The 288,358-nt window shown below is 44.6% G+C and overlaps 1 protein-coding gene across 4 annotated transcripts; it reads right to left on the minus strand.

The window, feature by feature from the left end:
* Window positions 1–20,644: 20,644 nt before the first annotated feature.
* On the minus strand, window positions 20,645–230,272 carry DGKA (diacylglycerol kinase alpha). 4 transcript variants are annotated; one of them, XR_005777707.1, is made up of 26 exons: window positions 177,009–177,162; window positions 129,411–129,452; window positions 102,146–102,236; window positions 101,938–102,014; window positions 101,074–101,221; window positions 88,714–88,794; window positions 77,375–77,424; window positions 76,415–76,489; window positions 73,232–73,351; window positions 72,948–73,065; window positions 71,654–71,742; window positions 71,341–71,460; window positions 51,119–51,217; window positions 46,751–46,837; window positions 39,389–39,462; window positions 35,842–35,916; window positions 35,109–35,194; window positions 33,834–33,923; window positions 33,505–33,665; window positions 31,467–31,531; window positions 29,846–29,936; window positions 28,554–28,746; window positions 27,521–27,641; window positions 22,343–22,403; window positions 21,987–22,173; window positions 20,645–21,458 (listed from the first exon to the last, which is right to left on the minus strand). XR_005777707.1 is itself a non-coding variant. In XM_040425594.1 (25 exons), exons 3-25 carry the CDS (start codon window positions 102,216–102,218, stop codon window positions 21,381–21,383), a joined length of 2,232 nt encoding a protein of 743 aa, XP_040281528.1. In that variant the 5' UTR covers window positions 102,219–102,236; window positions 129,411–129,451; window positions 229,985–230,272; the 3' UTR covers window positions 20,645–21,380. The 4 variants fall into 4 exon arrangements, 3 of the variants coding, with proteins under 3 accessions (XP_040281528.1, XP_040281527.1, XP_040281529.1); XM_040425594.1 differs by lacking the exons at window positions 21,987–22,173; window positions 177,009–177,162 and adding an exon at window positions 229,985–230,272 and having other exon boundaries at window positions 129,411–129,451; XM_040425593.1 differs by lacking the exon at window positions 21,987–22,173 and having other exon boundaries at window positions 129,411–129,451; window positions 177,008–177,162.
* Window positions 230,273–288,358: the final 58,086 nt, after the last annotated feature.

A 288,358-nucleotide genomic window follows, 5' to 3' on the forward strand; every position in this document is an offset into this window, starting at 1 on the left:
TCGTCAGAACTTTTGCTAATATCTTTACGTCTACTGGAAGCAAAGATATAGGTCTATAAGAGTCGGCTTCTAAAATGTCTTTACCTGGTTTTGGTAGCAATATAATTATGGCCTCATTCATGGATGGCGGTAGTCTGCCTGAATCCTTAGCTTCCTCACATACCTCCAACAACTGAGGCAAAAGTGTTGAAGCATAAGATTTATATATTTCTACCGGTAACCCATTTTTGCTGGGGGCTTTATTATTGGACATATCACTTAGAGCCAATTCCATTTATTTTATTGTTATAGGCCCATCAAGCATGCTCCTTCCCTTACGTCCTAACCAGCAGCACATGTGGGGTTTATCTGCCCCAGTGAAACTGGTAGGACAGACGGAATATTTAATAAAGTAAAGTAATCAAATAAATCCACGCCCCCACTACCTCACTATAAGAGGCCAAACCCCCCATACATCAGTGTGTTTTTTTCTGTCCTTGGGACTGCAGGACAGACGGGGGCAGCCATTTGGCTGCCGTACTCTTAGATTACATGCTAACCTTGTGTTTTTCTTTCAGGGTTGCAGCTTATCTGATGGAAGCTGGTTCTGCCGTGCGGCGTGGTGGAGGCATGCAAGCTCCTGTCCTAGGCACGGAGCTCCTGTATTCAGCTTCCTGTTTGGCTTCCTCTCTTCACCTGCGGTAGCTTGTGTGCCAGCGCCCTCTGGTGGTCTGTCGGTGAACAGCAATGATTAAAGTTTGTTCAAACCTGGCGTCTGACATCACTTTGGGCGCCAAATTTGAATATATAAAGCCTCCAGTCCTTCCAGGCTGTGCTGTTTGCAGCCTTGGGTTGGTTACTGATGCAAACTACTTTAGTTACCAGCTTTCCTGTTCCTGGTAGGTTTGCTGCTTCTTTGTTTATCTAATGAATAGACCTTGTTCATTCATTATAACTTTTTCTCTGCAGATAATGTCCTCTGCCGGTGATGGGGATCGGTCTGGGCGCAAGACGTCATCCAAGCGCAAGCATTTGGCGTGTAGGGATTGTGACACCCCTCTAGCAGACTCCTATGAATTTAATAGGTGTCCCTCTTGCCGTCCTCCTCCTCTGCCTCCTGATACGGAGCCTACTATACGGGACGTAGTAGTCTGGGTAAAGGACTTTCTGGAGTCCTCAATGAACACCCTAAGGGATTCCGTGTCATCCAGAAGACCCAGTGTCCGATCTCCTCTGAGACCCACTCCTATGCAGGAGGAGGCCTACCTGTCACAACCAGACAGCTGAGAAGCTCTGACAGAAGCCTTTCAGAACCTCCTCCTTGAGTTTTCTTTGTTTTGGTTTCAGTTCCTCATCTCGTTAGCCTCTCTCAGCTGTCATGCAGTTGGACTGATTGCTTCCCTTTAAATTCCTCCCCATAATGCAGTAGTGTGCGGCTTATACAACTTCCTGAAGTGTGTGTGCATGCTGTTCCTATATCCCAGTCTTCTGCAAGATAAGTGCTGTATATTTATTTGTGATTTTCTGTTTGCTGGATCTTAGGAGACCCTGACTCCCTCCGTGTCTAGTGTAGGGAGCCGGTGGTCGTGTCCCCTCACTATTGTAGGGTCTTCAGGCGTTAGATAGTCGAGGTACGTGGATATGCGACCATCCAAGATCTCGCTCCCGGATACGTTCTCCGGGGGTAGTGAGAATTTTGTGCGTTTTAGAGAGGCTTGCAAACTCCATTTTCGCCTTCTTCCCCATTCCTCTGGTAATGAGGAACGGAGGGTGGGGATCATTATATCGCTGCTCAGGGGTAACGCTCAGTCCTGGGCCTTTTCGCTGCCGGAGGGGGCACGGCCCCTCTGTTCAGTGGATGAATTTTTTTTAGCCCTGGGTCAGATATATGATCCGGATCGTATTGCTCTGGCTGAGTCTAGACTACGTCTGTTATGCCAGGGTAAACAATCCACAGAGATATACTGCTCAGAATTTCGGAGATGGGCAGCTGATACTGGTTGGAATGATGCTGCACTCCGAAGTCAATTTTGCCATGGTCTTTCAGAGGGATTGAAAGATGCATTTGCCTTTCATGAGAGGCCTATCTCCTTGGACTCTGCTATGTCTCAGGCCGTTCGTATTGACAGGCGTCTTAGAGAGAGAGGAGAGATCTCTCCTTCCTGTCATACTCAGTCCCGGGACAGTGCAGCGGTCTCATTCTGTGCGCAGGGGTCTCAGTCGCTGTCAGCCCCCTCTGAGCAGGAGCCCATGCAGCTGGGGTTGATTGCCTCTGACAATAGAAGATTCAGCCCGCATGGCAGGGTTTGTTTTTGTTGTGGAGGTATAAATCATTTGGCAAATGTTTGTCCCTCTAGGAGATTCAGGCAGTTTTCTGGGAGTAATAAAGAAACAAAAAGGAAAAAATCTTTTAAAAATGTTCCGTCTGTTACTATTGGCAGGGTTGAGGCGGAAATTGAAGGTTTTCCGTTTGCTTGTAGTTCCCGTTTTGTCCTGCCTGCTAGGGTGGCGCTAGAGAGCAAGAGCATTTTTTGTGAGATTTTTGTGGATAGTGGAGCAGCTGTCAATCTCATTGATAGTCAATTTGCAATAACTCATGGTTTCCAGGTATGCACTTTGGGAAAGGATATTCCTGTTTTTGCTATTGATTCTGCTCCACTTTCTCAGAAATCATTAAAGGGCATAGTTCACAATATCCGTTTAATTGTGAGTGATACTCATGTTGAGGATGTCATGTTTCGTCCTTAGCGGTTTGCCTACTCCTCTAGTGTTGGGGCTACCCTGGCTCACTAAACATAACCCCACCATTGATTGGCAAATAAATGGTTGGAGTGACTTTTGCAGAGAGAATTGCCTCACGACATCTGTTTCTGAGGTTTCTACTAAGATTGTACCACCTTTCCTCTCTGAATTTTCGGATGTCTTCTCAGGATTGGAGTTCAGGATTTGCCCCCGCACAGGGAGAACGATTGCCCTATTAATCTCATCCCAGGCGCCAAACTGCCTAAATCTCGTTTATACAATCTTTCCCAACCCGAGAGGGTCGCTATGCGTACTTATATCTCTGAGAGTCTGAGAAAAGGACACATACGACCCTCGAAGTCACCTGTTGCCGCTGTTTTTTTCTTTGTTAAGAAAAAAGATGGTTCTTTAAGACCTTGTCTGGATTTCAGGGAGCTGAACAGTATCACTATTCGTGACCCTTATCCGCTTCCTCTGATCCCGGACCTGTTTAACCAGGTTGTTGGGGCTAAAGTCTTTTCCAAATTAGACCTAAGAGGGGCATACAACCTGGTCAGGGTCAGAGAAGGAGACGAATGGAAGACGGCCTTCAATACCCCTGAGGGCCATTTTGAGAATTTGGTTATGCCTTTTGGTTTGATGAATGCCCCAGCCGTTTTTCAGCATTTCGTGAACAGCATTTTTTATCATTTAATGGGAAAATTTGTATTAGTGTATTTGGATGACATTTTGATTTTTTCTCCTGATTTCAAAACTCATAAGGAACACTTACGTCAGGTCTTGCTCATCCTGCGGGAGAATAAATTATACGCGAAACTGGAAAAATGTGTGTTTGCGGTAACAGAAATTCAATTTCTGGGGTTTCTTGTCTCAGCTTCTGGTTTTCGCATGGACCCCGAGAAGGTCCGCGCTGTGCTTGAGTGGGAGCTTCCTGAGAATCAGAAGGCGCTGATGCGTTTTTTGGGCTTTGCCAATTATTACAGGAAGTTTATTTTGAATTATTCCTCTGTTGTTAAACCACTCACTGATATGACCAGAAAGGGGGTAGATTTTTCTTCCTGGTCGGTAGAGGCGCGTAAGGCTTTTTCTAATATCAAGGAGAGTTTTGCTTCCGCTCCCATCCTGGTACAACCTGATATTTCTTTACCCTTCATAGTTGAGGTTGATGCTTCTGAGGTAGGTGTGGGTGCGGTCTTGTCTCAGGGTTCCTCTCCTGCCAAATGGCGACCGTGCGCCTTTTTCTCAAAGAAACTCTCCTCCGCAGACAGAAATTACGATGTGGGAGATAGGGAATTGTTGGCCATCAAGTTGGCTTTTGAGGAATGGCGCCATTGGCTAGAGGGAGCCAGACACCCTATTACCGTGTTTACTGACCATAAAAATCTGGCGTACTTGTAGTCAGCCAAGCGTCTGAACCCGAGACAGGCCAGATGGTCTTTGTTCTTTTCAAGGTTTGATTTTGTTGTTACGTTCCGCCCTGGGGTTAAGAATATGAAGGCAGATGCCCTGTCACGTTGTTTTCCGGGAGGTGGGAATTTTGAAGACCCGGGTCCCATTTTGGCTGAAGGTGTGGTGGTCTCTGCTCTTTTTCCTGAATTGGAGGCAGAGGTGCAGGCAGCCCAGTCAGAGGCTCCTGATCTTTGTCCTCCTGGGAGGTTGTTTGTGCCTCTCGCTTTGAGACACAAGATTTTTAAGGAACACCACGATACAGTCCTTGCTGGGCACCCGGGGGCAAGAGCCACACTGGATCTCATCGCTCGGAGATTCTGGTGGCCAGCGCTTCGTAAGTCGGTTGAGGGTTTTGTGGCAGCCTGCGAGACTTGCGCTCGTGCCAAAGTCCCTCATTCACGGCCATCAGGTCCTCTCCTTCCCTTACCCATTCCTTCCCGTCCTTGGACACATCTGTCCATGGACTTCATAACGGACCTGCCTCGTTCCTCGGGGAAGACTGTGATTCTGGTGGTGGTGGACCGTTTTAGCAAAATGGTGCATTTCATCCCTTTTCCGGGTTTGCCCAATGCTAAGATGCTGGCGCAGGCATTCATTGACCACATTGTCAAATTGCATGGTATTCCTTCAGACATAGTCTCTGATAGGGGCACGCAGTTTGTTTCCAGATTCTGGAAGGCTTTCTGTTCTCGCTTGGGGGTTCGGTTGTCATTCTCTTCTGCTTTCCACCTGCAGTCGAATGGCCAGACGGAGCGCGTCAATCAGAATCTGGAGACATATCTGCGCTGTTTTGTGGCGGAGAATCAGGAGGATTGGTGTTCTTTTTTGTCCCTTGCTGAGTTTGCTTTAAATAACCGTCGTCAGGAGTCCTCTGATAAGTCACCATTTTTTGGTGCATATGGGTTTCATCCGCAGTTTGGGACTTTCTCGGGAGAGGGGTCTTCTGGTTTACCTGATGAGGACAGATTCTCCTCGTCTTTGTCATCTATTTGGCAAAAGGTTCAGGATAATCTAAAGAGCATGAGTGAGAGATATAAGCGTGTGGCGGATAAGAGACGTGTGCCTGGTCCGGACCTGAATGTTGGTGATCTGGTGTGGTTGTCTACCAAGAATATCAAATTGAAGGTTCCCTCCTGGAAGTTGGGTCCTAGGTTTATTGGGCCTTACAAGATCCTGTCTGTCATCAATCCTGTTGCCTACCGTCTTGATCTTCCTCAGACTTGGAAGATCCATAATGTTTTTCATAAGTCCTTATTGAAACCTTATGTTCAACCCATTGTACCCTCGCCTTTGCCTCCTCCTCCGATTATGGTTGATGGGAATCTTGAATTTCAGGTCTCTAGGATTGTGGATTCTCGTCTTGTCCGCGGTTCTCTCCAGTACCTCGTTCATTGGGAGGGTTATGGTCCTGAGGAGAGGATGTGGGTCCCAGTGACGGACATTAAGGCCACTCGTCTCATCAGGGCTTTCCATAGGTCCCATCCTGAGAAGGTGGGCTCTGAGTGTCCGGAGTCCACTCGTAGAGGGAGGGGTACTGTCACAACCAGACAGCTGAGAAGCTCTGACAGAAGCCTTTCAGAACCTCCTCCTTGAGTTTTCTTTGTTTTGGTTTCAGTTCCTCATCTCGTTAGCCTCTCTCAGCTGTCATGCAGTTGGACTGATTGCTTCCCTTTAAATTCCTCCCCATAATGCAGTAGTGTACGGCTTATACAACTTCCTGGAGTGTGTGTGCATGCTGTTCCTATATCCCAGTCTTCTGCAAGATAAGTGCTGTATATTTATTTGTGATTTTCTGTTTGCTGGATCTTAGGAGACCCTGACTCCCTCCGTGTCTAGTGTAGGGAGCCGGTGGTCGTGTCCCCTCACTATTGTAGGGTCTTCAGGCGTTAGATAGTCGAGGTACGTGGATATGCGACCATCCACCTTTGGGGTGTTCGCATAGGCTGAGCAGTCAGGGAGAGTGTGCCAGGTCTCATGCAGGGGTCTCCCTTTTGTTCCTTAGTTGTGGATCCAGTGAGTCATAGATTATTTTGCATTGTCTTGTTTCCTGTACACCATCCGTGACACTACCATACCGTTGACGAAGTCCATTCCTCTGAGTCTAGCGGAGAGGAAGAAGAGGCTGTAAGGTACTTCTTTCCTGTAGAGAAGACCCAGAGGTTACTTAGATCCATCCGGTCGGGGGACCAGGATGTTGATCCCGGGGAAGCTTCAGTGTACACCTCTAGGGGGCCAAGGGCCTTCAAAGTGGACGAGACTATGTCTCGGTTAATGAAACTAGAATGGAAGCATCCTGAGAAGGCACCGGTCATCTCAAAGCGCTTCAAATCCATGTACCCGATTGTGACATCCCAATTAGACCAGTGGGGCACTGTGCCCAAAGTTGATTTGGCAATTGCAAAATTGTCTAAGAGGACTCTTGTCCCGGCTGATGACGGCTCCAACTTACAGGACCCGATGGACAGGCGGGTAGAATGCACCTTGAGAAGGTCTTACTCCACTGCTGCTGCTGCTGCATCTGTGGCTATATCCTCTACGGAGGTAGCCGTCTTCCTCCAAAGACGCCTCCGACAGGTGCAGTCGGATATCGACTCTGGCATATCCCGTGATGACATCCTGGCGCAGTTTAAGTCCATTCTACTTGCCGTGGAATTTCTGTGTGACTCCGGCCCACAGCAGTTAAAATTAGCCTCTAAGGCTATGGCCCTCTCTTCAGCGGGTAAGAGGCCACTATGGCTAAAACCTTGGGTGTCAGATAATGCCTCCAAGTATAATTTATGCAGCCTCCCTTACGAGCCAGAAAGGCTTTTTGGGGCTGAACTGGACCGCATTATGGAGGGTCTTGCCGATAAAAAAAGGTAAATGCCTCCCTCAAACCCCTAGGGGTAGGGGTAGGCAGGGTAGAGGGTCCAGACCCTTTCAGGGCCAATCCAGGCCTCAGCGAGGCCGTGGGTTCAGGAGGGGAGGATCATATCGTTCCGGTGGGAACAAAAGCAATAAAGCCGACCAGTGACGGCCCTCCCCTTCCGTCAGATCCAGTCATAAATTTGACTCCTATTCTTTCAGACCTCCCAGTCGGAGGCCGTTTAACTTTTTTTCTAAATACCTGGACAGAGTTTGTTCCAGATCCCTGGGTCCTGAATATACAGGACAGGGTACAGGATAGAATTTTTATCTGTTCCCCCAGAAAAATTTGTTTTGACAAGATTACTTCCGCGCGAGAAGCAAGCGGTGTTGGAGGAGTCTATACTGGAATACAGGCGGAAAGGGGCCTTGGAGGAGGTTCCTCCAGAAGAGATTGGATCCGGCGTTTATTCGCCAGTTTTCCTTGTTCCCAAAGCCACAGGAGGTTGGCGCATGATCATAGATCTCCGCTACCTCAACCGATTCATAAAGAAAAGGCGGTTCCGGATGGAAACCATCAAATCGGTAATCAGCATCCTGAGCCCAGGGGACCTGATGGTTACACTGGATCTAAGGGATGCCTATCTCCACATCCCTATGTGCCAGGCCCACAGGAAGTATCTACTAGTGGCAGTGAGTCTCAGGGGGATGGTGAAACATTTTCAGTTTGCCGCGCTTCCCTTCGGCATCACAACCGCGCCTTACATCTTCACCAAAGTGGTAATAGCGGTAGTAGCTCCCCTCAGATTGAGAGGCGTGGAGATCATTCCATATCTGGACGATTGGCTTCTAAAAGCCCACTCGGTAGAGACGCTTCATCTTCATCTGCTGCAGGCTCAGTCCTTCCTCCAGCGCTTGGGCTGGATTATCAATTGGCAGAAGTCAGAGATTTCTCCCTCCACTACCAGGAGGTTTCTAGGGTTCATAATAGATTCTGCCAACATGACGCTCTACCTTTCTCCGAAAAGGAAGTTACGCATTTCCAAGACTGCAGATCAACTCATGGTTCCCCGCCGGGTAACTATCAGAGTATTGATGAGGATGTTAGGCCTAATGTCAGCAGCCGTGGATGCGGTTCCTTGGGCCTTGTGGCATATTCGCCCTCTTCAAGCGGAAGTTCTGAGTCTATGGGATCGAACTCCCGGAGAGCTAGAGACAAAGTGCTCCCTGTCATCTCAAGCTCGCCGCTCACTGAGGTGGTGGAAACAGGTCAAAGATGGGAGGTCCTTGATCCAACCTTGTTGGATCCTGTTGACGACAGATGCATCCCTTCTAGGCTGGGGTGCCCATCTAGAGGGACTTCAAGTTCAAGGATCCTGGAGCCCTCAAGAGCGTTTGATGTCATCCAATCTGAGAGAACTCAGAGCAATCCGGATGGCTCTCTTTCATTTTTTTCCCCCTTATCAGAAACAAGGCTGTAAGGGTTCGCTCGGACAATTCTACTGCGGTATCCTACATCAACAAACAGGGAGGCACCAGGTCTCAGAGTCTACTCTCAGAAGTAGGTCTAATTCTGTCTTGGGCAGAGCAGAATCTTTCCCACCTTTCAGCAGTCCACATTCGGGGGTCCCTGACTGTGGTTGCGGACCAGCTCAGCAGAGGAGTCCCAGCTCTGGGAGAAATGTCTCTGAATCAGGAGATCTTTCATCAGATCACTCTCCGGTGGGGTCGCCCAGACATAGATCTCATGGCGACAAGATTCAATGCCAAAGTGGAAACATTCTGTTCCCTGTATCGGGAGGACAATCCCTTGGCAGTAGATGCTCTGTCAATTCCATGGGAGTTCAGGCTGGCCTACATCTTTCCTCCCATCGCCATGATACCCAGGGTATTGATGAAGATTCGGCAGGACCAAGCCTCCGTAATAACCGTGATTCCATTCTGGCCCAGGAGGTCTTGGTTTACCCTGCTCATGCAGATGAGCCGAGGGCAATATTGGAAGCTTCCCCCAATGCAGAACCTGGTGTCCCGGGGCACTCAGCTCTGCCTGGATCCATCCAGACTCAATCTGACAGCCTGGAGATTGATGAGTCCCTTCTAGAGCCTGAAGGGCTATCAGCAGCGGTCTTAAGAACGATGTCTCATTCCAGAGCTCCTGCGACTGTCAAGGCCTACGCCAGGGTAAAGCGCATTTTTCTTCTATGGTGTGCATCCCATCAAGTACCATCTCAGGATCCTCCAGTATCTGCTATTCTCCAGTTCATGCAGGATGGACTAGATAAGGGCCTCAGCCCTTCTACACTCAAGGTACAGATCTCTGCTCTGTCAGCCGCCTTTGGCAGATCCTTACATCAAGACCCTCTGATTAAGAGGTTCCTTAAAGGAGCCGTACGTCTTAAGCCTAGCATTTCAAGACCTATACTGCAGTAGGATCTATCAGTGGTGCTTAAAGGGTTGAGTGGTCCCCCCTTTGAACCCTTGGAAGAAGTGGACTTTAAGTTTTTATCCTGGAAGGTAACCTTTTTGTTCGCCGTAACTTTGTCAAACGCATTTCAGAGCTTCAGGCTTTTTCGGCGTATGAGCCATACACTTTATTTTTACCGGACAGTACCTTTTACGTTTTTTTTAACCACCTTTTTGCCTAAGGTGCCCTTTGTGCACAACATTAATCAAGTTGTGTCTTTGCCTGTGTTATGTTCCTCTTCTTCCTCTGCAGAAGAAAGTTCCCTCTATACTCTGGATGTGGCCAGATGTTTGAGAATCTACATTGAGAGATCCCAGGAGTTCAGAAGGTCAGAGAATCTTCTTATCCTGTTCTTTGGCAGGAATAAAGGGAAGAAGGCCTCTAAGCCTACTCTAAGTAGATGGATCAGAGAGGCCATCAGAGAATCTTTCGCTTCCCAGAATAGACCTCCTCCTGCCTTTGTCACTGCTCACTCCACCCGAGCAGTCTCTACTAGTTGGGCCGAAAGGTCTCTTATTCCACTGGAACAGATTTGTTCCGCGGCCTCCTGGAGCTCACATTCTACCTTTGTGAGCCATTATAGACTCAACCTCAGGGGATCAGAAGACACTGCCTTTGGGCGGCCTGTTTTGAGTTCCATTCAGCATTGAAGTCCCTACCCTTTAGGCTAACTTCTTGCTAAGTCCCCACATGTGCTGCTGGTTAGGACGTAAGGGAAGCGTTAATTTCTTAACGATAATTTGTTTTCCCTTAGTCCTAACAGCAGCACACAAATATCCCTCCCTTTGTTTTTGTTTTTTTTGAGAGTTTCTTGTTATGACACACTGATGTATGGGGGGTTTGGCCTCTTATAGTGAGGTAGTGGGGGCGTGGATTTATTTGATTACTTTACTTCATTAAATATTCCATCTGTCCTACCAGTTTCACTGGGGCGGATAAACCCCACATGTGCTGCTGTTAGGACTAAGGGAAAACAAATTATCGTTAAGAAATTAACGCTTTGTTCTTCAGAGAGGGTATTCAAATGTAGTGGGTGTAGGAACCCCTGCAAATTCTCATCTGATGCACACATCTTGGCCTCATATAAAGAAGAGTAAAATGAGTGCATGATTCTGAGTATATGCTCTGGTGATGTGTGCATGTTCCCCTCCCTATCTCTAAGGGACGCAATGTATGTTGCTTGTTGTTGGGTTTTAGAAATTATTGCTAACAGCCTGCCTGCCTTTTCTCCTTCCTCATAGTAGGATTGTTTATGAAAAAAACTTATTTTGTGCAGTTAGTAATAGATTGTCGTTCAGTTTTTGCTGTGCCTCCCGCCATCTCTTTTCCATTGTTCACACATGGAGAAACAATCTACTCTGCTTCCGTTGCTTCTACCTCTGCTATTCATTTATGTACGGTAAACTTGGATTCATTTTTTTTTTTTTTTTATGTCAGCTATCAATAACCCTCTCAAGAAAGCTTTTATTGTATCCCATACTATCAATTTGGGGGCTGATGGATTATTAAGTATGAAAAATTCCTTTAATTTCTCCCCAATTCCACCAATATCTGGAAGTATATGCAACCAGTATGGGTTGAATTTCCATATCCTATTGCCCTTTTGTTGGAAAGATAGAAAGTCAGCCGTTGCCATTACTGGAGAATGATCCGAGATCCTGTGTGGTAAATACTCCACCTTTTGGACAAAGTGCCCCATGCTCTCATTACCCAGTATCATATCTATCCTTGACAGAGAGCCATAAGTTGTAGAGTAGCATGAGTATTGTTTTGTTTGCAGATGTTTCATCCTCCAGTAATAAATCACAGTGGAATTTATAGGATTACAAAAAGTGTCAATATAGAAATCACAGAGAAAAATGACTTTTCATATAAAACATAACTTTTACAATTGTTGGTTAAAATAATACCCCATCTTAGTATGTATGTTAGGCTACGTCAAATGAAATAGACAAGGCCTTACTTGGACATATCAGGATAGTGAAGTCCGATATATAGAAAAATTTACGGCAACTTACAGTTAGATGACTGTGGACCTGGCCAAACGGTGAAAAGAGAGGAGGAAGGGAACAATATCCCTAATACAACCCTCAATGTACCCCGGCCTACAGGTGGAGCACACGCCCCGAAAGGGGCGACCCCACCTCTTGGTGGCTAAGCCCTTGCTGTCGCCTAATGTTACACTGCCTGTAAGGATCGATGATGTTCGTCCCTTCTTTAGCAGTTTGTTCCGACGCGTTTCCCCAGACGTAATAAAGGCTGGTTCATCAGGGGACTCAGGATAGTTGATAGGTTCTTGCAGGTTTCATAAGATGAATGCTCAACTGATGATGGTGGGCAAAACTCTGATAATTGCATAGCAGACCTCCTGGAGTAGTAAGGTGCAGTGGTATTGCTGGGTAGGTGATTAAAATACCTGTTTTTGGCGCCTAGAATTGAGCCCCGCCTCCTAGATAACCCTATTAGTGCCTTGGGATCGAAAAAAGCACCACTTCCGGTGTTTGGAACGCACGCAGCGCCAGGTGGAACGCACATGTGATTCCAAAAACCGGAAGTGAGCCGGCACTCACTCGCATCATCATATCCTGCTACTGCAGTAGCCAGCACTATGGTTATCCTTTATAAATGTAAATCAGCCTTATATCGGACCGGAATTGGTCCAGTTATATATATATATATATATATATATCAATATGGGGGGCCTGTTCCCCCAAACTGCTAAAGAAGGGACGAACATCATCGATCCTTACAGGCAGGGTAACATTAGGCGACAGCGAGGGCTTAGCCACCGAGAGGTGGGGTCGCCCCTTTCGGGGCGGGTGCTCCGCCTCTAGGCAGGGGTACATTGAGGGTTGTATTAGGGATATTGTTCCCTTCCCCTTATCCACCTCTTCTCTTTTCACCGTTTGGCCAGGTCCACAGTCATCTAACTGTAAGTTGCCGTAAATTTTTCTATATATCGGACTTCACTATCCTGATACGTCCAAGTAAGGCCTTGTCTATTTCATTTGACGTAGCCTAACATACATACTAAGATGGGGTATTATTTTAACCAACAATAGTAAAAGTTACGTTTTATATGAAAAGTCATTTTTCTCTGTGATCCTCCAGTAATCCAGCAGGGAAACCTCTTGGATTAATTTACCAAATGGAGTGACTCCTCCCCCAGTGGATTGTGAACTCACACTCATTCTGTCCATATCAGCATGTATTACAGTGTTGAAATCTCCCAATAATAAAACTGGGACCTCTGGTAGATCCGATACAAAACCCAGGACAGTTCTAAGCACATTAGGGGAGTACGGTGGTGGCGGCACATATATACCTATTATAACGCACTGTGTATTGAATACGGTACAATGTAAACATCTAAATCTCCCTTCTGCATCTATTTTTTGGGATAGGCATTCGAATGGTATATTCCTGTGGATGAGGACGCTCACTCCTCTTGCATATGTAGAATAGGTAGCATGAAAACAATGCCCCGCCCAACGAGGACTAAGCAGCGAGGTCTGCTCTTTTGATAAATGCGTTTCCTGTAAGCAACATATTATGGGGTGGCATTGCCTCATGCTATCCAATATTACCTTCCTCCTTGTTGTTATCCTTTACCCCTCTGACATTCCAACTAAAAATAATAATTGTTCCTGCCATCTCTATACATTTTATACATGTTTACCGTGTAGGACTCCATATAAATAGGAGACGCATCAAGACATTTCTCTGGTCCATAGTATACAATCATAGCTCTATCGCAGTTAGTCTGAACTATCATGGTTGCAGTATCTGAACAAATAACTTATAACTTCCCCTTTAACAATTTTGCCTCAAAAATACAATTTTAGTGCTTCAATCTCCTCAACAAGTCCCCACTACAACACCGTTTGACTGGCCCGTGGGATAAAACAACACCTGCTGCTGAGGTCTAGCACTGATCAGCAATTAATCTTTGATAACACAAGATGGTATAACTGGGTTGGCTAACCCTAAAACCTATCAACACTCAATTTACTTATGTGGTATAGAACCTTCCTTTACTTTAAAGGTCTACTTGCTCCCTCTGCATCTTTTCACATAGTAATAATGGCGGGCTGCTGATACCTGCTAAACTCTCTAGTGCACATTTTATTTTAACCTTTTAACAACTGTTATGCAGCAACTTAGCATTCATACCCTCCAATCTTGCTCACATACACTCATGTCGCCATACGTTTTGCAAAGATTATGTCAACACATGAGCATGTTCTTTATCATCTCGGATGACTTCAGCTTTTGTTTTCCGCCAGCTGCCATTCATGTTGATACAGCCATCTCAGCGCCTCCTTCGGATCCTCATGGAATGTTGTATTTCCCAGTGCGACTATTCTCAGCTTGGCTGGATAAATCAGAGTAGGATATATTTAGTGCCCTAAAGCGACGTTTAATGTCCAGGAATTTTGCTCTTTTTTGCACTTCCTCTGAGAAATCTGGAAAAAGCCCTACCTTCTGTCCGTTAATAGTAAGATCTGGCATTTCTCTGGCTTTTCTCAGGAGAATGTCCCGGTCTTTGTAGTGTAGTATTTTCATTAATACTGGTCTTGGGGGCGCGCCTGGAGGTAATGGGCGAGTCAGAACCCTATGGGCTCTTTCAACTGCAAATAGTGGTGTCAGCGCCGCCTACCCAAATTTTCCAATTTTCCTTTTAACCAGGTCTCAAAAAAGTCCGTAGGATTAGCCCCTTCGGTTTTTGCAGGCACTCCTACCAACCTGATATTGTTACGGCGTGACCGATTCTCTAGGTCATCTTGTTTAGCCGCAATAACGTCTAGAAGCCGCGCGTATTCTTTACCATCTCGTTTCATGGGTGGCATGGCATCTTCAACTGCTCCCATCCGTTCTTCCAAAGCTGAGGTGCGCTCTGCCAGTTTTTTCAGGTAATGGCGAACTATAGTTACATCCTCTTTTATGGCTCCCACTTGTACAGTGAGGGTATTCAGTGATTTGCCACACTTTGATATAGCATGCATAACATCTTTCAGGGTTGGTACATCAGAGTCAGAGTCCTGGTCCCCTGTTTCAATGTCATCTTCTGCCTGCAAGGCACTGTATCTGTTAGATTTAGTAATGTGCGCCCCTGCAGCTTCATTTCTCTCAGCCACATCTTCTGCCAGCGGTTCCTCTGGCAGTTGCGCTTGCCTTTTATTCATACCTCTGGTGTTTTGTGCCATCGGCCTCCTGGCATACTTTTCCAGCTTCACCGCTATGTCTCTCTGCAGCTCCCCCATGCGGCTCTGCCTGCCTGGAGTTGGCGATCCGCCATCTTGGATTTCTCTCTCCCCGCTTTTGATGTCTTTTTTCATCTTCATGGCCGCAATTTTTCGGCCCTGCTGTGCACCGGAGAGGTCTTTAGTGGCCCAGAGGTAAGTTGGGAGCTGTTTGAGCACTATATTTGCCCGCTTTCAGGATGAATTGGCTGATAATGCAGAGGAGCTCAGCAGCCGTGCGTCTGCTCACATGCCTTGCTTAGCTCCGCCCCCTGAAAGTATTTTAGGACTCCCCTGATTTGCATCGCGATCCTTAAGAATCTTCTGGACCCAGGATGGATGGGAATATGGAGGTAGGCATCCTTGAGGTCCAAGGATGCCAGGAAGTCCCCTGGCAAGAGAAGATTGGTCACTGACTGGATAGTTTCCATCCGGAAATGCATGTGTCTGATGAACTGATTGAAGTATCTCAGATCTATGATCATCTGCCAATCTCCGGTCACCTTGGGTACCAGAAAAACTGGGGAATAGATACCTGCTCCCTGATCTTGAAGAGGCACCTCCTCTAGTTCCCCTTTCTGAAGATACTCCAGAACGTAGTTCTCCAAAATCCTCTGTTTGCTGGAAGGAAGCAATTTTGTTTGAACAAACTTGTCTAAAGGAGGACTGTCCAAGTCTACCAGGTATCCCTGAGATATTATACGGAGAACCCACGGGTCTTGGATATGAGTCTGCCAAGACCCTTGAAAATGTTGTAGGCGACCGCCTACGGGAATATGGGGAGCAGGGAGTTCTGGAAATCCAGTCAGACCGGCAAGTTACCAAGAGCCTCGAGGAGGCCCGCAATCAGAGCTTCGAGGACTTCTTGGGGGGCTTAGAGACTCTGGAGGATCTTCCCCCTCTATGGGAGCCCCAATCTCTTTGGGCTCTAGGCTGAGGTGCTGAACAGGACCCATCCCTCTTGCCCCGATCACGAAAGGACTGTTGGAGAAGGGATTTGCCCTTCTTGTCCGACAGTCCCTCCATTATTTGGTCCAGCTCTGTTCCAAACATTCTGCCGGGTTCATACGCCATGGCGCAAAGATTATGCTTGGAAGTAGTATCGGCCTTCCAGGGCTTTAGCCAAAGCAGGCGCCTGCCCGCGGTAGAAAGTGCCATGGACTTAGAGGCCAATTTTAGTTGTTGTCGAGCTGAGTCACACAAAAAAAAAAATCAGTGGCTAGGCCGGCCGTCTTACAAGAGGCCAAAATGTCATCCCTAGAGACCCCCTGGTCCAGGTTAGACAGAATCTGGGCGAACCTGGTTTGAGGAAGTTCGCTACTTCCGAGGAGCCGAAGCCGAGGAGTAAACACGCCTAAAGGCGCAATCAACCATCGTCTGATGGCACCATGGTCCTCTTGGACAACTTAGAAATGGCCATGTCCACCTTTGGAAATGGCCCCCACGAGGACAACTGATCTTCTTTTATCGGAAAGACCGACTTGAACCTTTTGGTCAACACGGGACCCTTTTCCGGTTTCTTCCACTCCGTCTTCATTAGGGATAGGAGGGAAGCGTCCGCTTTAAAGGCCCTAGGCCCCTTAGAGGCGGATGTTGAGGCTTCACCCTGATCAACATCCTTGTCCCCCGACCGGATGGATCTCAGCAGCCGCTGGTCCTTTTCGAGAGGGAAGAAGTAGGCGAAACAGTCTTCATCCTCTGAAGAAGAGGAGAGAGATCTGTCTCTGGTATCCTGACCCAACACCTCCATGGCCCGATGAGGAGAGGAAGGTCTCCACCGCTTGGATATAAGAGCCTGCTTCAGCTCCTCAATGGAGGAGTTCACATGACTCATGTTAGACTCCATATAACCCTTCACCCAGTCTACCACATCATGAACCGTAGGTTCCTGCTCGGGAAGCAGCTACGCCCTACTGGGTGGACATCAGGAATATGCATAGTTGTCCTCCAAGACAATCTGGCAGTCGTGGCACTGGAGATGACGTCTCTTGCCAGGATTCTTCCTGCCAGGCTCCCGATCACCGTCCCCGGTAGACGACATGGCTGCCAAAAGAGAAACAGAATTAACTGTTGCGTTAGGAGGAGGAAGGAAATTTCAAGCAAGAAGGTCTTTTACCCAGAAAAAACGCGAAATGCTAGAATCAAAATAAACCCGCAAGGGTAATTATAAGCACAAGCAGAACAGAGGAATCCGCTGAAAGTGGAAATCCAATACAGCTTTAAGCAAGATAAGCAGAGTAATAATAGAACAGCGCTCCAGGAGGCTGACTGACCCTTTAAACCAGATTTAAATAGCCTGCCTGGTGCCAAAAATAGGCTCTGCCCACATTGGGGTGGAGCTAGCGCTAAACCACCTAATGCCTTTTAAAAATGTAATTATTTTATGGGCAGTAGATCGCCACAGGGGGCGATAGGCGGAAAACCTATATTATAAAGTAATATAATATAAGGAAAAGCTCGGCCGGGAGGAAGAAAGTGAAACTGAGGAAGTGATGTCATTGACGTCACTTCCCAATATGGCGGCACCCACCGGAAAAACGCTGACCACCGAACCCCGACACAAGCGCACTGCCAGAGGACCAGCAGCGCGCATACACATGAGGGAGCCCCGCCCAGACACTCCGCCGAGAAAGGTACTGCATAGCAGCATCTAATGCGGCTAAAAGAAAAATCACCCTGCACGCAGACAGCGTGCAGGAGACAAGCAAAACTGACCCCGACAGGGGTATGCCTGCATAAAGGTAAAACAGCGGTCCCCCCCTTCCCGGGAAGGGAGCGGGGGGGACCTCCACCCGTCCAGACCTGTCCGCAGGACAGAAAAAAAACACAAGGGGACTGGGGTTTGATTCCCCTCTTTATTGGGGTGGGAGGGTCTTGTTAATTGCTTAATTACTTTAACTTGTCAATAAAATTTACACCTGTCCTAACCAGTCCACAGGGGCAGAAAACCCCATCTGTGCCACTGGTTAGGACGTAAAGGAACCAGAGATTCTTCCAGGGGAGATATACAAAAGTGTTTTTACTTACCATTATTATTAGTGAGGACTCCACCCCACCCTTCTGTCTGTTTCAACATAATGGATCAAGTTACAACAGCTGGTAATGCAGCGTCCCACTTGTATACGTGGGCACTGCAAATCTTGTTATATTATATGTTGTATTGCACTCTTGTATAAAGATCCCTGTTAACAAGCTGTTAGCTGCACTACACAGATTCCACCACTAGATGGGGATAGCACCACAGTATATATACCACAGTTCAAGCTTATATAGTGAGTTGAGAGAGTGGTGTGGAGTGGGAGTAGCTGGAGTGAGGAGCCCCTCCTCTCAGCTCTCTCTTGGGCTCCACGGCCCAGAGGAGCCTATTCGTTTGTCTCAGTATCAAGCTAAGAAACTGGCAGAGGTGAGATCTTTATTCTACCGTCTACTCTTCTGGAGTGCCAAGTGGATTTTACCATTTTTTATGAAGGACAATAGCCATTCTAGAAGGACAATAGCCATTATTCTAGGCTTTAGGTGCCTTTGTACCAAGGTGAAGGTTTATGGGCTTCCGGCAGTCTGTCCATTACTTTAAGGACAGACAGGCCATCTGTTGTAGCACTTGTGTGTAGAAGATAAGGATCTAAACTACCTTTACTGAGATTAGAATAAGGCAAAGAGCTAAATACCAGTGTGTACACAATCACCTACCATAGTCTGAGATATAGCCACATATACAGCCTGTTACATGGATTTACAGCAATCAACCTTCATATCCGTGAGAGACTGTTTATATCTGGATGTAAATTGCTGTCAAGACCCTGTTTACAGTAAAGTTCCGAGTTGGATTCGAACCCTGTCTCATTCTTCCATCTCCATACTACAACCACTCATCATTTTGCACCATCAAGGTGCTGGCATCACGATATTACCTAATTCAGGGGCCCAGCCGCACAAGCACCCAGAAAATCCAATCACCATCAAGGGCACCATCACCACCTGGCCGGTGTCCCCTGTAATACAGCATGCCCCAGAGAATTTGGTGCTGTTCTTCTCCCCTTCACTGCTGGCCCACGGAGGCATCTGCTAAGCGTGAGTACCAATGAACTGTTGCGGCCGTCGGCCCACCGTGAACCTTACGCGTTCTCCCCTGTGGACTGGCCTGTTGCAGTAAGACACCCCACCTGCTGTAATTTAAAGGAACACAGGTAAGGGTGGGAGGCAGAATTCTTTAGACGCCCTCCTTGTGCCCCCCTCAACTGTGTTTGGAGCAAGTGCCCCAATCCCCACTACACTCCTGGTATGAGGCGCCTAACTATACTGAACTAGCGCAGGAGTATTTGTCCACTACAGGATTTAGTTAGGAGACCATGGACAAATGGCACACAGAGGACTGTACTGAAAACTCATGCAATGCAAAGACTGAAATCTGCAACTGAAAAATTCCACCACATCTGGACCTGGATAAGTAGCGGTTTTCCAGTTGTTGGATTTCATTATGGTTTAAAAGAAGGAACACTCAAACTTCAAACAGGCATGGTTTGATTTAATTTGAAATTTCATCTTGTGTTCATACATTGAAGTAAAAAAAATAAATGTAACTGGCAGCCAACTGCTTCTGTTTGTATTATTGTGGGTCAGTGGTTAGCACTGATGCTGCGTTGGGGTGCTGGGTTGGAAACTGACCAAGGACAACATCTGCATGTAGTTTGTATGTTCACCCCGGGGACTCTGGTTTCCTCCCACATTCCAAAGACATACATATAGGGACCTTAGATTGTGCGCCTCACTTGGGACAGCTTGATGTCAATGTCTGTAAAGCGCTGCGGAATTTAGCAACGCTATATAAGTGCGTAATATAAATATATGTCAACCCTCTATTTTGAATATAAGAAGGGTTAATTCAACAAGGTGAGTTCCACTAATTAATGACCTATCTTACATGTTTGTTTGTCTATATCTTTTGTGGCCCCGTTGAAATGAATGGGTCCGCATCCGATCAGCAAAAAAATGTGGATCAGATGTGGACAGAACATATGGTCATTTGAGACCTAAGGGTGAAGATATTTTAATCCATTGCTATGCTGCCTTCGGACACTGGGAAACAAAAATTTCAGGTAAGTAAATTTTGATAGTAATTTAAAGGGGTAGTCCTCATTACTGAATTAGAGGTGAATGCAGTAGCCACTCTCTAATGAAGTCTATCGGAGCCGAGGAAAAAGTCAACCAAATGTTTGCCACCTCTCCATTGAATTCTATAAGGACAGGGGCTGCCGTGATTTGTTGAATAAGGGGCAACAGGACCGCGTCCAAGTAGTTGGGTTCTGCACCCATAGGAAGTTGTGGTATTACATTTTCACAAAACTTTTGATATGTTATAGCGACATATCAAAGTTTTTGATTGCTGGCGGTCTGAGTGCTCAAACTCACGATCACTAGAAAGAGGAAAGAGAAGTGTGCACATAATGTGTACTCTCTTCACTGTAGAAGAGGGGCTCAATAGAACAACAATGAGCCTATAACAATTCTCCTGAAGTGTGGAGAGTCAGAGTGTGCTATGTGAGCTCTTCTTTCTCCTCATACTAACGATCGCGGGGTTCTCAGCTCTCAGACCCCTACCGATCGAAAACTTTGATATGTTGCTATCAAAAGTTTTGTGAAAGCTCAGTGACACTTTAAGAGGGGAAAGCCATTCTAATGGTACAAAGGCACACTACTGGTAAGTACCCTGTCTGCCTGACTTTCACAAGCCACTTAATACCAGTGAGATATATATGCCCCCACTGGCATCCATAAATAAATATATTTGAAGGGGTGGCTTAAAGTCTTTACTCACAACCTGGAAATCCATGTTTGAGCTGACATGATTGCAAATGAAACACAGGTAGATGAACTGTGGTGGGTAAACCATTACGCGCTGAACAGGACATTTATTACACTGGCATATGTTGTATTCTTTTATTTCCTACGGTTTTCATGATTCTCTAAATCAAATTTGGCAAAATTTATATTCATTATCAATATAAGCATCATAAGTTAAAAAAAAATATAAATAAAAACAGTGCAATGTGATCTGTTGTCCCCAGTGGTTCGTACCCATTTCAACTGCAATAAAATATAGGAAGAATTCATGGTCTCCATATGACGATGCTGTATACTACACATGTTGGAAAGTTCATATATGATATGTTATTTCCTACGCATATTGTCTAAAGCATTTTGGTATTCTAAAAATATCAGATATTGTAAACGTACATACAATCTGTAATGATTGTTTTTATCCAGGAATAAGGCAGTGTAAAATCTAATCTTATCCTAAAATTGGTACTATACGGTTATAAGTACTGTATAATAGCTTTAAAAGGTAAGCTAAATGCAAAGAGGAACATGCTCAGTGCGCATCTAGAGAATAACAACCTAAATATCTCTATGTGTTCGATCATACAGTATATATATATTAATTCTCTGATGCTCTGCTCATAAATGATCTCTGACAGTTTAGCTGGTAAACAAAATGGTCAGAACTATCATGGGTGATAGCAAAGAGGTCAACCCTACAGTTTGGTTATATCAAGAAGAATCTGAGGGTAAAGGTGAAGCTCGTGGTCCATGGACACTTGGTTCCTACGGTAGAAGTCGTCATTGAACAATAGATATTGGGTGTCTCACAGCTTGATCTGCTACTTAGAAAAAAAACTTGAGGACCTTGGTGGAGGAGCCAACATCATTGGTGCCTGGTTCTTGTGTGTAATCTTAATCTGAAATACAAGACGTAATTAATCAGGACATGAAGTAACTGAACAAGGAAAATAAACATGAGACACTATTCGCACTGGTATCATGACTTCATGTGCTGAAGACCGCACAGATTTTTTTTATTGGGGTCAGTTGTTTGGATGGCAGGAAAAGCACCACATGCTGCACATCACAAGCTCATTTAAAGTTAAAAAGGATATATTGCTGCTAACCCGCTTAAAACGGTTTCCACCTTATTGAAGAGGTTGGCCCACGAACTTCATTTAGTACCTATCCTAGTGATAAATGTATGATTGCTGGGGGTCTCTGAATTCTCTGTGTGAATAGAGCAGTAGTGCACATGTTGTCATTGATTATGGGACTGCGAAGTCCAGTGCTCGGCTATCTCTGGCAGTCCCATATAGGTAAAAGGACCGGTGGTCACATATGTGCACTTACAGGATACTCGGGGATCTCCGTTCTCATAATCCTATCCTGTGAATTGGTGATAAATGTTGTCTGTGGGTGAACTTCTTTAAGTTATCGCATACCTGGGATAGGCTGCTACTGATCAGTAAGTACTGGGATACATGGAACAATCCACAGTCCAATTCAGGTGTCGAGCTTTGAGTAGTAGTGTGCTTTCTTGTGTCTTATTCCTTGGTTTAGGTATTCCAGTTATTGTACCATACCAATGGCATATACTAATGATAGAAGATCTCCTTTTATTCCAAGGCCCTAAGGATGTTGTGGTTTATGTGAATAATGTGATGTCCTCTTAAGCATAAACACTATGGGTCCTAAATATTCAAGCACTCCTCTACAGGAAGATTACTAATGGTACAATGAATCCTACTAGAAAAGAAAATTAAAGCATATAATATTTTCCGTAGACGAGAATTCTTACTGTGCACGGTGGCTGCATCCAGGGCTCCCCATCAATCTGCATTGGCAGCGGCTTTGTGGTTCTATCGGAAGTAAAAGCATTTTAGGTTAAGCATAATACAGATTACAAGTAAGCTACACCCATCTAGGAAACCCTCACATTTACTGTTGGGCAACATTTGTGAAACTCTTCAGAGTATTTTTCTCTTTACAAATGCATTGTATTGCATTGAAGTGTATTAACTTTGATCAAATGGACAAACCCAGCAGTGATGCTAAAATAAAAATAAAGTGATCTTTTGTTACTATGTGAAAAATCCAAAACTTGTTTTTCTTACAAAATCTTCCATTATAGAATAATAAAAAAATAAAATAAAATAAAGTAAATGGTTACCACACATCCATAAAAAAAACATATAATAAAATTAATACATAATTTATTCCACACAATGAAGGCCTGAAAGGCCTTTAACATCTTTGGGGTCAATTTTTAAATGATCGCATTTTACTGATTTTACTGGCTAAAAATCATTTTTTCAATTGGTCTTTATTAAAGGTTTTCAGCTGTCAGGGTTATGTTTTAGCCTACCTATAGAGTATCTTACTTTCAGTTTTAGAGACATTCGTCATTTTGCTCCTCTGAGGGCTGGATGTATAGCCCTTATGTCTGAATTCTGGACAGCTCATAAACACTCATAGCTAAATTCTTATCAAACTGAGAAGTATATGGCTTAAATGAGTGTTTATGAGCTGCCAGGACAGAGCTGTGTAATTGTGGAACCTACTTCTAGCGCTCAAACTACTCTGAACTAGCTGATAGGCCTGGGTGCAGAGTGCTGGACACCTGCTGATCTGATAGTGATGGCCTATCCTGAGGTCAACTTGATTTCAGTAGACTTGATGGGCTGCTAACAGCCATGTCCACTTTTATGTAACTTTGTGACAGACAAGGTTTAAAGTAAACACTGCACCTAAAAGTCTCTGGGAAGAGGCTTACACACAAAAACAATACAGTTATCCCTTAATTTACAGTGGCCTCAGAATACAATATTTTCAACATACAATGGTCTTTCCCGGGCTACTTGAAACCAGACTCAACATACAATGCCTTACACACTGCTGATCTGTGGTTCCTGTGATTGACTGGAAAATCCAAACAATCAACATGGCTATATAACCTATACTGACTATGTAGTAGTGCTTCTCCACAATACAGTGTGGTACTACATGTTATATACTGCTCTTTATTTGTGCTGGGATGGACTGATACTTTAGACACCAGGTGAGGGGGGTCTCGATTTTATTTTGCTGGCACACTGTGTACATTGTACCAGCCCCGGAAAAAACTGTCTCCAGTATAGAAAGTAAGTTACAGCTTCCAGCAGCTATTTTTGATTTTTATATACAAGGACTTGCTTTATCTACAGTACTTATCTGCTTAATTTCCTGTAGTCGTTCTTATTTTAGGATGATATTTTAGAGCCAGTTTTCCATAGCGTTATGGTCTCAAGTTACAATGATTTCTACTTACAAATGACCAACAGAACCAGTTAATATTGTATCTTGAGGGACCACAGTATCAAGGTGTGAAAATTCATACAGTCAGGTCCATAAATATTGGAACATCGACACAATTCTACGATTTTTGGCTCTATACACCACCACAATGGATTTGAAATGAAACGACCAAGACGTGCTTTAACTGCAGACTGTCAGCTTTAATTTGAGGGGATGCAAATCATCTAAATCAGATGAACGGTGTAGGAATTACAACAGTTTGCATATGTGCCTCCCACTTGTTAAGGGACCAAAAGTAATGGGACAGAATAATAATCCTAAATCAAACTTTCACTTTTTAATACTTGGTTGCAAATCCTTTGCAGTCAATTACAGTCTAAAGTCTGGAACGCATAGACATCACAAGACGCTGAGTTTCATACCTGGTGATGCTCTGCCAGGCCTCTACTGCAACTGTCTTCAGTTCCTGCTTGTTCTTGGGGCATTTTCCCTTCAGTTTTGTCTTCAGCAAGTGAAATGCATGCTCAATAAGATTCAGGTCAGGTGATTGACTTGGCCATTGCATAACATTCCACTTCTTTCTCTTAAAAAACTCTTTGGTTGCTTTTGCAGTATGCTTTGGGTCATTGTCCATCTGCACTGTGAAGCGCCGTCCAATGAGTTCTGAAGCATTTGGCTGAATATGAGCAGATAATATTGCCCAAAACACTTCAGAATTCATCCTGCTGCTTTTGTCAGCAGTCACATAATCAATAAATACAAGAGAACCAGTTCCATTGGCAGCCATACATGCCCACGCCATGACACCACCACCACCATGCTTCACTGATGAGGTGGTATGCTTAGGATCATGAGCAGTTCCTTTCCTTCTCCATACTCTTCTCTTCGCATCACTCTGGTACAAGTTGATCTTGGTCTCATCTTTCCATAGGATGTTGTTCCAGAACTGTGAAGGCTTTTTTAGATGTCGTTTGGCAAACTCTAATCTGGCCTTCCTGTTTTTGAGGCTCAGCAATGGTTTACATCTTGTGGTGAACCCTCTGTATTCACTCTGGTGAAGTCTTCTCTTGATTGTTGACTTTGACACACATACACCTACCTCCTGGAGAGTGTTCTTGCTCTGGCCAACTGTTGTGATGGGTGTTTTCTTCACCAGGGAAAGAATTCTTTGGTCATCCACCACAGTTGTTTTCTGTGGTCTTCCGGGTCTTTTGGTGTTGCTGAGCTCACCGATGCGTTCCTTCTTTTAAAGAATGTTCCAAACAGTTGTTTTGGCCACGCCTAATGTTTTTGCAATCTCTCTGATGGGTTTGTTTTGTTTTTTCAGCCTAATGATGGCTTGCTTCACTGATAGTGACAGCTCTTTGGATCTCATCTTGAGAGTTGACAGCAACAGATTCCAAATGCAAATAGCACACTTGAAATGAACTCTGGACCTTTTATCTGCTCATTGTAATTGAGATAATGAGGGAATAACACACACCTGGCCATGGAACAGCTGAGAAGCCAATTGCCCCATTACTTTTGGTCCCTTAACAAGTGGGAGGCACATATGCAAACTGTTGTAATTCCTACACCGTTTACCTGATATGGATGTAAATACCCTCAAATTAAAGCTGACAGTCTGCAGTTAAAGCACATCTTGTTTGTTTCATTTCAAATCCATTGTGGTGGTGTATAGAGCCAAAAATCTTAGAATTGTGTTGATGTCCCAATATTTATGGACCTGACTGTATATCACATGTACTCTCAAAAACACTGAACCTTGAGGCCATTCAATATCTGGCTCCCATTCATAGATGTGTTAAAAATATATACTGTACCATGCAAACAACTGCTATGCCACCAACATCTACATTTTCTGAGAGCATGCAGCATACCATGTATAAAAACACAATAATTACACACAACAACCTTCATGTAATTTTGCAGGAAACTGTAAATATAAGCATAAATTGCATGAAAATTCATATATTCAAATAGAACAGTACTTCAACCCAGAATATACTCTGCAACAAACTGTACAATGTGCCACCTCACATGTCTACATTTGCTGTTGTGTGTGTGATAGACATTCAAAACCAACAGGAATGCTCCAAACAACTTTTGCATGCAAAGATTGGAAATACAGGAACAGAATTTTACATCCCCTATAGAAACTGTAATCCTAATTAAATATTATAACTCCATAAAGCTAATATAATGCGTTAACTATGTCTGCTATCAGACAGGCATAATGTAGGTGCTTTATTGTGGGCAGGATAGGGACAGTGTAAAATGTAACCTTTATTTGTGTAATGGTTGCAAGTGTTTGGTGCAACCTATTTGATGTCATTAGGGATGAGCGAATTGGCCTGCATAACAGATCCGTCCAGTTTCCGTTATGCAGGAGAGGACGCCAGCATAACGTAAACCGGACAGATCCGTTATGCAGGCCATAGACTTCTATTATGACGGAATGAATACCAGAATGCCTCTAAAGGCATTCCGTTATGGAATTGCATTATGGTCCGTGGTAACAAAATATGAAATTCGCTCATCCCTAGATGTCATCATCCAGAAGCTGGTAAACATCTGTGTTGAGGTATCAATAAATGGTATGTGTTGAGGTCGTCACTCAGGTTAGATTCAATGTGGTGCTCGAGTCTTAGGAGAGGCACTCCATACATTATATATGAAAGGAAGACCAGCACTCACTTGGTATATGCTAAATTATACTTTTTTTATTGCCACATTGTAATTATGTGACGCGTTTTGGCTCTATAAGCCTTCCTCAGACATGTCTGAGAAAAGCTCATATAGCGGAAATGCATCACATAATTACAATGTGGCAATAAAAAAAGTATGTGACGCGTTTTGGCTCTATACGCCTTCCTCAGACATGTCTGAGAAAAGCTCATATAGCCGAAATGCGTCACATAATTACAATGTGGCAATAAAAAAAAGTATGTGACGCGTTTCGGCTCTATGAGCCTTTCTCAGACATGTCTGAGGAACGCTTATAGAGCCGAAACGCGTCATAATTACAATGTGGCAATAAAAAAAGTATGTGACGCGTTTCGGCTTTATAAGCCTTCCTCAGACATGTCTGAGAAAGGCTTGTAGAGCCGAAAAGCGTCACATGATTACAATGTGGCACAATTTTTTTTTATTATTTTGCATCTACCAAGTGAGTGCCGGTCTTCCTTTCATATATAATATGTGGGATCAATAAATATCCTAATTATAATTAGGTGGCAGAGCTCATCTTGTCACTGCTTTTATGGAAAAAAAAAAGACCTCCTCCTACATCTAACAATTAGAGAATGTGTGCTCTCTGATTTATATGGTGATAACATGCAAAGAAGTACATGATACTCCTCCCCTTGAGGTACAATTATACAGGGAGAAGTGGACCTGTTCCTCTCCCTGCAGACTGTCAGCACATCCTCCATTGATCCACACTCCTCTTCCACGCCAGCTGAGATCACAGCTCGCTGGGAGTGTGGGGGGGGGGGGGGGGGAAATAAACCTGCTCTATCTCAGGCTTTATAGAAGCTAGACAATCATGAAAAAAATTATATAGAAATGGTTGCAAAACTGTACCTTTATGATTTAAAAAAAATATATAAACTTACATGAATATCTGCCATCAGATATTGATACAAGAGAATGGGAATATCAATCACTAACAACAACTCACCGAATCGTAATCTCTGAGCATTTAGCCAGTCTTTTTCTTGCACTTTTCAGGCCTGTATAAATTTGTCCCATTTCCATGGCTCCTTCCAATCCCACAACTTCTAGCCTCTTATCACTAAGATCTGTCATAAGAGAAAAATGTGTACAAAACAAGAGCTCCTATTAGTTTTTTCATGATAAGTAAATAAGGAATTTTGATTGGCCTTCCCTGTTTGTTATTTGTCATTACCCATATAACCTACAATACAATCAAATGGAAGAAGTGTTTTTACTTCTGTTTATTTAGACCCAAGTTTGCTCCTTACAAATCAATCATTCTTAGTATAATTATAGGGGGTTGTGCAGTGCAAAGATATTAATGACCTATCAGATCACCAACTCTCAGCACCTGACGATCAGCTGTTTGAAGAGGTAGCAGTGCTTGTGCAAGCGCTGCTTCCGTTTCAAACTTACCTGTACGCTGTCTCCTTTGCAGCAGTAGCACAGTGTAATTACAACTGCTTGTCCTAGTCACTTGCATAGGACGAGCAGTTTTAATTACCCTAAACCACTTCTACAAGGGACACAACGCGCCAGTAATTTTGAGAAGGAAGCAGTGCTCACACGAGAGCCGCTCCCTCTTCAAACTGCTGATCAGTGGGGGTGCTGGGAGTTGGACCCCCACCAATCTGATACTGAAGACCTATCCTGAGGACAGGTGATTAAATCTTTGCTCTGCGCAACTCCTTTAAAGAACAACTATCATTTTATAATGAAGGGGAAGAAGTGCCCGGCTGAAAGCTGTGCTCCTTCATTTCTGATTGCCTCTGCTCGGCTCTTCTTGGAGAGCCCATACAATGTTGGCTCCGCTTTTAAAGGATAGCTAATAACAAATGAAGAAGCACAGTGCTCACCTGAGCACTTTGGCCCCTGATAGTGATCTTTGGGGTATCAACACATGAACGACATTGATCAAAGCTTCTAACATGTCAAAAGTTTTTTTGTTTTTTTTAATGATCGGTAGCCTTTAATAACATGAAGTTTGTTACCCTCACCTTGAGTACATGACTTTAGGGCTTCTGGATCAGTAATGGCTTCAGGCAGATTCTGAGATGAAGCATTTCGAGGTTCGCCCAAAGGTTTCCTTGTCTCTCCCCACAAATTGGAGCCACCATGCATGCTGGGAATATTAATAACAGCAATGCCTTCAAGGGATACTGAACTAAGATCCAAGGGGGATCCACAGCACTGTGGCAGATACAAGAACAATTCGTTTTATTGATGGTGCTCATCAATGTTGTAAATGATAAAAGTTTACTATAAATCGAGAGTATAGAGAAACGTATTTGTCCTTTAAAAGACAGGGCAGCTAATGACTCATAGGGGATACGCAAATCAAACTTATTATACAAACACTGATTTTCTATATAAAAAATATTACCAGACAGGTAGAAGCTCAGCTGATCACATTTCCTGACACAATTTAAGTGATATTATTACTGGATTATACAAAAAGGGCAGCACTGTATATTTACACAGTCATACTTAACAGTTTTAAGTGATATTTAAGCTACTTTCACACTAGCATTTTTGCTGGATCCGGCAGGGCTCAGCAAAAACGCTTCCGTTACTGATAATACAACCGTCTGCATCCGTTATAAACGGATCAGATTGTATTATCTGTATCACACCCAAGACGGATCCGTCATAAACTCCATTGAAAGTCAATGGGGGACGGATCCGTTTTTTATTGTGTCAGAGAAAACGGATCCGTCCCCATTGACTTGCATTGTGGGATGCTCTACATCCCATGACGGAAAGAAAACCGCAGCATGCTGTGGTTTGGTCTCCGGTATGAGAACGCAACCAAACAGAACGGAATGCATTTTGGAGCACTCCACTCTGTCCAGTTACGTTTTGTCCCCATTGAAAATGAATGGGGACAAAACGGAAGCATTTTTTTTCCAGTATTGATACCCTATGACGGATCTCAATACCGGAATATAGAAACGCTAGTGTGAAAGTAGCCTTAGTGAAATAACATTTAACAATATGCCAAAAATGCCTGATAGGGGTGTGTACCACCTCTGGGTCCCTCACCAACTGGTAGAAAAAGGGTCCTGCGACCCCCTATTCACAGATTCACACCAACCAAACTTAGCATCATAGTGAATGGAGAGTCAATAGGTTACTGAAACAGCCAAGCAGTAGAACATAAAGGCCTGGCTGAAAAAAGATGACTGTATAATTGTAATGGCCTCTGAGTGTTCAAATAAAGTGAATATTATCCAATAAATTCTATAAAGAATGCTTAGAAATAATCTTGTTAAGTGACATGATCACTAACCTCAATTGTCACATACTCCTTCAATTTTTTACATGTAGAAAAAACTGTTTCTGATGTGGCAAACTCAAAATACCAGAGTTTATTCTTCATTCTGTAGCAGAAAACACATGATACTAGCACGTTATTTAGTAACACTGGATGCATAGGGTGCATTTTCTTGGCATCTTGTGTTAAAGAAGTACCAGAATGCAGAAAACCCCTACAGAATATGTTTTCATGATACTACCACAGAGGATAACTCAGGATAGATGTAATGTATAACAAAAATGGATTTAACCCATTCAGTAGTGTTGAGCGAATCGAGCTTCGGATCATAGATCTGAAGTTGATTTGTTCAAACACTTTGTTTTAATGCACAATTTGTTTCATTTGAAGTCGCACGAGTCTTTGGTGAATACATTTGGTATTAATTTCTGCATCTTTAAAAACATTTTAAAATAGCAATCTGAAGTTGGGTTTGGTAACAAGGTAGAAGGTCCCTATTACCGCAGCACAGGGACCAGATAGGGACGGAGAGGGAGCACACTCCCTCCGCAAACCCTGTGCATGCCGCGGTCAGCATTGACTGCGGCATACAATGGGTTACTGCATCGGCATCTGTGTTTTCACCGATGGAGGCAGCAGGGGCTCAGCTGTCGGGTAGAGGTTATTATTTCAAATGCATATTGTAGGGCTTTTCATGTATACATCTCATTATAAGGGGCCTTCAATTTGTGCCTCCAGAGAGCTACGTTAGTAAGGTAAACACTGTATGTATAATTGGTCACCACAGAACCTCTCTCCCTAAACTACTTTATTGGATGGAAAGGTGAAAATATGGAGATTTTGAATCTGTACTTTATATCTTTGCGCTCACATTTCCCAGCAGGAAGCCTTGCAAACAGTTCATGTGCAGCACTGCAATAAATCAGTTAAAGGAATGTGCCATCACAAAATGACCTGTTGTTTAAATCACATTTTTGTGCTAAACATTATTATTTATTTTTTTTGATGATTTTTTTTCTTCCCCATGTTTCATCTATATTTCAGGTAACACAGGATCCACCATTCACAAAGGGTGAAGTCACAGCTTATCAACTACCTCCTAAACCACTGCACAGGTCACAGAGCATGCCTAGAAAACTGTCCCATCAAGTCAGTGAGGTCCCCTCCTGTCCATTGTTTCTATGTCCCATGGGACTGCTATCAAACACAGGAAGTCTTTACGTATTTTAGACCTAGTGGCCAGTGTGAAAACTGCAGGATTATAGATTTTTTTTTAATATAGTGACATTTAAAAAAAAAACAAACACAAAAATTCCCAATAATATGTTGAACATAAAAACGCGATTCAAACCATAGGTCATTTTATGATGACAGGTTCCCTCTAAGAGTTCTGGCTCGTTCTTACACCAAGCAGGAGTCCTGGGTAGGCATTAGCATGCAGCACATGGACCAAATGCAGACTTACTAGAAGGAAATGCAAGTAAGTGCAAAGATAAATATTACAGTTTCGGAACCCCTTACAGTCGTTTTGGAACGGGTGGGGATGTTTCTCTGGTGAGAGATTCCTTGTAAAGATTGACACACTACTTTATCAGCAGACACAGTAAAGCAGTAGAGGCAGATCTGTCATTGTCACCTGCTGTTGAATTTCTCAGGATATTTCTCCCTCATAACATGAAACCGGTGAGCGATGGACGCATCCTGTAGAAAGAAGACACCATCAGGCCCATTTATGATTGCCACATCAGCATCAGATTAGAGTGCGGTGTAATGAGGAGTACTGATCAGCCACAGCGCATTACCACGTGGCACCTGCTGCTCTTCACTGTCATTTTCCGGAGAACTTTAGTAAACTAGTAGCAGAGAAAGCCACACACCATTCATTGTGCAACATGTCTCGTGAGTCACAATTACATTTATTAATCTCCCTTTATGTCAGCAGCTGTCCGTGCATTTTACTGGATACAAGATTTTGAAGCTACATCTGATTTGTGTAACAAAAATAATCCAATCAGCCTTCTCGTACCTAAGCAGATATTTAATATCTATGAAAAAAAATTACAAAAGGCCTTTTGTGTGTCCCCGCCTTTTGCATTCTAAATGAATCATGGTCACAATGTAAATCTGTAAAATGGCCCCAATTACTATTTGCATTCAAAATATTGGGGGTCTTGATACATAGTTGAGGCACCTTTTATTCCCTTTGCAGACACTTTGGTTACCCTTGCACCCCCTATAGCTACACAAAGGCTGCATATAAAGATTTGATGGTTGTCATTGGAAAATGTTGACAAGCTCGTTGTAAGACACATTCAAAACTTTGCTGACAGAGCCTATACAGCACTGCATGGAGGCTGTATGGCTCCCTACTAAAGGAGCTGTACAGTCTCAATGCACTACTGTACTGGCTCCATGACAGTGTGCATAAGCCCCGACTCATCAGGAAAACTGGAAAGAGGTATCTGAAGGTGAAAAAGTGTTCCAGTTGGAATCACAGCTAGAACTAGCTACCAGTCAAACGTTTACAAAAACCTACTCAAGAGATGGACTTTCTCTTCTTTTTGTACTATTTCCATAGTTTAGAAAGTAGCAATCGACAGTACAGGGGATAACTGTCTGATCACTAATGGTCCGCATGCTGGGACCCCAGGAATCATGAAAACAGGAGTCCCAAAGTTCTGTATTGCAAATGAAGCAGTGATGCAAAACCAAACATAATGTGAGACACATCTCATAAAATGTTTGCTGATTCCTATAGTAGGTATTGCAAGAATCAGTATACTACAGGAAAAACTTAAACATGCAAGATCAAGGCTGGTTTGACATATTGGACTTGCAGTGTGAGTATGCAGCAGCTCCCGTCCTGACCTCCTAGCACTGACGGGGGTCGCATGGCATTATAGTGATTTATGATGCTATGTAACCCTTACAGTTCTGGAAAGTATTGGATAAAACTGACAGAACTATGTCAGTGTTATCCAATACATATTCCAGAATTGTAAGGGTCACATAGCATCATAAATTAATATAATGCTATGCGACCGTCAGTGCTGGGAGGTCAGGACGGGAGCTGCTGCATACTCACGCTGCAAGTCCAATGTGTGGAACTCACTCGTCTGAAATGGGCCCAACAGCCTAGTATGGGACTGCTGAGTACTGCACATGGAACTAGATCCAGCTTTTCCACAAAAATGAATGGAGCAGTGGTTACGCATGCACACCTTGTTATGGACTACTAAAACCAGAAAAACAACCTTCTAAAATATAGGACCATTAAAGAACCACAGTATCTTGTCATAACTCACCTGATTGGTATTAGGCTGTTACTTTACTGTAGTTCCAAATACAAATGAGATGTCTTTAAGATCATGAGAGAATAATCTCTGGGGAACGGCACATTTTTCCTGCAGTGCACTAAAAGGAATTTGCTAAGGTTTTCTGAAAAGTAGCTCACTATATATTTTACATATTCAAGAATCCTTATGTATAGGAAGTGAATCAGTAGTATATGTCCACCTAACACAGATTCATAAATATACAATCAGATGCTTAGGTTTATGTGCATAACCTCAATCTGCCCTGCTGAAGTCTTTCTTTGCATTAGTGTTTGTCTCCATACTGCCTGAAGGTGTCACCATTCCCTTAAAAACCGCTTATAGCACGTCCATACATACCACTCCAATAGAGAAGTAGTTGTTGATTATCTCATATGGAACAGGGTCTCCCTTTTCTTCAGGGTTCTCTGGTGTGACCTCAATGTTCCATCGGTCCATCAACAATATTGTACTTTTTTCAATGTCTTTCAACACTTTAACTAGATTTTCTCCATCATAACCTGCAAAGTAAGAAGTTCATATCTGAGGCTTCACTTGCATTCTCGACATTCATTTTATTAAGATTGAGGGTTCAAGACACCAGATGTGCCCCGGCACCAGCTGGTGGAACTTTTTACCTCTTTTTACCCTCTAGATGTGCAACAAACAAAAAAATGAAATATTCAAACCTCCTCCCCATCTGAGACATCGAGCAAGGTCGTTCCCGGTCCCGAGGGGTAGAACAGCTACAGGTGGTCTGTGTGGAAGATTAGCTTTGTCTAGGAGGGATAACATAGACTTAGATGGCATACACAGATGAAAAAGACATGTATGTAATTTTTGTTTTCAATAGATTTTTTTGATTTTCATTAGGTGTACGTTATAGAGTAGTCAATGTGCAGGTCTCTGTTCCGCTGTCACATCATATATCCTGCTGGCTACGTTCACTGACACATCTGGGATTCAGTCCAAGCCCAATGCATACTGGCACACTGTGCCGCAGTTGAGTGCATGTTCATGAACCTGGTTATTTAATAGTAATATTGTTGATGAAAGTGATTGAAGTTCAGGCTGAGAATCATAGCCCTGCCCTCCTTTCATAAAACAGATGTGAAATGTATGTCATATCAGCAGATGCTCTGATCTGACCCGGTCTCACACATGAACACAGCTTATAACTGCTCTGTTGATTACAGTAAGAAATCCTTCAAAATTCCTCGTAGTGTTATATTGATACCGAAAGAGACAGAATTTAGCTTCTACTTTAAGCATAGTACAGAGAATTTGAGATTGCATTTTACTCATTTCATGCTAAAATCATTTTTCCAATGGGTCTTTATTAAAAATGTTCAGTCATTTTTGAGTTATAAGGGTTAAAAAAAAATCTGTCTGTTTGCAGACTGTGCTCTGAGTTCCACTGGCCCATGTGAAGCCTGATCTCTGACCTCATAAACACTCATTATAACTAAACTCTTTTCAAACTGATAAGATTTAGGATGTCAGGAGGTCAGAGATAAAGCTTCACATGAGCCTTGAGGCGAAATGATACTCTGCAAACAGACTGATTTTTTAGACCTAAATTAGTAAAATGCAATCATAAAAAATTTCCCCGATGGTGTCCATAGCTTTTTTGAAGCTCCTGGGAATCAATTACATTTATGTAACAGAGCTCCCAAATTATCATGCATCATTTATAATTTTACTATTCTCAAGGAGGAGAGAAGGACCTTTTGGGCCCACTCATGCTCCAGGGTCTAGGTTCAATCCAATCTGCAAATATGTACTCTTCCTGTCTGCATTTGCTCAATGTCTTTTTGGGTATTGTGATTTGGTATGGTTATATAACTGTGGGCATAAGTGATTGATATATTTCTGAGTTTCATTTCAGAGAACACTGTTGGTATTGGTATTGTTAAACTGAGTGTTCAGTCACATTGCATGGGGGAAAAAACAATTTCTCTTACCAATGGCATCCAAAATCCATCCAACAGTGCCATCCCCACCACACACTAAAATCCGATAATCTTGAACATCCCAGAAGAAATTGAGACTGGTGATAAATAGGAGTGAATCTAGTGTTAGAAAATAACACTCACAGTGTTTAAAAAGGTTTTTCTAGATTTTAATACTGATGACCTATCCTCTGGATAGGTCATTAGCATCTGATTGGTGAAGGTCCGACACTTGGGACCCCCGTCGATCAGCTGTCTGAGAAGGCACTGGCGCTCCTGTGAGCGCTGTGGCCTTCTCCCTGCTCACCAAGCACAGCACCATACATTGTACAGCGGATGTGCTTAGTATTGCAGGTCAGCCCCATTCACGTCTGTGGGGCTGACCTGCAGCTAGGCCATGTGATCGATAAACAATGTTTCACGGCCCAGGAAAAGCTGGAGAAGGCCGCGGCGCTACTGATACCTTCTCAAACAGCTGATCAGTGTCGGACTCCACCGATCAGATACTGATCCATCACTTATTAGTATTAAAGTCTCAGAAAACCCCTTTAAAGGGTTTTCCCCAAAATACATTATGCCATGTGCTTTCTTGGAAGAGTACTGGCTGGGTGAGTTGTTAATTCCATATCTTATTCACAGACAAAAATGGGGAGAATGTCCACCAGGTCCAAGCAGTATACCGTCTTTTGTAGGAAACCCTTTTACTGTATGTATTTCAACAACTGTACACTTAGTTTTTTCTTACCCAGGTGCAGGCCCCTCTTTAAGTAGATTATGCACTTGTCGAGGGTTTAGTAGATACTGGAACTTGCGAAGAACTCTGCAGTGAATGAAAGAAGCATTCAGCATCATACACAAGTATCCTTTATATTTATATATTTATATATACTAGCAGAAGGACCCGGCTTCGTGCGGGTATATTTCATCTATTTCATTTAGTGTTTGTGTGTGTGTCGTTAAAAGATATCGACAGTATCTAATAGAACAGTGACATCTACAGTACCCCGCTCCTTTAACAGTGAAGTCCACAGCGGCCTGCCCCCTTAACAGTAACATCCACAGCGCCCTCCACAGCGGTCGCCCCTTTATTAGTGACCTCCGCAGTACCCCGTCATGTTAACAGCGATTTCCACAATAACCCGCCCCCCTAACAGTGACCTCTACCGAGCTCTGTTCCCTTAAAATGTAACCTACACAACACTCCATCCCCTTAACAGTGACCTCTACAGCACCTCGCCCTTTAACATTGACCTCCATAGCGGACCGCCCCCTTAACTGTGACCTCCACAGTTCCCTGTCCCCTTATCAGAGACCTCCACAGCACCTGCCCATTTTAACAGTGGCCCGACAGCATCCCGCCCCCTTAACAGTGACCTCCACAGCAGCCCACCCCTTTAACAGTGACCTCTATAGCAGCCGCCCCTTTATTAGTTACCTACACAGTACCCCATCTCCTTAACAGTGATTTCCACAACACCCTATCCCCTTAACAGTGGCCTCTAAAGCAATCTGCCCCTAAACACTGACCTCCATAGTGGACCGTCCCCTTAACTGTGACCTCCACAGCAGCCTACCCCTAGGGTGGCCAGAGGTCTGGTTTTAGGCCGGACAGTCCGGCTTTCAGACTCCCTGTCCTCCATCCGGCGCAGGGCCTGGACGGACACAGGGATGTTCTTTTGAACAGCTCACTCTCAGATAGCACCACTGTACTGTCTGAGCGTGAGCTGCAGGGAGAAAGTCACCCTCCGTCCCACCCCTGCAGCTGACAGTTGATTTTTACCTTCATTTTTTTCAATCCCTGTTGGCTGTGGAGTGGGAGGGGCAGTGGCCTAACCTGATCAGGGCATGGCTTAGGAGGGCCTGGGGGCGGGGTTTTTAAGTCCGTCTTTTGATGGTGGCCTGAATGGCCACCCTACCTGACCCCTGAACTGTGACCTCCACATCAATCCACTCCCTTAACAGTGTCACCCACAGCGCCCTGCTCCTTTAAAGCTGACCTACAGCAGTGAAGAAAAATGGCTGGGTTGTTATGGAAACCTGGTGTAAAACTGTGTGTATGTGGAGACTAAGGACCTGCGAGCTTCTATTGGCTGATAAGGGACATGTGACCGTGTGTATGGCAGTTGGGAAATGAAGAAAAAGACCTGCAGGCTAATGTAGGTCATGTGATGAGCCATATTTGCATTTTTTGGGAATGTCCCAGGAACGGTACATGCTAGAGAGCTGAGAAAACTTTCCCGGACACCTGATGTACCTGTGTGCCAAATTTACTTTAAACTCAAGCAATCCTCTGTACAACTTACTATGAGGGCGGCAGCGTAACCTCGCAATCACTCATTCACGCTCCCGCTTTTCCTTCATGAATGAAATGGGAGGAGCGTGAATGAGTGAGCATCGCGAGGTTACACTGCCGCCCTGCCTGCCGCTTTCATAGTAAGTTGTACAGAGGATTGCCTGAGTTTAAAGTACAAACACTGCTTGAAGAGGATTACTGTACCATGACTTTACTTATGAAAACTGCTGTGTGCGGGGCCCGATGTATTACAGTACAGTGACTGCATCGGGCACCGCCGCCAGTGTTGCCAGCCTCCATCTCCTCCTCACATCCCACTGATACATCGCAGTGCGGCAGCGATGTATCAGCGCCATCAGAGTTGGCAGCATTTGCTTTATAAAACGCACTGTAATTTTCCACCCACCTTTGGGGGGGGGGGGGAGGGGGAATGCGTCTTATAAAGCAATAAATACGGTATATATATTCCGTAATAAATTCAAATTGTATAAACCATAATAAATCATGTATATCTAGTTCAGCATAATAATAATTGATTCTAATATTATTGCTGTTGGGAACATAACTAATGGATTTTAAAATATGGGGGGGGGGGGGGGGGGCTCTTAAAAAGAGTAAGATGTGCCAGGAGTTGTCCGATGAAATTTATTCTACATTTTTCAAACCAGCACCTGGATCTGAATACTTTTGTAACTGCATGCATTAAAAAAATTAGCATAGCCACTGAGTTGTTCAATAAAAAGGAATATGTATAGTGCCACCTGCTGTTTGTTCTGAACTATGATTTATGCCAGTTTCTGCCATGAATTCTATTAAATATCTAGGGCAGTGAAAGACCTGTCGCTCCCATTAAGCACCATCTACTTTTTTTTAAAGTGGTGGGAGAGATAGAAAAAAAAAAAAAAAAAAGTCTCCAATAAATCAGTTGTCTATAGATGTATAATGCAGAGACCTGTTAGAAGCATTTTCAGACTCACAAGATTACCTCATAGTCCATTATTTCTTCCTTTCTTTTTATGTGTGTTCATTCACTCAAAGTTCAAATTACATTTACTGTACCTCAAGATTGAAAACCACATTTTATATATATTGCATATAATCTACATACAAAGTAAAATCATTTAGTGGGAAGGTTAGGCTGGCCATTCACATGGCCTACCATGTCACCCCTGTACACTTGCATCTGAACGGGGAGAGGGGAATTAGCCACTTCCAGACACCTCTTACAGCAGTTCATCTCTTGGAGAACAAAAGGATCTGGCATGTTGAAACCCAATTGCTAGATCCTTGTCTCCTCATGGGAGAGTCAGGCCCCCATACACATTAGACGGCTTCCAGGTCCCTCCAAAATAGTCAGGTTTGCACGTTTTTCCTATATCTGTTAGGCTACTTTCACACTAACGTTTGTTTCCTGGATCCGGCAGGGTTTAGCAAAAACGCTTCTGTTACTGATAATACAACCGTCTGCATCCGTTATGAACGGATCCGGTTGTATTATCTCTAACATACCCAAGACGGATCGGTCATGAACAACATTGAAAGTCAATGGAGGACGGATCCGTTTTCTATTGTGGCAGATTGTGTCGGGAGAAAAGCATCCGTCTGCATTGACTTGCATTGTGGGTCATGCCGTATCCGTCTTGCTCCGCATCCCAGGACGGAAAGCAAACTACAACATGTTGTGGTATGGGAATGCAACTAAACGGAACAGAATGCCTTTTGGTGCATTCCGTTCTGTTCAGTTCAGTTTTGTCCCCATTGACAATAAATGGGGACAAAACTGAAGTGTTTTTTTCCAGTATTGAGCCTCTATGACGGATCTCTATACTGGAAAACTAAAACGCTAGTGTGAAAGTAGCCTAACACAAGTGTAAGCTCTCTACAGATAGTGAGCCCATTTAATGAGGTTGTGTGCGGTTGGTTTCTATTTTCTATTTTTCTGCACACACAACAACTAAAAAATTACATTACTACTGACATTTAGTTGGTATGTACTCACTTCTCTCCCTGTTTTCCTCCACTCTTCGGATTGACAAAGACAAGTAAAGGGTGTGTGTCTGAAATTGGTACAATCTGAAAAAAAAAATTAAATAAAAATAAAACATTTTAAATAGACGACGGTTTGCAGATTTTCAATTCCTATCTGTATGCATTATTAGGGAATATGGACAGCATAGAGAGGGGTTTCTTACTTGGTATCACACTCTGAGTCAAAATGTGGAGTCACTCTGCAAGATGGACCTGGCATGTCCATTCTTTATATGGATGGCCATGCATTTGTATGGCCGGTGGTAATGCTACAAATACAACCACTGCAGCAGAAGTCGTTTGGGGCCCGAGGGTTAGAGAAACAGAAACAACTGATGGACTGGCTGACTTCCATAAAAAACAGGTGGTCTTTATTAGACAACCCTTTTAAAGAGCACTCCAGAACTTTACTACAGTTATTTCACCAGAAAGCAGTTGAAGACTTAGGCGGCATTCAAATTAGCGTTAATCATTTCCATTGTTCTACTCTCTTAATAGAAACACAACATTGAAGGGGTTCTCTCACTTCAGCAAATAGCATTTATTATGTAGATAAAGTTAATACAAGTCACTTATGTATTGTTATTATCTATATTGCTTGCTTTGCTACCTGGATTTATGTTTCCATCATATTAACCACCTCAGCCCCCAGTGCTTAAACACCCTGAAAGACCAGGCCACTTTTTACTCTTCTGACCTACACTACTTTCACCATTTATTGCTCGGTCATGCAACTTACCACCCAAATGAATTTTACCTCCTTTTCTTCTCACTAATAGAGCTTTCATTTGGTGGTATTTCATTGCTGCTGACATTTTTACTTTTTTTGTTATTAATCGAAATTTAACGATTTTTTTGCAAAAAAATGACATTTTTCACTTTCAGTTGTAAAATTTTGCAAAAAAAAACGACATCCATATATAAATTTTGCTCTAAATTTATTGTTCTACATGTCTTTGATAAAAAAAAAATGTTTGGGTAAAAAAAAAATGGTTTGGGTAAAAGTTATAGCGTTTACAAACTATGGTACAAAAATGTGAATTTCCGCTTTTTGCAGCAGCTCTGACTTTCTGAGCACCTGTCATGTTTCCTGAGGTTCTACAATGCCCAGACAGTACAAACACCCCACAAATGACCCCATTTCGGAAAGTACACACCCTAAGGTATTCGCTGATGGGCATAGTGAGTTCATAGAACTTTTTATTTTTTGTCACAAGTTAGCGGAAAATGATGATTTTTTTTTTTTTTTTTTCTTACAAAGTCTCATATTCCACTAACTTGTGACAAAAAATAAAAACTTCCATGAACTCACTATGCCCATCACGAAATACCTTGGGGTCTCTTCTTTCCAAAATGGGGTCACTTGTGGGGTAGTTATACTGCCCTGGCATTCTAGGGACCCAAATGTGTGGTAAGGAGTTTGAAATCAAATTCTGTAAAAAATGACGAGTGAAATCCGAAAGGTGCTCTTTGGAATGTGGGCCCCTTTGCCCACCTAGGCTGCAAAAAAGTGTCACACATCTGGTATCTCCGTATTCAGTAGAAGTTGGGGAATGTGTTTTGGGGTGTCATTTTACATATACCCATGCTGGGTGAGATAAATATCTTGGTCAAATGCCAACTTTGTATAAAAAAATGGGAAAAGTTGTCTTTTGCCAAGATATTTCTCTCACCCAGCATGGGTATATGTAAAAAGACACCCCAAAACACATTCCCCAACTTCTCCTGAATACGGAGATACCAGATGTGTGACACTTTTTTGCAGCCTAGGTGGGCAAAGGGGCCCATATTCCAAAGAGCACCTTTCGGATTTCACTCGTCATTTTTTACAGAATTTGATTTCAAACTCCTTACCACACATTTGGGCCCCTAGAATGCCAGGGCAGTATAACTACCCCACAAGTGACCCCATTTTGGAAAGAAGAGACCCCAAGGTATTCGCTGATGGGCATAGTGAGTTCATGGAAGTTTTTATTTTTGTCACAAGTTAGTGGAATATGAGACTTTGTATGAAAAAAAAAAATAAAATAAAAAATCATCATTTTCCACTAACTTGTGACAAAAAATAAAAAATTCTAGGAACTCGCCATGCCCCTCACGGAATACCTTGGGGTGTCTTCTTTCCAAAATGGGGTCACTTGTGGGGTAGTTATACTGCCCTGGCATTTTCCAGGGGCCCTAATGTGTGGTAAGTAGGTAAATGACCAGTGAAATCCAAAAGGTGCTCTTTGGAATATGGGCCCCTTTGCCCACCTAGGCTGCAAAAAAGTGCCACACATGTGGTATCTCCGTACTCAGGAGAAGTTGGGGAATGTGTTTTGGGGTGTCTTTTTACATATACCCATGCTGGGTGAGAGAAATATCTTGGCAAAAGACAACTTTTCCCATTTTTTTATACAAAGTTGGCATTTGACCAAGATATTTATCTCACCCAGCATGGGTATATGTAAAATGACACCCCAAAACACATTCCCCACCTTCTCCTGAGTACGGAGATACCATATGTGTGACACTTTTTTGCAGCCTAGGTGGGCAAAGGGGCCCATATTCCAAAGAGCACCTTTCGGATTTCACTCGTCATTTTTTACAGAATTTGATTTCAAACTCCTTACCACACATTTGGGCCCCTAAAATACCAGGGCATTATACCTACCCCACAAGTGACCCCATTTTGGAAAGAATAGACCCCAAGGTATTCGCTGATGGGCATAGTGAGTTCATGGAAGTTTTTATTTTTTGTCACAAGTTAGTGGAATATGAGACTTTGTATGAAAAAAAAAAAAAAAAAAAAAAAAAAATCATCATTTTCCACTAACTTGTGACAAAAAATAAAAAATTCTAGGAACTCGCCATGCCCCTCACGGAATACCTTGGGGTGTCTTCTTTCCAAAATGGGGTCACTTGTGGGGTAGTTATACTGCCCTGGCATTTTCCAGGGGCCCTAATGTGTGGTAAGTAGGTAAATGACCAGTGAAATCCAAAAGGTGCTCTTTGGAATATGGGCCCCTTTGCCCACCTAGGCTGCAAAAAAGTGCCACACATGTGGTATCTCCGTACTCAGGAGAAGTTGGGGAATGTGTTTTGGGGTGTCATTTTACATATACCCATGCTGGGTGAGAGAAATATCTTGGCAAAAGACAACTTTTCCCATTTTTTTATACAAAGTTGGCATTTGACCAAGATATTTATCTCACCCAGCATGGGTATATGTAAAATGACACCCCAAAACACATTCCCCACCTTCTCCTGAGTACGGAGATACCAGATGTGTGACACTTTTTTGCAGCCTAGGTGGGCAAAGGGGCCCATATTCCAAAGAGCACCTTTCGGATTTCACTCGTCATTTTTTACAGAATTTGATTTCAAACTCCTTACCACACATTTGGGCCCCTAAAATACCAGGGCATTATACCTACCCCACAAGTGACCCCATTTTGGAAAGAATAGACCCCAAGGTATTCGCTGATGGGCATAGTGAGTTCATGGAAGTTTTTATTTTTTGTCACAAGTTAGTGGAATATGAGACTTTGTATGAAAAAAAAAAAAAAAAAAAAAAAAAAAATCATCATTTTCCACTAACTTGTGACAAAAAATAAAAAATTCTAGGAACTCGCCATGCCCCTCACGGAATACCTTGGGATGTCTTCTTTCCAAAATGGGGTCACTTGTGGGGTAGTTATACTGCCCTGGCATTTTCCAGGGGCCCTAATGTGTGGTAAGTAGGTAAATGACCAGTGAAATCCGAAAGGTGCTCTTTGGAATATGGGCCCCTTTGCCCACCTAGGCTGCAAAAAAGTGTCACACATCTGGTATCTCCGTACTCGGGAGAAGTTGGGGAATGTGTTTTGGGGTGTCTTTTTACATATACCCATGCTGGGTGAGAGAAATATCTTGGCAAAAGACAACTTTTCCCATTTTTTTATACAAAGTTGGCATTTGACCAAGATATTTATCTCACCCAGCATGGGTATATGTAAAATGACACCCCAAAACACATTCCCCAACTTCTCCTGAGTACGGCGATACCAGATGTGTGACACTTTTTTGCAGCCTAGATGCGCAAAGGGGCCCAAATTCCTTTTAGGAGGGCATTTTTAGACATTTGGATACCAGACTTCTTCTCACGCTTTGGGGCCCCTAGAATGCCAGGGCAGTATAAATACCCCACATGTGACCCCATTTTGGAAAGAAGACACCCCAAGGTATTCAATGAGGGGCATGGCGAGTTCATAGAAATTTTTTTTTTTTTGGCACAAGTTAGCGGAAATTGATATTTTTTATTTTTTTCTCACAAAGTCTCCCGTTCCGCTAACTTGGGACAAAAATTTCAATCTTTCATGGACTCAATATGCCCCTCACGGAATACCTGGGGGTGTCTTCTTTCCGAAATGGGGTCACATGTGGGGTATTTATACTGCCCTGGCATTCTAGGGGCCCTAAAGCGTGAGAAGAAGTCTGGAATATAAATGTCTAAAAAATTTTACGCATTTGGATTCCGTGAGGGGTATGGTGAGTTCATGTGAGATTTAATTTTTTGTCACAAGTTAGTGGAATATGAGACTTTGTAAGAAAAAATAATAATAATTCCGCTAACTTGGGCCAAAAAAATGTCTGAATGGAGCCTTACAGGGGGGTGATCAATGACAGGGGGGTGATCAATGACAGGGGGGTTGATCAATGACAGGGGGTTGATCAATGACAGGGGGTTGATCAATGACAGGGGGGTGATCAATGACAGGGGGGTGATCAATGACAGGGGGGTGATCAATGACAGGGGGGTGATCAATGACAGGGGGGGTGATCAATGACAGGGGGGGGGATCAATGACAGGGGGGGTGATCAATGACAGGGGTGGTGATCAATGACAGGGGGGTGATCAATGACAGGGGGGTGATCAATGACAGGGGGGTGATCAATGACAGGGGGGTGATCAGGGAGTCTATATGGGGTGATAACCACAGTCATTGATCACGCCTGTGTAAGGCTTCATTCAGACGTCCGTATGCGTTTTGCGGATCCGATCCATCTATCAGTGGATCCGTAAAAATCATGCGGACGTCTGAATGGAGCTTTACAGGGGGGTGATCAATGACAGGGGGGTAATCAATGACAGGGGGGTGATCAGGGAGTCTATATGGGGTGATCACCACAGTCATTGATCATGCCCCTGTAAGGCTTCATTCAGACGTCCGGATGCGTTTTGCGGATCCGATCCATCTATCAGTGGATCCGTAAAAATCATGCGGACGTCTGAATGGAGCTTTACAGGGGGGTAATCAATGACAGGGGGGTGATCAGGGAGTCTATATGGGGTGATAACCACAGTCATTGATCATGCCCCTGTAAGGCTTCATTCAGACGTCCGGATGCGTTTTGCGGATCCGATCCATCTATCAGTGGATCCGTAAAAATCATGCGGACGTCTGAATGGAGCTTTACAGGGGGGTAATCAATGACAGGGGGGTGATCAATGACAGGGGGGTGATCAGGGAGTCTATATGGGGTGATAACCACAGTCATTGATCATGCCCCTGTAAGGCTTCATTCAGACGTCCGGATGCGTTTTGCGGATCCGATCCATCTATCAGTGGATCCGTAAAAATCATGCGGACATCTGAATGGAGCTTTACAGGGGGGTGATCAGGGAGTCTATATGGGGTGATCACCACAGTCATTGATCATGCCCCTGTAAGGCTTCATTCAGACGTCCGGATGCGTTTTGCGGATCCGATCCATCTATCAGTGGATCCGTAAAAATCATAAGGACGTCTGAATGGAGCTTTACAGGGGGGTAATCAATGACAGGGGGGTAATCAATGACAGGGGGGTGATCAGGGAGTCTATATGGGGTGATAACCACAGTCATTGATCATGCCCCTGTAAGGCTTCATTCAGACGTCCGGATGCGTTTTGCGGATCCGATCCATCTATCAGTGGATCCGTAAAAATCATGCGGACATCTGAATGGAGCTTTACAGGGGGGTGATCAGGGAGTCTATATGGGGTGATCACCACAGTCATTGATCATGCCCCTGTAAGGCTTCATTCAGACGTCCGGATGCGTTTTGCGGATCCGATCCATCTATCAGTGGATCCGTAAAAATCATAAGGACGTCTGAATGGAGCTTTACAGGGGGGTAATCAATGACAGGGGGGTGATCAATGACAGGGGGGTGATCAGGGAGTCTATATGGGGTGATAACCACAGTCATTGATCATGCCCCTGTAAGGCTTCATTCAGACGTCCGGATGCGTTTTGCGGATCCGATCCATCTATCAGTGGATCCGTAAAAATCATGCGGACATCTGAATGGAGCTTTACAGGGGGTTGATCAATGACAGGGGGGTAATCAATGACAGGGGGGTGATCAGGGAGTCTATATGGGGTGATCAGGGAGTCTATATGGGGTGATCAGGGGCTAATAAGGGGTTAATAAGTGACAGGGGGGGGTGTAGTGTAGTGTAGTGGTGCTTGGTGCTACTTTACTGAGCTACCTGTGTCCTCTGGTGGTCGATCCAAACAAAGGGGACCACCAGAGGACCAGGTAGCAGGTATATTAGACGCTGTTATCAAAACAGCGTCTAATATACCTGTTAGGGGTTAAAAAAAACACATCTCCAGCCTGCCAGCGAACGATCGCCGCTGGCAGGCTGGAGATCAACTCTCTTACCTTCCGTTCCTGTGAGCGCGCGCGCCTGTGTGCGCGCGTTCACAGGAAATCTCGCGTCTCGCGAGATGACGCGTATATGCGTCCACTCGGAATGAATCAACCACCTCCAGGACGCGTCTGTGCGTACAGCGGTCCGGAGGTGGTTAAACACTGCTTGTTTCCATGGTTATGACCACCCTGCAATCCATCAGCGGTGGCCGTGGTTGCACACTATAGAAAAAAGCACTACCCTATGTGGGCTCCCACCATCCTGGTCACCAGAGGGGCCACCACTTTTTCCTATATTGTGAAAGCATGACCACCACGGATGTATTGCAGGGTGGTCGTAACCATGGAAACTGTATAAAGTAATGGATGAATGAATTGGGCCAGCAAAGGAAACAATATAGATAATAACAATACATTAGTAAGTGCCTTGTATTAACTTTGTCTTCATGATAAATGCCATTTGCTGAAGTGAGAGAACCCCTTTATGAATAACGGAAGTTAATAAAGGAAGATTCGGCACATTACTGAAACTGATGGCACAAGACAGACCCCAGTGACTATAATGGGAGTCATTTACCAGACAAAATAGTCCAGTATGCAGGTCTTTTGTTTGATACTTTTTATGGAATCTTCCCTCAACAGAGCTTCCAATGCAGGTGTGAACAGGGCCTTACCCGTAATGCCTGTCCTTCTGCTGTACTGAAGCTCTGTGCCATTTCATCTGAGGCAGCAATAAGATTCTTTTGGCTGTTCTGTCGTTCCTGAGCACGAGAGAACAGTAAAACAGGTACAAAGGTAGTAAAAAAAAAATTGTTAAGAAAACATTAAAACATTAAGGAAACATATGTTGTATGATATATGAAAGGTTTTAGAATTTTAAAGTAAATGAAGGTAGCAGTAACTAAAAATATGATATATAAATTTATAAGGATGCAACTAAAACTAAGAGGAATCTCAAAACAGGTGTCATCTTCAATTGATTCCCTACCCCACTTAAACTGCTTGGCCCAAAACTTTACTTGGTAGTAGGAAGGTGCATCATCACCATATACAACAATCATCCTTTCATGGATTGCTTTAGGCTTCTTTTCTTCCTTTGGAAGAAATTTAATCACGGAGGACAGCTTCAGTTCCCTAACTTTCTATGTAGACCCACACTGTACTGGACTTGCCATCCTGTCACTTCCAGTGCTTTCATCAGACTGAACTGCTACTTTGTGTTTTGCATGTCCAATCATGTCTCAACCTGCACAGACAAGCTCTCTAACACTGACAGAACATGCTGGGGTAGATAACTTATTAAACAACCCTCATATAAAGAAGCCCTAAGGCTGGGTTCACACTTGAGCGTTTTACAGCGCGTTCAAACGCGCTGTAAAACGCTCAACACATGAAAATCAATGCTTCCCTGTGGCCCTGGTTCTCACTTGAGCGTTTTACAGCGCGTTTGAACGCGCTGAAAAACGCCCTACGCTCAAACAAGTTCTTGAGCTTCTTTGGGGCATTTTGTCGCGCGTTTGCAGCCATAGGACACTGCTGTTAATCACACAAACGCGCGTAATACGCGCATTGACTATGGACAAAAACGCGCGACAAAAACGCGCGACACAAACGCGTGTTAAACGTGCATATCAAATATGCTCAGGTCTGAACCCAGCCTTACACAGCTCCATAGATCGAAATGTAAAAAAGTTATGGGTGTCAGAATTTCCCAATTTTTTTTTAAACTATTCAAAAATAAGAAAAACAATACATCTGGTATTGCTGTATTACAGAATAAAGTTAACGGCATATTTACTGCATATTGAATGTAGTAAAAAAACATAAAACAATGTCGGAACTATGGGGACAATTTTCGCTTTTGTGTTTCCTCAATCTTCCAAGAGCCAAAACATTTCTAATTTTCCATTTACATAGCTGCTTCAGGGCTTATTTTTTGTAGGAAAAGTTAAATTTTTAATGGCAAAAATAGTAAGAATAATTTTTGGGGTGAAACGGGAAAAACCCCAATTCCACCATGGTTTTTCAGGTTTTGTTTTTACTGTGTTCACAGTGCACCAAAAATGACATAACAACCATATTCTGCGGGTCAGTACGATTGCAGCGATATCAAATTCACACAGTTTTTATTTTGTTTTACTACTTTTCAAAAAATAAAAACCCTTTGAAAAAAAGTTTCTATTTCTCTCTACAGATCTGTATAACAGCTAGTTTTTATTGGCTGAGCTGTAGTTTTTATTAGCACTATTTTGGGGGTACTTATTACTTTTGTATGAACACTTCTTACCCTATTTTTTGGGGGAGACAATATGACCAAAAATGGCGAATTGCGCATTGTTATTTTTACGGCATTCATTGGGCAGGATAGATATTTTTACATTTTAACAGTTTAGACACAATACCATTGACTTTTTTTAATTCATTTTTATATGTGAAATTGGGGTGAATTTTTGTTTCATATCTTATTTTTTTTTTATATTTCTTTAACATTTTTTCAGTGTACGTTTTTGCCCCTCCAGGAGACATTAACATACGATCCTCTGATCAATTAAACCATGGACTGCAATATTATACTATTGCAGTCTATGGGATTTTTACTGCCTGCCTATTAAAGACTGCCTATTGACTTAACAGGCAGTTTATTATGGCAGGCCTGGGAGTCATCACAAGGTGAAAGGCAGCCAAAACAACCAATCAGAATCCCACAATTTCATTGCAGCACAGTCTCGGAAGACAGAAGTAGCCTTTTGCCCTCTAACCACCAAGATGCTGCGATCGCTATTGACTGCAGAGGTTAATGGATTAAATTACCAGGATTGGAAATATCTCCTATCTGAGCATTGATGGGGGTCAGCAATATTACACAGGTAACACATGCCAAGTATGGAGTGGGCTTAACTCTTGATCCCGCTCAATACGTTCCCCACATGCAAATTACATACAGTACAGACCAAAAGTTTGGACACACCTTCTCATTCAAAGAGTTTTCTTTATTTTCATGACTATGAAGGCATCAAAACTATGAATTAACACATGTGGAATTATATACATAATAAACAAGTGTGAAACAACTGAAAATATGACATATTCTAGGTTCTTCAAAGTAGCCACCTTTTGCTTTGATTACTGCTTTGCACACTCTTGGCATTCTCTTGATGAGCTTCAAGAGGTAGTCCCCTGAAATGGTCTTCCAACCGTTTTAAAGGAGTTCCCAGAGATGCTTAGCACTTGTTGGCCCTTTTGCCTTCACTCTGCGGTCCAGCTCACCCCAAACCATCTCGATTGGGTTCAGGTCCGGTGACTGTGGAGGCCAGGTCATCTGGCGCAGCACCCCATCACTCTCCTTCATGGTCAAATAGCCCTTACTTTCAAAGTTTTCCCAATTTTTCGGCTGACTGACTGACCTTCATTTCTTAAAGTAATGATGGCCACTCGTTTTTCTTTACATAGAATTTGTATTATGGCAAGAAAAAAGCAGCTAACAGTCTATTCAGTAGGACTATCAGCTGTGTATCCACCTGACTTCTCCTCAACGCAACTGATGGTCCCAACCCCATTTATAAGGCAAGAAATCCCACTTATTAAACCTGACAGGGCACACCTGTGAAGTGAAAACCATTTCAGGGGACTACCTCTTGAAGCTCATCAAGAGAATGCCAAGAGTGTGCAAAGCAGTAATCAAAGCAAAAGGTGGCTACTTTGAAGAACCTAGAATATGACATATTTTCAGTTGTTTCACACTTGTTTGTTATGTATATAATTCCACATGTGTAAATTCATAGTTTTGATGCCTTCAGTGTGAATCTACAGTTTTCATAGTCATGAAAATAAAGAAAACTCTTTGAATGAGAAGGTGTGTCCAAACTTTTGGTCTGTACTGTACATGTAAGTAATTTTGTTTTACAGAGTTAGATGGTTCCATCAGAAAGTGCAACTTGTGCTACAAAAATCAAGCTCTCATAAGGCAATGTGAACAGATTCAGTGTTTCTGGGCAGCAGATACCCGTTTGATCTGCTGCCCAGAAACAATCATTTTGGTGTCCGAATCAATGCTTCCACAAAATAATAAAAAAAAATCACCAGGAAATAATTCATCGAGTTGTTCTCTTTGGTCAAGTTGTTTAGTATTCAGCTGCTCCTTTTGCTACTTTCACATCAGTGTTTTTAATTCAGGTTTTATGATCCGGCAAAGGATCTCAAAACCTGAATTAAACGGATCAGTTTTGTCAATGGGGACAAAACTGATCAGTATGCATCAGTTCAGTTGTGTTTTGGTGCAAGCAGTGTTTTTGTGTCCGATTTGAAAAACAAAACGACCCGGATCCAGCATGAAAATCAATGCGAGTAAATGGTGCCGGATCAGTTTTTTTCAGTTACATTGACTCACAATAATTTTCATTTTTGCGTTTTGAGTTAATACAACCGAATCCGGCTGAAACTGAGCCATTCGGATGTATTAAATGTAACAGATTAGTTTAATTCAGGTTTTGAATGCCGGATCTCAAAACCTGAATCAAAAAAATGCAGATGTGAAAGTAGCCTTATTAATATATTCTAATGTCAATTACAGAGGCTGGTACACATCTTAACTGGAGTATTAAAGAGGAAATCTGATCAGGTATGCATGAGGAACAGAATTTTGACACTTGAAGAAAACTTAAAGAAATGGGTGGTTTATAAAACCAATTTTCAATTAAAAAGGATGAAACAAGGTTGAGAGCAGCTATAAAAAGCACATCTTGTTCTGGATGACCAAACGCGTCCAAGCATTATATAGACAGTTTATGATTTTATTGTGAACTGTGTAATGCCTAATTTCCCCTGCATGTGGTGCTGAAGGATGATGCTGGGATACCTAGGGTTAAACAACCCCTTCCTCCTTCATTGATCAGCTTATTGTTGGGATTAAATTCTAAAAAAACGGATTCTCCAAACAGGACAACACCTTTAAAGACTTATATTTACATCAGATTGGTTTATTTAAGTGTTAAATTGATTTTTTAGGTAAATAAATAGGAATAATAGCATCTACTAAAACTCACCAAGATTACAGGATAAATGGAGGAAGGAGGTAATATGTGGTCCCGCAAGACACCACCATCACATGTAGGAGGAATCATTGAAACACATTCATCATGGACCTAAAATAAAATAGCATTTATGAGTGCAGCTAGATATATCAGACTATATATTACTAGCTAATGTTTAATAGATAACAATAGATTCTAACCCCTTCCCAACATTCACAGAAGATGTTAGGTCTTTAAAAATTGCACCAGTTTCTTTTGGAGTAATGGCTTCTTCCTGGCAGAATGGCCTTTCAGCCCATGTTCATACAGCACTCGTTTTACTGTGGATATTGACACAATCTTACCAGCTTCCACCATCATCTTCACAAAGTCTTTTGCTTTTGTTCTTGGGTTGATATGCACATGTCGGACCAAAGCATGTTCATCTCTGGGACACAGAACCCATCTCCTTTGTGAGGGAAAGCATAAAGGTGTCCATTTTGGATACATATTTATTTTATATCTATGTATAACCTGCACTTACACAGGAGGGGGATTTAGCCTTGGAAAGTAGGAGTACAAATTCCACAGTGGGCCCCTACTTCCCCAATGCTGACCATTCCTTTTCTTATCTGAAACCAAACATAGTAACTCAAACCTTGTCTATACCTAGGACACCTTTATTGTGTTTCTCTATGTATAAATACTTGCACAGCTCATTACAATAAAGAGGCCATTATGAGAAACACATCTTGCATGTGTGTCTGTGTCTTAACCTCGAGCCGGCTCACTCAACTTCAGAACTATTAGGACACCGCATCACATCAGAAGGTCGGTTTGCAACAACACCTTCCTGAGCGGTATGATAGCTGGACATTCCCATTTTGTTTGTACTTGCGTACAATTCTTTGTACAGATGAACGAGGCATCTTCAGGTATCTTGAAATTGCACCCAAGGTTGAGCCAGATTCGTGCAAGTCCACAATTCTCTTCCTGATATCTTGGCGGATTTCTTTAGACTTTCCCATGATGCTACACAAAGCGGCAGTGTGTTTCAGGTGTGCATTTAAATGCATACACAGGTGTGTCTCTAATTAACTGAGATGTTGCCAACAAACCTAACAGAAGCTTTCAAACACATGACATCATCATATGGGGAGTCCAGAATAGTTCAAAGTGTAAGAAGGTACAAGGAATCATCGTGGATGATAGGTACGTGTCACTGAGGCTCCTGGCCTCGGTGGAGTAAGAGCAGGTTTTTATGTGTCTGCAGCAGTTGCTGTTTGACACCTTAATACTTAGTATGGCTGTATAGCTGATCCGGGACGGCTCTTACTGGGAGTAGTCAAAGTGCTGGGTGGGTGACTACTCCCCATGTTCCAGGCTGGGTTTTACCAGGTCTAAAAACCAGCCAGCACTGCTGGGTGAGGAGGATTACCTCAGTCTGGCAGTGGAGCTCAGGAGGTGTGTGTGCTGGGATCTGAGGCTTGTGCAGTGCTGGATGGCTGAGACCCATCTGTAAGTGAAACGGGCCCCTAAAAGCCTGCTATGAACTGCTGGAGGCAGAACTGCCAACAAGGTGATTTTTACGATGTGGACTTTCCACTGTGTGAACTAACACCAAGACTTCAAAGTGACGTTTCGTTTTTGCTTTATGTGTGATTAAACAAGGAAGTTTGATTTAAGAACTTGTAATTTGCCTCTGTACTGCATCCGCACACCCTGTCTACCAGAGCGAATCCCCACAAAAGGCATAGTAATCTTAGTGTATGTGAACTCTTGACATTGCAGAAAGTAATAAAAATGCCTTAAAACATTCTCTCTCTCAATATTCTGGCATTTGGCAAATAATAATAATTATGGTAATCCTAATTGACCAAAAACAGGAAAGGTTTATTCTGATTTCATGTCAAATATTGAGAAAAACATGCATTTGTGTCTTTTTATATAGTGTATGTAAACTTCTGGTTTCAACTGTAAATATATTCCCAAATGCCTTTGATTATTTATAATGGCTTGTTTTCTCTAGGGGGCAATCATCAGGGGAAATAAAATGGCCGCTGTCCTATTACTACATACAAAACCTGTCCTAATCACACAGGAGGACAAGTTACTTCACAAGACTGAGGTAAACAGCTGCCTCATCCTCCTCTCAGATTTTGTTTGTACTAATAGGACGGCGGCCATTTTAATTCTCCTAATTACTGCTCCCTAGACAAAACAAGCCATTATAACTAATGAAAGGTATTTGGGAATATATTTATAATAAAGTAATATTTAAGTATTTTCATTCCCTCAATTCCCGGAGAACCCCTTTAATCAATACCTGTTTTAACCCGATCCTTTGCTGCATTCCCAACTTATTGCACTTAAGGGGTATTCTGGCTGCTCCAGTTATTTTAGGAGAGCAGCAAGGGTCCTGCAGGGGTTATGGGGCCCCTGTTCTCATGATCGGTGGGGGTCCAAGGGGTAGGACCCCCACCAATCTGATATTTATCCCCTATTCTGTGGATAGAGGATAACTTGTACCTACCAGAATACACTTTTAATATGCAAACTAGGCCTAAAGTGCATAAAGGGTGGTGTCTAGTCATTTGGTGCACCTTAGCTCTTCTGTTCTGGTTCCCAAGCCACTCCTCCTCCCCTTGATCTAAAGGAACAAGAAAGATGACTATTAGGATACCTGGTCTTGTCACTCAAGTGGAGGGGGTAGTGGTTGGGGAAATAGAGCAGAGTTGTTAAGGTGCACTGCGTGGCTCGGGCTCACCATTGGTGCACTTTAGGCCTGATTTGCATATTATGAAAAAACGCTATATCTTAGCAATGCAGCGATGGATTTGAGTGAAACTGATATATTTATTTATTCACCTCAGGAAGCCTTAGTAGGCATTGTGCCTGGTTTGATGTTGCCAAGGCAGATTCCCTTTTAAAATCCACACTACATATCAATTCATGAACTGCTTTTTTTTACCACAGCGTGTGGATAAGCTATCGACTTTAATGCTACTGTAATACACTGCAGATTTGCTTGCAGCGTTTTGGTGTCCGCCTGGAGATGCGGAGCCAAACGAATCCGTTCTGACTTACAATGTAAGTCAATGGGGATGGATCCGTTTACATTGACACAAATATGGTGCAATTGTAAACGGATCCGTCCCCCATTGACTTTCAATGTAAGTCAGGACGGATCCGTTTGACTTAGGCCTCATGCACACGACTTTTGTTGTGTTCCGTGTCCGTTGTTCCGTTTTCCGTGATTTTCTGCGGACCCATTGACTTTCAATGGGTCCGTTGAAAACTCAGATAATGCACCGTTTGTCATCCACGTCCGTGATCCGTGTTTCCAGCCGGTCAAAAAAATATGACCTGTCCTATTTTTTTCACGGACAACGGTTCGCGGACCCATTCAAGTCAATGGGTCCGTGAAAAAACACGGAGGCACACAAGATTGTCATCCGCGTCCGTTTTTTTCCTATCATTTGCAAGGCAAACTTGACTTAGATTTTTTTTTCACTTTTCATGTCTGGTGATCCTCCAAAAATCAAGGAAGACACACGGAAACAAAAACGGAAACGGATCACGGAACAGCTTTTTGCGGACCGCAAAAAAATACTGTCGTGTGCATGAGGCCTTACACTTAGATTTTTTTTGGACAGAATAATGCAGACGGATCCGTTCTGAACGGATACCAACGTTTGCATTTATAGGTGCGGATCCGTCTGTGCAGCCACCAGACGGATCCGCACCTAATGCAGGTGTGAAAGTAGCCTTATCCGCCACATGTGAACAAAACCTAATGTAATGTCCATGGGGAAACATATTGTACACTAACTGATTAAACCCCCAAAACTGGTGACAGACACTCTTTCAATATAAACATTAATTAGTGGGTGTGAATTTAATCAGTCTCCCATTTCTAGAAATAAACTTACTGCAGGGAAAGTGGGAAGCATTTCCGCTATGAATTCTGCAACAAAATCCACAATGTTTGGTGCAGATTTTGCAGCTGCAGAATTCCGGTCTGCAGTGGACCTGCCATATGTGGATGTGCCTTTCAAGTGTTTCTAAAGGTGGATCTCCAATTTCATTAGGATTTCCATGCAAATTTATAGTTACATACTTATATATATAAATATTATACAGTTGTGTTCAAAATAATAGCAGTGTGTTTAAAAAAAGTGAATAAAGCTCAAAATCCTTCCAATAGCTTTTATTTCTATTCACACAAATGCATTGGGAACACTACACATTCTATTCCAAATCAAAACATGAAGAAAAATATATCAAATTTGTGTTGTTCCTCTAAAAAAAAAATTGAAGAAAAGTGAATATTAGGGTACTTTCATATTAGCGGCAGGGGAGTCCGGCGGGTTAACAGCCTGTCGGATCCGTCCTGCCGCTAGTTCACGTGTGCTCCTGGACTTCCGCTCCGTCCCCTTTGACTATAATGGTGGCGGGGGCGGAGTTCCGGCGGCAGCACGGCGAGAGGCAGCCAGACTAAAAATACAACATGCAGTACTTTTTGTCCGGCTGCCTCTCGCTGCCATAACTCCGTCCCCGCCACCATTATAGTCAATGGGGATGGAGCGGCAGTCCGGGGGCACACATGAACTAGCGGCAGGACGGATACGACAGGCTGTTCTCCCGCCGCAACAGCCTGCCGGACTCCCCTGCCGCTAGTGTGAAACTAGCCTTAGACTGTTCAAAAAAATAGCAGTGTTTGTATTCTTCTTTACAAACTCAAACATCTAATATATAAAGCTGAGTGTATGTGTGTGTGTGTGTGTGTCCGCGAAAGGAATCCGCACCGTCACATTTACAATCATGAAGTTTGGCACACAGGTCTCAGCTCTCTAGTTCCTGAGATATTCCCAAAAAATGCATTAGCCAATAGAAGCTTGGTCACATGACCCTTATCAGCCAATAGAAGCTCGCAGGTCCTTCAGTCTCCACAACAACCCAGCCATTTATTTTCACTGCTGTAGGTCAGCTTTAAAGGAAATCCGTCACCAGGATAATCGCTATTGAAGTAAAGCCTTAGCCTAATAGCACTTAGTACCTTATTTCCCGATGTGCCTTTGTTTCAGCAATAGATGTTTTCTATCTTCTGAAAATCCAGTTTATCTGGTATGCAAATGAGCCAGTACGAAGGAGCCCAGACACGCCCCCTGCCACAATGTGTCCACCCTCAAAAGACAAACTTAAAACCCCATCCCCAGGTCCCACTAAGCCACGCCCCTGACCAGGTTAGGCCACGCCCGCTCTCAGTCCTTAGCCGACAGGGATTGAAAAAATGAAGTTAAAAAACAACTTCTGTAAGCTGCAGAGGTGGGAGGGAGGGTGACTTTCTCCCTGCAGCCCACACTCAGACAGCCCAGTGCTGCTGTCTTAGACTGAGCTGTTCAAAAGGACATGCTCCCGATCAGGTTAGGCCATGCCCCATCCCACTCCTCAGCCGACAGGGATTGAGAAAATGAGGTTATAAATCAACTTCTGTCAGCTGCAGAGGTGGGAGGGATGGTGACTTTCTCCCTGCAGCTCACACTGAGACAATACAGTGCTGCTTTATGAGAGTGAGCGGTTCAAAAGGACATCCTTGTGTCCATCCAGGCCCTATGCCAGATGGAGGACAGGGAGTCTAAAAGTCGGACTGTCCGGCCTAAAACTCGACCTATGGCCACCTTAGGGGCAGACTGCCGTGGAGGTCACAGTTAAGGGTATGGTCCGCTATGGAGGTTAGTGTTAAGGGGCAGATTGCTGTAAATGCCACTGTTAAGGGGCGGGCCCCTGTGGAGGTCACTGTCAAGGGGGTGGTATGCTGTGAAAGTCACTTTTAAAGGGGAAGGCTGCTGTAAAGGTCAAAGTTAAGGGGGTGGGCTATTGTGGAGGTCCAATTTTAGGGACGGGGCACTGTGGGGTGTGGGGTCAGTGTTAAGGGGTGGAGGGCTGTGGAGGTCACTGTTAAGAGGGCGGGGTGCTGTAGATGTCACTATTATAGTGGATAGTGTTGATAACGACACACACAAACATTAAATGAAATATATTAAATATACTCGAGCGAAGCCGGGTCCTTCAGCTAGTTCACTATATAAACTGAAAAATGTTTGAAGATTTTGCTTTCCTTTGAATCACTTAACTAATATTTAGTTGTATAACCACTGTTTCTGAGAACTGCTGTACATCTGTGTTGCATGGAGTCAACCAACTTCTGGCCCCTGTGAACAGGTATTCCAGCCCAGGATGATTGGACTACATTCCACAGTTCTTCTCTATTTCTTGGTTTTGCCTCAGAAACTGCATTTTTGATGTCACCCCACAGGTTTTCTATTGGATTAAGATCCGGGGATTGGGCTGACCACTCCATAACGTCAATCTTATTGGTCTGGAACAAAGATGTTGCACGTTAACTGGTGTGTTTGGGGTCGTTGTCTTGTTGGAACATCCATTTCAAGGGCATTTCCTCTTCAGCATAAGGCCTCATGCACACGACCGTTGTATGCATCCGTGGCCGTTGTTCAGTTTTCCGAGATTTTCTGCGGACCCATTGACTTTCAATGGGTCCGTTGAAAACTCGGAAAATGCACCGTTGTTCATCCGCGGCCATGATCCGTGTTTCCTGTCCTATTTTTTTGACGGACAACGGTTCACGGACCCATTCAAGTCAATGAGTCTGTGAAAAAACACGGATGCACACAAGATTGGCATCCGAGTCCGTGATCCGTGGCCGTAGGCTACTTTCACACAGACGGATCGCAGATCCGTCTGCATAAAAGCTTTTTCAGAGCTGAGTTTTCACTCAGTGAAAACTCAAATCCGACAGTATATTCTAACACAGAGGCGTTTCCATGGTGATGGGGACGCTTCAAGTTAGAATATACTAAGAACTTTGTACATGACTGCCCCCTGCTGCCTGGCAGCACCCGATCTCTTACAGGGGACTGTGATCCGCACAATTAACCCCTCAGGTGCCGCACCTGAGAGGTTAATTGTGCGTATTATAGCCCCCTGTAAGAGATCAGGTGCTGCCAGGCAGGAGGGGGCAGCCCCCCTCCCCTGTATTTAACTCATTGGTGGCCTCCCCTCTCCCCCCCCCTAATTAAAATCACCCCCCCATCATTGGTGGCCAGTGCAGCCTCCCCTCTCCTCCCCTAATTAAAAACACCTTCCCCCATCATTGGTGGCAGCGGAGAGTTCCGATCGGAGTCCCAGTTTAATCGCTGGGGCTCCGATCGGTAACCATGGCAACCAGGACGCTACTGCAGTCCTGGTTGCCATGGTTACTTAGCAATTTTTAGAAGCATTATACTTACCTGTGATGTCTGTGACCGGCCGGGCGCTCCTCCTACTGGTAAGTGACAGGTCTGTGCTATAGGCAATGCGCCGCCCAGACCTTTCACTTACCAGTAGGAGGAGCGCCCGGCTGGTCACAGACAGCGAAGGTAAGTATAATGCTTCTAAAATTGCTAAGTAACCATGGCAACCAGGACTGCAGTAACGTCCTGGTTGCCATGGTTACCGATCAGAGCCCCAGCGATTAAACTGGGACTCCGATCTGAACTTTCCGCTGCCACCAATGATGGGGGAAGGTGATTTTAATTAGGGGGGAAGGGGGAGGCCGCACTGGCCACCAATGATGGGGGGGTGATTTTAATTAGGGAGGCGGGGAGAGGGGAGGCCGCATTGGCCACCAATGATGGGGGGGTGATTTTAATTAGGCGGGGGGAAGAGGGGAGGCCGCACTGGCCACCAATGATGGGGGAAGATGATTTTAATTAGGTGGGGGGGGGGGGGGGGGAGAGGGTAGGCCGCACTGGCCACCAATTAATATAATACTGGGGGGGGGGGGGGGGGGGCCGCACTGGCCACCAATGAATATTATACTGGGGAGGGAGGGAGGGGGGCCGCACTGGCCACCAAGAGTTAAATACAGGGGAGGGAGGGGGGCCGCACTGGCCACCAATGAGTTAAATACAGGGGAGGGAGGGAGGGGGGCCGCACTGGCCACCAATGAGTTAAATACAGGGGAGGGGGGTCTGCCCCCTCCTGCCTGGCAGCACCTGATCTCTTACAGGGGGCTATGATATGCACAATTAACCCCTCAGGTGCGGCACCTGAGGGGTTAATTGTGCGGATCACAGCCCCCTGTAAGAGATTGGGTGCTGCCAGGCAGCAGGGGGCAGTCATGTACACAGTTCGTAGTATATTCTAACTTGAAGCGTCCCCATCACTATGGGAACGCCTCTGTGTTAGAATATACTGTCGGATCTGAGTTTTGACGATCTAACTCAAATCTGATGGTATATTCTAACATAGAGGCGTTCCCATGGTGATGGGGACGCTTCAAGTTAAAATATACCATCGGATTGGAGAAAACTCTGATTCTATGGTATATTAACTCCTGACTTTACATTGAAAGTCAATGGGGGACGGATCCGTTTGCAATTGCACCATATTGTGTCAACGTCAAACGGATCCGTCCCCATTGACTTGCATTGTAAGTCAGGACGGATCCGTTTGGCTCCGCACGGCCAGGCGGACACCAAAACGACATTTTCTTCATGTCCGTGGATCCTCCAAAAATCAAGGAAGACTCACGGAAAAAAAAAACGGACACGGATCACGGAGCTACGGACCGAGTTTTTGCGGACCTTGAAAAAAAACGGTTGTGTGCATGAGGCCTAAGTCAGCATGACCTCTTCAAGTATTCTGATGTATTCAAACTGATCCATGATCCCTGGTATGCGATAAATAGGCCCAACACTGTAGTATGAGAAACATCCCCATATTATGATGCTTGCGCCACCATGCTTCACTGTCTTCACAGTGTACTGTGGCTTGAATTCAGTGTTTGGGTGTCGTCTGACAAACTGTCTCCGGACACTAGACCCAAAAAGAACAAACAATCTTACTTTCATCAATCCACAAAATGTGTCTTTAGGCCAGTCAATGTGCTCTTTGGCAAATTGTAACCTCTTCAGCACATGTCTTTTTTTTCAACAGTGGGACTTTGCGGCGGCTTCTTGCAGATAGCTTGGCTTCACATAGGTGTCTTCTAACTGTAACAGTACTCACAGGTAACTTTAGACCTTCTTTAAACTTCCTGGAGCTGATTGTTGGCTGAGTCCTTCTATCCATTCGAATGGTAGTTTTTCGCTTTCTTCCACGTCTTTCAGATTTTGGCTGCCATTTTAAAGCATTTGTGATCATTTTAGCTGAGCAGCCTATCATTTTCTGCACTTCTTTATATGTTTTCCCCTCTCCAATCAACTTTTTAATCGAGGTACACTGTCCTTCTGAACAATGTCTGGAACGACCCATTTTCCTCAGAATTTCTGAGAGAAATGCACTGTAAGGATCCATTCACACGTCCCTAAATTTTTATCCGCATCCGTTCCGCAAAATTGCGGAACAGATGCGGAATAGTTGCGGTCCCATTCATTTCAATGGGGCTGCAAAAGATGCGGACAGCATTCAGTATGCTGTCCGCATCCGCAGTTCCGTTCCGTTATGCGGAACCGCAAAAAAAGTAGAGCATGTCCTACTTTTGGCCGCAAATTGTGGTCCGTAGCCCCATTGTACTCAATGGGTCCGCAAAAATGCGGATGACATGCCGATAGGTGCCAAATGTCATCCGCAGGAAGTAGAAAAAAAAATAGGCCTGCCCCTGAGAACTTCAGAACTTGGGAAAGCAGTGAAGAAAGAGTAGACAAGACTACATTAGTGAAAAGATGGCTTCCTATGATGTAGAGAAATTGATTATATTGATCCAGGAGCACCCTACTCTATGGGACACACGCTGTGAAGAATATCTTGACAGTCTGAAAAAGGACCGTGCGTGGGAAGATATAGCAAAAGAGCTAGTCCCGTCATCGTGGTCTTCAGCATCAAGCCAGAAGAAAGAAAAAATTTGTGAGTATTTCAATATATTTAATATAGTATAAGCGCTCAGTCGCATGACTGTGCCCCGGGTGTAGTCATATTGCAGCCCGCATACACGGGCACCTGCCGTGAGCAGCCCGCATCACGGATCGCGGACCCACTCACTTCAATGGGTCCGAGATCTGGGAGATGTGGTGTGGAAGCACCGAGCAGAACCCCACAGAAGCACTACAGAGTGCCTCCGTAGTGTCTGTGCCTCCGCGGAACGGACGGATCACGGACCCATTCAAGTTGAATGGGTCTGGATCAGTCTGTGGCAGCTGCAATTGAGGTCCCCAATACACGGAACGGCCGGCACACGTTCGTGCTATAATTCTAAATATGTCTTGTCGTTTTTATTTAAAGAGGACCTTTCATCTATTTAACCCTAGTCTAATTAGGGTCTTGCCTTATAGGGCGGCCTCTACTGATGTCATTGCATATATATATATATTTTTAAAAGACCACCACCCCCGTTCGTCCGCTGTTGTCCCCTGTTAATTTCGGCACCTTATATTCTAATTAGCCGACTTGGTTATACTAGGCGGAGACTGGAGCGGTTCTCTTCTCCCTGGCTGTGAGCGCATCCAATCAGAGCGCACCGCTCATAGCCAGGGAGAATGTAAGGCACCGAAATCAACGGGGGACAACAGCGGACAAACGGGGGAGTCTTAGAAAAAAAAAAAAGAAAAGTGCAATGACATCAGTGGGGGCCGCCCTATAAGGTGAGACCCTAATTAGACTAGTAAAACACAAATAAAACAGAAAGTCAGTCCTGCGTCTCAACACGGACAGTTACTTGCGCTGCTGCTGGTCCCGGGTTCGTGTGGTAGGTTTCACACTGGCAAAGTCAAGTTCATAGGTTTTGGAACCGCGCTGCTGGGAGCTATGTATTCCGGTCACAGGTGGATGATACAAGGGTGTCAGCCCCTCTCCTCGACAACCAAAGGATATGGTCCTCCCAGACCTCCTCCTAACAGGTCAGTAGACAAAAGGCATAAAAATACAAGATGATCGTCACGTTCCTGCCCGACCCGGGTTTCGCTACCTCGCTTCTTCAAGGGCGATGACTGAGCATGCTCACAAACGAGCCCTATAAATAGCCCAGCCCTCTCATTATTATTCAAGCGGGTGTGGTTCCCATCCGTATAGGACATTTTCAAAATAACAGTTTTACAACATATAACATAAAATCACACTGATGCAATCATTTTTAAAATACAAACATAAGAATATAAAATTATACACGGGAGTGGATTGTTACTCCCTATTGCCAATTTGTGTAAAGACCCTTTCGGGTTACCGCTGTTCTCAATAGTCAATATATACATTCAGCCTCTTAATAAGAATCTATCCCCCACTTAATCCTCTCTTGTCCTAGGTGTATCCCAACTCAATTTATTATAGTAGTTCTATCCTCATATACATTCCATCCACTCCTCGGATATTATACCGGTATTCTCCACCTACTCCCGGAGCGTCATTCAGCTAATTTCCACTCCTCCTGGAACATCCCTCCACAGGACGCCATCCGATTCTGGGACGTCACACAGGTAATCTCCGCCCACTCTTAGAACGTCACTCAGGAGGGCGCCACCCACTCCGGTAGCGTCATTCAGGTGTTCTCGACCCCGCCTCCACCCCTGATGTTCCCATCACAAGGCATCATTATCCAATGGAGCAGCCAGGAAACCTGACGTCATCCAAAGGTCCTTAGGAGGCCAGGTAGAGAACAGCCGAACGTCGCCACCGGTGGGTCATTTTACAGTAAACATGGTTTAAGGTCAAATTCAATGTTAAGCCCTCTGGGTTGTAGGGTTCCTAGCTGGTAAATCCACTCCACTTCCTTTCTATTGATTTGTGCCAGCGAGTCCCCCCCACGCCAGTGTGGCTTAACAGTTTCAACTCCAGCGAATTTTAACCCTTGTGGGTTTTTTCCATGTGATAATTTAAAGTGTGCTGATACGCTATGGGTCATTAGGCCTTTTTTGATGTTCCGTAGATGCTCTTGTATCCTAACTTTCAGCTTCCTAATTGTCCGTCCCACGTACTGGAGCCCACAAGGGCATTCCAGTACGTAGATGATGCCCTCATTTTCGCACGAACAATTGTTCTTTATACGGAATTCAGCCCCATTCTTTTTAGACACTATCTGTTTAATATTCACCTGTCGATCTCTGGAGTTCCGATTTTTACAGCCTGCACAAAAGCCACACCAGGTAAATTTTCCTTCTTTTTTCTCCTTCACATTAACTGGGGGTATGGCACTACGTACGAGTTTCTCTCTAATGTTGGTCGCTTTTTCAAAAATAAAAGAGGGATTTGCAGGTATTATTTTTCCTATTGTAGGATCGTTTTTTAAAACTCCCCAGTTCTTTTTCACCATTTTCTTAATGTTATCTGACATGGAGCAAAATTTGGTCACAAATGAAAATCTGTAGTCCCTATTTTCTTGGTTTCTAGGTTCATAACCATAGTTGCGCTGCGGTATATATTCATTGACTTGTTGATTATAATTACTCTTAAAAGCTTTTTGTCTCCCAACTCCATTTTCTGGTTTCTTAAAACCTCCAGTGGGGGAAATCAGCAACACAAGCGTTAATTTTCTTGACCTATGCATTCGGGTTGAAAATGGGCGTTTCCTTACTAGCTCCTATTTTAAAGAAACAGACGTGAACTCCTTTATTGATATGAAGAGCTGTCATTACGGCCCATGGCTCAGGAACATTCCGAAAGGACAGTTCAAGAGGATGGCCCGTAATTGTACAGAGGTGGATGAATATAGAACGCAATGTGGGGTGTTAAAAAATAGGTTTGTGGAGAGAGGATATGATGAGGCCAATTTAGATGAATGCATACAGAAAGTAGAGATGGAAACAAAAGGAAAAAAGGAACATACAAAAAGAATAGTGATAAAAGAAAATAGGGACTACAGATTTTCATTTGTGACCAAATTTTGCTCCATGTCAGATAACATTAAGAAAATGGTGAAAAAGAACTGGGGAGTTTTAAAAAACGATCCTACAATAGGAAAAATAATACCTGCAAATCCCTCTTTTATTTTTAAAAAAGCGACCAACATTAGAGAGAAACTCGTACGTAGTGCCATACCCCCAGTTAATGTGAAGGAGAAAAAAGAAGGAAAATTTACCTGGTGTGGCTTTTGTGCAGGCTGTAAAAATCGGAACTCCAGAGATCGACAGGTGAATATTAAACAGATAGTGTCTAAAAAGAATGGGGCTGAATTCCGTATAAAGAACAATTGTTCGTGCGAAAATGAGGGCATCATCTACGTACTGGAATGCCCTTGTGGGCTCCAGTACGTGGGACGGACAATTAGGAAGCTGAAAGTTAGGATACAAGAGCATCTACGGAACATCAAAAAAGGCCTAATGACCCATAGCGTATCAGCACACTTTAAATTATCACATGGAAAAAACCCACAAGGGTTAAAATTCGCTGGAGTTGAAACTGTTAAGCCACACTGGCGTGGGGGGGACTCGCTGGCACAAATCAATAGAAAGGAAGTGGAGTGGATTTACCAGCTAGGAACCCTACAACCCAGAGGGCTTAACATTGAATTTGACCTTAAACCATGTTTACTGTAAAATGACCCACCGGTGGCGACGTTCGGCTGTTCTCTACCTGGCCTCCTAAGGACCTTTGGATGACGTCAGGTTTCCTGGCTGCTCCATTGGATAATGATGCCTTGTGATGGGAACATCAGGGGTGGAGGCGGGGTCGAGAACACCTGAATGACGCTACCGGAGTGGGTGGCGCCCTCCTGAGTGACGTTCTAAGAGTGGGCGGAGATTACCTGTGTGACGTCCCAGAATCGGATGGCGTCCTGTGGAGGGATGTTCCAGGAGGAGTGGAAATTAGCTGAATGACGCTCCGGGAGTAGGTGGAGAATACCGGTATAATATCCGAGGAGTGGATGGAATGTATATGAGGATAGAACTACTATAATAAATTGAGTTGGGATACACCTAGGACAAGAGAGGATTAAGTGGGGGATAGATTCTTATTAAGAGGCTGAATGTATATATTGACTATTGAGAACAGCGGTAACCCGAAAGGGTCTTTACACAAATTGGCAATAGGGAGTAACAATCCACTCCCGTGTATAATTTTATATTCTTATGTTTGTATTTTAAAAATGATTGCATCAGTGTGATTTTATGTTATATGTTGTAAAACTGTTATTTTGAAAATGTCCTATACGGATGGGAACCACACCCGCTTGAATAATAATGAGAGGGCTGGGCTTTTTATAGGGCTCATTTGTGAGCATGCTCAGTCATCGCCCTTGAAGAAGCGAGGTAGCGAAACCCGGGTCGGGCAGGAACGTGACGATCATCTTGTATTTTTATGCCTTTTGTCTACTGACCTGTTAGGAGGAGGTCTGGGAGGACCATATCCTTTGGTTGTCGAGGAGAGGGGCTGACACCCTTGTATCATCCACCTGTGACCGGAATACATAGCTCCCAGCAGCGCGGTTCCAAAACCTATGACCCTAATTAGACTAGGGCTAAACAGATGGAAGGTCCTATTTAAAGGGGTTATCCTATCTTAGACAATGGGGGCATATCGTTAGGATATGCCTCCATTGTCTGATAGGTGCGGGTCCCACCTGCACATACAAGGAGAACGGAGCCGGGGAGAGTTATGGATGGAGGACCCCGGGTTTCCCGGGGTCTGTCCACCACCAGGCGCAGCTCCACGCCTCTCCCATTGAAGTGAATGGGAGCACGCGGCACATGCGCGGCCACCGCTACTATTCATTTCTATGGGGCCAACGGAAATAGCCGAGTCAGCGCTCGGCTATTTTCTGCGGCTCCATAGAAATGAACGGAGGGCGGCCGCGCATGCGCAGTGCGCCCTCCTCAACTTTCTCCACTCCGTTCTCCTTGTTAGGTGCGGGTACCAGAGGTGGGACCCGCCCCTATAAGACTATGGGGGCATACCCTAGCGATATGCCCCCATTGTCTAAGATGGGATAACCCCTTTAAGTATAATAAATTAATGATATAAATTTATAAAATATTATTGTCTTTTCAGTTCAGCAGATAAAAAAGCGGTGGAATACGTGCCGTGACCAATATCGTCACAAAGTAAATGCCAAACAGAAAAGTGGTGATGGATCACTAAAAAAAAAACCACATATATGTATACCAAGTATCTGAACTTCTTGAAACCGATTATGGAACTAAGACCGTAAGTACATTTTTTATATGGTAATATAATCATTTAAAATATATATAAAAAAAATATTATAATTTAATTAGAACTTTATTTTACAGAACTATTGATATTCTGGCGATTGAGGAGTCCGGATCAAGACCTCCAATGAGTGAAACACAGGAGGAAGATACTCAGGAGAATACGGCTGGAGGATCTTCAACCATAGAACCGCTCCTGCCTTTAGAGCCGACAGAACAAGGTCCTGTGATAGAAAATGTCACTATGGCCACCGCGGAAAGGACCCCAGTTGTTCCTGCTCCTGTTTGCCCTTCATCTGGCAGACGACGCCAACTTCCACTGATCGCTTCTAATGTAGATCTTCGAGCACATGTTAAATCAATGGTGCTCGAATATCTAAATCGGAACCGAACAGACGCGAAGAAAGATAGCTCTAAAAGGGCTAGCTCCTTCCATGCGTCGTGTGCCAGATGAACGGCAAACACGATGCCTTACTGCGTTGGCCATGGTGATAGACGAATTTGCTGGGCCTCAGGAGCCACAGGAAGTCCTTCACTTTTTGGAAAATTGTAGAGATAAGAGACTTAACTTCATAACCCCTCCTTCCCGTCTCAATAGACCTGACCCTCCAATAATGCACACCCCTGGCCCTTTTTCAAGGGAATTATTTGAATTATAATTTTTTTTTTTGCAATAATAAAACATTGTTATACTGTTACTATTGAGTATGTCTTTTATCTATTTAAAAATGTTATATAACTTTTTTTTATAATGATGATCTATAATATATTTAGGTCATTATTATTATTAAAAAAAATTTTTTAACCCCTTTAGGACATGTCCTTAAGGTGAAATAAGGCTCAGGCCATTTTTTGTCACTTTAAGTGGTGATAACTTTTGACTTATCCAGGCCATTCTGAGATTGTTTTTTCGTCACAAATTGTACTTCATGACACTGGTAAAATAAAGTCCAAAAAATTAATTTTTATTTATAAAAAAATACCAAATTTACCAAAATCTTTTTAAAAATTGCAAATTTCCAAGTTTCAATTTCTCTACTTCTATAATACTTAGTAATACCTCCAAAAATAGTTATTACTTTACATTCCCCATATGTCTACTTCATGTTTGGATCATTTTGGGAATGATATTTTAATTTTTGGGGATGTTACAAGGCTTAGAAGTTTAGAAGCAAATCTTGAAATTTTTCAGAAATTTTCAAAAACCCAATTTTTAGGGACCAGGTCTGAAGTCACTTTGCGAGGCTTACATAATAGAAACCACCCAAAAATGACCCCATTCTACAAACTACACCCCTCAAGGTATCCAAAACTGATTTTACAAACGTTGTTAACCCTTTAGGTGTTCCACAAGAGTTATTGGCAAATGGAGATGAAATTTCAGAATTTAAATTTTTGGGCAAATTTTCCATTTTAATAAATTTTTTCTAGTAACAAAGCAAGGGTTAACAGCCAAAACAAAACTCAATATTTATTGCCCGGATTCTGTAGTTTATAGAAACACCTCATATGTGGTCGTAAACTGCTGTACGGGCACACGGTAGGGCGCAGAAGGAAAGGAATGCCAAACAGTTTTTGGAAGGCAGATTTTGCTGGACTGTTTTTTTTATGCACCCCTAGAGTAGAAACTCCAAAAAAGTGACCCCATTTTACAAACTACGCGATAGGGTGGAAGTTTTGTTGGTACTAGTTTAGGGTACATATGATTTTTGGTTGCTCTATATTACACTTTTTGTGAGGCAAGGTAACAAGAAATAGCTGTTTTGGCACAGTTTTTATTTTTTGTTATTTACAACATTCGTCTGACAGGTTAGATCATGTGGTATTTTTATAGACCAGGTTGTTACGGACACGGCGATACCTAATATGTATACTTTTTTTTTATTTATGTAAGTTTTACACAATAATATCATTTTTGAAACAAAAAAAAAAATCATGTTTTAGTGTCTCCATATTCTGAGAGCCATAGTTTTTTCAGTTTTTGGGCGATTATCTTAGGTAGGGTCAAATTTTTTGCGGGATGAGATGACTGTTTGATTGGCACTATTTTGGGGTGCATATGACTTTTTGATCGCTTGCTATTACACTTTTTGTGATGTAAGGTGACAGAAAATGGTTTATTTAGCACTTTTTTTTAATATTTTTTTTACGGTGTTTATCTGAGGGGTTAGGTCATGTGATATTTTTATAGAGCCAGTCGATACGGACGCGGCAATACCTAATATGTATACTTTTTTTTATTTATGTAAGTTTTACACAATAACAGCTTTTTTAAAACAAAAAAAATTATGTTTTAGTGTCTCCATATTCTGAGCCATAGTTTTTTTTATTTTTTGGGCGATTGTCTCAGGTAGGGGCTCATTTTTTGCGGGATGAGGTGACGGTTAGATTGGTACTATTTTAATGGGCAAACCCCTTTTTGATCGCTTGCTGTTGTACATTTTGTGATGTAAGGTGACAAAAAAATTGTTTATTTAGCACAGTTTTTATTTTTTATTGTGTTCATCTGAGGGGTTAGGTCATGTTATATGTTTATAGAGCCGGTCGATACGAACGTGGCGATACCTAATATGTATACCCCCCCCTATTTTTTACCAATTTTTTCTTTACTTTATTTGGGGAAAATTACGTTTTAGGGGGGAAAACTTTATTTTTTCAACTTTTTTTTTCACTTTATTTTTGTCCCACTTTGGGACTTCAACTTTTGGTGGTCTAATCCGTTACAAAGCATTCCAATACTTCTGTATTGGAATGCATTGGCTGTATGAGTAATACAGTGAGTATTACTCATACAACTTCCGGCCTGTGAGATCCAGGGGGCTGGATCTCACAGGCTCGTCACCGGAAGGCAGCGCAATGCCTTCCTTAGGCATCGCGCTGCCTTCCATGCCATCGGGTCCCCCCTACAGCCGCATGGGGACCCGATGGCACCTGCAATCACCGCCGCAACCACAGGTAAAAGCCGCAAACTGCAGGTCTGAATTGACCTACGGTTTGCGGCAATCGCCGACACGGGGGGGGGGGGGGGGGGGCGGTTTACCCCCCACGCATTTAGCCAAGGTGCCTGCTCAATGATTTGAGCAGGCACCGGGTTCCGATCACTGCCCGCGCTGGGCGGCGGTGATCGGAACTATACATGACGTACCGGTACGTCATGTGTCCTGAAGAGGTTAATACATATTTTTTCCATTACTATAAGACCACATGCACATGCCCGTGGCCGTATTGTGGGCCGAAAACAGCGGGTCCACAATATGCAGTCACCGGCCGTGTGCACGCCGTATCACAGATGCAGACCCATTCTTTAGAATGGGTCCACATCCTGAAGATGCGGTGCTGTGCGGAATGGAAGCACAGTTCGGAAGCCCACGTAAGCACTACGGAGTAACTGTCTGTGCCTCCACACCGCTAAAAATATATAAAATGTTCTATTTATTTGCGGTGCAGACGGATCACAGAACCATTGAAGTTTAATGGGTTTTTATCTGTTCCAGTCGCTGCATGGACGTTGCCCATGCATTGGGGACAGCAAATTGTGGTCCTCAAAACACGGAAGGGACGTACAACGGAGAATCATCTTTTTGATGATACGGTACATAATGACTTCTATTTTGTTTATCACACCAATCCTTGAGCAGCATTAAGCTTGAGTAGAAGTTATTATGTACCCTCCAGTTTTAGATTTTAGGTTCAGAGCTGAAACTGGAAATAACCATATTTTCACCCAGGCAGCACCCCATATTTGCTTGATCGCACATGGAAAGGGCTACACACTGCCGGGCAGATGCTTCTGGCAAGCAGTGTGTTTGGTGACATCACCTGCACTAATGTGCGGGTTTTTGCGCTGACCTAGCTAAAAAGGCTAGGGTAGCACAGAAGCCGCCCCATCAGAGCCGGTGATGTATCCAAACACACTGCTTGCCAGAAGCATCTGCTCGGCAGTGTGTTGTTTTAACTATAATAGCTGTTTCAATGCGTGTTCTAGCGCACGGCAAGGGAGAGCATCAAGGGGGGCTGTCTGCTGAATGCACACATCCGTGTAACACGGACCGTGAGTAATTTACTGACCTGATTTCCTGTTGTTTGCAGGAGGCCTTAGTGTACAGCAGCGGTAGCACGAAGCACACGGCGTCATAGTAACCAATGTAACCTTGCGGTCCGTGTTACACGTCAAGGGTCCTCATCCTCTTGCGAGTCCCTAACTAAAATAATTTACAGGGGATCTAACTAAAAACTTATTTTTTTGGTACCCTAGCAACATCTATTCCTCCTTTCTTTTTTATTGCGGAAACACGGAAACACTGAACGGATTCACATTAGTAAAAAACTGAAGTTATTTGCGGAAACACGGATCCGCAAAAAAACGGACCGCAATTCTGGAAAGGTAAAATACAGACGTGTGAATGGACCCTAACCAGCGTGTACAACATTTGCTGCCTTCCTTCCTTAAAGGGGTTCCGCACTTTGTTTTAACTGATAATCTATTCTCTGGATAAATCATCAGCATCTGAACGGCGGGGGTCCGACACCCGGGACCCCCGCCGATCAGCTGTTTGAGAAGGCAGAGCTTAGCCCTGCCCAAGCTAGTTGATACTAGTCGTGATGTCACTAGGCCAGCGGTAAACAGTGAGAAGGCCGCGGCACTCCTGGAGCGCCACTGCCTTCTCAAACAGCTGATTGGTGGGGGTACGGGGTGTCGGATCCCCGCCGATCAGATGCTGATGTTCTATCCAGAGGATAGATCATCAGTTTAAACAAACTGCAGAACCCCTTTAAATAAGGGCAATAATTGCCACCTGTTTTTCGAAGAATGAATGACTTCACTAATTGAACTCCACACTGCTATTATTTTGAACATGCCCCTTTCAATTAGTGATTCAATTACACAGAATCAGCAGCATGCATGTCATGACTGTTCGGTCTGTTGGATTTCTATTACTCTACTACACCTGCTAGTGAATTATTTGACCTGTATAAATATCGTTTCTACCTAAAACAGTGATTGATCAGGTTAGTGATGTCTGACTGCTATTATTTTGAACACAACTGTATATAACCCTACAGAATGGTAGCTCCTAAAATGTATTATTTTCCAGTACTCGTAATTGTTGTTACCTTTGTATGGCACCAGACACAGCGCTGACCAGTTAGACTCTGAAAGCTTTTTATCTTTTTCTGGCATCTGTCACACTTGCTGGCTTCACAGCCCCCTCTCACCCATACGTGAGTCTGTCCCTGTGGCAGCAGGAGTAAAATTAACATACTACACCCACATGAACATATAAACAGTAATTATACAAAGCATAAAGTGATGAAAGAAATGAAAGCAGATGCCAACAGATAACACAAAAACACCACAATTGAGCCAGAAAAGATACATGAGATGGTAACATACTGAGTGACACAGGGCTACAGCCATGACACTTACACTAGCATCTTTGCGGGACTTGGCATACGTGCTGATGCAGATATCCGGAGCTTTACGAGCACAGCGTTCATGAACAGTAAACTTACAAACTGCAGAGAAAAATGTAGATTTTACACATGTGTTCCTATACTGATTGAAGTACAGTAAACTAGTCTACTTATCTACACAACAGACCTTTGCTCGTGTAGGAAGACATTTTCTTTATTTATAGGAACACTAGATACAGGAAAAGCCTACAAATCCCTAATCTCCTTTTCTTTAATTCTATTTATTTCATATTGAAATCTGACAAATGTTTAAAGAAATTTTCTCCCCTGAGATCAGCCACTTTCTCCTACTTCACCCCATAAGGGTCCATTCACATGTCCACAACTGTTTTGCGGTCCGCAAATTGCGGATCCGCAAAACACAAGCACCAGCCATGTGCGTTCTGCATTTTGCGGACCGCACGTAGCCGGCACTATGATGGAAATGCCTTTTCTTGTCCGTGGCCGCAGACAAGAATAGGACACGTTCTATTTTTTTGCGGGGCCGCGGAACAGAAGTGCAGATGCAGACAGCGCACGGTGTGCTGTCCGCATCTTTTGCAGCCCCATTGAAAATGAATGCGGACCCATTTTGCGGACGTGTGAATGGACCCTAATTCTGAGTGAATGGACAACTGGCTGCAGCAGGGGCCTCGCCACTAGGCCCTGTCTGTAGTAGCACAAAAAGATCAATAGGCCTGCCAACTTGGCTAAGCCCCAACCCTCTACCAGTCCTCAGTTGAAAACGAATGAGATCAGCAGATTAACCCCGTGTTCTCTGAAGGATTTCTGCAACATTGTTTGTTTCAGGAACACGCAGACATTCTGACAAACTGAAAACCAATGGGGACAAAATTATCTCCGGTTTACTTTTCTACTTCTTACAATTAGGTGTGCTTAGGTAAAGGGGCCGATAGGGGTTGAGAAGTGGGGGGTTGTTACTACTGTGCTACCATTCAAGTAAGAGGGTTCAGAAACTCCTTGGCAATGAACCTTTAGCAGTTCCATGATTAAAAATATGTTAAAAATTATTAACACATGGAGTTTGTTCAAACATCAATGTTTCAAAATCTTTCAAAAAGCTGAATATCACTTTTTTGCTGTTAGAAGTTTTATATATTTTTTATATTCTGCTACCTTGCAAACTTTTTCACTCTTTTCTCAGACTGTAAAATTGATTGTTGTCATATGGGTTTCCTCTAGCCAAGTTTGCAGACACAAGCGTACACCACATACACATGATGACTATGAAGGATCTTCCTACTTACAAGTGCAGCACAGGCCTTGCTTCCTGACCCCAAAGAGCAGAGCTTCACAAACGTTGCAGTACACAGGGCGGTTGAAATGCTTCAGACGCCACAAATGCTGCCCATCATCCTTCATATTCTGTGTAGAAGTGAAAATGGTAACAGACATACTGTATATTGATACTATACCCAATTTTAACTAATTGATTATTAGAATGGCAATTCAAGACCATCTGTTTTTATAGGGATTCATTTTCTTCACAGAATTCATATGTAGTGCAATCAGAAACTGAAATCAGACTCACAGCTTCCATTCCTAGCAGCACCAGTAAGGGCACCGTGGTCAGTCCCCCTTTCAGCCATTCTTCATAGGAAACCGTCCCATTGCCATCATAGTCTACTTGTCTCATCATCTCTTCCAGCATCTGCAGGGAGGAATTAAAAAAAGTCACTGGCAAGCCACCACATCTTACTTTATCATGTCTCTTTTGCTCTTTCAGGATTAGCAGCAGAGATGATACACAGCCCTCTCCAAATGTGTGTCATCAAAGGCAAAACAACTGTCTGGTGACAAAGAGCAAGACAAATTTTTGGTCTGTACTCAAGTACATAAGTTGATGCCTTTGGAAAAATATTCCCAGATGTACAGCACTTAGGCTGGATGCTTGAACCTTGATGTGTGTGACACATAAATGACGGACGTGACGCACAAAATGGAATGGGGCAAATGGAAACTGCTGTTACTGCAACAAGACAAGCATATGCTACAAGAACTCTTGTCTGAATGCACAATGATGTTAATATAATAAAATAAAAAAAAACACAATTTCTATAAAAAAAGACAGAAAATAGACATTAGGCCCTATTCACACGTCCACAATTTCGTTCCGCATTTTGCGGAACAGAATTGCGGACCCATTCATTTCTACGGGGCAGCACGATGTGCTGCCCGGATACGGAATTGCGGATCCACAGTTCCGGGTCCGCAATTCCGTTCCCGAAAAAAAATAGAACATGTCCTATTCTTGTCCGCAATTGCGGACAAGAATAGGCATATTCTATTAGTGCCGGCAATGTGCGGTCCGCAAAATGCTGAACGCACATTGCCGGTGTCCGTGTTTTGCGGATCCGCGGATCCGCAAAACGCGTTACGGACGAGTGAATTGAGCCTTAAAGAGGATCTGTCGGCTCTGCTGGCACGTCAGTTTTAAAAAAAAAATCCCTTTTGATCCTAAAATATTAGTTTCTACTAATATTAGATTGAAGAGTTGGACATCTAAGCCACTTACCTATTAGTACAACCTCAAATCCCCAAAAAGTTGGGACGATGTGTAAAATTGACATAAATGCAATGATTTACAAATCTCATAGACGCTAATTGTATTCACAGTAGAACACAAATCATGTTAAAAGTGAGACATTTTACCATTTCATGAAAAAGAACTTGATGGCAGCAACGCAGCTCCAGAAAGTTGGGTCAGGGCCATGTCTACCATTATGTAGCATCATCTCTTCTTTTAACATTTCTAGGGAGTGAGGAGACAAATTGCTGGAGTTTTGGGAGAGGAATGTTGTCTCATTCTTGTCTTGATGTAGGATTCTAGCTGCTCAACAGCTCTGTTTAGCCAGATGTTTGGTTTCATGATGTGTCAAGTGTTTTCTATATTGAAAGGCATGCCAATTCAGCACCCTGTGAAACCATGCTGTGATGATGCAGTATGTTGTTGTAACGGGGAGCCGTCGATGCGCTCTGCCTCTGCAACGCCGCTGGCATCCTGCTCATGAGGAGGAGCGAAGACGCGTCCATGGTGACAAGAGGGCGGGGAGGACCTGAGGTACACTGAGGTGTACTGAGATGCTGGCCATGGGTCATGTGACGCTGGCCACGCTATGTGACCAATCAAGAGGTACTGACGCGATTCTCTTGGCTCTTGACCTCGGCTAGTACTCTTGTTATTGTTATACCCCTTGTGCTTGTGTTACCTCCTGAACCTTGTCCTCGGACCCCTTGCTTCTATTGCTATTCTTACCAGCCTGGGAAGCTCTTGCTTCTGTGTGATCTGTCTTGTTTATTGTTTTCCTTTTTTTAGTCCACTGCACGTACGTAAGCTAGGGACTGCCGCCCAGTTGTACCCCATCAGTTAGGACGGATCGTGCAAGTAGGTAGGGATAGGGGAATGGGTGGAGATAGGGCTGCACTTATCCCTACCTATTTGTGACAGTTGTTTTGCATTGTCCTGCTGAAATATGAAAGGCCTTACCTGAAAGAGACATTGTATGGATGGGAGCACATGTTGTTCTAAAACCTCTATATGCTGTTCAGCATTGTTAGTGCCTTTCCAGACGTGTAAGCTGCCCACAGGGTAGGCACTAATGCAACCCCATACTATCAGAGATGCAGGCTTTTGAAATGTGCGCTGATAAGCTGGATGGTCCCTCTCCTCTTGAGTCTGCAGCAGACGGCATCCATGGTTTCCAAAAATAAATTAAAATTTGTATTCATCTGACCAAAGAACAGTTTTCCATTTTACCTCAGTCCATTTTTAAATAAAATTTGGCTGAGAGAAGACGGTGGCTTTTCTGGATCATGTTGAAATAAGGCTTCTCCTTTCTGATACAGTATTCAATTGCATTTGATTGCACAGCATAACTGTGTTCACAGACAATACTTTCTGAAAGTGTTCCTGAGCCTATGCAATGATTTCCAGTACTGACTCATGTCTGTTTTTAATGCAGTGCCACCTGAGGGCCTGTAGATCATGAGCATCCAATATTGGCCATCAGCCTTGTCCCCTGTGCACATGGATTTCTTCAGAGTCTCAGAATTGTTTCATATTATGTACCATAGATGCTAAGATATTCAAAGTCTTCACACTTTTACTTTAAGGAGAGTTTTTCGGAAATTGTTACACAATTTTTACAATTGCTGAACCTCTGCTCACCTCCTTGTGAGAAACTGACTCTTTGCTCTTTTTTATACCCGGTCATGTGACTTAGTAGCAGATTGCCCCACCAGCTGGTTTTTATTCATACTACTTACTTTTGTTGCCCCTGTCCCAACTTCTTTGAGATGCCTTGCTGCCATCTAGTTCTAAATGAGTTAATATTTTTTCATTTGCAATAAATCTTTGTCGCACTCTGTAGAACTTGCTGTAAGTAGGGTTCCAACCCCGTTTGTAATATTCAATACAACTACAGCATTAGACTTTTTTTTATCTTGATAGTAGAGAAGTTTTATTTTTGACATGTGGCAATATTCATATGTAATGTTTCGGTACACAGGCCTTCTTCAGACACTATGCTTTCCTTCATACATGTGGTCACACATTCTACTTACTACTGCGTCTTTCCTTCTCTTCCTTTATCACTGCGGCATAGTGTCTGAAGAAGGCCTGTGTGCCGAAACGTTACATATGAATATTGCCGCATTTAAAATATATTTAAAAAAAACAAACAAAAAAAAAACAAACAAAAAAAAAACACTCTACCGGTTTAAGTTCAGTGATATCCCAGTCCAAGTACTCGGCAACTCTCATCATTTGTGTTATAATCCGATCCACTTCCTATTGAATATAAGGGAAATTATACAACCTTTGTATGATAAAAAAGTAAATGATACAACAAAAAAAAAAAATTGTGGTTCACACAATCAACATTTATGCTTAGAGCTCATAATCATAGTGTTCATTGCCAGAGTCTTAAGAAAGACAATCAGCATTCCTAATGTGGCAATTAAATAACTCCTGTATGGTTAACGTATAGCAATTTGTTTTGCCCTAAACATCCAAAACTCTCATCTGTAACCACACAACTTAATGGATTCAATTTTAATCATGTCTGAGTATGATGAGAGTATCCGACACACGTACTGCCCACAAAGATACATAGATTACTATAAGAAATATTTCTGTATCATTGGGACAAGCAGCGTGTGATTAGAAAGTGTTGCCATATCCTACAGCAGGGGTCAGCAACCTCCAGCACTCCAGCTGTTGTGACACTACAATTCCCAGCATGCACACTTGCTTGGCTGTTCTTAGGACTCCCGTAGAAGTGAATGGAGCATGCTGGGAGTAGTAGTTTCACCACAGCTGGAGTGCCGGAGGTTGCTGGCCCCTGTCCTACAAATAAGCTGTCACTTTCTACAATAGGAAAACACCTTTAAGGAAACATTCACACTTGTGCAAAACAATGAAAATAATGAAAGTGCTGGATCCGGGACATAGCTGAAATGAATAACACTGACCAGAACCCATAGACTACAATGGGGTCTGTTCAATCTCCATTGAGGTGTCCATGCATGCAGGGCTTTTTTGTATCCTCTTTTTTAAAGAATCTGAAACGGAGCCACCAATGTAGATGTTAGGAAGCCATAATCAGTACTAGTTTACCTTAATAAAACCAACTGCGGTGGGACTAAACATGCAAAAATAAGTGGTGACACTCACAGAGCTGTCCAGAAGTCCATTGCCGTCTTTGTCGTACAACTTAAAGGTAACTGCGAATGCAAAAATTAACCAACATTACCAATTTACAGATCAGCACTCTGTTTACCAGGTATACTTAGAGAGCATCCAGATCAAGTCAAAATCAAACACAGACTGAAACCCCTTATTGCATCCAACTGATCAGAACAGTGATTTCATCAACATGCTCCTCTATGGGTATCAAAACAGTAGGATCATCTGTCCTAAACCAGTTCTACTACTGCTCACTTTAGCTGTGCATATGTTATCAATGGGAGAAAGCGAGGGCAAGATACTTCTGGCAGAAGCTCATCTCCCTGAGAACAAAAGCATCAGGCATGTTGAAATCTGACTACCCAATCCTTGAATGTCCTGACATCAGTCGTTGGGGAAAAGATGGGAGGTCCCCACACAAATAATGTGTATGGTCAGCTTAACATGTAGATGCCAATGTCCAGCGTTGTACCTTCTTAATCTGCAGTAGGAAACAGTACAAGGGTCACCAAACTACTTTATCTATTACTCTTTCATGCAGATTAAACTATTTTTGCATCATTTTGGCACTATCACGACTGAATAATTATGAGATCACATTGCTTAAAGGGGGTTTTGTTATCAGTTACATTGCAATAAAATAGTCTCACCAGAGACGTGTGCGGCTGACTGATATGGTCTTGGTTCCATTTTCCTTGGTGCTCACATTCTTGAGAAAACAGATGTTTTATAATATGCAAATTAGCCTCTAGGTGCAATGAGGGCAGTACCGTTGCTCCCAGAGACTCCGCTTATTACCCTTCATACCGCGCCCCCACCAGTGACTAACAGGACCAGACAGTTAAAACGTACTCACGTCTGGCCCTGAAGTCTCGCGGGGTCTCGTTCAGCAATTGTGTCACGTTTGCGACGTGGCTGTACTGCGGTCGTGTCTCAACTGTGCCACATGATCATACTCTATTGGCGCTACAATTTGAAGAGAGGGACTACTGCTGCAGAGGCTGCTCCGTTGGTGGTATAAGAAGATAACCATGGACAGATGGAGTGGCTGCTGGGCCCTTTCAAAAATTTGGTGTGGGGCCCAGTCATTTCTTGTTGCGCCACTGGGACAACCCCTTTAATGCATGCTTGACACAATCTTCTTGTTGAATAAGATAAAACTTTACTAAGTGTTTTTGCTTCAACTTATTGATAGACCAGCAATACATTAGTGCAATAGAACGATAGTACTACAAATGTTTCTTGTCAATGGGAGTATTATGACTTAAAGAGGCCCTGTCCAATCCCCAATGCTGGACCATCCTTTCTTAGAATTCTGCATTGTGCCACTCCTGCTGTTATTCTTCCTAGAAATAATTAATATGCTGACAACTGAGTGCCACCACTACCCATTTGTCAATGGGGTATGTGTCCTTTCAACACTCTTTAAGACAAATTTGCAGTTGTCATTTTCTGTATGGTGGACCCAAATGAAAAGTGTAATACCAATAATCAGCCTGTTTAAATTCGATGAATGGTCACTTCAAACTGATGACATTGAAACTGTTTGAAAATTCATATGTGTATCTGAATTTTAGCTGACACCCCCATCAATGAACTAAGGTTGGTCATATACTTAAGATTCCTGTTGGCTGAATGCTTGTTCAGGGAACAGCCCTACATGTGTCCTGAATAAGGAGAAAGAAGAGATGCTGCCCGACTCTTCTGGTTGTGGCTTATCCCCCTGAGAACTAAAAGACTGGGCATGTTAAAATCCAACAGCCCAAACCTTATGTCTCCCCATATCTGCAAGTGGGAAAGAATGAGGAGGCCCCCATTCACATTAGATGGTCGGCAGCTGTCACCGGAATCGGTGGGTGCAGCCGATATACATCTAAAGTGTATGGCTAGCTTTAATCAACCTTCTTAATTAGGACAGTAGAGATGTTCCCCTACATCAGAAACACTGAAATCATTGGGTGGAAAACGTCAAGGTTTTCCATTCGTCTCCGAGCCGGACAGAATATGACGAGTGCATGAAGACAATGAATCCAAACAGACAAATAATCCTACTGTACAAAAACTGAAGTAGAAGAAAAATAAATCCATGCAAGGAAGGCAGTGTAGACACACAGATGAATCATCTTTAAATAAAATAGCCAAGGAAATGTTTGTTTCTAGTCATGGTTACAAAAGGCCCCACCAGCTGTCATACATGAAACATTCAAAGAAAGATATGGGGATGACTGCTGTGCCATTCAGATAGCAGTTCAATTGGATACCTGCATCCTTTCTTATGAGCAGTGGTCTGCTTATGTCATAAATCTTTTACTATAGGTCTGGGGTAAGAAGGGCCCCGGCACTTCTTCTGTTCCCGACATATATCAACTGCATTTTCCTGCAGCCATCACTAAAGGAAGATCAATGCATAAAGATTTTAGAGCTTCCATTGATCTCAGTGGTAACTGTATAAGTTAATATGCACTGAGCTCCTCCTAGTGGTAGCTGCAGGTAGACAATGTTATAATGTACTGTAACCAAAGAAGCAGCACATTTACAAATGTAAGGAGGAGATTTCTCAATGTATTTAAGCTCCGTATTTATGAAGCATCCGTTCCATTTTTTCCATTATAATTTTCTTCCATTTAATAAAACAATTGCAAAATCAATCAATCAGAAATCTCACTGGAGAAAAGATCCCAAACTAAGTTTTGCTATTGGGTTATATGATATTTGTGTACGTCCCCGAGTCAACCCTTTATGAGTCTACTAGACAATAATCATAACTGATCAGTCCTGTTCATCAAGAAAGTTCTAATGCAATTATAGTAGTAAAAATATTAGATTCCTCTACAATAATACAGTAATATTTTAGTGACCCAGTAATCAGACCTTAAAAGGGGTTCCAGGCTCCTGGAACTGATGCATTAGGGCTCATGCACATGGCTGTTCCCGTATTGTGGCCCGCCAACAGCGGGTCCTCAATAAAACTGGCATTGGCCCTGTGCACTCCACATCATGGATACGGACCCATTCACTTGAATGGGTCCGCAATCCGGAAGGTCGGTGCAGAACGGAGGCACGGGACCCCACGGAAGCACTACAGAGTGCTTCCGCACCACAAAAAAGTAGTGCATGCACTACTTTTTGGCGGTACGGACAGTCGGATGCGGAACACAGACTCCATTCAAGTGAATGGGTTTGCGATCCACATGTGGTGGCCCTGCGGTCGGTGCCCGTGCATTGCGGACCGCAAATTGTGGTCCGAAGCACGGGCTTAGCCAGCACATATTCGTGTGCATGAGCCCTTATCCTCAGGATAGGTCATTCATTCCAAACAGTGAGGGTCCGTCACCCAATAAACCCATTAATCAGCTGTATTCAGCAGCCTCTGGCGCTAGAACTAGTGCTTTGAATGGAACAGGAAGCACAGCTCCATTCAAATTGTGGCAGTGGTGGGTTACTGAAACTCACTGAAGTGAATGGGTGCTAAGCTGCAGTAACCCAGCACGGCCATTACACTTTCTGTTCCATTCAGTGCGAGTTCCAGGGCTGCAGGGAATAGCTGATCTCTGAGAGTGCAATGTGTTGGACTCTTAACGATCGGATATTAATGACTTATACTGAGGAGGACATGAATATCGGGAGGTTGGAAAACCCTTTAACTATCTACCAGATTCTACAGCATAGAAATATTAGTTACCTGTACCAAACGTCTAGATATGTTGACTACCTGGGATTTGCCCAGCCCTACTCTTCTACTTGATTTAATGTATGACTTAAAAAACACTGCAGGTGCGGCTGTATGGTTACTAAAGGCCCCGATACACACGAGTCTAATGAGCGTGCAGAGCTCCCTACTCTCTCCTGACAGAAGGATTGGGTGAAATGAATATTTTCACTGATCCTTTCAGTCTTCTGGGAGATCATCCTCCCCCAGAAGTGTCTGGCAGCGGCGTTCTCTGCTCTCCCCATTGAATACACACACACTTTTGACCGAGCCAGGAGAGATAGCTGTCAGCTGAATGATCATTCAGCCGACAGCTATTGAAATAATATGGCTGCCCTTAGTCCATCACAATAGCCTAACAAGCCAATCTACGCAGATAACAAAAAGGACAATCTTTAAAAAGCATGACCTTTGTCTCAGGAGTTTTGAAGAAACCCATAAAAATGTATCATTTACAACGTTTACTTTTATACTGGACTGGCAAGTCATCCATTTCATCTTGAATGCATCTATAGTGCTCGTCTTGATTGTGTCTTGAGTACAAAAAGAACTGTGCCTTACACACTGCAAGCAGAAATAATTCTCTGATAGCAGTCACTGTCCTCGGCGGCGACATATCCCCAATTGTCACATGACTGCTGAGCCTCTGTGGTCACATGCTGCTTGGGGACACTTCGCTGCTGAGGCCAGTGAATGGCTGCTGCTGTGCACGTGAGACAGGCGACCAAGAGGAGCAAGGACAGAAGCCTTAACGCTGGAACGGTAAGTGTCTTATCTTCTTTATTTTAAAAACGTACCCATCCCTAATAGAATTTGCTTTTGGGATCAGACATCTCCTGAAGTACATATAAGTGAAGCCTGCGTTTTCAGGTTTGCAGGGGCAGACACATAATATGTCAAACCTGTGCAGCTATAAAGGGGCCTTGCAGGCAAGGAGCCCACTGCTACCTTTAAAAATACTGTAATTAGTAGTTCCTGCTATCTCTTACAGGCCACCAGCATACACTGCATATAAAAGCTGCAGCAGTCACAGCGAGGCTATATCTTGTGGACAGGTGATAAATGTCAATTGTGGAAAAAGCCCTGTAAAGGCTATGTACGCCTTCGGGGCAATTTTTTTATGATTGCATTTTACTCATTTTGGGCTATACATCATTTTTTCAATTGGTCTTTATTAAAATTATTGAGCCGTTCTGTCACAAAGGGTTAACTGTTTTTCTAGCTGTGCGAACCCTACTTTTACTTTGTGCAGGTCATCTAATAACCCTTATTTCTAAAATTATTAAGAGGTCATAAATACTTGATTTAGTTTACAAGGTGTGAGAGCAGAGATAAGGAGTCTGTCAGCTCCCTGACTGATGGAAAAAGAGAGACAATTCAGATTCTGCTAGTACAGAGAAAAGGATTCAATATTTGTTAATAAAGAACAATTGAAAAAAATATTTTTACCTCATAATTAGTACAATGCAATAATAAAGAAAAAGAATGTCCCCAAAGGTGTACAAAGCCTTTAAAGTGATCTGTAGCAAGACCCTCCACACATACACTGTCATCAAATTATCAGTTGTAAATTAAGAAGCACACAAAGCGGTTTTGCGTAGGTGCCTGCTTATGTTGGTATCTGCCAAAGTGTTTTGTTCAGGTAAGCTGCTGCAACACCACACATGTCCTTCCATCATATGAGCACCTGTGACATATTTTTTTTTCCTGTGATGTAAGTCTCCCTGACATCACAAGTGGGTTTTAGTCAGGTATGCTACTGTGACATCACAAGTGTGTTTCAGACAGGTAAGCTACTGTGACATCACAAGTAGGTATCAGTCAGGTACACAACTGTGACATCACAAGTAGGTTTCAGTCAGGTACGCTACTGTGACATCACAAGTGTGTTTCAGTCAGGTACGCTACTGTGACATCACAAGTGTGTTTCAGACAGGTGAGCTACTGTGACATCACAAGTAGGTATCAGTCAGGTACACAACTGTGACATCACAAGTAGGTTTCAGTCAGGCACGCTACTGTGACATCACAAGTGTGTTTCAGACAGGTAAGCTACTGTGACATCACAAGTAGGTTTCAGTCAGGTACGCAACTGTGACCTCACAAGTAGGTACCAGTCAGGTACGCTACTGTGACATCACAAGTAGGTACCAGTCAGGTACGCTACTGTGACATCACAAGTGTGTTTCAGTCAGGTACGCTTCTGTTACATCACAAGTAGGTTTCAACCAGGTACGCAACTGTGACCTCACAAGTAAATTTCAGTCAGGTACTCTACTGTGACATCACAAGTGTGTTTCAGTCAGGTACTGTCAAGCTTCGGTGTGGTAGGGAAACACCACACCAAGCATAGGAGGCAAGGGGGGAACAGGGTATCAGGCCTAATATAAACAATAGGGAAATGCAACACACAGGACCCAAAAACTACAAAAGGGGAAAGAAAGACTTAACTTCAAAGGAGCAATGGAAGCATCAAGAACTCAGCAGAGATCCAACCACAATCTATTGTACTGTTATATCACAAGTGGTTTTCAGTCAGGTACGCTGCTATGACATCACAAGTGGCTTTTGGTCAGGTATGCTACTGTGACATCACAAGTAAGTATCAGTCAGGTATGCTACTGAGACATCACAAGTGGGTTTCAGACAGGTATGCTACTGTGGCATCAGAAGTAGGTATCAGTCAGGTATGCTACTGTGACATCACACGTAGGTTTCAGTCAGGTATCCTACTGTGACATCACAAGTGGGTTTCAGACAGGTATGCTACTGTGACATCACAAGTAAGTATCAGTCAGGTACGCTACTGTGGCATCACAAGTATCAGTCAGGTACGCTACTGTGACATCACAAGTAAGTATCAGTCAGGTACGCTACTGTGACATCACAAGTGGGTTTCTGTCAGGTATGCTACTGTGACATCACAAGTGGGTTTCTGTCAGGTATGCTACTGTGACATCACAAGTGGGTTTTCAGGTAAACTACTGTGACATCACAAGTGTGTTTCAGTTAGGTAAGCTACTGTGACATCACAAGTGGATTTCAGTCAGGTATGCTGTCACGTTCAGGTGTGGGAGGGAAACACCACAATGAACATAGGAGGGAAAGGGGTGAGGGAATAAGGCCTGGAAACTAGGGAAAGGAGATGGACACCTCCTAGTAAAACCTGAATCAACGTACTGACTAACTACCAGTATCAACAGACCCCAGAGGTAGGCGAGTTCATACACAGGAATACCTAATGTCCTAACTCACACTATAGGACCCTGGTACTAATGTCAGGACTGAGACAACCTGTTCCTCAAAAAGGAAGGACGAACAGGAGTCTCCCTCAGGCCTTAAAGGGGTATTCCCATTTCAGACAACGAGAACGAAGCAGGGAGCGATCTGGCTGGAGGACCCCGGATTTCACGGGGTCCATCCACCACCAAGCGCTGCTCCCAAAGAAGTGAATGGGAGCGCACCCATGCTCCCATTAATTTCTATGGGGCAGACGGCAATAGCCGAGCCAGCGCTCGCCTATTTTCGACGGCCCCATAGAAATGAATGGAGGACAGCTGCGCACGCGCAGTGCGCCCTCCGTTCATTTCCTGGTTCCGTTCTCATTGTAGCGATATGCCCCCATTGTCTGAGATAGGAAAACCCCTTTAATACAAATGACGGGGAAATAAATGCAACACACAAAATAACCCAAACAAAATACAAAATGGAAAGAAAACACCTGGGGAAAGAAGGTGTGGCAAGCACCAGAAACAACACAAACGTCATTTGATCCAAAAAGAAAACATGTCAGATCAAACCACGTGTAGCCAGTCTCACCGATCTCCTGCCACCTGTCGCGGGACCGTCCGTAACATATGCTACTGTGACATCACAAGTGTGTTTCAGTCAGGTATGCTACTGTGACATCACAAGTAAGTATAAGTCAGGTATGCTACTGTGACATCACAAGTGGGTTTCAGTCAGGTACGCTACTGTGACATCACAAGTGGGTTTCAGTCAGGTACGCTACTGTGACATCACAAGGGGGTTTCAGTCAGGTACGCTACTGTGACATCACAAGTGGGTTTCAGTCAGGTACGCTACTGTGACATCACAAGTGGGTTTCAGTCAGGTACGCTACTGTGACATCACAAGTAAGTATAAGTCAGGTATGCTACTGTGACATCACAAGTGTGTTTCAGTCAGGCACGCTACTGTGACATCACAAGTGGGTTTCAGTCAGGTACGCTACTGTTATATCACAAGTGGGTTTCAGTCAGGTACGCTACTGTGACATCACAAGTGTGTTTCAGTCAGGCACGCTACTGTGACATCACAAGTGGGTTTCAGTCAGGTACGCTACTGTTATATCACAAGTGGGTTTCAGTCAGGTATGCTATTGTGACATCACAAGTAGGTTTTAGTCAGGTATGCTACTGTGACATCACAAGTAGGTTTTAGTCAGGTATGCTACTGTGACTTCACAATTTGTTTTAGTTAGGTAAACTACTATGATATCATAACTGTGATCTGCTATGACATCATGAGTGGAGTTCATTAATGTAAGCTACTGTGACATCACAAGTGGATTTCATTCAGGTAAGCTGCTGGAACACCACAACTGTGTTTCTGTCAAGGCTGATGCTCTGACATAACAAATATAATTCAAGCAGGTAAGGCTACTTTCACACTTGCGGTAGCCTTTTCCAGCAGGCTGTTCCGGCGGGGAAACAGCCTGCTGGATCCGTGCTACCACAAGTCCACCATTCCGCCGGAAGTCCACGGGCCGCAGCATGGCAAACATGCTGGAAAAAGACATCACAAGTGTGAAAGTAGCCTAAGCTTGCTTGTGTGAAATCACAAATGAGTTTCAGTCAGAAAAGCTGCTATGACATAAGACAGGGAAACTCAGCCCCATAACATATGTACCATCAAATTTGCAGTTAAAAATAAATGTGCCTGTGTGCTGTTTATGCGCTGCAGAACGGTCTGTTGGAGTCCTCCCTCGATATTTTGTGTAGGATTTTATAAACTATGGGGGCATTTATTAGGAATGGTCTTAGTCTCTCTGCACTGCTGGTGAATTCGCCAAAGTTATGTGGTGGCGCAGGCTCTTCCTCCAGCAGGCTGTGCGACATACTAAAATTTGGCTCCTTTGCCTTTTTGCACAACAAAAACTGGCATGGAAAACAATAAATGAGACCCGCACTCTTCCCTGCCCACGCCATGCCCCCTTTTCTCGCCCCTCGCAGATTTTAATGCAAAAACCATTGCGATGAAATCTGCAACATTAATACGCCAAAAAGTGACGTATAATTCATAATAAATGTCCCCCTATGTGTCCATTCAAAACTCCCCACCATAGCAAAATGCATGTGCTTATGAATCTTCTTTTTCTATTCTTTTTTTGTGGTCCTGGGCTGCTCTTTTTTCTTGATATAGGAATTTTCAAAAACAGTCATTTTAAAAGCTATGGACACGTATGCAGGCATGCATCAACCCCCTCTCCTGCTCTCCTTTATAGACATGCCCATTTGCCCTCTGTGCCAATCTGGATATAGGAATGCAGTGAAAAATGCAAACCCCTCCTGCTCGTCTTTCCGGTCATGTCAAAGTGTCAGCTACTTCCATAAGTCAGCCAGCGCATTGTACATCTGTCTGACATCATTTCTGCTAGCTTTATCTAAACTTTCAAACGCCAGAGTATGTACTTTATTCAGTATGCAAATTAGGTCCAAGGTGCCCAGCAGGGCGTCACAAATGGATTCAAAAGCCCAAGACCACCTTCTCCTAGTGCCCAAGCCTAACTCCCGCAACAGCCCAAGACCGCCTCTTCATCTCTGGCATTACCTCCTCTTGCACTTTGCAGTCCGCCCCTCTTCTCAGATGTCACTATTTCCCTTCATCTCTGCCCACGATATCAGCCTGTGTCTCACTGACAACTCGCGCATGGGTAGAGCGTAAATCTGCCTGAGCCACCAACACTGGGCATCGGACTTTCTGCAGGTATAGCACATGCGCTACTCTTCTGAAGTGGCGTCTATGAAGAGGGGCGGAGGGAAAAGCACAAGAGGAGGTAACGCTGGAGGTGGAGAGGTGGTCTTGGGCCCTTGCGAGAGGTGGGCTTGGGCACTTGGAGGAGGTGGTTCTAAAATAAAGTTTTCTGGAGTTTGAAAGCTAACAAAGGTGTGGTTGAAATGATGTACAATGCACTGGTGTTTCTTATATATAGTAGTTTCCCTTTAAAAATGACACATCTGTTATACACCGACTTTAGGTGCAGATAAGAATAATGCTTATAAATTATAGGACGTCCAGGTGCAAATCTTAAAGAAACACAATTTTCAACACAGTTCAAACACAGCTACTGAAGATACAGATGTAAAACATACACTGAACAGTGCCAAGAGATATTATGGCTGGCTTCACAGGCTGACAGATTCGGCATAAAGAGCTGTAGGCCGTATGTTTACTGAGCCACACAAAATCAATATGTGAGCTCCCTAAACCAGACTAGAGTGAAATCATTAGAATGTGCTCACTGAGTCCATTAAGTGCCTCTAGAGTTTTCAACTGTGTGGAACGCGCTGAAAATAGCATAGACTTTTGTCTTAACTGGGACTACAACGCCCATGAGATGCGGCAGCGAGAACACTGGAGGATATGGAGTTTTCATGGCGCCCTCCTGTGCACCGAGGCTGTATGGCTCCTTAGTGCGGAGCAGGTTCCATTGGAAACTGTCTGTACAGAAATGTTCTCCCTTAGAGCCCAAAGGCACATGTCACATTTTTTTAATCTTTCAGATCTGTTTGGAAAACCTCCAAGGGCACAGGTCTCCTTAGCAGCTCTATTAGGATATGAAATGGATGAGCTGTGTGAATAAACCCTTCAATCCTTAATTTCAGATTCATAACTTAAAGTGGTATTCCGGTTGTTTGAAGTTATAATAATTATTAGATCGGTGTGGGTCCTACTGCTGGGACGCCCACCGATCATGAGAACAGGGGACCCGTACCCCTGCAGCCCCACCGAAATGAATGGAGCGGACGGTCGCACATGCACACACCTGCTCCATTCATTTTTATGGGAGTTCTGGAGATAACCGAGCACAGCAGTTGGACCCCCACAATTCTAATAGTTATCCCCTATCCTGTAAATAGGTGATAACTTCTAACAACCGGAATACCCCTTTAAGGATACTTTCACACTCGCGTTTGGTGCGGATCTGTCGTGGATCTGCACAGACGGATCCGTTCAGATAATACAAACGTCTGCATCCGTTCAGAACGGATCCGTATGTATTATCTTTAACGTAGCCGAGACGGCTCCGTCTTGAGCACCATTGAAAGTCAATGGAGGACGGATCCGTTTTCTATTGTGTAATAGTAAACGGATCCGTCCCCATTGACTTACATTGTGTGTCAGAATGGATCCGTTTGGCTCAGTTTCGTCAGACGGACAACAAAACGCTGCAAGCATTCTGCGGATCCGCCATTTGTGGTCCACGAAACGAATACGGACATATGCAGGGGGGCCTTACTCTGATTCACCGCTCGTTATCCTAGACAGCAAAAGGCTAAAGCTCATATCCTCTCCCACAACATTTTTCAAAGCAATAGCAAAGAAGACTACTTACATGCAAGCTTGTCCTCTGCCGTACCCCCTTCCAGCAAGGAAAAGTAACAGGAAACATCATTCAGGCTGACACGACCGATTTCTGTAATGTAAAAAACGGTATACAGAATCATAAAAAGAGGAGACAAACTCTAATTCTACAGCTTCTGTCCTTATGTACAATGGATGAAACACATAAGTCGTTATTAATTGCTGTGTGGTCAGTAAACGGTTTCTAAAATGCTTTTACTTCCCCACTTCCAGGATGCTCAAAACACTTTGTTTGTTATGGAAATGCATGTTGATGTAATATAATAGTCACAAAAGAAACATCATAAATAACTAAACATACAATAGGCAAAAAGAGTCATTCTAATGATTTTTAAAGTGGAAAGCAATACTGGTCACCTGACTAAATGGCGTCTTCCTACAAACCATAATGCATCAGAACCTTGGTCAGCAGGCGGAGGCTACCACCATATGTACCCTCCAACGAGGCTATGTCCAACAGGATAGGTTTCTGCAGGGCAGATTGGTCTCAGATATTTCTGCGACTATTCCATACATCTGAATGGTGTTTGTAAAAATCCACAAAGATGCTGCAGAAACAACCCCCTTCACATGTCTAGAACAGATTTTCGATCACAGACATTTCTTCAACAAATCTGCCGCAGGTAAACTTACCCTGATAGAATGAGTGATAGATGCTGTCTTTCTGTCTTTATCTATCCCAATAGAAACATAAAAAGATTTGCTGCGCTGCACTAGTCCATGAATGATATGCGGGAGATATCCTGGGATAGTTCTGCTTGACTGCTGCACTGAATCCAATCATTCTAATAAATGAGAATAAATCGAATTCATTTTTTCAGCAATGTCTACTTTAAAGGGGGTGTTCACCACTGGGAACCTTCTCTACAGACCTGCTGGCATGGCTGAACTGTCACTGATAATCCCTGCAGGTCCCCGGCCTTTGATGGTGCAGTGGTCACGTGACCCCAGTCAAACAAGATGTTGACCCGGGCGACCTGCAGAGCCGGCGGGACAGCGAAGGAGCCAGCGGTAGGGATCGGGCAAGTGTAATTATCATCGGTGGTTCAGCTACACCAAGGGGTCTGTATATAGGTTTCCTGGGGTCACCAAGCCCTTAAAGACTAAATTCACCTTCACAATTTTTATTGACACATTGCATCCAAAACGAAGCAGCTTTGCAAAAAACCTTATTAAGAAATGTCCCACTGCACGGTGTATACGGCCGTATGTAGAGCTGACAACCAACAAACCCTGTAAAGTGTGATCTTGTAACTCCTTTCCATCGGTCCTCTACTAACCTGACAAATGTATATTAGCAATAGTAGTGGATGGATGACGGGGACTATGACTGTAATATCACATTTACAGGGTTTGCTTGCTGTCGGTTACAATCCAGACACATAAGTCTGCTCGGAGCTGAAGACATTTTTAGAGACTATTTGCAAAGTTGCTTCATGTCTATTTTAAAGGGACTGAGTAACCTCCCCCAAGCCCTATTAAGTACACTGCTACCCCCGACTCCAGATCCCTCATTTATATGTCCATACTCAACCCCATTGCCCTGCTGTGCGTCGGCAAACTGTCCCTTAATACACTGGGAGGACTTGTCCTGCAGTCCCCTCCATTAAATCAATGCATTCCACAGTTGGCCTGCGGGCGCAGAGCAGGGGAACAGGAGTGAGTATCGAGTAAGGAGTAAAATCTCATATAACTCAACTCTATGTCGTCCTTATTTTTTCTGTTTTCCGAATGCATTCACATTAAATCTGTCACCTCCCCCAGGCTATAAATGCAGTAATACATGGACAGTACTGCCGCCAACGACTTTATAACAGTCGTATGTATATTACTGCATTTATAGCCTGGGGGAGGTGACAGATTTAATGTGAACGCATTCAGAAAACAGAAAAAATAAGGAACACATAGAGTTGAGTTATATGAGATTTTACCCCTTTTGAAACATTGAGAAAGCTAAATGGAGACATAACACATATTCTGTGTTTAAAGGGGTCGGCGACTTGTGACCAATGTACATGTAAGAGGTGGCACTAACTAATACAGCCTTTGTTGATATTCTGTGTCGTATTTCATCAGTCATGCCCCTTCTTGGGCAAGTGTTCTGTGCTGTGGACGTATAGGTCCTGTCTATAAAATGGCCGCTGATGGAGGTCATGTGACCAGACACATCACTCAGCCTCCTCCATACCTGCACTAAACTCCCAACAGCGCAAGTGTAGGTAAATGGAGGAGAAATCAGATGGAGGTGACTACCCTGGTCACATGACCCTCCATCAGCAGCCATCTTATGGACAGCACCTCTGTGTGGACAGCACAAAAGACTTGGCAAACAAGGTGACATACCTTCAACAAAGGCTATATTAGTAAGTGCCATATAGTCATCTAAGGCTACTTTCACACTAGCGTTTTTGCTGGATCCGGCAGGGTTCAGCAAAAACGCTTCCGTTACTGATAATACAACCATCTGCATCCGTTATGAACGGATCCAGTTGTATTATCTGTAACATAGCCAAGACGGATTCGTCATGAACTCCATTGAAAGTCAATGGGAGACGGATCCGTTTTCTATTGTGGCAGATTGTAGCAGAGAAAACGGATCCGTCCCCATTAACTTGCATTGTGTTTTCTCATGACGGAAAGAAAACTGCAGTATGCTGCAATTTGCTTTCCGGTAAGAGAACGGAACAGAATGAATTTTGGAGCACTCCATTCCATTCAGTTACGCTTTGTCCCCATTGACAATGAATGCGGACAAAGCGGAAGAGTTTTTTTTTTTTTTTTTTTTTTTTAAGTATTGAGACCCTATGACGGATCTCAATACTGGAAAATAGAAACGCTAGTGTGAAAGTAGCTTTACAAGCACATTGGTCAATAGTCACCAAAGAGTGGCCAACCCCTTTAAGAAGCAATATGGGTACAAATGGGGCCACTGGTTGTCTGCACTTAGCAGTTTAAAGGGATTCTGTCATGAGATTTGAGACCTATAACCTAAACATATGGCCAGGTCCCTACTAATACCCTGAATCCGAAACTGACCTTATTAAATGTGCCTGTGGGTCTATTAGCATATAAAACAGGTTTTTATAACCTGTCACTCATGTACCAAATGTGTCCAAGGAGACGTCTCATCATCCAGGGTGCCCGGCTGCAGCCGCCTTCCGACTAAAAATCGCCGCCCTCCCTTTCAATAGAGCCGCCTACCTCACCTCATCGCTGCCTCCCTCACCTCAGCGCCGCCTCCGAAATCGTCCGCTCTCCTCAGCCAGATACTGCGCGTGCGCACTAGGTATAACTAGAAATAGATCAAAAGGGAGCCTCTGTAAAAAAGCAGCCTGTGCGCTCCGAACAGCTTTGCACCCGGCTGTAAGAGGTTGGATGGCTGCAATAGGGCGGTCAAGGCAGGTTTGAGCAAAGTGCGCCGGCCGGCGCATGCGCACTTCGCTCAACGAGGCCGCTGCCAGGAGTCCGCTCGGGCGCATCAGGATATACCTAGTGCGCCAGCGCAGGATCTGGCTGAGGAGAGCAGACGATTTCGGAGGCGGCGCTGAGGTGAGGGAGGGCGGCTCTATTGAAAGGGAGGGCGGCGATTTCTAGTCGGAAGACGGCTGCAGCCCGGCACCCTGGATGATGAGACGTCCCCTTGGACACATTTGGTACGTGAGTGACAAGTTATAAAAACCAGGTTTATATGATAATAGAGCCTCAGGCACATTTAATAAGGTCTGTTTCAGATTCAGGGTATTAGTAGGGACCTGGCAATATGTTTAGGTTATAGGCCTCAAATCTCATGACAGAATCCCTTTAACAGCCACGACGGCATTAAACAGGTTGGTTGTGTTTGCACATGATGTGACAATAACTCAGTGATATTATGTTCCATCTTTAGCGGCAGGACTGTGATAGGGGCCCTGAATATATCATTCCAGACAACATGACAGGAAGGTCATGCCACTGGTTTCATGGGAGGCTAGCAGAGCATAACAAGCATCATGACAAATCCCGCTGTGACAGAATCATTCCAATCCGTCCCCTGCCCGCCATCACCTGGGGTAGAGTGCTGCCTTCGGTCATTTGCTAAAAGGAGACATAAAATAGCATTCCCAGTGCTCGAACAGTGTCAGTCAGCAGAATATCAATGACCTCATTTTAACGGCAAGAAAACAAGTGAATTCTGCCCGATAACCTCAGTAAATAACATCTTACGTGTTTTGGATGATACTTTCAATGATTTTAAGGTCCTGTGTTGCATCATCAGTGTCCTAATTTCTGGGTCCCTTTCATCCCAATTAGGTTAATTAGTATTCCGATTTTCAGAAGAACTACAGCCTAAGGCTACATACAGTAACTTTATAAATGCAATTTATTGCATTGTTGCATAGTACAATTGCTTTAGGACTTGCTCCATATTACTGCAGCCTGTGAATGGACACCGACACATATCCCAAGATCTGATTTAGGCCTCATGCATACGACAGTATTTTTTCACGGTCCGCAAAACGGGGTTCCGTGATCCGTTTCCGTTTTATTTCCATGTGTCTTCCTTGATTTTTGGAGGATCACCAGACATGAAAAGTGAAAAAAAAATCTAAGTCAAGTTTGCCTTGAAAATGATAGGAAAAAAACGGACACGGATCACGGACACGGATGACAATCTTGTGTGCCTCCGTGTTTTTTCACGGACCCATTGACTTGAATGGGTCCGCGAACCGTTGTCCGTGAAAAAAATAGGACAAGTCATATTTTTTGGACGGACTGGAAACACGGATCACGGACGCGGATGACAAACGGTGCATTTTCCGAGTTTTCAACGGACCCATTGAAAGTCAATGGGTCCGCAGAAAATCACGGAAAACGGAATAACGGACATGGAACACAACAACGGTCGTGTGCATGAGGCCTAATAGAAACTGAACTGTCTATACAAAATGCTTAGAAACGGAGCAAATGCATAAAAGGGTAAGAAGTAGCCGCAAGTGGCTGTAGTAAATGCAACTTATTTTCATAGAGTTAACAGACAGTTTGTATGTTTTCTTTGTCAGGAAAAAAAAGGAAAAACTACATATATATATATATATATATATATACAGTCTTGTGAAAAAATTAGGACACCCTTTGAAAGCATGTGGTTTTTTGTAACATTTTTAATAAATGGTTATTTCATCTCCGTTTCAACAATACAGAGAGATTAAAGTAATCCGACTAAACAAAGAAAACTGAAGAAAAGTCTTTTCAAGATCTTCTGTAAATGTCATTCTACAAAAATGCCTATTCTAACTGAGGAAAAAGATAGGACACCCTTGCCCCTAATAGCGAGTGTTACCTCCTTTGGCTGAAATAACTGCAGTGAGACGGTTCTTGTAGCCATCTACCAGTCTTCGACATCGGTCTGAGGAAATTTTACCCCACTCCTCAATGCAGAACTTTTTCAGCTGTGAGATGTTTGAGGGGTTTCTTGCACGTACAGCCCTTTTCAAGTCACCCCACAGCATCTCAATGGGATTCAAATCTGGACTTTGACTTGGCCATTCCAGGACTCTCCATTTCTTCTTTTTCAGCCAATCTTTGGTTGATTTACTAGTATGTTTTGGGTCATTGTCATGTTGCATGGTCCAGTTCCGCTTCAGCTTTAATTTTCTAACTGATGGTCTCACATGTTCTTCAAGCACCTTCTGATACACAGTAGAATTCATCGTGGATTCTATGATAGTGAGCTGACCAGGTCCTGCTGCAGCAAAGCAGCCCCAAACCATGATACTTCCACCTCCATGCTTCACAGTTGGTATGAGGTTCTTTTCTTGGAATGCTGTGTTTGGTTTACGCCAAACATGTCCTCTGCTGTTGTGTCCAAATAATTCAATTTTGGACTCCTCTGTCCAAAGAACATTATTCCAGAAGTCCTGGTCTTTGTCAACTTTATCGCTGGCAAATGTCAGTCTGGCCTCGATGTTTCTCTTGGAAAGCAAAGGTTTCCTCCTTGCACACCTCCCATGCAAGTTAAACTTGTACAGTCTCTTTCTGATTGTAGAGGCATGTACTTCTACATCAACAGTAGCCAGAGCCTGCTGTAGTTCTCGAGATGACACTTTAGGGTTTTTGGATACCTCTTTTAGCATCTTGCGGTCTGCTCTTGGGGTGAACTTGCTGGGGCGACCAGTCCTGGGCATGTTGGCAGTTGTTTTGAAAGCCCTCCACTTGTAGACTATCTTCCGGACAGTGGAATGGCTGATTTCAAAATCTTTTGAGATCTTTTTAAATCCCTTCCCAGACTCATAGGCTGCTACAATCTTTTTTCTGAAGTCCTCTGACAGCTCTTTTGCTCTCACCATGGTGCTCACTCTCACTTCAACAGTCAGGAGCACACCAAACTAAATGTCTGAGGTTTAAATAGGGCAAGCCTCATTCAACATGCAGAGTAACGATCTACTAATTATGTGCACCTGGTGTGATATACCTGTGTGAGATCTGAGCCAATTTAAGAGGGAATACATGTGAGGGTGTCCTATCTTTTTCCTCAGTTAGAATAGGCATTTTTGTAGAATGACATTTACAGAAGATCTTGAAAAGACTTTTCTTCAGTTTTCTTTGTTTAGTTGGATTACTTTAATCTCTCTGTATTGTTGAAACGGAGATGAAATAACCATTTATTAAAAATGTTACAAAAAACCACATGCTTTCAAAGGGTGTCCTAATTTTTTCACATGACTGTATAGGCCTCCCTCTAAAGAAATTACCTTGTCAAATACCCAATAGAGCTCTGTGGGGAATTTGTTAAAGGTTTTATGACAGTTTTCTGGCTTAGAAAAATCCAAATCTATTCCACAAGCTCCAGTTTGCACAAAAATGTATGATTTTTTTGCCCTTTTAAGTTGCACTCGCCACTTTGTAAAAATGGGTGGGTTATTAGCAGGAAGTGGTGGGGTCTACAATTAAAAAAAATGCCCATGCAGACTTGTGAGGCCCCCACGCCGCAACACATGTTGATCATATAGGTAGGTGTTATCTGGTATTGGGTTGACTTATTCATATGATGTTTACCCAGGTCTTTATATTTACCTTATAGATAGCATAATGATATACTGATGGCCCTTTTCAGTGTGTGTGATGTGTTGCCTTTTAGGCCTCATGCACACTACCATACCATAACCAGTAGACATAATGGGAGTCATTTATCAAACTGGTGTAAAGTAGAATTGGATTTCCAAAAGAGCTGTTAAAAATGAAAGGTGGAATCTGATTGGCTGCTATAGGCAACTAAGCCAGTTCTACTTTACACCAGCTTGATAAATTACCCCAAATGTCCCTAGTGTCTACAGCAGTTATAATGTCCCCTAGAGTGCCCCCAGTAATAATAATAACACCCTATATTGTGCTCCAGGTAATGATCCCTGTATAGTGTCCCCAGAAATAATAGAATTGCCCCTACAGAGCCTCCCCAATAGCAACGCCCCCATACAGTAATTTCCCCCACACTGCCCCATACAGTAATTTCCCCCACACTGCCCCATATAGTAATTCCCCCCACACTGCCCCATATAGTAATTTGCACCACACTGCCCCATATAGTAATTTCCCCCACACTGCCCCCACACAATAATTTCCCCCACACTGCCCCATATAGTCATTTCCCCCACACTGCCCCATATAGTAATTTGCACCACACTGCCCCATATAGTAATTTGCACCACACTGCCCCATATAGTAATTTGCACCACACTGCCCCATATAGTAATTTCCCCCACACTGCCCCCACACAATAATTACCCCCACACTGCCCCCATACAGTAATTTCCCCCACACTGCCCCATACAGTAATTTCCCCCACACTGCCCCATACAGTAATTTCCCCCACACTGCCCCATATAGTAATTTGCACCACACTGCCCCATATAGTAATTTCCTCCACACTGCCCCCACACAATAATTAGCCCCACACTGCCCCCATACAGTAATTTCCCCCACACTGCCCCATACAGTAATTTCCCCCACACTGCCCCATATAGTAATTTCCCCCACACTGCCCCATATAGTAATTTCCCCCACACTGCCCCATATAGTAATTTGCACCACACTGCCCCATATAGTAATTTCCCCCACACTGCCCCATATAGTAATTCCCCCCACACTGCCCCATACAGTAATTTCCCCCACACTGCCCCATATAGTAATTTCCCCCACACTGCCCCATATAGTAATTTCCCCCACACTGCCCCATATAGTAATTTGCACCACACTGCCCCATATAGTAATTCCCCCCACACTGCCCCATATAGTAATTTGCACCACACTGCCCCATATAGTAATTTCCCCCACACTGCCCCCACACAATAATTACCCCCACACTGCCCCCATACAGTAATTTCCCCCACACTGCCCCATATAGTCATTTCCCCCACACTGCCCCAAATAGTAATTTCCCCCACACTGCACCATATAGTAATTTGCACCACACTGCCCCATATAGTAATTTCCCCCACACTGCCCCATATAGTAATTTGCACCACACTGCCCCATATAGTAATTTGCACCACACTGCCCCATATAGTAATTTGCACCACACTGCCCCATATATTAATTTGCACCACACTGCCCCATATAGTAATTTCCCCCACACTGCCCCATATAGTAATTCCCCCCACACTGCCCCATATAGTAATTTGCACCACACTGCCCCATATAGTAATTTCCCCCACACTGCCCCCACACAATAATTACCCCCACACTGCCCCCATACAGTAATTTCCCCCACACTGCCCCATACAGTAATTTCCCCCACACTGCCCCATATAGTAATTTGCACCACACTGCCCCATTTAGTAATTTCCCCCACACTGCCCCCACACAATAATTAGCCCCACACTGCCCCCATACAGTAATTTCCCCCACACTGCCCCATACAGTAATTTCCCCCACACTGCCCCATATAGTAATTTCCCCCACACTGCCCCATATAGTAATTTCCCCCACACTGCCCCATATAGTAATTTGCACCACACTGCCCCATATAGTAATTTCCCCCACACTGCCCCATATAGTAATTCCCCCCACACTGCCCCATACAGTAATTTCCCCCACACTGCCCCATACAGTAATTTCCCCCCACACTGCCCCATACAGTAATTTCCCCCACACTGCCCCATATAGTAATTTCCCCCACACTGCCCCATATAGTAATTCCCCCCACACTGCCCCATATAGTAATTTGCACCACACTGCCCCATATAGTAATTTCCCCCACACTGCCCCATATAGTAATTTCCCCCACACTGCCCCATATAGTAATTCCCCCCACACTGCCCCATACAGTAATTTCCCCCACACTGCCCCATACAGTAATTTCCCCCACACTGCCCCATATAGTAATTTCCCCCACACTGCCCCATATAGTAATTTCCCCCACACTGCCCCATATAGTAATTTCCCCCACACTGCCCCATATAGTAATTTGCACCACACTGCCCCATATAGTAATTCCCCCCACACTGCCCCATATAGTAATTTGCACCACACTGCCCCATATAGTAATTCCCCCCACACTGCCCCATATAGTAATTTCCCCCACACTGCCCCCATATAGTAATTTCCCCCACACTGCCCCATATAGTCATTTCCCCCACACTGCCCCATATAGTCATTTCCCCCACACTGCCCCCATATAGTCATTTCCCCCACACTGCCCCCATATAGTAATTTGCATCACACTGCCCCCATATGGTAATTTGCACCATACTGCCCCATACAGTAGTTTCCCTTTAAGTGCACCAAGGGGAAAGGGGGGGGGGGGCAGGCCACTCTGTGCACCCTTGCTCCTCCTGCTTCCTTCCTCAAGATGACTATGTAGGAACCTGGCTGTAAGATACGCTATGATCACCAGTCGCAGTCAGAACCACAACCAATGAACTCATAAATTGCTACCAGTCCTACTATATCACTCTGGAAGGGAGGAAGTTAAAGGTACCCTATGTGTTTACGAGAGCCCGCTGAAGGCAGGATGGACTTGGCTGCTAAGGACCCAGATTACGTCTGCGGAGTAAGGAAGTGGATAATGGTGCAAGCTCACTATAAGCAGAACTACCAGAATGACCGGGGGTCCAAAGAGTAGTCGACAAGAACGGTCAAAACCAGGAGCGGCGTATAGAGAAAAAACAACAGTCAAGGGTTTAATCCAAAGACAAGCCACAGACAGGATACCAGGAATAATCAGAAGCCAAATCGGCAGACAAGAGGTAAATCCAGAAAATAGGCCGCAGTCAAGATACCAGCAGTTCAAATGAAGTAGAAGTATGAAGCACACTGGAAGTCAATGAACCAGTAATTCAATGAAAAAATTCAAAGGCAAGTCAATTAGGGATCTGAACTCTTAAATCCCCCATCTAGCTCTGAGATTGGCTACTGAGTCAGAAACCTGATTGGCTCGACTTCCAGTTACAGTGACAGGTTGACCAGCTGGGACTTTGCAGGTCAGCAGGGCAACCCTCCCAGCACAGCCCAGTAATTCAGCTTAGTGAACTCCTAACACTAGCCCTGTCAAGAAGTACAGAAAGGGGCTAGCAGAGCAAGTAAGATGGGCACTAGGATGCACAGAGTGGAGCCCTCCCTCTGTGAACCTAACTGCTTATTTGAATATAGATTAAAGGTACTTTGGCTGCAGAAGGAAGCAACGGATCACTAAGTAAACTGTATCATTACATTAATCTAAGCTAAGTCTACAAGGCATTGTGCCTGGTTTATCAGTGAATTTCATGGTGAAAGAAGACCCCCTTTAAGTGTTTGTCCTGTAGGCCATCCAGAATAGTAACATCCTTGGGCACTCAAAATATTAAACAGACACACAAAATAAGTACAATGCATCCCTGCACTCCACTCACACCACTGTGCCTATCTACTTGGACTATTTGCCCAAAATAGTGGCCCCCAACTGGGCGACAGTCCCTATCCTGACTAAGTGCACAGGACCTAAATAGGGTAAATGGGTAGTCAGACAAACTGGGTCAAAAGTCACCAGACGGTGGGGAGGTCACAAACAGGCAGCAGGTCAGAATCCAGGGAGCATACAACAAAGTTAATGACAAAGGAAGACCAATCACAGGCAACTGTGGTCAGCAGTTGCCTGTGTAAATACCCCACCGAAAGGAAGTACATGACAATGGTGACAAGCCCGATTGGTCTGGAGTCCCTGATCAGCCCCAATGTCAGCTGGGCTAGTTGCCACAGTAATGGAGTGAAGCAGGCAGCGCTGCATTAAAGAGGCCGGACTCGCCACAGAAGTGCGGACAGCTATGTACATGACATACAGTATAAGTGCTTATTCACAGCTGCTAGGTAGCAACGGGATTTTTTCATTTATTAGAAAGACTAAATAGAGTAAGTTAAGAGTAAAGATCTAAGTCTACTTTCACATCTTTGGCATTGCAGCCACCAGTTCCGGCAGAGAATGGCGGGAATCAGCCAGACACAAGCTGCAGAGTGCATTGGTTTCTGTCTGCCCAACTCTCTCCATTTTTGCCAGATTTCAGCCGGATCTCTGCTGGACCCCATTATAGTTAAAGGGAACCTATCACCTCTCCAAACCATCCCAAGCCGCCAGCAGTACCTGTGTGTAGCCAGTAGTGTGTTTCTGATGATGCCTTTCTTCCTGCTGCAGATGCAGCAAAAGTACGGAAACCGTTGTTTTATCCCCTGCCGTCGCGCTTCTCCACACATGCTTGAAGTCAAGGGGGCAGCGGCCTCCTTGCTTCAAGTCACGGTAACCACGCCCCCTTCACTGCCCCTTCGCTGTGACGGACAGCCGGCTGTTCGGCAAAGGCAGCCGAACTCTCCTGCATAAGCGCTGTCAGTCACAGCAAAGGGGCAGGGAAGGGGCGTGGTTACCGTGACTTGAAGCAAGGAGGCCGCTGCCCCCTTGACTTCAAGCATGCGTGGAGGAGCGCGCCGGGCAGGGGATAAAACAACGGCTTCAGTACTTTTGCTGCATCTGCCTTCAGGAAGAAAGGCATCATCAGAAACACACTACTGGCTACACACAGGTCCTGCTGGCGGCTTGGGATGGATTTGGGAGGTGACAGGTTCCCTTTAATGGGGCTGGCAGGTATTCCAGTTGCATCAGGCAGTGCTGGATCTGGATAATTCCAGCAGGCTGTTCTCTGCCAGAAACAGCCTGCTGGAATAGCTGCCACAGGTGTGAAACTAGCCTAAAAAGTGACAACAGCATAAAATGTAATCAAGATATATTCTAAACATGATAGAATTTCTATTTGCTTATTTTAGCTGTAGGCTATAGAAAGTCAAAGGTGGAGCTTCACTTCCCCACAGCGTTCATCATGATGTGACTTACCATTTGCTCCATCTATTTCATTTCTTTGCCCATCCACATTGGGTGCAGCCTGGAAAGACATGAAAAGCCGCTTGCAGAGATCAGGAGAAATGTCATCTGTATCCAGGTAGGCTTTCAAGAAACTCCTGAACCCCTCAAAATCTATCGACTGCAAAATATAAAAGCGCTTGTTAGCACAGAAATGCCTTTTTCTGATCTCGGGCTCCACAATCTACATCCACATTCATTCTCTTTCCTGGAAGCAGCAGGGAGCCACTTTGCATCTACGAATTAATTTTTTTTTCTCAAATCTAGCACAAAAATGAACTTTAGAAACGGCATGCTAATACTGAAAATCAACACTGAAATTACGAATATCAAGGTTGACTACTGGAAATGATATTAAAATGCACTATAAGGAGCCCGAAGTCCGGGGAGACCCCATGTGTAAGGGGAATTGTCAGACTGTCCAGTGGATACACACGTCTGTGCCAGGTTCAGAACACTTACATGTCTGAATACTGGCATAAAATTGTCCTTTCATCATGTACTGAGCAGTACTTTTGCTTTGTACAGTTTTATTTTCATCATGACTAATTTGAATGGTTAATATAGAGAAAAAAGGACACACAAGGGCACAAAATACTGCCGGATCCATTACAGCCAAGGTCCCACGTATTTTTAGAAAGCATATATTGCAAGATAAGGTTTACATGGAAACCTAGGTGTTAGCGGATCATCTAATAGCACATCTGTGCTGGATACAGAGCTGGGAAACACCATGACGTCATATTACTTTTAAGCTATAGCTCAGCACCTGCTGCAGAGGAGGCGACCATGCACAGAAAAAACGTAAGGAAAATGGAAATCTGCAGACCAGCTCACCTCCTCAGTTAGGTGGGGGCTGGAGGTGCCATCCCCGTAGGACTCCCGCAGAACATCTTGAACCTTTTTGGTACTGTCTAGAAATAAAACAGCATTTGAATTGAACATGTACATCTCCGGCACAATCTGCTTGCAGTCTTCTCCTCTGTCTAGGACAATTGAGTCCAGAGGCTGAATCATAAGGATAGTATAGGGGACGTCTACTCACAATCGATGTACTTCTGCAGTTGGGTGAACTCCTCTGGGCTGAGGATTGCCCAGTCCTTGTTCTCCTCACTCATTCTGGCTCTGCGACAGCCCTGCGGCAAGATAACAAGACGAGGTTGAAATGATCCAAGGTGCAAGCAAGGGGAGAGAGAAAATGAAAGCAAGGGGATGAACGGAGTGGGATTCTGGTTCAAACCTTGGGTTACATATTAGCTGATCTAACACATTCTCCCAGAGTGTTCCAGAGCCACCGTGCTGCTGTAATAATGAGACGGAGACAGATTGAGTGGCAGTGTGACAGAGAGAGGGGGAGGCAAGGATGGGATGGAGAACGGATAATGCCAGGGATACACACTGGATGTGTGGAGCAGAAAAACAAAGTGCCACTGGGTAAGAGACAAATGAAGGGCTGAGAACTGCTGGACAACCCAAGAACTGACGGGCAGAGGAGATGGAGATCCAGCAGTGAGTGGTGGGTGTAGTGCAGAAACATAAAAAGTGTTAGAGGAGGAGATTGAAAGATAGAGGAGAGGTAAAAGCACACGGATCATGGAGGCAGCCTTCAATTCACAAGCATCAGCGACATGATTATTTTTTCCTTACTCCGAGGGGCTTCATCTACGAAAAGATTTTTCTCCTCATCTGTCTCCTTTTAAACTGGTAAAGGTCACTTTATAGGATACGTATAGGACAACACGTCTCCTTGTATAAGAGCCTCACATTTTCTAAATATTTCCCTCAGCCATAAGAGGACACACTAACATCTACACAAACATTGTGTATTACTAATCCAAGCAATATTAACCACCTACAATGAGTTAAAAAAGGAATAAAGAACAAGTAAGAAGCAGCAGAATGGCAACCACACGGTGTGCTGGCCTCTCCGGCATAAAGTAGTCCCGACACACTGGCAAATGTCCATAGAAAGCCAACACAGAAAACATCACATAAACAAGATAAGGACATTTCATGAAGTCACCTGTCGAGGCAAAAAGCATGGGCACCGGGAAAAAGCCTTTCTGTACATGACTTTCAATCAACGTGCCCAGTGCGTCCGTCTATACGCAGCCAACAGCAGCGACTTGGACTGTAGCAAATTAAACCATGTTCTAAGATCCAGTCATTTATAAGAGGAGGCAACATAGGGAAGTAACCACAATGTGGTATTTGAATGGTTAATCCATTTTTTTTTTTATTGGTGTAGATTTAATATTTAATGCAGGTTTCCAAACTATTAGAAAATAACAGCAAAACTCTTGATTTCACAAATAATTCAACTTCCTCCTTTACCATGAGCTGATCTGATAATGTCATTATAGGAGCAGCTTTTACTGCTAATAAGGAGGAAACGGCTAATGCAGTACACACATCTACAGTCAGCCAATAATTCTAGAAAACTGATACAAATAAGAGGAGTTTCCTTGGGACCAGTGACTGTGAGATATGGAAGTGCCAGGCTGTAGTACTATGGAACGGCAATATGAAGACATTTACTTGTTCATGGTGACAGTTCAGATGTTAACCTCAATCTCATTAAAGGGGTTATGCCATGATTGATGTAAAGAGGTTAGATTTATTTCAGGCTGGCAGCGCAGGGGGTGTGTCCTCTCTCAGGTGGCGTATCCTTTCTGTTGTAGCTCTTTCCCTGTAAGGGTACGGCTACACGACGACATTTGTCGCAGTAATGTCGCACTACATTTTTTGTAATGATAGTCTATAGTGTCGCACATGCTGCATCCAAGTTGGATTTTTGTGCGACACCACAGACGACCATTACAAAAATGTTGAGCAAATGTTGTCGTGTAGCCGTACCCTAACTGCCACAGTTTTAAAGCGTACCTGATTTTTCTAAAAAAGTTTGCATAATGGCTGTGCTTCTTTGTAAAATCATAACTGTGAAGGAACAACTATGTTTGGGCTTCTTAATGTTTTTTTTCAGCCATAGTATTCACTGTTTCAGCTGCACAGCTAGATGCATTTTTCTCAGAAGCAGCGGGTGTCTCCTTTCTGCCAATACTGTATGCAGTGACCTCACTTCCCACTATGTTTGCTTTCTTTTAATGAGCTCAGAAAGCTGATAAGGAGGGATAAATCATGCCTACAAAAAAGGCAGAGAGCTCAAGCTCACAATCTCAGCTAGGTTTGACATGTCCCCATTTCCTCTAACCAGTCTTCTGAGTCTGTTACCAGGGACTGATCTTGCCTGCAACTTACCGTAGGTGGAACGGAGACCCCTAGTGGCCATGATTTGACTTTTTTTTTTTTTTTCAGGTGGATGCAGGCATATACACTGCTCAAAAAAATAAAGGGAACACTTAAACAACACAATGTAACTCCAAGTCAATCACACTTCTGTGAAATCAAACTGTCCACTTAGGAAGCAACACTGAGTGACAATCAATTTCACATGCTGTTGTGCAAATGGGATAGACAACAGGTGGAAATTATAGGCAATTAGCAAGACATCCCCAATAAAGGAGTGGTTCTGCAGGTGGTGACTACAGACCACTTCTCAGTTCCTATGCTTCCTGGCTGATGTTTTGGTCACTTTTGAATGCTGGCGGTGCTTTCACTCTAGTGGTAGCATGAGACGGAGTCTACAACCCACACAAGTGGCTTAGGTAGTGCAGCTTATCCAGGATGGCACATCAATGCGAGCTGTGGCAAGAAGGTTTGCTGTGTCTGTCAGCGTAGTGTCCAGAGCATGGAGGCGCTACCAGGAGACAGGCCAGTACATCAGGAGACGTGGAGGAGGCCGTAGGAGGGCAACAACCCAGCAGCAGGACCGCTACCTCTGCCTTTGTGCAAGGAGGAACAGGAGGAGCACTGCCAGAGCCCTGCAAAATGACCTCCAGCAGGCCACAAATGTGCATGTGTCTGCTCAAACGGTCAGAAACAGACTCCATGAGGGTGATATGAGGGCCCAACGTCCACAGGTGGGGGTTGTGCTTACAGCCCAACACCGTGCAGGACGTTTGGCATTTGCCAGAGAACACCAAGATTGGCAAATTCGCCACTGGCACCCTGTGCTCTTCACAGATGAAAGCAGGTTCACACTGAGCACATGTGACAGACGTGACGGAGTCTGGAGACGCCGTGGAGAACGTTCTGCTGCCTGCAACATCCTCCAGCATGACCGGTTTGGCATTGGGTCATTAATGGTGGGTGGTGGCATTTCTTTGGAGGGCTGCACAGCCCTCCATGTGCTCGCCAGAGGTAGCCTGACTGCCATTAGGTACCGAGATGAGATCCTCAGACCCCTTGTGAGACCATATGCTGGTGCGGTTGGCCCTGGGTTCCTCCTAATGCAAGACAATGCTAGACCTCATGTGGCTGGAGTGTGTCAGCAGTTCCTGCAAGACGAAGGCATTGATGCTATGGACTGGCCCGCCCGTTCCCCAGACCTGAATCCAATTGAGCACATCTGGGACATCATGTCTCGCTCTATCCACCAACGTCACGTTGCACCACAGACTGTCCAGGAGTTGGCAGATGCTTTAGTCCAGGTCTGGGAGGAGATCCCTCAGGAGACCGTCCGCCACCTCATCAGGAGCATGCACAGGCATTGTAGGGAGGTCATACAGGCACGTGGAGGCCACACACACTACTGAGCCTCATTTTGACTTGTTTTAAGGACATTACATCAAAGTTGGATCAGCCTGTAGTGTGTTTTTCCACTTTAATTTTGAGTGTGACTCCAAATCCAGACCTCCATGGGTTAAAAAATTTGATTTCCATTTTTAAATTTTTGTGTGATTTTGTTGTCAGCACATTCAACTATGTAAAGAACAAAGTATTTCAGAAGAATATTTAATTAATTCAGATCTAGGATGTGTTATTTTTGTGTTCCCTTTATTTTTTTGAGCAGTGTATTTGGCTGGTTCTGGAAGTCCCACAGAGTTGAATAGAGTGCGAGTGTAAAACAGACCCTTAGAAGATGGTGTGCTCCACTGATGATAGGTGTTCAAAATGTTTCTTCAGGTTTATTTTCAAAGTATGGATAATGAAATTGCGATAAGTAGAGCAAAACTTTAGGGTGCCGTTGAGTCTGAATATTTTGAGATTCGATTCAGACAAATCAGTCAAAATGATGTCCGCCATTTTACAGATGAAAACACAGCAGGGAATTAGGGATATTACAGCTATTCGGGTCAGCAAGGACAGTTTTAAGGCCCTATTAGGCCACATTCACACTTCAGCTATTTGGTCAGTTATTTCCAAAAGTTATTGTGAGCCAAAACCAGTAGTGAAGCCTGCTCAGACATGAGGTATAATGGAAAGATCTGCTCCTGTTCTGACCCGTACCTGTTTTTGGTTTACAATCACTGATCGAAATAACTGATCAAATAACTGATGTGTGAACTCAGCCTGAGGCTTCATGCACACGACCGTTATTCGGGTCCGCATCCGAGCCGCAGTTTTTGCGGCTCGGGTGCGGACACATTTACTTCAATGGGGCCGCAAAAGATGCTGACAGCACTCCATGTGCTGTCCGCATTTGTTGCTCCGTTCCGAGGCTCGCACAAAAAATATAGCATGTCCTATTATTGTCAGTTTTGCGGACAAGAAAAGGCATGTCTACAATGGGCCGCCCGTTCAGCAAATTGCGGAAGGCGGCTTCCGGTTTTGCGAATCCGCTGTTTGTGGACCACAAAAAACGGCATGGTCATGTGCATATAGCCTTACACAGGCAGATAGAGCAGATGATTGTTGGGAGGGAAGCGTTTCCTCCCGTCAATCGCCTGCTCGCTAGAGGCGGAGACCGCTGCTATTACATGATATCCTCCTTAGTATAGGGACGAGTGACCGATAATGCTGGTTTAAATCTGGTTTCATAGCTACTCCGGTTTCTGGTGCAGCTTCCAATTATGTGGAATGAGCTTCTTGAACTTTATTTTCTGTGCTTTGCTTTTGCCGCCAGGTTTACTTACTTGGGTGAACAGAGACTAAGGCTAGAACATAAGTTATGCATGTGATAACTGTGGATCAGGGTAAACACAACAAATATATAACAAATTAATACATAACCTATTGATGAAGTGTCAGGCAGACAGACTGCAGGAGATAGATTACAGATTCATTTTATTATGTTACATGTCCTTCACATCAGATGATTTTGATCCCTGAGGTTATTGCTAGTGATATTTTTGTTATCCGTTTACTGTGTCCCTATTTTGTTATTCCCTTCTTTTTCAATAATAGTTTGTTATTTAGTTTTTTTTAGCCCATGCTCTGTCTCAACTCAATTAGAGTGCTCTATAAAAACTTTTACGGCAGTTTATTGGTATAGAAAGGTTGCAAAGTTTTGTGTTCCTGTGCAAAAATGTGAAACTTGGTGTAGACAGGAGGGGCAGTGCTATATGGCCTGACAAATTTAATTTACATTATTTACCAGTGTAAATGACACTTTTCAGTTTCTGGTACATGAACATCTCCAAATGCACCTCTTAATAGATTTGGTGCATTTTATACCAGTGCCGCATCTGATTAAGGGCTCATGCACACAACAGTATTTTGCGTTCAGTATACTGGACGTTTTTTGAGTTCAGTATGCGGAACATATACTGAACCATTCATTTCAATGGTTCAGCAAAAAATACTGAAGTGTCTCCGTGTGCATTCCGTTTCAGTATTTCCGTATCGTGAAAAGATAGAACATGTCCTATTCTTGTCCGCAAATCACGGTGCTTGGCTCCACTCAAGTCAATGGGTCCGCAAATAAAACGGAACACATACGGAAATGCATCTGTATGTCTTGCGTATCCGTTCCGTTTTTGCTGAACCATGTATTGAAAATGTTATGCCCACCCCAATTTTTTCTATGTAATTACTGTATACTGTATATGGCATACGGAAAAATGGACCGTAAAAACTGAAAGGAAACGGAAACACAACGGATCCGTAAAAAATGGACCGCAAAACACTGAAAAAGCCATACTGTCATGTGCATGAGCCCTAAGGCTACTTTGACACCAGCGTTTTGGCTTTCCATTTGTGAGATCCGTTCAGGGCTCTCACAAGCGGTCCAAAACCGATCAGTTTTGCCCTAATGCATTCTGAATGGAAAAGGATCCGCTCAGAATGCATCAGTTTGCCTCCTTTCAGTCTCCATTCGCTCTGGAGGCAGACACCAAAACACTGCCTGCAGCGTGTTGCTGTCCACTTGACGAAACAGAGTTTTCTCTGATACAATCTGGCACAATAGAAAACAGATCCGTCTCCCATTGACTTTCAGTAGAGTTCATGACGGATCCATCTAGGCTATGTTACAGATAATACAAACGGATCCATTCATGACGGATGCATGCGGTTGTATTATTGTAACGGATCAATTTTTGCAGATCCATGACGGATTCGCCCAAAACCTAAGTGTGAAAGTAGCCTAAGTCTAGTGCACTACATGCAAATGAACCCCAAATATATATTTGATATAGTAGATATATGAGGAATAGGCCCAGTCATGATGGATGCTTCACATTTACTTAGGAGATAGAAATCATGCTCGTGCTCTTGTTTCACAACCCATGTAATCCTCTAGCAAATAACATTTTTCATGGTGTTTAATAGGACTGACAGCATTTCCAGTGCTACACAATGCCTTATAGCCAAGATTGTGCTATTTGGAAAACTAAACAAGCAAGTAAAGCAATCTTTACAAGGAGCTCATTAAGGATCCAGCCCCCAGTTTCCTCTTAGAATACATTATCTAATAGGTCCTTGTGACAGTGACTGGCATATCACTTGACATCCATCTGACATATTAGATCATGCGCTATTTTTATAGAGCAGGTTGTTATGGACGCAATGATATCAAATATGTCTACTTTCTATGTTTGTTTCAGTTTTACATAATAAAGCATTTTTGAAAACAAAAATTAGGTTTTTCTATCTCCATTTTCTGAATGCCCTATTTTTTTTTATTTTTTTGCCGATTGTCTTCTGCAGGGGATCGTTTTTTGCAGGAAGAGTTGATGTTTTTATTGCTACCATTTTTGGATACATATGATTTTTTGATCATTCATTATTACACTTTATGAGGCAAGGTGACCAAAAAATTGGTTGTTTTGGCGCAGCTTTTATTTATTTATTTTTACAACGTTTACCTGAGGGATTAGGTCATGTGACTTTTTTTTTTTAGAGCAGATCGTTACGGACATGGCAATACCTAATATGTCTACTTTTTCTTATTTAAGTTTTATACAATAATAGCATTTTTGATACCGAAATAATGATATTTTAGTGTATCCAACTATCCATAGTCTGAGAGCCATAGCTTTTTAATTTTTTTACCAATTGTCTTAGGTAAGGCCTCATTTTTTTGCGGGATGAGGTGACGGTTTGATTGGTACGATTTTGTGGTGTATATGCCTTTTTGATCACTAGGTGTTGCAATTTTTGTGATGTAAGGTGACAAAAATGAAATTATTTTTTTTTACACAGTATTATTTTTTTATTTTTTATTTTTTTACAGTGTTCACCTGAAGGGTTAGGTCATGTGATATTTTTATAGAGCTGGTTGTTACGGACGTGGCGATACCTAATATTTATGCTTTATTTTTATTTATTTCACTTTAGCACAATAATAGCAGTTTTGAAGCAAAAAATAATCATATTTTAGTGTCTCCATTGTCTGAGAGTGATAGCTTTTTTATTTTTTGACCGATTCTCTTAGGTAGGGTCTAATTTTTTGCGGGACGCGGTGGCGGTTTGATTAGTACTATTTTGGGGGGCATACGCCTTTTTGATCACTTGCTGTTGCAATTTTTGTGATGTAGTGTGCCAAAAATTGCTTTTTTTTTACACTTTTTTTTTTTTTTTTACGGTGTTCATCTGAGGTGTTAGGTCATGTGATATTTTTAAAGAGTTGGTTGTTATGGACATGGCGATACCCAACATGTATATATTTTTTTATGTATTTCACTTTAGCACAATATTAGCAGTTTTGAAACAAAAAAATTATGTTTTAGTGTCTCCATGTTCTGAGAGCTATATTTATTTTTATTTTTTGGGCGATTATCTTAGGTAGGGGCTCATTTTTTGCGGGATGAGGTGACGGTTTTATTGGTACCATTTTGTGGGAAATACACCTTTTTGATTGCTTGGTGTTGCACTTTTTGTGGTGTAAGGTGACAAAAATTGCTTTTTTTTTACACCGTTTTTAATTTTTTGGGTGTTTATCGGACAGGGTGGATCATGTGATATATTTATATAGCCGGTCATTACGGACGCGGCGATACCTAATAGGTGTGTGGTTTTTTTTCTTTCTGTCTTTTATTATAAAATAAGGGGAAAGGGGCGTTTATTTATATTTTTTTACTTTATTAATTTTATTACTTTATTAAATTTTATTAAAAACACTTTTTTTAAAAACTTTTTTTCCTTTACTTTATTTCTGATGTTCACTTTTGGGGGTCTGATCCCCGCTGCAATGCATTACAATACATCTGTATTGTAATGCATTGCCTGTTCGTGTACTACATTGAGTAGTACACAAACAGGTTGCCTAGGAGACCCAGCCTGAGGTTGGATTTCCTTGGCACCCGTAGAAGGCAGGTCCCGATGCCATGCAAGGCATTGGGCAGCCTCTGCACGGCATCGGGCTGCATTCTGACACATCGATTCCCCGCCACAGTAGTGCAGGGACTCGATGTGCTCCTTCATCCGACACAAACCCCTTCTATGTCGCGGTCAGGGCGGACCGTGGCATAGCAGGGGTTAATCCGCTGGCATTGGCTTTTACAGCAGGGATACACGGATACAGCAGGGGCACGGCTACCAGGTACTGCCGGGCCCCTGCGTGATCGCGCGCGCACCGCTCCGGTGCCCACCCGATCACCATGACGTACTATTACGTCAAATTGCGGGAACGCAGTGGCTTCCATGATGCAATAGTACGTCATGTGTTGGGAAGGAGTTAAAGAATTTTTGGTAATTTAATTTTTCATTATCCATGTTACTATCTATATTTAAATAAAAAACATAAAATCCTGCAGGTTTCGCACTGTCTCCTTAGCCTAATAATAGGTACCAGTTCTTGGTCTGTACAGATCACTTTACTGCAGTTACCTGTTATTCTTAGGCTACTTTCACACCTGCGTTCAGAGCGGGTCCGTCTGATGTCTGCTCAGACGGATCCGCTCCTATAATGCAGACGTTTGGATCCGTTCAGAACGGATCCGTCTGCATTATAGTTGAAAAAAAATTCTAAGTGTGAAAGTAGCCTGAACGGATCCGTCCAGACTTTACATTGAAAGTCAATGGGGGACGGATCCGTTTGAAGATTGAACCATATTGTGTCATCTTCAAACGGATCCGTCCCTATTGACTTACATTGTAAGTCTGGACGGATCCGCTTGCCTCCGCATGGCCAGGCGGACACCCGAACGCTGCAAGCAGCGTTCAGTTGTCCGCTTGCTGAGCGGAGCGGAGGCTGAACGCTGCCAGACTGATGCATTCTGAGCGGATCCGCGTCCACTCAGAATGCATTAGGGCAGTACGGATGCATTCGGGGCCGCTTGTGAGCCCCTTCAAACGGAGCTCACAAGCGGACACCCGAACGCTAGTGTGAAAGTAGCCTAATCCTGCCTGTAATGGTATCACCTCTGTGTACAGATAAGCAGGTAAGACAGAGGTGGGACCCACAGCTATCTGACATTGATAGCCATTAATGTGTGAGATGCACCAACCCCTTTAATTTGGTATAAAAGAAAAAATTTTAATGGGTCTTCATTAACAATTTTGCTCTGTTTTTCTTCTGCAGCCTTCAAGTTTTCATATGAATTGCAGACTGCTCTATCCTGTTCAAAGTGCAATCCATCATAGATAAGCTCTCTGATGGCTTGTTCTGCAACCCCTCCCTCTCCTCTTCTGAGGAATCGTAGCTGATTTATGATCAAGTCAAACTTGAAATTTGATTTGGTCATAAATCAGCTTAGAACAGGGATCAGCAACCTCCGGCACTCCAGGTGTTCTAAAAATACAACTCCCAGAATGCTTAATTCTCTTTTATAGAAAAACTGCCTAGCATTTTTGCATGCTGGGAGTTGTAGTTTCACAGCAGTTCGGGTGCCGAAGGTTGCTGATCCCTGGCTTAGAAGATTGTTCTGGAGAAGAGAGAGAGGGACTAGAGACTGAGCCATCAGAGATCTCATCTGATGGACTTCTGATCAGGACAGAACAGCATAATATGTATGACCATACATGCAGACTGCAGAGGAATAAGAGAGCAAATTGTTTAATAAAGGCCTGATGCACACGACCGTGCCGTTTTTCTGCGGTCCGCAAACCCCGGATCCGCTTAAAACGGACAAGAATAGGACATGCTATATTTTTTTTGCGGGGCCACGGAACGGAGCAAAGGATGCGGATAGCACACGGAGTGCTGTCCGCATCTTTTGAGGCCCCATTGAAGTGAATGGGTCCGCATTCGAGCCGCAAAAACTGCAGCTCGGATGCGGACCACAACTACGGTCTGTGCATGAGGCCAAAGGCCAACTAAAAAAGTTTTTTTTTTACACCACAAAAAGTACAATAATAAAAATGTATTTAAAGGTGTCCATTGCCTTTAATGAACAGTAGGGTAGATATGAGAATTCCATTAGTCTATCAGTATGATCAACCCTATTAAACCAGGGATCATGTTGATCATGCTTAGCAAAATAACCCCTGCCTTGTAGTAATCTTTTGCACCATTTTTTTTTTTTTATTTGCAATTTTATTCTTATGCTATCTAGGCTGAATCACGAAGGGGCGGGCTAGCACCTTGGAGCACCACTTCACCACCACCTTTCCCCCTTAGGGTACGGCCACACGGGCAGGTTTCCTGATGCAATTTTGGAAGCCAAAATCAGGAGTGAATTCAAAATAGAGAAAGTATACAGGATAGATTTTACTTCTCATCTTTTTACAATCCACTCCTGGTTTTGGCTTCCAAAACTGCATGCAGAAACCGGATTGTGTGGCCGTACCCTTAGCCTGTCCCATTGAGCGTCAGGGCTAGGCATCCTTACCTTTCTTTTGCCTGGACCTGAAATCCTTCACACGTGACAGCGAGAGATCAATTAGTCCGGATCTCATTAGCATGGACGAATGGATGAGATCTACTGCACAGGCGCCAAGGGTACTTTCACACTAGCGGCTTGGGACTCTGGCAGACAGTACTTTTAGTCCTGCTGCCTCTCGGCGTGCGCTGCCGTGCTGCCCCCGGAACTCCGCCCTCGCCTCCATTATAGGGACACACGTGAACAAGCGGCAGGACGGATCCGACAGGCTGTTCACCCGCCAGAACAGCCTGCCGGAGTCCTCTGCCGCTAGTGTGAAACTAGCCTAATTCTCACCGATGCACGCACAATATTTTAGGGTCAGACATCCTCACTATCCTCCTGACTGGTGCTCAGTGAGAGAGAGGAAGAGAGTGGCTAAAGGGCAAAGGCAGTGCTCCAAGGGGTTAGACCCGTCCATCAGTGCTCCTACTAAGTATAAGAATAAACAATCAACCCTAACAGGCAGTATGTATGGTTTAATAGGGTTTCTCATGCTGACAAATGTTCTTAAGGAGAAGTCCAGTATGTACAATCTCATCTTCATTTTTTGGATCCCCCAATTTTTAAAGTTCAAATCCTGTCAGCTATAAGTTTCCCACAGCAGCCTATGCATTGCATTTTCAGATGACATCTGCAATTCTCTAGAGCAGAAAGCTGTGCTTCATGTAACTCTTACAGTGGCCTTAGATAGTTGTTGGTCGTCATCCTTCCAACTCTCTCCATACACATGAACACTCAGCTGAGCATTTTTGTGCTTTTACTGGGGAGAGGGCAATAAGCTGCTGCCAGACACCCATGGTGGTGGCTTATCGCCTGCGAGAAAAAAGGATTGGGCATGTTGAAATCCAACATCCTTTACCCTTCAGTCCTCCCACATTTGATGTCAATTTAGAAAATTGTCATAGTAATGTTTAGTACAACCCTATACACACTAAATGATTGGCCATGCCTGCTGAAGTCAGTGGGTTTGGCCCAAATTTAATAAATGTCTAGGAAAAACTTTAGGGTCCTTATACATGGGAAGATAAACTGCCCCAAACGAGCACCAATCAACGATATAGCGAGTCTATTGGCACTTGTTTAAAGGTCTTTTGTAGGTTGTAGGAGGGGATGTGCTATAAACAAACAAAAAATTTTATGTGTTACTAAAAGGATGTGGTCAAGTACAAATGAAAGAGGTTGTCTCACCTCAGACATTGGGGGCATATCGCTAGGATATGCCCCCAATGTCTGACAGACGCTGGCTGCCCTCCATTCATTTCTATGGGAGCGCCGAAAACAGCTGAGCGGGGCGCTCGGCTATTTTCGGCAGTCCCATTGAAAAGAATGGGAAGCGCACCGCACACGCGTGGCCACCACTGCATCCACTTCTATGGCGCTTACGTAAATAGCCGAGCCAGAGCTTGGCTATTTTCGGCGCTCCCATAGGAATGAATGGAGTAGGAATAAATTGAGGGCAGCTGTGCATGTGTGGTGCTCCGTTCTATAGATAGGTGCAGGACCCAAAGGAGGGATGGGCACCTATAAGACATTGGGGGCAAATCCTCCAGCACTCCAGTTGTGGTGAAACTACATACGACCCCCAGGATACACACTTGCCTGATTGTTCCTAAAACTTCCATAGAAGTGGGGTGCCTTTTTTTAAATGGGAACTCCTCTCCTTGTGTCAACAGGCCTCAAATGAATTCAGCTTGAGCAGGCTCCATCTATATAATGAACTTCCTAAAAACAGCCTTCGTGTTGACTTTGTGCTTTGTTTTTGCAGTATGCAAGTTGTGGGGTGGCTGTCTCCATTCTGGTCATTGTACTCCGAACCACCCATCTTTCCCAAAGGCTGTTTTTAATTAGTGCAGGATATAGCTGGCGCCTACTTTCCCTGAATTAATTTGAGGCCTTTAAGCACAAGGAAAGGTCCTATCTAAAGTTGGGTCCCATCTTATAGAGGTCACCTTGTCATGGTGGATGGGCACAAATGATTCTGATCAAAATATATTTGCTAAGTACCTCATATTCATACAGTGAACGCAATGTATAAATTGAATACTTGCAAAGTGCTGTTGCATTGTGTTGTGTTTGGCATACTTTTGTATTTTCAGCCACAGCGACATGCACCTGCACATTTATTTCATTTTATAGGACGTACTGACTAACTTTGTCTTTTGTTTTTGCCGTATATATCTCTATGGCATACAGTATATTCACCACCACACTTTTCATGATAGTGAAAAATGGTGTGATACTACCCGAATTCCCACCCTGCATTTAGTTTTCTTGTACCATATAGTGAGAACAGTTCATTAATATTTTACAGGTAGTGCTCTTAGCCCACTTAGAAACACCACAAGTACTTTAAAAGCCAGTTTCCATAATTATGTTGAGACCCTAAAGTGCCATGTACAGGTAGGACTGGGAGCTGTAAAACAACTGAAATGTATGTTATGGAAGTCTATGCAATTGAAAAGTGTCCCAGAGCTGAAATATCATGGTACCCAAAAGCGTTGCTGGAGTCAGAGTCCGGGAAATGCACCGACTTCTAGATACACTGAACATATGGCTTGTTGAAAAAAAATATTCATTTCCCTCATCGTCTGGAGTGTTGTAAATCCCTTCCCTATTCCGTTTCATATTACTGCATGCATGTGCAATGCTTTGAAATGTATCTGTGTAATTACTTTCCGCACTTCATGGTAGTGTCAGATCTGCACGAAATATACAGAGGGGGCAGTGTTGTAATTAGAAAAAGCGGAATACAATGTCTAAAGATGAAACAGAAAAAATAATCCTTTGGGAAACTGACAATACATATTTTCTCTATGCCAAAAATGACAAGTAACACTAATATCCAAGTTTGCTTTTTTTGTAGCATTTTCTACTGGATGTGTAATATTTTAAACTTAAGAATAATTGCCCTTTAGCTTAGGCACCTATGATGCAACCAAAAATGTCCAATCACATTGAACTTCTATATTGGAAAGGGAAGAGAAATCCCCATTTACAGAGACTACACTGTGCCACGTGGACACATTTTCCCATTCTAGAGAAATATCCACTGGGCAGTTCAGACTGGTGGGCCAACAATATGGAGCCAGAATCTGCGTGTGATCTAGCCTTCCCTGTGCGCAACACACAATTTATTTCTACAAGATTCAGGTAATAACTACATTTATCTTCCAGTCATTACCAAGATGGCTTTTGTTCCCGACTCCTGGTTGAGGGAAACTGCTGCCTGGTGTGAACAATAAGGCAAGGCTGATAATGTCATCCATTCACATGAAAACCGTATATAAACATGACGCCACTACGGAAGACAAGTCACTGTGCGAGTATTTGGAGGCCACAGTCAAATAGGCTGTGGGCAGCTTCACAATCATTTTTTACTCTCTCAATGCATAGAAAAATAAAAATGAAGAAACCTTGTAGTAGGTATTCATTAAAAATCTCCTACAGCCCCTTTGTAGCAAACACTGTATAATCTGCGACTACGGTCATGCATCCTTTCATTCGCCCTTAAAGAGGACCTGTCACTTCTCCCGACATGTCTGTTTTAGTAATTACTTGCATTCCCCATGTCGTAAGAATTTTGGAGCATCTTTTCACATAACTATGTTGCTCTGCTCCTCAGTTATTGCTGCTAGAAGTTTATTAATGAATGTTCACCCGGGTGATACCAGTTGGGGGGGGGGGGGGGGGGGGAGTCCTGCACAATCCAGTACTGGCAGCACTGATTGTATTGTTGCAGACTGTGCAAAACCTAGTTGCAGATTAGTTATTAAACTTTTAGTAGCAATAACGGAGGAACCGAACAACATACAGTTATACGAAAAGATGCTCCAAAATGGTTATTGCAGGAATAGCGACAGGTCCTTTTTAGACAGTAAAAAAATTGTCTGCAAAGGCGTATACGGCCTCTAACAAGACTGCAAAGGAAAAATTTTTTTTTAAAGCACATTCTCCCTAAGAAACTAATATCGTCCTAATCCAGGAAAATTCTATTAATAATAAATTGACTCCTGTAAATAATGCTATAAAAATAGAAACAAAAACCTGTAGAATGGGGCATCAGTCTTTTCCAGCCTGATCCTATCTGCATGTAGTTTAACCTGTTAATTCCCCATGGTGTAACAGTATGGCCTCATGCACACGGCCGTTTCGTTTTTGGCGGTCCGCAAATTGCGGATCCGCAAAACACGGAAGCCGTCCGCGTGCCTTCCGCAATTTGCGGAACGGAACAGGCGGCCCATTGTAGAAATGCCTATTCTTGTCCGCAAAACGGACAAGAATAGGACATGCTATATTTTTTTTGCTGGGCCACGGAACGGAGCAACGGAGTGCCGTCCGCATCTTTTGCGGCCCCATTGAAGTGAATGGGTCCGCACCCGAGCCGCAAAAACTGCGGCTCGGAAGCGGACCAGAACATCGGTCCTGTGCATGAGGCCTATGTCATAGATTGGCTTGCATTGAAGGAATGCCCTGACTGGGGCAGCTGAGTGCAGTGACAGACCTGTGATTTCAGCGGTTTGTAGTAGTGACCTGGTAAAGCCCGCAGTGCGCCAAAGAGGAGTCTGATGCCACTCGCTGCCCTGGCGCTGGACAATGACTGACATTTTTCTTTTTAATGCACAAGAAAGAAAAACTTTCTGTCATCGTCTGGAGGCAAACGCATCTCTCTAGCAATCACTGCTGTGCCCTGAGCGCTTTTCCAGGTCAGTAATCTAAAACTACTGGGTCTAGACCAGGGGTTAGCAAGCTTCGGCACTCCAGATGTTGTAAAACTACAGTTCCCAGCATGCTTCATTTACTTCTATGGGAGTTCTGAAAAGAGCAGAGTAAGTGTGCATGCTGGGAGTTGTATTTTCACAACAGCTGGAGTGCCGGAGGTTTCTTACCCCTGGGCAGACATTACTCTCAGTGAGAGCAGCATACCTGAGTGGACTGCTTCACTTTAGGCTTCCATGATGTACAGTTACCACATGTTGATCGCACCAGCTTTATCACCCCAGGAACCCACCACTGAAAACCTGTAACTCTAATCCCAGCCGTTCAACTTCCCTATATATTTTTATACAAAACTGACGGTCGATAATGGGAAGGGGATGCAATTTAAAAAATGTATTTTAACTGTAAAATAAAAGCCATTTTCCTGGCATAACAAAAAATACATTCTAAAATAAAAATCACATAAAAAGAAAGCCCCAAGTATTGCGGAAAAAAGTGCAAAAATTATCTCAATAACTAAATTAAATTTTTTTTTTAAAAAAAGTTGTTACTTTTGAACTCACATGTGCTGAAAATTTTTTAAATGTCTGGCTGTGAATGGGGTAAAATGACCTGGTCTTAAACTGGCTAAAAATGTACACAGCAAAAAAATTAATATATTTTTTTTTTTATAAACGTATTAGAAAAAACACACAAAATTTTTTTCTCAGGAGAGGTGCTGTTATAGTAAAACTAACAGCAAAAAAAACAAGGACAGACTTGATATCACTGTAATTGCACTGACCCATACAGTGAAAGTAACATATTAAAGATGTTTTATGGGAGTACAATATAGCTGACCTATCCTCATGATAGGTCATCAATATCTGATCGATGTGGTTCAGTCAATTGGCACTGCCACTTGGGAGGAGGCCGTTTGAAGAGGCCTCCTCCCAGCTTACCAAGTACAGCTCCGTACGTTATACACCACTGTGCTTGGCATTCCAGCCCAGGCTTGACTATGACTGAGTTGCCCCAGGCCATGTGAGCGATGAAGATGATGTCACTGACCTAGGAAGAAGCTGGAGCACCGCAACCTCTTCAAACAAGGGTGTGATGGGAGTCAGACCCCTACCAGTCATATGGATCGAGCATCAATGTTCTATTCCTGGAAATCCCCTGTAATTATGCAGCTCATCCCCCAAAAATCAAGCCCTCAAACAGCGATGTCAATGGAAAAGTAAAAAAAGATATGTGGGGGTTGCAAATTAACGCCAAAAATGTCTCCTAGCTGCTTGAGAATGATTCCATTGTGGGGTTGAAATGTTGCTCCAGTGCCGTAGGTGAAGAAAGCCGTTCTTCTTTGCTGAATGAGTTGGAGTGCGGCTCCACATTCATTTTTGGCTTGGATTTGGATTCAGGATGGTCTTGAGTCGGCCCAGACAAGAGCTGAAGACCCTTCTTTGGAGAAGCTGCCTTCTACACAGAGCTGCCTATTCTGACTGCTAATCGGTTTTATTAATCATTTATCTCATGTCTATGGTCATTTCTAGTCGCGGCAGAAGTAATAATTATCTAAATATCCTTAGAATGAGTAGTTTGCTTAATATAATTTGTTTTCTTATCTACTAATAAGGACGTGTTGAGGAGGGGGAGCTGTTGGAGGCAAGTGTTGTCAGAAATCGATAAATGGCTATTGATTTTAATGGGGACCTTGTAATGTAGTATTTTGGACTTGCCCAGTTGATAATGGGAGCTTTCTATGATCAGCTTGTCTCATGGAAATCTGATGAGAACGCATTGTCCAGACCAGGAAACCAGCTTCAGAAGGAATTTGGACAACAAGGCTTGATTGGAACTTCATAGGTATCTAAAGAGGGTCTGTCACCTATCCTGAGTAACTCCTCATGTAAAAATAGTTCTGGACAATCATTTCTTATGACTCTATGTTGTGCTGCTCCTCTGTTATTCAAACTAGAAGTTCATGAATATGTGTACAATTGGATGGAACCAGTTTGGGGGGGGGGGGGGGAGGGGTGTCCCTGTACGGTATGACACTGGCGGCACTGATTGGACTGCTTCAGACTGTGTAGAGACACGTCCCCAACTGGTAACACCTAGTTGCACATTTATTAATACATTTACATTAGGAATAATAGAGGAAGGACACAATATAGTATAAATGCTGTTATTTCAATTAATTACTAAAAGAGACATATCTGGAGTGGTGACAAGTCCTCTCTCGAACAGTTTTGCAACCAAAATAAAGGGTATATCCACAAAATGTGCTTTGGACCTCAGGTGACATAATTAAGGAAGCATATAGTTCAAGAACAATTGTGTAAAGCCTCATTCACATGTCAGTGTTTCACGGACGCGTGCTGTACGTGTTCTCCACAAACAGCACACGTCCCCATTCATTTTAATGTGTGTATTCAGACATAAGTGTTTTAGCACAGTCCGTGGGTCCGTGTTTTTAGTATGGATTCATGCTCTATTTTGTCCGTGGGTCTGTGAAAACCACGGATGCCATCCGTGTTTCACGGCTCATTAGGCAGAGATGCTTTGAAAATAATTTTTCAGCTGTTCAGTGTCAGTGAAACACAGATGGCACACGGACGACAAAAAACGGACCCATGGACACAACACGGATCCTTCACGGACAGCTTCACGGATGCATCAATGACCACCTTCTCACGGATTTGAGCACGGACACAGACGTGTAAATGAGGCTTTACTGATAATCCTGAAAACATTGGAAAGTCACCAAGAACCATTGTCACCTCCAAATCTCATGGACAGTTTTTTTTATTTTTTATTTCCGTGCAGAAATTAGGATTTAAATTTTTATGCAGCATGACATCTGCCTCGGCGATTCTCCACCTGTAGAGAGGGTTTTCCTATAGACTTCAATCGGGTTGTTAACATAAACAGAAAATCCACAACGAAAACCGCAAAAAAACTGCACAAAAATGCACTAAAACTGCGATACACAGTGTGGATTCTACACACAAATGCAGGTACCCTTAGGCCCCTTTCACACGAAAGATACGGAATGTGTCAGTATCTGTTCAGGGAAAAACTGATGGTTTTGCAGATAAGTTCAATCAGTTTTGTCTGGGACCGCATTCAGTGTGCGTGTTTTTTTTCCGTCCAGATTGTATACGGATAGCATGCGTTTTTCACATACATGAAAAAAAACCATACAAGCCCCATTCACTTCTAGTGAGCCAGAGCTGCTTGAAAAAACGCACAATTTTTCCTGAACGCAGAGAAGATGTGTGAAAAATGACACTCATGTGCACAGACCCAGTGAAAGGAATGCTACGCGTTTGCTTCATGCATTGCACCCAGGTGGAAAATTCACTCACGTGAAAGAGCCCTAAGGGCCAGTTCACACGACTGATTTAAAACTAAAAACGCTTAAAAAAATATATAAAAAAATCAGAACAGAATCCACATGTCGTTCTTTTGTGCATTTTTGATGCTTTTTTTTTTTTTTTTTTACATGTGTCTTTTGACCAATGGGTTCGATACAAAGCTGAATTTTCAGCTTGAGGTTTTTGACCCACCAAAAAATACACGAAAAAAAAAAAAATGGACTTACATAGGGCTGTTATTTTTCTTGCTCCCTATTCTGTCAATGGGAGATTCAGAGCTCATTCTGCCACAGAATAGAGCACACTGCTTCTTTTTTCCAGTTGAAAAAAAAAAAAAGCAAGCGCAGCTTCCCACTGAAATGAATGGGAGGCGGTTTTGAGTTGTTTTGGAGCAGATTTTGAGGCAGAAAAGCTCCAAAATCAGTGCCAAAAAACTCAGTGTGAACTGGCCCTTACAGTAAGGCTACTTTCACACTCGTGTTTGGTGTGGATCCGTCATGGATCTGCACAGACGGACATGGGCGTCTGCAGAAATTTTTCCAGGGGGGGGCATAATTTTATTGACATTGAAACAGGCTTGTGTATGAAGCCTAACTGCAGATATAAGAGGGTGGAACGGAACCCCGTTTGTGTACAGGGACTAAACTTTAAAATAGGAAGCCACCACAAAAGGAAAGACCAATTCTTCTTATTTCACTTGAATGTCTATTAATTCTATATTATTTTTGCACCCCTTTGTTATAGTCTCAGCATTCAGCAATATGTTAATTTGCATTTTGTCGCCAACAAATGAAATGTTGTGTTCTGTACCTGAACGCTTCCAGGCTTTTGTCATATGTAACTTACAAGCAGATGGTCTGCAGAATACCAGACCTACCACCAGTATTACCGCCTGCCTGCCTGGTCACCCTGACCAGGCGGGCAGGCGGTATATGATTGAAGGGGCAATACTGCCTGGTATATGGACAGCAGAGATGGCATCCTCTGGGCAGTACTGTCTATGGTCATCCTTCACCAGCACCCTGACTGCCACCTGCTTGGCCTGGCTCTCATGGCACTTCACTGCCTGCTGCTTGGCTATCAGTGACTCACCCCACACCTAACACTCAGGGTCAGGGAGTGACTCAGTAGTCACACTGTGACACTGACTGACTGTCACTCACTGATAGCCAAGCAGGTGGCAGTCAGGGTGCTTGTGAAGGATGAATTGACCATAGACAGTACTGCCCAGAGGATGCCATATCTGCTGTCCATATAATACCAGTATTGCCCCTTCATATACCGCCTGGTCACCCCACACCTAACACTCAGGGAGTACTGTCATCAATAAAAACAATAATAGGTTTAATCGTGGCTGGCCCACACATCTGGTTCATCAATCAGTTTGGAGATTTAATTTGTGGACGTTCATACAGAAGAAACTGTATATTGTGGGGCACAGTGTATGCTGTATGTGTATAACATAAATATATTTTACATGAAAACTTACAATTACTTGGCTTGGCCCTTGGGGATCTCGGCCACCACTTCCACACTTTGGCCGGGGGCTCGGCGGAGCTGATGGGTTTTATCCTAATGAGAAAGATTTCATAATAAGGATTTGGAGAAGGGGCAGAGGGATAGCAGAGCAGGGAGAGGCTGGTGCTGCTACTAGGGGGTCATACCATAGGGGAGTAATAAAGCCCACCATAATGCCCCCCCCCCCCAGTAGAAATAATTCTCCTTATAATGTGACAGTGCAAAAATACCCCCTTGTAATGCCCCCAGTTGAGCTAATGTCCCCATAGTGCCCCCATAATGTACCAGTATAAAATACCCCTATATAGTGCCCCCAGTAAATGCTGCATAGTGCTCCTCTCCCCCCTTCCTCCTAGTGCCCCCATAATGTACCAGTATAAAATGCCCCATATATAGTGCCCCAGTAGATGCCCTCAGTGTCCCCCATAATTTGCAAGCATAAAATACCCCTTCTTAGTGCCCCCCGTAGATGACCCCATAGTATTCCTCTCCCCCTTCTTCATAGTACCCACCATAATGTGTCCCAGTATAAAATACTACTGTACAGAGCCCTCCATATAACATACCACTTCTTTGTAGCTTCGCCCTCAGTAGATGCCCCTATAGTGCCCACCAATAATGTGTTGGCAAGAAGTGCCCCCATAGTGCACCCCAATAATGTGCCAGTAAGAAGTGACCCCATAGTGCAACCTAATAATGTGCCAGTAAAAAGTGCCCCCAATGATGCCCCCTCGGGCCCCGGCCTTAATGTCACATTTCTCCCCCTCCATGTCACGTGACCCGTCATCACCCCCTTCTTTTTACATCACCCCCTTCACGTCACATTATTTCTCCCCCTCTCCATCATGGCAGCACACTTCCCACCCGTGACCCTCCCCCCCCCCCAGAATGGCACATTTCTCCCCCTCAGGCTCGGGCCCCTCCATGGGCCAGTGTCAGCAGCACATCTCTCCCCCCCCCCCCCCAGGCACATTTCTCCCACACTCCATCTCATGGGCCAGACCAGTGGCAGACATGGGATCATCATGGATCCCATGTCTGCCACTGGTCTGGCCTATGAGATGGAGTGGGAGAAATGTACCTGGGGGGGGAGGGGAGAGATGTGCTGCTGACACTGCCATCATCCACCATGTTGTCATCATGATGATCCATCATCCATCCACTTGTTATGATGTACTTATGTTGTGAATATGATTTATCTTTCTTTTTCTTTGTACAATATAAAGGCTGTAATAATGTTAACTTACTACTTCTGTGACTGTTGGACAGTTGGAATAGGAAACTTCTTCACTTGGAACTTGTTGGAGCCGTTACCGAACTTGGCTCAGGGTCAGTGACAGGCAGGCAGGTGCTACTCTGGGGGCAGAGCTCACTGGCAACATCACGTTCAGTGCCTGTGCTGTGCGGCAGCTGCTCCAGCAGCCACTGTCTGAGACTAGAGTCTAGACAGGCAGGCCAGGCAGCGGAGCTCAGAGCGGCTCACTCTTTCAGGCCGGGCGTGCGCTCAGTCAGTGTGCTGTCAGCTGTTGTTAGCCGGCCGGCGGCCGCCCGCGCCCCGCAACTAATTAGTAGTAACTTTCTTACTTAATAGTACTGGGTTAGTTGCGGCGCCAGGGGGGGGCACTTTCCCCCCCTTGCCCCCCCCCCTGCGGACGCCCATGCAGACGGATCCGTTCAGATAATACAACCGCATGCATCTGTTTGTATTATCTTTAACATTGCCAAGACGGATCCGTCTTGAACACCATTGAAAGTCAATGGAGGACGGATCCGTTTTCTATTGTGCCAGATTGGGTCATAGAAAATCAGTTTCGTCAGACGGACACCAAAATGGAGACGGAGACAGAACGGAGCCAAACTGATGCATTCTGAGCGGATCCTTTTCCATTCAGAATGCATTAGGACAAAACGGATCCGTTTTGGACCACTTGTGAGAGCGTGACCTGTATCTACAGAATTAGGCCTCATGCACACGACCGTTGTTGGGTTCCGTGTCCGTTGTTCCGTTTTCCGTGATTTTCTGCGGACCCATTGACTTTTAATGGGTCAGTTGAAAACTCGGAAAATGCACCGTTTGTCATCCGCGTCCGTGATCCGTGTTTCCAGTCCGTGAAAAAAATATGACCTGTTCTATTCAAGTCAATGGGTCCGTGAAAAAACAGAGGAGGCACACAAGATTGTCATCTGCGTCCGTGATCCGTGTCCGTTTTTTTCCTATCATTTTCAAGGCAAACTTGACAGATTTTTTTTTCACTTTTCATGTCTGGTGATCCTCCAAAAATCAAGGAAGACACACGAAAAAAAAAAATGAAAACGGATCACGGAACAACGGAGCCCCGTTTTGCGGACCGTGAAAAAATACTGTCGTGTACATGAGGCCTTATACTGAGAGCGTTATGTCAGTATAATTCTGCAACAGTAAGGTGAAGCAGAGACACACAGCATTATAAAGCCTCATGCAGACGTCCGTGGAACACGGTCCGTGAGATACCGGACTGGCATTGCAGGAGCGCACGGCGTTGCAGGAGCGCACGTGCTGCCCTGCTGTACAGTAATACACTCTTCTAGATCATACGAGTGTATTACTGTACTGCGGCGGCGGCACAAAGCGGACGGCGTCATAACAACCAATGACGCCGTGCACTCCTCCAATGCCAGTCCGGTATCTCACGGACCGTGTTCCAAGGACGTCTGCATGAGGCTTTAATCAGTATAAGGTCTCCTGCACACGACCGTTTTTTTCCCCCGTTTACTGGCCGTTTTTTGCGTTCCGTATACGGTGCCATTCATTTCAATGGTTCCGCAAAAAAACCGGAATGTACTCCGTATGCATTCCGTTTCCGTTCCGTTTAAAGATAGAACATGTCCTATTATTGCCCGCAAATCACGTTCCGTGGCTCCATTCAAGTCAATGGGTCCGCAAAAAAACTGAACATGTATCCGTATGTCTTCCGTATCTGTTCCGTTTTTTGCGGAACCATCTATTGAAAATGTTATGCCCAGCCCAATTTTATCTATGTAATTACTGTATACTGCATATGCCATACGGAAAAATGGAACGGAAAAACGGAACAGAAACAAAAAACGGAAGAACGGACCGCAAAACACTGAAAAAGCTTTACGGTCGTGTGCAGGAGGCCTAATGCTGTGCGCTCCTGCAAAACGGGCAGTGTCCATAACGGAGAATCACACATGGAGCGTGATTTTCCCACTGGACATGCTCGTCTGAAACAGCCCTAAGGCCTCTTCCACATAAGGCCTCATGCACACGTCCGTTTTTAAGGTCCGCAAAAACGGGTTCCGTAGTTCCGTGATCCATGTCCGTTTTTTCTTCCGTGGGTCTTCCTTGATTTTTGGAGGATCCACGGACATGAAGAAAAAATCGTTTTGGTGTCCGCCTGGCAGTGCGGACCCAAACGGATCCGTCCTAACTTACAATGCAAGTCAATGGGGACGGATCGGTTTGACGTTGACACAATATGGTACAATTTGCAAACTGATCTGTCCCCCATTGACTTTCAATGTAAAGTCAGGAGTCCCTATTATACCATCGGATCAGAGTTTTCTCCAATCCGATGGTATATTTTAACTTGAAGCTTCCCCATCACCATGGGAACGCCTCTATGTTAGAATAGACTGTCGGATATGAGTTAGATCGTGAAACTCAGATCCGACAGTATATTCTAACACAGAGGCGTTCCCATGGTGATGGGGACGCTTCAAGTTAGAATATACTAAGAACTGTGTACATGACTGCCCCCTGCTGCCTGGCAGCACCTGATCTCTTACAGGGGGCTGTGATCCGCACAATTAACCACTCAGGTGCCGCACCTGAGGGGGGTTAATTGTGCGTATCATAGTCCTCTGTAAGAGATCAGGGGCTGCCAGGCAGCAGGGGGCAGACCCCCTTCGGCCCCCCCTCCCTCTATTGTATTATTTTCAATGGTGGCCAGTGTGCGGCCCCCCCCTATTGTATTATTTTCATTGGTGGCCAGTGTGCGGCCCCCCCCCCTCCCTCTATTGTATTATTTTCATTGGTGGCACAGTGTGCGGCCTCCCCTCCCCCCCCGATCATTGGTGGCAGCGGAGAGTTCTGATCGGAGTCCCAGTTTAATCGCTGGGGCTCCGATCGGTAACCATGGCAACCAGGACGCTACTGCAGTCTTGGTTGCCATGGTTACTTAGCAATATTAGAAGCATCATACTTACCTGCTGCGATGTCTGTGATCGGCCGGGAGCTCCTCCTACTGGTAAGTGACAGGCGCATTGCTTAATGATCTGGGGGGGATCGTGGGGGGGGGGGGGGGCCGCACACTGTGCCACCAATGAAAATAATGCAATAGAGGGAGGGGGGGCCGCACACTGTGCCACCAATGAAAATAATACAATAGAGGGAGGGAGGGGGGGCCGCACACTGGCCACCAATAAAAATAATACAATAGAGGGAGGGAGGGGGGGCCGCACACTGTGTAACCAATGAAAATAATACAATAGAGGGAGGGAGGGGGGCTGGGGGGGGACGCACACTGTGCCACCAATGAAAATAATACAATAGAGGGAGGGAGGGGGGGGGCCGGGGGGGGGGCGCACTGGCCACCAATGTAATTAAAACTGGGGAGGGAGGAGGGTCTGCCCCCTGCTGCCTGGCAGCACCTGATCTCTTATAGGGGGCTATGATATGCACAATTAACCCCTCAGGTTCAGCACCTGAGGGGTTAATTGTGCGGATCACAGCCCCCTTTAAGAGATCGGGTGCTGCCAGGCAGCAGGGGGCAGTCATGTACACAGTTCGTAGTATATTCTAACTAGAAGCGTCCCCATCACTATGCCAATCTTGTGTGCATCCGTGTTCTTTCACGGACCCATTGACTTGAATGGGTCCGTGAACCGTTGTCCGTCAAAAAAATAGGACAGGTCCTATTTTTTTGACGGACAGGAAACACGGATTACGGCCGCTGATGAACAACGGTGCATTTTCAGAGTTTTCAACGGACCCATTGAAAGTCAATGGGTCCGCAGAAAATCACGGATAACGGAACAACGGCCACGAATGCACACAACGTTCGTGTGCACGAGGCCTAAGTGATACGGATATTGGCATGATCTGTTCAGGAAATAACGGATGGTTTTGCACGCAAGTTCAATCAGTTTTGTCTGCCATTGCATTCAGTGTTTCAGTTTTTTCCGCACAGATGCAATTAGTATTGATGCATTTTGCATGCCGTGCGAATAAAAACTGAAGGATAACACTCATCATCCCCAGGCAAACATCAGTAAAAAACACATTGCGTCCAGTTGCCTTCTGTTTTTCACACAAGCCCCATTCACTTCTATGGGGCCGGAGCTGCGTGAAATACGCACAATATAGAAGATGTGTTTCCTGAACACAAAGATGATGCGTGAAAAATGACACTCGTGTACACAGACCCATTGAAGTGAACGGGTCAGGATTCAGTCCGGATGCTCTACGTTCACTTACACACATCACATCCGGATGGAAAACCTGCTTGTATGAAAGAGCCCTAACCCGCCTCAGTCAGTGATCTGCATTTTCTGTGTGTTAAGGCCTAGTTCACACGAACGTATGGCTTTTATAGTTTTTTGCGATCCGTTTTTCACGGATCCGTTGTTCCATTTTTGTGTTCCATTGTGTTTCCGTTTCCGTTCCGTTTTTCCATATGGCATATACCGTAATTACATAGAAAAAATTGGCTGGGCTTAACATTTTCAATAGATGGTTCAGCAAAAACGGAACAGATACGGAAGACATACGGATGCATTTCCGTATGTGTTCCGTTTTTTGCGGACCCATTGACTTTAATGGAGCCACGGAACGTGATTTGCGGCCAAATATAGGACATGTTCTATCTTTCAACGGAACGGAAAAACGGAAATACGGAAACGGAATGCATACGGAACACATTGTTTTTTTTTGCAGAACCATTGAAATGAATGGTTCCGTATACGGACCGTATACGGAACACAAAAAAAGTCCCGTACACTCGCAAAAAAAACGTTTGTGTGAACTAGGCCTAAGATGGGACCAGGAAACAGAGACCTGCAGGGACCTGGTAGGCATTTGGAATGGAAGCAGCGAAGGATCAGTGAGGTAAATACAGCATCTTTTATTGTTTAACCCACCTGGAGCCCTTTCCCAATTACTGCTGCCCACCAGACAGCCCCTTTAAAATTTTACCACAAAAGTATATATTGTATGATCTATGGGTCTTAACATCCCCATACAGTCTAAATGTAAGACAGCTTCCTTGCTGTCTTACATTTAGACCATTTTCTACGCCTAAACCAGGCATAGAAAATGGTAAATGAGATGGTCCTGCTGGCCCAGCCCCTCCCCCATGCCCCTTTTTTTAGACCTGGCATGAGCGGGTAAAAATCACATATTGTGCCGCAATCTGCGCCAGAAATATGCCTAATATAGGCTTATTTCTGGTTAGTAAATGACCCCCTATGTGCATATTTTTAACTTGTCATCTATTGTTTATACATGTATGTCGTGCATTGGAAAGGAGTTTGTTTACAGCGATATGACTTTGATAAGTGGTCCACCAAACAATCTGTAATTAAGGTAAAATTCTCTACTGCCCCTTCTTGTCCCAGAATATACAGTTACCTGAATCAATCTTGTGAGGACGTCAGTGTTTTCCGCAAAACCTGCAAGAAAAAGATAAATCTGATTTAGGACATACATTGACTAAGCAGGTATTCAACCTTATTGTTGGATGTCCTCTACTCTTTCTATGAAAAACATAAAATAAATATAAAGTATACAGTACAAGTGATTTTTTGTTTTGTTTAATGAAGTACCTTTATTTGTGCTGCCATCATCATTGTTTTTCTTTTCAAATACATCTCGCTTGCCCCGGTGTTCCCCCCCTGCAGTTTTCATGCCCAGTATGTTAATACCGAGCAGCTGTGTCGCGGTCCACGCGCAGCGGAGCGCATCACAGCCAGGGAGAAGATGAGCTGTTTTCACTCCCTGGGTGTGATGCGCTCCGCTGCGAGTGGACCGCGGGACAACCAGGGAGAAGGAGACGCCCACTGTACAGATGCTCAGTATACTGACATACTGAGAGTGAAAACTGCAGGCGGGCACGCAAGGGGTATTTGATAAAAAAAAACAACAACAATGATGGCAGCATCAGCGGAGGGTACCCCAAAAATAAAGGTACTTAATTAAACAAAAAAACTAAACAAAACATGAAATGTCAGTTTTAAGGGGTTCTCCAGGCTACAGAGATTGATAACCTATCCTCAAGATAGGTCATCAATATCAGAACAGCAGGGGGGCCAACACCCAACCCTCCCACCAATCAGTTGCTGTGGTGCTGGATTTCATACAGTGTATGGAGCTGGAAGCAGAAGGCTCCATACACAGTGGAGTAGCCCAGCCAGGCTGACCTGTTGCATGTGTTGGTTCCATGTTCATATGTGCCCACATTGCTGAGAAAAATGAAGTTGTAATATATGCAAATGAGCCTCTAGGAGCAACGGGGGCGTTACAGTTACACCTAGAGGCTCTGCTATTTGTGCAATTTCCGCACTCTCTGCGGGCAGTGAAAAAGTCATCATGCCTGGCCACGCTGGTTATTGAGCATATACAGTTGCAAGAAAAAGTACGTGAACCCTTTGGAGTGATATGGATTTCTGCACAAATTGGTCATAAAATGTGATCTGATCTTCATCTAAGTCACAACAGTAGACAATCACAGTCTGCTTAAACTAATAACACACAAATAATTAAATGTTACCATGTTTTTATTGAACACACCATGTAAACATTCACAGTGCAGGTGGAAAAAGTATGTAAACCCTTGGATTTAATAACTGGTTGAACTTCCTTTGGCAGCAATAACTTCAACCAAACGTTTCCTGTAGTTGCAGATCAGACGTGCACAACGGTCAGGAGTAATTCTTGACCATTCCTCTTTACAGAACTGTTTCAGTTCAGCAATATTCTTGGGATGTCTGGTGTGAATCACTTTCTTGAGGTCATGCCACAACATCTCAATCGGGTTGAGGTCAGGACTCTGACTGGGCCACTCCAGAAGGCGCATTTTCTTCTGCTTAAGCCATTATGTTGTTGATTTACTTCTATACTTTGGGTCGTTGTCCTGTTGCAACACCCATCTTCTGTTGAGCTTCAGCTGGTGGACAGATGGCCTTAAGTTCTCCTGCAAAATGTCTTGATAAACTTGGGAATTTATTTTTCCTTTGATGATAGCAATCCGTCCAGGCCTTGATGCAGCAAAGCTGCCCCAAACCATGATGCCCTCACCACCATACTTCACAGTTGGGATGAGGTTTTGATATTGGTGTGCTGTGCCTCTTTTTCTCCACACATAGTGTTGTGTGTTTCTTCCAAACAACTCAACTTTGGTTTCATCTGTCCACAGAATATTTTGCCAGTACTAATGTGGAACATCCAGGTGCTCTTGTGCAAACTGTAAATGTGCAGCAATGTCTTTTTTGGACAGCAGTGGCTTCCTCTGTGGTATCCTCCCATGAAATCCATTCTTGTTTAGTGTTTTACGTATCGTAGATTCGCTAACAGGGATATTAGCATATGCCAGAGACTTTTGTAAGTCTTTAGCTGACACTCTAGGATTCTTCTTCACCTCATTGAGCAGTCTGTGCTGTGCTTTTGCAGTCATCTTTACAGGATGGCCACTCCTAGGGAGAGTAGCAGCAGTGCTGAACTTTCTCCATTTAAAGACAATTTGTCTTACCGTGGACTGATGAACAGCAAGGCCTTTGGAGATACTTTTATAACCCTTTCCAGCTTTATGCAAGTCAACAATTCTTAATCGTAGGTCTTCTGAGAGCTCTTTTGTGCGAGGCATCATTCACATCAGGCAACGCTTCTTGTGAAAAGCAAACCCAGAGCTGGTGTGTGTTTTTTATAGGGCAGGGCAGCTGTATCCAACACCTCCAATCTCATCTCATTGATTGGACTCCAGTTGGCTGACACCTCACTCCAATTAGCTCTTGGAGATGTCATTAGTCTAGGGGTTCACATACTTTTTTCCACCTGCACTTTGAATGTTTACGCTGTGTTTAATAAAAACGTGGTAACATTTAATTCTTTGTGTGTTATTAGTTTAAGCAGACTGTGATTGTCTATTGTTGTGACTTAGATGAAGATCAGATCACATTTTATGACCAATTTGTGCAGAAATCCATATCATTCCAAAGGGTTCACATACTTTTTCTTGCAACTGTACATAGTGTACAAGTTCATATTTTATAAAAAGGGGGAATGTATATTTTAAGTAAATATAATATTTACTTTAAACACATAAGGCTCCTGTTCCCACCAGGCTGTGAGGGAGCAGGGCAGGCAGAGGCTCGCAGCTCCCGCACAGCCTGTCTCTCCTATGCCGATAGAAGACGGATGGCCCTTGGCAATGCTGCTAAGGGACATGTCAGCCTCAGTTTTCTACCACAAATAAACATTTTCCCTAAATAAAGTATATCACAAAAATGTTCCCTGTCACTGTCCCTACACATTAGCTAAAATAATAAAAATTAAACAGCAGTTGCACTTTAAAAAAAAGAAAATAAAAATTTATTATGGTCACCCGAAACAAAAAATAAGTTAAAATCACTTAAAATACACAGAAATAATGAGGACCGACAATTAATAAACAACTCCAAAGACCACAGTTCAAGCCGCTGATAAGGCAAAAATCAGTTTGTGAGGCTAAAAATGAATCAATAAAGTGTTAATGCTGACAAAGTGCCTAGTGCAAAATGTGCTGACAAAACTAAGAATAATGTGACTTCAATATATAAATATACATAAGTCACGCCATGATCTAAGCACAAGAAATAAAGAACAGCCTTGCGTAAATAGTGCTGTTGAAGAATCTCCACTTGTATCGCCGTTGACGGAGCTTCATCACTCCCCAGGCAGATTTACCAGAACTAATACCTTCAGTCATGCAAAGGCAGAAGCACGAGTCACCAGTATTGCGGGAGAATTCTCATACAAGGCATTCTGAGAAAGCCAGTCTGATAACGAACGAAATGTCTTCAAGAAAAATACAAATCTGGTGGCGCTGACTTATTACTACTGATATTTACAAAATGCTAATTGGTACTTAACCCGGATATATCCCCTTCTTCCCCCACACAGCCCCTCTGACATGAGCATCAGAGCATTTCCTGCTCCGATGCTCTCTGAATCGCACAGAGCAAAGGCTTTTTTAGGAGATCGTATCGGGCTCTCCATGTGGAAAGCTAGGTGGAGACCTCCACCTAGCAGTGAGCCTGGTGATGGGTGGGCTTTAGCGCTGCCCTAGCCTGTAAAAGAGCTAGGGCAGAGCTGGAGCCCACCCATCAGTTCCGGTGACGTCATCGGGAACACTGCTAGGCTGAAGCCTCCATCTAGTAGTGTTAAAAACATAAACAAACAGCCCTTGTCCTGCACTGTACAGCGCAGGGCAAGGGAGAGCATCGGAGAATGAAATTCTTCGATGCTCATATCAGGGGGGCCGGAGGGGTGAAAATGGGGGTATGTCCGGGATCAGCTCTGAACAAGGACAACCCCAACCCCTGTAACACAAATGGTAGCAGATGCACCCCTAAACACTGGACCTTCTTCCTTAGATCCGGTGACACCTTGATATGTCTTGTGGTCCTTAGGGAATGGTCTATGCACTCCCTTCTGTTCTTTTTCTTATCTTCTCTTTCCTCTCCTTTCTTATGTCCTCCACACTTCTCCTCTTTCTTCCTTCTTTTGGTTGCCACCATTAGAATGTTAGGTCCGTATTAGACCAGCAGATGAGGCTGACAATTGTCGGGAAGGAAGCTTTCCTTTCCAACAATTGCCTGCTCGTCAGTGGAGGAGACCGCTGTTATTACATGCAGCGATCTCCTCCACAGTATTGGGAGGAGCAATCACTATGCTATCGCTTGTCCCCATACAAAATCATTATTTTCTAGCAGCAGAGCGTTATTAGACTGCATGATCTGCCGCCGGCGGCACTTTTAAACAGGCAGATCACGCTAACGAGCGTTCCTAAGAACGCTTGTTAGTGATGGTCTGGCCAACTATCTCCAGGTCTAATACAGCCCTTACTGATTTTATGTAGACTTATCTATAATGATTGACCATTACATTGCTGGTTGCTCTTTTGGAAAACAACGCACTCATATGACTCCTATTTTTGTCCCTGTGTAATGGACATGCATCGAGTAGTGTAAACCTTATTTCCCTAATTTAGCACTAATCATCTTTTTCTTATTTACTGTTATGGTTTGAAAAAAAACTGGTTACACGCTCCCCATTTTCATACCCTACAATAGATCACCACTTTTTTTTTTTTTTTACACTTCTGGCTCTAATAAAAGATTTCTCTTATTAGATAGCAGAGTATGTATTCATAAATCAATAGCCGTGCTACTCTTTTTTTTGGTTTTGTGAATTTAATGACTTGTCCAGGCAAGAGATTTTTCAGACTTTATTCCAAATAGCTTTGTCACATAGTGTGAGGAATCTGATTGGAAATGATGGCAGAATACATACTGTATGATAAGCACAGCATAGAGGCGACTGAGAACATGATGCAGATTTGAACTGTCTGCCCTTCTCTGTCTTTTTTTTATATCAATAATAATTACTAGGACTATAGTCCTGTTCGGACCAGACCCTTTGTAGCATTAAAATCTTGTATTTCAGAATTTGGAAATCCTGCTAAGTCTCTGTTCACATCTGCGTCACGCTTTCTGATAAAAATAGAAACCACATTGCAGTACCTTATCTGTCACACGACATCAACGGAGCCTGAAGAATCTTAATGACATATGTCAGGCAGGTTCCACTATAGTAGAAGTAGCACCAATTTCTTATTTTTTTAAAGAGTCACTGTACTTTCATTTAATAGAGAAAATCACTTCATTTAAAAAATAGGTCTGCATCCAGCTGGAAAAAAGCTGGAAAATCATGGCCACTAGGGGTCCTACTTTTACCAAATTTGCAGTCCACTACCTGTTATCGGGCAAGATCCGTCCCTAGTAAGAGAGACACAGATGATGGCAGAGAGGAAGTGGGGAGGTGTCAGAGCTGGCTAAGATTGTGAGCCTGATAAAAGAACTGCTTCTACACTGCTTCTGAAAATCATAGGAGCCTCCTCCCTTTCTGTAAGTGTAATATTCCCCTCCTTATCTGCTCTGGAAGTTCTAGAGCTGAAAACATAGTGGGAAGTGAAGGAAAGGATGTCAAAGCAGTACAGTACCACAGAGAGTGAGAAAAAAGAGCGCAGCCGGCACTGCATGTGTCTATGTAGTCACTGGAGCACTTAAAACACTGGGATCCCGAACCTTCACGGTGGTGCTCAATCGGTGATATAGTAATAATAATAATAGCAGAAGAAAGAAAGCACCGCGGCACTCACCACTGGTCACAAAGTTGCTGTTTGCAGTTTATTTCTTGGTACACATAGTGGACGCGGACAGAACACAGGTGAATGGATCGGCTACAGCTGTTTCGCGCTGTGTTGCGCTTTGTAAAGCCTCCTGTGACGTGGAGGAGGAGGGGGTTATAAATACCCTCATCTCATACACGTCACTGGTTACAATTAAAGTGGTATAAAAAACATGTGTGTTAAAACCAATCAGATGAAAACAGCTAAGTCATTCTTGTCATTTAACCCTAGAGGGCCCATGGCTTGTGTTCTGATTATCCATGCTGCTTCTCGAATGCGTTTTCTGTCCCCCCCCTCTCATGGGGGTGTGGACAACTTCAATACCCGCACATTTCAAAATGTCACTGTTCCCCGCATGTTCATTATGTATATGCTCAATTAATCTGGTTGCTCCATTTCTGGTAGTGATTGATTTTTTGTGTTCCCTAAAGCGTACCTATAGACACCTGTGTGTCTTACCAATGTAAAACCTCCCGCATGGGCACAGAATCGCATATACAACATATTGGGTCTTACAGTGTATAAATTGTTTGACTACATGTCCCAGCTGCAGGTACTTCTGCTTGTGTACATATGCGCACATAGAGCAGTGTCCACATGAGAAGTTTCCTCTGGGAGCATTCCTGCCCAGCCAGTTATCAACTCCTAACAATGGCATCTCCTATAGTCTTAGGCTAAGTTCACACGAACGTGTGTGATCTGTGGGCCGCAATACACGGCCACAGTTCCGTGTGAATTCACCATCACGGATGCGGACCCATTCACTTCAATGGGTCCGCAAATCCGGAATCGCGGAACAGCCGCACGGGACAGGACCCCTCGGAAGCACTACGGAGTGCCTCCGTGGGGTTACGTCCCGTACTTCCGTTCCGCTAAAAGATAGAACAAGTCCTATCTATTAGCATAACGGCCGGATCGCGGACCCATTAAAGTGAATGGGTCCGCGATCCGATGCGGCTGACCTATGGCCGGCGATCGTGCATTGCGGCCCGCTATTTGCGGGCCGCAGCACAGGCATGGGTCACACACGTTCGTGTGAACTCGGCCTTACTTCTACGAAAACTGACAATTGGGGGATTGTCTACTATAGCTGCCAGGGAAGCGTCCCTCTGCAGCATTTGCCAGTTGTTTAAAATAACTGTTTTGATGGTTGAAGCCATTGGAGAAAAGTCGAATGTGAACATTGCTCTACGCTTGCCGTCATTATCTCGTTGTCTCCTCTTTTTCTTTTTTGTGTTGATATCTCTACCCAGAATCTATCTCCTGTGTATACACTTCAAATATGCGTTATCCACTATCTTCTCCGGGTAACCCCTTTGTAAAAATCGTCTCTTCATGTCCACACATTGCTCTCTCAGTGTCATCTTTCACAATTCTGGCAAAGGCGCATGAATTGGCTGTATGGAATTGCGGTTTTGATGTGCGGTGGGTGATAACTCATATAATGTAATAGTGCATTAGTGGATGTAGCTTTTCTGTGGATGGTGAGGTTTAGCTGCCCATCCTTAACCCTTACCTTGACATCAAGAAAATCCAGTTCCTCCGCACTGACTGTGCTGGTGAACCGCATATTCATATTATTCGCTTGATTCAGATATTCCACGAATGCACTAAACATATGTTTATCGCCTGTCCAGACAATGAATATATCATCGATATATATCGGAGAAAGACTTTGATATATCGAATGAATGGATTCTGGACAGTGTAAATGTACCTCTCTTCAAAAATGGCTAAAAATAAATTAGCAAGGGTGCATGAGACAGGTGTCCCCATTGCTGTGCCTGTCAATTGTTTGAACCATTCCTGGTTAAAAGTTAAAAGCATTATGTGTCAGTATGAATGAGCAGTACAGTGCTGTCAGATTCCACAGAAGAGAGATGCCCTCTGCTTCTGAGAGAATTGCATCTAGCTGTACAAATGGAGGGGAATAATTAGGCTGAAAAATATATTAGGGAAGCCCTCAAAAACCTATCCCTTCACAGTTATAATTATACACAGAAGCACTTTATGCTGGTTCCACTTCTTCTATGGACTGGATTGCAGAATAAAGACCATCTCCACTGCAAATGTGCATTCAGAATACCATTAGGAACCTGTCACAGTTTTTTTAGATTCCACCATCTGTCCATGATACTGACAGAAACAAATAGTAGTGAATGACGTACTATTTTTCCATCAAATGTAATTAGATGTGTGATGATGGCTTCTAATTAAGCCCTTAACACAGATGTTAACACAATACTATACAAAACCCACAACAGTTAATCATTCTGACTAAGGCCTCTTTCACACTTGCGTTGTTGGGATCCGGCATGCACTTCCGTTGCCGGAGGTGCCTGCCGGATCCGGAAAAACGCAAGTGTACTGAAAGCATTTGAAGACGGAACCGTCTTCCAAATGCGTTCAGTGTTACTATGGCACCCAGGACGCTATTAAAGTCCTGGTTGCCATAGTAGGAGCGGGGAGCGGGGGAGCAGTATACTTACAGTCGGTGCGGCTCCCGGGGCGCTCCAGAATGACGTCAGAGCGCCCCATGCGCATGGATGACGTGATCCATGCGATCACGTGATCCATGCGCTTGGGGCGCCCTGACGTCACTCTGGAGCGCCCGGGGAGCCGCACGGACGGTAAGTACACTGCTCCCCCGCTCCCCACTACACTTACCATGGCTGTCAGGACTTTAGAGTCCCGGCAGCCATGGTAACCACTCTGAAAAAGCTAAATGTCGGCTCCGGCAATGCGCCGAAACGACGTTTAGCTTAAGGCCGGATCCGGATCAATGCCTTCCAATGGGCATTAATTCCGGATCCGGCCTTGCGGCAAGTGTTCCGGATTTTTGGCCGGAGCAAAAAGCGCAGCATGCTGCGGTATTTTCTCCGGCCAACAAACGTTCCGTACCGGAACTGAAGACATCCTGATGCATCCTGAACGGATTACTCTCCATTCAGAATGCATTAGGATAATCCTGATCAGGATTCTTCCGGCATAGAGCCCCGACGACGGAACTCTATGCCGGAAGACAAGAACGCAGGTGTGAAAGAGCCCTAATTTTGACTCTTCAGAAATTTTTTAGGACTTAGCAATAATATAAAATTCTTAACAATGATATCAAAATGTTGGACAACTAAAATTAGATCACAAACGCACAAAATGGATAAGAAAGACAGCACTTGTGGAAGCAATACAATTCCTGCAATTTCCTTGGCCGATACAAGGGGTGCTCAATAAGTTATCTACCCAAGCATGTTCTGTCAGTGGTAGGCTACTTTCACATCTGCGCTTTCCTGGATCCATCATGGATCAGCAAAAATGCTTCTGTCATGATAATACAACCGTCTTCATCCATTATGAACGGATCCGGTTGTATTAGCTCTAAAATAGCCAAGACGGATCAGTCTCTAAAACCATTGTAAGTCAATGGGGGATTTTCTTTTGTGTCAGAGAAAACATATCCGTCTCCCTTGACTTAGGCCTCATGCACACAACCGTTTTTTTTCCGGTCCGCAAAACGGATTTCTGTTGTTCCGTGACCGTTTTTTCTTCCGTGGGTCTTCCTTGATTTTTGGAGTATCCACGGACATGAAAAGTGAAAAAAGAAACTAAGTCAAGTTTGCATTGAAAATGATAGGAAAAACGGACACGAATCACGGACACGGATCACGGACGCGGATGACCATCTTGTGTGCATCCGTGATTTTTCACGGACCCATTGACTTGAATGGGTCCGTGAACTGTTGTCCGTGAAAAAAATAGGACAGGTCATATTTTTTTCACGGACTGGAAAAACGGATCACAGACGCGGAAGCCAAACGGTGCATTTTCCGATTTTTACACGGACCCATTTAAAGTCAATGGGTCCGCGAAAAAAAAACGGAAAACGGTCGTGTGCATGAGGCCTTATATTGTGAGTCATGACACATACATCTTGCTCTGCATCCCAGAACGCACTCAAAAAAGCTGTTTGGAGTGCTTTTGTGTGCGTAATGAAATGGAACGGAATGCATTCTGGTGCACTTTGTTCCCTTCAGTTCAGTTTTGTCCCCATTGACAATAAATGGGGACAAAACTGAAGCGTTTTGCCCCGCTATTCAGATCCTATGATGGATCTCAATAGCGGAAAGGGAAAGCGCAGATGTAAAAGTAGCCTTAGAGAGCTGAGCTTGTCTGTGCAGGTTGCGACATGTCTGGACATGCAACACACACAGTAGCAAATCAGCCTGATGAAAGCACTGGAAGTGACAGGATGGCAAGTGCAGGTCTACAAAGAAAGTGAGGTATCTGGAGCTTCCTTCCATGATTAAATTCATTACAAAAAAAAAAAGCCTAAAAAAAATCCATGAAAGGATGATTGCTGTATATGGTGATGATGCACCTTCCTACTACCAAGTCAAGTTTTGGGCCAACAGTTTAAATGGGGCAGGGAATCAATTGAAGATGACACCTGTTCAGGGCGACTTGAATGAATGTGGAAGAAGTTCTGGGAAATCCCATTCACCCCAGAGCAACTGCTGCCTGCCGGATAGCTTCTCTTTCGTACACTACTGATGCTATTGATAATGCAGTGTTAAAACCACATGTAATAAAAGGCCAGGTGTTATGTGCGGTACTACAATGCGACTTTCAGAGAAACCATTTTAGGAACATTCTTCCAGAATGGAATCTATACACTGACATAACTTTCACAGTTTGGATTGAATGACCAATTATATCAGAATCATTGTTTCAAATGGGTCGGAGGGATTCTTCATCCTGCCTCAAATGTAATATGGAGGATTGGGATTATGAACATCTGAGATGCCGCGGTTTGAACGTTCATAGTTACTGGATTCAAGTAATATTTTCATACTGAATGAAAGACCATTGCTTGTACTTCAGGACAGTTACTCAGAGAAGTATCATTTGAGAGGTAAAACTTTGTAAAATCACTTCGACAGATCCTGGTAGGTTCTTGAAAATAATTGGGTTTCAGATAGGTTACCACCATTTCAAAGGTACAAAATTTGACTACACAAGGTTCTTCTTCTTTATGAAAACGTTTCAATCCAGTAAGGGCTCGTTCACACGAGTGTGTGAAGCCTGTGCCCGTAATGCTGACCGCATTTGCGGATCCGCAATACACGGGTCACGTTCCATGGCCATTCCGCATCACGGATGCGGACCAATTCATTTCAATGGGTCTGCAAATCCGGAGATGCGGAACGGAACCACAGAACGGAACACTACGGCGTGCTTTCTGAGGTTCTGTTCCGTGCTTCCGCACCGCAAAAAGATAGAGCTCTATCGTTTTGTGGAACGGAGGGATCGTGGACCCATTCAAGTGAACGGGGCCGCGATCCCTATGTGGCTGCCACACGGCAGGTGCCCGTGCTTAGCGGACAGCAATTGGTGGTCGTGAGAACAAGCCCTAAGTCTTTACTACAGAATTCATGGCTGAAATCTGGAACTGACAGCAAATTCCTGCTGTGGATGTGAAGATTGGGAATTCAGTGGTGTTAATCTGCCTGTGGATAAGGGTACTTTCACACTTGCGGCAGGACGGATCCGACAGGCTGTTTACCCTGTCGGATCCGTCCTTCCACTATTGCGCTAAAAGTCCTGCATGTCCGACTTTTTAGTCCGGCGGCCTCTCACCGCGAACTGCCGTACTGCGTCAGAGCTCTGCCCCGTCCCCATTATAGTCAATGGGGACAGAGCGGCGGTCCGGCGAAATAGCGGAATGACGGATCCGACAGGGTGAACAGCCTGTCGGATCCGTCCTGCCGCAAGTGTGAAAATACCCTAACCCTTCAGCTTTTTTCATGCAGAATGCAAGGGTCCTCCTTAGGCATCATGCATACCTCCATATTTTCGGTCCGTTGCAGTCAGATCTGCATTTTTTGTGAATCGGATGTGGACCCATTAATTTCTATGTACGGTCTGCATGTGTATGTCCATCAGCGGCTCCGGAAAAAAATAGAACATGTCCTATTCTTGTCCACACTGTGGACAAGAATAGGCATTTCTTCAATAGTGTCCAAAAGTACAAGCAATGGTCTTTCATTCAGTATGAAAATATTACTTGAATCCAGAAACTATGAACGTTCAAGCAGCAGCATCTCAGATGTTCATAATCCCAATCCTCTATATTACATTTGAGGCAGGATGAAGAATCCCTCCGACCCATTTGAAACAATGATTCTGATATAATTGGTCATTCAATACAAATTGTGAAAAACTGTAAAAGTTATCGGTCAGTGTATATATTCCATTTTGGGGGAAAAAAAAAGTTCCTAAAATGGTTTCTCTGAAAGTCGCATTGTAGTACCGCACATAACACCCGGCCTTTTATTACATGTGGCTTTAACACTGCATTATCAATAGCATCAGTAGTGTACTAAAGAGAAGCTATCCGGCAGGCAGCAGTTGCTCTGGGTGAATGGGATTTTGCAGAACTCCTTCCACTACAGTGATTCCTTCACTGCAGAAAATAACCGTAAGTTACCCAAGACTTTAGGAGAAAAAAAAAAGGAAAGAGCATCCCCTGTGTCAAAAACCCATTTGCATACGTAAACCAGCACAACCAGTATGATGGCAATGTGTATTTCATTCCAGTCCCACCAGGCAATTCAACCAGCACTTGACTCCCTCTCTCAACTTTATAGGCATGAATCAGGGCAATTAGTGCTCAGACACTTTGGATTCAGCTTCAGTTGCTGGAAGATCAATAAGTAGATGATGGGAAAGCATACTGTATGAAAGAGCGCCAGGAACAAAAAAAAGAGGGTGCATCTGATGCTAGATTAGACACAGAACGAGGGTATTTATATACAAACAGGCCTGGCATCAGTTTCCTGCTTATTCCAATATCACTGCATCACCAGATCATTAGTCTACCATATTCTATTAAGCCTCCAGCTTCCTTATTAAAAGCTCATAATAGTTTGCTAATCCAGCTCACTAGACATCTGCCTCCTTGTGATGGTCGATTTCATGCAGGTTATTAAAGAACCATTTCAAATTTTTATATGAAGAGAAAACCTTTTAGCTATTTTAAGGCTCTGTTCACAACTCAATGGTGGTACATGTCGGCGGCATACAGTGACGTCATGCAATGGCCTGAACATTGAAGAGACTGGAAAAATACCGCACGGTGTACGTTTTTGCCATGAGCTGCTGTATAGGAACTTCTGTTGGCTGAATGGGGCCAAGATCTGTTTTACATTACAGCTAAAAAATGTGACTTATATGAAGCCGAATGCTATCTGTATGGGGGGAAAGGGGGGTGGCATATGGAAATAATTCCAAGGACTAGCTTTTAATTAACCCTTTGACTTTTTTCATCACTTCCTCTGTTTTTCACGTACTTCAGGGGAAACTGACATCCCATTGTTTTTAATTAAATTCTATACTACACAAGACGTTCATCTTCATGCTCTAGAGGCACTGTGCTACATGCTTCATTTCCATCCTTAAAATGAGCTTTCTGGGAAGCAGTAAGAATACAGTATACAGCACTGACTATTTCATACTTACAAATGCTCAGTGACTTCTGATACCTACAAGTGGACATATTTCTGTGATAGTCCTGAATTCTAAATATTGGACACACCATCAATGTTCTTATTCTCTGGGCTTCAAAAATCATACCCTTTTGGATATCAGTTAAATGTACAGTTCTTTTTTCTTTCAGTGAACCAATCATCATCCCTTAAATATCAAGTGTTAAAGGGTTTGTCCAGCTTTTTTTGGATATGTTTAATCACCAGCAGTGTGTTCTGTCTGTTGTAAAGTTCATAATCATCTGCCTCCCAGTGATATGTTATGACTTTGTTCAGCGTTCTTCTAGTCCCCGTCCTGTAAACGCCCAGCTGGGCAGGAGACATGTGCTGCTGCAGCCAAAGACTGGCCTCGACGGTGACAAATCCCCAAGCGGCATGTCACTGCTGGGTTATGTGCCGCATGGGGACACATTACCGTTGAAGCCAGGCATCTGTCTGGAGATTTACATGACAGGAACTGGAAGACCGCTCAATTAAACCAGGGAAACATAGAAACATAGAATGTGTCGGCAGATAAGAACCATTTGGCCCATCTAGTCTGCCCTATATACTGAATACTATGAACAAACTGCTTCCTTTAAGGGTTTTAATCTCAGCCCAGTGCTGGATTCACAGCTACACTGCTCATACTTCTGCATAATGTCTTCCATGCTTCTGAGGATGGCAATTTGACCATCCAACAGAACTGGTTGTGCCATTTTGACAAGTTTTTAAATAGGCAAAAATAATTGAATTTGTACATAACAAGCTTTATGCGGAGGTGAATCCACAACAGTCACTGTACACACAGTATGGGCCATTTACAGTTGGAGCCATACATGTATGGAAAAAGTCAGGTATTTAAAACACAGCCCCTGGTTTTCTGCTGTTTTAAACATCAGACACCTGGATCTAATGTCTGCGATCGGCTATAACAGCGATTACCAACATTTAAACCCTCAGATGCAGTGATCAAGTTTGACCATGGTATCTGAGAAGCTTTTCCCTAAGATCACAGCTTGAACAGCTATCCAGCACTGAGATCGAGGAAGCAGTTTGTTCTTTGTGGTAGTCTCCAGCCTTCTAAAGGCTCAGAGGCTACCACAATGATAGTTCCTATGGAGCCCTGCCTGTGTCGAGGCTCCATAAGAACATAGTGAATCTCACATAGACTGCAGTGGCAAGTGTAATATTGATCATTTACCCTCAATTCACTGCTAAAGGCACTGAGAGACAAAAGGTCAGCTCACTGCGGGATCAGCTTACATGTTAACCCTGGAAGGCTATGGAGAGGGGAAGGGGAAGCAGCTACAAAAAGAGAGAGAGAGAGAGAGAGAGAGAGAGAAAGTGTGAGTGAGTGAGGCAGAAAAACAAGGCTGCAGAAGGCTCTATTAAGGGTTTTAATCTCAGCCCAGTGCTGAATTCACAGCTACACTGCTCATACTTCTGCATAATGTCTTTCATGCTTCTGAGGATGGCAATTTGACCATCCAACAGAACTGGTTGTGCCATTTTGACAAGTTTTTAAATAGCCAAAAATAATTGAATTTGTACATAACAAGCTTTATGCGGAGGTGAATCCACAACAGTCACTATACACACAGTATGGGTCATTTACAGTTGTAGCTTGATGTTTCTCAGCCTGAAGCAAAAACTTCTCCTTGGCTACATACCCACATATGTGAGATGTATCAGGAAAGTAGGTCACAGATGTAAGGTGGCGACAGGACTAATCAGTTTTCCAGAGCCTCCTACATTTGCATATAGTATTAGACTATGTTCATATCTCCAATGTAAACTGTGGCAGGCTGTCCCAGCAGAGGAACAGCCTGCCAGAGTTCACCCTATCCAGCATAGCATAATGCCACGCATCACTAAATCCCCATTGACGACAATGGCATCCGCTGGGAATCAGACCACTTTCTGGCAGAAATGCTGTCTTTCAGCCACAACAGCCTGCAGTAGTTCACAACGGAGATGTGAACATAGTCTTAACTGCAATTTGAAATCACAAGGTCAGCTTAAATTTAGTACACGTGTACTTGGCGAGTAAAAAAACATCTCCAGTGTGGCCTGGAAATATTGAGAAGTATTCTGTGTATTAAAGGTTCGAGGACGATGTCCTCTACGAGTGGGCGTTAATGTTTACGTGTTTTCAGGTAACAGATTGTCTGTGTGGGTGTAAAGATCGCATATTTGAACGTTTTCATGATTTGTGTATATACACTGTAGTAATCATTTCTGCTTCAGAATTTCACTACAGAAATTATTATTATATTTTTATTCCAACAAATGCCAGAATGTAGAAACCCATAAAAGACCAAAGCATTTTTTGCAAATGTATCTTCTTTTATACCTAGTGGTGATAATTAGGGATGAGCAAATCGACTTCAGATGAAACATCGGAAGTCGATTCGCATAAAACTTTGTTCTAATACTGTACGGAGCAGGAGCTCTGTACAGTATTAGAATGTATTGGCTCCGTTGAGCCGAAGTTATTGCTTTGCGAAGTCTTGTGAGAATTCGCACAATAACTTCATAAATTAATTTGTACTGTAAAAAAACATTTCTCGAACTCGTGTTCGGTTCCAAGTGGCGATTCGCTCATCCCTAGTAATAATAGTAGCCCAGAAAAGGAAATGATTCTAAACTGCAACCAATAAACCAAAAAGGCATATAAATGACTCACTGGGGACCCAAATTTCCTCTAATGGGCAATTAGAACAACTAATATTATTGGTTAAAAAAATAAATCATCCATCAATGGGTCAAAATGGCGATTTAAAATTAAAGATGTCCCTGTGTGAACCTTGCATTTCATATGGTATTTGTGTGTGTTATTAAGCCATACTACTACTATTCATTGTTGTAGAGCTGGGTTGCTGGTGCTCCAACCCCCTTTAAAGGGAACCTGTAACCATGTTAATACAGTGCAATCTGCAGGCAGCATGTTAGCGATTCAATGAAACTTGTAATTTTACTCCTTTAAACCTCTGCTCCTTTTTATGTTTAGGAGTCATGTGGACGGTTCTACTCAGTGACGGACAGTCTTCCCTTTATGATTAATCATGCAGCGCTAGCTGTCAGTCATGTGTGGCTCCACCCACATGACTCCTAAGCATAAAAAAAGCAGAGGTTTAAATGAATAAAAGTTAAACTATCTTTTCTTACAAAACTATTTATCAGTCTGCTCAGCTCCTCCTACTGCCTGCAGATTTCACTAAACTTTTAGAGTGACAGGTTCCCTTTAACAATCCACTTCAAGCGGCATGCACAGTTAGAAGACAAGTAGGTCTGCAGTAATGTCCCCTTGACTTCTTTCACTACCTAAGCAGAGTCATGAAGAGAAAGAGACCATAGCCTGTATGGTGCAGAGCGCTTAGACACAACCACTATTTATGGTTCCGTTAGGACCTTCTCCTCATATACAGTAGTTTTAGGTATGAGCCTCAATATCACATCATTAAAGATCTCATTAAAGACTCAAAGTCACGTAACTGGAGCATCATTTATGGTCACCCAATCACAATGTAATCTGGCTGCAGACAAAGGAACTGCAATTGCAAAGGAACTGCTTCTTGGGCGGTTCTTGCCTCTGCAATTACTCTACTGGGCCGCAGCCTCGAGAGATTAACACCTCCACTTGTATTTTAAAGGGTAACTGTCATATTTTTTTTATTTGCCAGTTTATTAGAGCCAGGCATGTATACCTGAGTTAGTCTGTCAATGATTGTCAAAAGATCTGTAGTTACCTTATAATACCCGCTTTCATTAATGTCTCCTGTCCCTTTCCACTGCTCCCTTAAAAGACCGTTGCTATGGCTTGACTGTCTCCCAACTTAATGTAAACAGATATCAGAGGGGTTGTCCTTCACACTGCATGCCTGCATTAGCCTTCAGAGTGAAGAGGCGGTCTCTCACTAATCCAATCTGATTGGCTGGCAGGGAACTGCTGGCTACAGCAAGTGTGTATGTGAAGTGAGGGAAAGCAGTTTTGGCCTCAGAGAACTGGCAAATGAGCCATCTTAAGAAGGTCCTCATATTGTAAATGTTTAAACATTGTAACTAAGGGAAACAGTGGTATGTAAAGAAACTAAAGATTGCTTTATGCATAATGTTGCTGCTGCCGTAACATATGCTAAAATAGATTTTTTTGATGAAAACATGACAGTTACCCTTTAATGGTTTGCTATGGATTTATTGCACAATGCTATAATGGATATGAATCCTATAACTACTTAACCTATTTATATATGTCTCAATGGCAAACTGAACCACTTAAAAGGGGTTCCCATGGATTTAAAATGGTCACAAGCAACCTATCCTAGAATGTGAGCAGGACTGGTTGCCTCCAAGCGCAGCACTGCCGGGGGGGGGGGGGGGGGGGGGGAAGGAGTGGTGGAGCCTCACTACACTGCTCTACAATAGATGGTAATAAGATGATCCTGTCTACGATATGCCATCATGGCTGAGAAACCCGACAGGATTGTGTAGTACATGCAAGTGCTTGAGCGTAGTATAGTGAGGCCTTGACCCATCACTCTCCTAGGCAGCTCTGCAAGTGGAGGCAACAAGTCCTGCTCACATTCTAGGACACTGTACTTGCATCCATTTAAAATCATTCTCGGATAAACCCTTCAAATGCCACCATTTTTAAGTATAATGGGCTAATCATTAGTGCCATAAATTTATATTACATTTCTCAACATGAATATTGCAACACCAAGAAGGACAAGCTGTAAGGGTGTGCAACTCAAGGAAGTGTCAGGTGTCATTAAAAGATTTGCATGTGATGAAATTTTGGTATTTGGGAGGGAAATAGACAGATAGGCAGCAAAGTTTGTTTAGCCACATGAAACCTCAAACATCAGATCAAGTCGTGTGGGATGATTGTGTGATGCCTCCTGTTCGTGTATGTGCCAGTTTTTGTCAATTGTGACAAACTGAGAGGGACAGAATCCTTGAACTAAGAGACCATGGTTTATCACTCCGGCACATTAATGGTACATATCCCAGGGTTTGGGAGAACAACGACCAATTAGAAGGACAGTAAGAGTTGCACAGTGGCGAATCTCAGATCTTCTCATTAGAAGAATCGCAACAGTTATCCATTATGTACTGTTAGTGAAACTGAACATCACATCCCAAGCCTAGAACAGCAAAGAGTGTCTACACAAACCTTCAGCAGGCATTTGCACAACATTGGGCTACAAGCCAATCGTCCAGCTACAGGTGTTGCACTGACTTCATCCCACTGCTCGCAAAGGCTCTCATGGTGCACAGCAAGAAGGCAATAGAGGCTGGAATGGAGGTCTATCCTCTTCAGTGATCAGTCCCACTTTTGTTTTAGACCCCAAGATTGGTCTGGAGAACACGTGGGCAATGTCATAAAGAGGCCTCATTAACATAGTTTATTATGATGTAGGGTGCCATCATGTACAGTAGCCAGACCCCTCTAGCCTTCATTTCAGGTACACTAACAGCATGGCGTTTCATTGATTTGGTTGCGGAACCAGTGGTACGATCGTTTATCCAAAATATCCCAGAAGCCATTTTTCAACAGGACAATGACAGGCCGCATGTTGCTTGTGTTACTGTGACCAGCCTGCATGGCCTAAGCATGCTACCATGGCCTACAGCATCTTTGGACTTGTCTCTCCTCAAGCATATCGGGGACATCATTGGTCAGCAATTGCAAAACGAGCTGCTGGCAGTGGATCTTGATGATGTGTGCCCAATTGCATTCAGGGTGGCAGAACATTCCTTAACCCTAAACAGCCTTATTGATGGCGTGTAGAGATGAGCGAAGCGAGCTTCGGATGCTACATCCGAAGCCGCTTCGCTAAACAATCCGTTATAATACTGTGCAGAGATTCGGCTCTTTACAGTATTAGAATGTATGGGCTCCGATGAGCTAAAGTACGTTAGGCTACTTTCACACTAGCGTTCGGAGCGGATCCGTCTGATGTTTCATCAGACGGATCCGCTCCTATAATGCAGACGTTTGCATCCGTTCAGAACGGATCCGTCTGCATTATAACTTAGAAAATTTTCTAAGTCTGAAAGTAGCCTGAGCGGATCCATTCAGACTTTACATTGAAAGTCAATGGGGAACGGATCCGCTTGAAGATTGAGCCCTATAGTGTCATCTTCAAGCGGATCCGTCCCCATTGACTTCCATTATAAGTCTGGACGGATCCGCTCGCCTCCGCATGGCCAGGCGGACACCCGAACGCTGCAAGCAGCGTTCAGGTGTCCGCTCACTGAGCGGAGCGGAGGCTGAACGCTGGCAGGCGGATGCATTCTCAGTGGATCCGCCTCCACTGAGAATGCATTAGGGCCAGACGGATGCGTTCGGGGCCGCTCGTGAGCCCCTTCAAACGGAGCTCACGAGCGGACACCCGACCGCTAGTGTGAAAGTAGCCTTATTCACGAAGTCGCACAGACTTCATTGAATAACTTCAGTAATTTATTATTACAGTGAAAACCCACTTCAAAACTTGGAACCAAACTTGGCTTCGGTTCCGAATGGTCTTTCACTGTAATAATCAATTACCAGTTATTCAACAAAGTCACGCGCGACTTCGTGAATAACTTACGTCAGCTCATTGGAGTCCATACATTTTAATACTGTACGGAGATTAATCTCCATACAGTATTATAACGAATTTTGTGGCATCCGAAGTCGCTTCACTCATCTCTAGTAGGGTGCCAAGGCATACAAGTGCATGTATTTCTGCATGTTGCGCTCATACTCAATACTGAATATACAGAGATGTTTTGAATATTTTGTTTCCATTTTTGTATTATTTGCAAATCATTAACATGTCTATTGATCCTATGATTTCCTTAATTCCACGACTATTCGCTCTTGGTGTTGCAATTTCAATGAGGAGTGTATATCCTATAATTCATGCTATAGTGGACTATGAAACCAATTAGTTATGGTTTTAACAAAGTGAATAAACAGTATGGCAGTGGAGCTGCCATAAAAGGCACATTAATGTTAGGGCTTATTCAGACAGCCGTTTGTTTTTTGCTGTCTGCAAAAATGTGGATCCGTTTTGTTTTGTTTTTTCAGACATTTCAGCATGTCCCCAAAAGAACGGATTGCGTTCCGCATTTTTGCAGACTCATAGACTTCAGTGGGGCCACGTCCTGATTTTCACTGACAAGTATAGGACATGTTCTATTTGTTTTGCGGGGCCGTGGAATGGAAGAAAAGATGCGGACAGCTCACGGTGTGCATCTTTTGGGGCCCCATAGAAGTGAATGGGTCCACATCTAATCTGTAAAATTGCGGAAAGCAACATACGGCCGTCTGAATGAGCCCTTATTAGGATGGTGTGTCTCACCCAGTGAATACAGAGAGTGTGGCAGTAGATCTGGCATATTGGTCCCATTAGGATGGTGTGTCTTACCCAGGGAAAGCTGGGTGAAAGAAAAAAGTCTGGAAAAATTGCATTTTCCCACTGTTTATTAGGGAACTAGGCTGTTAATGAGTGTTAATTAGCTTACCTCAGGTTAATATGGTCTGAGCTCTTTCAACAGGGCTCCCAGTCTGGGGTAAAAATAGGCAGTGTCCAGGACCTCTGACGAGATGCATGTTATGAATTGTGTCTTGAGTTTTGAGGAACTGGGTGATAGACCACCCTGCTAGTGAGGGACAAAGTCATGTGTAATTAGTGGCCAGACAGGCTAGGATTTGTTTTGTGTCCTATGTTGGAAATTTACATTGTCTTGCTGTGCGAAGAGATAATAAAGCTGGTTGTGGCCAGTTTGCACCAATATCTACAGTGTTGGAGTCCTTCTTGAGGTGTGCCAACCGTTTAAGCTGAGAAGTGATCCCAAAGTGTCCCTGAGTTGTTACCACAGTATGATATATAAGATAAGCACTGTATATTACTCCACATAGTGATACATTTAAAAATTCCTCCAGAGGAAGATATTATATCCTGTAACGCAGTTTACATAATATGGCTCATAAATGTCAACTATCTGTGAAACGTAATAAAACTTATTCCTCCTATCGAATCCTTAATACAAGTGCTCAAACGTGTAACTATTAAACTTGAGGCATTCAGAATACCTTAATCCTCAGATGTTGAATGGGAACATTCAGTTCATATTTTCTTATAATGTGTGTGATATTAAATACTTTTGCATAAAAAAAATAAGCTCTGAGCGCGTCCTTCACTCTCTGCGCCTGCGCCAAATACTAAACGGGACGGCGCAGGCGTGGGATTTACTGGACGAAGAGGAAAACTCGCCAGTCAATCAACTGGACCTGGGCGTGCCTAAGGGTGCGTAGACCGAGCCTCTAGGTGCTGAAGCAACGCCCTCATAGCACCGAGAGGCTCATTAGCATAAAAGTGTTTCTTTTAAGAGAACGGTGGTAGGCAGGGAGTTAACAAACATACTGTTATGTACTGCTGATATTAGCACATCGCTAATGTCAGTCAGCTACATAACGTTATTTCTGATGACGATACCGTGCAAAATACAATGATTACACAAGGATACCTGTGATTTTAAATCAGTACCTTGAAATGTTGAAATAAAATTGGTTGTTTCAAAGGCTTATCAGATGAAGGCCAAGTCATAAATGGGGCATTTGTGCCCTTTTATTTTTTTGTTTTATTTTTTTGCAGTTTGTATATTCATATGCATATACACCTCACCTAAAGAATTATTAGGAACACCTGTTCTATTTCTCATTAATGCAATTATCTAGTCAACCAATCACATGGCAGTTGCTTCAATGCATTTAGGGGGGTGGTCCTGGTCAAGACAATCTCCTGAACTCCAAACTGAATGGGAAAGAAAGGTGATTTAAGCAATTTTGAGCGTGGCATGGTTGTTGGTGCCAGACGGGCCGGTCTGAGTATTTCACAATCTGCTCAGTTACTGGGATTTTCACGCACAACCATTTCTAGGGTTTACAAAGAATGGTGTGAAAAGGGAAAAACATCCAGTATGCGGCAGTCCTGTGGGCAAAAATGCCTTGTGGATGCTAGAGGTCAGAGGAGAATGGGCCGACTGATTCAAGCTGATAGAAGAGCAACGTTGACTGAAATAACCACTCGTTACAACCGAGGTATGCAGCAAAGCATTTGTGAAGCCACAACACGCACAACCTTGAGGCGGATGGGCTACAACAGCAGAAGACCCCACCGGGTACCACTCATCTCCACTACAAATAGGAAAAAGAGGCTACAATTTGCACGAGCTCACCAAAATTGGACTGTTGAAGACTGGAAAAATGTTGCCTGGTCTGATGAGTCTCGATTTCTGTTGAGACATTCAAATGGTAGAGTCCGAATTTGGCGTAAACAGAATGAGAACATGTATCCATCCTCTGATGGCTACTTCCAGCAGGATAATGCACCATGTCACAAAGCTCGAATCATTTCAAATTGGTTTCTTGAACATGACAATGAGTTCACTGTACTAAAATGGCCCCCACAGTCACCAGATCTCAACCCAATAGATCATCTTTGGGATGTGGTGGAACGGGGGCTTCGTGCCCTGGATGTGCATCCCTCAAATCTCCATCAACTGCAAGATGCTATCCTATCAATATGGGCCAACATTTCTAAAGAATGCTATCAGCACCTTGTTGAATCAATGCCACGTAGAATTAAGGCAGTTTTGAAGGCAAAAGGGGGTCCAACACCGTATTAGTATGGTGTTCCTAATAATTCTTTAGGCGAGTGTAAATGCTTGCGGTTGAAGACCAAATAAAATATAAGGTCTAAATATTTTGGGCTGCTTTTTCACATAAAATCTGAGCAGGACACTAGACCAATCAGAATATTAATTTACAGGGTGCAGCCACTTATGTTAACTATAAAAGGAAAATCTTCAAATAAGGAAAGTTAGAAGTCTTCCTCCCTTTACTGTGCTACAATATCTATTATCAAGAGGAACAGATAGACAGCAGGCTGGGCAAACTTCATTTACTGCAAGAATTTCTAATTTAGCTGTATAATAGCTTTTTTCATATGCAGTAAACCTCTCAGTCTGGCAGGCTCAGTACATCCATTCACTTGGAGAACTTTGTGACTCTGCAGGTCTGCCATGGGTCATCAGCAGCCTTTATTAAAAATAAAAATAATACTGTTTTATTTCCATACAAATTATCCTGACAATATGAGACCACCAAATAATTCTGAATAAAACTAGCTTTTGGAAAAATCGATGCAGGATTTTACAGACTGAGCACTTCACAAAAAGACTTGAAAGGGAATCTGTCACCCCGATTTTGGACTAATAACTACAGTAATATATTAGTACTGCAAATAAGCAGTCTAGATCACTATTTTTTATTTTCTGACTGCCCCCCATTCCCTTGCTGTTAGCACTCAAAGCTGCACTGAATTACACAGTCTGGACTGTTGTGCAGGCAGTCCTTACAATGCAGCTCTGAGCATATGACCCCAACGTAGCTCTGTCAGCAGTTTTGACTCAATTTAATTGCATACTGCTAGACCATGGATGGCCAACCTGCGGCCCTCCAGCTGTTGCAAAACTGAAACTCCCAGAATGCCCAGACTGTCTACAACTATCAGCCTACAGAAGGTCATGGTGGCAATTGTAGTTTTACAACAGTTGGAGAGCCACAGGTTGGCCATCCCTGTGCTAGACCATGGCCCCAGGCTGTGACAGAAATGGTGTTAACCCCTTCCCGATGTATAATGTAATAGTAAATCATAGCGGCAGGTGACTTGCCGCATTTTGACGTACTATTATGTCATGGTGATTGGGCAGGCACTGGAAAAGCCAATGCCGGCGGATTAACCCCTTCTATGCCACGGTCAGCACTGACTGTGGCATAGAAAGTATTTGCGGCAGGTGAAGGAGCTCATCGGGTCCCCGCGCTGCTGTGACAGGGACCCGATGGGCGAGAGGGCAGCCCGATGCCTTGCAGAGGCTGCGCAATGTCTTGCAAGGCATCGGGACCTGCCTTCTATGGAAGCCGAGGAGATCCAGCCCCAGGCTAGGTCTCCTAGGCCAGTGTTTCCCAACCAGTGTGCCTCTAGCTGTTGCAAAACTACAACTCCCAGCATGCCCGGACAGCCTTTGGCTGTGCGGGCATGCTGGGAGTTGTAGTTTTGCAACAGCTGGAGGCACACTGGTTGGGAAACACTGTCCTAGGCAACCTGTTAGTGTATTACTCTGTGTAATACACTAACAGGCAATGCATGGCAGAGGGGATCAGACCCCCAAAAGTTGAAGTCCCAGAGTGGACTGAAATAAAGTAAAAAAAAAAATGCCCAAAAAAGTGTTTTTAATGATAAAAATAAAAAAAAAGTTTCAGGTAAAAAAAGAAAAAAAATGCCCCCTTCCCTTGATTTTATGATAAAAAAAACAAACAAACAAAAAAACCCCCCACAAAATTAGGTATCGCTGCGTCCGGCTCTATAAATATATCACATAATCTACCCCGTCCAATACACACCATAAAAAAAATAAAAAATATAAAACTGTGCCAAGCAATCAAAAAGGCATAGCCCCCCCCCAAAATACCATATATTTATAGGGGGGAAATGGCTGTGTGTCATATAAAGCAAATACTAGTGAGCGCTTCCATTATGGAAGGGCTCACTAGTATGCATTAGTTGCGGGAGTGGTGAAGAAGCGCTGCACGCTTCCGATACTCACCCTCCCTGGTCTTCTTGCTAGGCCCCGCACTCCACTGTCCTGACCCCGTACAGCGTCAGATGAGAATGCAGCGCGGGCCGGAGAAAACAGGGGAGCGCAACACCGGAGCCGCGGCACGAGGGGTGGGGGGGGAGGGAGTAAGGAAGTTTTTTATTTTAGTCTCATGGGGATCTGAAAGAAAATGGCTGATCTAAGGTCTGATGGGGGTCTAAAAGAAAAGGGCTCATCTGAGGTCTGAATGAAAAGGGCTGTTCTGAGGTCTGTTGGGGGTCTGACATAAAGGGCTAATATGGGGGTTTGATGGGGGTCTAAAACAAAAGGGCTGATCTGAGGTCTGATGGGGGTCTGAATGAAAAGGGCTGTTCTGAGGTCTGTTGGGGGTCTGACATGGAGGGCTGATATGGGGGTCTGATGTGATGTCCTAATATTTATTGATGAAAAATATTTTTTTCTTATTTTCCTCCTCTAAAATCCGGGGTGCGTCTTATCCTCGGGTGCGTCTTGTAAAGCGAAAAATCAAACCGTCACCTCATTCCTACCTAAGACAATCGCCCAAAAACTAAAACTAAAACTATAGCTCTCAGAATATGGAAACACTAAAACATCATTTTTTTCCCAAAAATGCTATTTTTGTGTTAAAGTGAAATAAATAATAAAAAGTAGACATACTACAGTCGTGGCCAAAGGTTTTGAGAATTACATAAATATTGGAAATTGGAAAAGTTGCTGCTTATTTTTTATAATAGCAATTTGCATATACTCCAGAATGTTATGCAGAGTGATCAGATGAATTGCATAGTCCTTCTTTGCCATGAAAATTAACTTAATCCCAAAAAAACCTTTCCACTGCATTTCATTGCTGTCATTAAAGGACCTGCTGAGATAATGTCAGTAATCGTCTTGTTAACTCAGGTGAGAATGTTGACGAGCACAAGGCTGGAGATCATTATGTCAGGCTGATTGGGTTAAAATGGCAGAATTGACATGTTAAAAGGAGGGTGATGCTTGAAATCATTGTTCTTCCATTGTTAACCATGGTGACCTGCAAAGAAACGCATGCAGCCATCATTGTGTTGCATAAAAATGGCTTCACAGGCAAGGATATTATGGCTACTAAGGTTGCACCTCAATCAACAATTTATAGGATCATCAAGAACTTCAAGGAAAGAGGTTCAATTCTTGTTAAGAAGGCTTCAGGGCGTCCAAGAAAGTCCAGCAAGCGCCAGGATCGTCTCCTAAAGAGGATTCAGCTGCGGGATCAGAGTGCCACCAGTGCAGAGCTTGCTCAGGAATGGCAGCAGGCAGGTGTGAGCGCATCTGCACGCACAGTGAGGCGAAGACTTTTGGAAGATGGTCTGGTGTCAAGAAGGGCAGCAAAGAAGCCACTTCTCTCCAAAAAAACCCCATCAGGGACAGATTGATCTTCTGCAGAAAGTATGGTGAATGGACTGCTGAGGACTGGGGCAAAGTCATATTCTCCGATGAAGCCTCTTTCCGATTGTTTGGGTCATCTGGAAAAAGGCTGGTCCGGAGAAGAAAAGCTGAGCGCTACCATCAGTCCTGTGTCATGCCAACAGTAAAGCATCCTGAGACCATTCATCTGTGGGGTTGCTTTTCATCCAAGGGAGTGGGCTCACTCACAATTTTGCCCAAAAACACAGCCATGAATAAATAATGGTACCAAAACACCCTCCAACAGCAACTTCTTCCAACAATCCAACAACAGTTTGGTGAAGAACAATGCATTTTCCAGCACGATGGCCTGGAAACTCCCCAGATCTTAATCCCATTGAGAACCTGTGGTCAATCCTCAAGAGGCGGGTGGACAAACAAAAACCCACTAATTCTGACAAACTCCAAGAAGTGATTATGAAAGAATGGGTTGCTATCAGTCAGGAATTGGCCCAGAAGTTGATTGAGAGCATGCCCAGTCGAATTGCAGAGGTCCTGAAAAAGAAGGGCCAACACTGCAAATACTGACTCTTTGCATAAATGTCATATAATTGCCGATAAAAGCCTTTGAAACGTATGAAGTGCGTGTAATTATATTTCACTACATCACAGAAACAACTGAAACAAAGATCTAAAAGCAGTTTAGCAGCAAACTTTGTGAAAACTAATATTTGTGTCATTCTCAAAACTTTTGGCCACGACTGTAGGTATCGCCACGTCCGAACAATCAGCTTTATAAATATCACATGACCTAACTCCTCAGGTGAACATCATGAAAAAAAAAGAAAAAAATGCAAAAAAAGCCATTTTTTGTGGTCTTACATCACAAACAGTGCAACACCAAGCAATCAAAATGGCGTATGCCCCCCAAAATAGTACCAAAGTATCACCTCATCCCACAAAAAATGAGACCCTAAATAAAACAATCAGCCAAACAATATGGCTCTCAGACTATGGAGACACTAAAACATCATTTTTTTGGTTACAAAAATGCTTTTATTGTGTAAAACTTAAATGAAAAAAAAGTATACATATTAGGTATTTCCACGTCCATAACGACCTGCTCTATAAAAATATCACATGACCTACCCCCACAAGTGAACGCTGTAAAAATAAATAAATAAAAACTGTGCCAAAACAACAAATTTTTTGGTCACCTTGCCCCATAAAGTGTAATAATAAATGATCAAAAAATCATATGTACCCAAAAATGGTACTAATAAAAACGTCAACTCTTTCTGCAAAAAACGAGCCCCTGCACAAAACGATCGGCAGAAAAACAAACAAAGTAGACATATTTGATATCGTGTCCGTAACAACCTGCTCCTTAAAAATAGCACATGATCTAACCTGTCAGATGAACATTTAAAAAAATAAAAAAAACTGTGCCAGAACAGCCATTTTTTGGTTACCTTGCCTCACAAAAAACATGATATAGAGTGATTAAAAATCATATGTACCTCAAAATAATACCAATAAAACTGCCACCTTATCCCATACTTACCAAAAATGGTGAGTTTCTACTGTACGAGTGCATCAGGGGGCTTCAAATGAGACATGGTGTCTAAAAAAACAGTCCAGCAAAATCTGCCTTCCAAAAACCATCTGGCGCTTCTTCTGCGCCCTGCCGTGTGCCCTTAAATTAGTTTACGACCACATGTGGGGTGTTTCTGTAAACCTCTGAATCAGGGTAATAGATACTGAGCTATGTTTGGCTGTGAACCCTCGATGTGTTACAGAACAAAATAGATTAAAATCGAAAATCGGCAAAAAAAAAAGAAAATTTTAGAAATGTAATCTCCATTTTCCTTTCATTCTTGTTGAACACCTAAAGGGTTAACAGAGTTTGTAAGATCAGTTTTAAATAGTTTGAGGGGTGTAGTCTCTACAATTGGGTCATTTATGTGGGGTTTCTACTATGCAAGCCTCACAAAGTGACTTCAGAACTGAATTGGTCCTTAAAAATGGGTTTTGGAAATTTTCTTAAAAATTTTAAGAATTGCTTCTAACATCCTAAAAAATAAAATGACATTTACAAAACGATGCCAACATAAAGTAGACATATGGGGAATGTTTAGTACTAAATAGTTTATGAGGTATCACTTTCTATCTTACAAGCAGAGAAATTGAAATTTTGAAAATTGCTATTTTTAAAAAATTTTGGGGTAAATTTGGGATTTTTTCCTAACTAAAAAGTGAAATATATTGATTCAAATTTATGACCGTCATTAAGTACAATATGTCACGAAAAAACTATCTCAGAATGGCTTGGATAAGTAAAAGCATTCCAAAGTTATTTCCACATACAATGACACGTCAGATTTGCAAAAAATGGCCTGGGCAGGAGGGTGAAAACTGGACCGGGGTAGAAGGGGTTAAATGATAATTTGGCTAAATTTTTAACTTTGGAGCTAAAGGCCTGGAGAAGAACCTATTCTCCCCCTTTGTTGTGAAATCCCTATATAAGGTCCGGTCCAACCACTTTGCTTCATGAGCCACATCATTAGTTTAATAAGCTCCCTCCTGTGTGCAAAGTGTCCCATGATGTGAGTATAAATACAGCTGTCTTGAAAGGCCCCCCGAGTCCATGAAGAACAAGTAGCTCTCCAAACAGGTGAAAGGAGAGAGAACATTGTGGAGAAGTACAAATTAGACTTCACATTATCCCAAACTTTGAATATTCCACGGAGCACCATTATAACAAATGGAAAGACTATGACACAACTACAATCCCGACAAGAGAGGAGGCCGCTCACCGAAACTCACAAATCAGGCAAGGAGTGCATTAATCAGAGGTTCAACAAAGCCACCAATGATTACACTGAAGGAGCTCCAAAGATCCACAAAAGATAGAATAGGAACACTATGAGCTGTACACGTCACAGAGAGGAGCTTTATGGAAGAGTGGCCACAAAGTAAGCCATTAATTAAATGGGGTTTTCCAGGATTTAACAGCTATGCTCTTGTATTTACCAGACATGTCTGGTGACAAGTCCTCTTTAACTTACCATAAGCCACCACATCGGTATGCTAAAACATGCCACCACTGGAAAGTGAAAGTTGGGGAATCGGTTGTAGAGGAAACCAATAAAATGTTTCTTTTTCTTTGCATTAGACTCTATAACTTGATATATAGAGGAAGACGGGTCATAATATTGTGGTTAGTTTGTAGAAAGCACAGTTAAGTTGAGCCAGACAGGATTTTTTGCTTGGCATTAAAACCAGGATACAGAGTACATACAGCAGCAGTCGTGTACATCCCTTATCATACACAGGTTGATAAACTACATTCCAGGACCACAGACCTGACATGAATCACTGTAGGTCAGTGACAAACAAGTCCCTGCTGGGCATCATCCGCCCACCTACCTACTGAACTAAAGCAGGAAATAATATTCCTCCCACACATCCAAAATCAAGGACGGCCAAATGCTGTTATGTTCTATTCTCTAAGGCCAAGCCGCTCACAAGACATGAAATCAACCAATTCCTACTATTGTGTTTCTCTCTTTGTCATGTTCCTTGTAGATTATTACGCAGTCCCTCATGCTTTGCAGGCAGAAATATCTATTGTTCTATACATACCAATAGACTTTTCTTTCTTGTGCATACGTTCCTTCAGGTTTGCACACTCTAACATTGCTTAGACATATAAGACACGTCAATGAAGTATTATCATTTACATGGATGTAACACACAATGATATAGAGAGGAGCCGTGCTGCATGTGCCTCTCTCTAAATGGGAAACTACCATCAAATTATTTTACCACATATTTACAGCCTATATATTCTCTCTCACAATTTTTTTTCTCTCCAAAAAATGGATGTATGTTTTTTTGGCTTCAGGGGGTCATCTATTAAGACCGGCATTTTAGGCACTGGTCTTAGGGCCCTTTCACACTTGTGTTCTTTTCTTCCGGCATAGAGTTCCGTCGTCGGGGCTCTATGCCGGAAGAATCCTGATCAGTTTTATCCTAATGCATTCTGAATGGAGAGAAATCCGTTCAGGATGCATCAGGATGTCTTCAGTTCCGGACCGGAACGTTTTTTGGCCGAAGAAAATACCGCAGCATGCTGCGCTTTTTGCTCCGGCCAAAAATCCTGAACACTTGCCGCAAGGCCGGATCCGGAATTAATGCCCATTGAAAGGCATTAATCCGGATCCGGCCTTAAGCTAAACGTTGTTTCGGCACATTGCCGGATCCGACGTTTAGCTTTTTCAGAGTGGTTACCATGGCTGCCGGGACGCTAAAGTCCTGGTTGCCATGGTAAAGTGTAGTGGGGAGCGGGGGAGCAGTATACTTACCGTCCGTGCGGCTTCCCGGGCGCTCCAGAGTGACGTCAGGGCACCCCACGCTCATGGATGACGTGATCACATGGACACGTCATCCATGCGCATGGGGCGCTCTGACGTCATTCTGGAGCGCCCCGGGATCCGCACGGACTGTAAGTATACTGCTCCCCCGCTCCCCACTACTACTATGGCAGCCAGGACTTTAATAGCGTCCTGGCTGCCATAGTAACACTGAACGCATTTTGAAGACGGATCCGTCTTCAAATGCTTTCAGTTCACTTGCGTTTTTCCGGATCCGGCGGGCACCTCCGGCAAATGGAGTGCACGCCGGATCCGGACAACGCAAGTGTGAAAGAGCCCTTAGTAACCCCTATATCTGGCAGTGGATCATCCGAAGTTATGAAGAGGCGCTGGTCTCTACATAACTTTGCGCGTCCAGCGCCAGTATCCAGCACTAGTCTAAATGTAAGCCATCTTCCTAGCCGTCTTACATTTAGACCATTTTCTATGACTAAAACAGACGTAAAAAATTATGAATGAACCCACGCCATGCCCACTTTTTTAGACCTGGCTTGAGCAGGGTAAAAAAAAATATAAAAAAAAATATAAAATCGCACATTGCAGCGCAACTCACTGTTGTGCCGCAACCTGCACCAGAAATAAGCCTAATATAGGCGTATTTCTGGACAATAAATGGCCCCCATAATTTCTTTGAAATCACTCCACGTATTACTTTCTGTCCTTGCTCTTAAAGGGAGCCTGTCAGTTAAAAAAACGCACCATAAACCACCAATATTACCTTACAGATGTTCTCATGATGTTTCTAAAGTAGTTTTTTTTCTTTGCTCTGTGATGCACCTAATCGCAGAAAAAACGTTTGATTCCCCCTTATGCCATATGTAAATGAAGTTCTTGATGGCCACTGTTTAATTTCATGTACGAATCCAGCTTGAAATTTTACACATGCGCCGTATTGTTGGGATACCGGCGCCTGCGCATTGTTCCCCGCTGCTCCCATTTAAAGGAGGTTTTGTCTGTGTTAACTCTTTGCAATTCACAGTATAACCACATGTAACAATTATTGACCTATATGACAACAAAATATCTAAGACAGTAAAAGGGAGAACCAGGACAGTCAACAGCACGAGCCCAGTGATCAAATAGGATGTATATACAGGTAATAACCATACATAGCACAGGCCACCTTGACAACGTCATTCACATGTAACCCTACACCCCTCCCGGACCTAGAACATCACCTTTACTAACTGGGTTATCTTTGCCACCTCTGACTTTTTTTATTTCTCAATTTTTTGGTTACTGGTTGAGATACATGGCACAGATTTATGTCCCTCGCTGTTACTATTGCGCATATCACACATAATTACCAATCATATACCAAGCTAAAGATGATAATTTGCCTTTGAGAAAACACATACAATTATTACTGGCATAAATCTAATAAAAGAGAGAAATCAATGGGCAAAACTGCAGTCTCGCATCAAGTGGATGGTCGCACTGAGTAGGACTGGCTTTGGAGATCTCTTGTGGTCTGACATAATTACCACGCTTTGGGACATTTCCATCAAATGTGGAACATGAATAGTCTCTACCAAACCCTCAGACTGTTGGAAGCCATTTGGAAGAGGGACAAATATCATAATAATAATAATTATTCTCTACCACATGATGGAGATTTTGGATGTCATCATATCTACTGTCAATTCAGCCCGTCAATCATTTTTTCCCATAGCCTCTTTATGAATTCTCCATTATCGGCAGGACTGCGAAACTTAAAGGAACCCGGATATATCCCCGTTTTCACCCAGGCAGCCCTCTGATATGAGCATCGGAGCATTTCATGCTCCTATGCTCTCCTTTGCCCTGTTCTGAATTGCGCAGGGCAAGTGCTGTTTGTTTATATTCTTTACACTGCTAGGCGGAGGCTTCCGCCTAGCAGTGTTCTCGGTGATGTCACAGGAACTCATTAATGGGCGGAATTTAGTGTTGCCCTAGCCATTTTATAGGCAAGAGCAGCACTAAAGCCCTCCCATTAGTTCTGGTGACGTAACCGGGCTCATTGCTAGGCAGAAGCCTGTAGGGAGAGCCCGGTACGTCACCGAATGTCCAGAAGCAGAATCTTCAGCGCAGGGCAAAGGAGAGCATCGGAGCATGAAATGCTCATATCAGGGAGGCTGCCTTGGGTGAAAACGGAGATATGTCCAGGTTCAGCTCTGAACCCGGACAACCCCTTTATAAGGATTCTCCAGGCTAAAAGTATTGATGACCTATCCTTGGCATAGATCATCAAAATCAGTGAAGTACTCGGCACCCAGCATGATCACTGTTTTTGGCTGCCAAGGTGCCGGAGACTGGCAGCGTACAGAGCGGAAGGCTCCATAAACTGTGTAGCTTCTCCCTACATAGATTCACTATTCCTAGGCAGCAGAGTGCTGTTTACCCAGGACGATCTTCTGCCCAGAAACTATGATTTTGGTGTCCGCACTAGAACACGCATTTGCTTATTCATTGGGTGATAGGCAAGACTTTTACACAGGATAATTACAGGGAAGGATAATTGTCCTGATAACTGCCCTGATCGTCAGCCTGTTTGATTTTAAGGGTGCCGTCACACGCTTCTGATTTTGTTGCTGAATTTTCTGCCGCTGAAACTCAGTTTCATTCACTTGAATGGGGCAGCAAGCACAAGGATTTCTGCAAGCCCTATGCAGGTGAATGGAACAGATTATTAGTTGCGGAAAATTCTGCAATAAAATCCGCAGAGTGTGAGCGCACCCCAATAGGGCTAAGGTGCAGTCTTGCTGCAAACACCTATTTACTATTTGTAGAGCATGGGTTAAAACGATAGAGAACGGCTTGGCTTGCAGTCTCTGAGTGGGCTGCCAGAGAAATAGCACATTGTGCTGGGAATTATTCCTCAATTGGAACAGTAAAGCTCGAGGGAAGCTGAGTGTTTTCCCTAAGAGGGAACAGCCTTAATGATAAAACACTTTGTACTTTTCCTCTAGACCTATAAAAAGACCTGGGCCGCTTCACTTTTGCCTTTTTTAGGAAGAAAAAAAGCTTTCCTTTTCATTTAATCACTGGGACAATACATTATTTATGGAGGTGGAGAGATGTAGTGGCCCCACTTCTCCACGTAACTGGAGATTAATGGGACTTAATAAGCAGCTGTAAATGAATCATCAGAGTTGTATGAAGTCTCAGGGCTGGGAGGCAGAAATATACCTTTATGATGGGGGGACTGTACCATGGGCAAGCTGACTTGTGGCAGTGTGGGCAGGTCAAACACATGGCATGGTTAATAAGGTGCACAGCTATCCTCTACAAATAGGTAATACTGGCACATGATGGGGGGGCTGTTATTACTGGCGCATGATGGGGGGGCTATTACTGGCACATGATGGGGGGGCTGTTATTACTGGCGCATGATGGGGGGCTGTTATTACTGGCACATGATGGGGGGGCTGTTATTACTGGCACATGATGGGGGGGCTGTTATTACTGGCACATGATGGGGGGGCTGTTATTACTGGCCCATGATGGGGGGGCTGCTATTACTGGCCCATGATGGGGGGGCTGCTATTACTGGCCCATGATGGGGGGGCTGTTATTACTGGCACATGATGGGGGGGGCTGTTATTATTGGCACATGATGGGGGGGGGGCTGTTATTACTGGCCCATGATGGGGGGGCTCTTACTACTGGCCCATGATGGGGGGGCTCTTACTACTGGCCCATGATGGGGGGGCTCTTACTACTGGCCCATGATGGGGGGGGGGGCTCTTACTACTAGCCCATGATGGGGGGGCTCTTATTACTGGCACATGATGGGGGGGCTCTTATTACTGGCACATGATGGGGGGGCTCTTATTACTGGCACATGATGGGGGGGCTCTTATTACTGGCACATGATGGGGGGGGCTTTTATTACTGGCACATGATTGGGGGGTTGCTCTTGTTACTGGCACATTATTGGGGGCACTATAGGGGCATCTACTGAGGCCACAAAGAAGGGGTATTTTATATGGGGGCTCTGTACAGTAGAATTTTATACTGGGACACATTATGGTGGGCACTATGGGGAAGGGGGGGGGAGAGGAGTACTATGGGGTCATCTACGGGGGGCACTAAGAAGAGGTATTTTATACTTGCAAATTAAGGGGGACACTGAGGGCATCTACTGGGGCATTTCATACTGGTACATTATGGGGAGCACTAGAAGGAAGGGGAGAGGGGAGCACTATGGGGGAACTGTATTGGGGTATTTTATACTGGCACATTATGGGGGCACTATGGGGACATTAGCTCAACTGGGGGCATTACAAGGGGGTATTTTATGCACTGTCACATTATAAGGAGAATTATTTCTAGTGGCGGGGGGCATTATGGTGGGCTTTATTACTCCCCCATGGTATGAGCTCCCTAGTAGCATCACCAGCCTCTCCCTGCTCTGCTATCCTTCTGCCCCTTCTCCAAATCCTTATTATGAAATCTTTCTCATTAGGATAAAACAAATCCGCTCCGCCGAGCCCCCCGGTCAAAGTGTTGAAGTGGTGTCCGAGATCCCCAAGGGCCAAGCCAAGTAATTGTAAGTTTTCATGTGGAGTATGTTTGTTATACACATATAGCCTACACTGTGCCACACAATATACAGTATACCTCTACACTGTGGAGTCTGTTCTATAAGCACCATTGTTTTGTGGCGGCAGACAGAAAATAATCTGGAAGTGGCCCTCCCGAGACCAGGCTCTGGATCCGCCACTGGACACAGCTCGCAGTCGGTCTCTTACAGCACTTTGGCTGGGGGGCTCGGTGGAGCTGATGTTGTGTTTTATCCTAATGAGAAAGATTTCATAATAAGGATTTGGAGAAGGAGCAGAAGGATAGCAGAGCAGGGAGAGGATGGTGCTGCTACTAGGGGCTCATACCATGGGGGAGTAATAAAGCCCACCATAATGCCCCCCAGTAGAAATAATTCTCCTTATAATGTAGTAATAGGAAAATGAGTGAGCACTCATACACTTGGCAACCAAATTGACATGTGCAGAAAATATTTATTAAATCCCCATAAAATAAAAGTAATAAAATTTATAAGAACAATGTAGCAATAATATACAACATTACAGTCACATATATTGTGGTAGATATGATCGATACTATATTCGATAAAAATATATTCGATAGAAATATTCGATAAATTGAATGGTAGAAAATCCAATGTTGAAATATTCGATAGAATATTCGATACCACTCAATAGTGTCGATAAATTCAATAATATATATCACACCAAAAAAACTTCAAGTATATGCTGTTATTTGGGAAAGAGGAGGTATTATCTTCTAGCGCTCTATCCCAATTTGGGAAACTGAATGTCACTGAAAATGTTGTAGTTGTATTCACTTGGAGCGCAATATGTTCATAAAGTGTCCGCAGGAATCCTGATAATGCGAAAAGTCTTATAGCATATTCTTTTAAGGTCGATAGGAGCTTTGAATCGAAGAAAACTTTAAATCGATATTTGGCTTACCGTCTAGCGTCTGTTGTCTCCCTATTGCTTCAAAGGAGCTTTAAATATTTGCCGGCTTATTCAGTCGCTCCATACAGCAAGCTGGTTTAAATTTCGCGGGAGTTGCCACTCTGTTCCGCAATTTCCTTTGGTGCAGCTTTCGACGATAAGAATAGTTAATCCTTTACTGTAGAAATTTTCTTCTGTATGACCATACAGTATTATCGGAGGTTTTTCAATGCAGGTACATCACTTGTTTCACCATACGCGTTACGGGTAGATTCACTCTCCCTTCCTCAGCGATCTTTGGAACTCCCGCGAAATTTAAAGCCCCTCTTTCCCAAATAATAACAACATATACTTGAAGTTTTTTGGTGTGATATATATTATTGAATTTATCGACACTATTGAGTGGTATCGAATATTCTATCGAATATTTCAACATTGAATTTTCTACCATTCAATTTATCGAATATTTCTATCGAATATATTTTTATCGAATATAGTATCGATCATATCTACCACAATATACACTCACCTAAAGAATTATTAGGAACACCATACTAATACGGTGTTGGACCCCCTTTTGCCTTCAGAACTGCCTTAATTCTACGTGGCATTGATTCAACAAGGTGCTGATAGCATTCTTTAGAAATGTTGGCCCATATTGATAAAATAGCATCTTGCAGTTGATGGAGATTTGAGGGATGCACATCCAGGGCACGAAGCTCCCGTTCCACCACATCCCAAAGATGATCTATTGGGTTGAGATCTGGTGACTGTGGGGGCCATTTTAGTACAGTGAACTCATTGTCATGTTCAAGAAACCAATTTGAAATGATTCGAGCTTTGTGACATGGTGCATTATCCTGCTGGAAGTAGCCATCAGAGGATGGATACATGTTCTCATTCTGTTTACGCCAAATTCGGACTCTACCATTTAAATGTCTCAACAGAAATCAAAACTCATCAGACCAGGCAACATTTTTCCAGTCTTCAACAGTCCAATTTTGGTGAGCTCGTGCAAATTGTAGCCTTTTTTTCCTATTTGTAGTGGAGATGAGTGGTACCCGGTGGGGTCTTCTGCTGTTGTAGCCCATCCGCCTCAAGGTTGTGCGTGTTGTGGCTTCACAAATGCTTTGCTGCATACCTCGGTTGTAACAAGTGGTTATTTCAGTCAACGTTGCTCTTCTATCAGCTTGAGTCAGTCTGCCCATTCTCCTCTGACCTCTAGCATCCACAAGGCATTTTTGCCCACAGGACTGCCGCATACTGGATGTTTTTCCCTTTTCACACCATTCTTTGTAAAGCCTAGAAATGGTTGTGCGTGAAAATCCCAGTAACTGAGCAGATTCTGAAATACTCCGACCGGCCCGTCTGGCACCAACAACCATGCCACACTCAAAATTGCTTAAATCACCTTTCTTTCCCATTCTGACATTCAGTTTGGAGTTCAGGAGATTGTCTGGACCAGGACCACCCCCCTAAATGCATTGAAGCAACTGCCATGTGATTGGTTGACTAGATAATTGCATTAATGAGAAATAGAACAGGTGTTCCTAATAATTCTTTAGGTGAGTGTATGTGACTGTAATGTTGTATATTATTGCTACATTGTTCTTATAAATTTTATTACTTGTATTTTATGGGGATATAATAAATATTTTCTGCACATGTCAATTTGGTTGCCAAGTGTATGAGTGCTCGCTCATTTTCTTATTACTACATTTGCCTTTTAAGAGAGGGTGGGGTGATTCCCTCTATATGAGCTTGCAGCACCATACCTTAACTACTTGCTAGTGAGCCACCACAACCTACCACTACTCTCCTTATAATGTGCAAAAAATACCCCCTTGTAATGCCCCCAGTTGAGCTAATGTCCCCATAGTGCCCCGATAATGTGCCAGTATAAAATACCCCTATACAGTGCCCCCATAGTGCTCCTCTCCCCCCTTCCTTCTAGTGCCGCCCATAATATACCAGTATAAAATGCCCCAGTAGATGTCCTCAGTGTCCCCCTTAATTTGCAAGTATAAAATACCCCTTCTTAGTGCCCCCTGTAGATGACCCCATAGTACTCCTCTCCCCCCAGCCCCCCCAATGTGCCAGTAATAACAGCTCCCCAATGTGCCAGTAATAACAGCCCCCCCAATGTGCCAATAATAACAGCTCCCCCCCAATGTGCCAGTAATAAAAGCCCCCCCAATGTGCCAGTAATAACAGCCCCCCCATGTGTCAGTAAAAGTATTGCATATACAAAAAAAAAAAAACACTTATACTTACCTCAGTGTCAGCGATGCGATGCAGGCCTCTTCCGGCCTGTGTCCTGCGCTGTACGGCTCAGGCGGCGCGATGACGTCATCGCGCCGCCTGCACCAGCCTCTGATAGACTGCTTGCCTAGTGCCTGCAGCCTATCAGAGGAAGGGAAAGGGACACGCCTCTCCCTCCCCTGCCTCAGCACAGCCATCTGTATCGCTGTCCTGAGGACGGCGATACAGATGACTATGGAGATGAGCGCTTCCACAATGAAAGTGTTCATCTCCCTGTGCCACCCCGCCGCCGCCCCCTGCCGCGCCACCATCTTGGAGCAACTGGAAAAATGAATGGGGAGAACTCTGGATCCATGTTAGGTACAGGGCTGTTTCTTGCTTTGTTAGAGATTTTCATTCATTCATTATATAATGTCTTGTTTTCATTAATCATTGGATAAGGGCTATACTTGCTATCGGTTTAGGACTCCTGCATACTGCTGAATTACAAATCCATAACAGAGCGCTCCGGCTTTATGGATCTGTAATCTATGATGAATCCGACAAAAATCACGGCATGCTCCTTTGAATGATGCATGTATTAAATACTCCGTACACACAGATACACATTTTCTGGTAGCACACAGAGTCCCATATGGTTCATTAGGACCACAATTGCCGCACAGTGTGCATGAGGCCTACACAGTTTTCAGGACCCCTTAGGCTTAGTTCACACTATGTACAGTCAGGTCCATAAATATTGGGACATCGACACAATTGTAACATTTTGGGCTATATACACCACCACAATGGATTTGAAATGAGACAAACAAGATGTGCTTTAACTGCAGACTGTCAGCTTTAATTTGATGATACTTACATCCAAATCAGGGGAACGGTGTAGGAATTACAACAGTTTGCATATGTGCCTCCCACTTGTTAAGGAACCAAAAGTAATGGCACAATTGGCTTCTCAGCTGTTCCGTGGCCAGGTGTGTGTTATTCCCTCATTATCCCAATTACAATGAGCAGATAAAAGGTCCAGAGTTCATGTCAAGTGTGCTATTTGCATTTGGAATCTGTTGCTGTCAACTCTCAAGATGAGATCCAAAGAGCTGTCACTATCAGTGAAGCAAGCCATCATTAGGCTGAAAAGAAAAAAAAAAAACCATCAGAGAAATAGCAAAAACATTAGGTGTGGCCAAAACAACAGTTTGGAACATTTTTAAAGAGAAGGAACGCACCAGTGAGCTCAGCAACACCAAAAGACCCGGAAGACCACGGAAAACAACTGTGGTGGATGACCGAAGAATTATTTCCCTGGTGAAGAAAACACCCTTCACAACAGTTGGCCAGATCAACAACACTCTCCAGGAGGTAGGTGTATGTGTGTCAAAGTCAACAATCAAGAGAAGACTTCACCAGAGTGAATACAGAGGGTTTACCACAAGATGTAAACCATTGGTGAGCCTCAAAAACAGGAAGGCCAGATTAGAGTTTGCCAAACGACATCTAAAAAAGCCTTCACAGTTCTGGAACAACATCCTATGGACAGATGAGACCAAGATCAACTTGTACCAGAGTGATGGGAAGAGAAGAGTATGTAGAAGTAAAGGAACTGCTCATGATCCTCAGTATACCACCTCATCAGTGAAGCATGGTGGTGGTAGTGTCATGGCGTGGGCATGTATGGCTGCCAATTGAACTGGTTCTCTTGTATTTATTGATGATGTGACTGCTGACAAAAGCAGCAGGATGAATTCTGAAGTGTTTCGGGCAATATTATCTGCTCATAATCAGCCAAATGCTTCAGAACTCATTGGACGGCGCTTCACAGTGCAGATTGACAATGACCCAAAGCATACTGCAAAAGCAGCCAAAGAGTTTTTTAAAGGGAAAGAAGTGGAATGTTATGCAATGGCCAAGTCAATCACCTGACCTGAATCCGATTGAGCATGCATTTCACTTGCTGAAGACAAAACTGAAGGGAAAATGCCCCAAGAACAAGCAGGAACTGAAGACAGTTGCAGTAGAGGCCTGGCAGATAAAATCCAGCGTCTGGTGATGTCTATGCATTCCAACCTTCTGGCTGTAATTGACTGCAAAGGATTTGCAACCAAGTATTAAAAAGTGAAAGTTTGATTTATGATTATTATTGTGTCCCATTACTTTCGGTCCCTTAACAAGTAGGAGGCACATATGCAAACTTGTAATTCCTACACCGTTCACCTGATTTAGATGTAAATATCCTCAAATTAAAGCTGACAGTCTGCAGTTAAAGCACATCTTGTTCGTTTCATTTCAAATCCATTGTGGTGGTGTATAGAGCCAAAAATGTTACAATTGTGTCGATGTCCCAATATTTATGGATCTGACTGTATGTTGATGCAGTTTTTGGGTAAAGTTTTGTGGCTAAAATGAGAAATTGATTTTAAAAAAAAGAGCAGAATTTAAAAGCCTCCTGTTTGGCTAGGGCTTCACTAAGTCATGGCAAAATTGCACCAACTTTTGCCTGTGGGAAAAACTGCAAAAAAGGTACTTAGGGGCGTATTACATCAGACGATGGTCAGACACATAAATCACTAACGAGCGTTGGTAGGAATGCTCATTAGCGATGATCTGGCAGTGAAATACTGACGCCAATTACCCGATGAATGAGCAAACACTCGTTCATCGAGCCATCCGGATTTTTAATCATCATTTGCCAGCGGCAGATTGTGCCGTCTAATCGGGGTCTGCTGCCAGCAAATAATGATTTTGTATGGGGCTGAGCGATGGCATTAGCGATCATTTCTCCCCATACTGTGGAGGCGAACGCTGCATGTAATAGCACCGGTCTCCTCCACTAATGAGCAGGCGACTGCCGGAAAGGAACGCTTACCTCCCGACAATCGCCTGCAAAATCTTTTAATGTAATACAGCCCTTAGTCTAGAGCTACACTGAGCAAGTACCAAGAGTGATAACAAAAAGTCTGTGTAGGCCTGGCCTAGCATTCAACATTCTTGGACATTTCTTTCTCACAATGAAGTCGTAGTAATGCAACTGTTAGAGTCCTAGCAGTAATAAAAATAGGGCCTGTGAGGAATATGGATTATTATTTACTGGCAGCCCTGATTGTCATTTGATTCACCTTTTGGCATGTACATCAGTGTACATGCAAAATAAGTTCCCACCCCACCCCCAGCCATATGATTGTCAGCTAGCAAGGAAGAAAGCCCCAGGGGTCCAGGCTTAAAGGAGGCCCCAGGTGGAGAATGTCACACCTCAATGAGCCAGTTTGAAGGCAAGCTAAATCCTGCAGTAAAACACCCCAGCAGGAGGTATCAGCCCTTGCCAGGATCAATGCTACCTCCCAGACATGTTGGCATATAAATTATGAATCGCCCAACCATCGCAGGCGCAAACCGGATACATATGGCCTGGTGGCCACGATGTACGTACCCATGGTCTTTGGTTGATGGGGGGATGCCAGGGAAAGGAGATATCCATATCTCCCCACAGAAACCAAATAACGGTACCATGTTTGGACTCTAGTTGTAGCCGGAACCCAGGCGGATCAATTGGGCCCGGAACCATCTTCCTGCGACATTCTGGTCTGGGGCTATGAACCCTAAGGGGTTTTATGGGTCATTTGCTTCCAGCACCAGAGAAGGAGGGGTGGACCCTACCCATAGGCGGGGAGGGGCACAGCCTGCTACAGGTCATAAGCGCATGCAAGCCAGCGGGCACTGTCTTTCTCTGAAAGGGGATCACATCATGCAAATGTGTTTGGAGAGACCTGGAAACCGCTGACATCATCGCCCCCCACGTGACTGTAGCCAAGGACTATTTCACCCTTATGACCCAAAGGAACTTTCATCTTACCCAGTAACTGTCTTTTACTCTGCTTAACCCTGTAGTACCCATATAACCTGTATCTGTAACCTCAGACCACTGTATATATTCTCTGTGTATATATATATCTAGTGTGCCCTTACGGCGAATAAATATATAATTTAATCTTGTGCGATCTTGTATCTCGATCACGAATCCCCATGTCTGTTTTTTGGCCTAGTTATAAGCCACCGCGGATTGGTTTCTCACCCTATATAATCCAGTTAGCGGACCGGGCTTATATCAAACGAGAAGCTGGTGGCAGATTACCCAGGCTGAGACAGCGCTGTTTTCACTGGCGCTGTTAAAAGGCTCTCTCAGCTTGTTGCCTCTCTGTGCCAGCATGGACAGGAGGTGTATGTGTAAACTGTACCAAGCTGACCTTACCTGCTCCTCTGGAGGGCGTAACGTCACGTTTTTGGTAACCCATGACCATACCGCGTCTCGTGAGCTCGACATAGGCGACATCAAGCTGGCACGAGGTGTGGTATTCCTCAAAAGGCCCTACCTGGTTATGGATTTTCTACTATACCTAGGGGCTGAAATCAAAACACGCTCATGAACTTAAAGATATTTTGTAATGAAGCGAACACAAACACAGTTTTCCTTTAGGCCTCATGCACACGACCGTTGTGTGCATCCATGTCCGTTGTTCCGTTTTCCGTGATTTTCTGCGGACCCATTGACATTCAATGGGTCCGTTGAAAACTCGGAAAATGCACCGTTGTTCATCCGTGTCCGTGATCCGTGTTTCCTGTCCCTCAAAAAAATATGACCTGTCCTATTTTTTTTTACGGACAACGGTTCGCGGACCCATTCAAGTCAATGAGTCCGTGAAAAAACACGGATGCACACAAGATTGTCATCCGCGTCCGTAGGCTACTTTCACACAGACGGATCGCAGATCCGTCTGCATAAAAGCTTTTTCAGAGCTGAGTTTTCACTTCGTGAAAACTCAGATCCGACAGTATATTCGAACACAGAGGCGTTCCCATAGTGATGGGGACGCTTCAAGTTAGAATATACTACGAACTGTGTACATGACTGCCCCCTGCTGCCTGGCAGCACCCGATCTCTTACAGGGGGCTGTGAGCCGCACAATTAACCCCTCAGGTGCCGCACCTGAGGGGTTAATTGTGCGTATCATAGCCCCCTGTAAGAGATCAGGTGCTGTCAGGCAGGAGGGGGCAGACCCCCCTCCCTCCCTCCCCAGTTTTTAATTCATTGGTGGCCAGTGCGGCCCCCCTCCCTCCCCTGTATTACATTCATTGGTGGCCAGTGCGGCCTCCCCTCTCCCCCCCCTAATTAAAATCCCCCCCCCCCATATACTATGGCCCCAGTTGTGCCCCCATCTTTATATTATGGCCCCAGTTGTGCCCTCATACATATACTATGACCCCAGATGTGTCCCTATACATATATTATGGCCCTAGTTGTGCCCCCATACATATATTACGGTCCCAGTTGTGCCCCCATACATATACGATGGCCCCAGTTGTGCCCCCATAGATATATTATGGCCCCAGTTGGTGGCAGCGGAGAGTTCCGATCAGAGTCCCAGTTTAATCGCTGGGGCTCCGATCGGTAACCATGGCAACCAGGACGCTACTGCAGTTATATAGCAATTTTAGAAGCATTATACTTACCTGCGCTGTCTGTGACCGGCCGGGCGCTCCTCCTACTGGTAAGTGACAGGTCTGTGCTATAGGCAATGCGCCACACAGACCTTTCACTTACCAGTAGGAGGAGCGCCTGGGGCCATAATATAAAGATGGGGGCATAACTGGGGCCATAATATAAAGATGGGGGCACAACTGGGGCCATAGTATATGGGGGGGCGATTTTAATTAGGAGGGGGGAGGAGAGGGGAGGCCGCACTGGCCACCAATGAATTTAAAACTGGGGAGGGAGGGGAGTTTGCCCCCTCCCGCCTGGCAGCACCTGATCTCTTACAGGGGGCTATGATACGCACAATTAACCCCTCAGAGATCGGGTGCTGCCAGGCAGCAGGGGGCAGTCATGTACACAGTTCTTAGTATATTCTAACTTGAAGCGTCCCTATCACTATGGGAACGCCTCTGTGTTAGAATATACTGTCGGATCTGAGTTTTCAGATATAACTCAAATCCGATGGTATATTTTAACATAGAGGCGTTCCCATGGTGATGGGGACGCTTCAAGATAAAATATACATCGGATTGGAGAAAACTTCGATCCGATGGTATAATAGGGACTCCTGACTTTACATTGAAAGTCAATGGGGAACGGATCCGTTTGCAATTGCACCATATTGTGTCAATGTCAAACGGATCCGTCCCCATTGACTTGCATTGTAAGTCAGGAAGGATCCGTTTGGCTCCGCACGGCCAGGCGGACACCAAAACAATTATTTTTTTTACTTTCCTTTATGTCCGTGGATCCTCCAAAAATCAAGGAAGACCCACGGAAGAAAAAACGGAAAAATGGTCGTGTGCATGAGGCCTTATATGAAGATATGGACAAGAATCAGAAGGTTACTTCTTGCAAGCATCTGTGCAATAAGTCACTGCTTTTCCTTGTGACAAAACCTCCCTCATGACCCTTTCCACTTCATTACTGCTGCTGATATCTAGTGGACATCTTCTTGAAGAATCCCTTGGAGCCCAAAATAGGGCTAGAAGCGGCAGCCAGCTAATAAGTAAGGCCACATTCACTCATCCGCAATTTCGTTCCGCATTTTGCGGAACGGAATTGCGGACCTATTTGCGGACACACACTTCCGGGTCCGCATTTCCGATCTCCAAAAAATATAGAACATGTCCTATTCTTGTCCGCAGTAGCGGACAGGAATAGGCATATTCTATTAGTGCCGGCGATGTGCGGTCCGCAAAATGCGGAACGAACATTGCCGATGTCCGTGTTTTACGGATCCGCAAAACACACACGGATGTCTGAATTGACCCTAAAGGTGGAGAATAATCTGGCAGTAGCATTCAGATGTTAATGCCATGAGTCCACTCGACGTATTCCTCCAGGAAAACATGGACAAAATGTATTGCCCAGAACAGCCCAGTGGAGAAGTGATGGGCATTGCACCGTCTGCACACTGCCGTGTTCACTTAACTAAGGCTACTTTCACATACATGTTTTGCATTTCGGTTTTGAAATCCGGCAAAGGATCTCAAAATCGGGGCAAAACACTTCCATTTTATCCCTATTCACTGTCAATGGGAACAAAACGGAACAAACCAGATCAGGATGCATTCTGTTCTGTTTTGTTCAGTTTTCTGTCTGGACACAAAACCACTGCGGTTTTGAGTCTGGTCTGCGAAACTGAGCAAACCAGATCCATGTAAGTCAATGAAAAAAACGGATGTGACACCCACTGACTTACAATGTTTTTAGTGCCAGATCCAGTTTGTTTAGTTTAAATTTAATAGAACCGCATCTGAACGGAACAGATGCATCTGGATGTATTGAATCGAACGGAAGCGTTTTTCTCCGTTTTTGAGATCTTCTGCAGTAGCCTAAGTAGTGGGATTTGTGGTCTGTTTAAATATACAAGGGTACATGCTCTGCACCAGAGGATAGTGCCATAAACAATGCTCATTACCGCACTTACCATGGAAACCTAAGGCTTTGCCTTTATTCAATATAAAGACACATATGGGTGGTTTATCAAGACCAGCATGAGGTTTGGTGGTTCTGATATCCCCTGCACTTTTAATTTTTTTACATATTTTACTAATTCAGCACCAGTATTCTAGCGTGACGGATTAGGTCCGGATGCGTTCAGTGAAACTCGCACTATTTTGCAAGCAAGTTCAGTCAGTTTTGTCTGTGATTGCGTCCAGTTTTTTCAGCGCGGGCGCAATGCGTTTTGATGCGTTTTTTGCGCGTGATAAATAACTGAAGGTTTACAAACAACATCTCCTAGCAACCATCAGTGAAAAACGCATCGCACCCGCACTTGCTTGCGGATGCAATGCGTTTTTCACACAGCCCCAATCACTTCTATGAGTGAAAGACACAGAATATAGAACATGCTGCGATTTCCACGCAACACACATGTGATGCGTGAAAAACAACACTCATGTACACAGACCCATTGAAATGAATGGGTCAAGATTCAGTGCGGGTGATATGCGTTCACCTCACGCATTGTACCCGCGCGGAAAACTCGCTCGTGTGAAAGGGGCCTAAGGGCTCAAGCACACAAACGAGTTTTTTTCCTCGGGTCCATCCAGTTTTTTTGTGGCCTGTATGTGGAACCATTCACTTCAATGGGGCCGCAAAAAAAATAAAAAAATAGAATGACCCAACGTGCCTTCCATGTCCGCATGGCCGTTCCGCAAAATATAGAACATGTCCTATTATTGTCCGTATTACGGACAAGGATAGGACTGTTCTATTAGGGATTGGCCGTTCAGTTCTGCAAAATGCGGAATGCACGCAGCTGGTATCCGTGTTTTGCGAATCCGCAATTTGTGGTCCGCTAAACAACAACGGTCGTGTTCAAGAGTCCTACATACAATTTGAACCTTTTCATTATGAGAACCTGGTCATGTGATCTCATGTCTGACTGCTTGCTCTAACGTGTAAACAGGAACTCGGTCTCTCCGTGTCGCTGTTTTCCTGTTAACTACAGAATGACATCATCATGAATCAAATTCCTCCTGGCAGCTCTTAGGCCCCTCCCCTCTATCTTCCTCTGAATATCTTTGCTTTCGGTTTAAGATATAATGTTTCCCCTATCTAAAGGACCAGGAGTACAGATATATAGTAGGTTAGAGTATACAGTGATTAGCTGCAGTTATATCAACCTCCTGACTCACACTGCCTGTCTGTACTATCTGTGTGTTCTGACTCTCCAGTGTAGTTCTATAGGATGTAGCTTCACACTGGTCTTCCTGCATGTAAGAGCTGACAGGACAGAGAGAGATGACAGGGCAGAGAGGGCAGATAGGCTCAAGGTGCATCACATAGGCGAACATGTAAACTCTACAGCGTGAGGGGATAGCAGCTGTGTCACTAATCTGTCATGGCTGCCATTAAACAGTGTGGTGAGACTTGCCCTCCTCTATCTTTGTAATGCCAGACATGATGGTAAATGTAAGATTCATTGGCAAAACCATATCTGAGGAGAGAAGGAATCAATATGGCTGAAAACCCGCAAATTACACATCAAATAAAACAGGTATACACAAGAACATCTCACGGAGTGCTTCTTTAATTTATGGTGAAGCGCATGCCTTGTCATAAACTCAGCGCATCTTCTGGCAATCCATGCATCCAAACTGAAATCTACAGCAGTTCGTAGTTGGATTAGATTTCAGTCTTTATTTACACCAGAAAAATGTGCTGGGACTGCGGGCCCCACTCCCTTTTTGGAAAGTGGTGAAGGCACCGTACAAATGCCAATGAGACTAAATTTTATCACAATGACGTTTAAAAAGTCGCACACACTGGCATAGGGAGATGATAAATCTCCCCTGTATGGGTTTTGAATAGCAGTATGGATTTACGGATTTATCTTCTGAATGAGCAAGCATTTATTTCTCGTAGCAATAGATGTTCTAACGTTATGTAATAGTCATCGGATTATAGACAAGAGCTACAGGTGTGGTCATAGTGGTTTACACACAGGGCATATGCTTGTAACCTCTATGTCTTCCTAGTCTGTCTGGGAGTATGCTATTGGGGCACTGCTACAACTGGCAATATTCTATGGGGTGCTTGTCTGGCACTACTATAATGGTGCTGTTTTTCCACACACTTGGCCTATGTGTTCAGGAAAATAGTTTTGTATCCACACTAGTCAGATGATTTTCTGAACACTTGATGATCCAATGCTGTACGGTTTAAGCCCTATTAATGTAGATATTTTATACTTGTGAGTGCCACTCTTATGGGTAATTGTTTTAGTGTTTCATAGCAAGAGGAAACTGTAAAATTAGCAAAGACAAAAGTTGTAAAGTTATAGAACAAAGTTTCCGGTTTGACATGACGGTTGGTTACAAAGACGTCTGATCAGATAGAGCCGCTCTAGAAATACATCCTCCTCCTTTCAAGCGTTACCCTTCGTCACTATCACCCACGCAGCCCACGCAGTCAGTCTTAACACCGCTGAACAGACCTCAAACTTTTGCTTTGCTAGAGAAGAAAACTAGGCTGCATGAGTCATATACACACACACACATATCGATGGGACACAGATGTCACCGTTTTGTAGGCAGATCTAAGGTCTATGGGGTCTAGCAGACTATCACCATGGGTCGCCAATGTCCTGCCCTTGTAAGGCAGCCATTTCTCCTTCTCTTGTCCTAAAATAGCATGCACATTCAGTCAGGTCAAAGTGCTTTGACACGGAGGGGTCAGGCCAGATAACCACAGGCTGTTAGGTACCAGGTTCACGCAAGGAATTGGTGCACCGAAAATTGTCACCACAGGCAAAGTAAATGCAAGTGACTGGGGTCATTCTAAACCTCATTCATAAGCATCAGTACAGATATTTGGACATGCTGCTAAAACAGACAGAATTCCATATTCACTGCAAAAACTGTTAGGCCTCTTTCACACATTCATTTTTTTTTCCTGTTTATGGGCCGTTTTTTGCAGTCCGTATATGGAACCATTCATTTCAATGCATTCCGTTTCCGTATTTCCGTTCTGTTGAAAGATAGAACATGTCCCTTTATTGCCTGAAAATCACGTTCCGTGGCTCCATTAAAGTCAATTGGTCTGCAAAAAAAAAAACAGAACACATACGGAAATGCATCCGTATCCGTTCCGTTTTTGCGGAACCATCTATTGAAAATTTTATGCCCAGCCCAATTTTTTCTATGTAATTACTGTATACTGTATATGCCATACGGAAAAACGGAACAGAAACGAAAACACTATGTAAACAACGGAACTGTGAAAAATGGCCCGCAAAACACTGAAAACGCCATACGGTCGTGTGAAAGAGGCCTTACATATATTGCATTGAAATGGGTGAAATTTGTACCACAATCTAGAAGTAAATCCACATCTTAATATAAGTGGAAGTACTGGAATGTTTTAGGGTTCTGCTCCAGAAAAGATTTTGTTACCAATTGGTAAAAAAAACTACTAATTATACATGTCAAAACTAGTCAGAACTCACCAAGCATATAACATACATACAAACAAAGTACCGTGGAAAAAAGCTACAAAGTAAGAATGCTATCAAAACTAGCCTTATTGTACACAATGCTACCTGCACTCCAAGTATTCGGCGGTGCCAGCTGGAGGGCTTAAGGCCAAACAATCAAAATAGAAGATACCCCACCATGGTATTTCCTATTTTGATTAAAAAAAAATAGAAAAGTGTTAGGGTTCAACCTCACAGTGCGGTGCTTGCGACGCAGACGCGTTGAGTTCAAGTACCGCGCGTCCTTTGATAATACAGACACACTAAACAATGCCTTCTCCGTAGTTTAATTAGAGCCAGCTGCAGCGCAGTACTCGAACGCAGCGTGGCTGCATCGCAAGTGCCACATGAAAGCACCATATTGTCATACCCTTAACCAGTTAGTGCCCACCCATCTACCTTTTTATGGAGGTCACTAATGGATCTCAGACTACGCCGTCGCCCATCTAGGGCGGCCTTAATCTAAGAGCTGCACGGGTCTCCCCTTCTGTTCAGCAGACAGCAGGAGAGTGACTCTTACACGAGAGCCGGGCTCCTGCTCTAACGGCTCGGATTGCCAGAAATGCCAATCCGGGCCGTTTAACCTGTTAGATGCTGCCGTCAATAGGAACCACAGCATCTAAGTGGTTTAGAGGAAGGGATGAAATCTTGAGGCACCCCTGTCATTAAATGGCAGTCTGGGGCCTAATGAAGGCCACAGGCCTGCCTGTAGTGTATCTCCATCAGGCTGTACACTACACAATTATCATAATTTCGCACCACACAATTATCATGTAATTTATCCCAGTGAAACAGTGAATATGGTTAAAAAAAATAAAAAAACAATGCCAGAATTTATGGGTTTTTTAGCTTATTAGCCACCAAAAAATTGAATAAAAAGTGATCAAAAAGTGTTATGTACCCCAAAATGATACCAACAAACACTACAAGTCACCCCTCAAAAATAAAGCTCTCACATAGCTGCAAACAAAAAAATTTAAGGCTAGGTTCACACGAGCGGATGCCGTGCGTGGCATCCGCTCCGTGAAAGAGTGCCAAGACCCGATGCAGACTGCAGAGGCACGGAGCATTAACATGACTGATAATGCTCCGTGCCTCTCTGTGATCTCTTTACTACGAAATCACAGTTGTCCTGTGATTTCGTAGTAAAGAGGTCAGAGAGAGGCACGGAGCATTATCAGTCATGTTAATGCTCCGTGCCTCTGCAGTCTGCATCGGGTCTTGGCACTCTTTCACGGAGCGGATGCCACGCACGGCATCCGCTCGTGTGAACCCAGCCTAATAGTTATGAGTCTTGGAATGCAGCGATGCAAATCACATTTTTTTATTGTGCAAAAGTAGTAAAACGTAAACAATACCTATATGTATTTGGCATCACTGTGATTATATTGACCCAGAGAATAAAGTTATTATGTTATTAATGACACAAAATGAACACCGTAAAAACTCAGTGGCAGTATTGCTGTTTTTTCCTATTTCCCCCATAAAGAGTTAATAAAAGTTAAAGTTAGTTAAAGTAGTTTGGTGCCATTAAAAACTACAACTTGTCCCACCAAAAACTACAGCCTTAAAAATTAGACTTAACCCCTTAGGGCAGGGCTCGACAAATCCCAGGCGCCAGGTCGCCATGGCGACCAGGAATTTGGTCCTGGCGCGTGGGTATTTGTCAGCCCGTTTTCAAAGATGCGCTCTCGGCGCGCACCATGGTTTCCTGAGCCGGCACAGTGGAGGAGAGGAGTCCCTCCCTCCCCACTGTGCGCGGCTGCCGCTGACCACCAATGAGAACAGAGTAGGAGGAGGAGGGGAGGGATTGTGGCCACTGCGCCACCAATGAATGCCTGAATACCAATGTGCCGGCCATATCCCGGCTCCTATGACTGCACGCTGTGATCCGCGCGATTAACCCCTCAGTTGAGGGGTTAATCGCACGGATCACAGCGTCCTGTCAGGTGGCGGGAATGTTTGTCTGCATTGGTGGCTGTGGGCAGTTCCGATCGGAGTCCCAGCAGTGTAATGCTGGGGCTCCGATCGGTTACCATGGCAGCCAGGAGCCACGCTACTGAAGTCCTGGCTGCGATGGTATGTTAGTGAGCAGCATTATACTCACGTGCGCCGTGGCCGCCGGGCGCTCCTTCTTCTGTCTGTGCGGCTCATTGCTAATGCTTATAGCATTAGCAATGTGCCGCACAGACCTATGAGAAGAAGGCGATCACGGCGCACGCGAGTATAATGCTGCTCACTAACATACCATCGCAGCCAGGACTTCAGTAGCATCCTGGTTGCCATGGTAACCGATCGGAGCCCCAGCATTACACTGCTGGGACTCCGATCGGAACTGCCCACTGCCACCAATGATGGGGGAGGAGGGGGACCCTGTGGCCACTGCCACCAATGATTAATACTGGGGAGGGAGGGGGGGTGGGTTTGTTACCAGAGGAAGCTGATAAGAGGGAGAGGCTGGAGGGGCTGATCGGGAAAGGGGGCTGATCACAGGCCCCGGAAGCTGTATGAGTAAAACACACAGTATTACTCATACAGCCAATGCATTCCAATACAGAAGTATTGGAATGCATTGTAAAGGAATATACCCCCCAAAAGTTCAAGTCCCAAAGTGGGACAAAAAATAAAGTGAAAAAAAAAAGTTGAAAAAAATAGTTTTCCCCAAAAAAATTTTAAGTTTCAAGTAAAAATAAACAAAAGCGTCATTTTCCCCAAATAAAGTTAAAAAAATAGGTAAAAAATAGGGGGGAAAAAAAAGTATACATATTAGGTATGGCCGCGTCCGTATCGACCGGCTCTATAAACATATCACATGACCTAACCCCTCAGATGAACACCGTAAAAAATAAAAACTGTGCTAAATAAACCATTTTTTTGTCACCTTACATCACAAAAAGTACAACAGCAAGCGATCAAAAAGGCGTTTGCCCACCAAAATAGTACCAATCTAACCGTCACCTTATCCCGCAAAAAATGAGCCCCTAACCGTCACCTTATCGCCCAAAAAATAAAAAAACTATGGCTCAGAATATGGAGACACTAAAACATCATTTTGTTTGAAAAAAGCTGTTATTGTTTAAAACTTACATAAATAAATAAAAAAAGTATACATATTTGGTATCGCCGCATTTGTATCGACCGGCTCTATAAAAATATCACATGACCTAACCTCTCAGATGAACACCGTGAAAAATAAAAAATAAAAACTGTGCTTAATAAACCATTTTTTGTCACCTTACATCACAAAAAGTGTAATAGCAAGCGATCAAAAAGTCATATGCACCCCAAAATAGTGCCAATAAAACAGTCATCTCATCCCGCAAAAAATGAGACCCTACCTAAGATAATCGCCCAAAAACTGAAAAAATTATGGCTCTCGGACTATGGAAACACTAAAACATGATTTTTTTTTGCTTCAAAAATGAAATCATTGTGTAAAACTTACATAAATAAAAATAAAAGCATACATATGAGGTATCTCCGCATCCGTGACAACCTGGTCTATAAAAATATCACATGATCTAACCTGTCAGATGAATGTTGTAAATAACAAAAAATAAAAAACGGTGCCAAAACAGCTATTTCTTGTTATCTTGCCTCACAAAAAGTGTAATATAGAGCAACCAAAAATCATATGTACCCTAAACTAGTACCAACAATACTGCCACCCTATCCCGTAGTTTCTAAAATGGGGCCACTTTTTTGGAGTTTCTACTCTAGGGGTGCATCAGGGGGGCTTCAAATGGGACATGGTGTCAAAAAAAACAGTCCAGCAAAACCTGCCTTCCAAAAACCGTATGGCATTCCTTTCCTTCTGCGCCCTGCTGTGTGCCTGTACAGCGGTTTACGATCACATATGGGGTGTTTCTGTAAACTACAGAATCAGGGCCATAAATATTGAGTTTGGTTTCACTGTTAACCCTTGCTTTGTAACTGGAAAAAAATTTATTAAAATGGAAAATCGGACAAAAAAGTGACATTTTGAAATTGTATCTCTATTTTCCATAAATTCTTGTGGAACACCTAAAGGGTTAACGACGTTTGTAAAATCAGTTTTGAATACCTTGAGGGGTGTAGTTTATAGAATGGGGTCATTTTTGGGTTGTTTCTATTATGTAAGCCTTGCAAAGTGACTTCAGACCTGAACTGGTCCCTAAAAAGTGGGTTTTTGAAAACTTCTGAAAAATTTCAAGATTTGCTTCTAAACGTTTAAGGCCTCTTTCAGACGGGCGTTGCAGGAAAAGTGCGGGTGCGTTGCGGGAACACGCGCGATTTTTCAGCGCGAGTGCAAAACATTGTAATGCGTTTTGCACTCGCGTGAGAAAAATCGTGCATGTTTGGTACCCAAACCCGAACTTCTTCACAGAAGTTCCGGCTTGGGATCGGGGTTGTGTAGATTGTATTATTTTCCCTTATAACATGGTTATAAGGGAAAATAATAGCATTCTGAATACAGAATGCTTAGTAAAATAGCGCTGGAGAGGTTAAAAAAATAAATAAATAATAATTTAACTCACCTTAGTCCACTTGATCGCCCTGCCGGCTTCTCGTCTGTCTCCTTCTTTGCTGAACAGGACCTGTGGTGAGCATTCATTGCAGGAACAGGACCTGTGGTGAGCATTCATTACAGGAACAGGACCTGTGGTGACATCACTCCGGTCATCACATGATCCATCACCATGGTAAAAGATCATGTGATGGATCATGTGATGACCGGAGTGACGTCACCACAGGTCCTGTTCCTGCAATGAATGCTCACCACAGGTCCTGTTCAGTAAAGAAGGAGACAGACGAGAAGCCGGCAGCGCGATCAAGTGGACTAAGGTGAGTTACATTTTTTTTTGTGTTTTTTTTAACCCCTCCAGCGCTATTTTACTATGCATTCTGTATTCAGAATGCTATTATTTTCCCTTATAACCATGTTATAAGGGGAAATAATAATGATCGGGTCTCCATCCAGATAGTCTCCTAGCAACCGTGCGTGAAAAATCGCACCGCATCCGCACTTGCTTGCGGATGCTTGCGATTTTCACGCAACCCCAATAACTTCTATGGGGCCTGCGTTGCGTGAAAAACACACAAAATAGAGCTTGCTGCGATTTTCACGCAACACACAAGTGATGCGTGAAAATCACCGCTCATGTGAACAGCCCCATAGAAATGAATGGGTCGGTATTCAGTGCGGGTGCAATGCGTTCAACTCACGCATTGCATCCGCTCGGAATACTCACCCATCTGAAAGGGGCCTAAGCCTTGTAACATCCCCAAAAAATAAAATATCATTCCCAAAATGATCTAAACATGAAGTAGACATATGGGGAATGTAAAGTAATAACTATTTTTGGAGGTATTACTATGTATTATAGGAGTAGAGACATTGAACTTGGAAATGTGCATTTTTTTCTACAAATTTTTGGTAAATTTGGCATTTTTTTTTTATAAATAAAAATGAATTTTTTTTACTTCATTTTACCAGTGTCATGAAGTACAATGTGACGAAAAAACTATCTCAGAATGGCCTGGATAAGTCAAAGCGTTTTAAAGTTATCACCACATAAAGTGACACTGGTCAGATTTGCAAAAAATGGCCTGGACCTTAAGGTGAAATAGGGCTGAGTCCTTAAGGGGTTAAAAATTAAAAAGTTATAGCTTTTGGAATGCAACAAAGAAAAAATGAAAAATTGCTTGGTCATTAAAGGTGTTGTCTGGGCTTTTACTGTTGATAACCTATCCTCAGGATAGGTCATCAATAGGGCTGCAGCTAATGATTATTTGAATAATCAATTAGTTTTCGATAATTTCATCGATTAATCGGGAAAAAACACCAAAATGACAAAAAAAAGGGGTTTATATGATTTTACTTGAAAAATTATGTTCAAAGGCCATATTAAAACAAATTTAGGAGTTACATAATTATTAAAATTTTGCATTACAATGCAAAAAAGACAAGTTATGGGGGATCTGTGGATGACACACTATTATGGGGATCTGTGGATGACACTTATGGGGGATCTGTGAATGGCGCTGTTATGGGGGTGATCTGTGGATGGCACTGTTATGGGGGTGATCTGTGGATGGCACTGTTATGGGGGTGATCTGTGGATGGCACACTGTTATGGGGGATCTGTGGATGGCGCTGTTATGGGAAGGGGGATCTGTGGATGGCACTGTTATGGGAAGGGGGATCTGTGGATGGCACTGTTATGGGAAGGGGGATCTGTGGATGGCACTGTTTTGGAGGGGATCTATGGATGGCACTGTTATGGGGAGAAGGATCTTTGCACTGCTATGGGGAGGGGGATCTGTGGATGGCAGTGGTACTGTTATGGGAGGGGGATCTGTGGACGGCACTGTTATGGGGAGGGGGATTAGTGGATGACACTGCTATAGGGGGATCTATGGATGACACTATATAACATCTTATGCTATATATGCCATCCACAGATCCCCTTAGAAATGAATGGGTCTGGATTCAGTGCGGGTGCAATGCGTGAGGTGAACGCATTGCACCCGCACTGAATCCAGACCCATTCATTTATAGTGCGCCGATGACGTCACATCTACACCCGGCGCAGGCGCATTGAGGATGAAGCGGCCGAGTGAGTGGCCGCCTCTCAGTGCGCCTGCGCCGATTGAAGATAGGTACGGCCGCGGCGCAGGCGCCAGATATTGAATGAAAACAGGCAGGGCCAGCGGAGAAAGATCCCGTCCGCTGGCCCTGTCAATCAACAAGCAGAGGGGGGCGTCATTACCATCGGAGGATGCGGCTGCTACCAGCAAGTAGCCGCCCTACTTGCTGGTAGCAAGGTAATTTACATATTATAAAAATAGGGTTTTAGCAAATTCTACTGAACCAAAATTATTATTTTACTTATGTATGGATAAATCGCAGTGTAGGGATTATTATTAAGCAAAAAAAAAAAAACGGTTTAGTGGGCTGACAGAAGCCCTTTAATTCTTCTAGGTACAAGAACACAGTTTTTGAAGGAGTCTTGCCTCGGCAGCAGTGAAATGCTAGATTTTTACCTCTAGACCTTTTTCTGCCTAATTTGCAAATTATCAACCACCTTCATCATAAAAACATCTCAGACATGCCCCTAAATATTGTAAAATAGAAAAATAATGGTATACTTGTCTCTGTTCTGTGCACTGCCGTGACATGCAGGTATACGGCATATGACCGTATACCACTGAGGACAATGACTGGCTGCAGTGGTCATGTGCCATATATCTGCATGTCACCGCTGCAGTCTTCCATCCATCAGCCGCCTTCTTCTAACTAACAAGAGTATTAGCAATGAATAGGGTACACAGTGTTCATTTTAGGTCTGTAACCATGGAGATACATAAGTCAGCACAAGACCTGTATAATGGTAAAATGCTGAGATATCTGACAAAAGTTATGCATACAAATTAATAACTATTTTCTGGTTAGTAGTGGCCTTCATTTGTTCAAGCACCCAGGGACCTAAGGAAGTGTGCTAGTGCAGGACAGGGGGCTCATTAATGATGGTCACTAGCACATCTGGAGCCCCCATATATAGCACTGGAGGGTGGACCGCTAGGTAAGGGATTAATATAGTTCATTCATTCAACATTAAAGTGGTTATCCCATGACTAATGTAAAAAATGAAAATCAGACATCATATAGTACGTGACAGTCTCTTTCTAACAAATCTAGAACCAGCCCTGTACCTCACATGGATCCAGAGATCTCCCCATTCATCACTCTGCTAGATTTATACCAAGCTGACAGCTCAGGGGAGTGTCTTTTCTGCTGCAGCTCAGGGGGCGTGTCCATGATCTTCCTATCACAGCTCAGGAGGCAGTTAAAGGATGAAACTGAGCATGTGCGACCTCATCAGTGAGCAGCACAAAAAAAAAGAAGCAAATACAAACAGTCGGTGGTGCTATTTAGATACATTTTATTGAATAACTCAGTGGTTAGCCTACATTTTTAATTACATGCAATTACAAAAAGGTGTTCAGGTGCTGGTTTGAAAACTGTAGAATATTTTTCATGGGACCACCCCTTTAAGCTGAAATACCACATACTGAACATGAGCACAACGCAGTGCTTGTCTGAGTATCTACCCTGTAATATTACGGCTCTGATGCAGTGGCCATAATGCATTGAAGTGGCATTAATTATACTAAATGTGCTCTGTGTAGCGTTTAGACAATCAGAACATTCTGCTCAAAGGGCACTAGTCAGCAACTCTGTTCAAGAAGTGGATGATTTTCTGACAAAGCAATTTAATTGGCAGATCATGTAACATTCCTTCCATGGGCATGGGGAAAATGTAATGTTTCCAGTAATGCAGATTATTACTCTCTTATGCTTCTGTTAAAGGAAAAAAAAAAACACAATGGTCACTGAAATAACTCAAAACTTACAAATGCTTGGGTGTATAGGGAGAGGCATTACCAGTAGAAAGAGGGAGGTGCTCATGCCGCTCTACAGAGCACTAGTGAGACCTCATCTGGAGTATTGTGCTCAGTACTGGAGACCATATCTCCAGAAGGATATTGATACTTTGGAGAGAGTTCAGAGAAGAGCTACTAAACTGGTACATGGATTGCAGGATAAAACTTACCAGGAAAGATTAAAGGACCTTAACATGTATAGCTTGGAAGAAAGACGAGACAGAGGGGATATGATAGAAACTTTTAAATACATAAAAGGGAATCAACAAGGTAAAAGAGGAGAGAATATTTAAAAGAAGAAAAACTGCTACAAGAGGACACAGTTTTAAATTAGAGGGGCAAAGGTTTAAAAGTAATATCAGGAAGTATTACTTTACTGAGAGTAGTGGATGCATGGAATAGCCTTCCTGCAGAAGTGGTAGCTGCAAATACAGTGAAGGAGTTTAAGCATGCATGGGTAGGCATAAGGCCATCCTTCATATAAGATAGGGCCATAGTATTCAGTATATTGGGCAGACTAGATGGGCCGAATGGTTCTTATCTGCCGACACATTCTATGTTTCTATGTGTAATTTTTTGGGTAAATAAATTCCATTAATCCATTCACAATGTCATGCTCTTCCAGAGGTTTTTGTAAGATATTATCACAGATGCTTGGTTTACTTTTGCAGTTCTCAAAACTGAATTTGACTCAGCAGAGATCACATGCCTCTTCTGCACAGCAAAAATGTTATAACATGAACAGAGTTGAGAAAAATACCTTAAGCCTAACTTCTACAAACCTATGAATGCAGAATCAACCTAATCAAACTAATATGAAAAGTTGGAAAATGCAAATGTGATCGCACACTGCATCCAGCACTCTGCCCTCCATGCTGGATGAGACATTGGTTTATATTTTGGCCAAAGCATAGTAAGCCACTCACCGCGTCAAGGTCGTCTCAATTGAGTGGTCCCTAACTCTTGTTCCTACCTGTTCATGGGCCATGACAGCCACATAAAATCCAGGGAATGCAGGTCAGCATGCAAGCCAAGTACACTTTGCTTGTAACCCCGTCCGGTGCCATTACAGCTTTCATCGGATCCAGGGATGCAAGTACCAACATGCATGCTGAACCCACCATATACTTCTCCTGGAGCCAGATGGCCAATGGTAGGTTCTATATAAGCAGACTCAGTTTTATACTGACTCAACCCCCTACTTTAATATGAAAAGTTGTTTAAATCTTCATCTACTTGCATATTATAAGTTATAGCAGCAAGAATTAGTCTTTATGTAGAAAACTATGATTTAAATCAAGCCTTACTGACTAGTGATTTAAATCGTGATTTAAATTGTGATTTAAATCAAATCCACCCTGCATAGAGCTGATGTGACTTGCCAAAAAGCTCCAGTTTTGTCTCATCTATCCAAAGGACATTCTCCCAGAAGCGTTGTGGCTTGTCAATATGTATTTTGGCAAATTCCTGTCTCGCTTTTATATGGTTTTATTTCAACAGTGGTTTCCTCCTCAGTTGTCTTTCATTAAGTCCACTTTAGCTAAGACAGGGATGAATGGTACGATCAGACACTGATGTATCTTGACCTTGGAGTCCATCTCTAATCTCTTTGGAAGTTGTTCTGGGCTCTTTGGTTAATATTCATATTATCAGTCTCTTCAATTTGTCATCAATGTTCCTCTTGCGGCCTCATCCAGGGAGGTTGGCTACTGTCCCGTAGACCTGCAACTGCAGTAACAGGAACATCAAGCTGTTTGGAGATTGTCTTATAGCCTTTACTTTTAACATGTTTGTATACAAATTTCTATCTGAACTCTCTCTTTAGCTTTCTTCAGGCCATGCTCAGTGTGGTACACACCATGACACCAAACAGTACATACTTTTGATCCTTTAAGGGCTGTTTCACACGAGCGGATGCCGTGCGTGACATCCGCTCCATGAATGACAGCCAAGACCTGATGCAGACAGCAGAGACTCGGAGCAGTAACATGATTGATAATGCTCCGTGCCTCTCTGTGACCTCTTTACTACGAAATCACAGTGACAACTTTATCTCCCTGTGATTTCGTAGTAAAGAGATCACAGAGAGGCACGGAGCATTATCAGTCATGTTAATGCTCCGTGCCTCTGCAGTCTGCATCAGGTCTTGGCTGTCATTCACGGAGCGGATGTCACGCACGGCATCCGCTCGTGTGAAACAGCCCTAAGTAGGCAGAGTGACTGATTAAAAGTTTGAAGACATCTGTGATGCTAATCACAGTACAGGACACACCTTAGTTTAACATGTCCCTATGGTCAAATCAATTTAAATCTTTTCTACCATAAATTTTGTCCAGGCCAGTTTCATTCGTTTTTTTTTTATTATTCTGTTAAACCACAATTCTGAAGCAATGTCTGATGTTCATTAGCTGATTTTCAGTAAATTTTTATTTATTATTACTTTTGTCAGTTTCAAGTTATTTCAGTGACCATTGTGGGTTTTCCTTTCTTTAACGGAAGGGTATCAACAATTTTGTCCACGTGAGAAAGTTAAGGTATAATACCACCACATGCCTCTCTCTTAGGCTCCATTCACACGACCATATAATGGGTCCGCATCCATTCTGCAAATTGCGGAACGGGTGCGAACCCATTCATTCTCTATGGGGACAGAATGGATGCGGACAGCACACTATGGGCTCTCTGCATCTGCATTTCCGGAGCACGCCCCCGATCTTCCGGTCCTATTCTTGTCCGTAATTGTGGACAAGAATAGACAGTTCTATGGGGGTGCCGGCCGGGTGTATTGCAAATCCACAATTTGCGGATCTGCAATGCACTACGGACGTCTGAATGGAACCTTATAGTCATCCGGGTGGTGCTATGGCGGTGATACGTAGGCTGTAATCATATCCACTCTTCCTTGGTGAATGCAATTTTAAAGGATAACTGTCACATTTAGACCCTAATTTCAATTTTCATATATGTAGTTACTAATAACATGATATTCCAGAATCAGTTACTATTAGACTGACTTACCCCATATTTAATAAGATTCAACCCTTAGCAACCAGTCTGCATAAAACTGCAATTTCACTATTCAGTTAAGATGGCCGCCACTGCCCTCACCCTGAGGCTAATCCCAATAGCCCCCCAAAAGTGTCAGTAACCAGAGCCCTCCCCCTAAAGGGTTAATCTCCTGCAGCACAAAGGGGTCCTCTTACCACATGTTGCTTTCATTTATACACTGAGCAGACGGCAGATCTCCGTTCCCTGTTGTGCTCTGCTACAACTCTGCATTGTCCAGCTCTGCTGAGTGAGGGAGCATCTGCCAAGCGCAGGGACAGGGAGAAGTGCACACAGGCCAGGCACTGTTATCAGCTGCTGGGGAGGACCTGGCTTTAATTATTTACTTACAGTCCCTGGCTGTCAGTAATGTGACCCTGCACGCTGCTGCTCCGTCTAAGACGGACCATGCCTAGCAACCCTATTTTAAGCACAGGTAAAAGTAGGCAGTACAGGGAACAAAAATGTGGAATTAAGGGGTAATTGAATACACAGTGAAAAGTTGAAATAGGGCCACAAAGGTGATATTAAATCACCACAATCCAATACTCCAAAAAATATATATATACGACAGTTATCCTTTAAAGGAACCCAGCTTAATGCTGCCTTCACCAAGGTAAGCATAAAGTAGTCACAGACGAACTAACTTCAGCAGTCACCTATCTAATATTAAGTGATTGCTGTGAACGTGCTGTATAATCATCACGGTTATTCATGGGCTCCCCGCACACACGCCGATTGATAGTTTGTGCCTTCTGTCAATCACTGGCAAGAGGTGTGAGGGGGAGAAGGATGGAAGCAATTGCTTGTGCTCTTTGAAGTGAATTAGTTATAGGTATTTCAATGGAGCCCTCGCAACGTAAAGTCCAATACAGACGTAGCCACTGTTATCTTGACTGGCTTACTGCATTAAGGCAACGGAATCATATTACAGTGATACAACAAATTGTGTTAAAGTGACCTTCCTGGTGTGCCTGGAGTCAAGATAATATAGTTGCCACAAAGAAGTTGGCAGTTTTCTGTCCTTGGCACAAATCCCACAGAACACTAATGGTGGACGCAGACCGAAACACTAATCCCAAAAAGACTGAAAACAGAAAACTCAGTTCAATAAGGCAGTTACATGACAGATGAAATGAGGAAGAATTGGAGAATTTGTCTTCGGCCCGTGTGCTCTTCAATCAACAGTCAGATATTAGGGTTCTTAGAACAAAACAATCCAGGCCAACAGTTGTCCTCGCTAGATGAAGATGTCTGCCACCGATGTTCACTAAACAACATGGAGAAAGAAAAATCTACGTAATGTGCAGGTACAGTAAGAAGAGGTGGCACAAAAAGGCTCATTCCCCCAGAATTTACTGCTAAACCACATTAGACTAATTAGAATAAACATGTTTATGGGAACTCAGACCTTTAAGAGTCTAAGTGCCGCACACTTCATCATTTGGAGACAACATGGATCTTTGCCCAGTCTATATCTGGATGTAGATTTGGCAGCAAAGACGAGACTACTCAGCAGATGTTCTCAAATGAAATGTTAAAACTTCCATTGCTTAGAAACTCTTTCTAGTCTTCCTAAATTAAAACATCTATTCCTCCAGGAAATAAGCATCACTGTGTTATTACAACCAAGAACGCCTGGCAGTAATTATTCTCAAAATGCATATTTTAATAATCTTCTTTTATAGCAGCTGAGCTCAAAGGAACAAATACACCTATCGCGTCTGTACTGAAATCGCCGGGCTGGGGAGAAGACATGAACTGTAAAGTATACAACATCCAGCAGACAATATCCTAGTTACACAAACACGCCTCTAATAAAACATATGGCACAGTCACTGGTGTTTACCGACACCAGCCATATGGGAGACATCAGCCACAGGTAAGGCCTCTTTCACATGTCAGTGAATCATAGTCATGTGCTGTCCATGTTCTCCACAGACAGCACACGTATCCATTGACATTATTGTGTGCATTCACACATCAGCAGTTGTTCATGTTCTGTGGATCTGTGGTGACACCGCAGAAGCATGCAGATGCCGGACTCACGTAATAGTCCATGGATGCCACCCGTGTTTGGTCTGTGGTTTTCACTGATCGTTTCTAGGAGATGCTCTGGATATAAATTTTCAGCCGAACAGGGTCCATGGAATATAGATGACACATGGAGGGCAACATGAAGCAGACACACTTACCAGACACAGATTCTTTACCGACATCGTCATGGATGAACCAGTGACCATCTTGTCAAGGACGTCATCACAGATGTGTGAAAGAGGGCCAAGGGTAGGTTCACACAGAGATTCTTGGAGGCAAATTTCCTGCAGGTTTTTCAGCTAAGGCTACTTTCACTCGCGTTTGGTGCGGATCCGTCATGGATCTGCGCAGACGGGTGCGTTCAGATAATACAACCGCATGCATCCGTTCAGAACGGATCCGTTTGTATTATCTGTAACATAGCCAAGACGGACCCGTCTTGAACACCATTGAAAGTCAATGGAGGACGGATCCGTTTTCAATTGTGCCAGATTGTGACATAGAAAACGGATCCGTCCCCATAGACTTACATTGTGTGTCAGAACGGATCCGTAAGCAGCATTTTGGTGTCCGCCTCCAAAGCGGAATAGAGATGGAACGGAGGTAAACTGATGTAGTCTGAGCGGATCCTTATCCATTCAGAATGCATTAAGGGCAAAACTGATCCGTTTTGGATCGCATGTGAGAGCCCATGAACGGATCTCACAAAAACGGAAAGCCAAAACGCCAGTGTGAAAGTAGCCTAAAGCCAGAATGGATTTGAAAGGAATGAAAAATATAAAGGAAGGACTTCTACTTCTTCATCCTGCTGGATCCTCTTCTGGCTTTGGCTGAAAAGCCTGCAGGAAAATCTACCTCAAAATGTCCTCCAAGAATCTCTGTGTGAACCTACCCTGTTACTTTCCTTTCTTTAACAGTATCTTATAGAAGACTTCAAATCTGTATGAAACAGAGCTTCATATCTCATTTTCACCGGACTCTGTAACATCTGATATCAAGAAGCTACAGAGTAGTCAGGCAATTGGACCTAATGCTTGAGACATATCATAAGATAAATTACGTACATACATATAGCATTTAACCCCTAAAGGGGTTGTCTTATCTTAGACACTGGAGGCATATGGCTAGGATATGCCACCAATGTCAGAAAGAGGTGGGACCTGCACCTATCTCCAGAATGGTCTCTACGGCACAAAGCTTTAAAGTACCAGCACATCACAGAGTGTTAAAGAGTTAATGTTTTCCTAAGGTAATATCAAATTGGACATACTTTGCATATCAGAATAATATCATCAAGGGTTTATTTGCGTTGCAAATTATTCTAGAGAATACCCATTTAAGATTCATTTTCAGATAGAGTCTTTTGTTAAAGATCATCGGACACCAGAGAGACCCTAATATTGGGGAATCGATGAGACATAAAGGGGTCTGTGTGTACAGTGAGGGTATCTCTGGGGCCTCGTCGTAGAACTGGTCAGTCTGCTCCGACCCAGCAGCTACTGCAGTCTCTTGGCACCCGGCTATTATAATGATTGCCGGGATGGGGGCAGGTAGCATCATGGCCGTTTTCCACAACTGTATACATAGCATTCATTAAGTTACAGGAATACAGCCATTGGGTAAGCAGGGAAGGTAATAAACCATCTCTGCCTTCTCTATGGTAAGTCTGGCTGTCACCGATTACCGACACCCCAGGTGACTACTGGCAGCTGCAGACACAGCAAGGTCGTTCAGAAACATCCTGTGCGTCATGGAAGGACTACTTGAATGTGGCAGATTAATGGGAGATCAAGTGAGGACCAAAACAATCATAAGCTATACGAGTCTCGTACAGACTTGCTGTTGACCATGGAGGAGTGGGCCTTCATTCCAAGTTTGAGTTTCACAATCGATACTTTTGTCCCAGTATCGATATGATACCGGGATTTGCCTTTTATCGATACTAGGCTGCGCTACTGCGCAGCCGAGCATCACAGAACATGGCACGCGCTGCTGTCAGCACGCTCAGGTTCCCTCAGCAGAACAGGGGAGAAGGAGTCACTCTCTCCCTCCCCCCTGTGCCGCTGCTGCCAATAAGTAGAGAGAGGGACGGAGGAGGGGCGGGCGCACTGCGCCACCAATGAAAGTTAAAGGGGGCAGCGGCCTGCTCGCTTTAAGTCAAGATAACCACACACCCTTTCCATGCCCCTTCGCTTTTAATTGACAGCCAGCCCAAATAATGCAAGTCACCCGTACATACTAAATGGTAAAACACTCGGTAACACTGACATGGAAAATGATCTAGAAATTTTAATAAATAGCAAACTAAGCTGCAAAAACCAGTGTCAGGCAGCTGCTGCCAAGCCCAATAAGATAATGGGTTGCATCAAAAGGGGCATAGATGCCCGTGATAAGAACATAGTCCTACCACTTTACTAGGGCTGCAACGATTAATTGACGTTATCGATAATATTAGTTGTCAACAAATCCCATTATCGAATAATCGACCGATTCGTTGCTATGCAGGCGGGAGGGCGCTATGCCTGTGGGTCCTTGAACTTTAGATCACCGCATCTTTATTACCTTACAATGAAGCTCCAGTAACAGGCAGAGCGGGCGGCGGCGTAACGTCACTTACTCACGTGACGCACATGCTCCACCTGCTTCATTCATAAAGTAGGTGGAGCAGGCACGTAACGTGAGTAAGTGACGTTATGCCGCCACCCGCTCTGTTACTGGAGCTTCATTGTAAGGTAAAAGAAGATGTGGTGATTTAAAGTAAAAGTTACTGCCGGTTAAGGAATACTGCTGTGAGCGGCAGGGCCAGGGCTGTTATGGGAGGGGGATCTGTGTATGGCACTGTTATGGAGGGGATCTGTGGATGACACTGCTATGGGGGAGATCTGTGGATGACACATATAGCATATGATGCTATATAGTGTCATCCATAGATCCCCCCCCCCCCATAGCATAGTCATCCACAGGTCCCCCTCCCCATAACAGTGCCATCCACAGATCCCTCTCCCCATAATAGTGCACAGATCCCCCTCCCATAACAGTTCCATCCACAGAACCCCTCCATAACAGTGCCATCCACAGATCCCCAATAACAGTGCCATCCACAGATCCCCAATAACAGTGCCATCCACAGATCCCCAATAACAGTGCCATCCACAGATCCCCAATAACAGTGCCATCCACAGATCCCCCATAACAGTGCCATCCACAGATCCCCCATAACAGTGCCGTCCACAGATCCCCCATAACAGTGCCGTCCACAGATCCCCCATAACTGTGCCGTCCACAGATCCCCATAACTGTGCCGTCCACAGATCCCCCATAACTGTGCCGTCCACAGAACCCCTCCATAAGTGCCATCCACAGAACCCCTCCATAAGTGCCATCCACAGAACCCCTCCATAACAGTGCCATCCACAGATCCCCCATAACAGTGCCATTCACAATTTGTTTTAATATGGCCTTTGAACATAATTTTTCAAGTAAAATCATATAAACTCCTTTTTTGGTCATTTTGGTGTTTTTTCCCGATTAAATCGATGAAATTATCGACAACCAATCGATTATTCAAATAATCGTTAGCTGCAGCCCTACATTTTACAAATCGCTAGTCAGACCACACATGGAGTACTGTGTACAGTTCTGGGCTCCTGTGAACAAGGCAGACATAGCAGAGCTGGAGAGGGTCCAGAGGAGGGCAACTAAAGTAATAACTGGAATGGGGCAACTACAGTACCCTGAAAGATTATCAAAATTAGGGTTATTCAGTTTAGAAAAAAGATGACTGAGGGGAGATCTAATTACTATGTATAAATATATCAGGGGTCAGTACAGAGATCTCTCCCATCATCTATTTATCCCCAGGACTGTGACGAGGGGACATCCTCCGCAATACCCAGTCCCCATAACTCGGTGTGCTTTTATTGTGTAAAAAAACCGATTTGATACATATGCAAATTAACCTGAGATGAGTCCTGTATGTGAGATGAGTCAGGGACAGGACTCATCTCAGGTTAATTTGCATATGTATCAAATAGGTTTTTTTACACAATAAAAGCACACAGAGCTATGGGGACTGGGTATTGCGGATGTGCTAGCGGCCATCTAGAAACCCATGTCCTTTAACTTTGGTATTTCGAGGCTCCGTTCCTGAGTTATGATACTTTTTCTTAAATTAGGCCATTGGTGCAATTAAGGTGTCACCATTGCTCTTGTTGCAGCCAAGCGCTGCTCCTTTCTGTGGTTAGCCCTTTTCTGGCTGCTTTCACTGACAGGGCCAGGCAGTGGCAAAACAGTACTATAAACAGGACTATGAATTTCACAGGTTGATTCAGTTCATCATATTTCCATTTTATGTAGTGTCAACTCGCTCGAATAATACTTGGCAGCCAATCACTATGCCATTATCTATTTGGACAAATTATATATCCAAATTATCATGTAAAACTGGGTATCAAACAAATGCACACAGTTGTGTCAATACCACAGGCAACTTATTATTAGCACTGCGTACAATGGACCATTTTTAAAGGGGTTGTCATATCCCTATCTTCCCCTACTCAGCCCCTCTGACATGAGCATTTTTGGACATCCAGTGACGTACCAGGCTCTCCATGGGTAAGCTGGACAGAGGCTTCTGCCTAGCAGTGAGCCCGGTGACGTCACCGGCAGTAATGGCCGGACTTTAGCCCTGCCCTAGCCTGTAAATCAGATAGGGCACCGCCCATCAGTGCCGGTGACGTCACCGAATACACTGCTTGGCGGAAAAAAGCCCTTGCCCTGTGTGAAACAGTGCAGGGTGAGGGAGAGCATCGGAGCATAAAATACTCCAATGCTCATGTCAGAGGGGCTGAGTGGGGGAAGAAGGAATCCCTTTTCCCAGTTCGGTTTACAGTGGCATGCATCGTTTATTGGCCATAATGTTAAAAAACAATTATACTGTTCTGTATAGTAAATGCTGTCAGCAGCGTTTTCCTATACAGTAGAAAATAGGCATAATGATGTATACCGGCCAGATGGAGGCCAAAAGCACACTCACACCAAGCTCATAAATATATACATATTTCTATATTATTTAAATTAACTCTTTTCATGCAACGAGTGTTTAAACTGCTGCCAGTACACACAGTGTATGAAAATACTGAATCTAATCCCTGACAAACTACATCCACAAGCTAAGCATCTCCGTCCTCTGCTGTCCTCACAAAGGGGTGGGCGAGAGACCCATGGAAGCCCTGGTGCCCAGGAGCGGCTTGTGTAACAGGCGTTTAACAGGTACCATGAGGCAGCATTTCAAGACGGGGACATAAGGTAGCGCATTTTACATCTCATTTTTTTATACTTGCCAATAGCCATGGTGTTTACAGAGCACTGTAATTTCCCTCAGGAAAGCTATCCCGCAAAGGGCAGGGGCCACAGATAAGAAAATAAACTGCCCTGATGTCTATTTCTGCATACCGTCCTCCAGACTTGTTTCCATTGCCTGCGACTCCCGTTCAGGACAAAATATTACTGGTTATTGTGAAAAGACTCAGGTCATGGGTCTTATATTCCAGCACATCAACATGGCAGTATCCAGATGTTATATGCAGACAGATGTCTAAATGCATCTGCATCACTTCTATTAAAAGGTGTCTGTCACCAGAAATACCTAAATTTAGCTAGCTGACATTTGAGATGTGCTAATGTCAGCTGAACCTAACTAGCCTATTCCTAGTTTTATCCATGCCGCCGTTACTTCATAAATGTAACTTTTATAATATGCAAATTAGCAGGAGCAACGCTAGAGGCTCCGTTCTCCCACCTCTGTCTCCTCCCTCCAAATCTTGATTGACAGGGCCAGGCAGCGTTCGCATCCTCCTGCTGGCCCTGAGTGCATGCTAAATCTGGCGTCTGCGCCGTGCCGTTCAGTATTCGGCGCAGGCATAGTGAAGGAAGGAAGCTCACTGGCTGCCGCCTTCCTTACTGCGCCTGCTCTGAATACTGAACGGAACAGCGCAGGTGCAAGATTTAGCATGCACTCAGGGCCAGCAGGAGGATGCGAACGCTGCCTGGCCCTGTCAATCAAGACTTGGAGGGAGATGACAGAGGTGGGAGAACGGAGCCTCTAGGAGCAGGAACAACCCCCCCCCCCGCTCCCAGAGGCTAATTTGCATATTATAAAAGTTACATTTATGGAGTAACGGGGGCAGGGATAAAACTAGGAATAGGCTAGTTAGGTTCAGCTGACATTAGCACCTCGCTAATGTCAGCCAGTTTAATTTGGGTATTTCTGGTGACAGAAACCCTTTAAACAGGCTCTGTCCACTCTGACCTTGTAGGTTCTGTTCACACTGACCTAGTAGGCTCTGCTCTGTGCCTCCATCGGCAGCTACGACCAAAAATAGGTCATGTGTTACCTTTTGCGGTGCAGAGGCACGGACCTAAGAGCCCACGGAAACGCAAAAGATAACACATACCCTATCTTTGGTCGTATCTTGCAGATCGTGGACCCATTCAAGCCAACGGGTCCGCAGCACGCAGTGCACACAGCCAGTGCCTGCGCATTGCAGACCGTTATTTGCTGTCTACAGCACGGGCACGGAGCCCTTATGTTAGTGGGCATGAGCACTTAATGCCAACAGTAGCACGGCGCACAACACTATTCTTGCCATCAAGATATCAGACGCCACATCAGAACCTCAATGCACCCCATTGTGTTATTTATGGCCATTATTTTCATTATCATTTTCCTGCACAGAAACTCACGAGAATAAAGAGGCACTGTCCCCCCCCAATTAGAGTAACCATTTAATCATAACATTCCCCATAAGGAATAAGAGCAACACCCATCAAATATCCATAAAAATCTAAATGTTGTAAAAATACAATAATGACTTGTAACTATCGATAATGATAAAGCAAAAATATCAGATCATGGAAATCATACCCATAGAATGCTTTACTAAGTACATGGCCGCCGCTGCGATGACCTCCTGATGAAGCTCACTGCAGTGAAATGTGCATCAAGGTGTTTTTTTGTTCCCTTGGATCCACACTCAGTCATCCTGTTTTTGGGTGGGTAAGGGCTCTTTCACACTTGCGTTCTTGTCTTCCGGCATAGAGTTCCGTCGTCGGGGCTCTATGCCGGAAGAATCCTGATCAGTTTTATCCTAATGCATTCTGAATGGAGAGAAATCCGTTCAGGATGCATCAGGATGTCTTCAGTTCCGGAACGGAACGTTTTTTGGCCGGAGAAAATACCGCAGCATGCTGCGCTTTTTGCTCCGGCCAAAAATCCGGAACACTTGCCGCAAGGCCGGATCCGGAATTAATGCCCATTGAAAGGCATTGATCCGGATCCGGCCTTAAGCTAAACGTCGTTTCGGCGCATTGCCGGAGCCGACATTTAGCTTTTTCAGAGTGGTTACCATGGCTGCCGGGACGCTAAAGTCCTGACAGCCATGGTAAGTGTAGTGGGGAGCGGGGGAGCAGTGTACTTACCGTCCGTGCGGCTCCCCGGGCGCTCCAGAGTGACGTCAGGGCGCCCCAAGCGCATGGATCATGTGATCGCATGGATCACGTCATCCATGCGCATGGGGCGCTCTGACGTCACTCTGGAGCGCCCGGGGAGCCGCACGGACGGTAAGTATGCTGCTCCCCCGCTCCCCACTACTACTATGGCAACCAGGACTTTAATAGCGTCCTGGGTGCCATAGTAACACTGAACGCATTTGGAAGACGGTTCCGTCTTCAAATGCTTTCAGTACACTTGCGTTTTTCCGGATCCGGCGTGTAATTCCGGCAAGTGGAGTACACGCCGGATCCGGACAACGCAAGTGTGAAAGAGGCCTAACTATCCCTGGATAGTGCTGCTGTATACTTTGGGTGCCTGTTTATCATTACCTTTAGAGGGGTTCATGACATAGGGGCACCTGCCTCATTAGGTGACTTTGATATAAAATTGTGCTATGGGCCCAGTGTTATTTATACATTGTTAGGGTACTTTCACACTAGCGTTATTCTTTTCCGGCATTGAGTTCCGTCAGAGGGGCTCTATACGGGAAAAGAACTGATCAGTTTTATCCCCATGCATTCTGAATGGAGAGAAATCCGTTCAGGATGCATCAGGATGTCTTCAGTTCAGTCTTTTTGACTTTTCAGGACGGAGATAATACCGCAGCATGCTACAGTTTTATCTCTGTCAAAAATTCCGGAACACTTGGCGGAATGCATTAATGCCGGATCTGGCTCCAAATGTTCCGGAAAAACGGATCTGGCATTGCGGTCTGCGCATGCTCAGACTGCAAAAAATGTGAAAATAAATAAATAAATACCGGATCCGTTTTTCCGGATTGGAGAGACGGATCCGGCATTTCAATGCATTTGTCAGACGGATCAGGACCCTGATCCGTCTGACAAATGCCATCAGTTTGCATACGTTTTGACGGATCCGGCAGACAGTTCCGACGACGGGACTGCCTGTCGGAATCCTCTGCTGCAAGTGTGAAAGTACCCTAATACTATAGGACTGTTCCCTCAGATACTGTAGGACATGTTTTTCCACTTTTTGGGGGGGAATGTTGTGAAGTGGGGGCCATGTACTTGGTAAAGCATTCTATGGATTTTTATGGATATTTGATGGGTGTTGCCTTTATTCCTTGTGGGGAATTTTTTTTGTAGGTAGTGCGGTATATTTAGGCAAGCCCTGGGTATTTTACTGAGGCCTCTACTGAGGGGTTTTGATCATAAAAGTATACCATGACGCTAGCCCGTTTAAAAAAAATGACTGTGTGCATGTGTTCTTCAACCTGTTACCCATTGATAAAAAAAAATACATACAATTATAATGATGTTTTTTTTCTTCACAGCATGTTTTAGGCTATGGTTTTGTAGCATCTGTTAGGATATATTTACAAGTTTCTAACATTGATTTTAACTTTTAGTTTTCCATGCTGAAATCTACGGAAAACTCTTACTCCCACTGGGAATGGGAAGCCACACTTCTATTCATATGACCACAGATTCACAGAATAGGGCTCTTCCTGATCCTACAAATCCCTGGCTGAAATCCAAAGGTCAGCCTCGGATTTCTGCTGTGGATTCCGCATTAAAAACACATCTCCTAAACCTAACTCCTAAAAAGGCCAAGTTGTTTTACAGCCCAAAGAGGTTTTGTGAAACCATTTTTGTAGAATTTCATGCTACTCATACAGCGTGCACAGTTTTCATTAGGACAAGCTGTACCGGTATAATGAAATGACAAATATTAGTCACATCTGTTCCTCTATCCAGAGCAGGACATGAGGACCTAATTGTCATGGTCTGTTCAATCAACTGTACAAAAAAAAAAACACTCCCTCTGCTGGAGGACCCAGCACTTGCTTGTGAAGTGGGAGTTATTGTAGAATCATTTATTATATAGTGGATTTTTACTATTCAGTGATGTTATCACAGGAAAGGAGAAAAGGTTCTTTAAAAAAAAAAAAAAGTTGATGATTCGGAAAAACATGATTGGGTGCTCATATTGGCCACATATAGTGTTGATGACTGCTCCATGTAAATGGAGCAATATGAGTGGCAACTGACAGCTACATTGTCGATTGTTTTGGGCAAAAAAACAAAAATGATGGTTTTTGATAAAGATGCTTCAGAAAGGGGACGGTGCCTCCTGAAACGTTGCAGGTGGCGTGCATCATGTTCTGGCTGCCTCCGTGGTGAACTACGCCGTCCGTGTTCCTTGCTTACCACCTGCCGAGACTGGATACAATGCCATTTATCTCGCATGGACTGGTAGGATGCATATTTATGTCTCTACCTTGTATTTTATTAATCTGAGAATCTTTTGCATTACGTTGCGTCCCTTGCATTTTTCCTGGTGCAAAAGAAAAATCGGTCCATATAAAATAACACTAAATAGCCCTTTTACACAGACCGAGGATACATAGAAACATAGAATTTGTCGGCAGAACCATTTGGCCCATCTAGTCTGCCCAATATATCAGAATCCTATGAATAGTCCCTGGCCCTATCTTATATGAAGGATAGCCTTATGCCTATCCCATGCATGCTTAAACCCCTTCACTGTATTTGCAGCTACCACTTCTGCAGGAAGGCTATTCCATGCATCCACTACTCTCTCAGTAAAGTAATACTTCCTGATATTACTTTTAAACCTTTGCCCCTCTAATTTAAAACTATGTCCTCTTGTGGTAGTTTTTCTTCTTTTAAATATTCTCTCCTCCTTTACCGAGTTGATTCCCTTTATGTATTTAAAAGTTTCTACCATCTCCCCTCTGTCTCTTCTTTCTTCCAAGCTATACATGTTAAGGTCCTTTAATCTTTCCTGGTAAGTTTTATCCTGCAATCCATGTACTAGTTTAGTAGCTCTTCTCTGAACTCTCTCTAGAGGATGGGTGTCAAACATGCGGCCCGCAATGAATATCTTTGCGGCCCGGCAAAGATGCACTGCTATGTATGAGCCGGGAGAGAGGAGGGGCTGGAGTCCGTAACTAGGGGCGGGGCCCGGTGCAGTCACTGTACTCTTACACCGGGCCCCGCCGCTCACCGAAGTATTTATAAACGTGAATCCTTATCCTGTTATTAAGTTGAACTAACGCTGCGCTCTCCCATGTTCCCATGTTCCCCTGTATCCCCACAGCACTTACTTAAGCTTCAATAGCAGGCAGAGCGGACGGCAGCAGTAACGTCACTCACTGACGTCGAGCGCCTGCTCCGCCCACTTTATGAATGAAGCAGGCGGAGCAGACGCGCGACGTCAGTGAGTGACGTTACTGCTGCCGTCCGCTCTGCCTGCTATTGAAGCTTAAGTAAGTGCTGTGGGGATACAGGGGAACATGGGAACATGGGAGAGGGCAGCGTTAGTTCAACTTATTAACAGGATAAGGATTCACGTTTATAAATACTTCGGTGAGCAGAGGGCCGGTGTATTGGGGGACACTGTTATGAGGGGGATCTGTGGATGACATATAGCAGTGTCATCCACAGATCCCCCCCATAACAGTTCCATCCACAGATCCCCCCACCTCATAACAATGCCATCCACAGATATCCCACCCCATAGCAGTACCATCCACAGATATCCCACCCCATAACAGTTCCATCCACAGATATCCCACCCCATAACAGTTCCATCCACAGATCCCCCACCTCATAACAATGCCATCCACAGATCCCCCATAACAGCGCCATCCACAGATCCCCCATAACAGCGCCATCCACAGATCCCCCCCATAACAGTTCCATCCACAGATCCCCCCACCCCATAACAATGCCATCCACAGATATCCCACCCCATAGCAGTACCATCCACAGATCCCCATAACAGTGCCATCCACAGATCCCCATAACAGCGCCATCCACAGATCCCCCATAACAGCGCCATCCACAGATCCCCCATAACAGCGCCATCCACAGATCCCCCATAACAGCGCCATCCACAGATCCCCCATAACAGCGCCATCCACAGATCCCCCATAACAGTGCCATCCACAGATCCCCCATAACAGTGCCATCCACAGATCCCCCATAACAGTGCCATCCACAGATCCCCCATAACAGTGCCATCCACAGATCCCCCATAACAGTGCCATCCACAGTTCCCCCATAACAGTGCCATCCACAGTTCCCCCATAACAGTGCCATCCACAGTTCCCCCATAACAGTGCCATCCACAGTTCCCCCATAACAGTGCCATCCACAGTTCCCCCATAACAGTGCCATCCACAGATCCCCCATAATAGTGTCATGCACAGACCACCATTAATTCAAAGCCCACCAAAAGCACAACTTTTGGTTAAAAATATTTTTTTCTTATTTTCCTCCTCAAAAACCTAGGTGCGTCTTATAGTAAAGTTTAATATTTGTATATATATATATATATATATATATATATATATATATATATATATATATATATATATAGGTCTCACTTGTGTTATTGGGCAACGGGATGTTGGGGATCAGCAGTCATGAAACAACAATGTTGTTCTATGAAAATGTACGATTTTTTTATTTTTTTTTTATGCGGCCCACATAAACTTAAATTTTGTTTTTTTGGCCCATGTTAGCCTTTGAGTTTGACATGCTTGCTCTAGAGTATCTATATCCTTCTGGAGATATGGTCTCCACTACTGCGCACAATACTCCAAGTGAGGTCTCACCAGTGTTCTGTACAGCGGCATAAGCACTTCACTCTTTCTACTGCTTATACTTCTCCCTATACATCCAAGCATTCTGCTGGCATTTCGTGCTGCTCTATTACATTGTCTTCCCACCTTTAAGTCTTCTGAGATACGCCAAATAGTCGCTAACGAGCGGTCATAGGAGTGCTTGTTAGTGATTATCTGGTGCTGCCGATTACCCAATGAACGAGCAAATTGGATTGTTTGTGTAGGCAAGTCTAACCACGATTTGCTGCTGGCAAACAAACAATGATTCTGTATGGGGACGAGCGATTGCATTAGTGAATGCTCCTCCCCATACTGTGGAGGAGATTGCTGCATGTAAATTCAGAGCTCGCCTCCACTGACGAGGACAATCGCCTTCCTGACAATCGCCTGCTGAACTGTCCCGTCTAAAGGGACCTTTAGGCTATAAGAGATTTTATCCTACTTCTACAAAACGGAAAGTGGTTATTGTAACTTCCCCCCTCTGCCAATCCCTACACTAGGTCCCCAATGCCCAGTGAGTTCAGTTCAAAATGCTAACAAGGACATACAAGCCTGTTCACAACCTCTGCCTCCAAATCTCCCACTACCTCCCCACATACAATCTCCAATCCTCTCAAGAACTCCTTATCTCTCCTCTTGTCTGCTCTTCACAAACCAATCTAGAAAATTTCTAACGGTAATCCCCTTTACTCTGGAAATCACTATTGTGACACATCAGACCCACCATTCAAGTTTTCAAAAGCAACCTGAAAAACCACCTCTTTAGGAAAGCCTTCAACCTAAAATAGCTCTACAGCCTCTGCCTCACCTACTGTCTCCTCACCTTGGCCCCTCTTCCTGTCACTCACTAAGGCCACTTTCAGACGAGCGAGTTGACTCGGAGAACATGCTATGTGTGGAAGCATAATTTCCCATCCTAGACTCTGCTGCTGTAACAGTAATAATTTATAATGCTGTGTGTTCCTGCCGACCTCTGCTGTATTGATTTGTATGTGTCGAAATGCAGTCAGTGCATTACATTACAGCGGATGTTGGGCAGCGACACACAGCATTATAAACCACTACAATGCCCTTAGGTCCCGTTAGGATGGGAAATCACGCTCCCACGTGTTTCTTGCAGTCAATTCATTCTTCTGAAACTGGCCAGTTTGCAGTACTAATTTTTTATTACATAATGTATTGTATGGGATTAGATAGCAGCATAGTCATCTTCTGGGGCAGACGGGCACTCTACGGCAGGCACACAAGGAATGTTGTAGTCCACGCAGACATTTGGTTTCAAACTGAAACCTTGGCCAGCTTTACTCTTCCCACAACACCAGAAAAGCTAATTAGAACAATCATACAAAATAAGCACCTAGGCCATCTAGTCTCTAACTAAACATTAGCTTCCCTAGTTAAAGAGAATCTGTCATCACGAAATGCAGTGCAATCCGCAGGCAGCCTGTTATAGAGCAGGAGGAGCTGAGCAGACTGATCTATAGTTTTATGGGAAAAGACTCAGCAAAACTTGTAATTTATACATTTACATCTATTCTCCTTATAAACTTAAAGGGGTATTCCCATCTCAGACAATAGGGGCATATTGCTAGGATATGCCCCCATTGTCTGATAGCTGCAGGTCCCACCGCTGGTACCCACACCTGATCTCATAAAGGCAGCTGGCAAAGTCCCGGAGGCCGCCAAAAATAGCCGAGCGCTGGCTCGAAATAAATGGGAGCGCTCCCGTCCAGTTCTATGGGGAGAGCGCTTGGTGGTGGCCGGACCCCGGAAAACGCGGGTTTCTCCAGCCACAACTTTCCCTGCTCCGTTCTCGATATAGGTGCAGGTCCCAAGGGGTGGGGGACATATCCTAGCGATATGCCCCCATTGTCTCAGATGGGAATACCCATTTAAAGACCTGTCCAGGATCTCAGTGCGGAGAGGGGCAAAAGCTTCAGGGAGAGCAGATCATACAGGGTGAACAGGGTGCAGAAATGGTTTGCAGCACACACAGCAGTCTTCAGGAAGAGGGGAAATCACATCCATTCAGAGAAATGCACTGCGCGCAGTGGTATTAGTCTGGTTGCGGCTGGATGTCCGCCGGTACCCGTTACAGTGAATGGGGCAATTCGGAATTCCGGCAGCGCATGGCAGTGATGGAATTGGCAGGCTGTTCCGGCTCTGCTTAGATGCAAATGTCGTATAGACCTTAGCTATGAACCAATATAACTGGTTGCAGCATGTTAAAGCTGTAAATAATGTTATATATAATTACTGAGGGCGGTGTGGCTCACCAATGTTAAACCAACATTAATTCATGTTTATAGAGTTTCTAGAAATTAAAGGGCTAATGCCAATTCCAGTTTGAAGAGGAGATACCAATTAAGTTACTTCTACATGGTCAAAGATCACAGCATAGTGCTGCCTGCATCTCAGCTAATAAAGGTGAATGGGATTGTGCTGCAACCCACAAGAAATCCAGCAGGATTAGCGGAGATGCAGGCAGCACTACACAGTGGTTTTTGGCCCGGTCATAAGTGTCATGGCCAAAGTTGCTGCACAGCCCTAGTCTTTTATGTACATTCAATGTAGTAATTTCATAAAGGGGTCACGCTAAATAAAGATTAACACAGCATATGAATCCATAGCAAAGTGACAGGCACGACACTAAGGGAGCATTCACACGACCGTATCCGTTTTGTCCGTAAATCACGGGTCTGCAAAATAGAGATGCGGTCCATGTGTACCCTCCACTTTTCGTGGGCCCCATTTAAAAAAATGCCTATTCTTGTCAAAACGGACAAGAATAGATCATGTTCTATAATTTGAGACTCGGCCGCATGGATGCGGACAGCACGCGGATGACATCTGTGTGCTGTCTGCATTTTTTGCGGCCCCATAGAAATGAATAGGTCCATGTGCGATCCACAATAAATGCGGATCGAACTATGGTTGTGGGATCGCACCCTTAGAAGCCCGCACTGAAGAAAACCTATCAATGAGCTGCACATTGCAGGCAGCAGCACTAAACCATTGACCTAGTTCTTTGTTTCTTCGGGCGAAGCAGGAGCCGCTGATAACGTTCTCAAATAAATGACACAGCAGTAGGGGCTGCTTAACATAAAGCCGTTAGATGGAAAGCTGCCGTCCTGGGAAGGGAGGCAAATATGGCATGTTTGTAGTTCTGAAAAACACTGCAATAAGCCAAACTGCACAGTAATCTGCTTCTAGCTCTAACGAAAACAACTGATCTGTGTGCAGCCGGATGTCGGACCCCCACCGATCTGATATTGATGACCTAAGCTAAACTGTAGAAAGAGTAGAAAACCCCTCCCATCACCTATGCTTCTATAGCCTCCTCTTACGTCTATCCAGATTATATACTTTCTAATACCAAAGTGTAGTTACAGTCTCGTATACAACTGCCCTTCTTCACGCATTGCAAAATATAGAAAACACAGCAAATCTATTGGTTTGATTCATTCACACTATGAATGTAGGGCATACAGCGGGGATCTAATAGCGCTTACTATTTTTTCTGGGCGCCGCTCCGTTCGCCTGCTGTGGCCCCCGTTAAACTCTCCCGCCCTGTATGCTAATTTTCTCATCGGTACAGGGAGGAGGAGACTGCCCTGTTTCTCAATGGGCGTCTCCCTCTTCCTGGCTGTGAGCTGGGCGAACGGAGCGGCGCCCAGAAAAAAATAGTAAGCGCTATTAGATCCCCGTTGTATGCCCTACATACCCTGATACTTAGTTTATAAAGTATGGACCCATGAAAGGTCCTCTATAAATGAAAAGAAACCTGTTGAGCCGTGGGAGTCTACACCCCTCTCATTAAGGCTCCATTCACACGTCCGCAACATGTTTTGCAGATCCATGGAGCCGTGGATCCGCAAAACACGGACAGCGGCAATGTGTGTTCCGCATTTTGCGGACCGCACATTGCCAGCACTATAAAATATGCCTATTCTTGTCTGCAATTGCGGACAAGAATAGGACATGTTCTATTTTTTTGCGGAACGGCAGTGCGGACCCAGAAGTGCGGATCCGCAATTCTGTGTCCGGGCAGCACATCGTGCTGCCCCATAGAAATGAATCGGTCCGCAATTCCGTTCCGCAAAATGCGGAACGAAATTGCGGACATGTGAATGGAGCCTAAAGGGAACCTGTCACCTGGATTTTGGGTATAGAGCTGAGGACATGGGCTGCTAGATGGCCGCTAGCACATCCGCAATACCCAGTCCCCATAGCTCTGTGTGCTTTTATTGCGTAAAAAAAAACAACTATCTGATACATATGAAAATTAACCTGAGATGAGTTAGGGACAGGACTCATCTCAGGTTACGGTAATTTGCATCTCAGGTTAATTTCTACCAATTATGTCCTTAGCTCTATACCCAAAATTCAGGTGACAGGTTCCCTTTAAGCTCTAACCACTTTTTCCAAAAGTCCCAAGAGCAGCATAAAATTGAAAAATATATATATTTTTGTGCAAAATGCAGCTTACGCAAAACTCGAGTACAGTCTTGTATAAATCCCCCCCCCCCCCCCTTCCCATATTGATGTGAATTGAATATGCTAAATAAAGCCCTGGTGTCCCTGTAAAGAAGGAGCTACTGTTAAAGGGGTTTCCCGGGTGTTTGACACTGAAGCCCTATCCTCAGGAAGGACATATAGAGAGAGTGGTTAGGCACAACCTCAATAAATAACAAACATACGTGAAAGGCATAGAGAGCCAGAAATGTGGCTATATAAAGTAAGCATATATAAAAATCTATAAAAGATATAAACTTTATAACGTGATCACCATATACATACAAAAAACACGATATCACAAGAACAATGCGAGGCACGCAGAGGTGGGGCCCTGAGGAGCGCAACCCAATACCAATCCCCTCTCTAACAATAAACCAATACATTTCCAGGCCAGCAAAGGGTGAGCAAATACACAATGTATACAAATAATAAGTAGCAGAGATACATAAGGTACTACGACAGCCCAAAAGCCAAATACATAAGGAAATAACAAATTACTGTAGGTAGAAGACACATCACCCAGATCTGGCCGGGTATCTGCAGTCACGTTATGTATAACGCTCTCATTTTGGGCACAGCACATTCTGAGCCATCTTCCTGCTTTTCAAATGAAAATAAAATGCAATCCCATTTTGTGAATATATTTGCACATTATTCTGCTATCAGACAGATGTATTTTTAGCCGTACGCTCTTCTATGTAATGATATTAAATGTAGGTTTTATCACTCTCATTTATCTGAAAGCAGACACTCTTATTATATTATTAGATAATATATCCAACACTGGCTGGTCCTGCACTTCCACCAGCAGTGATTAATACACATATATTTTTATATAATTTTATTTTTTTCAGAGAAATTACTGGTGCTACAATTACAAGCTTTTACATGCAAAACAGTGAATCCTCTCCAAAGGACCACTTCTATGAGAAGGCCACCCCTTTTCTAGACCAGATTTTCTGTTCCACAATATATTATTCATACTGGCCATCTGCTTTGAGAAGGACACATTTAAATGGAATTTTGGGTGATCCACTGTATACCAGTTTGATTTGTGTCTCAATGGTAAACTGTGCACGGAATAGATTTCCCTGTGTCACATTCTTTGGCTTACACTGCTACATACGTTAGGTGGAACGGTGGCGGAAATCCTTTGCCATAAGGCAGGAGCATGGAGGACATAGACTGCTTTCATCACATGTTAAAAGAACGGCAGGTCCATATTTCTGCATGATAAATAAGGTACAGCACGGGTGAGAGGTTTGCATCGCTGCCCTGTATGACCAAATTTTATACCAGCAGATGTGGAGGCTTTTAGTTCGGGGGTCATTTATTATGATCCTTATGACAGAAACTGGAGCAAAAAAAGCTGCAAAGCCCCAGGTTGAGACTTTTTGGAATGCCACTGCGCCTAAACGTAGGCATATGCAGTGTTAGAACAGCGCACTCGCCACTGGACAGCGGGTGGATCGAGGTAGGGGAGTGGTGGGCACCAGAATGAAATCTACTCCAGCTAGGGGATGGAGTAGATTTCAATCTAGGTGCATGGACAGCCGGAGGATGCGCCTACTGACGACGAGGCGTGTGCCATGTCATACTTACAGGCATCCTCTAGCAGCGCAGGCGCTATTAATAAAAAAAAATGACCCCCTTCATTTCTAGCACTGATCACCGAAGACAGTTTCTTCTGTATGAATGTATATCCTCATTTACAATGCCCTACATGAAACATGCTTACCTGAAGTTTCACTAAACTTTGAAAAAAAATTTGATATGTCATAGATACATAACATATCAAAGGTTGTGAATGGTGGTGGTCTGGGTGTTGAGACCCCAACCAATCGTTAGAAGGAGGAGAAAGAAGCGCTCACATAACAGGCTCTCTCCTCACTGCAGAGTCGAGACCTTCTCGCCCACTGGAGGCATTCATACAATGATCTGATCACACTAGCATATACAGTATATGCTGGAACAAGCAGGGCACAGCCCACTTGGCTGTTTGCGTAGTCCCACACCCCTCTGGCTACTGAATTGGCGGCCCCATTCTGGAGGTCCCAGAGGTGAGACCAGCATCTATCAGATATTTATAGCAGATCCTGTGGATATGCCATAAATGTCTCAGATGGGAATGCCCCTTTAAAAAATGGAAACAATCCACTAGGGCTGAAACGATTACTTGATTGAATTGAGTAATTCGACACAAAAAATCCTTGATGCTAATTTTTTGCATTGAGGATTCGTTTGTGTCATGTGACCACAGAGCGGGAGTGAAGCGCTTGCGATTACTCACTGCTTCGGGGTCACCCGCCGGCCCACACTGCTTCCCTTTCCTTCTGACACATCGTCAGCTGTGTGACGTCAGGACAACAGTGCAGCGGCCGAAGAAGATGGACGAGCTGTGGAGTGGCGTCCCTACAGGAGAGGTATTTCATTTCACTGGCGCTGGGGACATGCTTAGGATGGGCAGCTGGTGGCATGGCGGGGGGGGGGGGCTGGTGGCATTGGGGAGGGGGGGAGCTGGTGGCACGGGGGGGGGAGATGAGTTTTTATAAAGAAAACCATTCTTTTAATTAGTTTTTTTGTTATTAGATTATGCGATTAATCATTGGATTAATTCATAGAATACTCGATTACAAAGTTAGTCGATAGCTGCAGCCCTACAGTCCACTGAATATGCCAAAAAGATGGGGATCTCTGGGGCTTGCTGTACACTACTCCACAGAAACAGGGACCAGGGACCTCCATTTTAATGATCGGTGGGATCTCTGTAGTCAGATCCCATTGATCAGACTGTCCTTTGGATATACCTAAATGTTGTTTGTCGGAAAATCACATGGGGCGTTTTCTAGGCTCATACTCTTGTGCTCAAAAACATCAACATACAATAGACAGCATTCCTAATTTCTGTTTTAGGGGTTTGCAATGCTTTTTTTTTCCAACACGCAGCATGCTTTGGGGAAGTTGATTTGTCTCGTGTTTTTCCTAAAGGCTTCTCCATCGGAAAAGTGGAACAAAAAAACCCATCTTTTAAATGTCATAAAATACAAAAAGAGTGCCAAAAATACTTGTCAAAGAGACTCTTCAGAAGGTGTCTCTGAGATGGTGTTTCTGCAGCGATCTGTAAATGTACTGTATCCATACAGCCTGCTAGGTGGATGTGAGCCAGTAAGCGCACGCAGCCTGCAGACATGATGCTCTGTGCTCTAATGTAGGGGGAAGGTTTATTATTCTGAAGAAACGAGTTCTGGCGCTTTATAGAAAAAGGTCATTAGCTCGCTCGAGACATTTATTAAAACACCGGGAACTTGCTCTACTCCATCAGTGTGTTCATGCACATAAAGCACTGAAAATACTGACAGCCGAGATATGAAAGTGACAGTGACTGCACAACACAATTAGGGTCAGTGCGCTGCATGCTCTGATGAAGGACCAGTGCCAGGGCGAGCAATGCAGCCAGCCTGGGAAACTGGCACAAGGTCATGTTCCTGATATATCACTTGGACAATGTTGAATGCCGGCATCCTTGTAAAAGGGGCAGCGAGGAAGTTATCTGAACATGGAGCAAATTCTTTTAACCAGATCCAAGTGTGAAGAAGAGTTCTGTGATGTTCTAAATATGATACGTTTCATTTTAAAAATCTCTGTTGCTATCAGTGAATGGAAACTATCTTGTTTACATAACAGCAACATAATAGATAAGGTTGAAAGATACACAGGTCAATTAAGTTCGACCTATACTCTGACCGTGTTGATTCAGAAGAAAGCAGAAAAAAATAAATAAAAAATTCTTAGGATAAATTTTGGATATTTAGGATAAAAAAAAAATTCCTTCTTAAATGGGCTGTGCAGCGATTTATATTGAGGACTTATTCTCAGGATAGGTCATCAGTATCTGATTGGCGGGGGTCTGATACACGGCACCCCCGTCAATCAGCTGTTTGAAGAGGAGGTGGCGCTCCATGCGAGCGCCGCTTCCTGTTCATTACCATGCCCGTCTGGCAAGCCCGGTCTAATGACAAGTATTTGCTCTATTCACTTGTATGGAGCGAGTACGTGTAATGGCACTACACCGCCGCTCACCAGGAGACAACACATAGTGTAAAGACCAGGAAGCGGCGCTCGCATGGAGCGCTGCCTCCTCGTCAAACAGCTGATCGGCAGTGGTGCCTTGTATCGGACCCCCGCTGATCAGATATTGACGACTTATCCTGAGGCTATGTCATCAATATAAATCACTGCACAACCACTTTAACTACAAATATGGCTGAAGTAATCTCTGGGTCAAACTATTGGGGAGATTTATTAATGCTTTAAAGTTACTTTTCTGGTTTTAAAAAGTTGCAAATTATGGCACACACCAACCATATTTGCCCAAATTTTAGAACTACAACACTTTTTTTAAAGGAACAAGAAAAAGGGCTGGGCTTAGCAGGAGAGGGCATAGCCTCTGCGGCCCGCTGGCGTCATTTAGGTCTAGCAGGTATAGATTTGAGTTTCTAGTGCACAGAGTGCCAGAGATGCACCTAATCTGCCTCTTAATAAATTAGGAGCACCTTACCGCAGTGCACAGGCGATCAAGACTGGTGTATGGGAACATAAATCTCCCCCTGTAACAGTGGCCCCCAGATTTATTAATCGTAAAGGTGGCGGAAGCTTAAACTGGCTGTCTAGCCCTGCACCAGATTTATCACAGGGGCTCAGATTGGATGATAAATGCGGTGCAGGGATAGACACTTTGGTTGGCTTACTTTGAAACAGATCTTTATGCTACAATTGTGGCACAGTTTTGGCAGAAAATGGCCCATCTTAGCGCCACCTCTTTCCCATGAAATTCTGTCCCTTGCCAAGCATTTTAGAAAAGAAAAGTGTAAAAACACTCGCTGTGCCAAACTGTGACAATTTTTAAGACCGATTTTTGGCACATACATCAGTAAATCTGGGCCAATGTTTTTCCAACCCAATATGCACCAAAAAACAGAGACACAAAACATGCCACAAAAATGGTGACAGTGCAGAAAAACGCCACAAGAAGCCTTATGTGTGAAAGTATCGTACGGATACATGCACACGGAAGCAGGTTTACAAACAGAAACTCCATTTCCGTGTCGGTTCCTGAGCATTTCTGCACCAAATTCCGCATGTTTTATTTAGGGTTTTTGTTGCGGATTTGCTGCAGATCTCACTCTTTGCAAAGGGGGAAATCCGCAAAAGAGAACCGCACAAAGAACTGACCGGCAGTTCAAAATCCGCACGGCAGTTAATTTCTGCACGAAAAGCAAAAGCAAAGTGTACATTTATTTAATCTCACACGCTTTGCTGGTACTGGATTACGCCGCAGTTTTTCCACACGGGATTCCGCGCAGAAAAACTGCATGTTTTCTGAAAGGTGAGCAAGTGGCCTAAAATAAATAAAACGACAAGAGTACTGAATGCTTCAAATATGACAGTCTGCTGAGGACTTGCAAGTAGAAACAGGTGACGACAAATCTGTTTATGAGCAGGTTATGAAATACATTCCTTTAAGTAATCTGACAGGGACTGTTCAGCGAGGCTGATTACGACAGACACCCTACAGATTATTTACAGCAGGAATGTTCAACCTGCGGCCCTACAGCTTTTGTAAAACTACAACTCCCAAAATGACCTGCTGTAGGCTGTTTGGGCATGCTGGGAGTTGTAGTTTTGCAACAGCTGGAGGGCCGCAGGTTGAGCATGCCCAATTTACCGGATGCCCGTAAGTGTGCTGCCAATTTTTAACAACAGGTTCCATACTCAACGGCGGACACGCAGCATCATGACACATGTTTACCTATACATACACCATATATATATATATGCAACACACCATAAACATGGTACACATACATAAATACACTATATTTGCACTACACACACACCACCCAACTTTTAAAAAGCCTAAGGAGCTAAACTATGGAATGCAAGCGCTCATCTCCAGCTGCCGCTGTAACTTTAACAACTGGATCTGGAGAACCTGAGAGAACTGGCTGAATCCCATGCCTGGGTAGCACGTTCCTAGTCACACAACATTTTTTGGTTGTCACACCCAGGGCATGCCTCAATCTGAAAAGAAAACTCCAAGAGACAAAAAAAAAAAAAAAAACACCAGGAAATGCCAGACAATAACTCAATGTTTGTATGGTATTTTATACTTTACTATTTCCCAACATCTGGACGCTGCAGTTTTCACAGCAAGGACTGCCTCTAAAAAGACGTAGAGGGACACCATGCGAATACAATACACTGCAATGCATTTACACCGACTGAAAAATGGGAAACCAAAAGGCGAGTTATAAGTAGTGTATATCTATGCAGAAAAGCTGCAATTTGGTTGGGTTCACATGTTCGTTTTTTGAGCCAAAACCAGGAGTAGATTATACAAAATCAAAACAAGACAGTATCTGTCCTTTATACATATTGGGGGTCGTTTACAAACATTTTTACGCCATATTGGAATAAAAATGTCACACAACCCCTTTATTGTGACATTTTGAATGCCCATTTTTGTGCCACGTTTGATACATAGGAACATCGAAAGTGCGCTGGGGACATGCCGTAGACCAGCCCAGTGCCAGGATTTTGGCCCCAACAGATTTACTGGAAACATGCATAAATGCTGGGAAATAGCTACTCCAGCCAGGGGCACATGGACTGCTGAAGGCGTGCACCTCGTCATAAATCAGGCACATCTTCCGCCAGCAAAGCCAGAACAAAAGGGAAACAAGGAGCGGCCTAAAATGCCAGTCTCTGTAATTGACCCCTTCTTCCTTCATGGCCAAAAACCCGATTTTAACTTTAAAAACTGCAGCAAAAAAATTCTGAATGTGTAAACCCAGCCTTACCTATAAAATGATAATTACAACAACCTGAACAATCTTCTCCAGCAAAGTAATCATGGGTACATCATTTTTTTTTATTATGGACACTGGACAAGGCTGTTTGTGAATTTAGGAACACTTTGCCAACCCTGTGTAACCCCTGAGACTATTTCATCACACAAGATATCCATTAGGGTTGAGCGAAGCGAGCCAAAGTCGCTTCTGTCAAAACTTTGTTTGAATGCTGTATGGAGATCCGTCTTTGGACAGCATTCTAATGTATGGGCTCTGGTGAGGTGGAATTCATTTTCCCAGAAGTCGTGTGAGACTTTGGTGAATAACCAGCCATTTATTACTTGAAATCCATTAAAACTTGAATCTGAACTCGGCTTCAGTACCAGCTTGTGTCCCTGTACCGAAGCAGACTTCGGATTCAAGTTTAAAAATGGTTTTCAAGTTTAAAAATCGAAGACCAAAGTTATTCACCGAAGTCTCGCGAGACTTTGGTGATAACGAATTTCGCCTCACCGGAGCCAATACATTTGAATGCAGTGTGGAGGCGGATCTCCGTACGACATTCAAACGAAGCATTGACCTAAGCGACTTCAGATCTATGATCCAAAGCTCTCTTTACTCAACACTAGTAGCCATACACCTTAGGCCTTGTACACATTTCCGTGTCAGTTTGAGGTCTGTGAAAAAAGCACCCGTTTCATCCATGAAGATGTCCGTAAAGGATCGGTGTTTGGTCCGTATGTCCGTTTTTACCTTCCGTGTGTCATGCCTAATCCACAGACGCTGCTCTGCTGAAAAAATGTATTTCCAGAGCATCTCCTATCAATCTGCAGTGAATGCCATCCGTGTTGTGGCTGTGATTTTCACTGACCCACAGATTTTAATGGGCGGGTTTGGTCTGCATCACAGACCAAAGTGGTGCATATCTCAGATTCTTTTTTTCCCCCATCAATATCAGATTGGCGGGGGTCCGACACCCAGCACCCCCGCCGATCAGCTGGTTAAAGAGAAAGCCACGTGAGAGCAGACTTTGCTCCATTGCTCGCCGTCGACATCGACACGGCGAGCAGGTGTGATTACATGATGTCCCATTCACTCCCAGAGAAAGCCATCTCACTAGCTTAAAGGTTTAGAGGATAGGTCATCAGTAACAAAAAAAACTGTCGGAAAACCCCTTTAACCTTTTCCAAGTGGCTCCCTGGGAGTTAGGCCTCTTGCACACGAACGTTGTGTGCCCGTGCCCGTATTGCGGCCCGCATAAGGCATGGGTCCGCAATACACGGGCACCGGCATGTGTGCACTTCACATCACGGATGTGGACCCATTCACTTGAATGGGTCCGCAATCACAAAGATGCAGAACGGAAGCACGGATCGGAACCACATGGGAGCACTACGGAGTGCTTCCATGGTGCTTCTGTCTTTCTGAACTTGTTCTATTTTTTAAAGTTGAACGGGTCTCGATCCGTCCCGGCCGCCACACGGACGTTGCCCGTGCAGTGGGGACTGCAAATTGCGGTCCCCGATGCACGGAACGGATGCACAACGTTCGTGTGCAAAAGGCCTTAAAGTCCAACTTTTTTACAAGCCTTGTAAGATGACAACAGAAGTCAAATATCTTGGCTTTTTTGCTTTGTCATGTTCCTAAGCTTGTTAAAAGGTTGGACCTTGACTCTTACGAAACCACTTCCAAAAGGTGGCGTTAGCGAGTTTTCTTTCTCTGCCAGATATCTCTTTGTATATAATTTTTTCATGGAGAATTGCCACTAAGTCTCCATACACAGCTGGTCTCCTTAAAGCAAATGTGTCACCAAAATTATTTCACTGCCAGTTGACATGAGTTAATAACACATCTCCTTTTTTTCAAATCTGTTTTTATTTTCTTAATAAAAAAAAATAATTATTCTGTTTTCCGAACATGATTATGGGGGCGGCCATCTTGCCTGAGCTGTTGCGATTTATATTGATGACCTATCCTCAGAACAGGTCATCAATATCTGATCGGCGGGGGTCCGGCGCCTGGCACCTCTGCTGATTAGCTGTGGAGCGGCAGCGTAGTGTAATTACAAGTACTTGCTCCATTCAAGTGAAGGAAACAAGTACTCGTCATTACACTGCACTGATGAGACGAAGTGCAGTGTAAACAAGAGGAAGCGGCGCGCGCATGAAGCGTCGCCTCCTTCTCAAACAGCTGATCGGCGGGATGCAGGGTGTCAGACTCTCGCCAATCAGATAGGAGGATAGGTCATCAATAAAAATTGTTGCACAACCCAGTTATCAACATTTACAAAGAATTAAGAAAATTGCTCTACGGCAGCCATATGGGCCATAGACACTATGGTCTGGTGGGGACCTCACTGACTTCTATGGGAGAGTCTTCTAGGCATGCTCTGTAACCTGTGCAGAAGACATTGTACAAGGAAAGAACAGATGAGCTTTGCTAATCATCTATTGTGTATGATCGATCCTGTCTTATCTATACACATAGGTGATAGCATTACAGGCAGGATTAGGATGACAGATAAGCAGGTAACTGCAGTACAGTGATCTGTATATACCAAGAAGTGGTTCCAATTATTAGGCTTAGTGGCCACTGCGACAACTGCAGGATTTTATGGTTTTTGTTCAAATATAGATATTGACATGGAAATTTAAAAATAACAATTAAAAATTCTTTAAAAGTATGTTAAACATAAAAACGTGATTTAAACAATAGGTCCTTTTCTGATGACACATTTCCTTTAAGAAGGACCAGTGCACCTTCCTCTCAAGCTCCCTGAAAACAAAAGGTTCGGGCATGTTAAGATCCAACATGCCAAGCCTTATTTCCCCGGACATCTACCATAAGGGGGAGAGTGGAGAAAGCATCTTTGCATATTAGGCTACTTTCACACTAGCGTTCGGAGCGGGTCCGTCTGATGTTTCATCAGACGGATCCGCTCCTATAATGCAGACGTTTGCATCCGTTCAGAACGGATCCGTCTGCATTATAACCTAGAAAAATTTCTAAGTGTGAAAGTAGCCTGAGCGGATCCGTTCAGACTTTACATTGAAAGTCAATGGGGACAGATCCGCTTGAAGATTGAGCCATATGGTGTCATCTTCAAGCGGATCCGTCCCCATTGACTTCCATTATAAGTCTGGACGGATCCGCTCGCCTCCGCACGACCAGGCGGACACCCGAACGCTGCAAGCAGCGTTCAGGTGTCCACTCACTGAGCGGAGCGGAGGCTGAGCGCTGGCAGGCGGATGCATTCTCAGTGGATCCGCCTCCATTGAGAATGCATTAGGGCCGGACGGCTGCGTTCAGGGCCGCTCGTGAGCCCCTTCAAACGGAGCGCACGAGCGGACACCTGAACGCAGGTGTGAAAGTAGCCTTAGACGGCCAGTCACTGAGCTAATATATATATATATATTTGAAAAAAATTACCGGCAGCACCACCAAGCCAAAAAACTAAGTAGAAAGGGTGCACTGCTTGAGTATGGTAACTGGTGCTTACCCACTGATACGGAATAAAGAAATCGGACTGCGCTCCAGATGAATCTTCAGTGAAAAAAGGATTTATTCACCCATAAGGTGGCACAAGCGACGTTTCGGCTCACATATGAGCCTTTCTCAAGCTATATATATATATATATATATATGGCCACCATTAGGAGTCTTTCACATGAGTGATAGGGATTGTGTCAGGATCTATTCAACTAATGGTTTTACACGCAAGGTCGATCAGTTTTTTCTACGATTGTGTTCAGTGTGTGTGTTTTTTCTGTCCGGATTGCATGCGTTTTTAATGTGCATGAAGAAAAACTGGAGAATAACAATCCACATCTCCTACCAACCATTAGTGAGGACGCTTTGCATCCGGAGGCTGTCCATTTTTCACATAAGCCCCATTCACTTCTATGGGGCCAGGGCTGAGTGAAAAACACTGAATATAGAAGATGCTGCATAAAAAAACAACAATCATGTGCACAAACCCATTGAAATGAATGGGTTAACCATGGAGTACAAGGTGGCACCCAGTTTTCCAAAGCAGGCACTTGGAGGATTCCAGTCTGTGATGTTTATACGCCCCAATAGGGTTCAAATAAAAGGTTGATCTTAGATGAACAATTACTTTTAAGTAAATTCACGGTGCGTGGACAGCTTTATGCGGCTGCTGAGATATGCCAATATTCTGTATAAACCAATTGTGCTCGGATCGGCTCATGCTGAGAGGGTCCCCTACCTACGCCTATACTCCACCCCCCCAACCTAGAAGCAGCAGAGTTATGCCGGAACTGCTTATCGAAGGGTAGCCTAAAGGGGGCTACCCCAATAATGAGACCTGAAAGAAGGGAGGGCTCCTGGGTGGGTTGAAATAGTTCGAACCGACAAGTGGGGGGAGGAGGGCCAGGTTTAAATAGTGAACGCCCCGCCTCCCCTCACACAAATACGGCACTCTTAATTGCCTACCACTTGTGCTCGGATCGGCTCATGCTGAGAGGGTCCCCTACCTACGCCTATACTCCACCCCCCCAACCTAGAAGCAGCAGAGTTATGCCGGAACTGCTTATCGAAGGGTAGCCTAAAGGGGCCAAAAGAACCATGCATAGGAGTTAGAAACTTGATAACAGAAACTACAGACCAAAACTCGAAAGCCAATGATATTTCGTATAAGGATCCGGGATATTACGTATGGAACACACGGAACTGCGACGACCCAACCGTTTGATGACATGTACTGGCACCTTATGCATGGACGCCGCCGCTGCCGCGCCCATGCGGAAGGAATGTCCTGTGATCCAGCGAGGACCGACCCCTGGACCTGTCAACTAACCTGAAAGTACGTAAGAAAGGCCGCGGTGGTTAGCCGGGCATTGCCTAGTTCGAGTACGGGAGAACATGCCGCTTGGACTAAATACTACGCAGCCAAGCCTTCAAGGCCTGCACCGGACACCATCTGCTGTCCGTGGGAAAGTATCTGACCGCCACTGATTCCCCCGGCCGTGACGTCTTGGACGAGGCCAAGGTGAGGACATAGATGGACACGCGCCGGATGAGCTGACCTTTCCGCAGGCACCCAGCCAGCGTATTGGTGCCCATGAGCTCGCCTGACCTGAGGAATCTATGGAAGGCCAGGTACAAGGCTGTTTCTACCAGAGCGCTAACCTGCGGCCCGAACGGTTTGCCCCTGCAGTTCGCCTGTCACGGCCTGAACAAGCTACCGGTAAATGGCTGACGCCCATGTCGTTTCACAACAGACATCTTGCGCAAACCCTTCAACGCCGCTTTGATCGGGTGGGCGGAGAAGAGTGACGGTAGGTCCGGATGTAGCCTGCACCAATGGTGCTGAATACCTGCCATGTATAGTTAACAATGCTATAGGACAGGTTTAATTGAGAGTGGCAAAACCCAGACGAAGCCCAATAGGTGAGTGATAGGTCCCCGGCCAGCGGCCGGGTAGGTGTTCTCATATCTCTGAAACAGGTGCCAAGCCGTCTTGTAAGCCCTCAGAGTATTACTGGCCAAGGAATTGGCCATCAGTCTCTTAGCTATGGTGAGATGGGAGACTAGTCCCAGCGCAGCTGGGCCTGGTGAGGAAATTATTCTTTTTTTTTTTCTTAATCTCCATGCGTGAGAGACTCTAATGGCGGAGTCATATGTGTAAAACTAAAACGGAGAAGCTCTGCGTGAGGGACTCTAATGGCGGAGTCATATGTGTAAAACTAAAACGGAGAAGCCATGCGTGAGAGACTCAGATGGCGGAGTCATATGTGTAACCTAAAACGGAGAAGCCATGCGTGAGAGACTCAGATGGCGGAGTCATATGTGTAAACCTAAAACGGAGAAACCATGCGTGAGAGACTCTAATGGCGGAGTCATATGTGTAACCTAAAACGGAGAAGCCATGCGTGAGAGACTCTAATGGCGGAGTCCTATGTGTAAACCTAAAACGGAGAAGCCATGCGTGAGAGACTCTAATGGCGGAGTCATATGTGTAAACCTAAAACGGAGAAGCCATGCGTGAGAGACTCTAATGGCGGAGTCATATGTGTAAAACTAAAACGGAGAAGCTCTGCGTGAGGGACTCTAATGGCGGAGTCATATGTGTAAAACTAAAACGGAGAAGCCATGCGTGAGAGACTCAGATGGCGGAGTCATATGTGTAACCTAAAACGGAGAAACCATGCGTGAGAGACTCTAATGGCGGAGTCATATGTGTAACCTAAAACGGTGAAGCCATGCGTGAGAGACTCTAATGGCGGAGTCCTATGTGTAAACCTAAAACGGAGAAGCCATGCGTGAGAGACTCTAATGGCGGAGTCATATGTGTAACCTAAAACGGGGAAGCCATGCGTGAGAGACTCTAATGGCGGAGACATATGTGTGAACCTAAACGGAGAAGCCATGCGTGAGAGACTCTAATGGCGGAGTCATATGTGTAACCTAAAACGGAGCAGCCATGCGTGAGACTCTAATGGCGGAGACATATGTGTAACCTAAAACGGAGCAGCCATGCGTGAGAGACTCTAATGGCGGAGCCATGCGTGAGACTCTAATGGGGGAGACATATGTGTGAACCTAAACGGAGAAGTCATGCATGAGAGACTCAGATGGCGGAGTCAAATGTGTAACCTAAAACGGAGAAGCCATGCGTGAGAGACTCTAATGGCGGAGTCATATGTGTAAACCTAAAACGGAGCAGCCATGCGTGAGAGACTAATGGCGGAGTCATATGTGTAAACCTAAAACGGAGCAGCCATGCGTGAGAGACTAATGGCGGAGTCATATGTGTAAACCTAAAACGGAGAAGCCATGCGTGAGAGACTCTAATGGCGGAGTCATATGTGTAAACCTAAAACGGAGAAGCCATGCGTGAGAGACTAATGGCGGAGTCATATGTGTAAAACTCACACGGAGAAGCCATGCGTGAGAGACTCTAATGGCAGATCTGTATGTGTAAAACTAACACGGAGAAGCCATGCGTGAGAGACTCAAAAATGTATATATAATTTTTTTTTTTTATATATATATATACATATTTTTTTTTTTTTTTTTTTTTTCACTATCAACCACTTAAGCAGCTCCCGTATGGGCACAGCTCTAAATACGAGCATGAAGAGCATGGTATAACGCAGATCACCTGCACGGACTAACTAACATCTTGTGCCTAAATAACCCCCTTGGAACCTAATGTACGGCCGGCAGCAGGAAGCCAGCCACCGCCTATGATCTGCTCCCCCTGACCGAGCCTAGTACTCCTTCCCCTGATCCCTGCCTACCTAACGGCACGGCGGCCCGTGCCAGACTTTATTGAAGATGAGGAGCCTTACCCCCCAGCCGCGTGGGGAGCTCACGCTGCTCCCTGGCAGAATGCACCAGTGCGGGAGGGCCGACCCACCGCCGGCTGGACACTCGTACCGCGTGGGGAGCAGCGCCACTCCCTGGCAATGTGCACCGGATCAGAGGGAGCCCTTCCTTTACCGTGGGCCCCGGCCCCCGCTGGTTTGAACCGTGTGCCGCGTGAGGAGCCGCACAGCTCCCTGCCATTGTGCGCCGGTGCGGGAGTGCCCCCCCTCACCTAGGGGCTGGTTATTGTGACTAGAACCCGCTGGGAGACTGAAGCCTAACTGGACCTACCTGTGACCGTGAAGGCTGACCTCCCAGGCCGTGGCTGACCCACGTGCGTAGTCGTGACGCAACTACCCGTAGATGCCCACCCAGTGCCTGTAGTTAACGGGAGTGCGACCGAGTCTGTGGATGTGACCGACTAGCCCCTATAGTCGTGAGGGGACCCTACATCGAGAGTAGCGGTAACGGACCATCGCCTGTAGACGTGGTAGTATTACCTCATGAGTCTGTTGACATGAGACTAATGCCTGCAGTCGTGGCCGGTCTTAATAATGAGTCTGCAGTCGTAACGGATTTGTGCCTGCAGTCGTGGCAGGGCTTTAGAGCGGGTCTGTAGTCGTGACAGACTGATGCCTGCAGTCGTGGCAGGACTTTATAACGAGTCTGTAGTCGTGACAGACTGATGCCTGCAGTCGTGGCAGGGCTTTATAACGGGTCTGTAGTCGTGACAGACTGATGCCTGCAGTCGTGGCAGGACTTTATAACGAGTCTGTAGTCGTGACAGACTGATGCCTGCAGTCGTGGCAGGGCTTTATAACGGGTCTGTAGTCGTGACAGACTGTTGCCTGCAGTCGTGGCAGGGCTTTAGAGCGGGTCTGTAGTCGTGACAGACTGATGCCTGCAGTCGTGGCAGGGCTTTATAAGGAGTCTGTAGTCGTGACAGACCTGGCGAAGCAACATTCCTATCTATACCATTATTATAATTTTTTATTTATTTTTTTCTTTTCCCCCCCACCAAAGGCCACGACTGTAGGCGCCACCCTGTAAGAGATGCGCCAGAGGCCTGGACATAATAGTCCACCGTCCCCCAAGCCTATGCAGGAGAAAAGAGGGGGTTGGCCCCCGCATGCACCACCCCTGACTCACCTGGCGGCCATGACAGCCACGAACCCCACAGTATCGTAAGTTAGCCCACCACCTGTGAACCTGAATAACCAAGGACAGACGTGTGAGTGAGCGCACGCCAGCTGGGCGACACTTCACTCATGCCACCGCTCCCTAGCTAACCACCGGATTATTGTAACTGCGCCCGAACCAACCCCCTGACTGACCGTATGGGCTTACGGGCGGCCCGGCTGCGTGCGCAAAGTGACGTGGCCAGCCCCCCTCCTTGAAGCCCTCTTTATATTTGATCCTTGAACATATTCCAAATTTTATTTAATTTTTTTTTTTTTTTTTTACTCCTGCCTTAGTACCTAGCCACTGTGCCTGAGCAGAGGAGCCCTGCACCAAGACTGCAGTACCAGTATGGGCCTGTAGGTGTCGACCATCCCCCGCCCTCTCTCAAGCCAGGACCTGCTGGAGCGCAGCAAGCCAATGATTCCCTTCTAGGTTAGAATTAACCATTGAAATCCTAACTTGTTATACAGTGCACATGTCTGAGTATCTGCTTATCTCGTCTTGCCTGAGTTTGGCGCAGTAAAGAAGACGAGTTTATTCTGCAGCGGATTCCTAGACATGAATAAGCATGTCCACCTTCACAGCCTCGCTAATTGTAAATACCAGGAGAACGTGCATCAGGAGCGGCTGCGAGGGATTTGCGCTCCGCCATGTGGAACATTGCATCCCGTGCCCACCGCTATCGACTATTTGTACAGGGAAAGCCGCGGCGTATTAATCGCCTATAGGTTTCGGCTTCCGTCCCCTGATCCTGCAGCTGGACCTCCGCTTACTGATTGCAGCTAATGAATAGACCCCTGTGTGAGCGAACGGCATTTTCCTCTACGGCGGAACGTTCTGATATGGGAGTGAGTGATATATAACGCTGCGTCGTGGAGCCGACGGCCGGCGTGACCGATGCTCAGGGTATGCGAGCGGACGTCGTGACCCGTCGCTGCTGAGCCACAGGTGAGGGGTGCCTGCCTGGGGGACGCTGCATGTGGGAGCGGGGGTGCTTAGCGCAGGGCCTGGAGCGGATCGGGGTGCCTGTCTCGGGGTGCCGGAAGCGATCGGGAGTGCGGGCAGTCTCCAGCGCAGCTGGGGACCGGCGGCACGCTCGGCAGCCCCACATGTTATACATAGCGAGACGGGTGTGCAAGCCACCCTGCCTACCTAATCACCGCAGCGACGAGCTCGACGCAGCCGATCCCCCGATCCTCCAGTGACGCATGCCCTTCTCTGGCACCAACCCACAAGCCGATTCGAAATAGTTCGAACCGACAAGTGGGGGGAGGAGGGCCAGGTTTAAATAGTGAACGCCCCGCCTCCCCTCACACAAATACGGCACTCTTAATTGCCTACCACTAGTCATTTATGGTTCACTCCATCAACAGCTCCAATTAATAACCAGATTGTAACTGGAATCATTCCATGTGTCAATCTGGTCACACCATTCATTACCAGTGGACGATCTGCATGTACTGGTCACACCATTCATTACCATGATGTTTATTATTTTTATTGTTTAAGTATTTTTATTTTAAAGAAAGGGGGGTGATTAGAACTTTTTTTTTTTTTTTACTTTTTTTAAGTCATCTGGGGTGAACAATAACTGGCAATCATTAGATTGCCTATTGTGTTCATTGATGTCTATATAGACACCATTGAACACTTCATTTGCACTATACCAATATAATGCTGCCACCTAGTGGCCTGTATTGGTATAGTCATCTAATAGGCACCGAAGCCTGCTTGAGGCTTCAGCCTATTAGATCAATGTAACAGGTTCCCCGATCTGAGCCGGGGAACGCTGTTACCGGAGCGGAAGTCCGGACTGAGCATATGACCACGGCATCTGAAAGGGAAAACGTATACGATCAGCCTTATGGCTGATCGCATACATGTGCAGTGGGTCTCTGCTATTTAAAATGGCAGAAACCCGGCGGCTATGGCGCCCGCTGTTACGTGCGTGCGAGCGGGCGCCATGTTTGGAGACCGGACTTCCTCCGTACATGTATGGCGAAGGTCCTTATAGGGTTAAGTTTTACATGCAAAGCCTATTCAGTTATAATATTAATGCATTATATTGGAGATATTCCAATGGACATGTCCAGACCTGTTTTGACGCACTCAGGCTGATGTCAGCAGTAAGCTGGACAGATTTTGATAAAGTGATCTGTTATAGTGCTATCAGTTTTGAAACTTAAGATGGATAAACGCAAATGTGTTAAGGATCCAGATAATTTCTGCTACATATGTGGCAAATACACTACTTATGATCAGCGCAAGAATCTGACAAAGCGAGTGCGTCCTGCAGCTTGGGATGCATTTGCTAGTAGTGCAGAACTTCCTTGGGAACAGATGAGCTGCAAACTATGCTGAATTAGTAGGCAACATGCTTACAGCACATGAACAACTTGGCTGCCGAATGTCATTGAAAGTGCATTTCTTACATTCCCATCTTGACTTTTTCCCACCCAATTTGGGGCACGTAAGTGACGAACATGGAGAGCGGTTCCATAAAGATATTTCTACACTGGAGAACAGGTATCAAGGCCGCTGGAATCCCAACATGATGGGAGACTACTGCTGGTGTTTGCAACGGGAAAATTTGACCGTTCACAAACGCAAAAGCAGATGCCTGAAGGACTTCTAGCAGTACTGGGCCTTGCTCAAGTAAGACTTTTAAACTGAAAAACTAGACTTTTTGAAATTTTGTTATTCCATTACATTTTCATACACTGTTTACTACACAAACTTTGATGTAGATCAGGTAATTGTTGGAGTAAAACTCGTCATAATTATTCAATGCTTTCCAAGTGCTTAATTCATTTAGGCATACTTATGCATAGCAAAATTATGTGACGTGTTACAACAATTCTGACTTCGGATTTGTAATCCGCACACTCGATTTAGTATAGGACAATTGGTTTTTGCCCAGTAGCAGATGAAAAGTTTTTTGTTGTTGTTGCGTGGAAACCAGTGGACTGTCTGCATGTACTGGTCACACCATTCATTACCAGTGGACTATCTGCATGTACTGGTCACGATGCATTCATTACCAGTAGACTATCTGCATGTACTGGTCACATCATTCATTACCAGTAGACTATCTTCATGTACTGGTCACGATGCATTCATTACCAGTGGACTATGTGCATGTACTGGTCACACCATTCATTACCAGTGGAGTATGTGCATGTACTGGTCACACCATCCATTACCAGTAGACTATCTGCATGTACTGGTCACACCATTCATTACCAGTGGACTATGTCCATGTACTGGTCACGATGCATTCATTGCCAGTGGACTATCTGCATGTACTGGTCACAATGCATTCATTACCAGTGGACTGTCTGCATGTACTGGTCACACCATTCATTACCAGTGGAGTATGTGCATGTACTGGTCACGATGCATTCATTGCCAGTGGACTATCTGCATGTACTGGTCACGATGCATTCATTACCAGTGGACTATCTGCATGTACTGGTCACACCATTCATTACCAGTGGACTATGTGCATGTACTGGTCACACCATTCATTACCAGTGGACTATCTGCATGTACTGGTCACGATGGATTCATTACCAGTGGACTATGTGCATGTACTGGTCACACCATTCATTACCAGTGGACTATGTCCATGTACTGGTCACGATGCATTCATTGCCAGTGGACTATCTGCATGTACTGGTCACACCATTCATTACCAGTGGACTATGTCCATGTACTGGTCACGATGCATTCATTGCCAGTGGACTATCTGCATGTACTGGTCACAATGCATTCATTGCCAGTGGACTATCTGCATGTACTGGTCACAATGCATTCATTGCCAGTGGACTATCTGCATGTACTGGTCACAATGCATTCATTGCCAGTGGACTATCTGCATGTACTGGTCACAATGCATTCATTACCAGTGGACTATGTCCATGTACTGGTCACGATGCATTCATTGCCAGTGGACTATCTGCATGTACTGGTCACAATGCATTCATTGCCAGTGGACTATCTGCATGTACTGGTCACAATGCATTCATTGCCAGTGGACTATCTGCATGTACTGGTCACAATGCATTCATTGCCAGTGGACTATCTGCATGTACTGGTCACAATGCATTCATTACCAGTGGACTATGTCCATGTACTGGTCACACCATTCATTACCAGTAGACTATATTCATGTACTGGTCACGATGCATTCATTACCAGTGGACTATGTGCATGTACTGGTCACGATGCATTTATTACCAGTAGACTATGTCCATGTACTGGTCACGTTGCATTCATTACCAGTGGACTGTCTGCATGTACTGGTCACGATGCATTCATTACCAGTGGACTATGTGCATGTACTGGTCACACCATTCATTACCAGTAGACTATCTTCATGTACTGGTCACGATGCATTCATTACCAGTGGACTGTCTGCATGTACTGGTCACACCATTCATTACCAGTGGACTATGTGCATGTACTGGTCACGATGAATTAATTGCCAGTAGACTATCTGCATGTACTGGTCACACCATTCATTACCAGTAGACTATCTGCATGTACTGGTCACACTATTCATTACCAGTAGACTATCTTCATGTACTGGTCACGATGCATTCATTACCAGTGCTTTATCTGCATGTACTGGTCACGATGCATTTATTACCAGTGGACGATCTGCATGTACTGGTCGCACCATTCATTACCAGTGGACTATGTGCATGTACTGGTCACACCATTCATTACCAGTAGACTATCTGCATGTACTGGTCACGATGAATTCATTGCCAGTGGACTATCTGCATGTACTGGTCACACCATTCATTACCAGTAGACTATCTTCATGTACTGGTCACGATGCATTCATTACCAGTGCTTTATCTGCATGTACTGGTCACGATGCATTTATTACCAGTGGACGATCTGCATGTACTGGTCACAATGCATTCATTGCCAGTGGACGATCTGCATGTACTGGTCACGATGCATTCATTACCAGTGGACGATCTGCATGTACTGGTCACGATGCATTCATTACCAGTGGACGATCTGCATGTACTGGTCACGATGCATTCATTGCCAGTGGACGATCTGCATGTACTGGTCGCACCATTCATTACCAGTGGACTATGTGCATGTACTGGTCACTCATCAGATCATTAACCTTTCACATGCCAGTTTTTAAACAATTGCCATTCCATGTGAACCTCCACAGCTCAGACATCACCGCTGCAAACCCCACTCTGCTGACTCTGCAGCACCAAGCTCTAACACACAGGACATGCTGGTCCTTGTAGTTCCATGCCTGACATTAGAAGTACTCCCCAGCTTGTACAGAGAGCTCAGTCTCCATCCCCCGACCACTGGTGACCAGCAGCTCCATGTCTGCCATCAGGGTACGATTAGATGCATTATCCTGGCACAGAAAGGCAGTTTTTAGGCCAAAACCCCCAGGTCCCCGTCACCCAGGGCTCACCTGGCGCTCCTCAGTGGTGGCCGCCTTATCTCCTGTCTGGTTTCTTCTCCTCTTCAGGCAGGATGTGGCAACAAAACAAAAGAAAGATAAAAAGCCCAGAAGCGGGCAGAAGACGGAGGGGGCGGCGAAGACGAGTAATAATATGTTGCTGCCAGGAAGTGAAACTTCAGCAAAGTAACTAAGAAGAATGGCTACATGTAGTGAGGGGGGGGGGATTAACGCAGGTTAGTCAGAGGCTGGAGCGGCTCCAGGGAGCAGCTCACACCCTCTGTGCGGCCTCTCCCCCTGACACAGCTGTGAGGTGAGGAATCCCTGCCGGAGGAGGCAGCCTGTGTGTGACTGGAGCCCTAGCCCCTCGCTGGTGACGCAGGGGAATCCTCTCAGAGAGTCAGGGCTGCGGCTTTTGTTGGCGCCTTATTCCCTGCAGGAGGGCGCTGCGTTTTCTGCTCTGACAGAAATGGCTCTCTAGTCCTCCATTTTTAGAATGTAATTATAATAGATAAGTAGTTACCATATTCTGTGCTGATTAATGTGAAAGAGCCCCAAACCCTCCTTGTGGGTCAGGCTCGGACTGGCCCACAGGGGAACAGGGGAATCCCCCGGTGGGCCCCTAAGCAAGGTGGGCCCCTAGTCTTTTACCCCCCTGCACAAGTGGCACACAACACAGTAGATTTACTGCACTACATACATATATTCAATGTACAGCACCTCAACCAGCTTATGTTCATATAAAAAAAAGCTAAGAATCTCCCCAGTTAAGGCTACTTTCACACTAGCGTTCTGCTGTCCGCTCGTGAGCTCCGTTTGAAGGGGCTCACGAGCGGAGCAGAACGCTTCCGTCCAGCCCTGATGCAGTCTGAATGGATGCGGATCCGCTCAGACTGCATCAGTCTGGCGGCGTTCAGCCTCCGCTCCGCTCGCCTCCGCACGGCCAGGCGGACAGCTGAACGCTGCTTGCAGCGTTCGGGTGTCCGCCTGGCCGTGCGGAGGCGTGCGGATCCGTCCAGACTTACAATGTAAGTCAATGGGAACGGATCCGCTTGAAGATGACACCATATGGCTCAATCTTCAAGCGGATCCGTCCCCCATTGACTTTACATTGAAAGTCTGAACGGATCCGCTCAGGCTACTTTCGCACTTAGAAATTTTTCTAAGTTATTAATGCAGACGGATCCGTACTGAACGGAGTCTCCGTCTGCATTAATATGATCGTATTCGTTCAGAACGGATCCGATCAAGCGCAAGTGTGAAAGTAGCCTTATTATTATAGACACGATCAGAGCTGAGATGACTTTTAGGTATAGAGGAAAGCTAGCCAGTGTCTTCTTCTCCCCAGAACCTACCTTCTCCATGCAGGGACCCCCACATATTGAATTATCTGTTAGCATCTTGCTGCTGTGTGTGAAGTTAATATTTGAATGTATCCATACGGTGGGCCCTCAAAATAAATTTTACTGGTGGGCCCTAGGCACCCCAGTCCGACACTGTTGTGGGTGACCATTCTAGAATGATGGCGGCCTGCCCCTGTTCTCCTGATAGGTGGAGACCCCTAGACAATGGTTGTCCCATAGAGATGAATGGAGCGGCAGCGCGCATGCATGACCGTCACACCGTTCACTCCGGGACTATCCTCATGGGACCGTCCCTTTAAAGGGGTTGTCCGGGTTCAGAGCTGACCCCGTAAATGTCTCCATCTTCACCCAGGCAGCCCCCCTGATTTCATGCTCCGATGTTCTCCCTTCCCTGTGCTGTATTGCGCAGGGCAAGGGCTTTTTGTTTACATTGGCACACTGCTAGGAGGAGGCTTCCGCCCAGAAGTTTCCTGTGACGTCACCGGTTCTGATGGGCGGGCTTTAGCTCTGCCCTAACTGTTTTATAGGCTAGGGCAGCACTAAAGCCCGCCTCCTCCGCCTAGCTTTCCACATGGAGAGCCTGATACGTCACCGGCTCTCCTAAAAAAGGGGTGAAGATGGGGATAGGTCCGGGTTCAGCTCTTTAAAGGGGTTGTCTCATCATAGACAATAGGGGCATATCGCTAGGATATGCCCCCATTGTCTTATAGGTGCGGGTCCCACCACTATATCGAGAATGGAGCCCTGCAAGGTGGTGGCTGGAGGATTTTGGTCTGGCCACCACCAAGCCGGCTCCTCATAGAAGTAAATGGGAGCGTACCGGGCATGTGCGGCCCCCGCTCTCATTCATTTCTATGGGGCAGACGGAAATAGCCGAGCCAGCACTCCACTATTTTCGCCGGCCCCATAGAAAATGAATGGAGGGCGGCTGTGCATGCGCAGTGCACCCTACTTCACTGGCAGGGCTCCGTTCTCGATATGCCCCCATTATCCATTATGAGACAACCCCTTTAAGGCCTCGTGCACACGAACATGTGTGTGCCCCTTAGGTCCACAATATACGGGCACTGGCCCTTTGCACTCAGTATCACGGATGCAGATCCATTGACTTGAATAGGTACAGAGCTGTGCGGAATGGAGGTACTATGAAGTACTTTGTGGGATTTCGGTCCGTGGCTCCACAACGCACAAAAATAGAACATATCTTATTTTTATGCAGATAGCAAACCCTTTAAGTGAATGGGTCTGCATCCACAAACAGTGTGCACATGAACAGTGCCCGTGCAGTGCGGACGGCAATGTGCGCTCCACGGGCACGGGGCTTGAGCCCTAACCCTTAGGCCACCTGCAGACATTTTTCCACGGAGATATCTGTGTGAACATGAAATGGCAGAAAATTTCTTGCTAAGGGGATATCCTAAACCCCTCTTAGATTCAGAGATAGAGAAATGTAAGATTGAGACATTTAAGCCCCATGTTGAAAATAAACGGTTACCGTTTATTGTCAAATATCACCCCTAGATAAATAAGTTTCATCATGTGGTTAATAAACACTGGGGAATTATGCGCTCAGCTTATCCAGATGTTGCCGAATTCCACGATATCCCTATGATCTGCTATAAGAGAACCAGGAACATTAGAGACACTATTGTAAAAGCGGACATAGGTGGTACTACTAGCATGCCCCGTCAACTTTTTCTTTCCACACCAAAAAGAGGCACTTTCCCCTATCTACAGTGTGTTCACTGTTCTGCGGTAATTAAGGGCGAATCCTTTTTTCATCCACACACTGGGAAGAAATTTCCAGTAAAAGGTTTCTTCACTTGCGATAGCAATTTTGTTGTATATCTGCTAAAATGCCCTTGTGGCTTATTGTACATTGGTGAGACATCTGTCAGAATGAAGGACAGGTTCAGTAATCACAAATCCACCATACGTAAGAAAAATTTGCTATTGCCTGTTCCCCTTCATTTTGACAGGTGTGCTCACAATTAAGGTTTCAAATAATTGAGCAGGTACTGCCACCGCGCAGAGGTGGCAACAGGTTGCTATTACTGAAAAAACGTGAAAGTTTTTGGATTCACACCCTGCAGACCATTGAACCGAAAGGTTTAAAGGGTTTCTATCACTTGGTATGACATAATTAGCTGTCAGACACTAGCGATCTGCTAGTGTCTGCTCTGGCCAACCATCCTACTATAATCACTTGTGGGGCAGCGGTTTTGCTAAAAAACTAACTTTTATAAATATGCTAATGAGCCTCTAGGTGCTATGTGGGCGTCATTAGCACCTAGAGGCTCCGTCTACCTTCATACACAGCCGCCGCCCAGCGCGTCCCTCCAGCCCGCCCATGTCCTCCTCCGTGTGACGCAGCGGCCGAATTCTCGCGCATGCGCCGTGCGCGGCTGTATTCGGCGCATTTGAGATGTCTGAGCTCGGAGCGGTCAGACATTCAATGCGCATGCGCGGATGTATTCGGCGCATGCGCATTGAATGTCTGACCGCTCCGAGCTCACATCTCAAATGCGCCGAATACAGCCGCGCACGGCGCATGCGCGAGAATTCGGCCGCTGCGTCACACGGAGGAGGACATGGGCGGGCTGGAGGGACGCGCTGGGCGGCGGCTGTGTATGAAGGTAGACGGAGCCTCTAGGTGCTAATGACGCCCACAAATAGCACCTAGAGGCTCATTAGCATATTTATAAAAGTTAGTTTTTTAGCAAAACCGCTGCCCCACAAGTGATTATAGTAGGATGGTTGGCCAGAGCAGACACTAGCGGATCGCTAGTGTCTGACAGCTAATTATGTCATACCAAGTGATAGAAACCCTTTAAATCGAGAATATGATTTGAGTGCATTCCTGTAAGATCCAAAGGAAATTCTACTGTAATTACATTTTTAATGTACTATATGTATTCTTTATTCATTCAGTCACAGAGAAAATGAAAATAATGAAGCATCTGAAAAAAGAAAAAAGAGCAGCAAGATTTAATATGTCGATATTTTGAGATAGCCAGTGGGTTATTTAGTTCTCAAATAGATGATTATTATTATCATTACATTGAATATGTTTATTGTCATTTCTAGATTTATTGTATCCCATGTCTACTATTGATTTCTCTTTTCTATAATACTCTTAAAGATGTAATTGTATCACATACAGCATAGTACCTTGTTGCAACAATGTAGAGAATTGTTGCACCTTATGATTTGTATCTCCGTTCCTATGGTGATGTGACTTCATCACGGTCGACGCCCATGTAGGCGGCCTATTTAAATGTGTTTCATGCAATGGTTCACTATGCTTGACAAAGGCTCACACCTGAGCCGAAACACGTGTCGCTTCTGCGCTATTTCCTCCTATGCTGAAATAAAAGTTTGAAGATTCCACACGTGAAGTGCCGGTCTTCTGTTCCATATTGTGTGGAAGAAACCGTAGTGTAGTACAGTATCAGCAAAGTGGATGAGATTGCACAAATCTCATGTATACTTTGCAGATTTTTTTCTGCGGGGAAATTGACCTAAAATGCGGATTTCCAAATCCAAAGCATGTTAGTTGTGTTTGCAGTTTTGCTGTTAGAAATTGCGGACTTTGGTGTGGATATGGTGCAGAAGCACACGGAGATCCGCACAGAAATTACGTGGATCTTTTGTGAATTCACCCGCACTTGTAGGCATAAGGCCACCTGCTCATGGGTGCGGGCTCACCAAATACACACCAAAAACCGCATGGGCTACTTGATGTGGTTTTGTCGCAGATCTTATCCTTGCGCTACAAAGGGTGAGATCCACACAAAACAACTGCAGAAAGAATTGACATGCTGTGGAATTTAAGATCCGCACTACAGGTCAATTTCCGCTGATTTCATACACTTTTCTGGTACTGTATTACGTTTTTTTTACATTAGAATCCCTGCATAAAACCCTTTTCATTCGCACTTCTGTTACGTGACCCTGGAAAAAACATAGAACTTGTCCTATCGTTGTCTGTTTTTGTAGACAAGAATAGGCATTTCTATCATGGAGAAAGACGTTCTGATCTGCAAAATGCGAAAGGCACATGACTGGTATCTGTGTTTTGCGGATGCGCAATTTGCAGTCTGCAGAAACGGATACAGTCATGTGAATGAGCACTAACAGTGCACATGTGGATTACCCACAGAGGACAAAAATAGATACTTCACAAACATCAACATTCAAGATTAAATACTATCTTGTCACAGACATCATCATGGACACGGCTGCGTGAAAGAAGGCTTATTCACATGTCCATGTCTATTTTAAAGGGACCTTCTGGTTCAAGAAAAAAAATTCACCTTAGGCCTCATGCACACGACCGTTGTGTGCATCCGCGTCCGTTCCGTCATTTTTCACAGTTTAGCGGAGGTCCCATTCATTTCTATGGAGCTGTGAAAAAAAACGGATAGTCCTCCGTTTTTTCTCTGCGTCCGTGATTCCAGTCCCTCAAAAAAAAATAACCTGTCCTATTCTTGTCAGTGGAAAACGGAGGATGGACCCATTCAAGTCAATGGGTCCATCAAAAAAACGGATGCACAACTGGTATGTCATCCGTGTCCGCGTCCGTGTCCTTTTTTTTTCTACAAGACCTTGGTCCAATAAAATTACACTTTTCATTAACCTTCCTTTTTTCCCCCCTGTCAGACAAAAAAAAGGAAGACACAAGGAATCACAACTGAAGCAAAATCGGACACGGACCACTGAAGCCAAATCACTGACCGTGAAAAAACACTGTTGTGTGCATGAGGTCTTAATTGGGGAACGAACAGAACGTTTACATAGTGACCTCCTTTTAATCTTTTTTTTTCAGCTGAAAATCCACCAATTCTCAGGCTCCTCTTCTGCCATCCAAGATGGCCACACATCTTCTTTTAGACTATCTAATGCACACTGTGCATTGGTAGACCAAGACTCTTCCTACTTGTCTAGCCCTGCTCTTAGATTGGCCAGCACTGCTCAAATGAAAAGGGCAACAGGAAGTGTCTTAAAGGGGCATTCTGGTTATAATGCTACCCATAACCTATGGAGCCCCCCTGAGTGGCTGTTCAGAAATTTGCACTGCCGATCCATTTGTTTTTCGCTCCCTTCCCTCCCTGGGCAATGACTGTCGGAATAAACAGGGTTAATTCTCCTGACACTCTCAGGGTTTCAGACTCCTTCTGGATCTGCAGGGCTCACAATAGGTGATCCCTGCAGGAATGACTCTGGAATGATAGCCCATATATGGTAGTGGTGACGCTGTGGTGCCCTCTTCTGGTGACCCAGGCCCTGGCCACGAGTTCACTCGCTAACCCTGAGTGGCCCTTGCTGGCAGTAGTAACAGCTGCCCTAGCAGTGTGCAGGACCTCTGGCTCCAGTGGTGTTGGTAGACGAGCCGGCAGGTGGACATTGGCCCTGTAGTCTGTCCCACACTGCACCTACTGGGCCTTGGATTGCTTCCAAGGTAACACATAGGCGACTCAGGATCTGGTGTTTATGGTGACTATAGTGTTAAGGGTCACAACAGCAGCAAAAGCTTCTGCGTCCTGATTGAGAGTCTTATTAACATTGGGGGTCTGATTTGACGTCTGATTGCGGGTCTTATAACATTGATTTCTTTTTCTCCTCTAAAACCTAAGTGCGTCTTATGGGCAGGTGAGCCTTATAGCAGGCAGGTGCATCTTATAGGGCGAAAAATACGGGTACCTTAAGCAGCAAAGTCTGGAAAGCTGTAGTTGCAGGTTATCTTGCTGACTCCTTTGCTGGGCCATGCAGATTCTAAGTTCTTCTTTCTCTCTCTCTCTTGCTGTAGCAGAAACAGTTTTGCAGAGATCAGTTAGTCTCTGGATCCTGAGGCATAAGGTAAGGGACACATAAACTAACTTCCTCTGTCCTCGCTCACTCAGACTCTAGTCAGGAAGTAGTAGGACCAGCCCACTCCTGTTCATTTTTAGAGGGGTGGAACAGGGTCGTTAAAGTGTTTGTCTCATTTTAGCAAATTACATTTATCATGTAGACAAAGTTAATTTAAGACACTAATGTATTTTGATTGTCCATATACTAATTTCTTAAAGGGATTCTGTTACCTCTTTTTACCCTATAGAGATGCAGACATGCACGGCTAGATCGCCGCTAGCATAGTATTCCTTCCCGCGAGATTGCTGTGATCTGACTTCGTGAGCAAGGAGGAGATTCCTGGATGCAGGCGGTGCTGGGCTCCAGAACAGTTAGCACAGCCCCTTGGGCTCCTTACCAGGCTGATTTACATATATATGAAATCATTTTTTACACTCAATAAAACCACTCAGAGCTATGGGACAGGTATATTGCGGACATGCTAGCGGCGATCTAGCCGTGCATGTCCGCATCTCTATAGGGTAAAATGAGGTGACAGAATCCCTTTAAGCATCGTAGTTACAGAAAGTTCAAATTTGCAGCGTCACTATCACCGTATATTTATGCTGCAGACTGTGTCCAATTATACAGTTACACTCAGCAGACATTATTTTTCTAAATAGTTTTATACAAATTCCATTCCTCACAGTCAGACTAGAGTACCTGTGACATATTGTTCTGTGTCACTTACTGCAATATTGCAGTCTGTCAAATTGCGTAATTCTTTTAAAAAAAAAAAATGTTTTTTTTAAATTCCATTTAGCCCAGACTAGTTACCATATTTTGTAGTGCACTTTGTCCAGTTGACCATTTGTTTCTACAAAACTGTTCCTCGGAAGCAGGTGATGCCGCTGCTGCTGTTGGTGCACACACAAGCTGTCAGACCGAGGGCAAGCTCACATGTGAGAGGCCATTCATAGAAACATAGAATGTGTCGGCAGATAAGAACCATTTGGCCCATCTAGTCTGCCCAATATACTGAATCCTATAAATAGTCCCTGGCCCTATCTTATATGAAGGATAGCCTTATGCCTATCCCTATCCCATGCATGCTTAAACTCCTTCACTGTATTTGCAGCTACCACTTCTGCAGGAAGGCTATTCCATGCATCCACTACTCTCTCAGTAAAGTAATACTTCCTTATATTACTTTTAAACCTTTGCCCCTCTAATTTAAAACTGTGTCCTCTTGTGGTAGTTTTTCTTCTTTTAAATATGCTCTCCTCCTTTACCGAGTTGATTCCCTTTATGTATTTAAAAGTTTCTATCATATCCCCTCTGTCTCTTCTTTCTTCCAAGCTATACATGTTAAGGTCCTTTAATCTTTCCTGGTAAGTTTTATCCTGCAATCCATGTACTAGTTTAGTAGCTCTTCTCTGAACTCTCTCTAGAGTATCTATATCCTTCTGGAGATATGGCCTCCAGTACTGCGCACAATACTCCAAGTGAGGTCTCACCAGTGTTCTGTACAGCGGCATAAGCACTTCACTCTTTCTACTGCTTATACCTCTCCCTATACATCCAAGCATTCTGCTGGCATTTCGTGCTGCTCTATTACATTGTCTTCCCACCTTTAAAGAGGACCTTTCACCGATTCTTACCCTATGAACTAACTATACAGATATGTAGAGCGGCGCCCGGGGATCTCACTGCACTTACTATTATCCCCGGGCGCCGCTCCGTTCTCCCGTTATGCCCTCCGGTATCTCCGCTCACTAAGTTATAGTAGGCGGAGATACCAGTCCCTAAGTTATGGTAGGCGGAGTCTGCCCTAGTGCTGGCCAATCGCAGCGCAGAGCTCACAGCCTGGGAGGTTATTTTCTCCCAGGCTGTGAGCTCTGCAATGCGATTGGCCAGCGCTAGGGCAGACTCCGCCTACCATAACTTTGTGACCGGAGATACCGGAGAGCATAGCAGGAGAACGGAGCGGCGCCCGGGGATAATAGTAAGTGCAGAGAGATCCCCGGGCGCCGCTCCACATGTCTGTATACTTAGTTCATAGGGTAAGAATCGGTGAAAGGTCCTCTTTAAGTCTTCTGAAATAGTCTTCAAGCACAAATGTAGCAATTACAGTTCTTCAGCACATGAGGCAGAATCACCTGCCCATGTGGGAAGCTTATACTGGCCAGTAATGTGAGCAAGACTGTTCTCCCTCTCACCGTCATCATTCTAGTAACCAGGCCACGTCTGCAAGCAGTACTGTGTCATTGTCATCCTCAAGAACATCATCATCTATTGCTTCTTCTGATCAGATGACACCTCCTTTTGCTCTATCGTCAGTAATCCACAACCAGGTTGCGCTTTGTACCCATTTTACCATAGCTTTTGCCGAGCAGATGCCTGCCTGCCTGCATGTGTCTGATGAGGAGGCCCCTCTCCACCCCCACTGAGTCACAGTTCTGCTGCCATCTCTGCCATACAAGTAGCAGAAGCTGCAGCAGCAGCCAATACATTTTGCTGAACATGATGGAAGAGTTTTTCAAGTGCCTCGCCAGCCTGACACACATCAGCAAGTGGATATGAACTGCCTGAACAACCGGGTTCACTGGTACCTGCTCTCTGCTTTTTCTACGTCAAATACCCTGTTTCCTGACCCCATGGATACCTGGGTCAGCAGATTGGAACAGTGGCAGGAACTGGCCAAATTTGCTATCAGTGTACTGTCTTGTCCACCCTCCAGTGTACAGAGGCAAAATTGTCCTCTACAAGTGAACAATGTGAACATGAACCAGGCATGGATCAGTGAGGATTTTCACACACCTCCTGCTGAAGCCAATGAATCTATCTGCCATTGCTGACAGTTGCTATTTGCCACTGGTCCAATGATGCTGCTTTCTGCCTGTCCATCAGGTTCCATATTGTACTTCTGCTGCTATGGCTACTACTGCCTCAGCTACTAACCCTACACATCCGCACATCCCCTGCCTTGTCCATCAGGTTCCACCTGCACCTATCAGACATTGAGGGCATATCCTAACAATATTCCATCAATGCCCAAGATGGGAATACTCATTTAAGTCAGTGTAAGATATAAAGCACAAAGTGATGTAATAACATAGGTACAATGCACCCAGTCGTGTAATTGCACAGCAATAATGAGCCAAAATGGCATAATGTGCATACTTTGGTACAATGCACACGGTAATATTATATCACAATACTTGATAATTATTAAAATTATTCTATTTATTTAAAAAAAAGCAAAGTAATATAATCGCATAGCGAATTAAACACAGCTGTCTCTATAGTCAACCTTCCTATTTGATTGCTAGAATCAACGAAGTTGATGAATATGGAGCTAAAACGAAGATGGAGAATACTTCGTTATCTTCGTTTTGAGGAATATGACGAATACATTCGCCATATTCGCTAATTCACCCAAGCCAACCATAGTAAACCAGGTCCAAGTTGAAATCGCAATGCGATTAATTCAAGTTGTACTGATCGCATTACGATTACAACTTAGCACTGCTATATTCAATATTAGGCTAGAATTAACGAATATGGAATATAGCAGTGCTGAGTTGTAATCGCAATTCGATTATTATAACTTGAATTAATCGCATTGCTATTTCAACTTGGACCTGGTTTACTATGGTTGGCTTGGTAGAATTAGCGAATATGACGAATGTATTCGTCATATTCCTGAAAACGAAGATAACAAAGTATTCTCCATCTTCGTTTTAGCTACCTATTCGTCAACTTTGCTAATTCTAGCAATCAAATAGGAAGGTTGACTATAGAGACAGCTAAGTTTAATTCGCTATGCGATTATATTACTTAGCTTTTTTTTTTTTTTTTTAGAAATAGAATCATTATAATAATCAAGTATTTAACTATTCAATAAAAAAAAAATAAAGCAAAGTAATATAATCGCATAGCGAATTAAACTTAGCTGTCTCTATAGTCAACTTTTCTATTTGATTGCTAGAATTAGCGAAGTTGACGAATAGGTAGCTAAAAACTAAGATGGAGAATACTTTGTTATCTTCGTTTTGAGGAATATGACGAATACATATTAATCGCGATAACTAGAATAATGACGAATATTCGATTTCGACGAATATGAAACGAATATTCTATCGAATATTCGCGAATTTCGTCGAAATCGAATATGGCACCTGCCGCTCATCACTAGTAATGTCTAGTTTGGTGTTCCATGTCTGGCATGTTTGGTGTTATCCAGCATGGTTGCTAGACATTTCCCCTGTCTGTTGTGTCCTCAGGAAGGGGGAACTCCAAGTCAGTCGGCAGCTCTGCCTGGGGGTCCAGGCAGTTTCTGGTTCGCAGGACTCTGGGTATGTTGTCTTTGTGCTGTGTTCTGGTAGGTGATCGGGTTCCAGTACGGAGGCACGGGTTCCAGTCGGCAGGTGAGTGCTTGCTGTTTGTGGGCTTTTACCTGCCTATCCAGTTGCTGTTTTCTGCCTTTCCTTGCACCTAGGCCTGCTGGAGACTCTGGTTCATCCGTGTTGTGGATGAACTGGTCGTGTCCTTTTCCTGACCTTTATCCTAGGGATCATCAGGGCCAGTTAGGATCCGAGGTTCCGGTGCATGAGCCCTCCAACCATCTGGGCTAGGATGAGGGTTGCAGTAGGAGGTGATCAGCTCCCTTTTCCCGGCATCCAGGCCTAGTTGCTACCCTATCTTCCCCACATTTTCCCCACTCCCCACCGTGACAATAACACACTGCATCAGTGGGGAGGAGAGGGGTCACAGGAATGCAGTGGGTTCAGGATGGTAAGGTTTTATTATTATTATTATTATTATTTTACGGTTTTTCCTGCACTTTGGAAAAAAAATTATCTCTGAAACCCCCTTAAAGTAAGTGAATAGGGAATGCATAAGGCTTCAACTGGTACATGCACACAGTGATGTCATAGCACAGGAAAAATGCACACAGTGCTGTCACAGTTGAAAAATAAATAGTGATACAAATGGAAAAGATAATGGGTGACATTTATCAAATGGTTTACGTCACAAAAGTGGTGTAAAAGTACTATTGAACTATAATTTGCGACTTTTCACTTCTCTTGCCACTTTTCAGTAAGCAGGGCTTAGTGTGAGGGACGGGGCCTCCCACAGGCCATCGGTTTAATTATAATTTACACCAGAAACTGAAATAAATTTGGCCGAATGCACACGACCGTGGAACGCGCACACTCCTAACTAGCGTAGATTTGAATATCTGTAACTCTTAATAAATTTGACCAACTCACTTTTCACTAAGGCCACATGCACACGACCGTTGTGTGCATCCGCGGCCGTTGTTCCGTTTTCCGTTTTTTTTTTCGCGGACCCATTGACTTTCAATGGGTCCGTGGAAAAATCGTAAAATGCACCGTTTGGCTTCCGCGTCCGTGATCCGTTTTTCAAGTCCGTGAAAAAAATATGACCTGTCCTATTTTTTTCACGGACAACGGTTCACGGACCCATTCAAGTCAATGGGTCCGTGAAAAATCACAGATGCACACAAGATAGTCATCCGCGTCCGTGTCCGTGATCCGTGTCCGTTTTTCCTATCATTTTCAATGCAAACTTGACTTAGTTTTTTTTTTCACCTTTCATGTCCGTGGATCCTCCAAAAATCAAGGAAGACCCACGGAAGAAAAAACGGTCACAGATCACGGAACAACGGAAATCCGTCGTGTGCATGAGGCCTAAGGGTGAGTTCACATCTGCGTTCTGGATTCCATTATGGCTTTCCGTTATAAAATAGTTATAACGGAAAATAACGGAATCCATAAGATGGAAGTCAAAACGGAAGCCTTTAGAGGCATTCCGTTTTGATTTGTCTTAATAGAAGTCTATGGGGAATCATAACGGATCCGTCTGGGTCCCGTTATGCAAGACGGAAAACAAAGTCCTGTCAACAGAAATTTTTTCTCCGTTCTGCATAACGGAAACCAGACGGATCCGTTATGCTTCCCCATAGACTTTTATTAAGATGGAAAGAAATAAAAGTCTATGGGCAGCATAACGGATCCGTCCTTCCGTCTTATGGATTCCGTTATTTTCCATTATAACCATTTTATAACGGAAAGCTATAACGGAATCCGGAACGCAAATGTGAACCCACCTAAGACTGGCATATGTAATGTCAAACTTAGTATATCTGCCCCAATGTAAAAAGAATGTACACAGTAATGATAGTTATTATGGTCCTTTGCATCTACACTATTTTAAGCGGACAGTCTCTTCAGCTTGAGAGAGATTTAGTAAGCAAAACTGTTCAGAATTCTGTAGAATTATTAATTTGCTACAAAAACTTTGTAACACATTTATTATGTGTTTTAGACACTTTTTGTGCTTTGCTTGACAAGTCAGGTATAAAATTGATGTAGTATTGTTGGAAATAGGGTGTGGCTTAAGAAGCACACATTTGGGCCTCTTGCACGCGACCGTATGCCCTCCGAGATTACAATAATGCTGTGCACGTCGGGCCGCCCGCGGGGCTATTGTCCCGCACTCTTAAGATCATATCTGTGCGAGACAATAGCCCCGTGGGCGGTCCGACGTTCACAGCATCATTGTAATCTATGATGCTGTGTGCTCCCGTGCGCACGATCAATGCCGCTCCGGGATATATGGCCTGCTCACGGACCGTATGTCTCGGAGGTTATACGGTTATGTGCAAGAGGCCTTATGGTGCAAAATTAGCCAACCAATAGGTGGAGCAGAGTTAAATGCACCAAATGTATCATACCACTTTAGACACTGATGCATTTGGCTCATCTTTAGGCTACATGCACACGAACGTATGTGTTTTGCGGACCTCAAATTGCAGATCTGTATGCCATCCGTTTTTTTCCCCGGATCCATTGTAACAATGCCTAAAACGGACAAGAATAGGACATGTATTTTTTTTTGTGGGGCTACAGAACGGACATACTGATGTCGGCAGCACACGGTGTGCTGTCCGCATTTTTGGTGGACCTATTGAAATAAATGGGTCCGCATCCTATCCGCAAAAAAACCTTATCTGACACAGAAACAAACAACGTTCACGTGCATGTAGCCCTAAACTGCTTAGTTTGAAGGGCTATTACTGTATATCATGGCAATCCTTTTTCTCCTTATGCATCATATCAACTTACCAGTTGCTTTTTGGGAAAAGCTCCATATTTAAGGCCTCATGCACACGGCCGTTGTGCAGCCGTTCCGTGCAATAGAACTATTTTTTTGCGGTGCCGAGGCATGGACAGAAACACCACGGAAGCACTCTGTAGTGCTACCGTGGGGTTCCGTGCCTCTGTTGCGCACCGCATCTCCGGATTGCAGACCCATTCAAGTGAGCACACGGTTGGTGCCCGCAATACGGCCACGGCCGGGCAACGGCCATGTGCATGAGACCTTAATCTTGTAGAAAAAAATAAAGTTGAAAACAACAATTAAGAAGTCTTCATTTTTGTTTCACAACTTCATAATCAACCCTATCATCTGTCCGTTGACAATTTCTTCCTGACATGTCAGATAAAGGGCTGACGTGACCTTGATAAAGATTAGCCTTTACTTATTTTTATACATACGTTAATATGTATGTTAACTTATCTAACTTTGTTTTTATATTATGCATTATATTTAATTACAAGGGTCAGGATGCGCTCTTGAATGGTTGCCTCTATCCTATTTAGGAATTTAGCTGTTGCTTGTTGCCATGAAAAATCTGTATTTACCTCCACAGATGCTGAATATGGCTACTTGCTTTGGGGGAAGGATTCTCTTATCTTCACTTTCCCTCTATTTTTATATTGGTAGCAGAGACTGAGATGCACGGATACAGTATAAGTTGAAATTTATTGATTTAAATTCCTGTACCCTATGGGTTATGCATCCAGTGGGCTGTCTGAGTAATTTACAGCCTTGCATATGTGAGTGAAGTAGATGTGTCCTCTGCCATTATTAATCCCAGATTGAATAAGTTCCAAGTAAGATCTATTTACTATTATCATGGCTTAGATGCTTCCTAACAGACCCAAAGGTATGTTTTGAAATTGATCCCATTTAATCTTAATGGTTCCCATTGACTTACTGAGGATCCATAGCAAAATTTGCTGGTCCTAAATTTTAAAAAAACTTTCCGGTGCTATCTGTCACACCCGTGTGTGGGAGGGAGACTTGCTTGTTTGCCGCCTGTCTTTGACCTCTGACTTCGTTTACAGACCTTGCTTGATCTCTGCTTGCTCTGACCACGTACTTCCCCTCGGTGCTTGCACCGGTATCTCTGACCCCCTGGTCAGCTGCCACTGACTTGGGTACTGCTCTGGAGTGGCACCTGGCAAGTACCCTAATGGCCCAAGCCTATCCTCTCCATCAGAGGCTCTAGTGAAGACCAGGTAGTTAATATAGCCAGTCAGTGGCGCAGTGGGTCCACACCCGCATGCATAACAGTTTGCTCAGGCCATGGACCCTGCTGATTTGAACCCTCCCAGTCTCACCGAGTTACACCAGGAGTTGGCCCAACAGCGTGAGCACCAGGATCAAATCCTGTCCTATTTACGTAATGTAAATATGCGTCTAAATGACCTGACGTCTGTTAACCCAGCATCATCGGATCCCTCTGCTGTGGTTAACCCGGCTCCTGCTCCGCCATCTTCCTACGTACCAGGATCTGGACCTCGCCTTTCAGCTCCTCCACGCTTCAATGGTGACCCTAAGCAGAGCCGGGGGTTCATAAATCAATGCACCCTTCATTTTGAACTCTTGCCTCACCAATTTGCCTCGGACCGAGCCAAAGTGGCTTTTCTTATGTCAAACCTTACCGGAGAGGCACTGGCCTGGATCAACCCTCTCTGGGAAAGGAATGACCCAGTCATAATGGATCTACAGGCCTTCCTAGAAGCCTTCCGCAGGGTGTTTGACGAGCTAGGATGCACCACCTCAGCCGCATCCTCTATATTGCGGTTGCGTCAAGGAAGCCAATCCGTGGGACAGTATGCAGTCCAGTTCCGTACGCTGGCCTCTGAACTAGGCTGGAATAACGAGGCACTCATGGCTACCTTTTGGGAAAGTCTCTGTGGGAAAATTAAGGACGAGCTGGCCGGACAGGATGTTCCTTCTACCTTGGATGACCTCATCTCCCTGGCTACTCGAATTGATTTGCGGTTCCAGAATGTGTCAGAGAGGTGGCATGTGAAGGGAGACCTTTTCGCCTGGCATCTTCCCTTCAGCAAGCTCCTACCCCGTAGCCTTCCATGTTGTCTGCAGTTCCAGAGCCCATGCAGGTCGATTGAGTCAGGCTGACTGAACAGGAACGTGATCACCGCCATAGTAAAGGACTTTGTTTCTATTGTGGTGGTTCTGATCATTTTCTCCATGCTTGTCCCCTGAAGCCGGGAAATTCCCTAGCCTAGGGTCTTGGAGAGGCGGCCCTAGGTGAAGATAATTTCTCTCTACCCCTGACTTTGCCGGCAACTTTGTCGTTTGGAGATAATCAGTTCACGGAGACGGCTCTTCTGGATTCCGGATCGGCAGGAAGCTTCCTGCATCAAGCCATAGTGGATCGATATCATATTGCAGTCCGACGCCTGCAGAGACCATAGATGGTGTCTTCTGTCGATGGAAGGGCTCTATCTGAGTCCGTACAATTTTCTGAGCCTGTGAAACTACAGGTGGGAGCTCTCCATATGGAAGAAATTTCGTTCTTGATTCTTCCAAGTCTGTCTCATCCTCTCCTTTTGGGGCTACCATGGCTCCGTATCCATGAACCTGTTCTTGATTGGAAGTCCAGAGAGGTGCTTCGTTGGGGACAGTCCTGCCTTGGAAAATGTCTTTCTCCTGTTCAGCCTGCTCGGTTACCCCGGGTACCACCAAATCTTGAAGATCTGCCTGCAGCATATCACGCCTATGCCGACGTCTTTGATAAGAAGGAGGCTGAGACGTTACCTCCACACAGGCCCTATGACTGTCCTATTGACCTGGTTCTTCGCCTCCCCGTGGTCGAATTTATCCCCTGTCGCCAGCAGAGACACAAGTCATGTCTGATTATATTAAAGAAAATATTGATAGAGGATTTATCCGGAAATCATCTTCTCCGGCTGGCTCTGGTTTCTTCTTTGTGAAGAAAAAAAACGGTTCTCTCTGGCCATGCATCGATTATAGGGGTCTAAATAAGATCACAGTCAAGAACAAATACCCTCTTACCCTCTTACCCTTATTCCAGAGTTGTTTGACTGCCTCAGAGGAGCTAAGATCTTTTCCAAATTAGATCTGTGTGGGGCCTACAACTTGATCCGAATTCGTCAAGGGGACGAGTGGAAGACCGCCTTTAATACCCGTGACGATCACTATGAATATCTGGTGATTCCCTTCGGGCTAAGCAATGCCCCAGAGGTATTTCAAGAATTCGTCAATGATATCTTCAGAGACTTATTCTATTCCAGTGTTGTGGTCTATCTTGACAATATTCTAATCTTCTCTCCCGATTTGGCTACTTTCCGGAGACAGGTTCGTCTGGTTCTTAAAAGGTTAAGAGAGAATAATCTGTACGCCAAATTTGAAAAATGTATCTTCGAACAATCCTCACTTCCATTTTTGGGGTACATAATATCTGATACTGGCCTGCAGATAGATCCTGAGAAGTTGTCTGCGATTTTGAAGTGGCCTCGTCCTTCTGGTTTAAAGGCAATTCAACGTTTCCCGGGGTTCGCCAACTACTACCGCCAGTTTGTGCCATACTTCTCTTCTTTTTATCTCCCATCTTAGCCTTGACGCGCAAAGGGGCGAATCCCAAAAGTTGGACTGCTGAGGCTGAATCAGCCTTTCAAGCCATGAAGCAGGCCTTCTCTACAGCTCCAGTACTCCATCGTCCTGATGCCAGTAAGCAATTTTTCATCCAAGAATTTGTCGCTGCTTGTCCGTCCGGATGCAAACTTCTCTCCGGCCTTCGCAGTGGAAAGAGCTCATAGAGTACCAACAAGACCGCCACCACCTGGAGCCCCACCTCGACCCATGCTCACAAGGTTTCTCAATTGCAAAGATAGAAATAAGATATTGGCTCTAGCCAGAAGACGACAGGAAATCAAATACCACAACGCCAAAGTCTCCATCTTCCCAGATTTTTCCATGGAACTGCAGAAACAGAGTGCCACCTTCATGGAAGTCAAGTGGCGGCTGAGAGAGGCCAACGTACCCTACTCCATGGGCTACCCAGCGAAACTAAGAATAATAGACGGGGATCGAGCAATCTTCTTTACCTCTCCTGGAGAAGTCAATGAGTGGCTAGCCCTACGGAGAAGATCACCAAGATGATGAAGTTCCTGAAACCATCTGCAGAAGGGCCACCAGATGACGCCAGTGGACTGGCTAGGCTAAGTTGATATGCATCAAACATTCTTATGTATAGCTTCTGGTCTAGGCCATTTAAGTATTTAGGGCCACATTCACTATAATTCTGTGCTTAGATAGAAATTTATGGCAGTTGCTGTAGCCGGAATGCCTCTGTCAAACCATCACCAAAGACAGAGGCATCCCGGTTTTACTGGCCCAGAGTCTGGAATGTGGGCAGCTGCACCAGACATAATACCTAAACTACGAATATTACGTTGTTAAGACGTAAAGTTTTCTTTGTGTAGTTGCTACTGTTAGCATGTTTATGGTTAAAGAAACAAACCTGCTCAGAATTATCATAGCCATTGCAGTATGCTCAACTCCTGAGATTACCTACAGGCCCAGGATTCCATGGCTGAGTTGAAAATTCTCTCATGGAATGTCAGGGGATTAGGCACTCCACAAAAAAGGTCAATGGTGCATACTTTTATCAGAAATGCCAGCCCACATATACTGTGTCTTCAAGAGACACACCTTACATCGAATACATCTCTGGGGCTGAAGAAACTGTGGGTACAGTGCTCCGCACACTCCTATCACTCCTCCTCCTCCTCAAGGGGGATGTCCCTATTACTATATAAACAGCTAAGATGCGAGGCAAAATAACTAGCTATTGATACGGAAGGCAGATATGTCTTTGTTCACACTCTTATCGACAATGTACATTATGTTTTGCTGGGGGTTTTAGAATCCTCCCCCCGGATCCATGCAGATTTTACATCTAGCGGTCACCTTTGTAGCTGCGTATCCACACGCCAAAATAATTTGCATGGGAGACTTAAATATGATGTTAGATTCCTCGCTGGATCGCTTTAATGATGTTGCAACCCTACCCAATACAGGGAATAGAGCTCAGCAGATTCTTAACAGAGTTTAGGTGGTTCAATCTCTGGAGGTCTAGATATCCCAGGTCTAGAGTATACTCATGTATATACTTGCCCCGGGGAATCTCGGATCACTCGCCAATACTTGGCACACTGATTCGCAGTGTCCCCTCATGTATAGACTGAACATACACCCATTCTGGCTGAGCCTCATGGGCTCATCAGATGGGATATTATATCATATACAGGAGTTCCTTAAAACAAAAGTGAAACTAATATTGGACTGATGTGGGACACTCTAAAAGCATTTCTGCGTGGGGCACTGCATTCTAATATTTCCTACATTAAAAGAGATACTAAAATATCAGAGCTGGAGCTGGAGTCCCGGTGCACCACACTGGAACAACAATATATTAGTCGCCCGACTGACGCCAACAGAAATGAGTGGCTGCAGGCGGGACGACAATATCTAACAATATTTAAAGATAAAGCGGACAGGAAACTGTTCTTTATGAAACAAACTGCCTTCGAACTGGGAAATCAATCAGCTAAGCTACTAGCCCAGTTAATCCGACATGATTCGCCATTAGTGATGGACGAACATCTGCCGGGACGGTTCGTGAGCGCGTTCAAATGTTCGCGAACCGCAAGTTCGCCGCGGGACCCATTCATTTTAATGGCAGGCAAACCTGAAAAACCTTCAGCTCGTATTTGCAGCCAAGAAATAATTACTAGAAGTGCACAAATAGTCCCTCGACATGGACAGTGACATACCAGATGTATTATTCGAATTTGCAATCTCTATTCATTATTTTTTTCAATGCAAAATATCGGCAATATCATTTTTCGCGTACGCACATGCACTATACAGTACCCAAATGCACTATAAAGAAAGTATATTGGTATATAACACCCCGCTTCAATCAGTTTTTTTGGGGGGCGACTGGTATATCACACCAGTAGAAATTATTTGTTCCAATAACGCTTGTCCCTCTATATACCTGCAGTATCGCAGCAGAACCGCACACAACTGCCGCACAATACAAATGCACAATAATATACTTTCTAACATAGAAAGTATATTATAACATTGTACAAGGAAGGCAATCCATTAGAATATACATAAAGATAAAATGTAACCTTTAATAATGTTATTATGAGGGTCCATTCACACGTCCGTAAGTGTTTTGTGGATCCGCAAAACATGGACACCGGCAATGTGCATTCCGCAATTTGCGGACCGCACATCGCCGGCACTATAATAGAAAATGCCTAATCTTGTCTGCAATTGTGGACAAGAATAAGACATGTTCTATTTTTTTGCAGAAATGGAAGCACTGATGCGGAAGTGCGGATCCGCAAATGCGGACAGCACATTACGGCCCCATTGAAAATTAATGGGTCTGCACCAATTTTGCGGAACGGATGCGGACCCATTTTGCGGACGTGTGAATGGAAAAGATATCCCTCAAAATGAAAATAAATAAAATTATTAAAGTTAAGCAAAAAGCATAGATGTGGTAGGCAATAACAAGTGCTCAGCGGCACCAAATCAGAAACCATATGTCCTACCACAATCCAGGGGGTTCCAGTGCATCTATGAATCCCGGAGGGAAAGCAAAAAACATCTATCTCTGGGCTAGATGATGATGTGGTATTGAAGGACAGGGTGGACAAAGAACTGTCCTTGATATTGCCCTACAGGGGGGTGCTATTCTGGCCCTGATAGCCTAACCACAGACCACCCGCCCTGATAAGAGCGACCCCATCCGGAACATTACCCTATATAAAAATGGCCTTAGTAAGCCCCTAGGCCCCTGACTTCAAGGTGATCACTATATAGATCTATGTGTTTTTGACTCATTATAAAAGTATATTATAAGTATATCGCACCCCTCTGTGTATCACACCTATCGATAGCACACCTATACCAGTCCTCAAAATGACTTTTGTGGCCCTATTAGCTAGCGTTTGGTGTCCCTAACAGCCTGTCCCTGCTCCACACATCAACCTCTCCCTACACTGGCAAAACACTGAATGTAAAATGGCAGCCAGATCAGGTTTATTTATAAGGTAGGGGGTATGTCCATGTGCTGAAACATCTCAATTGGCTGTCCTGTACCACCTGATGGATGTGTCATGGGTCAAAGTTCTTCACAATGTAAAAGAATATGGTGGGAGGGAATATCTCCATATGTTCACATGTTCGGCGAATCGCGAACACCCAAAGTTCGCCGTGAAACGACCGTCGGGCGAACCGCAAGGCCATCTCTATTCACCATCTACAGCGATTTTAGCTATTAGAGACCACACGGGACAAGAACTTAGAACCCAAGAAACCATTCTTCATGCATTCACACACTTCTATCGTCACTTATACAGATCCAATATAACGGTTTCCGAAACGGAGATAGCCACATATCTAGAAGATATTTCCTTTCCCAAACTCACTACATCTCAAAGTACCCAATTAGATCAATCTATATGCTTGGAGGAGGTACTGCAAGCTATAGCAGATCTCAACAATGGGAAATCTCCAGGCCTAGACGGGCTCCACAAATAAATTTATGCTAGGTATTTGGAGGTGTTAGCTCCCCAACTGCTGACCACTTTTCACTCGGCTTTGGAGACAGGACACCTACTGGAATCATTTAGGGAAGCCACAGTAGTACTTCTACTCAAACCTGACAGAAAGATCCTCTGGACTGCAGATCCTATTGTATAGACCCATAGCATTGCTAAATGTGGATTCTAAAATCCTAACCAGAATTTTAGCCACTCTCCTTAACTGAGTAATCCTCTCATTGGTTCACGAGGACCAGACAGGCTTCATGAAATCCACCACAGAGAACATAAGAAAGGTACAGGTGGTGACACAGCTGGGACATTCTATGAACGCAGACTGGGCATTAGCCTCACTGGACGCAGCCAAAGCGTTCGATTCCATAGAATGGCGATATCTGATTGGCAGTCTTAGAGGCTTTGGATTTGGACCTCAGTTCCTCAGATGGGTCAGCATCCTGTACAACAACCCGATAAGTAAGTTGTTGGTCAACGGAGAACTGTCAGACACCTTCCCCCTTCATAGAGGGACGAACAGGGCTGCCCCTTATCGCCACTCTTATTCGCCCTGGCAATTGAAACCTTGGCCATTAGGGTGAGGAGCAGTAATAATATAACCGGAGTAACCATGGGGGAGAGAGGTAGGTTCTTATAGGATTATACGCTGACGACATGATTCTATACCTGTCATCACCTGACTCGTCTCTCAATAATGTGGTGAACCTGATAGATGAATTTGGGAATTACTCAGGCCTAAGAATTAATTGGGGGAAATCGGTGTACATGCTGCTGGGCAGGGCAGAATGGAGTGGACCCTCTTAGATTTCTCAGTTGAAAGTGGTAGATTCCTTCAAATACCTAGGTGTCCCTATCACCAAGCGATACTCCCGGGCACTGTAACATAGTACATAGTACATAAGGCCGAAAAAAGACATTTGTCCATCCAGTTCGGCCTGTCATCCTACAAGTTGATCACTCAATATACTTCCATTAATCTAACATATCCGGAATAAATAAAAAAACTGGAAACAGCTACCTATCTCGGTGGCAGGACGTATTAACCTAGTGAAAATTATTATATTCCCAAAAGTGCTGTATGCTGCTCAGCACTCTGAGATGCATATACCCAAATAAATTTTCAAAGAATTGGATACCATAACTAGGATATTTATATGGGGCAGCTAAACTTAGTCTGGATACGTTAAAGGGTCCAAAAGTAGAGGGGGGTATGACCTTACCAGATTATGTTATATATTACTTATCCGGCCAGATACGGCTCATTTATACCTGGTTCAGAACAGAGGATCTTCCCATATCAGAATACTTCCTAAAAACCTACCTTACATGCAATACCTTAAGGGCAGTATTATAGGGATCAGCCAAAAGCCAATGCTGCCACTATGCAGATTAGCTCAGACGGTTTGGAAAGAGGCTAAATTGCTAGTCAAATTTACTTAGGTAGTCTCGGACATACCTCTGTGGGATAACCAAGCCATACCAACTATGCAGGGAATAATGGGAGCAGACAAATGGAAATCGGCAGGAGCTAGGACCCTAGGCGATATCTACGATCAAGGAATCATGATGACATTTGAGGCCTTGACTCTAAAATATGATATACCACGTACCTACTTCTTCTCGTACCTACAACTTAGGGCTGCAGTACAGAACAAATTTCCACACAAGAGCACCAGAGTATCCATATATACACTTTTAGGAGTTGTCAAAACCCAGGGCAATTTATTCACATTTAGTTCAAGCGAAGATTAGTGCAGAACCCCTCCCTGTAATTGACAAATGGAAAAGAAGGATACCCACACTTACAAATTAATCTATAACGGACTTATTGGAATCGCATTTACAAGTATCAATCATATCTAGCACCAACTAGGATGTACAAAATGGGTAGGGTGGCATCTACAGCATGTCCGAGGTGTGGGGAAAAGGAGGCAAACTTCTGGCACATGATCTGGAGCTGCAACCCGATCTTCTCTTCTCAATATTGCCGGTTCAGGTGTCTTGTACTCCCGAGGTCTGCCTGTTAGGTATAATGAGTGATGATAATTGGGATCACCATACAACAATATTCCTAAGGGAATCCCTCTTTATTGCACGTAAATGTATAGCACTGAGATGGTACAGCCTCAACACACCAACTCTGACCATGTGGAAATTACAAATAAATCAGATCCTACCCTACACAGTACTAGTATATAAACATCGCAACAAACCACAAAAATTTGACAAAGCGTGCGGCCTATGGTATGGAGCAGCACAAACTATGTATTCGACCTCGAGACTATAACAAGCAATATCAACAGCTTGAGGAGGCATGGCTCAGTGGGTGTAGGGGGAAACCTGTAAGCATCAAAATCATTATATTTTATATAAGAGTGGGTAACATTGCATTGGCTGGTTAGAGGCATCGTTAAAACAATTACTGTATTACTATGTTTTATGTATCATGCAATTTGGACAATACTTTGTATTTTACAACACAAGTGTATGATGATGTATTCCCATTTCTGTTAATAAAGACAGTTTAAAAAAATTGCTATTCTGGAGCTGAAGAAGAGTAGAGTTAAAACTCTGTTTCTTGCGGATTGGAAGGGGCTTGGTCCTAAGGAAATATCTAGGGAACCTGATGCCCCACTTCTGAATTTTTTTTTGTCTAGGGCCAGGCCTGAGGAGAAGGGGTGTAAGGGGGGGTACTGTTAGCCCAGCGGTCTGTGCCGGCGCTGCTGCCCCTATCCGCGGGCATGGGTGCCGGACTCCCTCTTTACCTCCTGCTGCCATGCGCCGTGCTGACAAGCGCGGGCAGCAGGTAGCTTAACTGTTGCATCTGTGCTCCATGCCAGAGTTTACTTCCTGCTGGAGACCTGTACTGTTGTTAGGGCTTACATGGGTGTGTCTCTCCTCACTTGTTAGACAACACGTACACGCCCTCTGTCTCACCAGCCTATGGCTGGATTGCAGGAAGTATTTAAAGGCGCTTCCTACCACAGGAAGATACCTGAGCAACTCATGGTCACTAGCTTGCCTAGTTCCAAGTGTGAAGGTGTTTTTCAAATTATGCTTTGCTTTTGTACCGGACCTTGCTTTTAGAATTATCGGATTTTGCCTGTTTGCCGCCTGTCTCTGACCTCAGACTTCGTTTACGGACCTTGCTTGTTTGCCACCTGCCTCTGACCTCGGACTTCGTTTACAGACCTTGCTTGATCTCTGCCTGCCCTGACCAAGTACTTCCCCTCTGTGCTTGCACCAGTATCTGACCCCCTGGTCAGCTGCCACTGACTCAGGCACTGCTCTGGAGTGGCACCTGGCAACTACACTAACGGCCCAAGCCTATCCTCACCATCAGAGGCTCTAGTGAAGACCAGGTAGTTGCTTAGTCACGCCCTTCCAGAGTATAGACAGTCAGTGGTGCAGTGGGTCCACAACCGCTTGCATAACCACCTGAAAGCTAGGGAAGAAAGAAGGAAACCTCCTAGTCAAAGCCCTAATCACAGTCCTGACTGGCTATCAGTATGAACTGACCCCAAAGGTAGGTGACCTCATACGCAGGAGTACCTAGAGTTCTAGCTCACCCTATAAGACCCTGGCAATAGTGACAGGACTGAGACTATCTGTTCCTCCAGAAAGGAAGGACGAACAGGAGTCTCCCTCAGGCCTACAACAAAGAGCAAGTGAAAAACAACACACAGATAAACCAAAATAAAAGGCAAAGGAAACCCTTAACTTTCCAGTAGCTATGGCAGCAACAGGAACTCAACCGAGAACCAAACACCAGCAGACCACAGATACCACTGAAGCTATAAACAGCACAGCATTTTGGGAGAAGCAACTATAAATAAGGAAAGTTAAATGACCACAATAGCAACACCTGAAGGTTAGAGGTGTTGCCAGTATCAGAAATAACACAGAAGCCTATTGATCCACAAGGAAACCTGTCAGATCAAAGCAATTGTTGCCAGTCTCACAGATCTTCTGTCACCAACTGTCGTGGGGACCTCCATATGTCTCGGTACGTCCGTGACACTATGCTTGCCTGGTTATCTGCTGGTTTCTGTACACCTGGCCTCATATAATGGAGGCTGGCTTGAGACCAGAGATATGTTGCCATGGGTGCATCAAGAGAGGTGAGTATAGTGTTTTGTTTTTATTTTTGCCACATGACTTATCTAAGGGTCCATTCACACATCCGTGTGTATTTTGTGGATCCGCAAAACGCGGATACTGGCAATGTGCGTTCCGCATTTTGCAGACCGCACATCGCCGGTATTTAATGGATAATGACTAGAAGTACCCTAAAACCTCTATAGGAAGCTTTTCTTCATGCATTTAAAGAGGACCTTTCACTAGTTTAAAAACTGAAAACGAACTATATCAGTGGGCAGAGCGGCGCCCAGGGGTCCCCCTGCACTTACTAGTATGTCTGGGCGCCGCTCCGTTCGCTCGGTATAGGCTCCGGTGTCTGCAGCTCCGTCTGTTGTACTGGGCGGAGTTTTTGTATTAGGTTTGTCCCTTGCTGCAGCGCTGGCCAATCGTAGCGCACAGCTCATAGCCTGGGACTAGATCGTGAAACTCAGATCCGACAGTATATTCTAACACAGAGGCGTTCCCATGGTGATGGGGACGCTTCAAGTTAGAATATACTAAAAGAACTGTGTACATGACTGCCCCTGCTGCCTGGCAGACACCCCCCTCCTCTATATTTAACTCATTGGTGGCCAGTTTAATTAGGGGGGGCCAGCCGCACTGGCCACCAATGAGTTAAAAACAGGGGAGGGAGGGGGGCCCGCACTGGCCACCAATGAGTTAAAAACAGAGGGAGGGGGGCCGGCCGCACTGGCCACCAATGAGTTAAAAACAGGGGGGAGGGGGGCCGTCCGCACTGGCCACCAATGAGTTAAAAACAGGGGGGGAGGGGGGGGGGGCCGGCCGCACTGGCCACCAATGAGTTAAATAGGGGGGGGGGGGGGTGTCTGCCAGGCAGCAGGGGCAGTCATGTACAGGCAGCAGGGGTCAGTCATGTACACAGTTCTTTTAGTATATTCTAACTTGAAGCGTCCCCATCACTATGGGAACGCCTCTGTGTTAGAATATACTGTCGGATCTGAGTTTTCACAAAGTGAAAAATCTGATCTGGTTATGCAGACGGATCCGTTCTGAACGGATGCAAGCATTTGCATTATAGGAGCGGATCCGTCTGTACAGACACCAGACGGATCCGCTCCTAACGCAAGTGTGAAAGTAGCCTAACATGCTCTGCCTCTAATGCCACCAGACGTAAGGCAGATATCTGGTGGCATTAGAGGCAGAGCTTATTAAGAGCTCATTTGCATTCCTTTCTTCACAGAATTCCAGAGGATCATGTAAGGCCTCTCCTCATGACAATTAAGGCACTCTCTCCCCAAGGAGAGATAGTACCCCCGAAATATTAAAAGGGTTGCCTAATACAAGGCACTTACTAATGTATTGTGATTGTCCATATTGCCTCCTTTGCTGGCTTTATTCATCTTTCCATCACATTATACACTGCTCATATCCAGTGGTTATGACCACCGCTGCAACACAGATACGAGGTGGCCGGAACGGAAACTGTTGCACGTCGTGCCTATGCGGGCTCCCAAGGTCCTGCCTGACCACTAGAGAGGCAGGAGCTTTTTCCTATAGTGTGCAAGCATGGCCACCAATGCTGGATTACAGGGTGGTCATAACCTCTGGATACAAGCAGTGTATAATGCAATTGAAAAATCGAATCAAGCCAGAAAAGGAGACAATCACAATACATTACAGTATGGGCCTTGTATTAACTTTGTTTACAGAATAAATTCCATTTTCTTAAGTGAGATAACCCTTTTAAGAGAACATAAAAATTAAAATCACTCACTTTCCAAATTTTACAAGTAAAATAAATAAGCAAAAAAATTATAAACACTATTGATATCACTGCATCTAAAATGTCCAAATAATCAAAATATGAAAGTATTTTCCCATATAGTAAACATAAAAATAGCCAGATCATCATTTTTGGTCACTTTGCCTCCCAAAAAATTGAATAAAAAGTAATTAAAAAGTCATAAATATCCCTACAGTATCAACAAGAACTACAGATCACAATGCAAAAAAGGGCCCTCATACTGTTCTGTATGAAGTTTTTGGTGTCAAATTATGGCAATGCAAAGAAACTATATCAATGTGGTATTGCTGTAATCATTGTTACCCATAGAATAAAGGTAATGTGTAATTTTTACCTCCCAGTGTATGTCGTAAATACAAAATCGGAAAACAATGATAGAATAGAGCTTTTTCCATTTCCACTGCATTAATAATTTTTTCTAGCTTCCCAATACATTGTATTGAATATCAAATGGTGTAATTAGAAAGTACAACTTGTCCTTCATGTAGCTATGTGAATGTAAAAATACATTCCTCAACATTGAATTTGCAACATCATGTTATGGCAGTGGGTTTAGGACCACTGTGCCAACCAACGGATTTGACTTAGGGCTAAACCTAAAGTTGTTACCCTGACTTCTTGACTTAGCCACAGGGTATGCACTCGGCTATCATCTCTTGGAATAGTCTCCGTGTTGTTCACTGCTGACCCCAAGCTTCAGGAGACATTGGTGCATAGCACCTAAGGGACAGGGAACACTCGTAGTCAGTAACAGACCAAGGTCAGGGCAGGCTAAGTAAATGTGAATCAGTGCAAAGATCAAGTCAGGTTTCGAAGGGTCAATACAGTAATCAGGCACAGGTCGGGTGAGGCAGCAGAGAATCAGTCAGGAATATTAAATGTCAGTACACAGGTAGATATGCGGAACAGCATACCTTCACAGGAATGTGCAAGCTAGATTAAGCTATTGCTCCAGGCACCTTCCCACAAGGGAAGGATAGGGAAGAATTAGGACTTGTGCATGCTGGCCTTTTAAGAGGCAAAGGAAGCATGCATATGCCTTATAGGAAGCACAGAGAGGCCATTGCTGCCAAGTAGCAGGCTAACGCCTGCTAGATAAGGGTCTTGCTGTACACCATAATGGCCTTTGAGAGCCTTAAAGTGATGGTAGCTGGACGTCTGGCTCATAGTCCAATGTAGTGCATACACCTTCTGATGGCTTGTGTAGGCACTGTTTGCTGCTTTAAAATGCTATAATTGAGGTTATTAATCGTTGTCTGAGGAATGTTCTGCCACACTGAATGCACTTGGTCGCACAAATCATCAAGATCCACTGCTGGCAGCTCACTTTCCAATTGTTGACAAGTTATGTCCCAGATGTGCTTGATGGGGGACAAGTCTGTTGATACTGCAGGCTGTGGTGGCACGTTTAGGCCATGCAAGCTGCTCACATTAGCACAAGCAACATGCAGACTGACGTTGTACTGTTTAAAATGGCCCCTGGGACACTTTGGAGAAATGGCCTTACCACTGGTTCCACGACCAAATCAATGTAACGCCAAGCTTTTATTGTACCTGAAATGCAGAATAGAGGGGTCCGCTTACCATATATTATGCCACACCACTCCCTGATCCTTGGATTAGGATGCCGTTGCCTTGTGAAGGCCTCTTCTTGGCATTGCCCACGTGGTCTTCAGACCAATCTTCGGCTATGATTGCATCAAAGACAAAAGCAGGACTCTTCTCTAAAGAGATAGATCTTCATTCCCATCTTGCTGTGCACCATGATAGCCTTTGAGAGCCATGGCATGAGATCGATGAAACACCTGTAGCTGGACGTCTGGTTCATAGTCCAATGTAGTGCAAACACCTTCTGATGGTTTGTGTACACACTGTTTGCTGCCCTAGGCTTGAGATGTGACATCCAATGTCACTTTCAGTACTGAATGGGTCACTACACTCCTTTCTTCTAATCAGACGATCTGTCTGTACAGAAGTTCACCTCTTTGCATGTCTTGCTGTCAGTTAATTGTTGTTCTCTCGACCACTAGGGCACACAATGTTGAACAATGCTGACATCTTGCCACAGTGATATACCAAGGTGTCTCAGTTCAAGGATTCTGTCCCTCTCAGTTTGCAACTAGTGGTGATAACTAGCACGTTGACAAACATGAGGTATCGCACCACTATCCTGTCACGGAACCATGAACCAGACGTACAACAAGAGATAAGTGAAAATAAGAAGGCTTTATTGAAAATAAAGCTGTAAAGCAAAAGTCCAAACGGATGGTGAAACCGAGCAGAGTCTTTGCGAAGCCAGAGGTCAGGAACCAGAAGGGTAGTCAGACGAAGCCAGGATCAGGAACCAGCAGGGTAGTCAGACGAAGCCAGGATCAGGAACCAGCAGGGTAGTCAGACGAAGCCAGGATCAGGAACCAGAAGCAGCAGCAGTCTTAGAAGCATGTGAACACAAGAGGACCAAGCAAGGAACTGAAGCCACAGACCTCCTATATATATGAGCTAGGCATCCAGCTCCTCCCAGTGGGAAGGAGGAGCCGCAGGGTGGAAGGCTACAAGAAACCCAGAATCCAAGATGGCCGCCAGCACATGTCAAACGAAGGAGAACAGCAAGAAGGTAAGACCATGACAGTACCTCCCCCTCAAGGGCCCCTCCTCCGTGGAGCACAAAACGGTTTCTGAGGGAAGCGTGCGTGGAAGGCTCGGAGCAAGGCAGGAGCATGGACATCTGCGGATGGAACCCAGGAACGCTCCTCTGGACCATAACCACGCCAATGGACCAAAAACTGCAACTGACCGCGGACCAGGCGTGAGTCCAGGATATTGCTCACCTCATATTCCTCACGATTGCCCACTTGGACCGGACGAGGCCGAGGAACCGAGGAAGTGAAACGATTACACACCAGTGGCTTCAACAGGGAGACATGAAACACGTTGGAGATCCGCATGCCAGGAGGAAGCGCAAGGGCATAGGCTACCGGGTTTACCCTGCGAAGCACTCGGAAGGGACCAACAAAGCGAGGCGCCAGCTTGGGAGTGGGCACTCGAAGGTTGAGGTTGCGGGTGGACAACCATACACGGTCTCCGACCTGGTAGGAAGGAGCAGGCGCTCGTCTGCGATCAGCCTGGAGTCTCTGGCGCTGCGCAGAGACCTCAAGGGACTTCTGGATCTGTACCCAAGAGGCACGTAGGACGGAAAGGTGATCCTCCACAGCCGGAATATCCTGGGGAGAGAATACCTCCGGTAACACGGCAGGTTGGAACCCATAATTGGCCATGAAGGGAGACGTCCCAGAGGAAGAGTTCACCGCCGTGTTCCTGGCAAACTCAGCCCAAGGCAGGAGGTCAACCCAATTGTCTTGGTGATCGGAGACATAGCAACGAAGGAATTGCTCCAAGGCCTGATTGGATCGTTCTGCGGCCCCATTGGACTGAGGGTGGTAGGCCGAGGAGAAGGAGAGATGAATCCCCAACTGGGAGCAAAAGGCGCGCCAGAACCTGGACACAAACTGACTCCCCCGATCCGACACAATCTCCTTGGGCAAACCGTGCAACCGGAAGACCTCCCTGGCAAAAATCGTGGCCAACTCTTGTGCAGAGGGTAACTTCTTGAGAGGAACACAGTGGCACATTTTGGAAAACCGATCCACAATCATGAGAATGACCGTATGGCCTCGGGATGCAGGGAGGTCCACAATGAAATCCATCCCCAGGTGTGACCATGGGCGCTCCCCGGTGGCTATGGGTTGCAGAAGGCCCAACGGAAGGTGCCGAGGGGACTTACTCTGGGCACAAACGGAGCATGCCGCTACATATGCGGCGATGTCGGAACGTAGGGAAGGCCACCAGAACAGACGTGAAACAGCCCAGGACAGCTGATTCTTTCCAGGATGCCCCGCGGTCTTGGAGTTATGGTAGGTTCGCAACAACCGAGTGCGCAACTCCTCAGGCACAAAACATCTGCCGTTGGGTCTCCCAGAGGGAGCACCAGATTGAGCCGCCAAAATCTGCTCACCCAGGGGAGAGGTCAGGCTGGTGCGAATGGCGGCCAGGATCTGATTCGGAGGTATGACCGAAGTCGGAATCGACTCCTCCCTGGACAGCTCGGAGTACTGCCGTGATAAGGCATCCGCCCTGATGTTCTTGGAACCGGGTAGGTAGGAGACCACGTAATTAAAACGTGACAAGAACAGAGCCCATCTGGCCTGACGTGGTGTCAATCTCTTGGCCTCAGAAAGGTAGGTCAGATTCTTGTGGTCCGTCAGGATGAGAACCGGAACCACCGAACCCTCGAGCAAGTGCCTCCATTCTTTAAGGGCCTGCACGATGGCCAATAACTCCCTGTCACCAATCTGATAGTTGCACTCCGCGGAAGACAGTTTCCGGGAGTAAAACCCACAAGGAAGCAGAGGACCCTCTGGTGTTCTACGCTGAGACAGAAGGGCGCCTACTCCCGTCTCAGACGCGTCCACCTCGAGGACAAAGGGCAACCCAGGGTTGGGATGCGACAGAATCGGAGCCGACACAAAGGCGGACTTTAGGGCCTCAAAAGCTCGGATGCCCTCGAGCGGCCAGACCTGGGAATTACTGCCCTTCCTGGTCAGATCCGTGAGAGGCTTGGCCAGCATGGAAAAGTCCCTGATGAACTTCCGATAATAATTGGCGAAGCCCAAAAAGCGCTGCAGGGAACGAAGACCACTGGGCTGGGGCCACTGTAAGACAGCCGAAACCTTCTCAGGATCCATGGAGAACCCCTCAGCGGAAATGATGTAACCTAAGAAGGTTACCTGGGATCGGTGAAATTCGCATTTCTCAAGCTTACCGAACAGCTTGTTCTCTCGTAACCGTTGCAACACTCGTCTGACATCCAGAATGTGGGCCTCCATGGATTCAGAATATACCAAGATGTCATCCAAATAGACCACCACACACTGCTGCAACAGGTCACGGAAAACATCGTTGATGAATTCCTGAAAGACTGCGGGCGCATTGCACAACCCAAAGGGCATAACCAAGGATTCATAATGACCGGTCCTGGTGTTAAACGCGGTCTTCCACTCATCGCCCGCCTTGATCCTTACCAGGTTATATGCCGCCCTCAGGTCGAGTTTGGTAAAGACCGTGGCCCCTTTAAGGCGATCGAACAGCTCGGAAATCAAGGGTATCGGGTAAGCGTTCTTGATCGTGATGCGATTGAGACCCCTGTAATCGATGCAAGGCCTCAACTCACCGCCCTTCTTTTTCACAAAGAAAAATCCAGCCCCTGCCGGGGACGAAGATTTGCGAATGTGTCCGCGTGAAAGCGCCTCCCTCACGTACTCCTCCATGGCCTCATTCTCCGCTACCGACAGTGGATAGACTTTGCCACGAGGAGGAACGGCACCAGATTGTAACTCTATGGCACAATCGTATGGGCGGTGCGGAGGTAGGGCAACCGCGCGCACCTTATCGAATACATCCCGGTACTCCTCGTATTCAGGAGGCAACAGAGAGTCCGAGGAAGTACACAGCAACTTGACAGACCCATGGATGCAACTAGCCCCACACTGCGGTGACCACGAGAGGATCTCGACCGATCTCCAATCGAAAGTCGGATTATGCTTCTGGAGCCAGGGGTACCCCAAGACCACCGAGTAGTGTGGAGACGAAATAACCTGGAGGCAGACCGACTCTCTGTGAACGGCACCAATGGCTATCCCCACTGGAAGGGTCTCATGAGTCACGTGTGGCGGCAGAAGGGGTCTGCCGTCTATCGCCTCAAGAGCCAGTGGGGAACCTCGAGCCTGCAGAGGAATGGAATTGGCGGCAGCGAACACACTATCAATAAACAAACCACCAGCACCAGAGTCCACCAACGCCTGGGTCGTCACTGAGCCCCCGACCCAGGAGAGGACAACAGTGATCAGTGGTTTGTCAACACGGGAAACCGGGGACAAGGAGACTCCACCCAAGATCTGCCCCCGACAGGATCTCAGGTACGAGCGTTTTCCCGGACGGTTCGGACATGCCAACCGAAAATGCCCACCGAGACCACAGTACATGCATCGACCCTCGCGTCTCCGGAGTGCCCTCTCCCCCTCGGACAGGCGAGCAAACCCCAGCTGCATGGGTTCACCCCCAGACAAGTCATCCCCAGGAGGCGTGGGAGGAGAGGGAGGCACGGGTGGGACAGCAAACGTAGGCACCAATCTGTTAGAAGACCTCCGCAGGTTCTCCTTAAAGGAAGGTCTCTCCCTGAGTCTGGTGTCAATCAAAATCAGGAAAGAAATAAGAGACTCGAGCTCAACTGGTAGGTCCTTAGCTGCAACCTCATCCTTCAAGGCATCCGAGAGACCATGAGAGAAAGCAGCGACCAGAGCCTCATTATTCCAGCCCACCTCTGCTGCCAGGGTACGAAACTCAATGGCGTATTCAGCTACGGATCGTGAACCCTGTCTGATGTACATAAGGAGCTTCGCAGCAGAGGCAGCACGAGCCGGCACATCGAATACCTTCCGAAGAGAAGCAACAAAACCGGAAAACTCGGCAACCACCGGATTGTTGTTCTCCCATAAAGGGCTGGCCCAGGACAAGGCCTTGTCCGAGAGCAGCGAGATCAAGAAGCCCACCTTTGATCTCTCAGTAGGAAAGGCATGTGGCAGCAACTCAAAATAAATGCCCACCTGGTTAAGGAAACCTCGGCACTGAGTTGGCTCTCCCCCAAAGCGCTGTGGAAGAGGGGCAGAACCGGTCATACCCCGAAACACCGCAGGCGCAACAACAGGTGTCGGGGTAGACTCTGGCGCAACAACCGGAGCGGCAGTAGGAGCGAGCCCAGGAACGACAACCGACCCATCGGCAACGGGAGCGAAATGAGCCGTGCGTTCAAGCAGGGTTTGCAACGCCACAGCGAACCGACCCAACAGGTGATCCTGCTGATCAAGTCTGGCAACCAGCGTGGGTAGCGAGGATGGCCCTGTACCGTCAGAATTCATGGCTTGGTCCTAATGTCACGGAACCATGAACCAGACGTACAACAAGAGATAAGTGAAAATAAGAAGGCTTTATTGAAAATAAAGCTGTAAAGCAAAAGTCCAAACGGATGGTGAAACCGAGCAGAGTCTTTGCGAAGCCAGAGGTCAGGAACCAGAAGGGTAGTCAGACGAAGCCAGGATCAGGAACCAGCAGGGTAGTCAGACGAAGCCAGGATCAGGAACCAGCAGGGTAGTCAGACGAAGCCAGGATCAGGAACCAGAAGCAGCAGCAGTCTTAGAAGCATGTGAACACAAGAGGACCAAGCAAGGAACTGAAGCCACAGACCTCCTATATATATGAGCTAGGCATCCAGCTCCTCCCAGTGGGAAGGAGGAGCCGCAGGGTGGAAGGCTACAAGAAACCCAGAATCCAAGATGGCCGCCAGCACATGTCAAACGAAGGAGAACAGCAAGAAGGTAAGACCATGACATATCCCACATGACTCTATACAATTTTAGATGTTTCATGAGGCAAAAAAATCGTTGCTTTCAATCTGGCTTTTATGTCCCTCCTACATAACACAGATTGAAACTAGGTGCTTGAAAATTTGATAATTTGCAGATTTTAGTGACACATGGTACTTCCTTGACTTGCATAACCTTACAGCTTGTTCTTCTTGGTGTTGCAATTTTGAGTTGAGAAGTGTAAAAATTAGGGCTCTTGGAAAGCAGAGCGATGTGGAGGCACAGCTCATTCTTGCAAAATCAAACTATTCTCACAAGGTCAAGTTGTGAGAAAACCCTGTTCCTATGTTACGTGCCATCATATGTAGAGGAGCAGGACCTAAAGCAGCCATTTTCAGCTGAGGAGCGGACCATGGAGGCAGCATCACATCAGTCAGGCAGGCATTCTCTTCCGTACTAACAACAGACAGATGCAGCTTGGCAACACTTTTACAGCTCATAGCCAAAGGAAAGGGTGCTGTGGGAAAAGGGTTAAAAAGCTGCATCTGCTCATTGCTAGTGGGGAAGAGAATGGTTACCTGAATGATATGATACTGCATCTTCAATAAATCCTCCATGGTCCACTCCTCTGTTGATAGTGGCCGCTTCAGGTCCTGCTCCTCCCTCTGTGATGCTGCATAATATGGGGACTGGGTCTTCTCAAAAAAAAAAAAAAAAACACAATTATCAGGGGACCAGTAGGAATCTTGCCATCTAAGCCAGGTTAATTTGAAAAAGTCATTACAGCTACTATTTAACACACAACAAATTAATACATAACAAAAGAAAAATCTCCAAAAATTCTGCTAAAAATGCTTGGGTTTTTAAAGGGTTTCTGTCACCAGAAATACCTAAATTAAACTGGCTGACATTAACGATGTGCTAATGTCAGCTGAACCTTACTAACCTATTCATAGTTTTATCCATGCCCCTGTTACTTCATAATTGTAACTTTTATAATATGCAAATTAGCCTCTAGGAGCAGGGGGGGGGGGCATTGCTCCTGCAGGCTCCGTTCTCCCACCTCTGTCACCTCTCTCCAAGTCATGATTGACAGGGCCAGGCAGCGTTCGCATCCTCCTGCTGGCCCTGAGTGCATGCTAAATCTCGCACATGCACCGTGCCGTTCCATATTCGGCGCAGGCATAGTGAAGGAAGGAAGCTCACTGGCTGCCGCCTTCCTTACTGCGCCTGCTCTGAATACTGAACGGAACAGCGCAGGTGCAAGATTTAGCATGCACTCAGGGCCAGCAGGAGGATGCGAACGCTGCCTGGCCCTGTCAATCAGGACTTGGAGGGAGATGACAGAGGTGGGAGAACGGAGCCTCTAGGAGCAGGAACAACGCCCCCCCCCCCCCCCCCCCCGCTCCCAGAGGCTAATTTGCATATTATAAAAGTAACATTTATGGAGTAACGGGGGCAGGGATAAAACTAGGAATAGGCTAGTTAGGTTCAGCTGACATTAGCACCTCGCTAATGTCAGCCAGTTTAATTTAGGTATTTCTGGTGACAGAAACCCTTTAATAATGCATATTATAACTAGTAACAACCCACATTTACTAATATGTCTGTCTGTGCCTATAATGTCTAAGAAGTGGCCCAAATTTGGGCAATTTGGTACAACTTGGGTTTCTTTATCTTTCACGACTAGCCTGAAAAAGGTTTGGTGCTTAGTGTAAGCTAACCAATAGTTGACACAGAGTTGATATAAAGACATCCAGTCTAAGTTTGTCATGTATAGGATTAGTAAATCTGCCCCAATGTGTGTGTGCGATGGAGGCTTTACCATAATTTCCAGAATGTCACCCCACTGGTTTCTCAAATGTCTTAAATTATTTTTGTTATTCACGCTAATTCATTTAGACTGCTTAAACCCATAGCATGGAGTTCATACAATGTAATTATACCTTTTAGCAGTTTAACTATTCAAGCACATTTCATTCAGGCGCATAGGTTAATTATTACCTTTTAAAAAAAATAAGTGGTGTCAATTGGTAAGGGTTAATTAGCATGTTATAAGTAGAGGCTTTCACCCATTCCATATTTGATAATTTTGTGCTTTTGTGCCCCACCCTCCTGAGAATCAGGCTTAAAGGGGTTTTCTGGGACTTAGATACTAATCACTTATCCTTATGATAGGTCATCAATATCTGATTGGTGGGTGTCTGACACCTGCACCTTTTCCAGTGACATGAGCCCACTTTAGGAAAACCGGGCCAAACCCTATTTTTGTCATAACTGCCTAAAGGTACTCCCACTTGACACTATCAAAAGCTTTGGCCGCATCAAGTCAGAGCACAGCACTACATCCATCCCCTTCGCCTCCCCCAAACTGAAGGTTAAGCAACATGCGTCTGAGATTTAAGGATGTGGATTTCCCAGGCTTAAAGCCAGATTGATCTTCGTGAATAACAGTATTAATGACGCTCAATGACCTATTAGCTAGGACCTTGGCTAGTACTTTAATGTCCACTGTCAACAGGGAAATAGGCCGGTAAGAATCCACCTTACGATCCTTACCTGGTTTTGGGATCACCACCACAATCACCTCTCTCATCGAGCTGGGAAGAATGCCAGTCTGGAGGGAATTATTGAAGACATTAAGGAGATATGGGAGTAAAATCTCTTGGTGTTTCTTGTAAAATTCTCCTGGCAAGCCATCCCCACCCGGCGCCTTCTCATTAGGGAGAGACCTCAACGCCATCTCAAGTTCCTCCAGCGAGATTTCCCCATCAAGCGGCTGTCTATGCTCCACAGACAGAAGGCATGGATATGGCTGATAAATAATCATCTCTGTCTGTCGGGTCAACAATCAGCTTAGGCCTATACACATCCTTGAAATGCGCATTGAACACTCCTAAGATATCATTATCCCCAGTAACCAGGTCCCCCTGTATATTTCTTATAGAGGTCACAGTAAGTGACCAGCGCTCTCCCCCTCAGTGAAAAACTTCTGGGTCTTAAAAAAAATTGCTTATCCCCGGTTCTAACTTGCAAATGTTCCTTCAACAAACCCTGGTCTTCCTTCCAACTAGCTGCATTCTTCGGTGACGGACTTTCGATATATTTACACTCCGTGGACAAAACCCTATCATAGAGTTCCGCTGTTAGAGCCCTGCTTTTGGTCTCGTGCATACTAATACTTTTGATATACAGTTGCAAGAAAAAGTATGTGAACCCTTTGAAATGATATGGATTTCTGCACAAATTGGTCATAAAATGTGATCTGATCTTCATCTAAGTCGCAACAATAGACAATCACAGTCTGCTTAAACTAATAACACACAAAGAATTAAATGTTACCATGTTTTTATTGGACACACCATGTAAACATTCACAGTGCAGGTGGAAAAAGTATGTGAATCCTTGGATTTAATAACTGGTTGAACCTCCTTTGGCAGCAATAACTTCAACCAAACGTTTCCTGTAGTTGCAGATCAGACGTGCACAACGGTCAGGAGTAATTCTTGACCATTCCTCTTTACAGAACTGTTTCAGTTCAGCAATATTCTTGGGATGTCTGGTGTGAATCACTTTCTTGAGGTCATGCCACAGCATCTCAATCGGGTTGAGGTCAGGACTCTGACTGGGCCACTCCAGAAGGCGTATTTTCTTCTGTTTAAGCCATTCTGTTGTTGATTTACTTCTATGCTTTGCGTCATTGTCCTGTTGCAACACCCATCTCCTGCAAAATGTCTTGAAAAACTTGGGAATTCATTTTTCCTTCGATGATGGCAATCCGTCCAGGCCCTGACGCAGCTAAGCAGCCCCAAACCATGATGCCCTCACCACCATACTTCACAGTTGGGATGAGGTTTTGATGTTGGTGTGCTGTGCCTCTTTTTCGCCACACATAGTGTTGTGTGTTTCTTCCAAACAACTCAAATTTGGTTTCATCTGTCCACAGAATATTTTGCCAGTACTGCTGTGGAACATCCAGGTGCTCTTGTGCAAACTGTAAACAGGCAGAAATGGTTTTTTTTTGGACAGCAGTGGGTTCCTCTGTGGTATCCTCCCATGAAATCCATTCTTGTTTAGTGTTTTACGTATCGTAGATTCGATAACAGGGATGTTAGCATATGCCAGAGACTTTTGTAAGTCTTTAGCTGACACTCTAGGATTCTTCTTCACCTCATTGAGCAGTCTACGCTGTGCTCTTGCAGTCATCTTTACAGGACGGCCACTCCTAGGGAGAGTAGCAGCAATGCTGAACTTTCTCCATTTATAGACAATTTGTCTTACTGTGGACTGATGAACAGCAAGGCTTTTGGAGATACTTTTATAACCCTTTCCAGCTTTATGCAAGTCAACAATTCTTAATCGTAGGTCTTCTGAGAGCTCTTTTGTGTGAGGCATCATTCACATCAGGCAATGCTTCTTGTGAAAAGCAAACCCAGAACTGGTGTGTGTTTTTTATAGGGCAGGGCAGCTATAACCAACAGCTCCAATCTCATCTCATTGATTGGACTCCAGTTGGCTGACACCTCACTCCAATTAGCTCTTGGAGATGTCATTAGTCTAGGGGTTCCCATACTTTTTACACCTGCACTGTGAATGTTTACATGGTGTGTTCAATAAAAACATGGTAACATTTAATTCTTTGTGTGTTATTAGTTTAAGCAGACTGTGATTGTCTATTGTTGTGACTTAGATGAAGATCAGATCACATTTTATGACCAATTTGTGCAGAAATCCATATCATTCCAAAGGGTTCACATACTTTTTCTTGCAACTGTATAATCCTCTATCATATGCCTTCATAGCGTCCGATACCATGGGTTCAAATGCAGACCCTATATTGTGACTAAAAAAGTCTACAATGGCACTAGAAATTGCAGTACTTGTGTCCATTAGATGAAGCCAGAACAGGTTCAGATGCCATAGGGGCCTCGGATTGTGCTCCAAAGTCCCTAGACGCAGCTGTAACAGAACTGGGGAGTGATCAGAAATGTTGCGGGGAAGGTAAGTGACCGCCTAAGTTATAGTTATTAAGGATGGGAATCCAATCACCAGGTCTATTCTGAACAGTGAGTTATGTGAGAAGGAGTAGCAGGAGCACTGCCGTTCCCCCTGGTGCATAACCCTCCATAGGTCACATAACTCAATCTCCGATAGCAGCCTAGCCAGTGAGGTGGGGGAGCTACCTAGTCCATGGGCAGCTGGGTCAAACTTATTCATAAAGCAATTTTTAATGCTTTGTAAATGCTGTTAAGAACAACTCAGTCAAGATGGTTGCCACCATAGTAATGTTCAGGAAAAAAATATATAAAAAATCAGAAAATAAAAACAGATTAGAAAAAATAGAGATGTGTTACTATCTGGCAGATAACATTTTGGTGACACATTTTCTTTAAAGAAAATGCTCAATGTATTATTTGGCTTATTATGGTCTGGGAATACCAAATATATCTGTTATTTATCTGCGTTATTATCTGCGCAGCCTAGCATCACAGAACATGGCACGCGCTGCTGTTAGCGCGTTCGTGTTTCCTCAGCAGCACAGGGGAGAAGGAGTCACTCTCTCTCTCCCCCCTGTGCTGCTGCTGCTGCCAATAAGAGGAGAGAGGGGCAGAGGAGGGACGAGCGCACTGCGCCACCAATGAAAGTTAAAGGGAACCTGTCGCCTAAAAAACGCCTCCCAAACCACTAGCATTACCTTAAAGTAGCCAGCAGTATGTTCCTAAAGATCCTTTTCTTCCTCCGGCCAGATGCACAAAAATCTTGAAAAACTAACTTTAATCCCCTGCATGCGCTATGTAACAGCGGAGTTTGAAGTCAAGGGGGCAGCAGCCTCCTCGCTTCAAATCAGGATAACCACGCCCCCTTTCCATGCCCCTTCGCTTTTGATTGACAGCCGATAGCTTTCGGCTGTTCAGCAAAGCCGGCCGAGTGTGAGTGCGCGTCAGACATTCACTTGCGCGGCTGTCAATCAGAGGTGAAGGGGCAGGGAAAGGGGGCGTGGTTATCCTGACTGAAGCGAGGAGGCTGCTGCCCCCTTGACTTCAAACTCTGCTGTTACATAGCGCGTGCAGGGGATTAAAGTTTGTTTTTCAAGATTTTGGTGCATCTGGCCGGAGGAAGAAAAGGATCTTTAGGAACATACTGCTGGCTACCTTAAGGTAATGCTGGCGGTTTGCGAGGCGTTTTTTAGGTAACAGGTTCCCTTTAATGTTTATTGTAATTTCTTGTACTAATGTACTGGCATGTGTCTATATAACAATATATTACACTCTGTGTCATCAGGCAGTTGTTATGGTATTCCTACAGTGTACATTATCAGTGTATATGTATTGTAGGGATCTGCGTTTGTGATCAGGGCTGGAGGTGATAGACTTCATTTGACTCAGCAGTTTTAAAAGTCCACTTTCATTTATTTAGCAACCAGCAGAATACAGGACAACCAGGTTTTGCAATCACTTGGGGTGAGGCCACGACATGAAAAATAAGCCCAAATCACAAAATCAAAGACTTTGCCTGCTGTATATCTATCTCAGCTAGGTACAGGTCACAAGGGGATCAGGCTTTCAGAGGAGATAGGTCTACCAGCTTCAAGGCTTCCACCAGGTGCGGATTGGCTATAGACCTTACAGGGAAATTTCCAGGTGGGCTGATGCACAGGGGGCCACTCAAGCCCTCTTGATGGCTGCAGGCCAGGTACATAATAATCTGATGCTCAACGGCCTCAGGTGCCCTCCTGAACTCAACTGTATTACTGTCTTGATGATGGTGATACAGTCAGTGGCGCACCTACAGGGGGGGTCCAGCGGGTCTGAACCCCCCCTAGAACAACCAGCCCAAATTGTAATCACAGGCGGCGCGGCCCTGGATGTAATTGCGGCGGCAGCGGCGGTGGTGGGGGGGCTGGGGGGGCAGTAGGAGTACTAGGAGATGAGCGCTTCTATTGTGGAAGCGCTCATCTCCATATCTAATCCATCTGTATCGCCGTCCTTAGGACAGCGATACAGATGCCTGTGCTGTGCAGCGGCAGGGGAGGGAGAGGTGTGTCCCTCCCCTGTTCTTCTGATAGGCCGCAGGCACTAATGCCTGCAGCCTATCAGAGGCCGGCTCAGGCGGCGCGATGACGTCATCATCACACCGCCTGAGCCGGGCAGCACACAGCAGGGACACAGGCCGCAAGAGGCCTGCATCGCATCGCTGCTGATGGAGGTAAGTATCAGTGTATTTTTTTTTTGTTTTGTTTTTTTGGAGGGGGGGAGCTGGCACTATGGGGGCACTAAAGGGGAGAACGGCACTATGGGGCATCTGGTGGTACTTTTTTTTTGGGTGGCACTTCTTACTGGCACATTATGGGGGGGGCACCATGGGGGAGAGGAGCACTATGGGGGCTCTAAAGGGGCTTTTTTTTTTTTACACATTATGGGGGGCACTATAGGGGAGAACGGCACTAGGGGGCATCTGGTGGCACTATAGGGGCATTATTTCGGGGGCACCATGGGGGAGAGGAGCACTATGGGGGCTCTAAAGGGCCCCCATAGTTTTTGGAGGGGGGGGAGCTGGCACTATGGGGGCACTAAAGGGGAGAACGGCACTATGGGGCATCTGGTGGTACTTTTTTTTTGGGTGGCACTTCTTACTGGCACATTATGGGGGGGCACCATGGGGGAGAGGAGCACTATGGGGGCTCTAAAGGGGCTTTTTTTTTACACATTATGGGGGGCACTATAGGGGAGAACGGCACTAGGGGGCATCTGGTGGCACTATAGGGGCATTATTTGGGGGGCACCATGGGGGAGAGGAGCACTATGGGGGCTCTAAAGGGCCCCCATAGTTTTTGGAGGGGGGGGGAGCTGGCACTATGGGGGCACTAAAGGGGAGAATGGCACTATGGGGCATCTGGTGGTACTTTTTTTTTGGGTGGCACTTCTTACTGGCACATTATGGGGGGGGCACCATGGGGGAGAGGAGCACTATGGGGGCTCTAAAGGGGCTTTTTTTTGACACATTATGGGGGGCACTATAAGGGAAAACGGCACTATGGGGCATCTGGTGGCACTATAGGGGCATTATTTGGGGGCACTATGGGGAAGTGGGGGTTCTAAAGGGGCCTTTTTGGCACATGGGGGCATTATGGCATCTGGTGGCACTAAGGGGGCATTTTTTACTGGCACATTATGGGAGGCACTATAGGGGAGGGCGGCACTATGGAGGAGTGGAGCACTATTGGGGCATATGGTGGCACTTTGAAGGGGCATTTTTTACTATTGGGGGACATTATGGGCGGCACCATGGGGGAGAGGAGCATTATGGGGGCATCTGGGGGGGTCTAAAGGGGCTTTTTTTTATTGACATATTATGGGGGCACTATAGTCGGAGAATGGCACTATGGGGCATCTGGTGGCACTATAGGGGCATTATTTGGGGGCACTAAGGGGAAGTGGGGGCTCTAAAGGTACCTTTATTCTTATTGGCACATTATGGGGGCATTATGGCATCTGGTGGCACTAAGGGGGCATTTTTTTACTGGCACATTATGGTAGGCACTATAGGGGAGAGCGGCACTATGGGGGAGAGGAGCACTATTGGGGCATATGGTGGCACTTAGAAGGGGCATTTTTTACTGGCATATTATGGGGGACACTATGGGGAAGGGGGAGAGGAGCACTATGAGGGCATTTACTGGGGCACTATATAGGGGTATTTTATACTGGCATACATTATGGGGACATTAGCTCAACAGCGGGCACTAAGCGGGGGTATTTCATGTACTGTCATATTGTAGGGAGAATTATTAGTACTAGGAGGTATTATGCAGAGCTTTGCTAATACTGGGGGGCTATGAGGAGCATGATTACTAGTATGGGCACTATAGGGGCATCATTACTACTAAGTGTGCTCTGGCAGAGAATTAGTTCTATTGGTGGGATTTTGGGGAGCACTGTTACTTTGGGGGGCACCCTGGCACAGTATCAGCTTAGCACAATAATTTTGGGGGGACATTATCTTTATACTATTAGTGTCTGGGCGCAGTTATTTTTTTAGAGCACTGTGTGCCAATAATGGTTGAAGGGGGCACTATCTGTGTGGTAGTAGTATTTCCAGGGGGACTGTTTCTGCAGTATAGTATTGGGGGCACAGCGGGCACAGTATTGGAGGTGGCAGGAAAGGGTGTTCAGAAGATGTGAAGATGATGGAAATGTGGGAAACTAATGTCTGTTTGTTAATCTCTGCAGAGATGGGGGATGGCTGAAAAATCATCATGGCGGTCTGGTCTGAATGGAGAAGATGAGGAAAGAGAACGTCTACAACAAAGGTGACATCACTGGATGTAAGAGGTATGTGGTGCTATGTAGGAGAGGAGATGCTCCGGCTCCTCCTCCTGCCATTTGTAGAAGGAGGATTCAGAGCTGGGTGAGGACGGTCAAGGGGGGCAGCAGGCCACGGGCGGGTGGCAGATGGTGGGGGGAACCACAGGCCTTGAGCAGGATCTGGGGAGGGAGGAGAGCGAAGGAGCTCCCTGGCTGTAGCCGGCTGTCTATTGTATAATGTGAAGCAGGCAGTGCAGCCAGGACAGACCTTCCCCTCTCTCCGTATGATGTGTAGAGACAGGCCGCAACTATAGAATGTCAGCTGTACAGTGTTTGTTGGGAGTGGCCTATTATATGTAGGAGGGGCTTTTAATAATGGGCGGGGCCAAACAATTGCAGCGTGCTGCGCGCTGCATTGTTATTTTCCTACAGGGCTTTAAGAATCGCCAAGTAAAAGAATCAGCGCAACACACTACACCCCTTCCCTGCATTTTTAAATATATAAAGGGGGCTTTGAAAAATTGAATTAGCACAGCACACTACACATGCTACATTTTTTTGCCTTTTGGACCCCCCCTAGACAAAATTCCTGGGTGCTCCCCTGGATACAGTTGAATACTGTGATGAGGGCAGCAGTATTTTGTGCTGTCCTGTGGTATTTGGTTCTGCTGGGGTGGTATTCTGCGCTGCACTACAGTATTGAAGGCCCTGCCTACTTTGGTTGTTCCTCCCTACTTATTTTTGGCCTGTCTTCTGTCAGTTTGAGCCCACCTACAACATAGGGCTACTTTTATTTTTTTTTCCAGGGCCAATTTAAGTTCCCAATCCGCCCCTGTCTCCCACACAGACTGACAGTCTGAGACCTCTATTTTTTTCCCCAGTAACGATCCCAGTGACTACACCTGAGAACACCCCAGGATAGGGGGAGTAGCTGTACTAAAATGGGGTGGAATGATAGGTCCTTCTACCAATCCTACCTACCATTAAAAAAAAAAAAAACATAAATAAAGTCTGAATAAATTAGTTTGTGCAAACTATACTTTGTTGAAATTATACAGCCTTCTAGATTCCTTTTAAGTGACCCATCTGAGCAATCTGGGCAAGATATAGAGATATAAACCCCCTCCAGTACTTTACTAATAGTGCGAATAAACCAACAATATGGTTTTAACGTAACTTAAAGGGGCATAGCTAAAGGCTCATGGTCCCTTGTGCAAGAGTTCAGCTTGGGCCCCCCTACCTTCAATACCCCTTCACACCTCAATTTTAACTTCAACTTCATACCTAAGCAGACTTTGTAGGTTTAAGCTCCACTCACACTGCAGGCCACCCCTGCACCAATCTGCAGGCAGGCTCCGTGCTCTGCTGGCAACTTACCTGCATCTCTGGAATCACTCAGCCTAGGCCAGTGATGGTGAACCTTTTAGAGACCAAGTGCCCAAACTGCAACCAAATACCCACTTATTTATTGCAAAGTGCCAACACGGCAATTTAACCTGAATACCAATATAGTATATCTTCCATGTACTTTATCATTTAGATATAATAGCTTAATAGCCTACATTCAGTGCGCTGCCTGTGCTGTTCATAGTGCGCCCTGCGCTGATGAATGGCAGGAAAAGTCTAAGGCATATTGGTACGCCATAGACTTTTTCCAAGACGCGGGTGCCCACAGAGAGGGCTCTGAGGGGCCGCCTCTGGCACCCGTGCCATAGGTTCGCCATCACTGGCCTAGGCTGTTTTCCACACTCCGCATTCTCACCACATCTGTTCTGGAAGCGCAGATTCGCACTGGCCAGGAGCAAGAATTCAATAGTGTGCATGCGATCAGTCCATCAATGCTTTGTTGCAAGGGGCATGAGTGCATATAGCGTTTATGCTGCCTGAGGTGAAAATTGAAATGGCCCCTTCATGCCAAATTCTCAACCTAACCCCTTCCCTACAGCCCTACTGTTAAACACATACTTGAAAAACATTACATACAGCACTATAAAACATACAGGGAAAGGCATCGTGCACACAACTGTATTTTTGTTCAGTGTCCGATCTGCATTTTTTGTAGGTTGTACACGGACCCATTTATTTCTATGGGTCCGCAAAACAAAAAAACAACCCAAAATGGACAGCACACAGATGTCATCCATGTGCAGTCTGCACCCGTGCGACCTGGCCACAAATTATATAACCTGTTCTATTTTTGTCCATTTTGTGGACAAGAAAAGGGTTTTTTACAGTGGGTCCCATGAAAATTGCAGGATACACACGGACTGCATTCATATTTTGCGGATACACAAAATGGATATGGTTGTGTGCAAGAGGCCTAATGCTGCACCACATACCTCTTACATCCAGTGATGTCTCTTCTGATGTAGATATTCTCATCTTCTCCTTTCAGACCAGACCGCCTGTCACGGGGTTCCAAAGGTGCACTCGGTCCCCCATTGCCCGCAGAACTGTTGCTTAGCTTTTGGAATGAGGTTCTGTGTTTGACCTCATTCCCAGGGCGGCTTTACTAGCTGGGTGGCTCCCTGCTCCTAGTCTGCCTTGAGCGCCGAGCTGATCACTCGGTGCTCGACTGGTTGGTCTGTCGGTCATGTGACGCTGGCCACGTCACATGACCCTCACTCCCCACTATAAATACAGGCAGCCTGCTGGCTACAGGTTGCCTGTTAATTTCTAGGTTCCTGGCTATTTGTTGGACTGCTGAATACTTACCTGATCCTGTTCCCTGACCATCCTTTTGCCTGCTCCTCCTGTACTGCGCTTCTGTCCTGGTATTGTGACCTCGGCTCCCACCTGACTACTCTCTTAGGACTCCTCTTGTACTTCTCTGCTCTCCTGGTATTTATGACCCCGGCTTCTCCTGACAATTCTCTGCTTGCTCCATTTGTACTTTGCAGCTTTCCTGGTATTGACTCGGTCCGTTCACGTCCTGTTGTTTGTCTGTCTGTCATCCCTGCACTTACTTCAAGTTAGGGATTGCCGTCCAGTTGTCCCCTGTCATTAGGACTCGCGAGGCAAGTAGGCAGGGCCAGGGGTAAGGGTGGAGCGCAGTGGTCACTTCCCTCCCCCCTGTGTGTGTGTGTACGCAACCGTTACAGATTAACAGGCCCAATAACCACTGTATCATGGATCCGCTTATGACCCTGACTGACCATGTCTCTAATCTGACGCAGAGGGTGCAGGAGTTAGGGGAAAAACTCAGTTCTTTTGAGTTAGGGCAAGGTTCTTCCACTCCTCAGGCCTCCAGTCCGCATTTTGAGCCCCAGATTAAGCTCCCAGAACCCTTTTCTGGAGACCGGAGGAAGTTTCTCTCTTTTAAGGAGAGTTGCAAACTTTACTTCCGTTTGCGCCCCGTGTCCTCTGGCCCCGAGAGTCAACGCGTGGGCATTATCATTTCCCGATTACAGGGTGATCCCCAGGACTGGGCGTTCTTTTTACCTGCTGACACCAGTTGTTTATATTCTGTGGAGGGGTTCTTTCAGGCCTTGGGTACCCTCTATGATGAACCAGACAGGGCTCTAGTAGCCGAGACGGCTCTAAAGACACTGGTTCAGGGCAATGTCACTACCAGAGTTTTGAGACGTTCTCACAGCTCTGTTTCTCCACCCCTGTGATGATGTCACTACTAGAGCTTGGAGGAGTCCTCCCAGCTGTACCTCCTGCGTTTTATTTCCCTTCCTTTAAATCACCCCTCCTCCTTTCTAGGCTGTGGATTATAGTTCTCATTTGAGTTGTAGCTCTTGCTTGAGTATCTTCACTTGTTAGCTTTCATTTCACTGGACCTGTGTTCTGCTGCAGCAAGCACTCCGGCTATTGCCAGCTGTCTTTGGATCCGTCTTCTCTGCGGCTGCAGCCCCTTCAGCTAAGTGTGCAGACATTGTTGTGTACCTGTTTATTTTCTGACTGGATCTGAGGCGGCCACGGTTCCCTCCATATACTGAGCAGGGCACCGGTGGCCGTGCCCCTTCCACTATTGTAGGGGTTACAGTGGTCATCAGTCTTAGGTACGTGGGCATGCCCCGTTCCACCATTTGGATCCGGGCATGTGCTTTAGCAGCATAGGGAGAGCTTTGAGGGTCTGACAGGGATCACCCTTTATCCTCCCTAGTTTGGGTCCGGTCAGTAGCTCTTTTTACTGTGTATGCTCTAGTTGCTCACATACAGCCGTGACAGGCAATTTACCAGCGGAGGATTATTGCACCCAATTTAGAAGGTGGTGTGTCCCCTCAGGATGGAACGAACCAGCCCTGAAGAGTCAGTTCAGGTCAGGTCTGTCGGATAAATTAAAGGATCTTCTGGTCAGTTATCAACTTCCAGAGACCTTAGAGGAGATGATGACCCTTGTTGTCCGACTTGACCGACGGGTTAGAGAGAGACGACAGGAACAACAGTTCTCTTCCCAGATGGTGGTCCAGCCAGAGGCCTATCCCAGAGACAATGCTGAGGTCTCCACCGAGGAACCCATGCAGGTTGGCATGACCCGAGGGAATCTTCGCCGCAGACGTGGAGAATGCTTTTACTGTGGAGATCCTGACCATTGGATCAACCAGTGTCCTAAGAAGGCCCTCTCTGTCAAGTCTCCTAAGACAAGGCAACCTAAAGACCAGGTACACCCTGAATTTTCTAAATGTAAGCTTTCGGTACCCATTACGATTTCTCTGGGAGTAGATAAATGGCCGGGTAAGGCCTTTATTGATTCTGGCTCAGCGGCTAGCTTTATTGACTCTGAGTATGCTGTAAGATTGGGTATTCCTATGTTTGCCTTACCAACTCCTATCCATGTCATGGCTATTGATGCTACTCCTCTTATTGGTGGTACGGTGAGCTTATGTACCTCGGAGATTTCTCTAACCGTGGGTGTGTGCCACTCAGAGAGATGTTCGCTTCTATTCCTGGAGAACCTACCTGCTGAGGTGGTACTAGGGTTGCCTTGGCTCCGACTACATAACCCCACTATAGATTGGTCCAATGGGGAGTTGGTGAGATGGGGGCCTAAGTGTGACTCGTGCTTGTCCGTGGTACAGGCTGGGGTCTCAGTAAAGTCTGATACTTTACCCTCTGTTGTTAGAGAATATTCTGATGTATTCTCATCACCAACCCCGGAGGTTCTACCCCCCCATAGACCTTATGATTGTACTATAGAGTTAGTAGAGGGGGACAAGTTTCCTAAAGGACGAATTTATAATCTTTTTATGCCCGAACGCAAGGCCATGGAAGATTATATTAAGGAGAGCCTTGGTAAAGGGCATATTAGACCTTCTGTCTCTCCTATGGGGGCGGGGTTTTTCTTCGTTAAGAAAAAAGATGGTGGTCTTAGGCCATGTATCGATTACCGGAGATTAAATAAAATCACTGTCCAGAATAGATACTCCCTCCCATTGATTCCGGATTTATTTAACCAGGTTCTGGGGGCAACCTGGTTTTCCAAAATTGACCTGAAAGGGGCATACAATCTAATCCGAATCAAGGAGGGAGACGAATGGAAGACGGCGTTCAATACTCCGGTAGGACACTTTGAATATCAAGTGATGCCTTTTGGACTCAGCAATGCCCCAGCTGTGTTCCAAAACTTCATGAATGACATTCTTAGGGAGTACTTAGGTAAATTTGTTATTGTCTATCTTGACGACATTTTGATATTCTCTCCTGACTTCGAATCCCATGTGTCTCATGTTAAACAAGTATTAGAGGTGTTGAGGGAGAATCAGCTATCCGCTAAACAAGAGAGATGTGTCTTTGGTGTACAGGAGATTCTGTTTCTAGGGCATGTTCTGACTCCTCACGCCTTCAAGATGGATCCTGGTAAGGTACTAGCAATTAAGGAATGGGTAAGACCTTCATCCTTAAAGGCCTTACAACGGTTCTTAGGTTTCGCCAATTACTATCGTAAATTTATTATGAATTTTTCCGTAATTGCTAAACCGTTGACCGACCTTACTAAGAAAGGGGCGAATTTGGAGAATTGGTCTACTGAGGCCATTTCTTCATTTGAAAAATTAAAAAAGGCATTTAGTAGCGCTCCCATTCTGATCCAGCCTGATCAGGAGAAACCTTTTATTGTGGAGGTGGATGCGTCCGAGGACGGCGTAGGAGCAGTCCTTTCACAAGGTCCTGCTAGCCTCACTAATCTGAGACCATGTGCCTTCTTCTCCAGGAAATTCTCTCCCACGGAGAGAAACTACGACATAGGGAATAGGGAGCTGCTGGCCATTAAATGGGCATTTGAGGAGTGGAGGCATTTCCTGGAGGGGGCAAGACATTGTGTAACTGTTGTCACTGACCATAAAAACCTTATGTTTCTCGAGTCTGCTAAGAGGTTGCCAGATGGGCTCTGTTTTTTACTCGTTTTGATTTTTCCATCACGTTCAGGCCGGGAAGTAAAAATGTGAAGGCGGACGCATTATCTCGGAGCTTCCAGGCTTTTCAACCTACTGAGGTACCACCTGAATCCATCCTACCAGCAAAAATCTTCTTAGCAGCTCTTACCCAGAATATCTCGGCTCGCATTAGGTCTGAACAACATCTGGCACCGGTATCCATCCCAACAGATAAGTTGTTTGTTCCCGTACAATTTCGTCTCCAGCTGTTGGGTGAGTGTCACGATTCTGCCTTTTGTGGACATCCGGGTGTTGAGGGCACTAAGGATCTGGTTTCTAGATCTTATTGGTGGCCCACTCTAACTAGGGATGTCAAGTCCTGCGTGTCAGCCTGTGAGGTTTGTGCCAGGTCCAAGACACCTAGGACTCGCCCTGCTGGTAACCTACGACCCCTACCCATTCCCAGTAGACCCTGGTCCCATATCTTGATGGACTTTATAACTGACCTACCGCTGGTGGAGGGTAAGACTGTGGTTTGGGTAGTGGTCGATAGGTTTAGCAAGATGGTTCATTTCATTCCCCTGTCTAAACTTCCGAATGCTAAAACCCTGGCATCTATTTTTGTGAGAGAGATTGTTCGTTTACATGGCATCCCGGAAAATATTGTTTCTGACAGGGGTGTGCAGTTTGTGTCCAAATTCTGGAGGGCCTTATGTCAAAGATGTAAAATTTCATTGTCTTTTTCTTCCGCCTACCATCCTGAGAGTAATGGGCAGACTGAACGCCTTAATCAGTCTGTGGAACAATTCTTGAGGTTGTATGTTGCTGATGACCAGCAATTATGGGTCAAATTCCTTCCGTTGGCTGAATTTGCTTTGAATAACCGTGTCAATTCTTCTGCTGGGGTCTCCCCTTTCTTTTGTAACCATGGTTTTCATCCCCGTTTTCATTCTGGGTCGTCCGTCTCCTCCTCTAACCCTGAAGCGGATAAACTCTCCTCCGAACTGTGCACAGTTTGGGCCCGGGTTCAATCGAACCTAGAAAAGGCTCAATGTTCTCAAAAACTCAAGGCCGATAGGAGACGTTTAAGGGGGGTAAACTTTCAGGTTGGGGATAAAGTATGGTTGTCCTCCAAGAATCTATCTCTCAAGGTAACTTCTAAAAAATTAGCTCCTCGTTTTATTGGACCATATAAGATCACGGAAGTGATTAACCCAGTATCTTTTAGGTTGGAGCTGCCTGAGTCATTCCACATTCATAATGTGTTCCATAAATCTCAGCTTAAAAAATATTTTGAACCGGTAGTACCATCAAAAGCCTCGCCTCCGCCGGTTCTTGTTAATGATGCTGTCGAGTATGTGGTGTCTAAAATAGTGGATGTCAGGAAGGTGCGTAATTCCTTGCAGTACCTGATTCACTGGAAGGGGTATGGACCTGAAGAGAGATCTTGGGTACCTGCCAGGGAGGTTCATGCTCCTAGACTTGTTCGTAAATTTAATTTAGAACACCCTGAAAAGCCATCGCCTGAAGTCTTGGGTCCGGTGGCCCCTCGTAAAAGGGGGGGTACTGTCACGGGGTTCCGAAGGTGCACTCGGTCCCCCATTGCCCGCAGAACTGTTGCTTAGCTTTTGGAATGAGGTTCTGTGTTTGACCTCATTCCCAGGGCGGCTTTACTAGCTGGGTGGCTCTCTGCTCCTAGTCTGCCTTGAGCGCCGAGCTGATCACTCGGTGCTCGACTAGTTGGTCTGTCGGTCATGTGACGCTGGCCACGTCACATGACCCTCACTCCCCACTATAAATACAGGCAGCCTGCTGGCTACAGGTTGCCTGTTAATTTCTAGGTTCCTGGCTATTTGTTGGACTGCTGAATACTTACCTGATCCTGTTCCCTGACCATCCTTTTGCCTGCTCCTCCTGTACTGCGCTTCCGCCCTGGTATTGTGACCTCGGCTCCCACCTGACTACTCTCTTAGGACTCCTCTTGTACTTCTCTGCTCTCCTGGTATTTATGACCCCGGCTTCTCCTGACAATTCTCTGCTTGCTCCATTTGTACTTTGCAGCTTTCCTGGTATTGACTCGGTCCGTTCACGTCCTGTTGTTTGTCTGTCTGTCATCCCTGCACTTACTCCAAGTTAGGGATTGCCGTCCAGTTGTCCCCTGTCATTAGGACTCGCGAGGCAAGTAGGCAGGGCCAGGGGTAAGGGTGGAGCGCAGTGGTCACTTCCCTCCCCCCTGTGTGTGTATGTACGCGACCGTTACACCGCCATTATGATTCCCTTTAGCCATCTATGGTCTCTGCAGGGTTTGACAAACAGACATCTTGAAACAGCAGAAACAGCCCCCCTAAAAATAATAGTACCCCACAGATAGTGACCCCTTCAATAATTATTGGCACACAGTACGCTAAAAAATAACTGCTCCCAGCATATAGTGTCGGACTGGGGTTCCTAGGGCCCACCATTAAAATTTGTTCTTGGGGCCCACTGTGCAGCCCCATGCAAACATTGTCTGCTGTCACAAAATGGCAGGCAGCATCAAGACACTACAAGATGACTGATTATTGGGACCCTGATGAAAGATAATACCGGCTGACCTTCCTCTGCACCTATAAGTCATCTCAGCCAAGTGATGTGTCCATAATAACACAATAGATAGTTTGTTAAATAATTTACCCATTTTTTTTTTTTATGGGTGCATAGGTTGGTAGAGATGCTGTACACTGCCTATCTATATGACATACAGTCAGTCTACTAGGTCATGTGCCACTTGTGCAACGGAGTGGGAGACTATGGGCCCACTCTTCTCAGGGGCTCTCCGGAGAATTCCCCTGTTCCCCTGTGGGCAATTCAGAACCTGACTAATAATGTCATAAACATAATGTCCCCCAAAAAGAATTGTGCTAAGCTGATATTGTGCCAAGATTCCCCCCCCCCCCCTCCCCGCAGTAATAGTGCTCCCCAACATCCCACCAATAGTATTAATTCTCTGTCAGAGTGCACTTAGGGTTAACAGTGCCCCCAATAGTAATAATGCCCTCATTGTGCCCTTACTAGTAATCATGTTCCCCATAGTCCCCCAGTAGTGATAATTCTCCTTATAATGTGTGGCAGTAGAAAAATGCCCCCTAATGTGTGTCAGTACAAAAATACCCCCTTATCATGTGCACCAATACAAAAATACTGTCTTATAATGTGTGCCAGTATGAAAAGTAACCCCATATAATGTGCGCCAGCGCAAAAAATATCCCCTTATAATGCATGCCAGTGCAAAATATTTGTGCCCCTAGTTGAGCCAATGTCCCCACTATGTCTTGCAGGCTTAAAGGGGTTATCCAACCCCTATAATGACCCCCCAATACCCGGGTCCCTCATATAGGTTATACTTACCCCGCTCCCCGACACCCACGTTGCTCCTGATCCCCACATGGCCGCCACTGCATCTTCGCATTGCACAGATCAAAACATCCGGCAATGGGGGGAGCATTCAATAGCAGGCCGCGACGGGGACGAGCCTCCCTAGCATCACTCGAAATGCTAGGGAGGCTTGTCCCTGTCACGGCCTGCTATTGGCTGTCCCCCCCTACCCTCCATTGCCGGATGTTTTGATCTGTGCGACACGCAGTGGCTGCCATGTGGGGATCAGGAGCGACGTGGGTGCCAGGGAGCTGGGTAAGTATAACCTATATGAGGTGACGGGGCATTGGGGGGGTCATTATAGCAGTTTGATTACACCTTTAATAACATGCATAAACATAGTATTAGTGTGGAACTATGTCCAAGTTTAGTTATGCTAGGTGGCAGAGGTACCACATACATGCATAGCAAGCTGCATACATACATAGCAGATTCTGGAAAAATAAGGACAAAATACTACTGCATGTAGTGGTATTTTGTCCAGCGAAATGCCAGTATTCATGTCGGACACCCGATGGACCCTATTGTAGTGAATGGGACCCATTGGACACTGGCAGTGTTCGGTATATGCCAAATCCGGCAGTTACGGTATTCTGTTCCTGTGGTGGAACAAAATACCATAATTGTGGTGCAGATGTTCATGTAGCCTTAGTTTATATGTGTACACTATTTATTTGCCTGCAAAGTTGGCGACTATTAGTGCTGCTTATATTATATCTTTGCACTGGTTACACCAATTGACTTTAAACATCCAGGCTGTCCAAGTTTATCTATTGAAGGATGCTCCTAAATGTCCTTGCAGAGATGATAGCTGCACCTTAATCGTTCATTCTCAGTGACAGCAGGGCTCCCAATAGAGAAGGCAGAGATGTTTTTTTTTTTTTAACCATCTCTGCCTTCTCCATCACTGTATACACAGTACTTGATGAGCACTGTGTATACATATCAGGCATTAACAATGCCGCTCCCTGCTCTGGTCATAGTGATCATGCGATCGCTGGGGGCTGGGTAACTGCAGGAGCTGCTGAGTTGTAGCAGACCAAAATCAGCTTTGCAGTATGGCTCAGAGGGTTGTATTGCTTCTGTGGGATAATATATCAGCCCCAGTTACAGGAGAAATCAGTAATAAAAAATACCCCAAAGGTCTTTTATGAATTTATGGGGGACACTTCTAAAATAAAAAAAATAAACAAAAAAATAAATAAAATATATATATATACATATAAATATTGTGGGGTTTCGCTCTCGTAAACAGGATTAGCGGACGCAGTATAGAGGCAACAACAAGTTCTTTGGATCAAACAGTTCAGTGTTTTATTCACACTTTAGGCAAGTGACAAAACAAGCAATCATAAACAAGCAAAAAGTCACCTTGCGGTGTTGGTGGTAATTCATACCATGCGGCAATTCTGCCTCAAAGAGTCCTTGATCATAGCAGCACCAACCTGTTTTCACGCCAAACAGACACAAGGCTCTCAGATCCCAACACAGAGACCTCGCTTCTGAGCCCAGCTGCCTATTTAAGGACAGCCAGGTGCTGCCAAAACCCGGACCGGCACTTAAAACCCTGACCTGGCTGTAAATCAGCCCAGCAGCACATGCTGGGAGGAAAATACCAGTTTTCCCAAACCAAACCTCTCACTGTGTCACATACCCCCCCCCCCCTTTGTTTAACCCTGAGGGGGTGAACACACGCCAGACAGTGTACCCGGGACAGGGCATCCGCGTTTCCCTGTAACCTCCCTGCCCTGTGTTCCACCAAAAGTTTTGTAGGGAGAGGAACCATCGGGTGACCCAGGCATTTCTGTCCTTGGCCTGGCTCATCCACTTGAGAGGGGAGTGGTCAGTCACCAGGTGGAATTTTCTCCCCAATAAATAATAGCGGAGAGATTCTAGTGCCCACTTGATAGCCAGGCACTCTCTCTCCACTATACTATACCGGATCTCGGCTGGGGTGAGCTTACGGCTGAGGAAGACAACGGGATGACTCCCTGAGACAGTACAGCACCGAGGCCTACTTCGGAGGCATTGGTCTGTACTATAAACTCCCTTTTGAAGCGGAGAAAGCCCGATCATCCCAGTGAACCATCGTTGACTTGCGTCCCTTCAAGAGTTCTGTCAAGAGCGCGGCTAGAGTAGCAAAGTGGGGAACAAACCTCATGTAATAGCCCACCATTCCCAGGAATGACTTTATTTGCCTAGTGGTGACAGGTCAGGGCCAATTCCGTATTGCCTCTATCTTGTTCAATTGGGATTTGATGACTCCGCGCACAATGACATACCCCAGGTACTTAGTCTCTTCTAACCCTATCGCACATTTTTTGGGGTTAGCGGTTAGGCCAGCTTTCCGAAGGGAGTCCACTACAGCCTGCACTTTGGGTAGGTGACTTTCCCAGTCTGTACTGTGGATGACAATATCGTCCAGGTAAGCCGAAGCGTACCGACAATGTGGACAAAGCACAATGTCCATTAGTCACTGAAAAGTGGCGGGGGCGCCATGCAGACCAAAGGCTAAAACCTTATATTGATACAGCCCCTCAGGCGTGATGAAGGCAGTTTTCTCTTTGGCAGCCTCCGTTAAGGGCACCTGCCAGTACCCTTTCTTGAGGTCCAAAACAGAAAAATACCGGGCTTGTCCTAACCTCTCTATGAGCTCATCCACCCGGGGCATGGGATATGCATCAAACTTGGAAACCTCGTTAAGTTTTCGAAAGTCGTTATAAAACCGTAACGTCCCGTCGGGCTCGGGTATCAATACTGTAGGACTGACCCACTCACTTTTTAAATCCTCAATGATGTCTAGCTGCAACATTAGCTGCACTTCCTATGATACGGCTTGTCGTCGTGCCTCGGGTATACGGTATGGTTTTAATCTGACTTTTGCCTGAGGCTCAGTGACAATGTCATGCTGGATTATGGGAGTGCATCCAGGGAGGTCAGAGAACACATCTGTGTTCCGACTAACAAACTCCCTGGCCTCTTGAGTCTGTTTAGAGGAGAGGCTGTCAGCAATTTTTACTGTGGCAGCCGCCTCTCTTGCATCAGACAGAGGGACCAGTACCTCTTCTCCTAGAAAACGTGGCCACGGGCTGTCTTCTGTACAGGTTTCCCTATCTTTCCACAGTTTGGATAAATTCACATGGTAAACCTGCTCTGGCTTTCGCCACCCTGGCTGGTGTACCTTGTTTACATCTCCAATTTTCTCGAGTACCTCGTAGGGTCCCTGCCATCTAGCCAGGAACTTACTGTCCGCGGTCTGCACCAGAACCAAAACCCGATCACCTGGGTTAAAGATCCGGATCCGAGCCTGCCGATTATAGACCCAACTCTGGGCTCGCTGAGCTGCCTCCATATGATCCCTAACAAGAGGCAACAGTGTCTCTATCCGATCTTGCATCTGGGTAATGTACTCCATGACAATTTTATGTGGAGTGGGTTATTGTTCCCATGCCTCTTTGGCCACATCCACGAGACCGCAAGGGTGTCTGCCATATAGCAGTTCGAAGGGCAAGAACCCAGTAGAGGCCTGGGGTACGTCTCGCAGTGCGAACATGAGATAGGGCAGAAGCAGGTCCTAGTCCTTCCCATCTTTAGACACTACCTTTTTCAACATATTTTTTAATGTTTGGCTAAACCGTTCTACCAGACCGTCCATTTGCGGATGGTAAACGGACGTCCATAGTTGTTTTATGTGCAGCAACTTACAGAGTTCCCTCATCACCTTGGACATAAAAGAAACATAGAAACATAGAATGTGTCGGCAGATAAGAACCATTTGGCCCATCTAGTCTGCCCAATATATCTGAATCCTATGAATAGTCCCTGGCCCTATCTTATATGAAGGATAGCCTTATGCCTATCCCATGCATGCTTAAACTCCTTCACTGTATTTGCAGCTACCACTTCTGCAGGAAGGCTATTCCATGCATCCACTACTCTCTCAGTAAAGTAAAGTAATACTTCCTTATATTACTTTTAAGCCTTTGCCCCTCTAATTTAAAACTGTGTCCTCTTATGGTAGTTTTTCTTCTTTTAAATATGC

This window comes from Bufo bufo, chromosome 3 (assembly GCF_905171765.1).
Source record: "Bufo bufo chromosome 3, aBufBuf1.1, whole genome shotgun sequence".
Classification (NCBI taxonomy): Eukaryota; Metazoa; Chordata; class Amphibia; order Anura; family Bufonidae; genus Bufo; species Bufo bufo.

Bases quoted from the DNA above. Each gene is read 5' to 3' on its own strand.
- DGKA (XM_040425593.1), bottom strand. From the start codon at position 177,050: ATGACAAGGCATGCGCTTCACCATAAATTAAAGAAGCACTCCG. The intron at 101,222-101,937 runs GTGAGCTGGTCT...TATATTTTGCAG, and splicing joins GCCCCCACCTAACTGAGGAG to TCGATAGATTTTGAGGGGTT. The intron at 88,795-101,073 runs GTAAGTCACATC...TTTACATTACAG, and splicing joins TGAAATAGATGGAGCAAATG to AAATCGGTCGTGTCAGCCTG.